Source organism: Anabrus simplex, chromosome 3 (assembly GCF_040414725.1).
Source record: "Anabrus simplex isolate iqAnaSimp1 chromosome 3, ASM4041472v1, whole genome shotgun sequence".
In the NCBI taxonomy this organism is placed as follows: domain Eukaryota; kingdom Metazoa; phylum Arthropoda; class Insecta; order Orthoptera; family Tettigoniidae; genus Anabrus; species Anabrus simplex.
Window position 1 is genome coordinate 371,405,390 of NC_090267.1, and position 245,085 is coordinate 371,650,474.

The 245,085-nt window shown below is 38.2% G+C and overlaps 1 protein-coding gene across 4 annotated transcripts; it reads left to right on the forward strand.

Moving 5' to 3' along the window:
* Positions 1–22,531: 22,531 nt before the first annotated feature.
* Positions 22,532–203,078, forward strand: LOC136866390 (sodium channel and clathrin linker 1). Of its 4 annotated transcripts, XM_067143305.2 has the most exons (13): positions 22,532–22,755; positions 30,629–30,749; positions 44,083–44,155; positions 64,153–64,335; positions 82,977–83,099; positions 90,029–90,218; positions 122,096–122,344; positions 149,057–149,199; positions 161,627–161,862; positions 176,420–176,617; positions 183,718–183,855; positions 192,747–192,894; positions 202,841–202,978. In XM_067143305.2, the coding sequence occupies exons 2-12, from the start codon at positions 30,691–30,693 to the stop codon at positions 192,859–192,861; spliced, it is 1,707 nt and encodes a 568-aa protein (XP_066999406.2). In that variant the 5' UTR covers positions 22,532–22,755; positions 30,629–30,690; the 3' UTR covers positions 192,862–192,894; positions 202,841–202,978. The 4 variants fall into 4 exon arrangements, with proteins under 4 accessions (XP_066999406.2, XP_066999408.2, XP_066999403.2 ...); XM_067143307.2 differs by lacking the exons at positions 192,747–192,894; positions 202,841–202,978 and adding an exon at positions 201,705–201,947 and having other exon boundaries at positions 22,533–22,755; XM_067143302.2 differs by lacking the exon at positions 192,747–192,894 and having other exon boundaries at positions 22,534–22,755; positions 202,841–203,078.
* Positions 203,079–245,085: the final 42,007 nt, after the last annotated feature.

Sequence of the window (245,085 nt, forward strand, 5' to 3'; positions counted from 1 at the left end):
CTTCCCATTTCTAGCCCTTTCCTATTCCATCGTTGCCATAACACCTATCTGTGTCGGTGCGATGTAAAAAATATAAAAATAATCATGAATTAAATTCTTTGCTTAGACCATATGAAAAAGGATAATTGAATGAGCAGACTTAAGGTACGGTTGTGTCGATTTGAAGAGACTCCTTATTTCAGTGTCTTAACAATTCTGACTCCTTTCTTTGTCTCAGTCTCAGTCGCTGCCACATTGATCTTTTCTACTTCGATCTCGTTATATACGGTACCGTATCTCTTTGATATAAATGACTGAGTTTATGCATCATGTTTAACATAGATATTGCCAATTGCGTCCATTTTAGCTCCATTGAATTATCATTTTAGTACAGTCAAATGGTACACTATGTATGTATGTATGTATGTATGTATGTATGTATGTATGTATGTATGTATGTATGTATGTATGTATGTATGTATGTATGTATGTATGTATGTATGTATGTATGTATGTATGTATGTATGTATGTATGTATGTATGTATGTATGTATGTATGTATGTATGTATGTATGTATGTATGTATGTATGTATGTATGTATGTATGTATGTATGTATGTATGTATGTATGTATGTATGTATGTATGTATGTATGTATGTATGTATGTATGTATGTATGTATGTATGTATGTATGTATGTATGTATGTATGTATGTATGTATGTATGTATGTATGTATGTATGTATGTATGTATGTATGTATGTATGTATGTATGTATGTATGTATGTATGTATGTATGTATGTATGTATGTATGTATGTATGTATGTATGTATGTATGTATGTATGTATGTATGTATGTATGTATGTATGTATGTATGTATGTATGTATGTATGTATGTATGTATGTATGTATGTATGTATGTATGTATGTATGTATGTATGTATGTATGTATGTATGTATGTATGTATGTATGTATGTATGTATGTATGTATGTATGTATGTATGTATGTATGTATGTATGTATGTATGTATGTATGTATGTATGTATGTATGTATGTATGTATGTATGTATGTATGTATGTATGTATGTATGTATGTATGTATGTATGTATGTATGTATGTATGTATGTATGTATGTATGTATGTATGTATGTATGTATGTATGTATGTATGTATGTATGTATGTATGTATGTATGTATGTATGTATGTATGTATGTATGTATGTATGTATGTATGTATGTATGTATGTATGTATGTATGTATGTATGTATGTATGTATGTATGTATGTATGTATGTATGTATGTATGTATGTATGTATGTATGTATGTATGTATGTATGTATGTATGTATGTATGTATGTATGTATGTATGTATGTATGTATGTATGTATGTATGTATGTATGTATGTATGTATGTATGTATGTATGTATGTATGTATGACCATTCAAATATGAACAACCATACTGATTCGGAATTCAAACAGTAATGGGCAACGCTCTCCTCAAGACTTTCAGACTGGCGTCACACATCACGAGATTCTCACGAGAAACTCGAGACGGGATTCTCCTGTGCTGGCATTAGTGTGACGTTCCAGTAACTACGAGTGTACTCTCGATACTATATAATCATTTGCATGAAATAACGCTCTCATATTGAAACATGTGTGCCGAAAAATTTTGTCAAAAATCTGGAAGAGCCCAACTATGAACCCCTTAATATCATTAACGAAGGTGAAAGACTGTCATTTTAAACTGTTAACGACTTATTTGAGGTGGGCATCTTAGCTGGATAACCCTGTAAATTTGTGAATAACTGTAGATAGGATATACTCCTCCTGGTTACTAGCGGCGTGCATTATTCGAACGTTAGACGGGGGGGGGGGGGGGAAGATACGCCTAGCTGCATATGCAACCACCAGTACGCATCAGTGGAACGTGTAATCTAAAATGCCTGAGTTTGCTTCAGTTCTTTCGACAGGGTAGTGTTAGTCAATGTTCTCGAGACGGGATTCTCCTGTGCTGGCATTAGTGTGACGTTCCAGTAACTACGAGTGTACTCTCGATACTATATAATCATTTGCATGAAATAACGCTCTCATATTGAAACATGTGTGCCGAAAAATTTTGTCAAAAATCTGGAAGAGCCCAACTATGAACCCCTTAATATCATTAACGAAGGTGAAAGACTGTCATTTTAAACTGTTAACGACTTATTTGAGGTGGGCATCTTAGCTGGATAACCCTGTAAATTTGTGAATAACTGTAGATAGGATATACTCCTCCTGGTTACTAGCGGCGTGCATTATTCGAACGTTAGACGGGGGGGGGGGGGGGGGAAGATACGCCTAGCTGCATATGCAACCACCAGTACGCATCAGTGGAACGTGTAATCTAAAATGCCTGAGTTTGATTCAGTTCTTTCGACAGGGTAGTGTTAGTCAATGTTCTCGAGACTGATTCTCCAGTGCTGTGACGTCACAGCTCCCAGTACGTACAAGCGTAGGCTTCATAGTATACCATCAACGTTCTCGTACAGAAACGAGTGTGGCAATAAATTTTGTCATATGCCTAGAAAAAGTACTGCATGTTCAACTATGAGCCCCTTAATAACATTAACGAAAGTGAAAACACAATGCCATTATCTTCAGCGGTTCACGAGTTATTTGAGGTGGATATCCTATCTGAATAACCTTGCATAAAATATGAATAACTGTAGAAAAGATGCACACCCTACCTGCATACCTCGTAATTGTCGACAGGATAGCTTCTTATGATGCAGGTCCGGTCGGAGATGTTCTTTGTGATAATTCCCCTTCAGTGATATTGTGTGTTTTTAAGTGCCGCATCATCCCAGAAGTATTTCTACTGACGAATTTTACTTCTTTTGAGTAAACAACACAACGGGCCGTGTTGTGTGGCATCTCTTCAACATATCTTACATCCGAGACTTACGTTACTTTTCGGACATCGTATTAAACTTGTCGCGCAAAATTAGACACAATTACACATTGCACAGTCATATATCGAAGTACCTAATTCTGAGGTGAATACCCTATAACTATGTAAGGAATTATATCCTTCGTCACCAACAAATCGGTAAACACAAGCAGTGGCCATATATTGAATGTGGGGTCTGAAAACGATGTGGTGCTGGTAAAACCAGGAGAGCTCTATAAAGAAACCGAAGTAACAGATGGTATCAGTGATCACGAAGCTGTTTTTGTCATAGTAAAAATGTCGTATGGCTTTTAGTGCCGGGATATCCCAGGACGGGTTCGGCTCGCCAGGTGCAGGTCTTTCTATCTGAGGCCTATAGGCGACCTGCGTGTCGTGATGAGGATGAAATGATGATGGAGACACATCCACCCAGACCCCGGGCTATTCGAATTAACCAATTAAGATTAAAATCCCCGACCCGACCGGGAATCGAATCCGGGACCCTCTGAACCGAAGGCCAGTACGCTGACCGTTCAGCCAACGAGTCGGACTTTGTCATAGTTAAAAATGTGGTAGAAAGGAAGGTCTTAAAAGTAGGAGTATTAGGCAGTACCATATGGCTGATAAAAGAGGCATGAAGGAGTTCCGAGGGAGTTTAAAAAAAGCAACTAATATTGGTGGGAAACGGTAAATACAAATGTAAACAGACTCTGGAATGGGTTTAAAGCAATTGATGAGGAATGCGATGAACCGTATCACCCGTTCACGGTCCAGTAATCAATCATTATTTCTATTGACATAATAATTCTGCATCTTATTTATTTATGAGATAATAATTCATAAGATTTGTTGTGGTATGGTCATTATCCAACATTTATTGAGTCTGCACCTTTTTAAATACAGCACCAACTGGAGGCCGAACTCCGTGTTTTAGGAGGTGTTATCCACCCAGAGCCAGTACATGACTGTGGGAGTATTCATGTAAACCCCAGATTCAAACGAACGTTTAGTTCAAATGTATTTGAAGCGAGCCAGCGAGAGAGAGATATTATTATTCAGCGTCCGGCTGTACATATCAACATTAGTCAAAAATAAAATACGTATTTACATTATGTATAGAACGCAAGTTATACCTTTTGCGAGTAATCGATTTCCGGCAGAAGAAACAGTGTTTTGTTCTATGTTGCTTTGTAGTTTCCTTGGTTGTAGTTTTGAAGGTGGTGTTCAGTTGTATTAATAAAATTATGATTGTGTTAAAGTAAATGATTTGTTATTATACAGAACATTTGGCAACCGTGACAGGACTACAGGCAATTTCAGCATCAAGATAAATTAGAAGAACGATGACCGAACGACGAGTATTACGCAGCGTGTTTACTCGCGAAGTGAATAAGCTTGAAGAACTACTGAATCTTGCCGAGTGTGACCACGTGGAAATTCGCAGCAGGTATGCTTCAATTGTAATCTTTTATAATGTTGAGCTAGGAGCTCAAAATTGTAAAACTGTGTTAAAATTCTGAAGTCTTGGATCTTTCTAAGTCTCATTTCTAAATTGCTATGTCATTGTTATTTCACTAAGTTGTTTAAATTTTGTTGCTTCAAGAAAATATAAGCTTTGTTAAAATTTTAAATTAACTTTGACTTTGTAGTTAGACCCATTCATTCCGGCACCTTCTTTCACCTCTGCTGATTCACTGGTAGCCCCGTAACAACAACAACAATAATAATAATAATAATAATAATAATAATAATAATAATAATAATAATAATAATAATAAATAACGCAGGGTAGTGTATAAATTATTCCCAGGTAGGGTTTACACTTTTCTGCGAATCAATTGAATCTATGTACATATACCGTAATGTTTGTTGTGAGTATCCACATGGCTTGTACCTAAATGAGGAATGAATTGTATGTCGATGATATTTTTGCATAAGAAAGCATTCGTTATTCCCAATCACTATACGTTCTTTGTTAAGAGGTATTGTATAGAATATCAGTGATATAGATCAGTTTCTGTGTATGTAGGCAACGCTTTTTATAGGGTGCGTAATTTCATGGACGTAAGTTTGAAATTACAGCCAATACGTCCGTAAAGTCAGAACTAGTGCTGCGAACGGCAGGTGGCCCTCCGGTTAATAACCGAAGCTCCGTAACTGTTTTTCCTCCGTCGGTAGTACTGGAGATCACCGGAGGAGCGCTGTAATCGTATTCAATCCACAGGAGGGCCAACACCTCTTCAGAGCGCTATTTGGTTGGATTCGGCCTTGGTTTCTCTGTGGCTGTGGGGTATTCTGTCGACGCTTTAGTTGGTAGAAATGACTGAGTCAAACCTTCGCGACTGTGTTCGCTGCTGCAAGACGAAGACAACTATAAATTATCAGACCTTAATGCAGAATCCAATATGGCGGAAACATTGGGCCACTGCCTGCCATAGGACGCATCTGGGTTTTAATTCCTAATAATATAACGCAGCTAAGCATTAATTCATAACAGTGTAACAAATGCCGATAATGTTCATAATATTCCTAAATAACAAATAGTATATGAAATATAAATCATGTTTCCATAGATAGAAAACACTGAGTAGTTTAAAATATAATACCAAAATCGAAACATGTATTCGACAAACTTTTATAACCCTAGACCAGTACATTTGAAAACGAAAAATGTAATTAATATTCGTTTTTAAAGCAACAACACATTACACGAAAAACACAAATCATCCATAACAGTGAAATGATGTATCATACTCAGTACACAAATTACTCAGTAAGAAGGACTACCTACTTTAAATATGCATTTGACTCGCTAACATATCCCTACAATCCACGCATTTCAAAATTACAAAATTTAACCCAATTCGTTGGTAAAACACAACAGCCACACAACACATTACAAGATAAACATCTATAGCACTAAAATGGAATACCGTACTCAGTAAATAAGAATATCAGCAATATAAACTACTTTAAGTATGCACATGACTCACTAATGGCCAGGAATATAACCCTACAGCCAGGGACTTGAAAATGACGAAATTTTACCAACATTCTTTGGTAAATCACATCAATGCACAATATATCACAAGAAAAATACAAATGACACAGGTCAATGAAATAACATTCTCAACAAATACACACTCACCAGCATAGTCCTATTGAAATATATAATTAAAGGTGTATTTATCAGAAAATAGTAATTATTGATGAAACATTTCATAACATTTTAATACACTTTTTAATAGTTTTCAACCTCACAGCACACGGACACTCATTATCAAGGTTACATATACTACCCTCAATTAACTGAAATCCTAACACTACCATTGCCTCTGTTTGATTCTGTAACTTATACTCCGCACGGTTCTATTTCTAAATTGACGTTTAGGCCGATTTTGGCTCTGTCTGGTGGTTGTGCACTGAAGCGTAGACATCCAACCAATCCCAAGCTGCCATTTATATTGATTTATATCGGCAGAGCACGATCTCGAAACCTAGTTGCCAAGTCTACTATTTACATTCACCACGTGGTTAACCTATCTCGCTCAGAGTGTATGGTATCCGGTACGGTTCGCGATCATTTCATTTCAATGCAATAGAGAAGGTTTGGGCTCAGATTAAGAGTTATGTTGCAACCAAAAATAAGCGTTTCACTGTACCCGAGGTAGAAAATCTGTTAGCCGAAGTTGTGGTAAATGTCAGTGCCGATGACTGGAGGAAATTTGTGCGCAGTACACAGATATTAGTACGTGAGGCGTGGGAAAATGAAGATGTAATGGTGAACTCCATCGGAAGTTTAATGATATCTTTGGGAGCTGGTGATAGTGACAATGATTCGTTGGTGGAGGGTTACAGTGACTCTGAGATCAGTGGAGTGTTCCCTTTGTAGGCCATAACCTCCTTCCTGTGCCAGCCATTGGAGGTGAGTGAAGTGTTATTCCCTCATACACTTTTATTCTTAATAATACATTCTCTTATTAGTGTCAGGTGTTGTTATTAAGTGTAGTTTTTGTGAATTTGTTTTCAATCCATATTCATTAGTTTTTCTGAGTAGGGTATTGCATTTTATTATATATGGCTGTTTACCGCGGTCGTATTGCATCAGCTGTTCTCGCGGGTGTAGCGCGGTGGCAACAGAGGGAAGGCGATGCTCATTTGTTTTGCGAAACTTCAATTTAGAAATAAGGCCGTGCGGAGTATAAGCTATTCTGATTTGTAACTGTCACTAACTAACACCTGTAAAAGGATGAACAGTTTAAATACAAGGATATGACCATCCACGATGGACACTTTAAACCACCTCTCCTGTCCAGATTAAACTACGTCACCATTTCCCTGTCACTATCCACAAGAAATTCATTTTTAGCCTGCAGCATTTTAATGTGGACATCACACTTCTTACATCATATTTCAATCACTTGCAAACTGGTGTGGCTGGCATTTCAGACCCAAATCCGCAGTGTTTCAAGGAGAACTATGTTGTAAACTACTTCTACTACTACTTCCCTTAATGCGACATCTAACACATCTAAACAATCAATAGTTCCATCATGGTTATTGATTTAGACATTACGAGAAGAAAATTCACCAAGTTTTGCAGACCTCATCTTCAATACACCTAACACATTGAGATTTCTCACAGACTCAAGAATTTGTTCCGCAGAAACATTATAAGTGTAACCACTCAAGTTCTCTTTACTGAGCTGTCTCGCCCGCTCATTACAACACGTTCCAGTACGAAAACCTATAAAAATTCATTAAAACTAGCAATTTCAGCAGACACCAAACAGATGTAAGATCAAAAATAGACCAAGAGCAGTTGAATGACTAACATTCTACAACGTATTTCTTACACTTTGCTTAAACGAAATAAGTAATTCACGAAAGAAACAGTGAAATCTATTAGCGAGTATCACTTCTTCCCGTTTTCCATAATTCTGCCTCAGTGTATCCGATAAACTGATCGAGATTTGTGTCATAAATAACTTTAGGTTTAATCACCATCTTATCAATTATCAGCTATCCTACCCTTTTCTCCACACATCTGATGTTATGACATTCGTATTGAAGCCGTTGTTTGGAGAGCAATGTTATGCCCGTTTCGCCATTAGAAAATCCTATATAGTGTTAAGCATCTTCTGATGTGGTACAGTTAGACAGTGCAAGGATCTCAAATCTGTAGCTGGTAGGTGCATTCCTATGCCAGAGGACGCAAATTTTTACCGTCGTTTCTCCGTATCTCACGTTTTCTTCCCGTAAGATTCAGTTTGTTCTATCAGGAATAAAGCTCCTAAATAATCATTATTATACAATTATTTTGAATTTGGTTTACATTTGGTCAAGTTCAGATACCTTAAATCATTTTTCTGATTTCATTACCGTATTCTACTTCTCAATATAAAGACGTTTTTCGTAATCTGCATTTGAAATCTCATCAAAATATATTTAGATTTAACATAGATACTCGTAGCATTTCCTTGACATAGATACTAGACATGTAGGTACTTCTTTGTTGTTTGTGGCTGACGTAGATCAGTTATATGCTGAAGATATGGTATGTTCATTGTTACCGGTATCTGAATCAGACATTTTACTAAATTTTGATGGCAATACGTCATGTTGTGGAGCTGGAGCCTTCATGCGTTTGACGCTTTTCTGTTGTGAACAGGATTATACACAAAAAAACAGAAGGAAGTTCGTTAGGGAGAATTCGCTTGATTGATATGCTTACACTGAAATCTGATGTATTAAAATGCAAACTACATACTCATGCCTCGAAATAGCTTGCCTGCATTTCTCCCTTAAACCGCACTCCGAAGGAAAATTATGGAATGTCACATTTTCTTGCTTTTTAGCGGTATCCCAATTTCATAGAGGTATACAATATTGCACCATGCTTTTCAACCTCACGGACACTCACCGACAGAAACAATACGCACAATAAATTGCATAAAATAAACGCAACATCACAATTACTCCGTACATCACGATTTTAAAGTCCGCCAAGAGCAGAACAGAAACCTGACATCTAGCGGCCAAACCGTGAACACGGTCGGGTCGTCTTTTCAGCGGCAAAGTAGTAGCTATGTTCCGGCCTTGTATATGTCGTAGGCAACCTACAGTTCAATCAAGACCGAATCCAATCCTCAGACCGTAATATAAAAAATGGCGGCCGAAGTAGCCGGATTGCTGGTATTAGCTAACACGAAAATATCACGTACATATTATGCAAACGGCGGTAAATTAACATGCTAAATGTAACATCATAGGGAAAATCATTTTTACACGTATGAAAACGGTTCGCCAATAAGAATAACATATATTCTACTAGAAAAGAGACCAACAAGCTGATTATTTAGAAATTTCAATTCGTCAAATAACGCTTTTTCTTAGATTTCACTTCACTGGATAGACGAAAATACATGATAAAACTCTTTAAATGATACTTCTAACATCATTTTGAAGGTTTCAAAATAAATTAAGGTACGAAATTCCTCGATTTATTTGCTCTCATGAGAAATCCCCTCTGTATTCTCCAAAATACTGGAAAGAATTATGTACGATAGACTGTTATCATTCTTAGAGAAGCATAATATATTAGCTGGTTGCCAGAATGGCTTTCGTAAAAATAGATCAACTACCATAGCATTCATTAACTTTATTGAACGGATATATGACACACTAGATGGGAAGGGTGCATGTTTAGGTATTTTCTTGGACTTAACAAAAGCTTTTGATATAATTGACCACAGCTTGCTTTTAGAAAAGTTATACATGTGTGGAGTTCGGGGAATGGCCTATGACTGGTTCAAATCATTTTTAGGGGATAGAAGGCAGATTGTTGAAATATCATATACCGGTACTGATTTGAGCAAAAATGTAATTAAGAATGTGTATTCCTTTGCCAGAAACATAGATCATGGTGTTCCACAGGGGTCAGTTTTAGGACCATTATTATTTTTAGTATTTATTAATGATATCGTCCAAATTGTTGATGATATTCAAGGAGTGCAATTAACTTTGTTTGCAGATGATATTACTGTCTTTGTAGCTGATGAAAGTTCTGAAGGGTTAGAATTGAAGGCAGGCAATATAGTGAGTAATATCCTGAGCTGGCTTGAAGATAATAAATTAATTTTAAGTAAACAGAAAACTTCTGTGATTAGATTTCACCATAAGATTATTTTAAATATGGAAGTTAGTCCAATATCATTTGGAGAGACCATAATTGAGTACTCATCATCAACAAAGTTTCTTGGCTTGTGGATGGATGAATCATTAACCTGGGATAAACATACAGAGTTTATAGGGAAAAAGCTTAGTAGAATTTATTTCATGATAATATCTTTGAAAAATAGTTTTAATTTAAAGGCTTGCCAAATTATGTATTTTGCATATGTCCATCCTATACTAACCTATGGAATCATTTACTGGGGGAATTCACGATATAGCAAAGTCATCTTTAAGTTACAAAAGAAAATAATTAGAGGAATGGCCAGTGTCGGCAGGAGGACAAGCTGCAAGAAATACTTTAAACTTTATTTTATTTTACCATTGCCTAGCCTTTATATCGTCCATACACTTGTATATATGAAGGAGAATGTAAACAGCTACACCATAAATTCTGATGTACATAGGTATAATACTAGAAATAAACACAGTCTGCACATAGAACCACACAAAACTAAGCTATATGAATCAAGTTTGAGTTATGCAGGAGTACATTTATTTAATAAATTACCAGACTGCATTAAGCAAATAAAACCATGTTCAAAATTTAAGAAAGAATTATTCAAATTTGTTTCTAACCATTGTTTTTATTCTATTGAAGAATACTTAGCTCTTGAAAATTAACTTATGTATAACTTTTTTTTAAATCTCTGCCTCTTTACCACATTGTATATTTCTCTTTATTTATCATGGCATGTATATTACTGTTTTATCCTTTGTTCCTGTAAATATGATTATTGACGTGTCCCATATCACTGTATGATCAGTTGGACGAAATAAAATACAATACAATACAATACAATACAATTTGTTGCCTTAGTTATGAAGTGGTGGACAATTTCTTAAATTCAGCACCCAGCGATTAGGAAGTACACCCGAAATAATACTGTTATTGGCTTTACGTCCCAATAACTACATTTGATACGGTTTTCGGAGAAGTCGAAGTGCCTAAACTTAGTCCTGCAGTAGTTCTTTTACATGCCAGTAAATCTACCGACATGAGGCTGACATATTTGACCACCTTGAAATACCACCGGACTGAGCCAGGATCAGTGTGCCAACTTAACCTTAACCGTCTGAGTCACTCAGCCCAAGTACACCTGAAATGAATATGTTTACCCAGTGAATGGCCCTGGTAATGTTAACATAATGTTGGCATATGGCATAACAGCACTTCACACAATTATAGTAACCTTAGTAATGAAACGTTCAGGCACTAAAAATATAATAGGTTTTTACCCATTAAAGAACATGAGTGCAAAAACTCTATTGACTAAACATTGATATTTAACCACATGCTCGAGCTTCAGTTCGGCGCAATCTGCTTGATAACAGATAACCACAACATGAAACTGAAGGTGTTGGTAGTTTAATACCCTACATTACAAAACCCAGCTAATCCCTCTAAGTCACTATTTCTTCTGTGTAAAGGCATATAAATTGCTCCAACTGTCACACTTATAAGTTTTGTTACTCTCCAAGATCCATCCAAACATTTCCGCAGGCAAAGCACAGATTATTGTAAAATAAACTTTCATCTAAATCACTCGACACTTTGAAGCACGTAAATACTGACGGAATAACACAATATCAATTATATTCTATCTAAATTTATATTTTTGAGGAACACGAATAGTTTGGAAGTAGAGAAACAGCTTCCCTAACCTCAGAGTTATTCTCAAAATGATGTATACACGCTACAGTTTTGTCATGGACTTCAAAATAATCATGATGTATATTCCTAATCCGTTTCTACCTTAATGTTCTATTGCGTAGGAAAATTAAGAATAGTTGTATGAGAGGCATTGCCATAGTTAGACGAAAACCTGGTCCACCTAGTGCACTCATATCCTTAATGGGTAAAAATACGATCAAAACAAGCATATTCTCACATAACTGCGTATAATTACCAGGGGCGAAGCGTCAGGGGAGATACGGTAGACAGCGTGTAACCTTAACATTTTGTGAACGAAATACTGTCTGGTTAATTCAATTAACGGTCCAATTACGAACTCGAGGGTCCTGAGAAGGACCTATTCGGGTATTCTTTCTCCTTAATCTTTGACCGAGAGGTCGTTTAAGACAGTTCAGTCTCATCGTGATTATTGTTGCTCGCTTAGCACCACCCGGGGACACGTGCAGAGTAATGAAGAGGTAAATTCTGCGGACGTGAGCAACATTAACAGCAGATCTGATGATATTGGTTGAATACTTCAAACATAATTCTCTTTGACAGAATCCTCAAAACTCTGTTGTATCAACTTTCTATCTGCAGAACAAACTTGCAAATTACAATCCTACGGTCACTTTCAGAGATGAGATTCTGCAATACTGCAGTAACCCTAAATACCTAGGGGTGACCCTAGACAGATCACTGACATACAAAATGCATCTCAAGAACGTAACAGCTAAAATTAAAACGCAGAACAACATATTAAAGAAGTTAACAGGGACCACCTCGGGTGCCAATGCAACAGTCCTTAGATGCACAGCACTGGGTCTTGCATACTCAGTTGCAGAATACTGCTCATTCTACAGTGCTCACACTAAAATAATTGACACGCAGCTCAATCAAGGAATGCGCCTCATCACAGGATGCATTCAATCTACTAACACGCACTGTCTATCGGTTCTAAGTAACATTCCACCCCACCCCTAAGAAGATCTCAGTCATTGCTGAACACATGGGCGAAAATTGAAAACAACCCAATACCAATACATTCCGTTCGTCCAGTATCACTACGGCAGCGATTAAAGTACAAACAACCATCGTGGAGAACAGCAATCAACCTGCAAGACAATCACTTCAAAATACTAGATGCCTGGAACAATCAGTGGCAGAGCCAAAACTCCCTGACACAACATTACAATTAAAACTCCTTGGGAGCATCGCGCAGGCTTTCATTCACCTCGACATCAGTTCCCGCTGGTTATCGGTGGTGTGTAGACGTGTGTTCCTAGGCACTCCCGTGTTACTGTGCGTGGTGTGCAAGTCGATATCGGACTTGGTGCTGTGTTTCATTCTTTCTCTCTCTTATTTGGGAGTGGTGAGAGAGTTTTGCAGACGCTCCATGCAGAACGGAAAGGTCACATATATACCAACAGGCACTATTAAGTTAACTTTTCGTAGCCAGACGCTACCTTCCTTCATTTCGATTTATAGGGTTCGAACCCCGGTTGAACCTTTTGTGTTTCAACCTACAATTTGTCGGAAATGTCAGCGCTATAGCCATACAAGGAAAAATTGCAGAGCCCAAAACCCTACCTGTGCCAATTACGCCCTCAGTCAAAAACCCAAGAATGTACGGATTCTCGAAGACAATGTATAAACTGTTCTGGGTGACATTCAGTGGGGTCCCTTCACTGCCCTGAACACAAACGCCAACAAGAATTGAAGAGAAAGCAGGCTATGGAAGTCCCTACTTTAAAATCTGAGTCCTTTTTCACACCCGTCGAAAATCGATTCGGCCCACTCTCGTCCCTCCAACAATTTCCTCCTCTCCCGCGAACTTCTCCAGTTCTTCAACACAGCCGTCCCGGAAAATAAAATTCACGGCGGTTGTTACATCGCCTCTGCCTCGACATGATCGTACACCAGGTTACGATGTACAGGGCCATCGTGCTATCCTACACATGCCTTCCTCTTCCACGAGTGCATTACCTCCCATGTCTTCTGTCTCTGGGAAGAGCATACAGGTTCCTCCCAGGCGGGTGGATTCTACTGATCATCCGTCCCAAGAACGAGTCCGGGACTCGACCCCGATAACTGCCACGATTACAGCTATTTCGGATAAAATATCTGCTTATGCTAGAGGAGCGGAAAACGATTCTAAATGGTCCAAACTACTCCTAACTCTGCAGGAGGAAGTACTGGTTCTGCTCAATTCATTAGCACTCTCTGTCTTCCCTCATGATAATTCTTCAGTGGAACGCACGTAGTGTCGAACATAAGAGACACGAACTATTTTTACTGATTGATTCATATCATCCTCATGTAATTTTGATTAGTGAAACTTGGTTGGCTCCAGCCAAACAATTTCACGTACCAAACTATACTTGTATTCGCCATGACAACTACAGTTACGATGGAGCTTGTATTTTGGTAGCTAACAATCTACAATTCTATTCGACACCTTTGCATTATAGAATCCCGGGCACACAGGTGGTCGCCATTGCGGTTGATAACATACATTTTATTTATATTTATTGTCCACCGAAAATCCAAGGCACATATTCGAATTGGGCGAATTTTTCTCCCAAATCTCGCACCCCTTTATCCTCAGGGGCGACCTTAACGGGCACCATCAGAGTTGGGGATGCGAGTTCTCGTGTCCAAAAAGGAACAAAATAGCTAAAATAGCGGCCTTATATCATTTACGCATTTGAATGACGGCTCACCTACTCGAGTGACGTCTCCTCTTGCAAATAAGAGTGCTGTCGATTTAACCATCTGTACTAGTGATCTGGCACACAAAATCGAATGGGAGGTCGTCAAGGACACTCATTCGAGTGATAATTTCCCCATCTTTATTGTATTGGGTTCGCGAACAGTCAACCAGCCGCTACCCCCCCCCCCCCCGCTTAAAATGAGTTTGCGCATGTTTCCCTTCAATACACTCCAATTTCAACAGTTTTTGTCTCAAAAGTTTTCGGCATTTGACGGTCAACAGATGTCCTGTGATACCTTCACATCAATTCTCACTGAATATTTAGATCTATACCATCCGAAACAGCCACATTTCCGACCCAAAATTATTCATTATGATCGCTGGTGGGATACTGAGTGTGTGACTTTAATAGCAAAACGGAAAGCAGCACGTCGCTCCTTTCGCCGTTTTGGTACGTTCCAAGCGTACTTACACTATAAGTACTGGTTGCTCAAACTAAAAAGGTCTTTCATAAAATTACACAGACTACATACGATAACAACAAAGCAAAACAAACCCAGATTTCCAACAATTCTGGCTACTCGATTCGCCATCTTTGAACGATCGAGAGTAGCAGGTCTGAGGATGGAGTTGGTCTTTTCCCGGCCTTGTATATCTCGTAGGCAACGCCTCGACCAACCCGTCCAACTACAATATCTAGCAAGGCCAACTACAATTACATCAGACCGTAATCCAGAATAAACATGGCGGTCATCGGTGTGGGATATGAAAGGTTGAAGGAGAGGTTATGCATGTTTATTTCGAGTCATCTAAAGAAAATATCACAAGTCGAACGTCATGAAATGCAACTCACTAACTCAAAATATGAATAACTAAATACCAAAAGTAGCGTTATAGCGTATTGTAAGTCTAAATGAAATTTCAGAGGGGAAAATAACAAAAGGATAATTATTGTATCAACGTCAGGTTGAAACAGACACAGAGTATACAATTATTTCACATATGAATCTCCGGTCAGCAAATACGATATATAGATGTCAACAAAGAACACTATTAACCTTACATGAAATACTATGTAACACCATTAACCACAGCTCATTATGTAAAACATGCAAACAAATTTCTCCAAAAAAAATTCAACCCTCCAAAATCCACCTGTATTGTTGAGTAGGTACAAGCGATATTTGTATGATACACTTGACCATCTAAAGCACTCGTCAGCTTAAAACTCACCAGAACTGATGCCATAATTGTATTTTATATAAAAAAACATAATCCTCATGTTCACTCCACGGGAAATGGGGTTAGGTTTAGTTTACGCATTTTCATTGTAAAACGTTGAAAATTAATTACATCATTCTTGCACCACCGTTTACGAATAATTAAGTCTCTAAATAATAAATTTGTCATGATTTCTGGGACTGATTTAACGTTCTTTGTAGTAAGGTACGTAGGCTGGTAAGGCAAATGCTAGGATAGGCTTCATTAGTTTAAACTTTGGAAGTTTGCGCGGCACTCGAATTAGATCACCGCCTTCTATGGGTATATAATATCTTTCCTGACAATACATTTGATTTCAAAAATGATAAAATGATTAATCCACACAACATTATTAGTCCTGTGATTCGGTTCGAAGTTTTCCTTACGAATGCTCTTAACCCAATTTTGTCTTAATACTAGGTCTTTTGGAAACAGGAACACTGCAGCTCTTACTTACATCCAGGCCCACAGCACATTAAACTATAAACATATTGCATAGGTAACTAAAAATGAAGGAAAGAAACTTTGAGAGAAGAACACGAGAATCAACATTAACCTTATTACCACCGATATTGTTGAAATAAATAAGCTCTTTGAGAACAAATAGCTTCTTACGGCACTGAAAGATGATCTGTAACCTTCTTAAGACTATAAATTAATATAATGTACGATTCATAATATTGAAATTTCCGTAAATATTTGGTAACAACACGGCTTACACAAATCAAAACCAAGACCGACTACAATATATACAATACAATACAATACAATCAGCCATTTCAATCATTAAAATGATGTGACCTCTTTAAGTCGTGGGTATAGGTAGGCCTTCAACAGTCTTCTCCAAGTAGAACGGTCTTGGGCAGATCTCATCCAAGTGGTACCAGCGATCTTCTTGATATCTTTGTCCCATCTGTCCGGTGGTCTTCCTCTAGGCCTTCGATGTTCTCTCGGACTCCACTCCAGCACTAGTTTTGTCCATCTATCATCATTTCTTCGTGCAACATGGCCAGCCCACTGCCATTTTAAGGAGCGTACTCTCTCTAAGATGTCTTTAACCTTTGTAACAGACCGGATGTCATCAGCTCTTTTCCTATCTTTCTTTGTATAGCCTAGCATTGACCTTTCCATGGCTCTCTGCGCGGTCCGAAGTTTCCCTTTTGTGAATTCGTTCAGAGTCCAAGTCTCACAGCCATAAGTCAGCACAGGAAGGATGCATTGGTCAAATACTGTTTTCTTCAGATTTGCTGGCATTTTTGATCTTAATACTGAAGAATTCCTTCCAAATGCTTGCCATCCGAGCTTGATGCGCCTATAGATTTCTGGTCTTATATCACCTGTCATATTTATAATCTGGCCAAGGTAGATGTAATCACTGACCTCTTCTAATGGCATGTTCTTAATATTCACATTTCCAGCTTGAACCCATTCGTTGGACATAACTTTTGTTTTGGAAAGGTTTATGCTTAGGCCAATCAACTGACATTCTAATGCAAGATCTGTAATTAAGGTCTGGAGCTCTTCGAAGTCGTTTGCCAGTAAAGCAATATCATCTGCAAATCTCAAGTTATTTAGCCTTTTCCCATTAATTCTAATTCCCTTTTCTTCCCAGCTCAGCTTAGACATAGCCATATAATATCAAAACCAAGATGGTGGACGTCGTGGGCGCAGTAGCTGCCGACTGATGAACGTTAGCGTAGTACGCAATAACTTCATTTCGACGATAAACCAACTCACGGTTTTCGGAGATGCCGGAATTTAGTCCCGCAGGAGGTCTTTTACCTGCTAGTAAATCTACCGACACGAAGCTGACGTATTTGAGCACCTTCAAATACTACCGGACCGAGCAGGGATCAAACCCACTAACTTGGGGTCAGAAGGCCAGGGCTCCTACCGTCTGAGACACTCAGCCCGGCGTCACATTAAATTACTTGTGTTAATACCACTGAAAGAGCTACACAATATCTGGTTCAATCCGCCAGAAATTACGAAAAGATCACGTACATATTTTGCCAACGGTGGTAATTTAACATGATAAATGTAACATCATAGGGAAAATCACTGTTGCACTTATGGAAACGCTTCGCCAACAATTACTCATCACATTTAATCAACTAGAATCACACGTATTCTGCTAGAATAGATTAACAACCCCACAGCAAAGGAGAACAACACGCTGATTATTTAGAAATCTCACTTAGTCAAATAACGTTTTCTCTTAGATTTCACTTCGCTGGATAGATGGAAAAACACTATCAAACTGTTAAAATGATATTTATAACATCATTTTGAATGTTTAAAAATTGAAGGAGCGATATTCGTCAATTTCTTCACTCCCATGAGAACTATGAAACATAACGCGTTGCCTTAATTTCAAAGTGGTGGACAATTTCTAACGTTCAGCACTCAATGAAAGGGAAGTACACCCGAAATGATTATGCCAACCCAATGAACGGCCCCTGTGATGTTAAGCCTTCCTTACTGGAAAATCTTGACATATGGTATAGCACAACTTCCAACTATGATGGTAAACTTCGTAATGGTACGTTCAGACACTAAATATATAATAGTATGTTCCCCATTGAAGAACATGAGTATAAAACTCTATTGACTCTAAACAATGATGCCTTTAACCTACATGGACGAGCATCAATTTGGTGTAGACTACTTGATAACAGATATCCACAACATGAATCGGAAGGTATTGGTACAATAAAACCCCTGCGTTACGAACGAAGCTAATCCCTGCAAGTGACTATTTCTTTTGTGTAAGTGTACAGATTGCTCCATCTGTCACACTGTAAATTTTGTTATCCTCCAAGATCCAGCCAAGTGGTTCTGCAGGCAAGCACAGATTCTTGCAAAATACAATTGCATCTAAATCACGCAACACTTTGAAGCACGTTAGACACTGATGGAACATCACCGTATCAATTATCATCTATCTAAATTAATTATATTCGAAGGTGAACCATTTAGAATTAGAAATAATGTCTTCCATAACCTCATACTTACTATCAGATGACATATGCATACTACTGCTTTGTAAAAATATTCAAGATATATGTTCTTAATCCACTTCTCTCTTAATGTTTTATTCCTTAAAAAAGTAAAGAATAGTTGTATGAGAGGCATTGCCATATTTCGATTTAAATTCGGTTCAACACGATCAAAACCAACACATCCTCACATGACCTCGCATAATTACAGATTCTAAGTGACCACTGACCCATATAAATACACTCACACACTTATATTCTACAATGAAACTAATATGTACTGTCAAATTTTATGAAATTACACCGACTGAATAAGAAAACAAAAACGAATAGGCTCAACATTTTCGGTTGGAAAGAGATTTCCCTAACCACAAATTTTGGTTACACACATACGACAGTTTGGTCTTTGACTATTCACTAAAAATACCATCATATACACTCCGAAGAATACAACGTACTAATAAACCGATATAGATTACTATTTTACCAAATATATACTTTATACTTCAATAACTCGGTCAAAATAACACTCTTTAACAGAATGTAAACACAGATATGTACCAAACACATGTCTCAAATGCTCGCCCACGAAGGCGCCATTTTCCTCCCAATCGATAGTAGCATTAAGGTCTGATATATTGTAGTCGGTCTTGTCAAAACAAACGCATGCTAGCACTCCAGCTGCCGCCATTAAGGCGCGTCCAGACTTGTAACAGAACATCGTAACGTAACCGCGTCGCGCTCCTGTCTGGACGGTACTCCGTACCCTCGTCGCGCAACCTTGGCCCGCAACATGAACGATACGGAACGAGGTTCGCTGCGTTCCACTTCTTGTCGGTTTTCCCGCGTCACATCAAAGAGCTGCGCGCGCGGAAGTTACAGCAAGCTTGGACGTACACAGGACCTCGGCGCGTAACACACATTCGCCTCTGTCTGCTTGATCAGTAAAAATGTTGTCGACCGAGCAAAACACACTGCATTTATTGAAATGTACAGAGCTAAGGAAATGTTGTGGCTAACTAGCCATCCCAGGCATTTCAAGAAAATTTTAAGGAATGACCACTTTCCCCATCCACTCCATTCTCCGGTTCACTCTACATATCCCCAATATCCCCATCATGCTACACAACATAATGTTCATCAGCTGCCGAACCCATCACATTTTCAAGGTTACACCGTTTCAACACCCACTCCATCAGCTTCCTTATCCTCACCGAATACTACTACTACACCCAATTCTCCTCACTCCAACTCCAATCTGTCCACTGAGTCAGATACAGTAGGCAATTCCCACGATGTGGATATGGATTTTCAGGACTTGATTAGACTTACAAAGTAATGTTTCTGTGTTGAATAAGCAATTAAAATAGAAAATGTTTGATGTATGAAACTTAGAATATACCAGCAATAAATTCCTTACTTACGTTTATATTTTCGTCTAATGCTTCAATCAGAGCTTGACACATTCCGGTACGATAACACTAATCGACTGTTTGGATATTTTGAAAAGATACTGCAGACTAATGTTTGAATCACCGGTTGCTAGAAATCGTACTGTCACTCCCAGTCTCTCTTGCACCGATATAGCCTCTCTGAATGTGGTATCCTTCTTAGCAACTATAGGCCCTATCAAATTGATGAGGTGGGATCTCTCGCTGAGTCTGAGGGAAAAGCCAACTCTGGAGGGTAAACGGATTAAGAAAGAAAGACACATATTATTATTATTATTATTATTATTATTATTATTATTATTATTATTATTATTATTATTATTATTATTATTATTATTATTATTATGTGCGTATGGACCCAATGGATCACGCAAAGCTCTAACGATTCTGTTTTCTGAGTTGCCAAACAGCTCTCATCCTTTCTCCGTGGATCCTTTTTCGTTCTTCTGTCCACTTAGCTCCAGTCTTCTTTTTCACTTCGTTCTCTGGTTGCACTTTTCATCCATTAATTTTTTTCCTATAAAGGTTTCTGTCCGCGGTGTCATTTGGGTTTATCTGGGCTTTTTCCAGATCCTTCACTTCTAGTACCCATGGAATATTATTATTATTATTATTATTATTATTATTATTATTATTATTTAATAATAATAATAATAATAATAATAATAATATGGAATTTCTAATATGTTTTCATGTAATGAGATACGTATTTCCGTTTCATTGCTGTCATTTTTTTTTCAATTAATGTGAGTATACCTATGCAGTATAACTTAACCTCTACAAATGATGTTATGGCAGTAAATACATTGCAAAAATTATGTTGAAGATAACATTAATTTTTTGCCCATGTAAATTGTGGTTTATTGCGCGTTTCTCTTCTTTTTAAGACTGTACCCCGCTGCTAGTCCAACAACTACAACAGCTGTTTGCCTTTCCTCTATGTTAAAACGAAATGCTATCAAATCTTGCCAAATCTTTTCAAATCTTATCAAACCTTCAGCAATGTTGAACAGTCTTTGACAAGATTTGACAAATTTCTTGTGAAATGTTGAACTGACAGGAAAATGTAATGGTGTACAACACGCATAAGACAGTGGTATTTCATGCCCCAGAAGTGCAGGCGTTGTTATAGATTAAATTTATGAATTAAATATAAGTCCGCACATTCCTCCACACCCTCCCTGAATTATTTAGATCACGAAATGAATGTAATAGAAAGACATGGAGGGAAAAAAAGAAGTCTGCAGAGAATTACGACTTTCTTTCAAAGATGAAATGTGTATTTCGGCCAGTTCACCGTTGTAAAATCTTATATACTGTATTAATATAATATTGTAAAACTAAAGTACAGAAAACCGTCGTCAGGCCTGAAAATCGCTGAGCAGGGTCGGCTACAGTCAATCACTTGTTTATTTTCACTTGATGAAAAACGTGTTTAATAATTGTTTTACTATGCTTTCACTACCCATATTACCGAGCGAGTTGGTCGTGCGGTTAGGGGCGTGTAACTGTGAGCTTGCATCCGGAAGACAGTGAGTTCGAGCCCCACTCTCGGCAGCCCTGAAGATAGTTTTCCGTGGTTTCCCATTTTCACAGCAGACAAATGCTGGGGCTGTACCTTAATTAAGGCCACGGCCACTTCCTTCCCACTCCTAGGCTTTTCCTATACCATCGTCGCCATAAGACCTATCTGTAAAAAAAACCTGCCCATATTGAAACATTTAAACCTCCGACTTGATTGCCTAAGCAATAATACTCTTGCGCGGAACTCGAAAACAAAAATCAACACAAAGCGTTGGAAACGGAAACGACGCCTTGGTCAGGTTTAGCAAGTAAAATGTTTACAATGCCCACTAACTGTCTGAAACTTCATGTCAGCCAGCAAATTTGAACCACCATGTGTAGTTCCACGTGAATATATCTGAGTTTGCCACCATCGCCTATGTTTCCGTTTAGTTGCATAATGCAAATAAATATAGGCTGCTGCAGCTAAGTCCATCTTTCAAAGCTGCACTGTCTCAACTGGCGGAACGCTGGTAGGTTACGCGTTACGACCTGCGGCGCGGGGTAGAAAAGTTTACCTCGCAACCGCGGTGCGTAACATTGCCCCGTTTAACCTTGGCGCGCGACGTGGTTACGTTACGGAGTTAGGCGCGCATGTCTGTACCCGCCTTTATGGACTGTTTCGATGGGTCGGTTGGCCTTGGATAAATTGTAGTTGGTCTTGATATCTAGCTGCTAGAATGATTATCGAATCGTTATTAATATCGATATATTGTTTTGTGTTTACGTTCACGGTGTTTACATTTGGTCTTTCTTTTAGCGGAATATTACAAATATTAGTGGATAGTGCATGACTGATCTGCTGTGTTAAAAATGTAAATATTACAGACTCCCATAGATTTGTTAAAATTTCTAGTCGATGAAGAAGCAACATGGATATCATAAGTAGACTATTATTTTCTTCAGTTGAAAAAATTGACGATAACGAGAAGTACAAGAAATGTAAGTGTGATTTGTACAGATTAAATGTTCACGTATAACATGCGGTATTTTTTTAAATAGTTGTGTCGTCGAACAAAATATGTGTCTTTCGTAGATGAATTATTTACGGATTGATACATTACAACAATAAAACTAAGATTTTGGATAAATAAAATATTGCCATAAATCACTTCACTAATTAGGCGACAGTGGTTTATCTCCGTACATTGAATCATTGAGGTAGCCTAGAGTACTTATAATGAGGATAGAGCCAGTTCATCAGTGTTGATTGATAGTGGAAATTGTATCACACTGAAATTACCCGCTGCAGAACAATGTTTTAGTGTAGTACGTGTACCTTTTCTCGATCCCTGAGCTCACTAGTGCTGAATGGGAACTTGGGATCAAGAAAAGTTTCGCGTACTATATGTACCTTTTTCAGCATACCGTAATTAAGTTATTTAATTTTATATTGCCGTACGTCATCTTGTGCTTATTACCAGTAATAAATTTGTCGGTGTGAAGATATGAATGGAGAGATTGGTACTCTTTAGAACTTGAAAATCCTAAGAAAGAAATATCATTGAATACAGTTTACTAAGCACGAAGCATAAATGCCTATAAAGACTGCATTTCTTTGCATGTGGAATAATTATAAATTAGCTCCAGTGATGCTAAAGTCTCTGCAGAAGTGAAGTTCTTTCTATAGTACAGAAAGTCCTGCATAACAGGCCTGTTGTATAAGGACAGCATGCCTGCCTCTTACCTAGAGACCCTGGGTTGGATTCCCAGCTTATCCAAGGATTTCTATCCTTGACTGAGGTCTGGAATGGGGTTCACTCAGTCTCATGAGAGGAACTCAGGAGCTGACAGCCAAAATAGACAGTGGACTCGGTAACAAAAGCCAAGTAATATGGCTGAGGATGTCGCCAGGCTGTACACATGCCACTTGAATATCTACAGACCGTCTGGCTGTGGCAGCAATCATGTTGGCTATCTGAGGCCCATAATGGGCCGTATGCTTCACAGATGTTTTAGTTTTTGTTTATTTGCAAAGAAGCTTGGACAGTAATTAGTGATGCTTCACCGAGCTCGATAGCTGCAGTCGCTTAAGTGCGGCTAGTATCCAGTATTCGGGAGATAGTGGGTTCGAACCCCACTGTCGGCAGACCTGAAGTTTGTTTTCCGTGGTTTCCCATTTTCACACCAGGCAAATGTTGGGGCTGTACATTAATTAAGGTCACGGCTGCTTCCTTCCCAGTCCTAGGTGTTTCCTGTCCCATCGTCGCCATAAGACCTATCTGTGTTGGTGCGACGTAAAGCCAATAGCAAAGAGTAGTGATGCTGCAGCCTTCAAATAGAAAACCATTGATCCAGGTGAGTCAGGAGAAAGAAAACAAGCATGTTTTTTATTCAGAATTTAAAAATTGTATGTGCTGTCCTATTTGTTGACTGAATGGTTGGTATAGTGGCCTGTGGTTCTGAAGCCCGTGGATTTGATTTTCAGATGGGCCAAGGATTTTAACTGCATATGGTTACTTCCACTGGCTCGAGAATTAGGTGTTTGTGTCGTTAAGATACATCTTTTCATCTACTTTACAAGTAATACATGGCACTACCAACCACCATAGAAACTTGCTACAGTGAATACATCAGGCATCCCATAGAGTTGGCATGAGGAAGGGCATTCAGCTGAAAAATGGGGTGAAATCCATATTAAGTGCAGAATGCAATAAATCTGGAAAAAGAGGAAGAATAGCTAATAGTGGTATTATTGAATTAAACTGTTTGGAAGTAAGAAAAGAGTTACTGTCTGTGTATAAACTTTAAATATTATGGATTCACTCACTTTATCTGTGCATGACATGAGATAACAATTAAAATTAAGAAAATTACTTATTCGTGTACTACAGTTGTATGGTTTCAATTTGTACATTTTCGTAGACCGCCACGTTGAGCTCTTCGAAAACCCCGGCTTCTTGTCCAAGTCATCGTAGGGATTTTGTACACATATGTTATAGCCTAATCTTTCTGTAATTTCATTTACTTTTTCGTCATTAAATACACGTTTCTTAACACTTCGCTTCTTATCGAGTAAAGTACAAGTTCCTCTTAATTAGTTTAAGAGTTTTTGCACGGTCTCTCTATGTGGAGTGCGTGCGCCTGGAAATTGTGTGTTACAAGTTGCCTAACGACTTCGCTGCAAGACTCTGTTTTCACATAATTATCATACATAAATACCCTCTCCTCTGCTGTATACACATGTGGAGGCATTATGAGAATTATACACCGAAGTAATACTTAACAGCTCAAAAACATTTGGATCACCAGATCAACACTTAATACCCGTTCTAAGCACGGACCTCAACTGCAAAGTGCTTGCGTTCCCGTGCTGTCACTGCGCTGTGTAACGGGAAGTGATGAGTCAACGGTAGGCAGATAAGCTGGGTGCTCGGCCTGCCAACCAATGAGAGAAACTTGCTGTAGAATGTAATAATTGCAATTTTGTTTCAAGAAGTAAATTACTGTGAAAATGGAAATCCACAGCCTGTTTCCAGTCATTCGACCAGGTCAAGAATGGAATGAAAGAAGCCCCCATCTAGCGGCAAGGATAGGAATTGTGCCGGGTGCCGAAGCCTGTCACACTCCTCTGAATGACACGTGAAATGAAATGATATTGGAGAGTGTTGCTGGAATGAAATATGACAAGGAAAACTGGAATACCCGGAGAAAAACCTGTCCTGCCTCCACTTTGTCCAGCACAAATCTCACATGGAGTGACTGGGATTTGAACCACGGAACCCAGCGGTGAGGGGCCGGCGCGCTGCCGCCTAAGCCACGGAGGTATAAGTGAAAATTATTTTTTGTAAAAGGTAATGATTACAAGAAAGAAAAAAAATACTAAGAATGTTAATCATTACAAGTAATCCAATTACTTTTACTCAATTACTTCCCAACTCTGCTTACTATATTTGTGAAAAGTACTCTTACTGAGCTCGATAGCTGCAGTCACTTAAGTGCGGCCAGTATCCAGTATTCGGGGGATAGGGGGTTCGAACCTCACTGTCGGCAGCCCTGAATATGGTTTTCCGTGGTTTCCCATTTTCACACCAGGCAAATGCTGGGGCTGTACCTTATTAAGGCCACGGCCACTTCCTTCCCACTCTTAGCCCTTCCCTGTCCCATCGTCGCCATAAGACCTTTCTGTGTTGATGCGACGTAAAGCATCTACCAAAAAAAAAAAAGTACTCTTTCATCATTTTCATTTCTCCTTGTCCAGCTCCTGCCAGGTCGGGTAGTTGATGGCACTTTTCCACCATTGCCTCTCCTTCCATCACTCCTCTTCAGTAATTGTATTCCAGTCCAGTCTTCTTTTTCCTATACCATTCTTGACAGAGTCCAGTCAACAAAATCATTCATTCATATTTTTTTTTTTTTTTTGTGAATTATTTTCAGTCATGACCTTATATTGAAACAATTCCGTTTACATATTAAGCCTATTAACAATCTAAAAAGTGCAAAAGAATTTTACATATAAAATTGCAAATTTCCACCCTTAATTCACATTGTAAATAGTTTTTTCTGAACACTCTAGTCTGGCAGTTTGGCCTTTTATGTGTTCTATATCCACACCTGTGCAATTTTGAAAATTCGGACTTAGTTTTCGGATATTAATTCCCTGTCTCTCTTTCACACCCCATGATGTCAGGTATGACGTCATCACCCCTCCGTCACCAAGTAAACATGGTCGCCGTGTGCTCTTCCAGTCCTATATAGTGTCCTTTTCAGTGTTCTATATGGCAGGTAATAATACAAAAACCTAGTATTTTCGCACCTCTACTCCTTCCTTGTACCCTAATGAACATATTTAATAGCATATGACGGTGCCTACGAGTGAACTGGAGATAGCCAGCTTGTGTACCTTAACCGGTAAGTCCAATGTGAGGCTCATCAAACCCAATGAGTAAAATGCACCATTTGCTTTTGAAACATATTTTATTTATTGGTAACTCTGAAATACAAATAAACATGGTTTTGCAGGCTAACAGGAAATAATACATTGCACTCTAGTAAAAAACCAAAGAGCCAAAAATAATCCTTTCTCCCATGAACCGTATTAGTCTACCAGTTCAAGTATTATTAGCTGCAATGCTTGCAGCACTTTACAATGGCGAAAAATGAGAGTATCCTCCTATTCAGTACATCATATATTCCGTCATTAGACGGAGCAAACAAATTCAAACATGTTTCGGCTCACTTGAGCCATCTTCAGTGAAAAAATTAGGGGGGTTGGAATAAAATAATTTACATAATATAAGTTGAAAAAATGCTAAAAACATAATGAAAGAGCGAATGAAAAAACAAACAGAAGAGAGCCTAGACGGAAACAAAATTAGTACAAATATACAATATTTACATCACTATGCAGAGCAAAAAACAACTTATTGCGACAAAATTCAGTGAAACAGGTGTTAATTTAAAATAATAATTGAAACTAAAAACTGCATTAACCTAAGAAACAAGGGAATGAGAAAACAAATGATGCAGATGGAAATGAATAATAGTAGCACATGGTGAGGTTGTGGACCTCATAGTTTACAAATTATTGGTTTAGTAAAAATGACAAAACAGTTTGAAATTGCTGTCAAAATCATTCTAGTAGAAACCCATCACATCAAATTGGTCAGGAGGAGAGCGGGAGCAAACATTTTTGAGAAACCAAGCCTGATATAACCTGCAGGCGAAAAGCCTGTGACAACGGGAAAAGACACCAATGAAATTTAAGGCTATAGAAATAGCAGCATTCTCAATATCTTCTCAATCTAGCGGTCCCTTTCTTCATTATTGTTTCATAATGTTGGTTGGTGTCTTGCCTTATTATAAAGGGGTCGGAAGGGCCGCGTATAAAAATTGAGAAGCTGTGTTAGGTAGAAGACAGATGCATAGTAAACTGTAAGTAATCTAGTGGAAACCGTCAATGAAGTTCTAATCTGTAATGGAAAAAAATGAGGTTGTATGAGAAACATGGGTTGATAAGTAAAAAGTGTGGAATGGTTGTGAAGAAAGCTTAAACTTACGGTGTGCAGTAGGTGGTTGTGCTCTCTAATGGCCTGGCCTTCTCAAAGTAACGGTCTCGTTCGCATGATCGAGTCTATTGTTGGTTCGGCTGTGTTTGCTAGGATGGAAGGAGCGGACGGGGAAGGGGAGGTGCAGGGCTGGTTTGAGGAAGGGAGGGGTGGTGAGTTGGAGAGATGGAGGTGGGGTTTGTTTGGCAAATATAAGTTATGAATGTTTCAAGAGGATGTTAGTTTACTCGCTGACTTCTAAAGCTAAGTAAAAAGTGTGGAATGGTTGTGAAGAAAGCTTAAACTTACGGTGTGCTGTAGGTGGTTGTGCTCTCTAATGGCCTGGCCTTCTCAAAGTGATGGTCTCGGTCGCGTGATTGAGTCTATTGTTGGTTTGGCTGTGTTTGCTAGGATGGAAGGAGCGGAGGGGGAAGGGGTGATGCAGGGCTGGTGTGAGGAGGGGGGAGTGGTGGTGAGTCGGGGAGATGGAGGTGGGGTTTGTTTGTGTTATGGAAATTCTGACAAATGTATGGAATGAATGTTTCAAGTATTATGTTCTTTTTTCTCGCTGACTTCATTTAAATTGTGAGTGGGGTTCATAAACTGATCTAAATCGATGTGGATGCTCTCGAGAACGTTGAGCAAGGTGCCTTTTTGCTCATAATGCAAGATCTTCAGGTCTTTATCTATTGAAATGTATTCGTGGCTGGATGCTTTATGATGTTCACTCATAGCTGAAAAACGATTGTATTTGAGAGCGTTGCGATGTTCGGCGTATCTTATGACAAAATTGCGGCCTGTTTGACCTATGTAGCTGGAATTACAGGATTGGCACTTTAATTTGTAAACTCCAGAGTTCAAATATTTGTTGTTGATGTTGCTATTGTTATTGTTGACAGTGTGTGGATTGAAAATGAGTTTGGAGTTGGTGTGGGAGCTTGCAGCATACAATTATTGTTTTCACACTGTGCTTAGTACGAACATGCTTTCTGCAAGTAGTACTGGTTTGGGATTTGGAAGAGATATGTACTTGAGTTACTTGCATTTCACTTCATCCACACATTCATAGCAATGGACTCTTCTTTCATCTGGTTCTTCAAGTACTACACTCTTTTGCTGTAGCTTTATCCCCAGTATAGTTTCTGCTACACGTACAGATTTTATTGTGCACACCAAAAAGATTTTTATGCTTCAAGATGAATTTCTCTCCAGCTGACAGATAACATGAGGTTGAGCAACTTGCCAACTTGGAATCCATATACCGTAAGTGAGGTTCTTACTGTCTGTTATCATTAAAAAGCTCCTTTGTTCCATTCCAGACTCTCAAACTAGGGATAGAGCTGGGGATCTAACCTGGAACCTGAACGGTTGCAGCCACAAATGTTGACCACTATTCAACAAGGTGTACAATGCATATCACGCGCACTCATTATTGTTATACTTCCAGAAAATCTGTCTCATGCATGCCCAAGCCCACAGAAGATTTTGAACATATTCCTCCCAAGTTTCTATAAATTGGTTAGAACATTAGTAGGGTTTTCTTATCAGAAACAGCCTGACAAACAATGAATACAAATATGACAGTGTTGCTTACACAATTACGCCTAATAAATCTAAAATATCACATCAGTGGATTCAACGAGCCCCCCTCGTCAGAGGTCCTCGAGTTAATTCTCTGTCTTTTTCTTACACTGTATGATGTCAGATATGACGTCCTAATTCATCAGTCAACCTTTAAACATAGTTGACATGTACTCTCTGTTATCTTTGATATTTGTGTAAGAATGCAGTATTTTCGTGCCTTAACTCATTTCTTGTAGTAAATAGATTATGTTGAATAGCATAGCATTCTTTTAGCTTCTTTACTCCTATCAAGTGTCTACTGTACGCAAATCTTTTCTTGATACCAGGTTTTTACGGGGTGAGGATTAAGGAGGGAGCTCTCCCGGTTCCAGTTATACAGTCAACTGAATGGAAATGAAATCTGAATCGAATCGATAACATGATTGATCGATGTGCATTTTCTAAACTTTATACCAACAACAAGGAGAATACAGTTTATACCAACAACTGTGTCACACGCAAATTATATAACATTTCTCGATGCAAATTTTGTTCCTAGCATGAATTCTATAGTTTGGCTTTGCTGTGTAAACTACAACAGTACTAGTATGTAAAGTGTACGCCAGATGTCTCACGGCGATGCATAAGTGATTCATAGTTTGTGTTTCAAAGGTTGCCAATATGAATCTCGAAGATAACCGAGGTCTAACGATTCAGCACTAGGGAGCTCAGGTATCAAGAAAAGGTTCACGTACTATATGTAAGTGGTTGTTGATGAACCCATAGTTCTCTATTAATAGTGGCTTGAATGGGTTTAGCCCATCCTAAGTAAAGAATTGCAGAGTAGTTGGTTCATATTTTTAACTTTGACGTTCATCTTTGGTAGTGAAGCATAAGCAGGCAATGTTTTATTATACTTTGATCTATAATATTGGTGTAAAAATTTTGTGTATTACTGTTTTCTTTTACACTGTAGAATTTGTCTTTGAATTGATAAATGTGATGCCTAATAAATGACTCATTGATGTCATATTGATCTGCTTGCTGTTCTTAACGTCCAGTCTCCTTGTTTTGATGTTCAGTGTACTGCTTTGAAATGGATGAAATATTAAAAAAAAATATTTATTTACTGGTATTTATTTATTTGTTTGTTTGTTTGTTGATTGATTGATTGATTGATTGATTGATTGATTGATTGATTGATTGATTTCTTTCTTTCTTTCTTTCTTTCTTTCTTTCTTTCTTTCTTTCTTTCTTTCTTTCAGAGAGCTGGACATCTGGTCCTGCAACATGAACCTTTGAGGGTGGGCTGCATGAAAAAATAAAAATGGCTCAACTACTTAATTTATCTTCAGTGGATATGCCTTCTCAGTTGGCACATGATCCGTAAGTATGGTAAAGGCAATATATATTTTTTCAAGATAATATGGTTGGCAATCTGATGGCGTGTCTATGTGTCTTATTATTATCATCATAATCATCATCATCAACGGCTGATACTTGTATCCAAGTATTAATTTCTCTCTTGCAATTGTTTCGTTATCTACATGCTCTATGCAGATCTCTTTGATGGCTTAGCAGACCAATCTTGTCATGAAACATGCGGCCACATTGATTGCACTTAATAGAAGGTGGACGGCTTGGTTGATTGTGATGTAATTTACATCTCTGACGTTATTTACATCTCTGACTCTTCTCTTCTTCCTGTCCTCAATGTTCACATTCAAATTGTGCAACCGCAACTGAAGTGAATGTGCGCCAGCAAGTATGATTTTCTGCAGTGGCACATCAAGTACAGAGAACTATGTTTGTGCTCCTCAAAATCTTTTTGAGTTGATCCACATAGCGCTTCTGTGGGGCATCACAAGGTCTCCAACCTGCACTAAGTTCACTATACAGGGTTTGTTGGAGGAGTCTGTCGTCCGTCATACACTGGACTTTCCCAGTCCATCTGAGTTGGTGACCAATGATGGTAGCCTGTATACTGTTCACCTTTGCCGTCTCAAGAACTGTTATGTTCGGTATGTGTGTAATCATCCCATTTGATGTACATAATGGATTGAAGTTTTTCATTTCTCTGATGTCTTGATCTGTCCACCATTTTCCCATCATCTGTTTCCAATATCATCAGATATTTCTCACTTGCAACATTTTTATTTACAAAATGCCTGACTACTCTGTAGTCTGGCAATTAGCCGAACATGACCCCCAGAGTAGCACATTTTAAACATGCTGAAAATGATCAGTTCTTCCTCTTAAATTGAATAATGGAAGGTGCAATCACACCTATACTTGCAAAAGGTCACAGTAGTCTGAATTGGAAACTGTTTTCACATAAATGTATACTGTATGTCCCAGCTCTAATTCTGTATTTGTCACCTTTGTGGGAGACTTGTTACTTCCATAATTCTCTTTATCCTTGGATTTGACAGGTTTCCTGTTTACCTCCAATACAACAGTTTCCATAAATATGATATAATTGATAAAACTGAAAAATAAATTGGAAACAAAAATTATTGAAAGTGTAGAGGTGACAGCCAATGAAAGTACAGCCTGGTTTCCCTGTGTATTTTTGTAAAATGCAACAGCAAATGATGTCTTACCTTACAGTTTAAAGATTCTTACACAAAATAGCACACTACTGCTCCCTCTAAACCTATGTCCAAATCAGTGCTGCCTGCCAGCATGTTCTTATTGTACCAGCAAAGCAGTTCGATGGAATGATCCAGCTATTCTGGACACAATTTTTTTTTTTTTTTTTTTTTTTTTGCAATTTCCATAAACATACATGATTTACTTTTTGTTCTGATTTATTCAAAGAATAATAAATGAAGTATTTCTGTCATCATCATCATCATCATCATCATCATCATCATTTCTTTGCTCCAGCAAGCCAGGTGCGATTGTGTACGAGCCTCCTCCAGTTTGTTCTATCAATCCACAGATGCTGCTCATATATGCGACACCAGTTCACATCTCTAATTTCATGGTCCTTCATTATCTGTTTTTCCCAAACATCACGAGGTCTTCATTCTTTTCATGTCACCATACCATTGCAATCTCTTTACTTCTAGAGTCTCCAGCAAGCTTCTTTCCAATCCAAGCTGTTGTTGGATATCCACATTCCTTATTTTATCATTAAAAAAAAATTTTTTTTAGACAAGAACGGAGAAACTTCATTTTTGTTGCCTGAAGACGACTCTTTGTTGGTCCAGTAAGTGTTGCTGCTTCCAGGCCATATGTCAATATAGGTACTAGATATATTTTGTACAAGCTGATCTTGGAAGCTAATGGAAATGTTTCATCCCAAAGTATTTGACGTACAACGTAATGGAATTTGGAAGCTTTCTGTATTCTGTTACTAATCTCTTGATGTATGGTATTGACTGATGACAGAACACTACCTAAATACTGGAAGTTGTCTACAATATCCATCTCCTCATCTCCAATTCTTAGATGAACAGTTGGAGAGTTTCTAATCATCACCAAGCCAACTTTCTTAGTTTTGCTGATTTTGAGACCTAAGGTTGTAAAAGCTTCATGCCAGAGATCTAGTCTAGTTTTTACTTCCGCTTCTGTCTCACCCCAAACCATTACATCATCAGCAAAAACGAGGACAATAGTTGTTGGATCCTTTCACTTAACCGCTTTTAAAACATCCATTATGATTATGAAGAGAAGTGGTGAAAGACAACTTCCTTGCTGGACTCCACTCTTCGTTTCAAACCAACCTGACCTTCCATCCTGGATCTGGACACAACACTTGGTTTCATCATATAATCGTTGTACTCGTGCTATGATATCATTGGGCACTTTCTTATGTCTCAAACATTCCCATATATGCCTGCGTGGTACATGGTCATATGCTTTCTTGATGTCCAGAAAAACAGTTATAAGTGTTTTACCTTTCTCCCAATACTTCTCATAGAGCAGCTTTTCAACTTAGATATTGCTGTCTCTACTTCCAACCATGTCAGATTAGTGGTATTTGTGCTGCCAAAATCATAAGGTTCGTCGTCTAATGCAATCTCTTTACTTCTAGAGTCTCCAGCAAGCTTCTTTCCAATCCAAGCTGTTGTTGGATATCCACATTCCTTATTTTATCATTTTTAAAATTTTTTTTTAGACAAGAACGGAGAAACTTCATTTCTGTTGCCTGAAGACGACTCTTTGTTGGTCCAGTAAGTGTTGCTGCTTCATAACAGTTCAGCAAAGTTTTAACTGGTGGCAAAAATGAGGTCCATAGTTGATCTATGAGGTCTAAATCCATGTTGTTCCTCCTCAAGTGTAGGTTCAACATATTTTCTAATCCTGCTCTCAAGGATGGATTCGTAGATTTTGAGGCCATATGACAGCAGAGTTATACCTCTGTACAGTCTAACCTAGTCAGCGTTCGGTGACGGACGTATTGTGTGGAGGTGCCAGGAGAGCCGGCGTGGAATGTGAACGGTGTGTGGTAAAGTAATTCGAGCGGGAAGAGGAAGATGATTGGCGTGGATCAATATCGTGCAGCTAGTGGGAGATGGCAGAGGAAAGGGGGAAAGGAAATAGCTAGAAATAAAGGAGGTATAATGGAAACAAGAATGATGGACGAGATGATATTGGCGGCAGCGGTGATTATGGTACTACTAGCTATAGGAGGTGTAGAGGTAAACCCCGGCCCGACTTCTAGTGGCAACATGAACTGGGAAGACGTGGAGGTCATAAGAAAAGTGGTGAAAGAAGTGGTGGAAGAAGTATGCCCGTTTGAGCAGATTAAGAATATGATGAAGGAGCAAATGAAGGAATTTGAGCATATAAGACGGTGGATACAGGGAAAAACAGATGAGATAATGAGCAAAGTGGAATCCAACGAGAGAGAGATTATATCACTCAAGACAAGAATAAGGGAGATGGAAGTAGAGGTGGTGAAGCTGCGAGCGGAAATTGAAGACTGTAACCGAGAACGGAGGAAGAAACACCTATTTATATATGGAGTACCGGAAGATAAAGCAGAAGATAAAGTACTGACAACCTACAAAGTAGTGGAGATTATCCAGAAAATGATGAGAATTAACTTTAGCGAAGTTGATATTGATGATGTGGAAAGGATAGGTAATAAAAGGGGTGACAGACCGATAAAATTGAAGCTGTTTTCCACCTTGATGGCGGAAGTAGTGTTAAAAGGTGCAGACAACATACGTAGCACAAAAATTTGGATTAAAGAAGACATTGGTAGAGAAGGGGTAAAGAACATTAACACTCTGAAGAAACATTTGGCCAGGGCTAAATTACAAGGGTTGAGAGCCTATATTAAGGGTCAAAAATTAGTTGTGACTAACGGTATATGGACCAGAGTGTGGACTGCGAAGAAATTACGAGAAATGGAAGATGACAGGAAAGACGAAGTGGTAGTGGGGAAAAGTGTGGAAGTAAGACAGGCCAGAGACAGTAAAGTGGGCGAAGACGGATATGGAGGTAAAGAAAGAACCAAGGACAATAAAGCACCGGATCCAAGCTCGCAGCAAGAAAGAAAGAAAGAAAGAAAGGGATGGATGCGATAGCTAAAGCATTCGAAGGCCAGTGGGAAAGAAGAAAGAAGAAGACAGGGAGCGATTGTGGGAGTAGAAACGCAGGATGTAACAAGAGCACGCAAACGAAGCGAAAATACGACTGGGAGTCAGGAAGAAGAAGCAATAGGTGCCCTAGTGAAAGGGAGAAGTCTGAGCCTAAGAGAGATATGGGGCAAAAAGAACAGAGAAGACGAAGGCATAGTGACAAGAAGCACAAAAGGTAATCTGTAGTTGGAAGTAAATTGCTGCATACTGGAGAATAGTGGAGTGTGTGCGTGTTATACATAGCTATGACAAGAGCGGTTAAATGACAAGTGGGTCTGAAGAGGCATGATACCAGATGGTGAAGTGTGTAGTGAATGAGGAAGAGAGTGTGTGTAAATAGGACAGGTGCCAAGGAGAAAGTTAATATATGGAGATGGTTGGAATATGAGCTGGGGCTCTAGTTAGCCTAGTGATATGTGAGTGAATATGGTTTCATCTTAGTTGGCGAATTGTTTGGGCTCAAAAGGTAACAAATATAGTGAAATACTAGATGCTGAAGTGTGATTACCAGTAGAGAATCTTAAGGTGTAGTAAATGGCACACAGGCATTACAGTGGAGGTAACACGTAGTCAGGTTTGCAACATAAGTAGAATATAAGAAAGGTCAGTGTTCAAGAGAGAATGCGCTGAATGAGATCCCGGCCGGAAGTGATATACTCTGTGACCTAAGTGCTGATTCAGCCCGACACAGCATTGTACTCTGCCCAGTTATATGTTGCCAGTTTTAGTTTCCCATTACTATTATTGCCATATTGTCAAAGATGGAATTACCTTTTTGCAGTAGTTATATTAGTTTTCGTTTTATCCCTTTTCTTAATAGCAATATTGAGATCGTTGTTATCTGAAAAGACATCAGCGACACATTGACATTTGATTATTATTATTTTCAATACTATCAGTTTTCGTTTTATCCCTGTTCTTAACAACAATATTGAGATTTTTTGAGGTTTGGTTTATATCTGAAAAGACAACAGTGACTTATTGACATTTAATTATTATTATTTCCAGTAACTTTGTTTTTCCTTTGTTTGGTGTTACTTATTTTTACTATACGAGCTTTATGATATGTGTACAGCAACTTAAGCAGACTAGGCTAGGCATTATTATTTTTCTTCCATAATGGATCAATAAGGCTTCATTGCTGTAGATCTGGTAGAAAAATAAATAAAGATTACATAGATTATACCTCTGTAGTTGGTACATTTCTTTCTATCACCTTTTTTCAACAATGGGATGATGACTCCTTGCTTCCAGTCATTGGGTATTACATTCTCTTTCCAGATTCAATTTAGTACCCTGTACATCCACTGTTGTCCTACCTCTGGGGCCGATGACTTTCGATGTTAGGCCCCTTAAAACAACAAGCATCATCATCATCATCATCATGTCCTACCTCTCCTAGTGCTTTGACCATCTCAACACTTAATTCATCTGATCCAGTTGTGTTGTTTTTCAGCTTAGATATTCCTGTCTCTACTTCCAACCATGTCAGATTAGTGGTATTTGTGCTGCCAAAGTCATAAGGTTCATCGTCTAATGGGGTGACATTTTCATAACAGTTCAGCAAAGTTTCGAAGTGCCTTTGGAACTCCTGTAATATTTTGGTCTTATCCCTAGTCACCTCACCATTAGGAAGTTCTACAGCTTGGATAGATTCATTTTGAGTTCTTCTATTCTTAACAGTACTGTATAACAGTTTCTTATTTCTATCCTGCGTTATTTTGGTAGCCAGATCTTCCTTGCATTTCTGCTTTTCAGCTACAACCAACTGTTTGACCTGTAATTTTTTCTTTCTGTAAAGTGACAGCTTCTCTTCTATTTCGTGTTGATCTCCCCACGTTCTTGCTTGATATGAGGATCTTCTTGCACGGTTTCTGTCATTGATAGCCTTTTTAATATCATCATTCCACCAGGCAGTTTCTTTAGGTTTCCTTATTTGACTCTGTCGTCCACCTACTTTTTCTGCTGTACAAACCACAACCTTCTTTAGAGTATCCCTTTCTTCATCTACCAATTTCAGTTCTTCTCTTGGCAACAACCTGCGGACACCTTCCCTGAATTCTTCCTTTACACTTGGCTCGGTTAGTCGCCAAGTTTTTATTTTTGGGACTCTTTTGTTACAGACTTTGGGAGGTCTTTCCTCTGCAATAACTGCAACCAACAGTCTATGGTCTCCACCAAGATCTTCACTTGGAATGAACATATTGACATTTTTCCATACATTTTGATCTATCAGAATATAATCTATTACTGTACCTATTTTATCATCCCAGCTATATCTTGTGATTTTGTGGGAGTCCCTTTTCTTGAACCAAGTGTTACTCACTATCAGGTTGTTTCTCATGCATAGATCTAGCATATATTCTCCCTCTTCATTTCTGTTTCCCATTCCATGAGGGCCCGGTATGGATTCATATCCTGTTCGTTGTGAGCCAGCTTGTGAATTAAAATCACCCATTACAATTAGATTGTCATACTCAGTGTGTTCTTCCAAGTTATTAAGGAAGTTGGCCTTTTCCTCTTTTGAGCATCCTACCTGTGGGGCATAGACTTGTATCACATTGTACTTTTTTCCTCCTAAGTTCACAGATAACTTAATTATCCTTTCACTAACAAACTCAACTTCACTACAAGCATCTATGTCTTTATGTATTAAAAATCCTACTCCATTCTTAGACTCTACTTCATTTTCAGACCAGTAGAGACTATAGTCCAATCTGATATTCATTTTCCCAGTTTTCTTCCACTTTGTTTCACTCAGGCCCATGATCAGAAATTTCCTCCTTTGTCTTGAGGTTGACCAGCTCTTCAGTTTTGTCAGGATATTTAATGTTCCCACTCTGATACTTTGTCTTCGTTTGGTTTGGGTAGCTGGTGTAACATCGGGCTGTAAACCGTCATTCGCACCAAACTGATGTCGCCATCGTGAATTCCTACATCCGAGGCTCGTATTATTCTTGAAAGCAACTTCTTCAGTAATCCCTCTGTTGACCTGCTGAGCCTAACACAGATGGAGATTTTCTTTCAGGGTTTTCTCCCTTAGCCTTTGGTGTCCAATCACCTCAACCTACAAGGCAGCAGGTTGTACTCATATTAATCCCTGAATACAGGGCTGCCTCTTCCACCATCTCCACCGTACTGAAGTCCACCTTCTCCGCTGTAGAAGTCGTTGAGGTCTTCACTCGTAACCCTGAGCTGGGACCCTTATCAGATGTTACACACCAGGTCAGTGTGCTCTGGGTCTCACATAGGCAGGTGCGCCACTCCATGGGTAGGGCTGCCTCCGAAAAGGGTCCCTACCTGCTACCTATGAGTATTTCTGTGATAGTTCTGTGATAGTAAATTAAATAGGCTAGTTATATTCTGCAAAGAAAGATGTTAAATAATTTGAATCTGTTTTTGAAGGCAGTGTGTGGACATTCCATGGAGGTAACATTCAGCATAGCTAATCATTATTAAGCATATTTCTGAGAATATCTGTTGTGGTTCTACAGATAACAGTTGCCGTAATGTAACAGAGTCCACAAGGTTTCGTAGTAGCAGTCAGAGGGACGCACCATCATTCAAATATTATGAAAGAAACAAATCAACTCAAGATTTTGGATTGACGTCTTTTTGACTAAATACCTCATAAATACAAACTACTACCAACGGAAAATCTGATCTAAAAACAAGACTAGTTCGATGAAACTAACTAATTGAACATTTTACTGTCCTAAACTATTAAATTACAGTAGCAAGCCTCAAAATTAAAACAAGAAGCTGAATTCCAAACGGATCCAAGATTTTAATCTTAAGACACCATAAGTTTTAACTATAATTACGACTCAAGTTTTAACATAGAAGTCAAATTACAATTGTTTTTAACCCTCTTGGAGCCAAGAGCCGATCTAGTCGGCCGCTCCCCATCAGCTGGAAGAGGCCAGAGCTCCGCCTCCACTCTACTACTGTAAAGTGCCAGGCCGTTTTCAGTGGAAATACATGTATTTTAAAATTCGCGTATATCTTCCGGTGTATAGCAAATACCGGCAGGAAATTTTCTACATATCGACTACGTAGAATAAGAAACTGGTTTGGAGTGATATAAAGAGTCAAAGACGTTTTATTGTTGATTTATAGTTGTCGAAAACGTTTATTTTTAGGAAGAGGAAAAATATTTTCGCACTTTCTCTCTCAATATCTACTTTGAAAAAATAATTTATGATACAAAAGAATATACGTAATTATGTATAATGTATTTCTAAATACAATTCTATAGAATAACTAATTTGAACGAGAAAAATGAAAACGTAAAAAATAATAAATCAAACATATGTCACTAATAAAAACAAGACAATTTTACTCACAGATAAAATTCGCGTGTATGTATCGATGTTTGGCAAATACTGACAACAAATTTTCTACGTGTGGACAACACAGTATTAAAATAATTCTGAATTATTAAATAAGTAAAAAATACTAGTTGATATTATAGTTTTTTTTTTGTTTTCAGAAAAAGTAGTTTCTCGTTTTCGGTTGTAGTATATATTAGAAAAATAATTTTACAATGCAACAGAATTTACGAAATTAAGAAATGTATGGCACTAAAGCCGTGATTTGCTTTGAACTACTAAGCGACCGCTGTTCAGTTCGGTACCTGCACTTTACGAGGTGAATCATGGTCAGTGAGACAGATCCTCTCAGTAATTATTCTTCCCCTACCCTCAGATATCTCCTCAATTGCAATCACCTAGGGTCACTTAGATTGAGTGAACCTCGAACCAACCCTCAGGACCAGGCGAAAATACTTGACCTGGGCGGGAATCGAACCCATGACCTCCGGGTGAGAGGCAGGCACGCTACACTTCGCCCGCGGAGTCCGGCATTTAGGTAATGATAGAGGACTATATGTGACTATAAGGTTTAGCAGAGAGTAAGTGAAAAGTAAATAGAAGTGTGATACGGGCGGAGAATCAGACGGTAGGGCATGTTTAGGTCCAAGAACTTTCTTGAAGGAGACAGGAGGTTGAGGAATGTTGTCGGGTTCATTGGGACAAATTTCCACAAAATGTTCTCCAGAGACATCATCATCATCATCATCATATTCGTTAACACTAGTTTCATCTACCACCATATTCAGAGCAGCTTTAGTGCTGTTAGACATAATTAAACGTCTCTCCTTTAGCTGCGGTGATTCCGCGGACGTGTCCGGTATAATTTCGTCGCTACTCTCTGAACTAAATTCCCTATCGCTATCCGATAAATCATCAGCGTTAACTTCGCACTGTTCTAAATACTGCATTAATTTATTGTCATCAATACCTGCTGAAAAATTATCACGTGAATAACATGCCATTTTCCTGTCACAAAACCACTCACTGCAAGGAGCAATCTCTTACTGACCGGTTAGCGGTATTTGTAAACACAGGAAACGACTCTTGTGAAAGGTATAACACCCTCTTAGAACTGCCAAAGCAAGGCCAGACACACAATGACGTGTAGCCCCTTTACTACAGGTTGTAACAAAAGTATGCACTTCACTATAGGTTGCCTCAAAATTACGTATATCACAGAATTTTAAGCCGGCCGATGTAATCGGCTCTGGCAACTTCCGACTGGATTGTTAACGGCCGACCAGATCGGCTCTGGCAATTCAAAGGGTGGATGCTCGCACTACCGCCTGGCACCAAGAGAGTTAATAAACTAGAACTTTGAGAAAACAATTTTAGCCAAATTTTCAACATTTGAAGACACTGTGTTTTGGATGTCAATATCTTTAGAATTAACGATTATTCCAATTTTAGTATAGTCATTCATATTGTTAAACTATTAATGTGTTCATAAATTCCTATGTTTATATATTTTCTTACTTTATTGTTAGAATTATAATTAAGCACAAATTTGTCAAAACTAATCAAATACGACAGGTCTTAACCTTGAGATGATTATATAGGCTGAGGATGCTTGAAATTCAAGCGAAACATGTCCCTATAAAACAGTGTTGTAGTATTATGATCTAACAACATAAAACCAATTGTATTGAAAAGGTGGGATATAAAAAATCACAATATTGTAAGAATATTATAGTTATAATGGTTGCTAGGAGAAAGCAACAAGGAAGCTTGAAATGGTGCCCAAAGATGTAAAAGGGACGCTATTTTAGCCCCATGCTAGAGACAATGAATGGCAACATTAAAGCATTACTCTCTAATGGTTCTGATAATAGGTAGTCATGATTCACTGAGGTTGTAACCTGTATCGCGGTTGAAATTATCTGGGTGTTTATGTATTTCAACCGCCTCCCTGATTATTTACACGGCATAAGCCCAAAAATATAACTCATGAATAGTTACACGGGCCATGAAAGTCTAAATGATAACATAAGAATAGCATAACTTGCTTGTGTCTGAATCCCATAGAGCAGCTCCTGAGATGAATTGGGAAGAAGGGTCCACCATTATTATCCCAACACCCTACAGGACCTGTGGGATGTTCTTAATTAAACATACATACATACATACATACATACATACATACATACATACATACATACATACATACATACATACATACATACATACATACATGCATACATACATACATACATACATACATACATACATAGCCTACATACATACATACATACATACATAATCATTATAGACTGTTATGCCTTTCAGCGTTCAGTCTGCAAGCCTCTGTGAATTTACTAAATGCTGCCACAATCCTCGATTTGCAACTAGTGTTGTAGCCTCATTTAGTTCTATACCTCTTATCTTTAAATCGTTAGAAACCGAGTCTAACCATCGTCGTCTTGGTCTACCTCTACTTCTCTTACCCTCCATAGCAGAGTCCATTATTTCCTAGGTAACCTATCCTCCTCCATTCGCCTCAAATAACCCCACCACCGAAGCCGGTTTATGTGTACAGCTTCATCCATTGAGTTCATTCCTAAATTAGCCTTTATCTCCTCATTCCGAGTACCATCCTGCCATTGTTCCCACCTGTTTGTACCAGCAATCATTCTTGCTATTTTCATGTCTGTTACTTCTAACTTATGAATAAGATACCCTGAGTCCACCCAGCTTTCGCTCCCTTAAAGCAAAGTTGGTCTGAAAACAGACCGATGTAAAGTTTCGTCTGGGAGCTGACTTCCTTCTTACAGAATACTGTTGATCGCAACTGCAAGCTCACTGTATTAGCTTTACGACACCTTGATTTAATCTCACTTACTATATTACCATCCTGGGAGAACACACAACCTAAATACTTGAAATTATCGACCTGTTCTAGCTTTGTATCACCAATCTGACATTCAATTCTGTTGAATTTCTTACCTACTGACATCAATTTAGTCTTCGAGAGGCTAATTTTCATACCATACTCATTGCACCTATTTTCAAGTTCCAAGATATTACACTGTAGGCTTTCGGCACAATCTGCCATTAAGACCAAGTCGTCAGCATAGGCCAGACTGCTTATTACATTTCCACCTAACTGAATTCCTCCCTGCCATTTTATACCTTTCAGCAGATGATCCATGTAAACTACGAACAGCAAAGGTGAAAGATTACAGCCTTGTCTAACCGGTGTAAGTACCCTGAACCAAGAACTCATTCTACCATCAATTCTCACTGAAACCCAATTGTCAACATAAATACCTTTGATTGATTTTAATAATCTACCTTTAATTCCATAGTCCCCCAGTATGGCGAACATCTTTTCGCTCAGTACTCTGTCATATGCTTTCTCTAGATCTAAGAAACATAAACACAACTGCCTATTCCTCTCGTAGCATTTTTCAGTTACCTGGCGCATACTGAAAATCTGATCCTGACAGCCTCTCTGTGGTCTGAAACCACACTGGTTTTCATCCAACTTCCTCTCAACGACTGAAATTAAATAATAATAATTTAAAAAAACGAAGGGCTGTAGGAATTAAGAAACACCTAAACAATATCAATTTAGAAGAAGGCTACAAAATCAGCATTTCTTTGATGCCTGTTATACACAGATTGGTACCTGTATGCAGGTCAGACCATGAAAATACTTTATTTACCTTCAAGTTGTACAGCATTATCAGCAACTCCCAGCTGACTGCCAAGTGAGAGCTATGTTCCAGATGGGGCTGGCGAAAGCTGGGGAGAGGAGAGACTATTTAAGGTGAAGCACAGTGACCATCTTCATGGTTGATTTTAGCTGCCTGGGGAGACTGAATACGTCAGATTGATTAGGGGTACATTGATTGCCTCGATAAAGAATACTGCGATATATTCAAAATGTCAGCAACCTGTATGTGTTACATAAAACAGCAAGTTGTTTCAACCTGGAGAAAGAACTAAATAGTCATTTAACAGACCATGGAATCTTCACATCTCAGATAAGAATGGGAGTAGATTCCACATGACATGATTGCAACATTAATGGAGAGCATGCCTGGGACGTTGAACGTTGTGATTAAAGCAAGAGGTAGCAATGCATGCTTCTGAAAGTGGGTAAAAGTGTTATTGAAGTGTTGAATGTGAAAGGTAGAAAACGGAAAGGAAGTGTTACAATAGAAAAAAGTGTCAGCTAAGTGTTACATTGGATAGACATTTTGTGATTACCCATAAACAGCTGGAGATCTACACATCAGTTATGTGTTACTTCTGTCTTTCTTGAACAGTTCAGTTAAATTGTTTAGATAAAGTAATTTTTGCTGATTTTTAGGTTCCAGAATTACTAAATCAGGGTGTTAGATTAAAAAATATTATTTTACCCTCCTTCAAGTGATGAGAATTTAAAATAAATAAATTAAATTAGTGTTTCATATTTTTTTGTGCTGGTCAGTGTATAACATGGACATACTCTTATGGAAATTGTGTCTGTGAAGTCTTATTTTTGCATAGATATGTTTACAGGGCTGTAGAGGGAAGGGAGAAGTAAATATGCAGTTCCAATATCTACCATTCATGCCTGACAGTGAAGTGCTGAACAGTTAATTCTCTACTGTTTAAAATGATTTTATTTAATCAAATACTTTTAACTATTAGAATAACTACACTAACAAAGATGTGATGCTATATCTTGAGAGTAACAGTTCACATTCACAACTATGGAGCAAAGTATTTTATGAGTGCAGAAAATGTTTGTTTCTCTTACAGGGTACTGTCTCCACTGTTCAAAGAGTATGAAGCTGTTATTAAAGCACTTGAAAGTCAGATTGAATTCTATAAGGTATGTAATCTATAATCATTCAGAATAACAATAATATTCCAAACTTCTGTTGAGCTCCAAGTATTAAACTGCTATCTTTCTGAAGATAATTTTAGTTTTATGAATGCCTAGTTTTGGTATTTTTTTTTTTTTTTTTTAATCGTTGGAAAAAGGAACAAACGAGAGTTTGACTGTAAACCAATGGTAGGAAGTCAGGACCAAGGAACATCATCATCATCATTATCATCACCACCACCACCACATGTACACAAAAGTACATTATATTTTGTTGTTTGGGTCATCAGTCCATAGATTGGTTTGATGCACTTCTCCATTTTATTCTGTCGTGTGCTAACTTTTCATTTCTACGTAACTACTACATCATACATCTACTCTGATCTCTTCATCATATTCATGCCTTGGTCTGTCTCTACTGTTCTTACTACTTACACTTCCCTGATAACTGAACAAGTCATGGATGTCTCAGGATGTGTCCTACCATTCTCTCTTGTCTTGTGGTCAAATTTAGCCAAATTGTTCTCTTCCTGTCAACTCTATTCAGTATCTCTTTTTTTGAGATCCGATCAACTCATCTCATGTTTGTCATTCTTTTTCTTTTTTTTTTTTTTCTTTACAATTGACTTTACGCCGGTCTGACACAGATAGGTCTTAATGGCGACAATGGGAGAGGGAAGGCCTAGGAGTTGGAAGGAAGCAGCCGTGGCCTTAATTAAGGTACATCCCTTGCATTTGCTTGGTGTGAAAATGGGAAACCACAAAAAACCATCTACAGGGCTGCTGACAGTGGGGTTCGAACCCACTATATCGCAGATGCAAGCTCACAGCTGTGGTCATTCTTCTTTAACATCACATTTCAAAAACTTCTATTTTCTTTCTTTCTGAGATTGTTATTGTTCATCTTTCACTTCCATACAGTGCCGTGCTCGAGACAGAAGTTTTCAAAAACATATTTCTAATTCGAATTTCAACTTCATAGTATGACCTTTCCCTGCTTGTGTTAGTCTACGTTTTATGTCATTCTTGTTTCTGCCATCATTAGTTATTCTACTACCCACCCAAATAACAATATTAATCTACTACATTTTTTTTAAAGAAGGAAGCCATACTTTCCAGTGTCGACTTGTGTAACTTAAAAGCTTTTCAGTCTGTCAATCACACAAATTCAAAATAGAATATATAACATATCTATAAAAATAGACACTGTTAAACAAAGAATGCCATGTTTTGTTCTACAAGAACATCCTCAGATTCTATCAAATCACTTTAAGCCATGGGCATGTACGTACAATATTGTTTATGTTGCGTAAACTAGTTAGTGATTATGAATTGATGATGTTATGAACAAATTTGTTTGTGGGCCGATGACCTTCGATGATAGGCCCCTTAAAACAACAAGCATCAGCAAGCAACAAATTTGTACAAGTACGAATTTATTAGTCCTCTGCTGTCACTTTAGTACATTGTGGAAATTTTCCAGTACTTATATTAGCTGCTGTAGTCTGTTACCTTCAGCTGGACTGCTGCCAATTGTTTATTTCTGGTCTTGGTCTTTGTAGCTAATTAGGAGTTTGAGAAGAAATTTTGTAGGCAGTAACTCTGTTTCATTGATAGGGGAGGGGAAGTAAGTGGGATGATGAGATTGTGTGCGCATTGGTTCTGTGTAATGGAGAGGGGCAGAGTGAGGGGGTATTGTTTTTTCATCTTATAATGCAGGCATCGTCAGTCGAGAGCAAAATGCCTTTGGAGCCAGTTTGCTCCCCGCTCTCAAGAAACAAGAGCAGCTTAGCGAAGAAGTAGGGGAAGTGCATGACGTAGTATGTACTGAAGGCCAGTGGCGCTAGTACAGTACGGCCACGGTATGCAACCCGCCTGACTGCTGCTCTCCTGTCACGTGACAAACACCCTTCCCAAGCGGAGCAAGTAACACCGGCTCCCTAGAGCAACTACATGATGACATCTGTTATAATGTATTTCTGTGATTAGGCAGTAAATGCACGTTAATGATTGTGATGAAATAAAGTATGGAATTGAATTAAATATAGCATGTACTGTAAGACCTTATTTTAGGGATAAATAATAACCTACAAAAAAGTCCTGATTGGTAAATTCAGAGAATTTACTACACAATATCTTAACCCACATTCCAGGCATTTAAGTCAAGAGTAGCCTCCTGTGGGATTCACTGAACGCTAATGCAAACGTGTAAAATAATGTTCTGTAGGCAATAACCTTGTTCCATGCATTGGTGAGGGGAGAAGGGGTTGGAGGGTGAGGTAAATGTTGTGGCCGTTAACTCGGTTCATTTGAGAAGGGAGTGTACATGTTGATTCTTCATCTTATCATGTGTTTTTGTGTATCAGACAGTAAATGTATGTTAATGGTTTTGGTGCAGTAAAGTATAGAATTAATTAATGTAACATGTAAGACCTTATTTTCAGTGATAAATAATAACCTATTAAAAAGTCTTGATTGGCAAATAATTTACTATAGATAAGATTATCCTAACGCACATTCCAGACATTTAAGTCAAACTAGCCTCCTGTGGGTTTCTTTGAGCACTAAAGCAAAATAATGTACTCAAAAATTAATTTAGTAGGTTGAAAAGAGATGAATTTCTTAAATGTGTGTGTGTTCATTGAGGTTGGTTTGATTGGATTTTTTGTGATGTAAATTTCAACAGCCTCCTTAATGTTCAAAGATATACTGTACTTCTATTTTTGATGTAAGATTTTTAGATCTGTGCCAATGTCTGTGAAATTGTGCACTTTTGTCATGTTCTCTGAAGGCTGAATGCCAATTGTATCTAATGGCAGTTTTGTGTTCTTTGTACCTGGTGTGGAAATTACATTTTGTTTGGCTTGTATATGTGACATTTCAGTTTACTTCTTGACATTTGAGTTCATAAACTTTTACATACAGAAATGGTCTGTTTGTTTGTTTGTTTGTTTGTTTGTTTGTTTGTTTGTTTGTTTGTTAGATTGCATTTGCTTATGTGTCTTTGCAGTGTGTTGTTCATTCTAAAGGCTACTTTTAGGCCTTGTATGTGTTCTTGTTTATGTAGTTGAGGACAATGTATTTTTCTCTTTCATATGTGGTTTTCCTGATGTATTTTCCTTTGTTCATGTAATAGTTTATGTACTGTGTCAGGGGGGCAGCTGTTTCCTTTTGTGATTTGTTTTATTATTTGTATTTCTTCATTGAAATATGTTGTGCTCATTGGTATCGAAATTGCTCTGTGTATCATTCATTGTATTCAGTCCTGCTATATTGATTGTGTATTATTATATTCATTGTCAATAGTGTGTGATATGTGAGTGGGTTTTCTTATATTTTTAATAACAGGTTGTCATTATTCCTACTGATTTTGATGTCTGAAGAGCTTATTTTCTTGCTAGCTTCTGGTTCCATTGTGAACTTAATTGACTTGTGTAAAGAATTCAGTCTTTAGTAACTAGTGAGCATTTGTGACATCATTAACATACATGCATAATACACTGAGTGGCCAAAAGAGACGGGAAGGGGTGTCCCATTAGAAAATGTGCCGTGTATGACCCCTGAGCAGCGCAGCTAGCTGCGGCGTAGCTGAGCAGTCTGTCACAGACACCAGTGTCGTGAAGATGGTAACACATCGCGAGTTAACTGACTTTGATGATCATCGGTGCACAGCGCATGGGTCATAGCATTGCGGAAATTACACTCGAATTCGGGTTTCCGAGGTCAGCAGTGTCGAGGGTTGATCTTCAATATCGCAGAGAGAATGTTGCCACCCGCATAAACTGCCGCACGGGATGATCACAGGTGTTCAACGAACGGACATCACATCGCTTCCACAGAACCATACTGGGCGCTCGACGGGTTACTGTGAGTTAGATCACTGCCCAGTTGAATGTTGGGAGTCAGCAACCCATTTCTACCAGGATTGTAAGGAGGCAGCTACACCGCATAGTCTTCACCAGCTGACGATCAACACGCGTCCCTTTGTTGACACCTCGACACAGAGCTCAACGACGTGCATGGGTCCGCGAACCTCGGCAATGGACCATGGAACAGTGGCGGTGTGTGGTATGGTCTGATGAATCCCGGTTCCAGTTATATCGAGCTGATGGGCCCGTGAGAGTGTGACATATGCCCCATGAAGATATGGATCCTGCGTGTCAACAAGGTTGTGTCCAGGCGGGAAGTGGCTCAGTTCTGGTCTGGGTGTTATTCTCATGGTCACAATTAGGCCCCATTGTCCGGCTGCAGTGAGCGCTGATTGGTGCACGTTATGTAGACATTCTTTCAGACCATCTGCATCCCCTTCTGGCTCTAGAGTACCCTGATGGAGATGCCATGTTTCAATAGGACAATGAGCCATATCACTGCTCTGTGGTGGCACGCAGGTTGTTGGAGGCGTACTCCAGTGAAGTTACGACCATGGATTGGTCCTCCAGATCCCCCCGATCTTAACCCAGTCGAGCATTTATGAGATGCTGCCGACCGGTGTAACCTTCATGAACCCCGCACCAACTACACAGGACCAATTGTGGGTAGCAGTGCAAGATGCGTGGGTCCAGATCCCTCCAGAATGATTCCAACACCTTGTAGAGTCGATGCCTCGCTGTATTGCTACCAATTTGAGGGCTCGTGGAGAAGCAACTCATTATTAACATCACATTCAGTGTCTTCCCATGACTTTTGGCCACTCAGTGTACTGCACATTATCTACATATCTGCTCCAGTGTAAGATTCCTTTAGACTGTTGGTTGGTTAAGAAATCGATTTCAAAGTTATTTGGGAAAATGTTTGCTATTGTGCCTCTTTATGGTGAGCCCATGGTTAACACTTTTGATGATAGATTTTGTCATTGAATGTAAAACAAAAATTGTTTAAGTTTGTTTTAAGAAGGTTAATTATTTTGTTTGTTTCTTGTAGTGAATTGGTATGTTTTAGATGGTTTTCTATAATTTAATGGATTCTTCCATTGGTACATTGGTGATGTCAAAGGATATCATTCCTATGCTTTCTGTTACTTTTAGTTTATTTAGTTCCTTGATTACTTCTGTTTGATGAAAAAACAACCTGAAACTAATCAAAGAACTCCTACACAAGAATTTGGGAAAAAAAATTGAAATGATCAACTTAATCTTATCAATTTCACAGGCATATGTTCATTTTGTCCCACCACTGTTTGCCGTATGTAAATGTTTCCACAAAATCTTCCAGACATCCAGAGTATACTCTCCTTGGACATTCTGCTACGATGTGGCGAGTAGTTTCATTCATGCATGCAGTCACAGTTGGGGGGGGGGGGGGGTGTGTGTTTGCATACCCCACTTACAAAGCAGCGTCCATGGTTCGTTCAAATTCTGTTCAGGCTGACCCAAGTTCTTCAAAGGAGATCAAAGCCATCAGGAGGGTGCTGAGTATTTAAATAATATCCTCCTCTCCTTTGGAGCTGTACTGCTCCATGCAAATTCCCATTCTGCCACTCCATTATAGTGTCTGCTGATAAGTATCTGTGCCTCCCGAACTGGTGGCAATCTTGTTTTTAGGTGTCTGAATGTTATAGTGATGTCCTGATCGATAGGGCATTGAATAATAGGAAAGGTAAGTTAGTGTGGAAAGAGAGCAACAGAAAAGGCAGAGATATAGAAAATATATGAGGATAAGGACCTAACTCCACATATCCATTCACTGCTATCCTCACAAGAATAGGCTCTCTCCTCAGCAATCCTAGTGCTTCCACATGCTTTTCTTCTCAGCCTGCAACAGATTTATCTCTGCTTGCCAGCTTTATTAGGGAAGTGAGCATCCATCTGTAGTCATTTAGCAGAAGTCATTCTCAAGACATCTTCAGTCTTGTGGAAGTGAAAGGTAAATATAATGCAGGATTAACATACAGAAAGGACAAAATGATTTAAGGGTTATCGTGATAAGGAACATGTGAGAAGTGAATTTTGTGCTTGTGTATTCATGTTTATTTTTGTCTTTCCTTTCTATTGCTCCCTCTTTGCATTTTAGCTGGCAGTGTGTTAATTCTTTATGTGTGTTCCCATCCTGGCCCGTTGCTTCCTACCCTTGATTTCTGTAAATATGTGGTGGATGAAGTTGTGGAACTCGCTTGTGTTATTTCCAAAAGGGGGAAATATTGGTCTTCTCGGGTGCTCGTATGCTGCCTATTATATGAAAAATTGGCAAGTTTAGTGAGTTCATATACAGGGTGTAATTGAAATAAGGTCCGTCTGTCTAATAGGTGATAGAAAAGACTGCAAAGAAATTGTCATCTATCTTTAGTATATTAAATCTCTTAAATAGTAGAAGGTTAATGTTTTTAGATTTTCTTAACTCTTCAGGCAGCAGTGGCAAACTAAATCTGTTGTAGCTAGAGGGAGTTGGGGCAAGGCAAGGTCGGAGAGGGGAAGTTGTGTAATATAAGCGTGACTTTGCCTGTTGTCAGGGGTGAAGAGAGGAATAGTCAGCTGATAAGAGAATAGCAGTGCTTGTCTTTTAAAATCCATACGTAAAAAAAATTGCTGCTGTTGTCATTGTAAACTCATATAAAGGATTGGGATATTTGGACTGGTAGTGCTGAATAGCATAACTAGTAAGTGTGGAAGTGATTGATTGATTGATTGATTGATTGATTGATTGATTGATTGATTGATTGATTGATTGATTGATTGATTGATGTTTTGAAGGACAAAATAATTTCAATAACACTGTCCTGCGATGGTTTCATTGCCGCCATCCTGTATTGCTTTTTAGGATGACTTCTGCCTCCTGAATCAGGATCCGATGTTAATTTTTCTCCATCACCACATTTTCTCAAAAATCCTATATTACGTTTATTTCATCACATGCACTAATGGATTTCTTACGTTGTTAGGAAGAGTGTTGATTTAATTTAGATTTCCATATTATTTTATTAATATTTTATTAATTCGATGTCCTCCAGCCCTCTCGTAGTCCTGTATTATCACGCCCAGAGTGTACAGCCGGCAACTATGTACAACATAGCCGGCAAAACACAGTTTTGGCTGAGTAGCGTCATTCTCTCGTTGTGTCTCGTCTGCGACAGTCTGAGTTGTGTTTCGCTTGCTAGTGAAAAGAGATTTTTGTCTTCATAAGCGTTTTATATGTGAGTGATGTACTGTGTTAATATTTTTATTGAACTTACAGGGTGTAATTGCCTATAGCCCTGAAGATGGTTTTCCGTGGTTTCCCGTTTTCACACCAGGCAAATGCTGGGGCTGTACCTTAATTAAGGCCACGGCTGCTTCCTTCTTCATATGCCAAAGGCCTACTATGCCTACTTTGGCTTGAAACTTGGAGACCAAGACAAGCCAAGGGCACCACATAAGGCATGTAGAACCTGTATAGAACAGTTACGGCAATGGGTGAATGGTAAGCGAACTGCGTTGCCATTCGGTATTCCAATGGTGTGGCGGGAACCCCCAGACCACAGTACTCACTGCTACTTCTGTTTTGTGAATGGCCATGCGGTTAGGAGTGCGCAGCTGTGAGCTCGCATCTGGGAGATAGTGGGTTTGAACCCCACTGCCTATAGCCCTGAAGATGGTTTTCCGTGGTTTCCCATTTTCACACCAGGCAAATGCTGGGGCTGTACCTTAATTAAGGCCACGGCCGCTTCCTTCTTCATATTCCTAGGCCTTTCCTGTCCCATCATCGCCATAAGACCTATCTGTGTCGGTGCGACGTGAAGCAAATGGCAAAAAAAAAAAGTTCTTTGAATGTGAAACGATTTAACAGCAGCAACAATGGTAACATTGTGTATCCAAGCAATACTCAATCTGCAATTCTACCCATTTCTCATAACCCTGATACACCAGTTACACAGTGTCCAGAAAATTTACAGAATTGTCCCTCTTCTGAATCTGACGCAGAAATGACGGGCACTAACTCTGAGTGTGATTTTCCCCCTGAATGTGTTGAAAAAGAACCAAGACTGTTCGAGCAAAGTGCATTAAATGACTTTGTTCGAGATCTTGGCCTTACAAAGGAATCTGCCGAGTTACTCGTGTCTAGACTTCATGAAAAGAACATGTTGGCACCAGGGATGACGTACTGTTGGTACAGACATTGCGAACAAGAATTTACACCCTTCTTTTCTGAAGAGGGAGTCTTGGTTTACTGCAAAACATTCTGGAGGTTATCTTAAAACTAGGAGTACCACAGTGTGACCCTACTGACTGGAGACTTTTTATCGACGCCTCCAAGCGTAGTTTGAAGTGCGTCCTTCTTCACAATGAAAACAAACTTGCATCCATTCCCGTTGCTCATTCAGTTATTATGCAAGAAACATATGGAAATCTCGAAGTGCTGTTGTGTAAACTGAAGTACCAGGAACACAAGTGGCAACTGTGTGGTGATTTCAAAGTGATAGGTATTCTGTTAGGCTTACAAGGAGGTTACACAAAGCTCCCCTGCTTTCTGTGTGAGTGGGACAGTCGAGCAAGGTTACATCGTTACATCACTGGACTTTGGCCTCGTAGACAATGGATTGTAGGGTCGAAAAACATAAAACAAGAAACTCTTGTTCACAAGAGCAAAATACTGTTACCTCCACTTCATATCAAACTAGGACTTGTGAAGCAATTTGTTAAGTCCCTGTGTCATCGATTCCCAGGCATCAGTAATTCCAAAATCAAGGAGGGTATTTTCACAGGTCCAGATATCAGAAAACTTCTTTCTGACGCTAATTTTGAAGACGTTATGTGCGCTTCAGAGCGATCGGCATGGAGAGCATTCCGGAATGTGGTCAAAAACTTTCTTGAAAACAAAGGATTCAGACTACAAACAAGTGGTGGATAGATTGCTTGTTTCTTTCCAAGATTTAGGCTGCAAAATGAACTTGAAAGTGCACATGTTCACATCTGGACTATTTTCCTGAGAACCTAGGAATGCTGAGCGAAGAGCAAGGAGAAAGATTCCATCAGGATCTACAGGAAATGGAACGCAGATATCAAGGGAAATGGAACAAAACCATGCTGGCAGATTACTGCTGGTTACTAGGTCCAACTACTCCTCACACACAAAAAGTAAGGTGGAGACATTTCTTATACTAAGGTAGGACATTATAAAATTTAAACCTTAGATTTACCATTCTCAGTACGTTATGAGCCTTAATGCGTGGTAAATTTTGGTACATTTGGCTGTGTTTTTCTACAGATCTGTTAACACAATACACTACATATCTTTATATTATGTTCATAAGTATACCAGTGTAAGATAGGAGTGTTCAGATGGGTGAAAATAATAAGAAGCATTCTTTTCATGTGATAATAGTAATCTTGCATGTGTGCGTGCTGCATATTTATCAAATATTCATTTTGAATTTGCACAAAAAACCTGATGTGATAGGGGAAAACTGACTTCAGTTCCGAAATCAGCATGCCTGAAATATAAAAGATCACTATGTAAACTTCGTGCCGTGATTGGAAAGTTTGAATTCGCAGGTCAGTGTATTCAGACCTGGTGTGGAAGTCTCTGAAGAACATTGAAACAAGCCTGATCACTTGGATGTCTTCAGTTAAGAAAACATTCCTGATACATTCGTCTCACCCTTGCTCTATTACATCTTGCCTCGCCATAAATTAAAATCATAACACACATTTCTTGATTTAATAAAGCCATTTGTGGCCTGTACTCAGAGCTTGTCTGCAGGTCACAGTGCACTGACCTCGAGACACATTGACCAACATTGCACGGCTTGGAGTGACATGGAGAAATCACAGCTGTGTTGACATTCTGTTTAGTAAAGGGGAGTATCCAGTACTTATTGTCTGAAGTTTTGTGATTTATTTTCTCCAACACTAATTAAGATAGGAGTAAAAGTTTTGAAGATGTTTGCTTAGAATTCCATCTTCCGCCATTAGTTTAAATGATATATCGTATAATCCTGAATACCACCCCCCACCGGATAAGACCCGCACCCTAAATTTGAGACGCAAAATATGGAAAAAACAAAAACAAAACTTACATACTTATTTAATTTTCTTCAAATATACCACAAATATAAATTCAAACAGCTTATAATTAATAAAATCATCACAAAAATCGTAAATAAAATCGGTCCAATACTCAGATAATTCACAGTTCACCGTTGTCATGTGAAGTTTCACCATAGGAACTTTCGTCGCTGGCATCTTTCCACAAAGAATTGTCCTCACTACCATCCAATGAATTTGAAATTCCTCATTTCTTCAAGCTTTTGGACACTAGATCATTGGGAATGCACGCCATGCGGTCTTGATCCAGCTGCATATTAGTCCCATTTCAGCCCTCTTCACTTGTCCGATAACGCATGATCACCATCAGACATCCATTCGGTGTACAACTGTTTCATTGCAGTTTTGAAAGGCCGGTTCACGGACACATCCAACGGCTGTAGAATAGAAGCAAGTCCTCCGGGAATTTACGCAAGATCGGTTTTTCCTTTCCTCATCATATCTTTTATGGCGTCAGTTGTATGTCCTCGGTAACTGTCCAACATAAGCATGTTTTGTTTTTGTAACAAAGCTCCCGGGCGATGTTGCCAAACGCACTTCACCCAGTCCTCAACTAATGAACTGTCCATCCAGCCGGACTCATGTTCTAACATTAACACCGGATGGCAAGTTTTCTTTCGGAAGTGTTTTCTTTTTCAGAACCACATATGGAGGGAGTTTGGTTCCATCCGCTAATACACACATTACCGTCCATCGTCGCTTTTCATTACCACCCGTTCTGATGGTTACACTTTTGGAACCCTTTGTGTCCACTGTATTTGCCAACGGCATTTCAAAATAGACGTACGTCTCCGAATGCACAATCCCTTTCTCCAATAAAAGTTTCGGATCCATCAAAGTTCTTTTGAGATCTTTAGTGCTTTCAATTGACAGATTTCACTAGAAACACCATATCCTAACTCACGTATTTCTATCACAAATTTGTGGAGTCATTCTTCAGTTTCCGGAAACAGTGCACTCCGTCCACGGAACGCTCTGCGATTGCCGTTACTTTTTAGAAGTTTTTCCTTCTTCCACCAATCATTAATACATGATTCATCAATATTGTTCTTTCTGCCAATGGCACGATTTCCGTATATTTCAGCTTCGCTTACAACTTTAAGTTTCTCACGCACAGTAAATGACCATAGACACAGTTTTGAATCCATCGCTTACTATCGTGACAGCACTTTCATGGGACAAATATGAAACTCGAATGTGAGCAAGGTAGTCTTCCGTAACCAACAGTCTCGACTCTCGCAAAGTATGATATCCCGCAAGATCAGCTATTCGCGCACCCGGCATGCCAGCAACACTTGTAAAACAAATGACGATCAAGCATCCGCAGCAGTGGCTTTCATATTTACCGCAAATGTACCCATATTCTTTGATTTACCATATTTCATTACCTTACATTTCGCATTTACATGCCACTGTAACCGTATTGAGAAAAAATCGATCTTGTTTTCTAGAACGCAACTAAAACACAATAAGATCTGAATGCCCGTTTACATGTGGTATATTGATTACGGTAACCGTATTCAAATCTATTTCAGTACTCCGTGTAAACGTAGTAAATATTTACGAGAATGAACGGCTTGAATACGACCCGCACCCAAGATTTAGAACCAATATTTTCGGGAAGAAAGTGCGGGTGGTATTCGGGATTATGCGGTACCTTATTTCAATTTATTATCATATAAAGAATTGTCGGAAATATCATTTTAAAGCTGAAATTTTTGTGTTCTGTTAAATCTATTATATACATATAACTTATTCATGATTGATCAGATTTGTAACAATATTTTTGAAAAGATTTTTGGGAGTATTTGAGGATAATTTTTTGGAGCTTCAATTTATATTAGTTGGTAGCATTAAGAATAAGTTCCAGAAGCATACATCAACTGGGTGAGAATGCTGCACACCAACACCAGCAACCAAATGAAGTACCCTGCAAGATTGACTGAAAGCTTCATTGTGGCAGTTGGCATTCAACAAAGATCGGCTCTCTCTTCACTGTTCTTTGGTATTGTGATGGACACAATGACTCATGATTTACAGAAGGGCATTCTGTGGACATGGCTGTGTATGCTGATGGTGTAATACTTGCATTGAACACCTGACAGGTCCTTTAAATTTGAGTCCAAGTATGGTATGATCATCTGAAAAGGTTTGGTCTTCATCTGAACTTCTGTAAGACTGAGCATTACTTGTTAAAAATTAAATTGCACTTGGTCACACCAGGAACTACTGCTTGTTTACGTCCTGTGCTCTGCCATCTGACTGTGTTGCCAGGTACAGTGGCTCCTTTTGCTGTAATGTTCATTTTCCTGCCTTGATCAAAAAAAGTCGCTACCTCTAAATGATCAGCACATTCCATTCTGAATCTGCCCTGTTGTTTTTACATTAAAAACACTCATATTGTCTAAAATTCATCTTGTCCTCTTGATAATGTGAAACTTGTGATGGCAGCACTGCTTGCTCTGCTGTCTTCTACCAACTGCAATAAACAAACACTAGTATCACCTCACCCAAGTACGATCATATTTTGAATAAGCAATACCCAGAAATAATTCTTACCCCTGGCTCCTTACAAGTTAACAGAGTCCCTGTTACCAAGGTAGACACATAGCGCTACCTAGGAGTGGTGATTGTGTGTACGAAAAATGTGGGAGAAAGAATCAGAACAACTTAGATGCAATACCAGGGTGTCACAGCTGTTTTTTGTGATAAGAGAATGCCTACCCACCTAAAATCAGAGATACATCGCACTTTGGTGAGACCAGGGGCACTGTATAGTGCTGAGTGCTGGCCTAATCCTAGAAGTGCCAAACATACTACAGAACGTGTTATGGAAATGCTAATGTTGCAAAGAACATTGGAGATTTCTCTGCACAACTGTATCAATAGCACAAACATCAAATAACTAGCAGGCGTGGCTCCAATCAGTGAGGAAATGCAGGAGTGGAGACTTCATTGGTACGGGCACATCTTATGAGCACCACTTGATTTTGTTACAGTATCAGCTCAGCTTGCCATCTTTAATTCTGTCCCCTGGCTCTATACAAGTCAATGGAGTCCCTGTTACCAAGACAGATACATTCCGCTACCTAGGATCTCGACTGCAGAAATGAAATGAAAATGTGAGAAAAATAATCAAAGCAACTTGGATGCAATACAGAGATTAATGTGGCTGGATACCATGAACACCAATTGAAAACCCAAAATTTAAATCCACAGACACAATAGACCATGCAGTGTGGTGTGTATTGATGCAAAAATATAATTTAAATATGATATTGGATGCAAGTTGTCTTATTAATAATAGATGACCATGTCTAACATATAATAGAATGAAACCTTTCTAATACAGCACATAAACATAGATCTTAATTTAATGAATTGTGCCAGGTCAGCTTCTTAGAAATATAAGACGATTCACATCTGAATTAAAGAGCATCTGTCAACTTCAACAGTGAATTTCTGATTTTGTTAGAAAATGTACACTGGGCGAGTTCGCCGTGCAGATAGGGGTGCGCAGCTGTGAGCTTGCATCTGGGAGATAGTGGGTTTGAACCCCACTGTCAGCAGCCCTGTAGATGGTTTTCTGTGATTTCCCATTTTCACACCAGGCAAATGTTGGGGCTGTACCTTAATTAAGGCCACGGCCGTTTCCTTTCCACTCCTGGGCCTTTCCTATCCCATCATCACCATGAGACCTATCTGTGTTGGTGTGACGTAAAGCAAGTTCTAAAAAAAAAAAAAAAAAAAAAAAAAAAACCCACCACCAAAGAAAATGATGTACATTGGCCTCAAAAATCGGCTTTCAGTGTTATCAATTTCAGTTATATGCAGTATACAAGTTTTTACCTGTATCTCTGCCCATGTTGACCAGGTTTTGCAAATCCAAGCCATTGTGTCCCTTGGGTTAGGTATGTAAAAACATCACTACGTGGAACAGGAAAGTGTACCAGTTTTAGCTATTGCAATGAAATGGATCTGAATAAACTATGGTAAACCTTGACTGTCATATAGCGTTGCCAACCTCTGAGATGATCAGGATCATACAATAACCCCAAAAGATCGTATTTCTTCAAGAGAGAATTGTACGACTTAAAATAACCCTTAAATATTCGCTACTTAAGTCTCTTTACAGATGCAAATAGCTCACTTATGCAGCAGCTTGCTTCTCAAGAATCTTGGTTAATAATATGAAATTTCCAAAAAGTCGAGTAGGTCTACTTCTGGTTCGGACCGCACGTAAAACTGCACGTTCTGCGAATTTCCTATAACACAATAGCTAGGTGTCTCATTGCCACAGCTCCACATTTAAACAGGTTAGGATGGAAAATAAATATTTCATGTTGTGCTAATATGTGAGATACAGTATCAAGGATACGAAAATAAATTTTATTTATATTACTCCAGAATTTGGTTATTTGTAAAGAAGCAGTCAACATGAGATATAAAGTAACTGAAGTGACTTATTGTTATGATCATCTTCTTCTATGGAACCTCTAGGCACATTCACAGCAGAAGGTTCTGAGCTTGCTGGTTCACTATACAACTCTGCTTTTGTCATCCTTCTGAGCATGTTCTCTTTACACCTACCACTGACTGCCCAGCAAGCATCCATTCACCATAGAAGTAATTAGCCTATTCCTGTTTTTTATTTTATTGAGATTAATTTTGTTGAATATTCTTATATTCTTTCACAATCAGCTTTCGAGTGAGGGAGTGACAAAACGGAGAGTGCAAATTCTGGATGTGCATGAAACTCACATTCACCAAATGTGTTTTTTTTTACCTCCTATAACTTGGCCCAGAATTAATCTACTTCAGATCAGGCTTTAATATCACAATTGACGTTGACAAAGAGCAATTTCTTCCAGTCATCGTCTATCTATTGAAGGTGTATGCTATGATCCACTGATTACAGTAACTCAGAAAGGAAAGAACCCATTCTTGGTAAATTCCCTTTGGGAATTTCATTATTCAAAAATCCTCTCCCTCTCTTTCCAACATTTTATCGATGATAGAACATAACTTGCACGAATAAAAGAAGGAACAAAAATCTATGCGTTTTACAGAGAAAACAAGACAGAATTTACGATACGTCATAGGATTGTACAATTGGCGTACGATCCACGATGTATGATAGTACAGAACATCAAATTTTGTACGGTTGGCAACACTGCTGTCATAGATAGCCCCAAGAATTTTTTTTTTTTTTGTAGAACTCTCAGCTTAGACTGTGCAAACCATTAAAGATATTCTCAACCTGCATAGGTAAGAATTGCAGATCATAAAGCATTCACATGCCGTCACTTTCTTCCAGCTGGGTTTAGTGGCTGAGACAGTTGCAGCCCTGGCGTTTTGACCCCAACTTGGCAGCTTCGATACTGGCTCAGTCTGGTGGTATTTGAAGGTGTTCAACTACATCAGCCTCACCTTTTTTTTTAGGACATTTATGCAATTCCTTCCCATCTAGTTTGTAGATATCTTTAACGGTTCAGGTAACGTCAACTGAGAAAGTATTCTCGTAGTGTTATATTTTCTGTCAGTTGCTTTGCAGACACCATTTCCCCTCGGTTTTCTTCCCAATTCAATAATACATAAAAACCTTTTCCAGGAGATCCTCTAGGCAACAGTAAAATCCATATAAACCTTTCTCCAGTGGTTCTTGAGTTATAGAATGCTCTTCGCATACTTAGCGCAGGATTTCTATTGTTAACAAACAACAGATATAATTGTGGTCAAAATTTTAAAGCTAGACATGTGGTTCCATTGACTTATTTTGTAGACGTTTTATGCTCTACAATAGTTTACATATATTTTTTGGATACCCTTAATGATTTAGACAGCGTAAGCTGATAAAATTGTCGCCTGAAGTTGATAATAAATGCAAGTACACTGTAGTACATATAGCATAAATCTGACTTTAATTAGAGTACTGGGTATCATTTCAATTGATGGAGTGTTGAGGTAAGGGAGGTTTTGTGTACACCAATGGATCATCCACACTGACCTGTTGAGTCAAAATAATTTTTTCCAAAAGGAATTATTCTGTTTCAAAATAAATTCAGGTTCACGTGCACATGCCAATTTTTCATAGACAAACAAAGTAGCACTCTAAAAACAATTGAATTTACATCAAGAGGATTTTATTGAGAGGAAAAACACTGCAAATCTAAAATGACCAGTTTTAATTAAACTAAATATCATATCGAGTATTTCAGAATAATCACTTTAGAATTAAAGAATTTTTGTTTTGTCAATGAAATCCTCTTATTTAAAAGATCATTCATCTTAAATTTACAAGTATTTTTCAGAGTTTAATGTAGAAATGCCTCACATATCCATTGAGCAAGCAGGATTTGTTGCAGGAAAAGGAACACGAGAACAGATTTTTAATATGAGGCAAATAATTGAAAAATCTCATGAGTTCTCTGTGTTCCTGTGCAAATATGCTTCCTTGACTACAAGAAAGCTTTTGATTGTGTTGTCTGGAATAAACTATGGCAGGCTCTTGGTGAATTTGGCATTCCATAACATCTAATATCATTACTGAAAAGTCTGTATGGAAACAACATTGCAACTATAAAGGTAGATGGCGACATTTCAGAATTTTTCAGTATTTCGCAGGGTGTCCGACAGGGATGCATATTATCACGTTTTCTATATAACATCTATGCTGAATATGTGATGAAGAAAGCCCTCAATGACAGGACTGGAGGCATATCAATTGGTGGACGAAAAATCAGTAACCTGCTCTTTGCTGATGACACCACTCTCCTTGCCAGCAGTGAAGATGAACTTGTAGAATTAGTAGCAAGGGTAAAAGATGCAAGATTAGAATATGGGCTAGAGATTAACCTGAGCAAGTCCAAACTAATGATAATTGACAGAGCGGCACAGATCCAGCTGACAGGTCGATTAAGGGAACTGAATATGGTAAATGACTTTATATACCTTGGGTCGACCATCTGTGATACTGGTAGTTCTGACAAAGAGATTAGGAGACGTATCACCTTAGGGCGCATTGCCATGAGCAAACTCACAAAAATATGGCAGAGCAGAGCAATCACAAACAGTACGAAGATTAGACTAGTTGATTCTCTTGTGTTCTCTGTCTTCCTTTATGGTTCTGAGACCTGGACCCTCAAGGCAGGAGGTAAGTATCGTATTGATGCCTTTCAGATGTGGTGTTAGAGAAGGATGCTCCGTGTACCTTGGATGGAAAGAGGAACTAATGCATCTATTATTCAAGAACTGAATATCTCCGAACGTCTCTCCTCTTGCGTCATAAAGAGAATCGTCCAATTCTTCGGACATATTGTAAGACGGGATAGTATCATGGAAGGCAAAGTTTTCGGCAGAAGACCATGAGGAAGGACGTCGAGTAGGTGGATTGATCAAGTTCTGCATACCACCGGTCTGACTCTTCAGAAGGCTTTAAGAGAAGCTGAACATCGTCAAAGTTGGTGCCGCTTAATCTAGAATATTGTATGAAGTCAATTGGGGTCACTACGCTCAGCAATGAGTTACACGACTTACGATTATCTTCATAATCAGTCCAGATTAATCAGATGTCCAAATTAATGAAATTTTGATAAAAGGGATTCAATTTAATTACATATCTCTACTTAGTATAAAATAAAGTCCTCAATCCTGTCTGGCTTGTCTGTGAGGGCTAATCTCAAGAACCACTGGATTAATTTTGATGTGGTTTTCACCATTCTGTTAAGTATTCCTCGAGAAAGGTTAATATATAGAAACATTCTTCTATGACCAAAGGAAGCCGAGCCAGTAATGATTTCAATGAAGCAAGTCGAAGATAAAACGGCCATCCGTGTGCCTTTTTAGCTTACGCTGGCTAAACCGTTAAAGATACATCTATACTATGAGGATAATTGTTCAGCATAAAAAGTTGTGCAAAAAGTCTGTGACAGCATATATATATCTATCTGTAACACATAGATCAATCAATATAAGTGTTTTTTTCTGTTACAGTAATGATTTAAATTAAGTTGAAGAAAAAATGGTCGTCCTTGCGCTTTTTTCTAACTTTATTGGCTAAACATTTAATGATACAGCTCTATTATGAAGATAAGAATTGTTCAGCATAATAAGTTCCACAAAGAAGTCCGTGACAACACACCTATCTTTAGCACATAACCCACTATAACTGCTTTAATGTTACAGTTTGCCGTAAAAAAATGTCAAATTATTATTTTTGAAATGAATTAGTTAATCCTTATCAAAATGAATTGTTTATTCCCCTCAAGTATTTAATGTAGAATAAAATATAATTTACAGAATGTTATTTTCATCTATACTTTCAGAGATATCGTTTTAATTTTTTTGCGCAATCTCCATTCTGAAGTATGGAAATGTAAATGACCTGTTCAGAGCGACCGAGTAGATTGTGTACCAGTGCACGACCTATCAGCGACTTCGGCCAGCATTCGTTGAACATGCTACGATACAATAATTAATAGTTTTTCAGTGATTTTTTTGTTATCTACATAAAATGTATGATAACCCATCCTGCCAAGACAGAAAGCGAATGTAGGTCGTTGTACATTGCATTAGAAAATATGTGTTTATCATATAACATTGAAGCTGACCAACAAAGACATTCTCAAATGTCACAGCAGAGAGAAAGAATGACTTATCTAAGGTGGAGGGAGTCATGTTTCTCCAAATTTAGTGTCGAGGTTTAAGTATATTATTCAGTTTACACAGCAGTCGATAGTGAAGGTGTTATTCATTACCCTACAGAATTTCAAAATTCTTTACATCCTTCCGGCTTGCCACCACATAAGCTGATTTCGAAAACAGGGAGTATCTGTTATATTGTTACGTAATTTACACCCGCCAAAGTTACTCAATGGGACGCTATTTGTGGTGAACAATTTGAAAAACTGTTTGGTTGAAGCTAATAAGTTAATTGGCTGTGGCACAGGAGAAGTGGTCTTAATATGGAAAATATACAGACAATTCCTTCAGATTTGCCTTTTGATTTCAAATGAGTCAGTCCAGTTCCCAGTAAGAGTCTGTTTTGGCATGACAATAAACAAAGCACAGTGTCGGACACTTAACGTGGCTGGAGTTGATCTCCGTGGAGAAGATTTTTCTCATAGACAGCTTTTGCGCGTCCCTTTTGTGTGTTACGTCGAAACAAAATCTTTTTGTGTTCATTACTGGAGGAAAAACGACTAATGTCATATACAAGGAAATCTTTATAAGTCCTTGGTTAAAAGTAACCTATCGCCTTAAATTCATAAATGCTCCCATGCGAAGCCGGGGCAGGTAGCTGTTGTTAATATAACACAATATATAAATGATATTTGTTACAGATTTCATATTGTTAACAATAAAATAAAATAAAGCTCTCTTACTACTCTTACTACTATAGGTCAGCTCCATCGTATAGGGTTAATGTGTTAGCCTTTTACTTGAAAGACCTGGGTTTGATTTTCAACATGTTTAAGGATTATAATTGTAGACTGAGGGCTAGGATACTGTCCAGTCTTGTGAAATCAACAGAGGAACTGTCTGATATGAAAGGCAATGGACCCACTTAAGAAAGCCTAACAATGCGGTGGAAGATAGTGTCGTGCTGACAGTGTGGCACTGATCGAGATCCGCAGACCATCTGGGTGGACAGCAGTCACTTTGACATCCCAAGTTATTTGTTTAACTATTTTTTTTCCTTCACAACTTTTGAGCCAGTCCATCATATATGATGCACTGTCTTCCCAGTATCAAGAAATTTTCTTTTACCTCTTCCTCCAGGTTATCTCTTTTGGGTTCCAGTACAAATCCATCATACGTACAGAACCCATTGGTATCCACATATAACATCCAATTTCACATCCACTTCCCTTTCTGTATTTATTTACTCTGAAAATTATAGTCCACAGATTCATATTTCTGATAGATTTTATCAAAAGTTGCTCTTGCAAAATTTTCAAAGACATGTCATTATTTTTGTAATTTTAGAATGAACATGAGAATCTTCGGCTCAACCTAACAACAGTCGTTAGTGAAAACAAGTCACTAGCCCAGCAACTCAAGGAGAGTCTCAATGCTAAGTACAACCGGGAGTCAATTGGATCCCCAGGTCATCGAAAGGAATCTGACTTGGTTGCGAACTTACAGCGGCAGCTTAGTCTTACAATGCAGGTGAGTGTTAAAGTATGCAGTGAATTATAAGCAAGAAGGATTTTATTGGTGGTGAAGGGCCTCAACCCATAAGTATAACACAGCATACATTTACAGAATCCTTAGATGATATGAACTTTTAAATTCCACAATAAAATTATGATATATTTGTTGGAATAAGCACAATACTATTGACTTTAATAAAAAGAAAGAATGGATTAATGCTATATAATCTGAAACATAAAATTATGAATTTTTGACTATTTCTGTAATCTGAACAGGATTTTAATTAAACACGAGAACAAAATTATTTAAGAATGAATAGAAATATTGGGACAAAAAGTACTGTCTGCCTTAGATCATCATCATCATCGTTCAATTCCAGTTTCCTGGGTGTGGTGTAGAAGCGCTTGCTAGCCTATCTCTTCCTGTCGGCATACATCTTCTGTTCCAGGACATCTTCCCATCTGACACCTCTCTCCTCCACATCTGATTTCACTGTCTCTATCCAGTGTTTCATTGGCCTTTTGTATTATACTTGTAATAATGATCTCAGTGCCAGCTACCCTCCTTACTTACTTCATTCCTGATTTTGTCCTTTTTAGTAGTTTGATTCATAGTTCTAATGAATCTCATTTCTGTTGCTTAAATTCTGCTGCAGTTATTGTTTAGTAGAGTACATGCCTCTAAACCACATGTTAGAATTACATTAGTATGAAGTAGACAGGGTTGTTTTGCTTTTTGTGGTAGTTTGCAGTCCCAGAGTAAGTTTCTTACTTGGATGTAAAAGTTTGTCACACCAGGCAAATGCTGGGGCTGTACCTTAATTAAGGCCACGGCCGCTTCCTTCCAATTCCTAGGCCTTTCCTATCCCATCGTCGCCATAAGACCTATCTGTGTCGGTGCGACGTAAAGCCCCCTAGCTTCCTTTTTTCCTGTAAAAGTTTTATGCTTTCTGTGTCCTGCTTGGCAGTGTTATCTTTTGAGATAATGCTTCTGAGCTAATTTGGTTCCTTCCAAAAAGAGGTTTGAGTTCGTTCCTTTCATGTTAATAGTCCTTTCTACAGTCTTTGTTTTATTCATCTTCAGCTCAAGGTTATAGAACATATTGTTCCATTTAGTCATTTTTTTTTTCTGTATTTCAGTTTCTGTTTCTTTTCTTGATGGACTTTATGATCTTGTGCATTACTATTATGAACAAGAGTGGTGATAGTGCACTTCCCTGTTGGACACCTCTTTTTGTCTCAAACCATTTTGATCATCCACTACCTATCTGAAAATACCCATAGCAATTCTGGGGTCTATTCCACAAAGTATGGTCTTGTACATTACAAGTAAATTCTCTAGTAACTTGTACAAATACTGGAGTTTCTGTTCCACAAAATAATTTTCTACAGTTGTACTTTACTACTACTTACTATTTACAAATTACCACTGAATTTTTATAGGTATGTTCCACAAAAGTAGTAGTACTTGTAACTTACTAGTGAATTGGGAAGTATTCTTTACCAGTGAAAGGACAATAATAAATAAACCTACTAGTGCTATTTAAATATACTTATTTTAGATACAATTTGATAAATATGTGGTCTAGCAGTAGTGATAGTGATGGTGATGAAAATGAAAACTACCGTCTGTATAGAGAAAGAATAAACTTCCAGTTTAAGACTGTATTTGAATACAATGAGCGTTTTAGTTTAAGCACAGTACAAGTGGAAGAACTTTTGATGGATATTGGGCATAGGTTAGACCATCGTACAAACAGAAATAAATCTCTCTCTGCTAAACAACAGTTACTAACAACACTACATTGGCTAGGAAATGGTGGTCACTTACCGGTCAATACATTCTGTGGTAGCTGCAATAAATGATATAAAATTTCCTCAAATTGTTCATTGGCCTGAAAATATGGAGCAAATAGTGCAAAACTTCTACAGTATAGCTCAAATGCCTCAAGTTGTGGGCTGTGTAGATGGAACTTTGGTGAACATTTCTTCATGTTCATGTTCATGAAGAGCAGTATGTTGATCGGTATGGAAAGCATTCTATTAACTGTATGCTTGTATGTGGGCCAGATATGAAGTTCTATTATGCCAGTGCAAATTGGCCAGGTAGCGTTCATGATGCTCGTGTCCTTCGAAACAGCCAGAGCCTTACCAAAGATTCATAAGAAGGACATTCCAATACGCCCTATCATAAACTGTAGAAACAGCCCCACCTATAAAGTATCAAAATTCATTCACGGCTTTCTAAAAAAACATTACGTATTCAATAATAAACACCCTTTAAAAAATTCATTCACTTTTTGCGAAATTTTAAACAAGTTTAAGCTGCGCCCCAATCACTCAGTGTGCTCCTATGACGTCGTAAATATGTACCCAAACATCCCTACCAAAGAAACTGTAAGAATTATCAGTGATAATATCAATAAACACAGCGGCCTTAGTAAGATGGAAATTGAAGAATTCATGAAGGTGTTAAATTTTGTCTTAAGCAACAACTTTTTCTCTTTCAATGGAAAGTTTTACCAACAAAAAGGCTTAGCGATGGGCGACCCTCTTTCTGGCATCTTAGCAGACATTTATATGGACACAATAGAACACACAAAAATTATAACACAAATAAAAAGCGTATGTTTATGGCTGAGATTTGTAGACGATACCTTCATAATTTTCGACAAAAATGTCACTAATAGTGACGAGATCTTGGAGTCCCTAAACAAAATTGACCCCAATATTAAGTTTACTAAAGAGGATGAGGTTAGGAACTCATTAAACTTTTTGGACTTAACTATTAAACGCGGACATAATACCTACACACTCTCCCTTAACTATTATGAATTCATCCCTACACCCCAAGTCCCAAAAACAAGCCTCTTTCTATAATTTAATTTATAGAGCTTTAAAAATTCCTCTTTCTCCCAACAATTTAAAAATTGAACTGAAGTACATAAGGAATCTTGCTCAACTCAACGGGTTTAAAATAGATATGGTCAACCGTTTGATTAATAAAATCAAAATTAAATTGTCCACTAACCTCATCCCAGAAAAACCTAAAAAAACTAGTTTCGCCACATTTACATATAACAACCCAGCCGTCCATCAGATCGCAAATACTTTAAAGAAGCACAATATCAATATAGCCTTCAGGACAGTTAACACTAATCGAAACATATTTTTTAACCACAACAAGGTCAATCACAATAGCAACCATTATTCAAGGTCCGGCATATATAAACTAACATGTACACAATGTGATTTTTCTTATATCGGACAGACTGGCTGCAGCTTTAACACGAGATATCTGGAACATTATAACGCTCAAAAACACAATAAGTACTCAGCGATGAGCCATCATATGAGAGAAACGGGCCATCACTTTACATCCATAGAGAAAGATCTTACCATCATTAGAAGCATAGGTAAAGGGAAATTAATGAATGAACTGGAAAACCTACACATCTTTTTAGACCAAACCTACAATAAAAATAAAAATCTCAACGACGTCAATGAAATTAAAAATCCTTTGTACGAATTAACACCTAGATTAATTAATATCGTGAATTTAGATCAAAACAAAATCCCTCAATTATTTAAATCTCCACACTCAAATGCTTCATCCATCATGCCAAAAGTTAAACCCGCCCATATTGCTTCTAGTAACTCCCCTCCAGCAACAGCACACACGCCCATAGACCAGCCTACCCCCACTCTCCCTCCATGCCCCGCCCCTCCATTACCGCACCAGTACAACACCAGGAGTAGAAATGGTGATAAGACAGGCGCTGCCGGAACAGACAGGTCCATCTAGTATTAACTGAACAAGTAAGTCATTTTACAGTTAAGAGGTGTTAATTTAATACATTTTATCACAACGCGTGCTCAAAATTTTTAATTCAAAATTATTTTTCTACTTCATTACAGATATTCTTAAGATCCCTCCCAAAGACCAAGCAACACATCAACGGGAACAATTTTCACACAAGACTGTATCAAGTGTCTTAGGATGTTTCTTTCCAATTAAGCAGCAGCCAAAAACTATGAAACAGCTAAATATTGTACTCTTGTTAATTCCTTGACGTTACATGAGACCCAAAGTCAAGACGCTAACAGTTTCATTCACAACGTTTTTGACCAGTCTACCTACAACAATCGGCTTTTAAATCTCCACTTGTGCATGACAACACATTTAAATATTAGTTACGTCAAGAACATGAAAATGAAAATTGTGGGTCAAACAAGCTCCAGTTTTAATACAACCCCTTCTCAAAAAAGAAGATCCGTTTCATTTTATTTTTAGTTTTGAACATTTTAAGTTAACCAGAACAGAACTGCCAAGTAAAAACACATTTAAATTTATATTTTCAATCTTAACCAACCTACAATCAGTTCAAATCTCCACTTATTGTTGACGACACATCCTGTCACCAGACACGATACGTCAAGAACTTAATATGTTACAGGGGTCACATAAACCCCGATATGCAATCCTCTTCACCGAAAAGAAGATCCATTTTAGTTTTGGACATTTTCCATATTAGATAGATTAGGACCAAAAAACTTAACTATATCAACTTATGTTTGTATATATTGTATATAATGTATATGTTGTATATAGTGTATATATAGGTATGTTTATATTGGTTAAAAAGGTCCCAAACCTTGACCTAGAGGTTGTTTACAGGCTGAAGATGCCCAAAATAATGGGTGAAACATGTACCTGACCAAATAAGTCTACATAAAATCATGTAGATAATAACCACATTAAACGTGGAAAGTATTGAATAGGTGGTTTTTTTATTAAATTATCCTTGATATCCATGCCTAACAGCAATCTCTTTCGAATGATGGAGCAAGGTTGGAGACCCTTTCCACAGTCAGTATTGCTTGGCGATTCTGCTTATCCTTTGAAGGATTGGCTTATTACACCTAAATTGGTTGATTTAAATAAACTCAGAGTGCAGAGGTTTAACAGGGCCCATAAGAATACAAGAAGATTAATTGAAAATGCTATTGGTATTCTCAAAGAGAAATTTTCCTGTCTTAACCATTTGCGAGTACATTCCGTTTTTGCAGCTAACATTTTCAAATGTTGCGTAACACTATGTAACATTTCTCATGGAGAGTTACAAATCAATGCAATAGACCTGCAGGAAAACAACATTGTGGATGACTTACCTGAGCCAGAAGATGAAGGTGAAGAACTTGCTGAACCGGCTGTAGCTTACAGAAGAGATCAGCTAATTAACACTTTTCAGTGAAAGTGAGTGATAATTCATCTGTATATCCAATTTATTAAAAACTACTACATACTAAATACTATATTGAAACAATACACTTCATTTATATTACGATATTGTTAAAGAAATGAAAAAACTAATCTAAGACATTATGACCTAACTTTTAACCTATTACTTAGTATTGCTATTTTAACCAATCACTACTTCACAACCTTCTTCTAAAACTATAACACTGTCCACAGATAATTCGGGATAATATTTTTTCACAGTGTCAGATGGCTGAACGCAAAATTGCTTTTCCATTGCTAGCACTTCAAGGGCTAATTTTCTGTTTTTTAGGGTGAAGAAATCTATTTGCAAATCAATCTTCCTCCTTTTCTTTTTTGCCATGCTTCCTTCATGACTCTTACTAACTGTTTTCCTTGGTTGCCTCTGTTCACTGCAGGAAAATGTTGGGGTGGAGATATCTACAACAGCTGTTGAGGGTGATTCATCATAAGATTCTGGGACACTGAGGCTGTCAACGGACGGTGAATTTTTTTCCAAGAATGTCCAAAACTTTATTGTCAATATCAGTCAATTTGGCATGTTTTCCACCACCTGTGCAGTCTGCCTTTGATTATCAATCTTTGCCTACAAAAAAGAACTGTTATGTAGTATATGTTAATATAATTACCCTAATTAAAATTATGATTAAACTAAATTAAAATAAACCTAATTGAAGAATTTAAATAAAAACGTACTTACTAGTGTCACCTTCAAAAAATTTGGCCAGAATATATCTCTTACGTACATCCAACTTTTCCCCTCAAAAGCTCCATGAGCTTTTCCCAAGTCAAATATTTCCATCCAGCCATTTACTTTGTCTTGTTTTTTCAGACTCTCGCTGAATGCGCCGAAAAGAATATCTTTTCTTCTTTCTATTTCCTTCAGAAGGAATAACTTCGTTTCTCTTGACACCATTTTCACAATTCCTGCAGAGTTTGCAATTTCGTAACAATTAAGTTTGGCGCCGAATATCGTTACTAGTGGCATCTGCTGCCTAACATGACAGACTATTGCGGAACACATGCGAGCATGCGAGGATCGCGGAAGAACAGAATGGGTGATAATAACGGAGTAATTTCCTATCATCAAAGAAATAAACTGAAAAATAACATTGTAGCATTATGAAATTCATAGAAATATTAGAGTTCTTTGAATGTTTGCCGCATAACTTACCTTAAAATACGATATTACGATAAATGAGACAAACATAACCTAATTCAATGAACGGAATACGAAGATAAACAGCTGATTCATGTTATGATGTAGTATGTTTATTGATATGTCATCACTAGAGACAGGAATTTGCCTATTTGCCTATTTTATTCCTGTGCTCAGAAACGTAGGCTTTTGAGATATAAATCCATTTCAGGTTCCTTTAAGCTAGATTTAGTTGGTTTTATTGTGCCTATAAAAGCCTATTTCAGGGGTTTGTGCCTATTTGGACTATAATTGCCTATTTGAAGCCTATTTGATGTCTTTTTAATCTATTTTAAAGAAGCCAGTTTTCTTCCAGTGCATTATATTGTAACTGATGCGCTCGACAGTATTATCTTCTCATTTCTCAAGATCTGTTTGCCCCACGAACAAAAATGGGAATTCTTGGAAGTCACCAGAAATAGTTCCTGGGAAATTTCCATCAGAAGAGAAAAGGAACAATTTGACCTCGAAGCCTTCAACCCCTCCAACATTCTAAGACATATGCGAGAACCAATCAACGTCGAACACTTATACCTCCTTCTCGATGTGAACTGTTGTACGCGTACACTTTATCTTCAAAACGTGTTGCGATTTATTGTGAAGAAGAAGGGTGTCTGTGGCACTACCCGAAGAAAAATCATCGGGCGAGTTGGATGTGCGCTTAGGGGCGCGCAGCTGTGAGCTTGCATCCGGGAGATAGTGGGTTCAAGGCCCAATGTCGGCAGCCCTGTGGTTTCCCATTTTCACACCAGGCAAATGCTGGGGCTGTACCTTAATTAAGGCCACAGTCGCTTCCTTCCCACTCCTAGGTCTTTCCCATCCCATCGTCCCCATAAGACCTATCTGTGTCGGCGTGACGTAAAAAGTGTAACTGCAAAGAAAAATCGTTGGAAGTCCTACTGGCTGAAGCGGTGGATCACAGGGGATCCCAATTTCACGACGGATGGAAAAGTAGTCTTCTGCCAAGCTTGGTAAGTTCGTTTGTTCCTTTCTTTTAAAACTGAACTACGATCGCATTTCATTGTAGGATTTATAGGTCTATTAATTTACGTATTGTGGAAAGTTAATTTTGTTGCAATGCTATATTAGTCGTGAGCTACAATAATTTATCACTAAAATGTAGATAATCATTTTATTACTGAACGAGGAGTTAGAACGCGGATGGTCTCTTGTCACAGAGTGGATGAAAATTAAAAATCGGTAATTTGAACTCTGATTCAATTCCCGTGAAAATAGAGATTTACAATTGAAATATTTTATTTCTGTCTTTCTTTCTTTCTTAATCTGTTTACCCTCCAGGGTAGGTTTTTTCCTTGGACTCAGCGAAGGACCCCACCTCTACCGTGTCAAGGGCAGTGTCCTGGATCGTGAGATTTTGGGTCGGGGAATACAACCGGGGAGGAGGACTAGTACTTTCCCCAGACAGCCTCACCTTCTATGCTGAACAGGGGCCTTGTGAAGGCATGGGAAGATTGGAAGGGACAGGCAAATAGGAGGGAAGGAAGTGGCCACGTCTGTCGGGGAATACGACCGGGGAGGAGGACTAGTACCTTTCCCAGACAGCCTCACCTTCTATGCTGAACAGGGGCCTTGTGAAGGCATGGGAAGATTGGAAGGGACAGGCAAATAAGAGGGAAGGAAGTGGCCACGTCTTTGTAAGTTAGGTACCATCTCGGCATTTCCCTTAGGAGAAATGGGAATCCACAGAAAGGCACTTCGAGGATGGCTGAGGTGGGAATTTTTTTTTTTTTTTTTTTTGCTAGTGGCTTTACGTCGCACCGACACAGATAGGTCTTATGGCGACGATGCGATAGGAAAGGTCTAGGAGTTGGAAGGAAGCGGTCGTGGCCTTAATTAAGGTACAGCACCAGCATTTGCCTGGTGTGAAAATGGAAAACTACGGAAAACTATCTTCATGGCTGCCGACAGTGGGATTCGAAACCACTATCTCCCGGATGCAAGCTCACAGCTGCGCGCCCCTAACCGCACGGCCAACTCGCCCGGTGATGTGGGAATCGAACCCACCGCTACTCACTTGACCTCCCAAGGCTTAGTGGACCCCGTTCCAGCCCTCGTGCCACTTTTTCAAATTTCGTGGCAGAGCCGGGAATCAAACCCGAGCCTACGTTGGTGGCGGCTAATCACACTAACTACTACACCACAGAAGCGGACTACAACTGAATTGTATTTTTTTTAAAATCGTGAGTAACTTTCACCAGCGCTATGTGTAGGCTTTAGTAAACTCTATGACGCTTCCGCCATGCCTTCGCGAAACATAGGGTGAAGATCGAATGTGGTGCAGCTAGGACGATATCACAGAGGCTAGACGTACAAGATCGCATGGCTTGGACGATGTCACAACGTGTTTAACAAGGCTACAAGACCAGGCCAGTGGAAAGACCGTTGGTCTGTGTTGTACGGTTGGTGCAGTGGATAGAGTTTTGCCGGGCTAAGTGGCTCAGACGGTTAAGGCGCTGGCCTTCTAACCCCAACTTGGCAGGTTCGATCCTGGCTCAGTCTGGTGGTATTTGAAGGTGTTCAAATACGATGGCCTCGTGTCGGTAGCTTTACTGGCACGTAAGAGAACTCCTGCGGGACTAAATTCCGGCACCTCGGCGTCTCCGAAGACCGTAAAAGTAGTTAGTGGGATGTAAAGCAAATAACATTATTATTAGACCGCCGTTGGTCTGGTTTTTTGAGATCCGATTCGTACCCGTTGTGCTGAGGGGGGGGGAGAGACAAGCAAAGAGAGTCTGGGAGGCATAAGCTCTAGCATCCCATCTAGAGTTTTGCTAAATTGTGACAAAGTAAGTTTATGGGCGCATGCCATGACAATTTCAAATCACGCGGTTTTCTAATTTTCTACGAGGGTGGCAGCCTTGTGGGCACACATGATGCAGTATCTATTGCAGGCAACAGAAAATAGTCTTCATGACAGCTGACCCGGGTGACCAAAGCAGGCGAATAGCAACATATAAACTGTTCACAAATTTGAGATTTATAGTGCCTCTGTTTTAATTTTTCTATATAAGTAAGAATACTGCTGGAGGCAGCTTGGTGAGTTTCTGGCAAGCATGTAGGAAGGATCTCTCCTCTACGCTACTCAGGTATCGTCTCACGTCATTTTCATGTTTTTTTTTCACTCGGTGAACTCAACAGGAAACTGCCATATTATAACTGAACATTTTGAGGACATATCTCCATGTAAATTACGAATTTTTTTGTTCCTACTTTAAAGTTTTGTACTTCTAGAAACATCACTTGTAATAGTCTTTCTCTGTTTTAATGAAACAAATGCATGTTTATACTGTCCGACTCGTTGGCTGAATGGTCAGCGTAGTGGCCTTAGGTTCACAGGGTCCCTGGTTAGATTCCCGGTCTGGTCGGGGATTTTAACCTTAATTGGTTAATTCCAATGGCTCCGGGGCTGGGTGTGTGTGGCTTATTCAACATTAGAAATCATCACAGACATGCACGTCGCCTAATAGCCCGTCTACGAGAAAAAGACCCGCACCAGGCCTCTCCGGAGGCCATACGCCATTATTATGTTTATATTAAGCATTATTGCCAATTAGCAATATAAGAACATTGTTATTTAAGTCAATTTTATTATTTTTCAGATCAAATGTGAAAAAATACCTTATAGATCAACATAGAAATACTGCGATGCATTTGACATGAGTACAGAAAGCGTTGTCATCGCAGCTTTTCTACCAGTCCACTGTGAACAGCGACCAACAACAATTTTCTATAGACCAGTGCACTGCAATGATGGGAGCTAATATCCCCCTTGCATAGCCTAAACTGGAGCATCTTCGGACTTGAACAAGCTGCCGCGAGCAATCACCGAATAGGAGATGAGTGGCTTTCCCCCGGTGGAGTCATTTAGGGTTGTGGAAGAAGTCAAGAGAAATGTTGACCGAACCTCTGAGGAGGTAGCCGCTGTCAGTAAAAAGTTCCATAAGAGTCCTGCAGCAGAATCCATGATGGAAAACGACGGTAAAAGTAGCCAAGGTGCTACGAGGTGAGGTAGGTGAAGCCATTGAACTAAAACCAGATGACGTGGCTTCGTTGAAGTTTTGTCCAATCACTTCCAGTGATGTTAAGAGATTTCTCTCAGTACAAAACATTCTGCCCGACAGGAGAACAAGATTGTTACCCGAAAACATTGAAACGTTGCTAGTTGTAAATTCATTTTATAGTAATTGAGCATGTTATTGAATTATAAGTATTTTTTCATGCCTATTTTGTTGCCTATTTTACATGTTAGTGCCTATTTACATGCATATTTTGGCTAATTTAGGAGCCTATATGCCTGCCTATTTTAAATGTTTTTAGTGCCTATAATTCTCGTCTCTAGTCATCACTTGTAAAACTTGTAACAATTCACTGGTAATATACAAGAGACTTTCAATCTTTTGTGGAACAGAAATCTACAACTCCATACATTACAAGAAACCACACTAGTAACTTGTAATGTACAAGACCATACTTTTGTGGAATAGGCCCCTGGTATAGCATCTTTACTTTATCCGTCAGGTACTTTAGCACCTTGAGGTCTTACAGACATTCCCAGATCTTGTTCTGAGGGACAATGTCATAGGCCTTTTCAGCATCCAAAGATGTAATCACAAGATTCTTTCCATGTTCCGAGTACTTTTTTTTCTTGCAAGCAATCTTATAGCAAAAATGAAATCCATAGTATTTCTATCTTTCTTGAATCTCTGTTGTTCTTCCTCAAGCAAAGGTTCGACCATCTTCCTAAGTCTCATTTCGATGATCTTTTTTCCAACAGCTTCAGCGTGTGTGACAACAGCATTATGCCCTTGTAATTTCCATATTTCTGTCTGTTGCCCTTTTAATCACTGGGATGATAATTCCTTTTCTCCAATCTTCTGGAATTTTGTTTCCTTCCTAGATCACTGAGAGCACTCTATATAGCCAATTTAACATATTGAGTGCCAAGTGACCTCATTCAGGTACGTGAGAGTAATGAAGTTTTTGAGCTTCATGTCCCCATATGGGATCGTACGTTCGTTCTAAATCGGGAACTGTGCGAACCCATTTGGGTGTGCAGTGAGTATGTGCCTCGAAGCTGTATAAAGTCTCTTCCTGCCATCTGTTGGTCATCTATTTAAGTACATGCATAGTCGACCTTCCATTCGTCAATTCTTGTTTTGGCGCGATACCATATGCATACATCAAGAGTGCTCTGTAGGATGACAAAATCATTGTCTATCTCACGCACTGATTGTTTATGTAAGCGTGCAGTGCTGTGGGATTGCTTATCTTTTCTTAAGTCGCTTTGAGTAAATCGAGTAGTAAAAGACTTAGTGCAGATAGTCTGGATGATATATCGAACAACTCGGACAATGATGATATAGACGAAGTATATAGTTACAGTGATTTTGAACCCAGTACAGAGCAAATAGCGATCTCGCACGTTCATCCACATTAATGAATTACAATCTTCAGCATACACTTCCCCACTGTACTCCGGGCCTCCAAGCTAGCTGTTGCAACGATTATAACCATCTTCAACGATATAGTCACTAGTTTCCATGTTGCACAATCATCGCTGCTAGGTTCTCTCGAAAATGAAAATGAAAACCTACAACCTGTTTTCCAGTCTTTGACCGGGTCAGGGATGTAATGAATGAATCATATATAGGCTATTGGTACGATGGGGTCGCCACTCCCAAAGTGATTTATTAATGACTGATAGATGCTATGAAATGATAATGGAGAGTGTTGCTGGAATGAAAGATAACAGGGAAAACCGGAGTACCCGGAGAAAATCCTGTCCCACCTCTGCTTTGTCCAGCACAAATCTCATATGGAGTGACCGGGATTTGAACCACGGTATCCAGTGGTGAGAGGCCGACCTGTTGCCGTCTGAGCCATGGTGGCTCTGCTACGTTCTCTTATCCAAATTAAAAGTTATGGGTATACTTATTCAATATTCCGTAAGTACTAATTCTTCTTATAATGGTTTATTATCCTCTTACATTGTAATTTACCAAATTCACATGATTTTCACCACTTTATACAAATTCACATAATTTTCACTACTTCATACAACATTTTATACAAAAATTTCCTAACTTAGAATCGGAAGATCGTCATTTACAAACATTTCCTGACCTAAAATCGTGGATTGTACTTTTTTACGGCTCCAGTATGAACGAGCTAACACGTCTTTCATAATCAACGGCATATAACGCGTCCCTGGAAAGGAAAAGGTAAGTATGACTGAGCGTTGTCGGGACAGTAACTACTCTATAAGTGCGACCCCATATGGGGGCGCGTGTCGTGTACAATTCATAATGACCAATACGACCCCATATGGGGTCGCAATATTTTATCTAATATAAATAATAAGTTAACCTAGTATATCATATATATATCCTCATTTCAGCGGTCATTTGCTTGGTTAAGCCTGTGAACGTTTTGGCACCAGGGATTAACTTTATCTTATTAGCTCTCAGCACTAGACAGCAATCCTATGAATTTCGGTCTGGCACTTAACGTGTTAAGCCTGGTATTCCAGCTGCCTTTATCATATCTGAGGTGAGATCATCAAAGCCTGAGGACTTTCCATTTTGAATGTTCTTTAGGGCTGTTTCGACTTCAAGCCGTGTTTATGGGGGTTGATTTTTCTGAATTTCATGTATTCTACAGTTGTTGGTAGCATTATTGTCTCCATCTCCATTTAAGAACATGCTGAAGTACTTCTTCATTTTATCTCTGATCCCTTCATCTCTTCTTATCAAACTACTATCATTTGTTTCCAGGACAAAGATGTTTCAGTATCCACTTCTTTTACTTTTTTACTACTTTATACAATAACTTCTTACTTCCTTGACAGTCTTTCTCTATCCTGGTAGTAAAGTCATCCCAGTACAGTGGATCCTTGATTCTCCGTTTTTGGAGGGACCACGGAAAAAAACGTAAAACACGGAGAAACGGAAAATCCAGGAACGAATTTGACTAAACATCACAAAAATGAAATATGTACAGTATACTTATAATCTTACAAACACCCCTAAACCAAACCAAACTACAGCCCCAATGGGCCTTCCGCCTACCAAGCGACCGCTGCTCGGTCCGAAGGCCTGCAGATTACGAGGTTACGCATGGTCAGTGTAACGAATACTCTCGGCCGTTATTCCTGGCTCTCTAGACCGGAGTCGCCATCTCACCATTAAATAGATCCTCAATTAAAGGTAATCGTAGAATGAGTGAACCTGGAACCAGCCCTCATATCCAGGTAAAAATGCCTGGCCTGGCCGGGAATCGAACCTGGGCCCTCCGGGTGAGAGGCAGGCAAGTTAGACCGCGGGGCGGGCTTTAAACTTTACTTACCGGCATGCGACTTTAAAATCTCGAAACTATACATTCAGTTTTACCGGGGAAACTTCGCCGATTTCCTCTGATAACTTCCTTCAGTTCAACAACTTTGATCAGCCAAACTCTTTGAAAAATCTATCCCCGTAACGCCAAGTCAAACAACAATCGACTACAGTACGGTAGTTTTCACTTCTCTAATCTAATAAAATAAAGCACATTAGATACAAAAGCGCCTAACATGATGGCAAAATCCCTTTTTTAAATTTTTCATCGTAATTTGGTCACCGGTATACTGTTTGTAGTCAGTTTATGGAAATCTTGTACCGCGTAAATTAGGCCTACATCGACTTTTAAAGGTTATGTTGAACTCGAGAATACCGGTACAGTATGGTTTCGAATGTAAATTTCGATTCTCAAGTTTTCAAATGCATTATATTCAATTCTGCCCGCTACTAATCACTAATCAAATTGGAAAGAGAAAAGATATCATTAACACTTCCGAAATTATGGTTATTTACGACCTTGACCTCGGATGGAAAGCGCGCTCGCTGTACAAGTCGGTACGAGTGCGAAATGATACAAAGTTTTTAAATGTAACGTGCGCAAATAAAACGACAGCGGTTTTTATAACTTTTTTTTTTTACAAGTTGCTTTACGTCGCACCGACACTGATACTTCTTACGGCGATGTTGGGACAGTAAAGGGCTAGGAGTAGGAAGGAAGCAGCTGTGCCCTTAATCAAGGTACAGCCCCAGCATTTGCCTGGTGTGAAAATGGAAAACCACAGAAAACCATCTTCAGGGCTGCCGACAGTGGGGTTCGAACCCACTATATCCCGAATACTGGATACTGACCGCACTTAAGCGACTGCAGCTATCGAGCTCGGTTTATAACATTTTAACACAAAAAATGTGAAATTTCCAGTCTTATATTCAGACCAAAACAGTACTAGGCAATCCCAAAACCTCTCATGGCTTTATGTATGTAAGGTGTAACACTGTTCTGGTCTCGATAACATAATCACATAATAACATAAAAACATTGACGCCGAGCACTATACCCTTTCCCCCGACTGTTATACTGTAAATAATTTATAAACTTTATAATTTCCTATGAGTGCATCAATTATTCTTCAGAGCACCACTGCTGAACTTGCTATAATTACCCAGTAATTTTAAACATTGGTGCCGACTTCTTATTCTTTTAACTTATATTGTTTAACCATCACCATTGTACAAGAGTTTCTCATACTTAATTTTCCCATTGTAATGTGTATTAATTTATGCATGTTAAATACTAATCAGGTACCTGATTTTTACCTTGAGGAGGTAATTTGACTGATGATGCCCTCAATGAAGGGCGAAACATGTCTCAAGCAGAATTAATAACAAATTCCTAAATGTAAAATTTATATGTATTGAATAGGTGACAAAATAAACCATTTAGCATCCTACAACATAATAGTATATGATAATATTGAAATACTAAATTTGTGTTACTTAAGAAGGAGCAGTTTCGATTCCTGCCTGAAAGCCCAGTGACTATACAGTGCCCTGAGGGAAGTGCCGAAAACCTGTTCGGCGATACACTGGAAAAAGAAAGTAAAAATAAAAAATAAACTTCTCACCCTGGACATAATATAGACGTTTTGCAAGTACGAACATTTGACGAAACTCGTTCCGTCTTCAAGTAGAGCTGTCGAAATGCGCCCTGTCTCCTTCCAATTGTTGTGGACACTCTCTGCTTTATGATTTCCGAGGATTCTCTAAACAATACCACCCGAATGCGATGCTAAGATGGTCCCTTATGCAAGTTCACCGCCTATCGCTTTTCCAGTACAGTACTTCCTCAAATTACCGCAATGACAGGACATTAACACCAAGATCCGTAAGTATGCCGTAGCCATCTTTTCACGAGATACAGTGTCTTGAAAAACACGTGATCAAGGATTTAGTATTGATGGGACTGAAATTTCTGTACGGTTGATCCGGGACATCGGTTCTTCAAGGAACGGATAATGCGGGATTTTTACAACGTGTTTTAATTAAGATGCTCACAGGACCACGTAATTTGAACGAATAATACAGGAAAACGTAGTTTCCGGGAACGTATAATCGAGGTTCTACTGTACTTTTTCTTTTATTCTTGGATTAGTTGCTTTACAGCTAACTTCTTGTTCCAGCATTCCTGTACTTACTCTTCAATTTCTAACTCATTTCTTCTGTCTCCCATTTTTGTTTTACTTGATCTAATGTTTTTTCAGCATATTTCTTTCTTTTACTACTGTCTTCACCTGGTCATTCTATCAAGGTGTTTTGTTCTCCATCAGTTTTGCACTTGTTTTTTGACAGTTTTCCTCAGCTTCCTTTGCAAGAGTTTAAGGTCCATTCTTTTTCTATCCCTCTAATTTCATTGTTAACCATGCTTGGTGATTCTTTTTCTTCTCTGAGTCCTTTAACAACCAGGTCTTGATTTTTGGCATTTTCTTGCACTTAACTTTGGGGATATAGGCATCTAGACACTTCAGTGGGTTTGACTTTAACATCTTTAACATACCGAACAGCTAGGCCATCATTGATGATGTCTATCATGATCTTGAGCTTCCATCCAAACCGTATCTTGTTATTTTATAACTCTACCTCTTCTGGTACCATGTTGTTTTGTATGCTCAACTTGTTTCACACGCAGAAATCAATCAGTTTGTCTTCTTGGGAGTTTCTTTCCCAAAGCCATGAAGTCCGATGATGTTTTCAGAACCTTGTCTCTCTTTACCAACTTGGACATTCAGACCACTCAAAATTGTAGGGTTCTCTTGCATTAATTGTTCTTCAAGTTTGGTAGGAATTCTTTCTTTCTTATCTGTGGTACATCTGCTTGAGGGGCATGTACATGAAATGAATGTGATGCCCATTTCTCAGGGATTTCTTTCCACAGCCTTTCCACTTTGTCTCATTCAACCCCAGTAACTGAAGCTTGCACCTGTCCATAAGATCTACAAGTTTTTCACATTTGTTTGTGAGAGTGAGGATACTGAGGTTTCTAATTCTGAACTATTTCTTTGGTAATGTCAGTCTCTTCATGCACCTCCAATGAGCTTTGGGTTGTTCACCATCATAATATCATGAGCTGCTTGAAGAGTTGTCATGTCTGGTAATTTTTACATTTTTATTCAAACTCTACTGTTGGCAGTCCTCAAGATGGTTTTCTGTGCTTTCCCATTTTCACACCAGGCAAATGGTGGGGCTGTACCTTAATTAAGGCCACGGCCACGTCCTTCCAACTCCTAGCCCTTTCCTGTCCGATCATCACAGTAAGACCTATCTGTGTTGGTGTGACTTAAAGCAAATTGTAAATTTGATCATTTTTATATCCAAAGCAACATTCATTTACCTCGGTGGAGTTGGTATGCTAAGTCTAACATTGCAGACACTGCAGAGGGTTTTCTGTCTGCGTAATCTTCCTTAGTCTTTGGCAGTTGCCTGCCACATCTACAAAGCAGCAGCACCTTGATCAATTTATCTGTCATTTCCTACACAAAGGCCCAATGAAGTCTCGTAAGGAAGAATTTCTCCAACCTTAGCCTTTAGTTGTCCCTTAATTTGTCAGGTTTTGTACTAGCCACCTGATCCTTAGGCAGACAGTCGCAGGTAGTACCATCTACTCTTGTATAGAGTAGACTGATTGCTCCTGACCTGACCTGCCCCACCTTAGATGTTATTGTGAAATCTGTAGTTTTAGTTGAATCAGTGTTAGGGAGAGAACCTAAGAACTGCCCAATTTAATGCTGCGATAGAAGAATTACCAAGCGAATTGGCAACAGGATGTGGGTCTTGAAGGTGTAAACTTACATTCAGCAGATGGTGTGCTTGAACTTGAACTCCATTCTTTGCCTTATGTCCTCCACTCCATTGAAGAGTGTATCCCATCCTCAACTTTTTTCCTTTTCCTCTCCACTTCAAACACACTCAGTTCCATCATAGCTATATTCTCCTTCTCCATAAAATCAGTCGCCTCTTATGATTTTCCAGTCATTGACACGAAGTTGATTATGGCCACCTTCATAACATTTTCTACTGGGCACCCACTTCTCACAGTCCCCTCAGCACAAGAACTGCATGCTACTTCCAGGGAATGCCCTAGCATTTTCTGAGGTGGATTTAAAAGTGCCATTTTCAATTTAGCTGTGTTATGATGATGAGGTCAAATGTGGATAGTATCACCACTGAATGATTCGTAATTGAAATTCATTTCTTACCATCACTATGGGATTCGTGTGCTATTGAATAAACAAACTGGGATTTAAAAAAAAAATGCTTCTTTGACTTTATTTTTATGCTATTTTCCAGTTTGGCAACTTGATTTCTGAACACCCTTATCTTTAGAAATCTACATAACTTGCATAATTGACCCATTAATATTTAGCATCATCTCTTCAGCATCCATCTTGATTCTGTTGTTCATTCGATTGGCATTAAAGTTGGTGTTTGTCTTCCAGATTATGTGACAGCTTTTCTTGTAGCTGCCATGCCACTGCTGTTGATGTTACTGCCTTCTCATCCTGCTGTGATACACTCTGTAAAGAATTTCTATGATTCTGATATGCTTATACTCTACTTTTGTGTTATAAGAGACTGATTACCAAATGCATGATGCATTGTGACTATACACATCTGTGTAAGTTATATCACAGAGTCTAGAGATCCATTCTTGTTCTATTATGAGCTTCATTTCAACCTATTTCTAGTGTCGAATTCATTTAGTTTTTTTAACTTTGCATTCTCTTCAAAATGGTGAAGATTTTGAAACTTATAGTTTTTCTTTTTTTCAGGAAAAGGAATCTGCTGTGGAGATGTGGCAGCTGGCTTTAAGTGAAGTTGATAGTCTGGAGGAAGAGCTGAAGATGTACCAGGACAACAGGCATGTGGAATTAGCCCACAAGCAGTTAGATGAAGTATGTTTGTTAGGAATGTTTAGGCTGTTGAGGTTTATTATTTATCTAGTACGGAACATTTATACTTAACAGTGCGTTAATGAATATTTAATAATTTTTGTTCTTGTTTCAAATTTTATTGTTGTGGTAGGAAAGGCACTCAGAAATCATTCATGATTCCTCCTGCTGCCATCATCATCATCACCATCACCATCCATTTCCGTTATCCAGCTCCTGGCGAGTTGGATGTTTATGCCACCTTTCCGTCATCACCATTGTTCCTCTTTAACTGTGCTCCAGTCCTCCAATCCAGGTTTCTTCTAATTATACCATTCTTGATTGTTTTCAACCACCTTATTCTGGGTCTCCTTATCCTCCCTCCTTCTGGTTCAGCATCCTTCCCTCTTTCATTCCCTCCATCTGTCCAGACCATCTAAGTTTATTCCTCTCCATTCTGTTGTAAAGATTTTCCACTCCGATTTCCATCCTGATCTTCTCATTCATTGTTCTATCCTTTCTTGTCTTTCCTATCATACTTCTTAAAAATTTAATTTCACTGGTCTGGATTTTATTTTCATGCCTGTTTGTCAGTGTCCAGGTCTCTGCTGTAATATGTAGTGTTGGTAATATTATATCTTATACATCACCTCTTTACAATTCAATGGTACTACCTTCCTCCATGCCAGGTTTCTCGGACTTTGGTAGAATGTATTTCCCTGTTGAATCCTTCTACTTATCTCCATATCCATCTCTGCATCCTGCATCAGTTCGCTCCCCAATTTCCACAATCTCATTTTTCTTTTTGTCCCTCTAGTTTTATAATTTATTTTCCTTCCCTTTATCCTATAGTCAACACCCTTGTCTTACTCTTTTCCATGTTAATTTTCATTCCATAATTTTTAATAATCTCACTCAACATGTCTAGTTGTCCTTGTACAGTACTTCCTCTCTGTTTCCTCCCCACACCACAGTAACCTCTGCAAACAGCATTACCTTTAGCTCCCTGTTCCCATATTTTACCTTTGTCTCATTCATGGTTTTGTCCATAACCGTTATGAATAACAGTGATGATAGCCCATTTCCTTGTCATAGTCGAATTTCATTCCAAAACTACTCTGTCCTCCCCACATGTTCCGGACATGGCTGCAACAATTTTTGTACATTGTCATTTTGTTTTCCAAATCCTTTCTATTGTACCGGTATATAAAAATATTTTGAGTTGTCATTTCAGAACTAAAAACTTTTTCGTTGTGATCAAAATTTACTGCATGAGAATAACTTTACAAATCTAGAAAATAAGTTATATTTACAACTGGCTATAAAGATTTAAAACAGGGAGCTGGGAAAGATGGGAACTTGCAAAAAGGATAGAAAAGAAACCACATGACAGGGAGGGAGTATGATAGCGAATGCCATTGCCACTGGTTTATCATACGGGCCGTGAAAGCATCAATGTTAACACCAGTTGTACTTTGTTCTTAATGAAAGGGCAAGGTTGAAAATTATTTTCATCATTCTATCCTCGCTCATTCTGAGAATATTCTCATAGAATTTGTCACCTCTTCCTCAAGATGTGTGATATATTTTCAGCATGACAATATATTTCCTGAGATTTCCTTTTCATCCAGATTTCATCTCTACAAACTGGGCCGAAGATTTTCCGTAGAATTTTCCTTTTTTGCTTTTCTATGTCTTTGATTAATGATCTATCACCCATGATTGAGGTTTCGGATGCACATTCTTCTTCTTCTTCTTCTTCTTCTTCTTATTATTATTATTATTAAATGACCTTATGGTCTAATTCTTTCAAGTAGTAAAAGAGGTCTTTTCAGTTTCCCTTGTACTGATGTTGTGTACTTCTACATTGTTCACCTGCACTGGAGCACAAAAATATATAAAAAATGTTTCTGTTTCACCTCAGACTTAGTATAAGAGTTTCTAGATTTTACAGATCAAATAGTTGCAGAATTTCAGGACATCTTGAAGATGCTCTGCCACTTTTATTAATTTACTCTATTCCCGTCATGGCTTTTCGGAGGAACAGTGGCAAATGCCCAACTCATTTCTTTTTTATGTAAAGATAATAGTTTCCAAAATATTTGTTTCTCAGAAGTTTTCCTAATTATTATTGACTTGTTAAATGTTGTATGTAGAAATACCAATATAAAGAATTTAGGACAAAACAGTGACCTATTAGACTAAGTTGTACAGATATACACTGAAGATTGTATGTTTTTCATCTTATTTGTTTCCTTTCCATTTCACAAACAATTAGAATCATTCAAAAATAAATCTCTCACCTTGGCATCTTGAATAGACAGAGAGGAAGAAGAATCTTATGTTGGGAGTTGCTAGAAAGCTGGCAAGCTTTTGAGGGAGAGGGAGAGCAAGATTTCAGAGGAATGTAACAGTAGGAAGGTGAGTCCTGGATAGAAAGGATAAAGGAGGGTACTGTATGGAGATCTAATGACTGATGGAAAATTAGTAGGCAAGTGCAGAGAAAGAGTTAGAGACAAGTAATGTATTGATGATGATTATAACCACCACCACCACCACCACCTCTTCCCTTTCTCCTCCTCCTCCACTGCCACCGCTGCCACCGCCACCACCATATGCAAATATTTTGATTTGATGCTATTCAAGCTGTCTGCTTATCAATTTGAACATTCCATTTTACTTTAGCAAATGGTAGTGAAACTTTAACTTTTTTGGATAACCTAATGCTGAGTTTTAATTCATTTTGTTGTGTAAACATCAAATGTTTTCTACCAGACAACTTTTACAAGCCAGTATTGTATGATGTGGAGTGCTGAATGGACTTTTGCCCTTAAAAAATCCAACTACCTTTCGAGAGTTTGAACCTGCTATGTGTGGATACTGAGACTGACACTTTTTCACTTGCCCAGAGGGATATAGTCTGTTGATGATGTTTATTGTGCAACACTTGTCAAAGGATTCAGTACAGGAGTGGGTGTGCATGAGATTCGGAAGATTGCTTATACAGTGATTATGGTAGTTTAACGAATTCATGGGTGTATCGAAATTATTTTCATAATAGTGAAATTTCGTTAGACAGAAAATTGATTAAATTTGCCTAGAAATAACATCCCATAATGAGGAATAACAGATACTGTTGCTGGGTTAGGTTATTCTGTATGTCCATATAGGTATCCATATTATATTTCACCTTCAGTAAGATTAGGTAGCATAATGGTAATAATGCATATTCAACAACTGTAATAAGAAAAATATTTATATTATAAAAGTGGATGGTTGTTTATTACAGTGCACTCCCGATAATTTGCGCGTGGATAATTCACTTTGCGGTTAATTCGCGGATCTCGGAGAGTTATTTTTTAAAGTATTATTTCTTACACCCACTAATCATCACGCTGAGTAAAATTATCTCTGCCGCCTAGTTTTAAAGAATTTTAATGCGATGCATGGAGACGAAATCATTGATATTTGAGGAGACTGTACTTCGTTTCTCTACGATGTAGCAGTAGGTCTACATGCACACTGCTGCCAGAATGCTGCAAACTTGGAAACATTCAAGCATGTTGCTGTGCGTGGCACAGCACATTGCCGTAATCTTGGAAGCAGAGACAATGAAAGAGGAATGCATTCGAAATTTACCCTCCCTTTCCCCACAGCCTAAGGCTGCTGAACTGTAAACCAAGTGAAAGGTAGGTGCGCCGGCAGCGAGTGTATTGTAGGCTACTGTACTTGAGAAGTGTGAACAGAGTGCGGAAGTCTTTTCAAAGTTTTGAATAAGTCAGGAGGAAGAGTTTTCGATATGGCTGGTTGAAGAATGAAATATAAAAGGTTAACTGTCAGTGCAAAACTGAAAATTATAGAAAGACTGAAGAAAGGCGAGGCGTCATCAAAATTAGAAAAAAATGAACAATCGTCTAAGAAACAAAAATTGATGACCGATTTTTTTCGTTACATACGAATTTTGGCATAATCCACATGGCATTTTGTAATTTTTCTCTAGTGTGTCTTACAATACAATGTGAATTGTTATATTATTTTCTGCTTGTTCATAAAATACATTTCATTACTTTAAACTATGGTTTTGTTTTTACCAGGCTTGAAAATGACTGCGGATAACTTGCAGTTTTCGATAATTCGCGGAAGTGCGTGCATTAATTACCGCAAATTATTGGGAGTGCACTGTATATTTAAAAAAAAAGTTAAATATAGGCAAAATGACAAAATTTTAATTTGTTGTGCTGGAAGTTAAAAATTCATTAAAACAAAATGTTTTAACACACATTAAGGAGGGAAAAGGGAAGAAGCCTACAAACAATTTTGCAAATCTGACCATTTTGTTATGCTAGCATTCATTACAACATTTTACTGTTCATACTTGCTGACAACGCTGGAGAAATCAAGGAGGTTGACAAAACTTCCTCTGGAGTCAGCAGATAGCATTAGTGGTTGAACTTTATGCTTTAATTAGGAAGTTTTCATTTCTATGAGCTGCACCGAATGTGTGCCACTTTGATGGATGTTTCAAGTTGTGCACTTCGTCCACTCATAATAGGATGGGAAGTGATAGGTTTGAAAAAGGGATCAAAATGTTATTTAAGTTGGAAGAGAATCTCTAGGCCATGGTAGGATACCTCGGTTGATGTTTTTGGTAAAATAGATGTAAGACAGCGGATGGAGTTCTGGACAGAAGATAGTATATTTTGTACATTCTGGGATTGTAATGTGTAATGAATGGTAACAAAGTAGAGGAAATGTGTTGAGTAGGTGTAGTATGAATGGAGAAGACGACTGCCTCTGTAGCATAACAGTTAGCACTATTAGCTGCTGTCCTCGGAGGCCTGAGTTCGATTCCTGGTACTGCCAGAGGTTTAAATTGGTTAAATTGGTGTGTGCAGCTCAACTCCATTGGGGATATGTCCAAAAAGAGCTGCACCTCCTCAGGATGAGGACACAAGTTTACTAGTGGGGAAGGCAGTGAGAAATTTGACAGCGTGTGAGAGTCTATTGTTAGGAGTTCTGGACATTGGAATTGTTGTAATGCATGACTGCTTGACTGGACTGGAGGGCAGGCAGCATATAGTAAAATAAAGGTGAAAGTTGTTGAAGCTATTGGTTGGTGATTGTAAAATTCAGTGCTCAATGCTTGGTCAATCCCTGTGTCTCTCATAACTCTTTCAAGATCCAGCTCTCCTCCTCCTCCTCCTCCTCCTCCTCCTCCTCCTCAAATTGATAAGCATCAATATGAGTTATGAGGATAGTCCAAAATATTGATGGAACGGTTAAAAAAGGAGAGGTCAGTATTCAGGAAGGTGATATACCTGCGCTGTCACCTTGGATTGGACTCTTTCTTCTTTGATGGATGAAGATGTAATTTCCAAATTTTCAATTTCCATTTTAATCTGCTTCTTATGTATTTTTCATGTCGTTACTAAAAGACAACAAATCAAAAAGGTCATTTTTAATTTTTTTAAATATGGTACCGTATTTTAAAATAAAAAAATATACTATGTGCCAAAATATACAGTACTGGATTTCACGCAGCTTTCATGCACATGTCCGTTTGTCAGCATATGGTTGCATCAGCATTAAGTGTTCGTAGTAGTGCAAAGAACGTTTTGTTGTGAGGAAAATGGATCTCTCAATGGAGGAAAAAGTTTTCGTAGTGGAGTGTTATTTTCGCACATTAGGAAATGGCTATCAAGTCGGGCCAAGTTTGAAGTTTGTGGTGGAACAATATCACGACCAATTGTTAAATTTTTTTGTGGTATTGGTAGTTTATAGTGTCAAAAGAATGGAAAATGCGGTAGGCCAGTAACTGTATCCACAAATGAGAATCATGGATGTGCTCTCAGTCATGTGTTGGAGTCACGAAAACGAAGTCTTCGATGAATATCCTTGAAATTGAACATCAGCAATATGTCACTTTGGTGATTGTTTAAAGACATAGGTGAATTTCTGTACCAAATACAGTTTGCACAACGGTTGACGGCACATCATATGCGTTCCAGGATTGTGTATTGTCCAAGTTTTTTGGCCAGGGTCCAGATTTCTTGCTCAGTGTGTGGTTCTCTGATGAACATCACATTCACTCAGACAGTTAAATGAATCACCAAAACACTCACTTACTTGGTTTCGAGAGACCAGATGTTAAAGGAGAAAATGTTCAACTGTACAGATCCACCCAAAACTGTGCCTGACCGAGCTCGATAGCTGCAGTCGCTTAAGTGCGGCCAGTATCCAGTATTCGGGAGATAGTAGGTTCGAACCCCACTGTCGGCAGCCCTGAAAATGGTTTTCCGTGGTTTCCCATTTTCACACCAGGCAAATGCTGGGGCTGTACCTTAATTTAGGCCACGGCCGCTTCCTTCCCACTCCTATCCCTTTCCTGTTCCATCGTCGCCGTAAGACCTATCTGTGTCGGTGCGACGTAAAACAACTAGCAAAAAAAAAAAAAAAAACTGTGCCTGTATTGCGTGGAAAATGTTTTGTTTTTCAGGAATCTGCAGCACTCTCTGTTCCAGGCAATGTTTCAAAATCTGCATGGTCGTTATGAACACTGCCTACAGTGCAATGGTGCAAATTTTTAATATTTACATTATCGTCTCGTTAATTAATAAATAATGGCTCCAATGCTATATATTGCTCCAGTACTGTACATTTAGAGCCGATGACCTTCGATGTTAGGCCCCTTAAAACAACAAGCATCATCATCATATTTAGGTGCATACTGTAAAATAAAGAAAACTTTATTTCTCAATGTCACTCTTCCCTATTGAGCTGGGTTTATCAGCTGAAACAATCAATTATGGTAAAAAAATGCTACAAAATGACACATTTGCTTACCATACAAATCCACTCACATTTTCATTATTGGTAAACTTTATAAGAAACTAATACTCCAATGCCTTATTTATGATGGCCTTATTTTTTAATGAAAATATTGTTTTGTGAAGGTGAAACATGAATACTCAATGGCTATCAACATGCTTGAAGAGAAGCTGGCAGAAGTTAAAGCCCAGGCTGCAAAGGAGAGGATGCACAGGGAGGAGTTGGAACGAGAGTTAGCCCAGGTAGCAAAAGATAAACAAGCCTTAACGGACCGATTAGATGAAAGAAATGAACAGTTTGAACAGACATTGAAAGGTAAGAACATGACAATGTATCATTGTAGCATAATACCATATTATTGTCCTAAATCTCGTATTTTAAAAACAGATGAGCCATTACATTACGACCACCCCAACCCGGGAACATTTATCACACCCGAAGCTCAGAGAGATGCATGACAGGGTGGTAGCATGGTATACTGTATTTACTTGTGTATTAGACCCCTATTCTTTTCCACTTTTACAGTAAAAAAAATTGTGGGGGACAGTCCAATATGTGATAAACTCAAATTTTGTGCAGTGAACACATAACTTTTAGGCTATAAAGAGCTATAAATTGTACATGTAAACATTCCAAACTATTCTTTAACAATTTTATGAATGTACTGTATTCTGAGTTTTACTGGCCATTTTCATTGGAAGGAAGTATTTCTAAATTTAAAAGGACAATAAATAGTGAACCCATGACTTTTAAGCCTACATATAAAGTACAGTAGAACCTCGATAATTCGAAATCGGTTAATTCAAAATCCCACCTAATTCGAAGAAGCTCTCGTTCCCGGAAACATGAGATACAGTTTTGCATGTTATTTAAATTGTTTAATTCGAAATATGGATAATTCGTAATTCAAAGTACAATGTCGGCCCCATTACCGAAATTCAGACTTTTAATTCGAAACTGCCTTTACATTTTAAAACAATAGTATGTTACAGAGTAATTTCAACTCGAAATTTATCCGCTCTGCGTCATAATAGAACGCGCGTTCCGAAACGCGGAGGGGTAGCTTTCCGCACTTACTCACTTCGGTGGGTCTACAGTGCGCTTCATGATTGGTAAGTTGAATGAAATCGGAATTATTTTGTATTCAACCTTTTAAGGAACGCTGTAATATCACGCAACAGGCAGTGTGCGGAAAAATAGAATCCGCGAACACTGGCGATGCCGACAGTTGGCGAAAAACCATGGCTCATATAATAAATTCGTAGCCAACGAAGAATATTGTCATTGCCGGTGAAACTTCATTGCTTTATTTTAATGCGAGCCCAAACGGTCTTATGGTTTTAAAAGAGAAAGTGCCAGCCGGAGAATCGTACAAGGGTAGGGGTGAAGGTCATAGTAGTGGGTTGCAATGCACATGGAAGCGAGAATCTTTATCCCCTCATCATAGGAAAGTTTGATAAGCTACAATGTTTTAAGGGCATCGGGCACTTTCCATGCCAGTACAAAGTATCTAAAAATGCAAACAGTACAGAACTCCAAAAAATAATGCATTTGCACAGGAGAACCGGCATAATTTATCCTCGTATTTGAATTGTGTGATTTTTTTTTCTTTCGTTGCGTGAGGTTATGTTTGTCAGTGATTTATCCAAGTGCATTATTTTAACATTGTAGATGTACCTTGTTTGATACATTTCGGAATGTTTTTTTCATGGCATTTGAAAGGTTTAAACTGTGAATCGAGGTGATTACATGTATTAATGGGTCTTAGAATACTTTATGACGCGGCAAGTGTTTACATTTCTGAAGTACGAGAGAAGTGCCATGGCGGGAAATCGTACAAGGATAGAGTCATAGGAAAGTTCGATTTTAAGGGCATCGGGGATTTTCTGTGTAAATACAAGGCATCAAAAATGCATACAGTATAGTAATCCAATTAATAAAGCACTTGCACATGGGAGCCAGCATAGATTTCTCCTCGTCTTTGAATTGTGCTTTTTTTTTCTTTCTTTCTTTCGTTGCGTGAGGTTATGTTTGCCAGTGAGATATCCGAGTGCATTATTTGAATACTGTAAATGTACATTCTTGGATACATTTTGGAAATAGTTCTTTTTTCATGGAATTTGAAAGGTATAAACTGTGAATGAAGGTTAACTGCATGCAGTAACGGGCCTTAGAAAATTTTGTAACGCAGCAAGGTTTGGTGCTTCTGAATTGCAAATTGGCGGTTAATTTGAAATCACGTAATTCAAAGTCCGATTTTCGAGTCCCAATGACTTCGAATTAACGAGGTTTTACTGTAAATCACCTCATTTGTTTCATCTCATTAACTCCTCTGATGAAGTTGACGTCAGGAAGGGCATCCGATCGTAAAAACTCGCTACAAAAATTCGTCTCACTTCTTACTCGACCCCGTAGAAAAAAGGGATAAGGGTAACGTATTATCGTATTATGCAATAATAATCAAAAGAAGTTATTGGCTAGTCGTTTCTCTCTTGTCAGTTGAGCAGTAGGCCTACCACACAGTTAGCCTGATCACTGCTTTCATTTGAATTTACTGGGCGAGTTGGCCATGTGGTTAGGGCCACACAGCTGTGAGCTGTGAGATGGTGGGTTCGAACCCCACTGTCACCAGCTCTGAAGATGGTTTTCCGTGGTTTCCCATTTTCACACCAGGCAAATGCTGGGGCTGTACCTTAATCAAGGCCACGGCCACCTCCCTTCCACTCCTAGGCCTTTCCTATCCTATCGTTGCCATAAGACCTATCTGTGTCAGTGTGACGTAAAGCCAGTTGTAAAAAAAATTGAATTATCGTCGTCTTGTATCGCCAACTTCCATGCCAGCGGTGTGTCGACATTTCAAATGATTTCATCTTCACTGCCATTGAGAGCATTAGAAATCTCGTCTTTTTGAAACTTTTAAAAATAGTTTCGTTCTCGACTACAGAATCCAAAAAGTGAGAATCTATTCGCAAATGGTTTCTGGAGATGGTCTCTGTTATTCCCAGTTGGTGTATGTGTAGCAGAAGCCACTCCTTCCAAATTAAGTTGTGCTGTAGAAAGCGTGCCTACCCACCAGCCGATAACTAGCGTATGTTACAAGTTGTACTTCCGAATGTAATACATGGTGACTGGATTTCCCTAATGAGCTGTAATTGAAATAAGAGAGACCGCATTGTTGAGGTTAAGTATGTTATTAAGTGCCCAGATACAGCTAGAAGATCCATGACGGAAAAAATAAAAATAAATAACAGGAAAGCTTGCCGCATTTATTGATATCTACAGGTGTGATGGTAATGCGTTTTATCATAATGTTAAATTTCGTATGTTCGTCATCTCCATTTTTTAATTAACGCATAGTATGTTTTGTTTGACGTCTCCGAAAATCGTGAATGTAGTTAGCAGGGACATAAGATCAGTAACATTATTATTATTATTTTGTTAGGTACATTGGCGAGTAAAACAATCGTTAGGATTGGATTGTTTTTATCATGTTTTAAACCTGCTTCTCTCCAAAAATTACGCATATGAGATGTTAAACAATCACTTTGTTAATGATCTCGTCTGCTATATTAATAGCAACAACCGTGAATATTTCTTAACTAAAGTAAACTCATTTCCTCATTCCGGGGTGGTGCAGCTCTTTTTAGGCGCGTCCCCAATAGAGGGGGGCTGCATGTACCCTTTTTATCGCTTATCAACCTTCCTGCCATTATTAAATCTCTGGCAGAACAGTACTGGGAATTGAACTCAGGCCCCTGTGAAAGGCAGCTAATTGTGCTAACCATTACACTGGGGGACATTCTTAACTACAAGAAACAGACATGTAGCACGACTTATGCGTGCTTGCAATGCGTAGGTCGGACACAAAACTTTTCACCTATTTGTGCAACATCATCAGAGCTGCAATCAGCCTATGCTATGGAGGCGGACGTTTCTTAAGTACGAAACACAGAGGTACCGCATGATTTTGATGCGAGTTTGCAGTGTGCGGGTCGTACGGAGGAAACTATTAAAAAATGTGTGTGATGTCATCAGAACTGCAGTAAAGCTTATACCAACTTCGAAGCAGAATCATTGTTCTTCTCTGACAAATGACGTTGGGGGTCCTTGTATGCAAGATTTTTTTTTTCATTTTTCTTTGTCTCAAAAAGAAGGGGGGGGGGTTTAATGCGCGAAGGGGTTTAATACACGGGTAAATACGGTATACTATATTTACTCGCATATTAGCCACCATTGCATATCAGCCGCACCCCTAAATTTTTAACCGAATATTCGATTAATTTTTTGCACTGATTAAGAGCCGCACATCCAATTCGTGGGCTTGTTGCAAGAATCCGCATCTGCATCAAACGGAAACAGCCACTGCCATGCACATTCTGAACTCAACCATGGGGAGCTTGTTAGTGAGTGAGTGAGTGAGTGAGTGAGTGAGTGAGTGGCCTCTGGTTGTGGTACCATACACAGCCATTAACCTGACTTAAGGGAGATAGGGCCACCTTCCCTATTCTCCACTTTAGTAACTCCTGCCTGGCGCATCCACGTTGCGGGGGTGGGCATCCTCTACTCCAGTAAGCCGGTGTAAAAGGATGGCTAAGTTCAGGTGGGGATCCAGTCTCACGTGGTATAACGTGGAACCCATGCCCAGGGTTACGGGTGAAGACCTTAACTGTGGATCCAGCAGAGAAGGAGACCGTCGGAATGGTGGAAAAGGCGGATGAGGCAACCCATCCTCGCTGGGGTTAACTAGTTGAGGGCGTAAGACGGGGTAGATGGGACTCCTTAGCCGTGGTGAAGACAACCTGTCTAGAAGTAAGATGTTCCAAAATCAATGTCCCCAGCCAGTGGATAGGGTTGAGCGTGGGGTTAACAGCCTCACCTTGTAAAACAAAAAAACAAAAAAACAAAAAAAAACAAAAAAAACCAAACAAACAAAAAAAACAAAAAAAAGCATTTTTCGGAAGACTTCTACGAGAAAACCGGACGGAAATCAAAGACGACAAAAGCTTAGGAAAAGGACACGAGTAAGGAAAGCGGATATAAACATGGCGACATGGAATGCAAGAACAATGTTGAAACCGGGAAAAATGCAAGAAATAGCAAATGAAACAAAAAGATGGATACGACTTAGTAGCGATTCAGGAAATAAGATGGAAAGGGCAAGGATGTATTGAAAAGAAAGATTATAGACTCTATTACAGTGGGCCGGAAGAAAGAACAGGACAGTTTTGTACGGGATTTATAGTACATGGGAAATTGAAGAAGAGTGTAATGGGATTTGAACCTATCTCAGATAGAATATGTAAGCTTTGGATTAAGGGGAAGTTTAGGAACATAACTGTTATATCAGCACATGCACCAATTGTTCATGCAGATGAGGAAAGGAAGGAACAATTTTATGATGAGTTAATACAAACAGTTGAAGAGGGACCAAGATATGATATGATTATTATTTTAGGAGATTTTAATGCCAAAGTGGGAAAGGAAGAGTGTATGAGACCAATAGCAGGGAAATATACACTACGTGAAGAATAAAATGAGAATGGTTTTCACTTGGGACAGTTTGCAACTACGAGTGGTCTTATAATTAAAAGCACCTGCTTTGATCATAAGGAAATACATAAAGGAACGTGGAAGATGCCAGGAAGCACAGTGGTAAATCAAATAGATTTTGTACTAGTGACTACGAGGCATGCGGCATCCATTATTGACGTAAGGTCATGTGGAGGGCCAAACTGTGATTCTGATCATTATTTAGTAAAAGCAATAGTGAGACAAAAATTGGCAATAGGACAGAGGAGACAACCTACGGAAAGAAGGAAATGGAATTTGGAAAAACTACAACAATCAGAAGGAAAACAAGAATTCCAGTCAAAAGTGAATAATACTTTACAGACGATTGGACTAGTATCTGGAATAGAGGAAAGGTGGACAAAACTTCAAAGGTGCATACAAAATGCGGCACAAGAAACACTGGGTATAGCTAAAAAGAAAAGAAATATTTGGTTTGATACGGAGTGTGAGGAAGCGATTCGAAGGAAGAATGCAGCAAGAGCAAAAATGTTACAGAGAGATACAAGGTCAAATAGGGAAAATTATGAGAAATGCAGATGTGAGAAGTTAATAGCATCTGTAAAAAAGAAGAAAAGAGAGATGATTAAGAAGAAACTAGAGAGTATAGAGACACAAAGGTTACAGAAGAAGATAAAGGAATTCTGTAATGAAATTAATTATTTCAGGAAGTGGTATAAGCCAAGATTGAATGGCTGTAAGAATAAAGAAGGTAAGCTATTACAGAATGAAGAGGAAATAAGTGAAAGATGGACCGAATACTTCTGAGAGCTCCTTAACAAGGAAAGAGAGGAGGTGGAAGAAAGTGAAAGGCATATGGAGCAGAGTGGGCCAGAACAATGGATGAATGCCCCCACATTGAAAGATGTAGAAAATGCTATTGCAAAATGAAATAACCATAAAGCAGCAGGAGAAGACGGAATAACAAGTGAACTGATTAAAAATTGTAGCAAAGAAATCGTACAAGAGGTACATGAACTGATTATTAAGATTTGGGAGGAAGAACGGATTCCTGAGGAGTGGAATACAGGAATAATTTTCCCAATATATAAGAAGGGAAATAAATACGAATGCACTAATTATAGGGGAATTACATTACTGAATATCATCTATAAAGTATTTTCAAATATCCTATTACAATATCTGACTCCATATGCTGAAGAGAGATGGGATGAAGCACAATTTGGCTTCAGGCAAAATAGGAGCACAGTAGATCAAATATTCGTGGTACGTCAAATGATGGAAAAATGCTATGAGCATAATATAGATCCATATATGTTGATTGTAGATTTTAGACAAGCATTTGACAGTATATACAAGGATAAGCTATATGAATATATGGAGACAATAGGAATACCACAGAAACTGATTAGGATGTTCAGAATCACTTTAGGAGAAGTAAGGGCAAAGGTGATGGTGGATGGAAGAATTGGAAATGAGTTTGCTCTTAATACAGGACTCAGACAAGGTGATGCACTCTCAGCTACTTTGTTTAATCTGGCAATTAACCAAATCCTTGAAAAAATTATGGATACCGGAAATATTGTATATAAATCTAAACAAATTTGTGCGTATGCAGATGATGTAGTGTTGATGGCCAGGAATGATAGATATTTGAAGGAAATGTTTCTTGAAATGGAGGAATCAGGAAAACGGATGGGATTGGAGGTGAATGACAGTAAATCCGAGTATATGCATGTGACTGTAATAGAGGGCAGAAGAAGTCAAGATAATCTGACAATAAATGGGCATAGTTTTGAGAATGTACGAAGTTTTGAGTATTTGGGAACCATGTTGACAAACAATAATAGAATTAGTGAGGAGATACATCGTAGAATAATAGCTGAAAACAGGGCCTATTATGCAAAACTCACATTATTTATATCTCGTCTATTGTCTAAACCTATAAAATTAAAAATATATAAGACCCTTATTAGACCTGTAGTGACATATGGCTCAGAAGCCTGGAACCTTTTAGCTGATGATGCAAATAAATTTAGAATATTTGAAAGAAAGATCATTAGATGAAAATATGGCCCAATTCAAGACCAGAATGGTTGGAGGATAAGGACATATATATAAGACCCTTATTAGACCTGTAGTGACATATGGCTCAGAAGCCTGGAACCTTTTAGCTGATGATGCAAATAAATTTAGAATATTTGAAAGAAAGATCATTAGATGAAAATATGGCCCAATTCAAGACCAGAATGGTTGGAGGATAAGGACAAATGCTGAAATACAGAACATATTAGACCACGAGAATATAGTTTGATTTATTAAGGCACAGCGACTGCGATGGCTTGGCCATGTGGAAAGAATGGAGGAAGATCGAATGCCAAGAAAAGTAGTTAAATCCCGAGTAGATAAAAGACGGCGACAAGAAAGGCCCCGTAATAGATGGAGCGATGAAGTTGAAGTCGACCTGAGGACGTACCGGTAGGAACTTTGCAATCAGATACAATGAACAAATTAATGCCGTAAAACACAACCATTTTTCTGCAATAGGTCAACATATGGACAAATACAAACATAGTTTCACGAACATAGCTGACGATATGATAATACTAAACACAAACCCCAAAGGCCCCTTGCTCAGTATAACAGAAGAACTGTATATATCATTGGATCAATATACCAACCCAAATTACAATATCAATGAAATAACTGAAAAAACCAACACCATATTTAACAAAGTTATCCCCGCCTTAAAAAATTACTATCTTAAAACAGTCAACAAACTATGTCCAACACGCGCCACAGTGCAGACGACCGACACATCCAACTCCGCCCATATACATACGACAGCAACTCCCCCCACCCACCCCTCCATTCCCCTCACAGCAGTGGATACCAGCACCAGGAGAACACGGCACAGTACACGCCAGGCAGCCAGGTCGAACACAACTCATCCACTTCGTAACTACTACGGAAACACACATACAAGCAGGCACTTTCAGAACACAAATTTCTAACTTTACGTTTCGTTTCTTACAGATATTTATCGGCAATTATAGACAAGAAAAGAGCCAGCACCTAGCAACTGACATTTATACACTAACGCAAACTGCATTCAACGTTTTTAAGACGATTTTCAACCTCAGCTGCACATACCTACTTTTGAACATACACGCATTTATTATTGACAACTGAAGATTGTAATCATACAAGTGGATGAACCTAATATAGAGCAGAATATTATGGAAACACCCCATACAAACACAAGCACGGACATTTCCTCTTATGTTGGATAATTAAGTAAACAAACAAACGCAAGATGTCATATTCATTTCAAGAATGTGTTCCTATTCATCACACTGGACTTTAGCATAAAATGTGCATTTTAATGTGTAATTTTAATATGTACTGTGAATATTTTAATGTGTTTATGTATCTATATCTTGTAAAATAAGTTGATCAACATGATTTTTACCCTCTCAGACACACTTAGTATTAGATGTATACACAGCAGGCTTTTATTTTGAAATATGCCTAATTTTAACCCTTGTTACATCCCTCTTTTTACTTAGCAAGGCACAATACCAACTTTGACTAATGTAAAGGTAATGTACAGCTGAAGATGACTTTATAAAAAGAGTCAAAACCGGTACTGTAATATAAGAACTTACAATAAACTTGTATTGACTAGGTGGATCCTTTCTCTTTTATGATATATGATAACAATCAATACGGAAAAATGAAACTAATAAATCAAGAACAATGAACATCCGCTCGTGGAGACCAACCGCTCAAGATCGAAGTAGATGGCGGACTATTGTAGAAGAGGCCAAGGTTCACACAGGGCTGTAGCGCCAAGTAAGTATGTAAGAGTGAGTGAGTGAGTGAGCGAGTGTCGACTTGTTTTCTATGGCGTTGCCCAGGCTGTAGAGCCTGCTATTATGCCCAGTACTCCTTGATTTATTATGTTAAATTCTACAACATACTAAAATTGTGTAACTTATAGACTGACTGGAAAAGCTTATCGTCTACTTGTTACGGTTAATATTTACATGAAGAAAGTGCATTATCTTAGATATGTTCCATAGATTATGATCTTTCATGTAAGTAATGTTTGCTACACCTTCTTTTGAACAGTTGAGTAGTAGGAATTTCACAGGCAGATAGTAGCAGGGATGAATGAATCACTGTAACTGGTAGTCTGATGAGTAGGGAAACTTTGCAGCGAGTTAGTTAATGACCTCGTTTGGTGATTATTTTTGGGTCCTTTGTTCACATTGCTTGCTTCCTACAGCAAGTCAGCACTTGTTCCCTATCCACTCTTTTGTTTACAAGGCCTGCCTGCTTACTACAGCAAGTCAGTGCTTGTTCCCTATCCACTCTTTTGTTTACATGGCCTGCCTGCTTAGTCCAGCAAGTTAGTGCTTGTTCTACATCAGACATTAGAGGTGAATCTCATAAATAATTTTTCTCCTTTTAAATTTCTTTTCTGTATATTTATTCATTCCCAATTCTGGCTAACATTTCCAGATTTACTTCTTTGCCTGAGGTCTTAAGTCAGCTTAACCCTTGAACGCCCAAATTTTTTATTTTTGAAATGTTCAATTTTTCTTAATAAACATTCTTAGGTGTAGAGGCGTGCGGCTGTGAGCTTGCATCCGGGAGATAGTAGGTTCGAATCCCACTATCGGCAGCCCTGAAGATGGTTTTCCGTGGTTTCCCATTTTTACGCCAGGCAAATGCTGGGGCTGTACCTTAATTAAGGCCACGGCCGCTTCCTTCCAACTCCTAGGCCTTTCCTATCCCATCGTCGCCATAAGACCTATATGTGTCGGTGCGACGTAAAGCCCGTAGCAAAAAAAAAAATAAATTCTTAGGATAGGGTATTATTCAAGGAATATCCATTATTTTGAAGCAAACGTGTTTAGTTTCGGAAATATAGGGTGTTGCATATATGCAACACTAGGCGCTTTAGTCTGCAAGATACCAACACATATGTTGTTTTCTTCGAGAAAATAATGAAAATAAGAGGACAGTGAGCATGGAGAAGAAGATATAAGTTATTGCTGAGTTGATTATTTATTGAGATAAAATAGAATAGTTTATATACAGTAAGACATTATTTACAGTACCTATTACAGTAAAACCTCGTTAATTCGAAGTCGTTGGGACTAAAAAATCGGACTTCGAATTACGTGAGTTTGAATTAACCGCCAATTTGCAATTCACAGTACCAACCCTTGCCACATTACAAAATATTCTAAGGCCCGTTACTGCGTGCAGTTAACCTTGATTCACAGTTTATACCTTTCAAATGCCATAGAAAAGAACTATTTCCAAAATGTATCCAAGAAGGTGCATTTACAGTATTCAAGTAATGCACTTGGATATCTCGCTGGCAAACATAACCTCACGCAACGAAAGAAAGAAAAAACCACGATTCAAAGACGAGGAGAAATCTATGCTGGCTCCCATGTGCAAGTGCTTTATTCATTGGATTACTATACTGTATGCATTTTAGATGCCTTGTATTCACACAGAAAATACCCGATACCCTTAAAATCGAACTTTCCTTGACTCTATTCCTTGTACGATTTCCCGCCATGGTACTTCTCTCGTACTTCAAAAATGTAAACACTTGCCGCCTCACAAAGTATTCTAAGACCCATTAATACATGCAATCACCTCGATTCACAGTTTAAAGCTTTCAAATGCCATGGAAAAAAACTATTTCCGAAATGTATCCAAGGTGCATTTACAATGTTAAAATAATGCACTTGGATAAATCACTGACAAACATAACCTCACGCAACAAAAGGAAAAAATCACACAATTCAAAGATGAGGCTAAATTGTGCTGGTTCCCCTGTGCACATGCATTATCTATGGATTTCTGCACTTGTTTGCATTTTTAGATGCTTTGTACTGGCATGGGAAGTGTCCAACGCCCTTAAAACATTGTAGCTTATCGAACTTTCCTATGACGAGGGGATAAAGTTCTCGCTTCCATGTGCATCAACATACTACAATGACCCCCATCCCCCACCCTTCTACGATTCTCCGACTGGCACTTTCACCTTTAAAACCATAAGACCGTTGGGCCAGCGCCTCCTAGAGAACAAGGCCTGGCAATACGATTCGTGACGTCACGCGACTGGGCTCAGCCGTGACCACCATAGCTCAGTGCGAGTGGATAGTAGATGAAGCTAATTCCTTATGAACATTGAAAAATACGCTGGTTAAAGTGCATTCTACGAATATTCTTTCTCGTAGACGTGCATATCGGAAGCGAAATGAGTAATATACCATAATAATTAGAAAGAACAATCAAAAATGCAAAGAAGAATTTCTTAAGAGTCTTAATACTGAACAACTTTAATAATATGTCTATATGACACTTTGTTACGTATATTTAAGAGTCAAAAATGATCAGTTCCTTTTACAAAACTCGCCATAAGACTTCTCTCTGTCTGTGCGACGCAAAAAAAGAAAAAGCAAGCTTTTACAAAACTGAACTTGGTGATGAAAGATAAAAGATAAAAAACAACATGTAAGTACAGAAAAAGCTATTAAATAAAAATAATAACATATACACTACCTTACTTACAGTATATTAGTAGCAATCCAGGAACATGCAAGCTGTAATGCTCAGTGTTGTCGGTCATGAAAACAGGTAAACATTTTTTTACAATAGAAGCTTCACATAAATTAAGGGGGTGAAGAGCTCACACAATTTGACTGTTATGCAAAGAGATTGATTACAGTACATGCCAACAATAGTTTGTTCATCAAGTCATCAAAATTATATTCGCATTCCCTAGTGTAAATAAATGTACTTATATGATTTTGGACCCTGATTCAAATAACCAGAACAGGGAAAAAATTGAAATTCTTAAATTTGAAAAGTAGCATGCCAATTCTTATAACATTTGAACTGACCTTCACCCAAACATTTTCTGAAATTGTTTCACCAGGTTGCTTAAAATTGAAATGGACATGAGGTGAACATGATATAAGAAAATATAAAAGGAAATCTCTATGAACATTAATTGTTAAAATCCTAAGAAACCATATTAAGAACTTGCATCCCTGCCATTACATTAATAAAAAAGTAGCAGAACACACACTGAACTACTCATTTCATGCTTTATGAACCAGCTGCATTATATAGATATGACACACATGAGATCATTTAAGTAATTAATCCCCAATTTTTCACAGATGCATGTTAGATTCATTGCATAACAAAAGCTGGAAGGAGTACTTTCTCCAAGAGGAAATTCATAACCACAGTGTGAAGAGGCTATAATGCTGGGAGAGGAAATTCATAATTGAATTCACAATTACTCAAACAGGAATGTTTACTACTGAAGGAACTTACAGTGATTAGCCCTGAATTCAGAGTTTACACATTCCCTTTGAATGGATTTCATAGAGGTTCATCAACTCAGTGATTAATAATAGTAATGTACTGCACCGTTTGGTTTATTAATGTTCCCGCGGTGACTTCCTCTATTACGCCGCGTTGGAGCATTAATTAAATATACACCTGTTTAAACATTGCTCCGGCTACGAAATTCACAACCTCGGGTCAAGAATCATACCTAGACTCTGTATTATATTATTTATGGATAATTTACATGAAAACTGGGATATCATGTATGAACACGAGCATTAACAATATGGTGCATGTTCGTTTCTCAGGGTAAATTACTTTCATTGTATTCCCATATACTCTAGATAAGTCGTAGATTCCGTTGAAGAGTAGCTATATGCTCAACCAGTCATTCAGTCTCCATACATTTAGGAAATTGCCTGATCAACGCTTAGTATTCTGGATAAACAAATTCAATTGATCCATATATTATCTTACTACTACGTACTATAGGTTACTTTGGGAATAGAAACGCAATATTAATACTATATCTAGTTTATTAGCATGCTAATATATTATAAAGTGGAATATTAATGCATCTATCGGCAATAAAGAAAAGAAAATCATACGAAGTTACAAAGATCATTCTTAAATTCTTGACTTCCGAGATAAACATAGTTGAAAATCTTTAAGTTACCATTATATTTGTTTACATTTACGTTAACCTTCAATAATATATCATATTTTCAGTATTTAAGTTGATTCATGGGGAAAGGTAGGGACCAAAACTTTATTCATCAAGGGGGAGTGGAATATCTTCCTGTTACTACTGTTTGGGATTGTCTTTAGGGCATCATTTAGGTTTTCATCTTTCTTTTCAGTCTATTTGTCTGAATTTATTTGGATACTTGTTTGGATTCTCACTTCTGACTCATCACGTTACGAGATAAGCATTACGTTGTTTAAATCTGGGTTCAAAAACACCAATGCAGTTATTAACATTCCTATCATAGCCAAAATTGAGTAAATTAAAACTGTACACCATCATATGTACATAATAAACCAAATATCCTTACTACAGAGTGCCATAGATATAATAGTAAATCAGTCTAACCTGCGAAAATCGTGCCACGAATTCCTAATCATATGCCAATGTATTTACTTATTCTCAAATATCTCTTCGCTGTGCCAAGATTTTGTCAAAGAAAACCGTTCTTCATATTAGCGTTGACGCGCTGAACTTCAAATATATATATCTGCGAGACTCCATTTTATTCTTGTATATTTATTACGTAACGTATAACAAACAAGTAACCTATCAATACCTTCAGCTTGAAAGTCACTACGAAACATATTATGTTTGGCTCAAGTCATACACTCAACTTAACATGGCCTGAATCCTTCACTTGCAGTGCTAATCCTAATATAAATATTATATGTAACACAGGAATTCGCAATTCAATCAGCTATCCCTTACTCATGCAACGAAATGAAAACATATCTCCTCATTCTAACTATATCTTGCCACATTAATATTCCATTTCCTTTATATATACCTCCATATTTAAAAACATATTCATTTAACTCCATTTAAATAACCTCTGTGTTACGGTAGAAATACTTAATAGCCTGAATATTCTTTCACACACTGCAACTCCGTAGTATTTCAACATTTCCTTACAATACAATTATCGTACTGGCCATGACTTCAACTCATATTGACCTCAAATATTAGGTTACGTCTCGTATCTCGCATGCATTTTCTACAACCACAACTGGTTTAACGTTTCACGGTCTGCTCGTATAGATTAGCACTACACATGCACATGTGCTCAATCTGACCTTGTTTCCATTAACCTAAAATTATCTCATAAGCACCATAGTTATACTGCAGAAATTGGCACATATCATCGATTAATAATTGGCATTTATACTCTAATATCCGTTCATTGGCACTAAATCTCTTACTTCTAGCACTCCTGCACACAAACGAAATATTTTTCATCAACTAATTTCAAATTCAATACGATGCAACTCATAATACTTATCTCGTAACGGGATTTTGCTGCTGGATTTCTCCTGGTCTAGGACATCTTGGAACAGGCAGCCCTTGCAGTCCAAAGATTACGTCATCTGCGGCTCCGGCTGGGAATCTTGGCTTGAGCTATTTCATCTTGAGCGATCAATTCCATCTGTTTAAGCTGATTCCATCTTGTCACCAGTTCTCATGAAATGATAAAACAATAAATACATGGTAGAATGCATATTTCACTGGTGATTAGTAGGTTATTCAATACGTATTAATTGCCTTGTGATTCTCGTATTGATCGTAAATATCTTTCTTAATTTGATAATTTCTTTAACTCGGCCTACTTTTTGTTAATTCTTTAGCCTAAACAGATATTGTTTCCCACTTGGAAACAATAAATTATGCCTTCCTTAGCATAAATTCGCCGCTATAATATGGATTTCGGCAATGTTCGACTCGGCTGTAGTCTCTTTTTGCTTCTGAATTTGGCTGTTGCAGTAATAAATATTCTCCTTCAAATCTTTGTGTTTCCTGCCGATATTTTGCAGAAAAAGTCTTCAACGATGTCTGTGTATTATTACTTTAATATTTAACGTTGCGCTAATCTTTTTCTTCTCCTTCAGTAGGTTGTGCTGATCCTCTTCAACTCGTAACTTTTTTCAAGGTAGTCAAGAATCGGTTCCATTCAAATTTCTTTTATGGTCCATCATTATTTAATCTTGAGACTCTTTTCTTTGCGACCGGTCGATATCGATTTCCTATATCTCTACTCTGTGCATTTGCACATTGCCTGAAGCTATTGTACGCCATATTTGTCCACTGTTCCCATGACATTTACGGCCGCTAATGTAACGTAATGGTACAGTACTGAAAAAAATGAGAAAGCCTCAGCTTACCACAGACAAAAGGAAAGGATGGTTAATGATTTTGTAGGATATGTGCCACCAAGGTCATGAACCGTGTTTGTTAAATGACAAAATACCTGTTTAACATAAAAGGTGCTCTCTCAAATGTAACATCACTCCCTGAAAACATAACACCTGGCAATAAATATGATAAAATAAAAGTGCTCTTGTGTTATTACTGTATTCTCTTCTAAAGAAACTACTATGGAAAATAGAGCTACTAAATTTGTTCCTTTTCAGAGCAGTTCCAGTCTTGTTTTACAGATATTGAACTTAATTTTTCTTTAAATTCCTGGAAGTTCTTGAAAGAAACAGTACTGACATGAGCTTCATAGGTCTCTAAACTTTGAGCAAGAGCCTTGGCCAAACTTTGATTGTCTACTCGACAACGCCTATCGTCTGGAGCTTCTCGGTGGGCAGATGTGGTATCAGACAAGTATTCTGGGCAGTTTGGAAACTCAGAAGGGACAGCTCCTAAAACGTTTAGACCAAGTTAGAATGCATTCGCCTAGATATCAATGCGCTCGTCTATTAATTCATGGCACCACTTACTTCACAGGACCATGTCATGTCTTAGATATATCTGGTTGATTTTAATATAAAATGAATAGCACACAAGGAGACAGAGAAAAATCGTTGAACTTATAATAATTATACAGAACCTAACATAGTTGCAATAAACACAATAAGATTGCTGTCTACGCCGAACTAAAAATATTAATCCACACTAAGTGGTATTTTCCCTCATGCGATATAATAAACAGAACTGCCTCACTTGCAGGTAAGGGTCCAGCACAGAAGGAATACCTACTTGAAAGCCAATACCTTACATGCCTTCATAATTTAGGCCCTATAAGTTTTCCCAGAATATCACTATACCCACAACAGTAGTCCTATGAAGTAATGTGAATACTCAGCACATTCCAAACTAAATGTAATAACTGGTCAATTCAATACAGCAAATGCTTAAATCAGTAAGATATAAATCACCCTAAAATTCTACTATTTCATTCATAAATATCAAAGATATAAGAGACCTATCCACAAACCTTTCACAAGCCTTGGATGAGATAAAGGTGCAGTCGATAATTTCCCATTTCTCTCATCATACATGCTGGTCGTCCTTTCAACTTCATGAGTTTTGAAATGGAGCTCGCACACCTACAACACAGGGCTCCATTTCAAGGACCATTCCACAACTTAAGTGATTGAATGATTGAAATCATATATAATACTCTAATAACTAAGACTTACCTTTGCAGTTTTGGAAGGAACGAAATCATCTCGGCGAATAGCTCGTAACCACTTAGCTCTCTCCGAGTTGACATTTGGAAACGAGAAAACACTCACTTTAGGGCCAGTGCGATAATTGCCCTTACAGTTTGGAACACTGCATTTCTGAAGCATCGTTATTCATAATTTGAAAAACAGTGATCGCAATTCGCAAAAAAACTTTAAAAATAAACTCAGTTCTAACCTCATGTGGTGGCCATGCCGGCACTTTAAACACAATTTATCAATATTAACGATTTATAAGTACTATCATCTTTAACTGAACTTACACTAATAGGAATATTAACACAAAAGACTCGATTAACATTAATATAATCGATGAAAAACACACATAATAGGGAAAGGCGTCCTCATACACCAAGCAGCAACAAGCTAACTGAGTTACTGGCATGGGCCTCCTTCAACATACGTCATCAGCTACTCTCATTCTTATTGCCAGGCCTTGTTCTCTAGGAGGCGCTGGTTGGGCTTGCATTAAAATAAAGCAATGCAGTTCATCCGCAATGACAGTATTGCAAAGTATACATTTATTATTCACCTATTTAATACCTACAATACCACGTTTTGTGGTTACATAATCATAAAAGATTAAAAAGTTGTGGACATGTTTCGCCCTTCTTATTGGGCATCATCAGCACTTTAGTTAATCTTAAAACAAACAAATTTTTTAAGAATGATTACATTATTGATTATGAAAAATTGAGATGAAAAAAATTTTTTTTCTTTGAATCAGTAGTTAAGAAATTTGACATGGGAAGTGCGAGCACATGATAAAATTATTGTAGTATATTTTACAATATTGTCTAAAAAAATTATTTGTAATAAGAAGTTTTTAAAATCGGCATGTGTCTGGAACTGAAATGGATCCTTCTCTTAGTAAAAGTCAGTAATATTTGCCGCGGTCGCTGCTAAGTAGATCAGAGGATGAATTTTGTTTTAAATTATACGTTCCAACTGTTGAATTTAGGTTAAGAAGAAACAAATGGTGTTTCTTCGTTGAGTTGAATTGATTTAAGATACACTCTGGCGTAATCGTTGAAATGGAGTATAAGTTGAAGATTTATCTGTGTTTGAAAGTTGTGTTGATTTTCACATATAAGTGTAGTCTTCCAGATGTTGTAGGAATCTCGAGGGAATAGAATGTTGTTAAATCAAATGCCGTGTGAGTATCTATCTTGTTTTGTTAGCAGCGTTGGTCTGACTGGAGTTCCTACTTCGTGTGTTGTCAATCACACAATTCAAAGATGAGGATAAATTATGCTGGTTCCCCTGTGCACATGCATTATTTTATGGATTTCTGCACTGTTTGTGTGTTGTTCCACAGAGACCTAAATAGGAACAAGGCGCCTGGAATTGATGACTTTCCGTCTGAATTACTGACTGCCATAGAAGAAACCAGCGTGGCAAGGTTTTTCCTTTTAGTGTGTAAGATGTATGAGACAGGAGAAGTGTCATCCGATTTTTGGCAAAATGATGTTATACCTATTCCCAAGAAAGCTGATGCTGACAAGTGTGAAAACTACCACACCATTGGTTCAGTATCTCACGCCTGAAAAATTTAAACACGTATTATGTACAGAAGAATGGAAAGACAAGTTGAAACTGAGTTGGGAGAAGATCAGTTTGGCTTCAGAAGAAATGTAGGAACATGTGAAGTAATCCTGACTTTACGTATGATCTTAGAGGATCAAATTAAGAAGGACAAGCCCACATATATGGCGTTCGTAGATCTTGAAAAAGCATTTGATAATGTTGATTGGACCAAGCTATTTGAGATTCTGAAGGTGATAGGGATCAGATACCGAGAACGAAGAATTATCTACAATCTGTATAAAAATCAGTCTGCAGTGATAAGAATCAAGGGCCTTGAAAGAGAAGCAGCAATCCAGAAAGGAGTGAGGCAAGGTTGCAGTTTGCCAAACCCCCCCCCCCCCCTACTTTTTAATGTTTATATAGAACAGGCAGTAAAGGAAATCAAAGAGGAATTTGGGAAGGGAATCACAGTCCAAGGAGAGGAAATCAAAACCCTGAGATTTTCTGATGATATTTTATCTGAGACCGTAGAAGATCTGGAGAAATTGCTGAATGGTATGGACAGAGTTTTGGGTAAGGAGTACAAGGTGAAGGTAAATAAGTCCAAAACCAAAGTAATATGAGTGCAGTTGAATGAAGTAATGTGATGCAGGAAATATTAAATATCTCGCTAACTTGAGAGGGGTAGTCATGGTGATGGTCACTAAGGACCAAGTATCATAGTTATGCTCAGTCGTGGAGTGGGTGGTTGGGTTCAGCATCCAAGCCATTACCACTGATGATGGTGCCCAAGTTGACCGTTGAGGAGACTGGGCCGGAACAAGGTGGGCCCTTACCCCGCACCGGCACCTCTCGCCAGTTGTTACGACATGGCCTCAGATGAAATCAGGGCACTGCAACAATTAATTTCTGGGCAACAGTAACTGATTTTATGGACAGTGTTTTTATTTCATTTTATTGGTGGTGCAGTTGGCGGCATGTAGGGCAAGTGCATAAAATTTCAGGTTCAAGTTTGGAAGCAGGGGAAAGGCATGGCAGACAGGGAAGAAATATTGAAGAGAAGTTTTTTACAAGAAAAAAAAAAAAAAAAAAAAAAAAAAAAAAGAAAGAAAGAAGAAAAAAAAAAAAACCAGTTTGAACCAAACATAATTACCTACAAATTTTCACCATTAACAGGGGCAGAAGGCCTCCTCATTTAAACTTACTTGCTAAAAATTTACAATTCTAAGCTGCTAAGGAAAGAAATATAATTAAATTGGCAATGCCATCACTTGGTGGCCTATACTGTAAAGTACAGAGTTTATACACGTTTTACGTGGGACAGATGAACCCTAAAAATCCTCTCTGTGTCGTGATTACTCACCAGGAGGGTGACTGGCGTTAAGAAATCCAGAATAACATAAGGACCATGAAATCTGGGGGCAAGCTTGCCTGCAGGAACAAATTTTTTTACCAGGACTTGATCTCCGACCTTTAAATTGGTGGGTCTCTGTCCACGATCATATATCTCTTTCACTTTCTCATGAGAGGCTTTAAGATTATTTTTAGCCCTTCTCCACAGATCCCTGGTATTATCTGGGTCTATTGTCTCTGGTAAAATCTCATTGATTGAGCACAAATTGGACAACGGAGTGTTTGGAGCGAACGTAAACATAAGAGATGTGGGAGAAAACATTTGTGACTCATGAACCACTGAATTGAATGCAAAAGATAGCCAATGCAGTGAAGTGTCCCAACGGGAATGATCTTCATGATGAAAAGCAATCAAGGCAGATCGAAGGTTACGGTTAACCCGTTCAGCTAGAGTTGGTTGTGGGTAATAGGCTGACGTTCTTATATGTGAGATAGATAGTTGAAAACAGAATTTACAAAATAAATTAGAGGTGAATGCCTTGGCATTATCAGAAACTATTTATTGACAAGGAGCAAAAGATGTGAAAATAGTATTAACCCATATCTGTCCAAATTATTTTTCTGTGGAATATTGCGATATATTTTGTAAGTACAGATGTTTGTAACCTAAATGAAAGGCTTATGATGATTTTAGGTTTCATTAACATATTTTCGCGGAGATTTACCGTGTCGACATATGTCGACAATGTGCATGAACGGGTAGGGTAAGAGACATGCTCAAAAAAGCAACTTTTCTTCACATTTTAAGCTTATATGAATGTAATAATTAATCAGTTAGTGAATATTAGTCACATAAGTGTTGAATAAGCAGAAAATATTCAAAAAACATGATTCAAAACATAAATGAGGGACAGTTTTGCCTCAATTTAGAATGCATACTGTTTCAAGACAAAAGGACAATATTCGTATGATTATAGTACTTGTTATACACACAATACCAAATTTTCAGCAAGTATGATCACTCTGAAAATAGCAAAAAAGGAAAACTACGAGTAGAATTTCAAAACAGTTTAGTCTGTATTTTGAGGTTACACTCTGCTTCTCTTCATCCAGTCTGGTTTAGCGTGAGTGAAATGACTCGAAGCTAAGTACGTGGCGGTCAACGTTACATTTTTGCACTGTTTCCTGGCATCTTTATCACAGTGAGCGCACCGCACTTGCTTCCCTCTTGTTTCGAGGTAGTGGGATACCCTATCGGAACGCACTTCTGGCAACACGCGTGAAGATACTTTCGTACTCGGTCTTCATGCGTTAGGATGCGTAGTGGTACGAGATAGGATATATCTCCTAACGATGTAGCGTGTGAAGCCGAGAAGGTCTAAATTGGGATCAAACGGTAAAGTTGCCATGCATTGTCCATGGAGATGTTCAGAAGGAACACAATTACAGGCCAGTACATTTCTTGTTTTTGATGCTGATGCGGTAACAAGATACATTTTGATCCAATGATCGACGCTCCCCATGTGCATATTATGCAGAATTATACATGCTGGCTGAATTATTGTTATGTATTTCATTTCAGCATTACCATTGTACCATTTTCACTTATTTTTGTACACACTAGTTCAGCATCAGCCCGGAGTTGATTACCAGTGAGTCTGTAAATATCTCCACAAGACTCATCATCATCGCTATCCCCGTCACTATGGAAAGCATTTTCAGGTTGTTCTATGTATATATTAGCATCTAGGATGTTTTGTGATTCCTCTAGGATGATTACGATCTGCTCAATGGTCACTCTGAGAAGAATAAATGAAAAATGTATACCAGTACTGAGGCAGTCCCATTCGTGCCCACTGTCGACACATGTCGACGTGGAAATTTTTTGCTCTGCTAGACAAAAGCAGCTATAAATCAGTCATAAATGAATTCAAAACCTGTTAAAGGCATGTTTTGTTATTACATTTACCACAACAGTCCGATCTTACTTTCAACTGTAACAATATTATAAGAAAATATTACTCACCGTGACGGAAGCGTCATCCTCTTGAGTGTATACGGAATGATATTTCATACGCAGCCACGATATAAGGCGCGAAAACGAGTGATTCTTGTTTTCGTGCTGTGCAGTAAGTATCAAACTATGACCTGTAAACAATGCACCTCAAAAATATTATTCAGGTTTACTGAGATAAGATCGACAATATTCAGATATTAACATCGACAAATGTCGACAGTGGGCACATATGGGTTAAGGCAAGAAATAGTGGACTAAGCGGTGGCAAACCTAGTCGGAAACAGCCGCAAAAACCTCGTGAAACCATCTACACACACAAGGATGAATTCTTTCCTGTTCCCCTTAGATTGAGGGAAAGGCCCTATATAATATATATATATGCTCCGTAGGGTGAGATGCTTGGTGAGATGACAATAGCCCTACCTTCATAGACAACATGGGCTTGCTAAATAAACAAGATTTATATGTGCGCCGTTCCCGCGTCCAGAAATCCTAACTAACTCAGTTTATCATCATCTATTAATCAAGTATTGATTTTGGGTCATAGGTTCCGAGAGTAGAGTCATTGGTGAGATAAACGGTTAAATTCGCATAATATCTGCTCATTAGACGTCTCCATCTCGCGAATTAATTCATATCGCTTCATAAATATCTATCATATTTAATCTACAGATACTTACAAGTACTCATTTAACCTAAAACATCATTAAAAAAATGAATAAATTCATTTAACATTTCTTTATTAAATTAAAAGATCTTGAAGTAGAATGGAAATTGAATATTTTGTTGAAAATCTATTTCTCCACCTAACTAATCTAATTAATATCTATATGAAAATATTTAAAGATCTTTGATATCAAAGAAAAATTAATCCTGATTATATATATTACTTCTGTTGAAAAGTAGAAAATAATTCAAAGTTGCTCATCATTATGACAAATTATTAAATTAAAATCACGTTTAGGTTATTCTTTTCTTTGCTTAAACACAACATAATTCCTTAAGTTCTTCTCCTAAAATTTTTGTATAATATATTGCAGATCTCTTCACAAGTTATCAGTCTATTTGCCTGCATGTATCTGTCAATATTTTACAATTATATTCATGTCATGTTCATTAATCGTTAGTATAAAGAAAGTATTTGTTTTCTTATTCATTTTTTGAGTATTTCAGATTGAATGTCTTTTATCTTCATACACACAAGGAAGAAAAGGTGAAGATAAGTCATTTAAACATTGCTTCATTTTCAAATAACAAAAAGAAATACCATTACTAATCATTATTTAGTTCATTTATCAAAAATAAAATATAAATTCCCAAAATCAAGTTAAGTGCCAATTATTTACATCATGTGCGATCTGTCAATGTGTCACCAGTAACTCGTAACACCTTATTCAATGTTATTTCTGGAAATTCTGTGGACTGTCATCTAAGAAGACTATGTGGAATACTGAAGGATTAATATACATTATAGAATTAAATATATTCACTCTTAACCTTAAATAGCGTCAACTAACTTAATATCACCATTAAAATATATCCATCTCTTCTATCTTGACGAAATAGTAATCATCACCATCATTATTCTTATTACACAACTATTCTTCATATATATAACATCAGTTTCATATTCTTCATATATCTCGTCCTTCATTTCAATAACCCCAATAATCTATCTTAACTTGACGCATATGACTTCATAATTATTATTTATCCACTTATATATTCCATTCCCTTCTCAATTTACTTCAGATTCATCTCATATTGCTCACATGTCTTCTTATGATCCCAATATAACTTTTATATCATATCGCATCATCTCCATTCCGTGGTATAACCCCTAATTCAATCATAACATTAACCATAATGTCGGTATAATATTCACAACCGAAGTAAATTAACCTCTTATTTAAATATAGAGAGCATTACAAATGCATAACCTGGTTATCACTGATTAAATACATCCTAACCAAAGGATTGGTATTTTAAGTTAGATGACTACCTATTATCCTCCTATGTCATTATATCAATGCTATTTCACACATGAATTCACTCTTCTTGAATATAACTCTATTACAGCACTGAACACTTATATTACATGCAATTAAAAATGGCACTTTTCAAAACAAGCTATTAAAGTTACTTACGGTAATGTTATCTCAATAAACTTATCTTTTCTTCCCTGTATTCCCTTGCTGGTGTGTCCAAATGCGTTAGGACATCTTGTCAGATATGACTGCTACATCGTGCTGGTCTCTGGGAAACATATGGGTAGGTCATTCCTCCTTCTCCGTCATCTAGGGATAGCTCCGCCGACTTCAGGTCGCCATCTCCAGACAGCCCGCCTCGGTCTTCTTGCGCAGTTAGGACAAAAATACAGATAAATATGGTCAGTTTCATCATCTCAGTATTCAAAGCCTTCTAACATTCATAAACGTATTGGAAAGAACCCTCCTTTCAATTAGATTCAGCTCAGGTCTTGCAGACTACTAATATGGCTATTAAAATCTCAATTATAATTTGCTTTAGTTTCTTGTATCTTATGTTCGATAGCCGCAGTATTTATTATTTCTTGCTAGTAGTTTAGAATGATGTGTGTTACATTCCCATGGTGTCTTGTGACGTAGCTAGTTACGTAATGATTTCCAACAAGTCGTTTTAATTTCTCAGCTTATTAATACGTGATTCTGTGCAATATTTCTGTAGCCTTGCTCTATTCTCTTGATAATATCCCAATTTCTTTCCCGTTCAAGCCTTTTTCAATCCACACCGACTTCTTTACGTATTAATATGTTGTACCGATCAGCTTGATATGGTTTCTTCTGGAATGATTTTTTAATAATGAATTCGTAACAATCCTGTATCCTTCACCGCCTTCTTGATACTATTTCTCGGCTTACCCCTGATATGAATACAATCTTCTTGACATTGACGATTATGCTGGGGCTGTACCTTAATTAAGGCCACGACCGCTTCCTTCCCACTCCTAGCCCTTCCCTGTCCCATCGTCGCCATAAGACCTATCTGAGTCGGTGCGACGTAAAGCAACTAGCAAAAAAAAAGAGACATTGACGATTAGATTTGCGTGTCGTGTTTAATTTTCTCATGACATAGCGTCCATTTTTGTTCCAAGATGTTCATTCCTAACAGTGAAATTGCACACATGCTTCAACCATTTCTGTAATCTCACCATCCATAATCTTCCAGATGAACTTCCCTAATCTCTCTAGTTTTGAAAATGCCGAAATGTCCCCCTAATGTGGTCTCATGGTAATACTTGAAGATCTTAGGCACAAGAACAGCCGGAACTACAACTTTCATCTTTTGATCATGCCTTGAAGGTTAACACAGAACCTCCTCAGAACATAAGGGACAACATGTTCTCCAGAAGAAAGGGTTTCGAAAGGGTTTGGATCTTAGGATTGATATAGCATAGGGGCATCAGTCAAAATGGCACTGACACCAGGAGTTATAGAAGTAGAAAGAGAAGAACTTTCCTTTGGGTTAACGGAATTGGACTCGCCAGAAAACATACGGCTTAATCCATCTATGACCACATTCTTGGATCCCCGAATGTGTCGCATATCAAACTGAAACTCCGCAATTCAGATAGACCAGCGGGTCATTCGTCCTGTATGACAGGGCCTAGTCAAAACCCAGTTCAGAGCCTGATTGTCTGTCTCTAATTCAAAGTTAACATGTTCCAGATAAAGGCAGAATTTTTCCAAGGCAAAGAGGATGGCCAGTCCTTCTAACTCATATATGGAGTACTGGCTTCTTGAGATGATAATGTCCTAGATGCATAGGTAATTGCCCGCCTCCTGAGTTCAGATTCCTGAAGAACAGCAGCGACCGCAGATGATGGGGCATCTGTCTGAACTATGAACTTCTTAGAGAAATCTGGCATTGCTAAGACTGGGGCATTAACAGAGAGCTAGTTTAGATCCTTGAACGCAGCTTGCTGCAATGGCCCTCATTCAAACTTGACACCTTTCGTACGGAGGAGGTTTAGGGGCGCCCCCTTATCAACAATGTTGGGAATGAATTTCCTAAGGAAAGGAATCTAGCAATCCTTTTAACATCTTTGGGAGGCTTACAAGTCACAATTACCGGGCGAGTTGGCCATGCATTTAAGGGTGCGCGGCTTTCAGCTTGTATCCAGGAGATAGTGGGTTTGAATCCCACTTTGAAGAACACGTATTAATATGATGGTTTTCTGTGGTTTCCCATTTTCACACCAGGCAAATGTTGGGGCTGTACCTTAATTAAGACCACGGCTGCTTCCCCAACTCCTAGGCCTTTTCTATCCCATCGTCGCCGTAAGACCTATCTGTGTTGGTGCGACTTAAAGCCACTAGCAAAAGAAAAATCACAAATGGCCTGCGTTCTGGAATGATTGATTGAAACTCCGTCAGGTGACACAATATGCCCTAAGAAGGACATAGATAACTTAGCAAAATATACCTTAGATAACTTGACTGTCAATCCAGCCATACGAAGATGATTTAGGACTCCCTCTGGATGAGCTAAGTGTTCGTCAAAGGTTTCAGAGAAAATAAAAACATCATTTGGATAATGGTACTGATATTCAAACTTGATGTTGGAGAAGACCCTGTCTAACAGTCTAGTGAGAACAGCCGCCCCCGTGGGCAACACTAAAGGCCCGCGGTTGTATTCGTACAAGTTCCAGTCTCTAGTGAAAGCAGTCACATGTTTTGATTCTTCTGTCAGAGGTGTGTGGTTATATGTTTGGTTCAGATATAGCATGATGAAGAACTTAGCCTTATGGAACCAAGAAAAACATGAGTGCAAGTCAAGAAGGGGTACTGATTGTAATACAATTTTGCAGTTTAACGCCCTGTAATCAGTAACTGGCCTGAAGCCACCTTTCAGGTTTTGGCACTAGAAAAATAGGTGATGAATACGCTGACTTTGAAGGCCGAATAATACCATCCTTCAACTTTTAATCAATAATTTCCTTAAGGGCCTTTGTTTTAGGTGGAGATAACCTATATGGAGGAAACCTTATAGGGACCAAATCCATAACCTCAATCTTATATTTGATTAAATTAGTGGTTCCAAGAGTTTCTGAAAACACATCGGGAAATGACTGACATAACTTGTGAATACTATTAGCCTGATCCTCAGGTAGATGTCTGAAGTCTACCATCATCTCACTCTGGGTAGGCGAAATCACAGAAGATGATGCAGAGTTACATTTTAAGAGGGGAATATGGAAATTACTCTCAAATTTGAATGTGCAAGATTTACTGTGAAGATCGAGCACAAGACCAGAAAATGACATGAAATCTGCCCCTGATATTACAGGGCATGACAAATGTTTGGCAACAAACAACTTAAACTTCTAAGTAAATTTAGAAATGCAAATTTTAGCATGAATAAATCCTAAAATATCTAAAGGGAAAGAATTTGCTGAAACACATTGAACAGAAGAAAAACTATAATTTGAAAATTTACAACGAACTTTCAATTTGGAATACCAATCCTCAGAAATAATGGAGCTAATACTTCCTGAGTCTAACAGTGCCGTGACAGGTTCATTATTTATTTCAATTTTAGGAAGAGCACAAATCCTGGAGTCTAAGAGGCGATTTTGTGACATTCCCTAGGATCTTCAAAAGATGTATTAGAGGGTCTTTCCTCCTCAGAGAATTCGATGCCTGAACTGACCTGGGCTGAGCCACGAGAAGCTGAAAGTGGTGACTCAGCCATGCACGTTAGTCACTTTCTATTGCCTGGATTAACGGAGGCAGCACCAGAAGTAGAACGAGGAGGTATGCTGTTAGGTGAAGTACATTTTTTAGCAAGGTGTGAGAATGATCCGCGCTTAAAACATCCTTGGGATGGTCCTGCTCTGTTCCTAGATCCGTTAGATTTTATGAAAGGACACTTATTTCTAAGATGTTCCGCTGATCCACACGCATAACATTTGCGGGGAGAGAAAGTTTGGCGAGGTGGTGGCCGAGAACTATTAGACAATGGTGGAGGCTCCCTAGCTCACAGAGTAACTGTATATCTTACTCCCTTCACGGACAGTGCCATAGCCTCAAGTTCTGAAAATGTTTGCGGCTGGGAAGCAAAACACAAATAAGACCTGTAAGATGGAGATATCCCTTCAATAATTGTTTGTACAATTTGCCCTTCAGAGTAGTGGAGGGCAAACACCCTTGTGTAAAATTTGATGTCCTGGATGAAATCTGCTAGATTCTTGTCTAGCCTTTGGACTCGGAAGTAGTACTTTTGCACTAATGATGACATGGCTCTTGCAGGGTTGAAATTAGCTAAGAGATGAGCATGGAAGATTTTTATAACTTCTGTTCACTATGGCCTTTACAATTTTGTCGGAGAGGACACCTACAGAGTATGGGTAAATAATCTGTAAAATTTGGGAATATATGAGAGCAAGCACTAATGCATGATCCTGAAATTCCACAAGAAATCTTATAAAAGCAATTATGTCATCAGTAGAATTGACTGAGAATTTTGAAATGCCCTTAAGCAACATGGAAAAGGGGTGAGGCAAACTACCGAAACCTGGTGATATTACCGGAGAGGGCGCTGGAGGTTGAGGGTGTTCGAAAGTTGCATTACTGATGAAGAAGGGTAGAAGTTGTGGTGGATGACTAATGACTTGTTCGGATGGGGCAGAAGCTTGTTTTGGGTCAGCTTATTCCCTACTCTAAGAAGACATTGGGGTCCTCTTCAGTGTGTACATTTAATGTACACATTTAATAGTCACTAGCAGCTCCGGACAACAATTGATTAACCTTATTTGACAAATGAGAAATATGTTCATTCAGACTGTTAGTCATACTAGAATGATCCTCATTTTCAGAGACAATAGGTCCATAGCTCTGTTATAGAAATGGAATAACCTAGCTTGAACACGCTTGAGTTGATTTCCGGAGGGTTCACCTCCTTCAGAAAAGCTGAAAACAGAGGCAAGTTCAATAACGTTGGCAGTGATGGTGGATAGAGCATCACCAATTTCCTGCTCCCCATACACCGGAATATTGATGGGGAACTTTAACCCTTTACAGTCCCATTTTCTGTCACATGTTCCAACAGTCTGGTCCAAATTAATTTTGCACATTTTTACGTAGTCAGATTATACTCAGAATTTTTATTAGTAATTATAATTATACTATTATTATGATTACCGTACATTTTATTGCATAGGAATTAGTTTCCAGAATAATTTTCGTCGTCAGTGCAGGAGGAAGGAACAACATAATAAACAGAAGTGGAGTGCTGCAGCTAGGCAGAACCTGCGGTCCTCTAGTTTTCTGACCTGATGAGTAACTTAGTTTAGGTGGCTCACTATCCTTAAATGTTACATTCTGGTAAACACTATTGCCGTTTACATTCCCATTTGTATGCGTGGAAGTATGTTCAGCATCACTTTTACTGAAATTATAAACCCTGACCTGAGAAGCGTCATCATTGCCGTGTGCCGCATCCCCTCCTCCACCCCGGCCCATTACATTTGCATGTCTTCTTGCTTTTGTAGTAGTCACTGGAACTTCCTCATCTGAATCTTTGGAAACAGCATATGATGATCCGGGATCATTCTGCGCTTTTTTTACGCACATGTTCAGTCGCTGAAGTTTCATTTGCAATGCTGGAGCTCACTACACCTTCATCTTCACTTGACAGTTCTCTAAACTCTTTGTCTAATTCAAATAACTAATCATCGTCGCTGCTGTCTAAATAAACATGCATACGTATTTCTTCTTCATTTATATTTGCCGATTTTATATTGCAAATTCAATCGAGACAATTCGCTTTCACAGATAAACATGCCTAGTACAACACGTGTGCATCACCACTCACTATAAACACAGCTGACAGGCCGGGGGTAACCATGACGACACACGGCTACATATATCTTGTATTATATCCATGCAGATAACAGAACGATTTCTTTTGTGCACAAAAATTAGCTCTAGAAACTCCAGGGTTATCGATCGACCACAATCAGGTCAAAGAACTTCAATAAATAACTTCTCATGTAGAACGAAACATAATGTTGAGGTGAGCTCGACGCTGGACCGGTAACAATAAGCCATGATGTCGAGGTCACCTCGGCGTTGGACCGGAAAAGGTTAAAGAATCCTTAAACCTAGCTGTGTCTGTTGCAACCGTGCCACCAGACTGGACCTTTCTAATAAAGAGTTCGTAAATTAGTTCTTCCTTGCGCAGATACAACAGACTTTTCTAGGACCAGACATAATGACAAAAAACAATTTTGATAATATTTGGAAAAATCCAGAAACAGAAAAATGTTTAGAGTTTGATTCCAAATTCTATGAAGAATTGTCAATAGGGGCTTTGTTCAGACCAATTCAGCCACGCTCTGCTACCACTTGTTACCGTTTTTGGTCGGTTGCAGAGGTGTGAGAACGTGCGGACTTGAATGGGTGGACAGAGAAAAGATGAAAGCATGAGTTAAAACTGAAATTAAAAATTATATTTCTTTCCTTTCTTTTTTCTGACTTAAGCTTGATAAATAATCTGAATTAACTATAACAAATAACAGTTAAATTGAATTATGATGAGCTCGTCTGCTCTGATACCAGAAAGGTTTAATTCAGATGTCAGGTACACAGTGATTTACGAATAAGTATGTAGCTCCCAAGTTACACTATTTCAAAGAGCACTTTTGTTCCACTCAATTACACTCTAGGAGACTAAGCTCCAAAATTTACAACATTCCAGCCTCTCAAAAGCACAAGTTTTTAATCCATTACATTAGATCACTTTGAAAACAGTTTTTACTATCTTTCCTGCTTGACAGTCTGATTCACAATTGACTATGAATAGTTAGAAATTAAACAGGGGCGATAAGTACCCACTGCACTCCTTTTGACATACACTTTGAAAAGGCTAAAATCGTATATGGGCTTATGGCCCGAAGTTACAGAGGCTAAGCCTGTACTACAGAGGGTGACCAACCAAATGGCAAAAAAATTAAGTTCCAAAAATAGAATTATAATTTTAAGTTTTAGAAAATCATAGTCACCCCAATACCAGATTGAATGGGAATTAAAAGAGGGTGAACACTCTTTATTCCCTAAGTTACATATTTCCTGCAGGGATTTGAATCGAGTCCTTAGACTTGACTGAAAATTTACATTTAAAAGGTGATGTTAAACTTTGAAAATTTACATTAAGAAAGTCAAGTCAGCTATCTGGAGCTATCACATATTTACAAGATGTCTGCCATTACCTTGATCTGGTGGGCCTTTTGACAATGGGCAAGGCTATCCCCCTGCCTCCACCAACCATAGGCACTCTAGATTGGAGTGATGGAGAAGACAACATGGCCCAAAATCTCCCAGCTTTTATAGCAGAGGGGAAGTTCCAGAACTCTCTAGGCCAATGGCCTGTTACACACCCTCAATTTTGATTAGCTACAGAATACATATACAAAAATTTCTGATTGGCTAATAATTTCAGGAAGAAGCAAGTGATAGAAGTGCTAGTAACCTTAGAACACAAAAAACAATCTACGAACATAGAAAATACAAAATTCCTTTAAACAATAACTGTCCATCCTGAGGGGACACACAAGTCTACAGTAGAGACATCTGAAGATTAAAGTTCCAAACTTTTTCCAATAAACAGTTCAGGGTTTACATCCCAGATGGCCTTCTGAAAGGCACTCAGTTCAAATGCATGGAGAAGGTGTACCTCCGGTTCAACAACAACAACAACAACAACAACAACAACAACAACAACAACAACAACAACAACAACAACAACAACAACAACAACAACAACAACAACAACAACAACAACAACAACAACAACAACAACAACAACAACAACAACAACAACAACAACAACAACAACAACAACAACAACAACAACAACAACAACAACAACAACAACAACAACAACAACATTATTATTATTATTTCTTACATTTGGAAGTTGGTTTATTTATGTAGTATGTTACTTGTGATTCTTGCTGTTTTCAGCTTCTTCATTGCAGTATCCTTTACTCTCTATATTTTGTTTGTAGCATTTTTCATTCACTTTCTGTACTGCAAATACTAGAATGCAGTCATGGAATTGGGAAATTTCTAAGTTAAGAATAATTCTCATATTGTTTTTCATTTTCTTCTTGTATCTGCAGATCATGGTATTGCAATTCAGAAATTACAAGAGTATGAAAAGCATGAGGCTTCATTAACTGAAGAGATTAAGGAATTGAAGGAGTCTATAAATGAATTGGAGTCTGCTTTAGAAAAATGTCATCAGCGAATTGAAGAGCTGGTAAAAAGGGAGAAATCTGCTGTAGATAAAGTTCAAGAGGCATTATCTATTGTTGACAGTGCATTGCTTGAAAAGGACATGGCAATTCTTGCCGAGTCTCGTGCTGCAGGTAAGAAGGACCTGGATGCAATAACAGTGTTAGTAGATTTAAGTTGTTTTGAGAAAGAAGGAAGTCAAAGTTTTGAATTTGAATAACTAAAATATAAATACAAATATAAGGTACAGTAGAAGTCCGATAGTACTGCACGTTCGGGACCGGCCCGGTGCCGGTTTACCGAAAATGCCGGACTATCGGGCGGTACCTCTTACTACGATATAGGTTAAGGCGTACAGCGAAAACAGCTGTAACACGGCGTTTTGCAGTAAAATGTTGGTCAGCAGAATCATTAGTTTAATAACACTCCTCTTTTCAAACGTGTTGTTTCTTATTGCCATTCCATAATAATGCTGGAGTTCATCGATGTTTTTATCTGTAAGTCTTCCTTTAACATTTAGTCTTTCCATCTACAACTTCTCTTTTCTTTCTGCCCGCTTCAATTTTTGAAGGCATGTTCCCATCTGCTTTTGAACGTGGCCCATACATTCAATTTTTGAAATTTTTTTTTTATCATATGGTTGGCTTTCCAGTACTCAGTATAGCACACAGCCTTCTAGGCTGAATATTTCCAGAGATACTGTAGAGATATTTAAGTAAGTCGATGCATAACAAATGGATTGTATCAGATACATTTGCACTATTCACTTTGAAATAATAAAAAATACACTTCGATTGGTTTCGACAAATAATGCATCAAATTGTTCACTAGAGATCATTATTAAGAGATAATAACATTTAAAAATCCTGGAATGGTGCCGGACCATCGGGCGTTCCGGACGATTGGATGCCGGACTAATGGAATTCTACTGTATTGTGATATATAAACATAATTTTTAACAATCAGATAAAGATAAGCAATCAGACATCTTAAAGTTTGTACTCGGTTATCTTGAATGGATACAAGGATAAAATTAGTTAAAGTTTCTTAGTCATCATCATCTTCATTTCCTGTTTCCAGCTTCCTGGGTCGGGTTGTGAATCAAGGACTTCCGTTGCTGCCTGTCTCTTCACCACTCTTCTCCTTTTTAAAGTACATCTTCTGGTTTTCCTACCCTCTTCTCTATGCACTCTTACACTGAACCTGTCCACCTTTTTCGGGGTCTTCCCCGTGGTCTCTTTCCTGTTCTCTGAAAAAGCTTTTTTTTTGGCACTCTCTCTTCTCCCATTCTCATCATATGCATATATCACTTTAGCTTTGTTGTTTGTATCCTGTCTTGCAGTTTCAAGATCCTGTCCTTTTCCTTCTCTCTTCATTTCTAATTCTATCCTTTCTGGTCTTGCTCTTGATACCTCTTAGGAATTTCATCTCCGTTGCCTGTATTCTACTCTCCTCTCGTTTTGTAGTAGCCCATTGGCCAGCTGCATAGGTTAGTATGGGTTCATAATAGATTGAAAATAATATGTTCTTACATTCCTTCAGGACATCCTAGTTTCACAAAATACCCCTTATACTCTGGTAGAAGTTGTTTGCTTGTTGTATTAGTTTCCCAATTTCCTCGATAATCTTTCCATTTTCTGTGATCACACTTCCCAAGTACTTGAAACTTTTAACCACTTCCAGAATTTTACCAATCAGTTTTATCTTTCCTCATCCTTCCTTCCTTCCTTCCTTCCTTCCTTCCTTCCTTCCTTCCTTCTCCTTGTCATCACTATTGTTTTACTTTTTTCTGTGCTTACTTTCAACCCAAATTTTTCTCTTGATTCCATACATCTACTTGATTTTGCACTTCTGTTTCATCATCACCCCATATTACTATATCATCTGCAAACAACATGGCTTTTGTTGCCTGTCTTCCCAATCTCTGTTTAATGTTCTTATGAATTTCATCCATGACTATGATGAATAGTATGGGGGATAATACACTTCCCTGTCAGAGACCAGTTTTAACTTTAAACCATTTTGTTTTTCCTATACTGGTCTTCTCACTACTAACACAATTTTTGTACATAGCTTTTATCATTTGCACTTCCATTCTGTTTTTCCTTAATTTGTCCCATACCAACTGTCTGGGCACACTGTCATAAGCCTTCTCAGTGTCAATAAATGTCATCAATATGTCTTTTCAAAACTCCCACTTTTTCTCCATCATATGTCTTAATGTCAAGATCAGGTCAAACGTTGATCTGTCTTACCTAAAACCATACCATTCTTCTTCCATTTCTCCTTCTAGCTTCCTCCTCAGTCTTCCTTCCAATACTCTCTCAAATGTCTTAGCTACATGGGCAATAAGGGTGATCTCTCTGTAGTTATTGCATTCCTTTTTATCACATTTTCAAATATCGGGATAATTAAACCCTTTCCCCACTCTTCTGGGATCTCTTTCTTCCTCCAGATTATTCTAAATAATTTATACAGCCATTGTAGCCCTATTGGTCCTGCTGCTTTTATCATTTCCGTAGTTAACCTCATCCACTCCTGCCGCTTTACTGCTCTTCATCTTTTGTATGGCTTCCTCTATTTCTAACATCAATATCTCCTTTTCTTGTTCTTCTTTCCCCATTGTTTCTTCTTGCTTCTTCTCATCTGCCCGTTCACTGTATTTAATATTTAGCCATTCTGAGAAGTATTCTTTCCATCTTTTGAGTATGTCATCTCTTTGCGTCAATATCGGCCCTGTTTCAGTTTTTACAAATTTTGTATCTTCCCTGTTTCGTAAACTATTCTTCACCAAACCATACAGAACCTTTCTACTTCCCTTTATATCTTCCTGTAAAATTTCTGTGAAACTTTCCGAGCTCTTCCATTTCTCTTGTAATATTTTCTTACATACCTTTTTGGCTTCTTTATATTTCTACCAATTCTCTGCACTATTGCTGCCTATCCACTTCCTCCAAGCCATTTGTTTCTCTTTAACTGCTTCCTTTATCCTGCTGTTCCACCAAGGAGTCTCCTTTTCCTTTTTTCTCCCTGATAGCCTTCCACATATGTTTACTGCACACTTTACAAATCCATTTCTGAAATGTCCATTCCTCTTCCACACTGTTCAAGTCATCTTTTGGGAATTTCTTTCTTCAGATATTCTTGAAACTTTTCCCTTATTTCTTTCTCTTTTAACTTCCATCCCTTTATTTTTCTTTCCCTTTTTTTCTATTAACTTCGTTATTTTACCAAGTCTTAATTTGGCTACCACCACTTTATGATCTCCTTCGAAATCTGCTCTTAGCACTGCTGACACATCTTCCAGTTGTCTACGTTTCTCCTCCACCAGAATAAGATCAATCATTGTCTTTGTCTTTCTATCGCCCCAACCATATCTAGTTATTTTGTGTGTGTTCTTTTTTCTAAACCACGTATTGCCAACAGTTAATCCATTCCTTCTACAAAAATCTATTACCAAATCTCTTTCTTCATCTTGGTTTCCATAACTATAGGGGCCAATTATCTCTTCTTTTTCCTGTCTGTCTCTTCCAACATGTGTGTTCATGTCTCCCATTTTTATAACTTCTTTGTCTTCTATAGCCAACGGCCGTAGCCGTGTTGAAACACCGGATCCCGTGAAATCTCCGAACTTAAGCAACATTGGGCGTGGTCAGGAGTTGGATGGGTTGCCACACGCTGTTGGTGGGGGGGGGGGGTAAGGGAATGGAGGAGCGGAAAGGAACTGGCCACCCTACCGCACGTAAACTCCGGCTCAGGAACACCTCTGCGGAGGTTCGGACATGCTTTCGGGCAGTATAACCCTTACCTTACCTTTGTCTTGTATACAGCTTTCCAGTTCTTCTAGAAACTCTTCTAAACATTCATCTGCATTCCTTGATTGGGGTGCACAAACCTGTATAAAATCCTTGATTCCACTCTCAAGTCCAAGTATAACTTTAATTATCCTGTCACTGATCTGGTCAATTTTGTCCACATATTGCGCTAGGTCTTCTCTCAGTATAACACCAACACCATTTGTTGCCATCTTTCCTCCATTCCAGTATAATCTATACCCTTTCTTCAGTTTTTTCGACCTTTCCCCTTCCATTTTGTTTCACTTATTCCCATCATTGCTATGGATTTCTTCTCCATATACTCTATCAGTTCTTCTACTTTGTCAAAGTCACAACATTGATGATACTGATTCTTGTGATATCTGGTAACCCGCCTCTCACAGTTCCCCAGAGCAGGGGGAACTACGCGTCACTTCAGGGTGACGCCCTAGCATTTTCTGAGGCCTCGATTCACTCGCACTCATTTTATAGGCTGTTTGTACGATGGGTTCGCCACTCGCAAAGGCATTTTATTACCTTCTGCCAGGTTCAAATTAGGCCACCCCTAACATGGATTCAGACACCTTTTGTAGCCACTGCTTTGGAGTACGGATGCTACGGGTTTGCCCTTCCGCCATCTCCACTGTACCGAAGTCCATCTTCTCCGCCGTAGATGCCGTTGAGGTCTTCACCCATAACTCAGGGCAAGGGCCCTCCATATTTATGACCCCTAGAGACGGGGTTAACATGTACAGTACATAAAACACCAAGTTTACTTTTGTTATACACTATCTGTACTGTTCTGTTTCATAGTTAAAAGTGTTGACAACTTTAAGAAGCTATATTTATGCTTTGGTAATAAATTACACAAATGAAATCTCTTACACGTTACCTCCTTGGAAGAGTTCAAGACGCTCCTTTAGTAAATTGTCCTTTATCCACACCAATAATGAGCGTATAGTCCAAGATTTAGCTTTCTCTGGCAGCGTCACTTGTTTATTTTGTTGTTAAACAGCTTGGCTCCACCGCCGAAATCCACTATTTTTGCCTGCCATATTCAACAATTTTCAAATTTGCCAGCTTATTTTTCTTCTTCTCTTTTGTTTATAGGGCTTCGCATTGCGGTTTATCCAGCCACTATTCGTTGTGATAAAGGATACCCGAAATTTACCAGCTGATTACTAAATGCAAGTAAAAGAAACGGTCAAATGTCTCAGCTTCCGGCAAAACGCACAACATGGCCAAAGTACTACAGTAATATTTTTACAAATGTCCTTTCCCTTGTAAGCTGACTGTATATTCTCCCTTAACCCGTTCAGTGGACGATGTGGCGAGATCTGTGGCTACAAGTCACTTGCTCGGCGGGGAACGTGGATATATCCGCCGATTCAGATTATTCTTTTTTTCTCAGTTGCTTGCCTGCAAAAGTTTATTTCTTTTTTAGCAACGTATTCTGGATGAGTCTGCCGTCTGATGTGAATTTTTTCAACTATGTTCTCCCAGTACCAATGTGTCATCCACGGGTTGCATCAAATAAACGCAGCTTACGTCCAGGCAAGAACGACCTAAGGCCTAATAGCTTCACACTGAAGCTTTAGCTCATCGCCTAATCGTCGCTTGTATGTAATAATATTGCTGTAGAAGGGATTTCTAGATATTATGAAACTGAAAAGACCTCTCTGATGACATTTGAGAACTGCGACCTGATTTATTATCCCCAATCTCGAATTCTTCCATCACGACTGGAGTGTGTTTTTACTGCAAGTTACACAACATTTATTATCGTACGCATCAGTAATACAGGCACATTTAATGATTTCCGTCCAAACTGCATGTAACAGGGTTCTATTCGATCCTTTTTCTTACATTATTTCTGCTAAAATGTCTAAAATGAATTTTACCGGCCTCCGCCGTTGCAATGTAGTGGGGAGAATAGTGATCTTAGTGAAGTAAGTTCTGCCGAAGGGGAATTCGTAAGTGACAGGAACTTACCTGGAATAAGTACTTCAGGCTCTAATGTACAGGGTTCGGGCCCAACTGATATGAATATTCAGCAGTCGCAAAAGACACGACACGTGTTCGATTCCAGTTCAAGTAGCGATTATGACAGTTACAGTGATGACGATAATGCTAATTACAATCCAACCAATGCAAGTTCTTCGTCAGCTTATACTGAAAATGGATAAAGAAAGTTTGCTTTGATCCAGAATTCCATCGTGATGTAAAGGGAGAGTTTTTAGGAAAACAAAATCGAGCGAAATATTTCAATAACTTTTATGGTGAGATGTGCCAGAACATAGCTGAACAGATAAACGATACCCAGCAGGAAATCGCATATAAACTCAGTTAGTAAGATAATAATAATAATAATAATAATAATAATAATAATAATAATAATAATAATAATAATAATAATAATCGTATGGCCTCAGCTACCGTGTGCAGACATTTCAATTTGACGCCATCTGGCTGTCTGCTCGTCAATTTCGACGTTCCGTTTTACTCTAGGCCACCACTAGATGGCAGACCGAGTAAACCGAAACTCTCTTGGGCGTCTATGGCTGAGATTTAATTAATTTTGTCGGGTAAACACCAAATGTGTCACCAGAGATCTTTTACATGCCGACATCGTACGACATGGAGTGTCGAATGGATTTTTTCCGCCCTTCAAAAATCCGACTACCTCTGCCGGGTTTGAACCCGCTATCTTGGGATCCGGAGGCCGACACTCTACCGCTGATCCACAGAGGCAGCTAGTTTAGTAAGATGAAACGAAGGAATCGATATCAAGACCAGGCCCGAACAAATAATGTCGAAATAAGGCTTCTTATGGCCATAATGTTGCCGCAGTGGATTGTACAGAAACCTAAATTAGGACACTATATTTCTCACAATCGCTTGTTCACTATGCCTATTTTCTATGAGCTGATGACACAGAAGAGATTTTTTCTCGCCGGGCTGAATGACTCGGACGGTTGAGGCGCTGGCCGGCCTTCTGACCCCAACTTGGCAGGTTCAGTTCTGGCTCAGACTGGTGGTATTTGAAGTTGCTCAAATACGTCAGCTTCTTGCCAGTAAATTTACTGGCAGCAAAAGAACTCCTGCGGGACTAAATTCCGGCACCTCAGCGTCTCAGAAAACTGTAAAAGTAGTTAGTGGGACGCAAAGCCAATAACATTATTATTATTATTATTATTATTATTATTATTATTATTATTATTATTATTATTATTATTATTATTTTATGGATCACAAGGGGATTCTAATAACTGGAGTTCAAGAAATGAGAAACACCGATCAGGAACCAGTGGAAACACAAGGATATAGAATTTACAAGGGAATACCAGGAAAAAGAGTAATGAAGCAATGTCCACAATTCGGAATGGGATTTGTGGTCAGTCTCAGAATAATTGAGTCCATAATAGAATTCAAAGTACAATCTCCCAGGCTCTCAACACTAACTATAAAAGCTGCAAATAGAATATACACAGTAATAAATGCTCATGCTCCAACTAATGATAAAAACAATAAAGAACACAGAGAAGGGGTGGAATGATTTTGGGAGCTTCTAGACCAAAAATTTTAATTGGAGACGAATGCCCATTTATGAAGGGAAAAGAAATATAGAGATGCAATAGGAAATTGGCCAGCACAAAGAATAACAAATACGAATGGCATAAGACTGGTGAATTATGCAGAAACCATGACATGATCTCAAAGTCAACAAGAGAAGACCAAATTTAAAACTTGGAAACATCCAGACTGGAAAAAGGGAGAATGGCAACTGGATTATATTGGTATGGATAAGAATTTCTACAAGGAAATCTACAATGTAAAGGTTCTGAGAGGGACAGATACCGGATCTGATCATTACTTGAAAAAATGAAATTTAATTCACCCTATTGACAAAGAAAAGATCCCACACAAAAAAATAGGAGAAACTGCAACCTTTATAAACTGAAATAACGAGGAATACAAAGAACGAACTTGGAATATAAAAATAACAGAAAATTTGGAGGAAATAATTTCCTAATTGAAACAAATAACTGAACACTAGCACCAATAAATCCAAGGAAAAAACACCAATGATGGAGCGATGAATGTGATAAAACAGTGGAAACAGCCTGATTAAGGTATCAAGAGTCAAGAAATGGAAGAATCACACTTGGAACTCATAAAAAAAAAAAATCCAAAAATAATGAGGAGGGTTTAACACCAATACAAAAGAGATATACTTCTAATGATAGAAATAAATTGTGAGAAAACAAACTCAAGAGATTTGTACAAAATATTTAGTAGACAACTACGAAGATATGATGTACCAACATTAATGTTAAAAGATAAAAATAATAAGATGGCCCATGTAGCAATAGAAAAAATACAAAAATATTATTTTCAGTTGAAAATGGAAAACCATGCCAATCACTGTAGGGATTTCGTACAGATCAGTACAGTCTACCTAGTGTGAAAAGGGGAAACTGTGAAAAAACATGTTCAGGGATGCTTGTGGAAGGGGTCAAACTCACAATCTCCTGAATGCAACCAGACAGCTTCTTTACCCGTTCCATGCAACCAACTCATTCAGTAAATTAATATTATACTTCAGGGCATTACTATTAGGGGGATTATGGCTCCTCACCCTATATTTACATCAACATCATTCCCTTTGTCCAATATGATTTTGGGTTGGGTTGTGAATCATTGATCTCAATCTCTTCCTGTCTATCTACCATTCATCATCAAAAACATCTTGAAAGTTTTGTCGTGATCCTAAGGATTTGGCAGGCTGGGGACTTGCGTTCGATTTTTTGAGAGCTAAAGTTAAAAATAAAAAGAATCAACTTTACAACACACACAATTCCCTTCACCTGTATTATCTCAAATAGACACACACTGTACAAATACAAAATATACAGTTATGAATCTTGAAAGTCTTTGTACAAGTACAAATATAGCTCTTGGTTAGAAAGTCTCTCTCAGAGTCCTTTGATTATCCTGTTCATTTACACTCTGCAGTACAAGAAGATCAAACCGTACGAAACTTGCTAATTACTTAGCTTGTGATTAAGGACTTCTTCTTCCATCAGCAAATGTCTTCTTTCTTGACTTTCTTCTCCGCACCCGTAATGCCGTAGTTGTCCAGCGTGACGCAAAATTTAGTAGAAGCGGATGTGTGTCTCCAGGGCTCGAACACGACACCCACTAACTCTGTCATCGATCAGAATAGCTTATCTCCCAACAGTTCTGACTACAAGGTTAAGTTTACTGATAGGTTAGGCACACTATATTACACGGCCTTCCAAGTAAACAGTTCGATGTTCGTTCCTAGTTTTTAGGCTCACAGCTATGACAAGTAACTTAGTCATTGTGGTTAAGAGTCTTTCTACAGTAACCTGCTATCTATGCTGTACCCAGTGATATCCTCACTGCCTCGCGTAACCCTTTACAATTTCTGGACTGTTTTGCCTAGTCACATAACTGGTTCTACGGCTCACTGCCACACACATGTTGCTTGCTTGGAAGCCGGACAGTTTCTCCCTTTATGACGCTCAGCCACACACATGTTGTTCGCACAGTAGTCGGACAGATTCTCCCCAATCTGTCAAAGTATTATTCCCTATAACTTCCGAACAAAGCCTCTCGAAGCTTTTCCCCTCTACTTCTCCAGAAGTCTGTAGTTTTAAGTCTGATTGGTTCATGTGTCCCTCCCACTACCTGATGGGGGAGTGTCATGGAGTTTACTCGAACGACTTGCTTCTTACTGTGTCAGAAATCTTCCATGATACTTCCTTCTAATTGCCTCTAGAAGCACTTTCAGAACTTTCTACTACGTTTTCCGTTTACACACGCTGCGTTGTCGGCTATTACACAACATTACACACGCACTATTTTGAGTTGCACCAGCTTGCCTCAAGTAAAACTTGTATAAAATCTTATGCTTTAACAATCATAATTTTTCACTTAATAAAATTATCACTCAAACATTTGAAGCACTATAAATTCTTGCCACAGTTACATGATCATTACTCAATATCCTTGGTCTCAGAGGTCATGGATTCAAGACTCGCTAGAGTCCGTTCGCTCGGCACTGAGACAGGAAAGTGGGCGCGTTGCAACACGCGGTCGTGACAGTTTTCAACTCTCTTCCTTAGGTCTTGTTTGATTTGTTCTTTCCATAATTTCCTTGGTCTTACTGTAGGTTTTTACTTCCAACCTCCGATTAAAGCATCATCTCTGGGATCCTTGTTCCTCCCATTCTTTTCATATGTCCGTAGCACCTCAGTCTCCTCTATCGTTCTAACTCCTCTCCCACTCTGCATACACCTAAAGTTCCTCGTATTTTGTATTTGGTCCTGTCTTGTCTTGGCCAGCATACGTTTTAGGAATTTCATCTCACTTGCCTGGATTTTACTTTCCTCTGCTTTGGTCATTCCACAAGTTTCAGTTCCATGTGTCAAGATTGGTAAAAAGTAGTTCTTGTATGTGTTTTCCGTGCATCATATTGGCACTTCCTTACTCCATACTAGTCATCTCACACTAGTAAAATCCTCCAGGGGCCTGTTCCACAAAAGTATGGTCTTGTACATTACAAGTAAATTCTCAAGTAACTTGTACAAATACCAGAGTTTCTGTTCCACAAAAGAATTCTATACTACTCCATACTTACAAATTACTAGTGAATTTTTATAGGCGTGTTCCACAAAAGTACTAGTACTTGTAACTTACTAGCGAATTGAGAAAAATTCTCTACCAGTGAAAGGACAATAATATATAAATGTACTAGTGCTATTTAAATACGCTTATTTTGGATACATTTTGATAAATATGTGGTCTAGCAGTAGTGATAGTGATGGTGATGAAAATGAAAACTATCGTCTGTACAGGGAAAGAATAAACTTCCAGTTTAACACTGTATTTGAATAAAATGAACGTTTTAGGTTAAGCACAGTACAAGTGGAAGAACTTTTTATAGATATTGGCTATAGCTTAAAATATCCTACGAACAGAAATAAATCTCTCTCTGCTAAACAACATTTACTAACAACATTACATTGGCTTGGGATGGCAAAATCTTCGGTCTGTGGTAGCTGCAATAAATGATATAAAATTTCCTCAAATTGTTTGTTGGCCTGAAAATACTGAAAAAAACATATTCCAAGAAGGACATTCCTGGAATCATTAATGAGCAGAATATCTCTTACATACGTCCAACTTTTCCCCTCAAAAGCTCCATGAGCTTTTCCCAAGTCAAATATTTCCATCCAACCATTTATTTTGTCTTGTTTTTTCAGACTCTCGCTGAATCCACCGAAACAAATATCTTTCCTACCTTCTATTTCCTTCAAAATGAATAACTTTGTTTCTCTTGACATCATTTTAACAATTCATGCAGAGTTTGCAATTTCGTAACAATTAAGTTTGGCGGCCGAATATCGGTATTAGCGGCATCTGATTCCTAATGACAGACCAAGGTAGGTATGTTAGACTCTCGTAGAACATACGCGAGGATCGCGGAAGAACAGAATGGGTGATAATAACGGAGTAATTTCCTATCATCAAAGAAATAAACTGAAAAATAACATCGTAGCATTAAAAAATTCACAGGAATATTAGTTCTTTCAATCTTTGCTGCATAAGTTACAGTAAAATACGATATTACGATAAATGAGGCAAGCATAACCTAATTCAACGAATGGAATACGAAGATAAACAGCTGATTCATGCTATGACGTAGTATGTTTATTGATATGTCGTCACTTGTAAAACTTGTAACAATTCACTGGTAATATACAAGAGACTATCAATCTTTTGTGGAACAGAAATGTACAACTCCATACATTACAAGAACCCACACTAGTAACTTGTAATGTACAAGACCATACTTTTGTGGAATAGGCCCCAGCTAATTGCACTCTTCTCCTTATCTCCTGTGTCATTCTTCCATCTTCTGATATCACACTCCCAAGGTATTGAAATGTTCTTACTACCTCTAGTGGTTCCCCTGAACTGTTACACCTCCTCTTCCATTCCTTGGTCCTTGTGTAAGAACAACAGTTTTGCTCTTTTCCATGTTAATTTTTGTTCCCCATTCTTCAGTCACTTCATTCCATAGGTTTGCATGTTCTTGAACTTTCTCTTCACTTTCACCTAACAGCATATCATCAGAAAATAACCATACTTTTAATGTTCCTACCTTACTCCTCATCTTGTCTAAAATGCCTCATTTTGACACCACCTTCGGTTTTGTTTCCCAATAGCTGCACAACATCTGGTAGTGCTTTTTAAGGATCCAACCTACCCCTGGGCTGATGATCCAACAGATATTGAAATAATATAGAAATTATAACATCAACTTGTTTGGTAGCAACGAGAACAATTTGAGATGTATTAGTGATGAGGACCCTGGTATCGATACAAGGTGTCTTACAACATGGTATGTTAGATGACAGTAGGACAGTTAGAAAGCTCTCCTATCATTTGTTACTGTTTGGAATGAATAAGATAATAGTAATGAATACTATGCTGCCACATTGGTACTGAGTGCAGCAACACTCATAATAAGATAGTATAACACTAGTGAAAGAACAATTAACCCTTTCCGGCCCTTAGCGCCTGACTGTTCACTTAGCCTTCCGGTCCTTAGCACCCAAAAGCGCCCGGCTGCATTATCTGCACACGTCTGCAATCTGTGCGATAGTTTTTAATTTTTTTCGCCAATGTGTTTATAAGGCATTTATGAACAAGCAGTACAATCTACAAGACTTATGAAATAAAAGAGGACCGATTAGATGTCTTGACGTTGCCTAGACAACGGTCTTGAAACACGCAAGCGCAGTTCAGCTGTTTTGTTCGTAAACCTGGCGGGATTGAATACTGCGGATATTGAAACTGAGCTGAACATAGGCAAAGAGAGTGTCACAGAATCGTTCGGTAGGGGTGGAGGTGAATTTTTAGTGAGTGAATAACATATCAACGAAGTAAATTTTAGTGATAATAGTGATATAAGTGAAAACGAATATCGAGAATTCGGACTTGATGGCGATACCGTGGCAATTCAGGTAATAACAAACATTTTGTTTTGTTACTCCGAATGATTATATGGATAATGTTGAACCTGTCCATAATTCGGAAAGAGTATTACAAGAAACAGATTTTTTTTTTTTACGTAAGTTAGGAGAAGAAAAAATATTCAGTGACATAGCCTATTGTGTATATATATCAATGAAGCGTTCAAACAGGCACATTCCGGTAAAATAGGTACAGAATGGGAAGACACTTGCCCAGATGAATTAAAATCCTATATGCATGGGCATCATTCCACTTCCAAAATCACGTGATTATTTGTTTGCAGGGATTCCGACAAAATGTGAATGTGACAAATGCAGCCTACCTCTGTGTCGAGTATCACCTGTAGGGGGGTGCTAGAACCAACAACCTTATGACTCTGTGAACAGAGAAATGGATGTGATGGTATATTTTCTAATATTATTAAAAATTTGAATTCATTGTGATCGATAGTTTTTATTATATTTAACTTTTTTCTGAAACAATGCGCTCTGTTTCAGTTTTTCCTAAATAATAGGTCAAAACCTGGGGATAAGCGGAATGAAAATATGGGCAGGAAAGGGTTAAAGACTGTGTTCTTATTTGTAACTCTCAGAAGTTTGAAGATAATAATTAATACTCCACAAGTAATGTGGAGGTGTCAGGCTTCTAGATGATTCCATGTAGGCCTATGGTACATAAATAAGAAAGGTTAGGAGAATCTACAAAAGTTGAACAAAAGAGAAGAGTAATTTCTTTTTAAACAGCACATTATAACAACTTCGATGACATCACTTTTCGTTAGACTGTAAAAGATCAGATATTCCCTTCCCTTTTTCTTTGACAACAAATCTTTGTCTAAAATTGCAAACAAAAGTACAGTGAATAACAAACCAACCTATACCTAATAAAGATTTTGACAATAGAAGCATTGTTCCTAGACAACCAAAGCCATAAAGTACAAGCTGGAGTTCAGTACAGTAATCAATTTAACGAACACCTTAAGAAGGCATACAAATATGGCAAAGTCCAGTTGAGGACTAGATATTCACAGAAAAATATAATTTTGGGGAAATTGAGAAGGAAGGGAGAAGGAAACAGTGGAAGGACAAAACAAGGAATCGTCCATTAAAACAAGTATAATGCTGAAAAATGAAGAAAACTTCATCATGAACCATATTGATGATGATGATAATAATAATAATAATAATAATAATAATAATAATAATAATAATAATAATCGTATGGCCTCAGCTACCGTGTGCAGACATTTCAATTTGACGCCATCTGGCTGTCTGCTCATCAATTTTGATGCCCCATTTAACTCTAGGCCCACTAGATGGCAGACCAAGTAAACCGAAACTCTCTTGGGCATCTATGGCTGAGATTTAATGAATTTTGTCGGGTAAACACCAAACGTGTCACCAGAGATCTTTTACATGCCGACATCGTACGACATGGAGTGTCAAATGGACTTTTTTTTCCGCCCTTCAAAAATCCGACTACCTCTGCCGGGTTTGAACCTGCTATCTTGGGATCCGGAGGCTGACACTCTACCACTGATCCACAGAGGCAGCTACCATATTGATAAACATTCAAATTAATAAGAAATTAAAATGAAGGTCCATCTGTTCAATACAATTTAATATGTTGTCATATAATTACTCATATATTTATATTTTTCTTCTTTTTTCAGACCTATTTGCTCAGCACGAACCTTGTTGACAAAGATCAGTTATAACTTCGACTTAAGTTCTTTCGGTTTTGCAAGGTCCTTTCCTCGAACAATTTAATTGTACCACCTAAAGTTAAATCATCTTGTTGACACTTGTTCAAACACAGGTGGGGTCACATTTGACACAACTCTCACTGATATATGTTACTCAGCACAATAGACTTTTATCAATTAACCGTCTTACTAATAAAAAGTCCTTATACAGTTGTTTAACACTTGTATAGTTATACAGTGAATAACCCCCGTATAAGCGTTTTATATTTTTCTTACTAATAAACGTGGTATACGCATTGTATTACTATACAGCACGTATACACTCGTTCCAAGATGTAGGAATCTCTTTCTGCAGTTCACTGGCGTTTTTTGCACTTCATCGCCTTTATGATCGCTTATGCTGGTTATCTCCGAGCAAAACTTTCCGGAAAGTCGCGTAGTAGCACGGCATATCGAAAAGGCAGTGGCAACACAAAGTGAGATAGCTGGAAATTGGCTTATACTGATATCAACATTTCTTCAGCTTGCTTGTGTAATGAACGCCAAAAAATAAATGAAAAAGCTTAAGAAAAGATCAATAGCTCCTAACTGGGATAGTACGGAAAACATAAGCAATTGTAATTGAATCGGCGAGTTGAAAAGGGTACACATTCCAAAATCCTTACTTTTCAGGAGAAAGGAAAACCTGTTTGTAGCTAAAAGAAAGGTTTGATCAAAAAAAGTTTCTGTTAGGCATTTATACATCATATTCCTATGTATTCAAGTACAAAGTATGGAAATCATATTACGTATGGTATTACCATTTTTTATGTTGAGGAATATGTCTCTTTTTATAGGTACTCAAATTTGAGAAAGATCTTTGTAGAGGCAGATAATGTATAATACAGTAAACTCGCAATTTCAAAAGTCTATTAAGCAGTAACACATTATTACACAAAAATACGCCCAACCATAATTTCTTTTATCATTATTCATTGTCATTCCGTGAGACAGCTGGAAATGGGCTTATATTAATATCAACATTTCTTCAGCTTGCTTGTGTAATGAATGCCAAAACAGAAATGGAAAAGCTTAAGAAAAGATCAAAAGCTCCTATCTGCGATAGTACGGAAAACGTAAGCAGTTGTAAATGAATCGGCGAGTTGAAAAGGGTACACATTCCAAAATCCTTACTTTTCAGAAGAAAGGAAAAACTGTTTTGTAGCTAAAAGAAAGGTTTGATCAAAAAAGTTTCTATTAGGCTTTTTTTTTTTTTTTTTTTTTTTTTGCTAGTTGTTTTACGTCGCACCGACACGGATAGGTCTTATGGCGACGATGGGATGGGAAAGGGCTAGGAGTGGGAAGGAAGCGGCCGTGGCCTTATATTAGGCATTTATACATCATATTTCTGCGTATTCAACTACAAAGTATGGAAATCATATTACGTACGGTTTTCAAGTTATACCATTTTTTATGTCGAGGAACATGTCCCTTTTTAGGGTACTCAAATTTGATAAAGATCTTTATAGAGGCAGATAATGTATAATAAACTCACAATTTCAAAAGTCTATTAAGCAGTAACACATTATTACACAAAAATACGCCCAACCATAATTTCTTTTCTTTAATTCCGTCTCTTTAAAGTGTTTTACTTTACGAAGATGTCTAACCTCCATAACCTCTGAATGGTGTATGTCTTCTATGTTTAAAATACCAAGAAGATCATCCACGTTATTGTCCGTTCTTTCAATGCGTGTTCTATATTAAATGGATAAGTCGAATATTTCACCACGATGATATTACTGTAGACAATAAATACCACGAAAATAAACTGCTAACTTGTATAGTTATACAGTGAATAACCTCCGTATAAGCGTTTTATATTTTTCTTACTAATAAACGTGGTATACGCATTGTATTACTATACAGCACGTATACACTCGTTCCAGCTACTCACTGCTATACAGCGCTTATACAAGGGTCCTGGTCTGTATAAGCAATTCAATGAATAACTATAACAGATGTATACACAGGAGGCTTATACATGGTTTATTAGTAACGAATTTCACATAAACGGTGTATAAACCTTGTATAAAAGTTATACACCGTTTATTAGTAAGACGGTAAGAACACAAGATGGTTATTTTAACTTTGTACACCAGTGTAACAGCTCAGCTTCACTTTTAATACATTAGTGTACATGTGCATGTGTTACTTATTACAAATTATCAAGACTGATCATTTTATATTAATATAATTGGCATTGTCACACACGACAAGTTTGATTAGTGGACTTTAAGTTTATTGATCATGGTATCATGGACTGAAAGATTTTTTGCCCAGTATGCTGAATAATTTATAATAATGTACAGATATTTTTAAGTGTTAATTTGATTGTATGTAGTTGGACATTTGCACTATATATTGTCAATTTCAGTCTATAAATGGCTCAAGATGACCCATAATGGGGTCAAAACTGGTACCAATGTATAAGTAATTATATGACAGTCAAGACGTTTCTTCACAGAGATTCCGTCAACCGAGAGTGTCCAGCACTTGCAAACGAATTAAGTATTTACTGTAATTTTAACTGTATCAATACGGATCTATATGATGAAGTTCGTAAATTGCACTAATGAATTAAGTACCGGAACCATATATCTGCTAATAAAGATTCAAAGTGAAGTAAGGTTCACACTGATGGAAAACAAAATTCCGTGGAGATATTATAAACTAGTGTCTCTTTTTGCTCGGCATGTACTAGTCTGAGCATGGTTCCCAAATGTTCGGAAAAAAGTGGAGGCAAGAAACACTGGAGGAGGCTCTCGATCCACACCGAAGTTGAACGTGAATTCATTTTGCCGGTGGTAGTTTGGGCTTACCAGTATAACCTAAGGTGCATGGAATTTACTACAACGTAGCTGCATCTTCTCATTGAAGCAGGTGACATCAGCAGTGATGTAGCCAACAGGTAGGCAGCTGGAGAAGCGTTCATTGAGTGCTTGGGCTTGGTGAATGCTGGTTGAACTGGGGATCGATATGATTGTGGCCAGATGTAGCAATGAAAGTTTGTGAGGTAAGGTTTACAATCGTTACAAACTCTCATATACGGACACAAGAGAGCTGGTTGATAGTTTTAAAGCTTGCTTTATCTCTTGACTACCAATAGAACTGGGATTTTGAGACCTGTGTTTTACAAAAATGGAAAAATTAGTTTTAAGGACTATTCAGAAATGTACTGTGCTGACAAGAAGATATAAGGGTTTCGTAGTGGTACTGTTTCTACTAGCCCAGCAACCTAGCCTTCCAATACCATTTGCTTTTTTTTCTTTAAAAAGTGGTATACATAACTCAAAACAGACTGTTTTGCTGGAGATACGTTAACCATTATTGTACTAACAGGTTGTATGTGGGGGAGGGGGCAAGAAAAGGAACATACAATAGGACAAACACAATGTTAGTGTGTGGGAAGAGGGAGACAAAGAAAGAGGAGACAAGGACAAATATGAAAACATATGACAAGGCCCATCTCCACCTCTTCGCAAACTGTCATCAATAAATAGGCTCTCTCCTCATCAATCCAAGTTCTTCATCCATCTCTTCTCAGCCCCCCGGCGAACTCATTTCTGCTTCCCAGCTTCATCAGGAAGACAGGCATCAATACCCATTGAGGGTCCATCTTCACAGATTTTCAGTCTTGATGTGTAGGATGAGAAGAAAGCCAGATAAGTGCAGGAAGTGCCAATAGGTTAGGGAGTCAGCCAAGACTTGCAGTCAGATTATCAGTTTACTCTTTGAAAATGGATGAGCGGTTGATATATCAGCCATGTGGTTCGCCATAAATTCTGGCTTATGGAAAGCATCTACTTATTCAATCAGTCCAATTGTTTACCTAGTCTTTTCTTAAATGATTTCAAAGAACTTTGAAATTTAGTGGACATCTCCCTTCATAAATTATTCCAGTCCCTTACTCCTCGTCCTATAAATGAATATTCGCTCCAATTTGTCCTCTTGAATTCCAACTTTATCTTCATATTATGATCTTTCCTACCTTCAAGGGCTCCACTCAAGCTTAGTCATCTACTAACGTCATTCCACACCATCTCTCCACTGACATCTCGGAATATACCGCTTAGTTGAGTAGTTTGTCTCCTTCCTACCATGTCTTCCCAGCCCAAAGTTTGCAACATTTCCAAACATTACTCTTTTGTTGGAAATCACCCAGAATAAATCATGCTGCTTTCCTTTGGGTCTTTTCCAGATCTCATATCAAGTAATCCTGATGTGAGTCTCATTCACTGAAAACATACTGTAATTGAGGTTTTACCAGAGACTTATTGTCCCTCTTTACATCCTTACTACAACCCCTAAATACCTTCATAACCATCTGAAGAGATCTGTAACCTTTATTTACAACGTTGTTAAAGTGATTATCCCAAAGATCATCTTTATTTATATTAACACCTAAGTATATACAGTGATTTCCGTGATGTACTGTCATCCCATCTACACAGTACGGTAATTAAAACTGAGAGGACTTTTCCTCTTGGTGAAACTTACAACCTGCCTTTTCATCCCGTTCACCGTCGTACCATTGTCTACTGTCCAGCTCACAACATTGTTGAGGTCTTTTTGCAGTCGCCCACAATCCTGTAACATTTACTACTCCATACAGTATAACATCATCTACGGAAAGCCTTATCTGCGATTCCAGTTCTTTACTCCATTTGTATACACAAACTGAGTGAGTTGGCTGTGCAGTTTGGGTCACATAGCTGTGAGCTTGGATTTGGGAGATGGTGGGCTCAAATCCCACCGTCAGCAGCCCTGAAGATGGTTTTTTGTGGTTTCCCATTTTCACACTAGGCAAATGCGTGAGCTGTACCTCAATTAAGGCCACGGCCGGTACCTTCCCAGTCCTATCCCTTTCCCATCCTTGCACTGCTGAAAACCTTTGATATGTTAGTGCAACTTTAAACCACTAGGCAAAAAAAGAAAGAAAGAAAGAAACGTAAAGGATCAACAATACTGTCTTGCGGGACCCCTCTCTTTATCGTTACAGGATCAGGTCATTCTTCGCCTATTTTATTTCTGGAGTTCTATTTTCTAAAAATGTAGTCTGAATTCCATTGTTCCTTTACTGGTGAATGCATCTGGCTGATTCCAGAGAATTGTCAACCCAAGCAGGAAAAAAGTGAAGTTTAAAATAAAACTCGACAATTGGTTTTTGTGATAGATAAAACATTAAATTTTATTAATTTTATGATATGTATTCATTTATTGATGTCTTTCAATTTTTAATTGTGTGGTTAATTGAACCTTTATGTGCAGTCTAAATTCATTTGATATTTCTCAATATGTTAGGAATTACTGTTTATTATGATGAAAAGGTATCAAAATAATTATGGTAAATGTTAATTCTAATGCACTTTCTCTTCGTAGTAAAGTACTTATTTAGGTTATTAACAGTTTATATACGGTATAATATGGCGACGAATTTATTGCTGCAGGCTGTGTAAACACGCGACGAAAAAGGTATAAAAGTTTCTGTAGACGAAAAGTGCGTGGCCCAATTTGAATAAAATTTGGTATGCAAAGCCAATATTGTACACTCTTTCAAACTGCTATATCATTCGCTTAAAATTCAAATGGATTCATACGAAGCTGATTAGTAAAATACGTCGCGTGTTTACGTCGTTCTTGCGAGTGGGCGGCCGAGGAGTTCCCCGTCACATGGAGCCATGTGTACAGGAATGCTGGAAACGAAATTGAGTGATACCAGTGGCAAAGTGATGATCAAAATCTCGAATTCAAGAATTTGGCACTGTTCAAGAGTATTTTGATAAACTAGTAAAATCGTGTCCCTTGTTTATGAAACACACACGTATTAAAAGAATGCAAAGCAAAATGTACGAAGTGCAGAAAAAACGAAAACTGAAAATTCAATGGTTTTGCAAGTGGATTTCGTGGAGAATTTCACTATTCTTCCACAAGATGAAATTCAGAGTTGTTATTGGCATCACCGACAAATTACGATATTTACTGCCGTTGCGTGCTTTGCGGGAAGAAATCATGCTTCATATGCGATTGTGTCTGACCCTTAACAGACATCAAGGAAAAAAAGACCAGAAATCACAAGAGTGTTTATCTTCTTGGACAAGGCGGCAAGCCAGTTCAAGCAAAGTTTCGTGTTCGCAAACATAACGTTTTTAAGGAAACTTTTGGAATGAATGTAGCTTGGAATTTTTATGCGTCTGGTTACGGGAAAGGTGCTGGTAACGGTGTTGGCGGAACACTAAAACGTAATTTGACTGTTGCTCTACGTGCAAAAAGAGACCTTATAAACATGCACAATGTCGCGGAAGTAGCTAAAAGAAATTCAGCAAACACAAAAGTTATATTTGTTCCTTCTGAAGGTGTTGAAAGGAGTAAACCCCTTCTGAAAAGCCGCTTTGCCGATGTCTGTGCAGTACCAGGAACACATGATATTCACTATGTGGAGCCATTAAAAAATACATAGTTCAGGCAAGAAATATGATTATTCAGAAACAACTACCACACACTCTCTACATCCAGACTACAAGATCGAAGCCAATGACAAAAATCCACCCCGTGATACGACTTTTGAAGTGGGAGACTTCGTCCTTGGAAAATACAGCGGAAAAATACATTCCAGGTATTATGTTTGTGCCATAACTGAAAGTATGGTGATGTTTATTTTGTAACCAATTTTCGCAAGTGCAACGATGAAGCAAAACTTTTGTGAACCATCGACGAAGGACGAGTGCTTTTTAAATTAAAGTGAAATCGAAAGAAAATTACCAATGCCTTGTTTTACTCATGGGAAATGGTATTTTGATGAGTCTATACCAGAAGCAGAATGAACATAAATTTTTTTTTTTTTTTTTCCTGATCAAGTTTTCATTCAAACTGTAGGCTACGTACCAGTAAGCTTTGAATGTCCAGATATTTTTAAATATTTTAGTTCATTTTACATTCACTGTTATTAGTGTTAAATGAAATGGCGTATGGCTTTTAGTGCCTGGAGTGTCCGAGGACATGTTCGGCTCGCCAGGTGCAGGTTTTTTGATTTGACACCCGTAGGCAACTTGCGCGCCGTGATGAGGATGAAATGATGATGAAGACGACACATAGCCTACACCCAGGCCCCCTGCCAGCGAAATTAACCAATAATGGTTACAATTCCCGACCCTGCCGGGAATCGAACCTGGGACCCCTATGAGCAAAGGCCAGCACGCTAACCATTTAGCTATCATCATAAGCGACGGAACCTCATAGTTTACATGAAATCCGAACCACCGGACATGACTTTCACGTCGAAAATCACAAATACATTAATCGGGACTCGAACCCAGTCCGTCTTGATGGTTGCAAGCAGTTTGACTGCTGTGCCATCACGCCCCTTATTTATTATTACTTGCTGCGATATTAAATATGCATTTTATCATTCAGTGATCGTATTTGATGCAGAGTTGAAGATTTATTAGCCCCTCATGCCATGTCGCCATAGCGCACATCCGCGTGTGTAATCCCGCGACGCTGTCAAGTAAACACGCGACGATTTAAAAAAATATATTACGCAGACATTATGCAATTTACACATTTGGTTTTTTCACAATATGTACATTTGTCCTTCTTGTAAACAATATATTAACATTACTAATAAAAGTTACTACAATTCGCAGAATTTAGAAAAAACGTAAAGGTATGCAAAGTTAAAAGTCCGTCCCATGTAAACACCGCTTGCTACGTTTAAAAATTTATAAAATCACATACATCAGGTTTATAACAATGAAATTTGTGGGGGTTATTAAGTATCATCTAGACGTTATTATGCATAAATCTCAATTTGTTTAGATGGTAAGTTTCATATATATGTTATAAAAGAAATTGCCAAATGTAAACACGCGCTGCCTGGAATTGGCCATCTATGCATTGTACAGAATAATATGGATACAGTGGAACCTTGGATTGCGAGCATAATTTGTTCCGGCAACATGCTTGTAATCCAAAGCGCTCGTATATCAAAGCAAGTTTTCCCACAAGAATCAATTGAAACGCGGATGATTCATCCACAACACAAAAAATATTTATTAGCATACCATTTATAAAACAATATATAATGTAAAACAAATTAAGGTGCACTTTTCCTTACAACAGAATCATTGTTGGTATGAAGGAGACGAGAGATGACATGAGAAGAGTTACTGTGTAGTACGAATTTCACTAACGGAATCACTGCTGTTGGCTCACTGGAATTGTTTCATTTTCGTGCAACTTTATCGAGGAACCTGTCCAATGACGGTTGTTTTTGCCTCTTTTTGAGGATTTCACGAAAATGTGGCATTGCATTGTCATTGAACTGATTCATCGCTCCCATTGCTACAGCCTTTTTTGGGTGGTGTTACTCTTTACAAAAGTTTGCACCATTTCCCATATTTTGCACTTCTCCCGAATCTCAGTTGAAGTGAGAGATTCCATTGACTTTTCCTCCTCCTCTTCCCCCGGAAGAGATCTCCTCCATAACCTCCTCCTGTTGTTCATGATGCAGGTTCATCAGGTCGTTGGTGTTCAGTTCCTGGCTATGTTGTTCGACCAGCTCTTGAATGTCCACGTCATTCACTTCCAGCCCCATAGTCTTCCCTGAGGACACAATTTCGTCGACAATCGGCGGCTCATTGTCACCAACAATTCCCTCAAAGTCACATCCAAGAATACAGTCACAGCTTTCCACAAGCGGAAGTGAGAGTTCTCTTGGTGACTCCATCCCAGGCTTTATCGAAGATCTTCAGGCAGTTCACGATGGGGAAATTATTTCTCCCATACTCTTGGAGGGTAGGGTTTTTTCCTTCGGTCACTTTGAAGCATCGCTGAAATAATGCTTTGGTGTATAGCTTCTTGAAGTTCAAAATTACTTGCTGATCCGTAGACTGGAGTAGTGGAGTAGTGTTGGGAGGAAGGATTTAACCTTAACGAACTTGAATTCCTCCAGTAAGTCGTCCTCAAGACCATAACCAGCAACACCTTGAGCGGCAGATTATTTTCTGAAAGGTATTTCTTCACTACAGGACCAAAGACCTCGTTCATCCATTCAACAAAGGCACAAGGGAGGGTAAAACGTAGGCACACATGACGCTCGTATTGCGGAACCTCACTCGCTTATCAAGTTACAATTTATTTAAAATGTTTGCTTGTCTTGCAAAACACTCGTAGACCAAGTTACTCGCATTCCGAGGTTTCACTGTACTTCCTTTACTGCTACGGAGAGAAGCAGTCAGTGGATGACAATGGCAGTGATCCAAAACCTTTCATTGTTGAGAGCTACAATACCATATGAGCTTTGTTACAGTTGAACATGAAAGTGGACCAAGAAATGATTTTTCCACCTGCTGAACATTGTTATTTTCAATGCCTTCATCATTCAATCATCCTGTGGGGTCAAACTTTCTCACAAACAATTTTGTGAGCCACTTAAAAAAAAAAAGTAATATATGCTCCTCAAAACATGAACTCAGATCTTCCATCCACTAATCATGGCAGACAAAGTACAAGTACTGTAGCATTGTACATCTCTCTCACCTTGATATGAAGTATTAACTTTGCCTTATGATGGATACATCTTGCAAATGCAAAGTGTGTTTGGATAAGAGGAATACAGCAAGGTTGAATTTCCATTGTGAGAAATGTGTTGTATGCCCGTACGCCATGATCTGTGTGTCATTGCAACAGATGATTTGTTTTCTATCACTGATCTAAGCTGACCTTGGAGTATATAATATGCCAATATTACATACTAAAACTTTCTCCATATCTAACAGGGGACTCAGGGATGCTTTCATATCATTTCACGTGTTTTCTTATATGCAGTATTATGTACTGTAACTAAAATTCTGATGTAAATAAATTGTCATTGCATTTGGGAGATAGTGGGTTCGAACTCCACTGTTGACAGCTCTGAAGATCGTTTTTCATGGTTTCCTATTTTCACACCAGGCAAATTATGGAGCTGTACCTTAAACAAGGCCACAGTTGCTTCTTTCCCACTCCTAGCCCTTTCCTATCCTGTCATCGCCTTGTGACCTATCTGTGTTGGTGCAATGTAAAGCAAATTGTAAAAATAAAAAGTAAAAATAACCATTGTTATGTAAATCGGTTACAATCGTCAGATTCACCATTCCCATACAGAGTAACCCAGTCTTTATTAGAAGGTATTAATTCAAAATCTAATTTATTCGGGAATTTACTGTTACTGCGTTAGGCAGAGGGCTGTAGTAGTGTGTGTAATTAAGTACTGTAAAAGTGTAATACGGAAAGTCATAAAACATTGTGGGACTAATGGGTCTGAAGTCCAGTTACTGCTACCATTCGACACTTACTGTATCCTTTTTTTTTTTTTTAATTTATAAATTTTACTCAAAATTAGTTTAGGCAGACAGAAGAAATGAACAGTTATAAATTAAGTGAGTCGATACTGTACCTTGTTTGAGAAGATTCTGGAGAATAGAATCAGAAAGTGTGTGGAAGAAAAGTTAAGAGAAGAGCAGTGTGGCTTCAGATCAGGAAGGTCTACAGTAGACCTTATGACAAGAGCGTCATTACGAATGGGGTAAGGATCTTGTGATGGCCTTCGTGGACTTTGAGAAAGCTTATGACCATGTGTGTAGAAACAAGGTATGGGAAGCCTTACAGACAAAAGGTGTCAAGGAACAGACCGTAGAAAGAGTGAAGGAGATGTACAATGGGAGTGTCAATTGTGTGATAATAGGAGGAGAGAGAACAGGCTGGTTTGAGCAAGAAAGTGATTAAAACAAGGAAGTGCTCTGTCATCTTTGCTCTTCGTAGTAACAATGGACGAGATAATGACAAAAGTGGCAAGAAAAATTGGAGAAGGAAAAATGTAAGTGATGATGTCTGCAGATGACCTGTTAGTCTGGGGAGAAAAGGAAGAGGATATCCAGGAACAGTTAGATGCTTGGGTATATGAGGTAGAACAATATGGAATGAAATTTAATGCCCAAAAGAGCGAGATAGTGATCACAACTAGAAAGGAGGAGAGACCTACGAGAGGGATATTGTTTGGATGGGAACAGCTTAGGAAGGTAGAGAGTTTCAAGTACTTGGGAAATATGATAGAGGAAAGGGGAAGAAATTGTAAGGAAATAATCGAGCATGGAAGACAAGCAGGAGCATTCCTGAAAAGTGTCAGAAGCCTGGTTTGGAGCAAGGATGTCCATCAGAGAAGCAAAAGGGTGATATATAGGATGTACTATATACCTATTCTGACGTATGCAGCTGAGACTTGGGTAATTAGGCAGTGAGCCGTGAATAGCATACAGGCAAGTGAAATGAAATTTCTGAGAAGCAGGATAGGAGTGACAAGATTGGATAAGATGAGAAATGAGAAGGTTCGAGATATAGTAAAAGAAGAGCCACTACAGAATAGGATAGAGGCATTTAGACTTAGATGGTATGGACACATGAAGAGAATGACGGAGGAAAGGATTACCGAGGAGGATGCACGAAATGGAGATAACAGGTAAACGACCAAGAGATAGGTCGATAAAAGGAGTGGAAGAGTGTGTACAAAGAAGAGGTGGGGACTGGGCAAGAGTGACTAGGGAGAAGTGGTGGGAAGACAAGAGGAGATGGAGGGGCTCATGTTCTATGCAGACCCGGCCAACAGCTGGAAACTGCAGATGATGATGATGATGATGATGATGATGATGATGATGATGATACTGTACCTTTATTTTTCTCTTCGTTCACTTGTCAGTTGTGGCATCTAAACATCAAGTGTTGACAATCTGTGAAAAGTTGTTATCAAGTGTACAGAAAAAGCTGAATGTAGTATTCACGTGCTTGCATATGAATTCTGTGTAGGAAGGACACAAATAAGTACAATTTTGCAACAGATAGGCTATGTTTTAAACCAGTGGTGTGAAAATTGCAATAACAAAAGGTAGAGTAGAATTAAAGTAATCAGTTTCATTTAAAGAAGGAAGGTGTACGTAATGCCTGTTGTAAATTCATAGTCAGGTTGGGCAACCCCCCTCCCAATAAAGGACATCTCCCAGATACAGATAAATTGTTGCATCTTTTTGAATCCATAAATGAGGAGTTTCATTGTTTCTTCTTGTACATAGAATACCTCCTATTGTTTTTTGTATGTGTGTGTTTGTTTAATCTTTTCTTTTTCTTCTTAAAAATGCTTATAAATTGTGCTTGCAACTTACTTTACCTTCTGTTTAATTTGTTAGAGGAGAATAAACGCTTGAATAAAGTAATTGCTGATTTGATTGAGGATGCTGGCTTGAAAGTGAAAGAAGAAGTTGATGTAGTCAAGAAACAGTTCAACGGCCAAATCCAGCTACTGCTTAATGATATGAAAAATTTACAAGTGGTGAGTAGATAGTTTTTATATGTGATAATGCGTATTCACAACATAATTTATAACCTTGACGCTTTTGATATACTGTATTTATTCATGTATACCTCATACTTTTTTTTTTTTTTCTTCAGAAAATTCATGTTTATAAACCAAGGTGTGAGACATGTAGGGAATTAGGAAATCAAACTGGATTTAAACGAACTTACTTTTTGAAAGTAATAAAATGAAAACATTGTTGACCTCTGAGAACTGTTGCACTTTTTTGCCTCCAGAACACTTTATTCATTTGTGGATGTTATCAAGAGCAACTTTCTGTTTTTGCCAGAAGTATTTGTTAAACTCCATCATGTTAAATTTTCGGCACTCGGCGCAATTACCGTGTTTCTCCACAAATTCCATCAATTGAAGTTCAAAACGTGCCGTAAAACTTTGAATGCTTCTCTATAACGCACCATCAAGCCAAGTAATGCTGAAAAGAAAATTATGAGGAAGCAAATACTGTGCACTCAGTCTTACACCTTACACACACCATCTTATACCAATATTGCAGACAGTTCAACAGTGCAACATTCCATGTAGTTCATTACACCAGGAAATACACAGGGACTGTGCAGTACTGCAAATGCCTATCTTCTTCACCTCCAAACAAAGGGAGACTGCTAGACATTTAATTGTATGCAAGGATGCATGCTACAAGATGTATTCTTGTCATATTTATATTGACACTTGCAGACCAGCTTATGCAAGCTATATGCAAGGATTATTTTTCTTCCTTCATTCCATTACAAAAATTGGGTGCGTAATATATGTGACGACAAGAAATGTGGGATAAAATATGTCATTTGAAGGTTGTTAAATTTAATGTTTCGATACAAGGCGATACCGCGGTTGTTGTAACGTATATGTATGTGTTTATGTAGAGTCCGGGGATTGTTAATAAAAGGACTAGTTTGTAATAAACACGGTGTTGTTACTCGACAATTTTGGTGCCGAAACCCGGGAGAATTTTGAGAGTTTACACGAACCACGAACACTATTGGCTTCCAAAACATAATTGGTCGTTTCTGTGAGGAGAAAACAGGGGTGTGATCTTGACGGATTATTGAAAAGGTAAATTACTAGCCTCACATCATCACGTTTAGCCTCAACACGACGGATAAGTACAAGCTTCACCCTCTTTCGTAGTGAAATATAATCCGTACTGGCATTCAAGTAGGGCTTGGCTCCATAGTTTTTTTTCTTCAGTACTGTAATGATTGGTAACGGTATGTATTTAGTTGTATGAATGCTTGAACCCATCATTTAATTCCGAAGGCACCATTTTGTGACAGAGAATACTTGATACCACAAATCCACGCTGGTTATCTTGACTAATGCTGTCATCTGTCACTTCTCTAGGAACTAAACGTAATCCGACTAGGTGGAAGACTCCAATGTGCGAAGTTGACCAACGAGCAGGTGCGGAGTTGACCAACGAGCAGAAACACCCAATTATACTGCATGGTGAACACCACTTCACAAAACTGCTAATTAGACACACCCATATACGACTGCACCACTTAGGAGTTTGCATCGTATTAGGAGATCTACGACAAGAATACTGGATTCTCCAAGCTAGGCGAACAATTAAGAAAGTACTCCACTCATGCCTACCATGCAAGATAGCTCAAAACACTCGCTTTAGCGAGATAGAGGCTCCCCTACCACGTGATCGTGTACAACCTACACAACCATTTTCTGTAACAGGCTTGGACTTCACTGGCCCTCTTTATGTTAAATGGGGCAGAGAAGTTAAGAAATCGTACATAGTTCTGTTCACTTGTGCCTCCACTCGCGCATTCCACCTAGAACTATCCACCGATATGTCAACAGAAAAATTTTTGCTGGCTTTGCAGAGATTCATCAGCCGACGGGGTATACCGCACAACATATACTCAGACAACGCACGCACTTTCTCTGCAGGAAATAAGGAACTCATGGCCCTCGAAGACACCTTGGTAGACCCCAGCATGCATCAGTACTGTGCTCACCATGGAGTCCAATGGAAATTCATCGCGCCACAGGCAGCTTGGTGGGGAGGATTCTGGGAGAGGATGGTCGGTTCTACTAAACGATGCCTGCAGAATGTTCTAGGACGCTTGCAGCAGGACGAGGAAGGCTTGTACTTAACACTTGTCAGCATAGAAGCTGCCCTTAACAGCAGACCGATCACCGAGGACACAAATACTGGCGATGTTCTAACCCCATCTCACTTTCTAGTCGGAAAAAGGTTAACAGCCATCCCGTTTGGAGTAGAACCCACCGTAGGGAAAAATTTGACATCAGAATTTAAAATGAGGCAGCAAGTTCTTAAAGATTTCCCGGAAACGTTGGAAAGCAGAGGATCTTCTCCAGCTGCGAAGCTACCATGAGGTGAAAAGACCACACAATCAACAGGGTTCACCAAGGATCGGAGACACTGCCCTCATCCAGGAGGACTCTAGGCCACGACACGTATGGGAACGAGCAAGAATAGAGGAGCTTCTCCCAGGTAGAGATGGAAAGATCCGAACAATCATCCTACGCCAGCCAGATGGCTCCAGAATCAATTGACTGGTGCATCTGGTCGTTTCTCTGGAAATCAACCAGGGTGGGGAGGAGATATGACGGACACAAGGCGATACCGCACGCTATCTAGCAGTTGTTGTAATGTATATGTATGTGTTTATGTAGAGTCCAGGGATTGTTAATAAAAGGACTAGCTTGTAATAAACATGGTGTTGTTACTGTACAAGAAGTTTATAAACCTTCCCCTCTTTTTCTTTTGAAGATATACTACTAACTTAATTTAACAAAATGTAAAGTGATATTCAATATCTACACACACACACACACACACACACACACACACACACACACACACACACACACACACACACACACACACACACACACACACACACACACACACACACACACACACACACACACACACACACACACACACACACACACACACACACACACACACACACACACACACACACACACACACACACACACACACACACACACACACACACACACACACACACACACACACACACACACACACACACACACACACACACACACACACACACACACACACACACACACACACACACACACACACACACACACACACACACACACACACACACACACACACACACACACACACACACACACACACACACACACACACACACACACACACACACACACACACACACACACACACACACACACACACACACACACACACACACACACACACACACACACACACACACACACACACACACACACACACACACACACACACACACACAATAAAAACACCTTCAGAGTATGTATTACACCATTGTTTTCCTTCACTGAGCTTCCTTTCTGGGGTATGTTATTGAAGACTGTATTTAGATTAATATTGTATATGTATCTAATTCCATTGCTTACAAAAAATTATGTACAAAATACAGGACCTGTGATGAAGCAATATGTTTTATTTCATTTTTATTAACCCAAGAAACATGTTACAATGTTAAAAATTCAAAATGTTTATTTACAGATTTAAAAAATTAAAAATTAAAGTAAATGTTGAGCCAAATACCACAGAATGATTCACTCACTGGCTAATCACATTATCTTTGGCAGCCCATATTGTAGGAAGTTCAAATGTCACACGGTGGTTACCCTTATATATTAGGTGCTTACATAAAAAGGGTTTGAAAATATTCTGCCTGAAAGGGGTTAAAGTAGGGGGTTAACCACACCCCCCCTCCGAAATAAAATATATATTCCTCTGTAAATATCGGCTGTACAAAGTTGAAATCTCACACAATGGTTGCTCTTTTATGTTTTAGATGGTAAATATGACAGGGTTTTAAAACATTCCACCCCTAAGGGGTTTAAATGGGGGTTGGCTCCAAAATAAAATAAATATTCATTCCTCTGAAATCATTTGACATTCTGAGTTAAAATTTCAAATAATGGTCGCCTTTTTTATCCTAGACGTTAAATAAAAAATTGTTTTAAAACATGCCACCCCTAAGGGAGTTGGATAAGGTTTAGTTCCAAAAAAAAAAATCATTCCTCCAAAATCATTTGATATATCAAACTGAAATTTCACATGATGGTTGGTCTTTCTGAAATGTTCTTTCACTGTGGAACCGCTTTTAGTTTATAATGCAACCACGAACCCTATAACAATCAATATGTATTCTGCTAGACTAGGGAAATAAATTACCGAGCTCGATAGCTGCAGTCGCTTAAGTGTGGCCAGTATCCAGAATTCGGGAGATAGTGGGTTCGAGCCCCAATGTCAGCAGCCCTGAAGATGGTTTTCTGTGGTTTCCCATTTTCACACTAGGCAAATGCTGGGGCTGTGCCTTTAATAAGGCCACGGCCGCTTTCTTCCCATTTCTAGCCATTTTCTGTCCTTTTGTCACCGTAAGACCTATCTGTTTTGGTGTGATGTAAAGCAACTTGGGAAAAAAAAGAAGAAATAGATTAATAATAGTAATAATAATAATCATCATAGGCTAAGCATAATAATTATTACTGGTGTTTTTTTCATGTTGTTATTGATTGATTTTTGTGTGTGTTTTGTTGTATTCCCTGAATATAAAATAACATTTTAAAACCAGTTAGGAACTCACAGAATCACTGGAAAACACTTTGACAAACACTATCCTAGATGTAAATGTTAAGAGCTGAAGATAAATACCATATATTTATTTCTCTGAAATTATGTGATGTACAGAATTGAAAATTCTTACAGTTGTTGCTCATCTTTTTTGTGGGACTCAGAAAGAAATAGACCGGGCGAGTTGCCCATGTGGTTAGGAGCGCGCAGTTGTGAACTTGCGTCCGGGAGACAGTGGGTTCGAATCCTACTGTCGACAGCCCTGAAGATGGTTTTCTATGGTTTCTCATTTTCACACCAGGCAAATGCTGGGGCTGTACCTTAATTAAGGCCACGGCCACTTCCTTCCTATTCCTAGGCCATAAGACCTATCTGTGTCGGTGAAACATAAACCAAAAAATGAAATAGATTTAGATATTCAATCTCTAAGGCATGGATGTCAAACCTTGCCTACCATAGGCACAGTGCCATTACTAGAAATACCTGTGCATGCAAGCTCCATCCTCTTCCCCTCAATTGCCTTGTACTTGCCCACGTTGCTAACTCAGGGCTGTGCAATGTGCACGACTACCAATAACAGGCTCCAATTACCTGTTTTGGTATATATGTAAGGTTAACCACTCAACGTGGAGTGCCGTACACTGCACGCAGATTCCCCAACGCTCTCTGTCGCAGAATGACGTGCATTGCACACGCATAGCAGCTTCTGATTTGTGCTTCTATCTAGCGAACATTTCTTGAACTATTACAGATGTAGTAAGATATATCTGCAGACGAAGCATCAATCTTTCATTTGATACATACATCTATCATGTTTTTATTGATTACATATGATATATCACATCTGAAAAACCAACAAGTTCTGTTGTTGACATCATGGCAGCTAAACTTTTTCTTGTGATCGCGAATTTGAAAATTAACGATGTTTTACCGAATGATGATACGGAAAGTTTAGTTTCATTAACCAAAGACTAGGATATAGAATTAGAGAGTGAAAGTAGTGATCGTGACATTGATGTTGCTTTTGATACACGGGAAAATATTGGCTGTAACGTTATTGATGGTGGGTTTGTGTGAGAAGACATGGGTAATTATAGAGGGCAAGCGGAAATATTTACCGCAAATTATGGGTCTCAGAATGCTGCAAAGAACTGCTTCTATCCTCTGTGAAAATTTTCAGTCATTTTCTACTGTCGAGTTCGTAAAGATGATAGTAGAATAGGCAGATATTTATGCTCAACGTCGCATGCGATCACACGGTATGTTATTTCTGTTCCGATCAAGGGTAAATGAATGTGTACCGGTTACTGTGGAGGAAATGTATGTAGTTTTTGCATTGTGTATGTTAATGAGCATAATAGAGGAACCAGTATTGAGATCTTATTTCTCAAAAAGTCCGGATACTAGCTACTCCTATATTTGGTTCAGTCATATCTCGTGTTCGATTTGAAAGCTCAGAAGATTCTTCCACTTCATTGACCTTGGATAATTCCAGTTTGTGTGTTTATGCACTAATAACACACTGAACATTTTGGTAAAATCCATTGAACCGCTTGTCATTTATGCCCGATTAACTAAAAGCCTGCACTCATAGCATGCTTGGTGCTATACTCCTCCCACAGCACAGGGTAGCCAGGTAGTGAAAGTCGTCCCACGCTGAGAGGTTAAAACATGTTGAGTGGAAACATAGGTGATAAACGGAAGGCATCTTCCAAATACAACAAGGAATAGTTATTCCTTTTCTTAAGCCGTGATTGTGACTAAGCACAGGGCCCTGTATGTAAAAAAAAAACCATATCATATGTAAGAAAATGTCCAGAGGGACTATAAAGTGAACCATTCTCATGACTACAAAGGCATCACAGAAGAGAACAGGAAAGCCTTAATAGCTAAAGAATGATCAAATGGTGTTCTGTTACTGAGTATATTCATGGAAATGGTTTTCTTTTTCTTTTTGATGGAAAATTCAGTATTTGGAGTTACTGAAAGTTTAAATATGTGCTATACTGCAAATAGGTTGCATATAGCTGATAGTTGAATTCATTATTTCATTGGGCAAGAATTCCAAGAATGCTAGGGATGACAACATCTTGAGGGTTGGCTATGAACTTACCCATAGAATTGCACTGGGAAATCACACATTCACTGATAGTGAGTTCATTTAAGAATATATAGTGACCGCAGTGCAGATTTTGTCTCCTACTGAAAGTAATAAATACGAATCATCCAGTCCATGGAGAAACACAGTAGTTGCAAGAATCGATGAGCTTTCAGAAGACACCAGCGTGCGACTTGAGAATATCTGTACGAATTTTACAGATTTTTCTATTGCAACCGATGAAATTATAGGTATTGTAGTTGTTACGCAGCTGTTTTTTTGTTTTGTTTGTGGAGTAGACAGTTCACTACAAGTAACCGATGAGTTCTTAGATTTAATTTTTCTGAAGACCACTACACCCAGACTAGACATATTTAGTGCTGTTTTTCAGTCTGCCAAAATAATGAGTCTTTGTTGGAATAAACTCTTATCTGTGGTGACAAACGGTGCTCCTGCTATGACAGGTGTAAAATCAGGATTCATTGGTCAACTAAAGCCAAAATTATTGGCTTACTATACTCGTTCCTTTATGGCCATTCACTGTTAGATTTATCCGGAGGCCCTTTGAACAAAATCGTTTAAAATGAGCTATGTAATGAACACTGTTATAAGTGAGTTATATTACAGAATTGCCAGTTTAAAGATTATATGGACTTGATCGACAGCAAGCATAGGAATGTACCATATTATTATGAAGTACGGTGGTTAAGCAGGGGGGGTGGGGTGAATTCAAAGATTGATTTTTTCAGCTGAAAAGGGGAGGGACATTTTTCGGATATATATCGAAAGTGGATTTCAGACTTAGCGTTTTTGGTAGATATTTTAACACACTTAAATAAATTAAATCTAGAGAAATTTAAATTGAAGCTAACCTTATGCAATAACCAAATTAGAAAGGTAGATTTCTATAATTTGGAGTGTTTAGCATCTCTTGAACTTCAATATTGAGCCAAAGAAATATGTTTGGCTTCTAGATGAGCTCCAAGATGAGTTTCATAACAGATTGAAAGACCTTGATGGTATTTAAGGGAAGTTGAACTGTTCAGTGTACCATTTCAGGTACAGTCAGAAAATGCACCACACAACTTACAGATGGAAATCTTAAATCTTCAGTGCAATGTAAGGTTCAAAGAGCAATACAAGAAACAGGTGCTTCTTGAGTTTTATCAACGATTAAACCCATCTCATTTCCCAAAAGTCCAATTTTCACAGGAGAAATTATAGCAATGTTTGGAAGTACTTATACATGTGAGCAGTTTTCTTTTCACAAATGAACTTGAACAAGACTAGGTTCAGGTCCTGATTATGAGACTCTCACATTCAGTTAGGTATGAGACTTGCCTGCACTAAGGGTGTCCAACTGAACAGTGGGTGAGTGATTACTAAGAGGAAGTTGTACGTTGTTTCAGATCATGTGGCATGTCAAATCATACAGTTACATATGGTGCGATGTAAGGTTTGACACAGTAATTTGTTAGTGTGTTTTTGTATTTGTGTACTTTTATTCATAGGAGAGTTGAGCATGTTAAGCCCCTTTTGTTTTGTTCTTCATTTCTTCTTTATTTTTCTGCTACACAGCGATTACAAAGCATATTATTTTGCACTTTAAAAAAAATGCTGTGTTGAACAAACTGAACTGTGTCCTTATATGAAGGAATATACGTATACATGTTTTGTACAGAGTAGTATACAATAGTTGTGAACATGTGACGTACACCCTTCCAGGCTTGCGCTATCTGATAACGTCCAGGTCTAGTGCTTGTAACAGCTGTTTGTCATGAACGCAAACCTGTCTGTCAGCTTGTGCCCTTGACATGCCTGCTCTAAGGGGATTAAAAAAGGTTACAGCCTGAAAATCAAAACTACTATCTCCTCTTCACATATGGAGTGGACATTTCACATCATAGTTCCCTTTATTCTCCAAGAATTTAATAAGAAATTATTATTATTATTTAAACATAAAGGGGTTAGAAAGGGGTTACGCACTGAAAATCTTGCTACATGCATACATAACTTGGGAGAAAGGGGTATCTTTACAAGCACAATTGCCCCTTAATACATGTTAAAGGATTAGGGCACATAAGTTCACGTGATTGCGTGAATGCATGGACATCTGTGTTTGGTTCATGATACAATCCTGGCACTAGATCTTTGTGTCTGTTACAGGTCTCAATTAATGGTCTTCCAGAGTTCAGTATATTTTCCATTAATTTTCTCACACTTCCTGTATCATAAATTTCATTTTTAGTGTTTGTTCACAGGTATTGCTGTGACAGGCGACTAGTATAGATATACTCTCAAAATAAACCACATATTCTGTATACGCATGGAACATGCCAGCATCGTGATCTACGTCATGTTGGACAAACCAACCTCTTACCCAATTTTCTTCATATTTAGCTCTATTGCCTAATAAAGATTCCTAACTTTTGGTGCCACAGAATGTCACCAATTTGACATGGTGTTCTTACTATGAAATAAATTTTTTATAATGTTGGCAAAAATAATGCCTTAATTACAAAATTGACTCCTTCACCACAGGGTTAAGATTCTGTATAGTTACATGCTTCAATATAAAGAGAACAATGTTGTGTGGCTAGTTGTGTTAAGTCTGATTCTAATTATGATATTGTTTGAATAAACAATTGCTTGCATATGAAGTATGCAAAGGGTGTTTCAATACAAAGACAACATATTGTGTTTCGATCTAATTGCTGTTGTCAGTGACATAGCGAAAAGATATTCTGCTCCTTACTAGTGATGGGATAATTGAATAACTTCCATCTGATTATTTAAATAATCAAATAAATAATCAATTGATTTTTAAATATCATTCATTTGTATCATATAGAATATTCGGATGCACCACGAATCAATTTTTCAGTTTAAGTATGTGTCGGATGGATAATCGATTGGAATAAGTAAATAGATGAACTCTTATGAAAAATAGAAATGCACCTTTTTTTCAAATGTATCTCCAAATGTTGAAACTAAATGAGTGAATTAACTGTCTTAATATCACTTTTCATCCAATTATTTCAAAAGCATTCACTATTCAATTGCCTCATGCAGTTCCAATGAATAATCAAAAAAATAATCAAATGGAAAAATTCACTATTCGATTGCCTCCTTGATTCAAATGGAATTTCAAATGAATAATCAGAAACATAATCGGATGGGAAAAGATGGAAAAAATATTCTCTATTCAATTGCCCCATTCATTGGAATGGAGTTTCGAATTAATAATTGAAAATAAACGGATGGAAAAACTATTCGCTATTTGATTGCTTCATTCATTCAAATGAATAATCGAAATATAAACGATTAAAATTAAATATTACATGTTACAAATCTCATGTTATGGTCCGTATTGAAATGTACCTAAAGTCAAAGAATAATACCAATAATACTAATAATATAATCTAGTATTATTCTTACTAATAATACTAATAATATGTCTGTTAGGTCATCAGCCCAGAGGCTGGTTGGATCCTCAAATAGCACCACCAAAGGTTATGCGGTTATAAGGAAACCCCAAAAACCAATGGCAGCACCAAAATGAGGCGTACTAGGCAAGATGAGGAGTGAGGTAGTTTGCCATTGCTTTCTTCACTGGGTCAGAAAGTACTATTGCAGCACGACTAACCCCATGAGCAGCACCTTTCATAACACTCAGATGCACTAGTCATGCTCTGAACGTCATTACTCAGCACTACCCATACCCCAGCAACTCCCATATTGTCACAGCCATGGATGTTGACTGGCACTTCGGTGGAAGCTATACTTTACTCTGGCCTGTGCCAAGAGATGAATGCAGAAGTACTGTATCCATCAAGAAATGACAGCAGGCAGCACTAAGAATATAATCTAGTATTATTCTTTGACTTTAAAATTGAATAATCAAATAAGCAGTTATTTTGTATTCAATTGTCCCACCACTACTCCATACTGTTTGATCATTTATCTTTGATCTAATTAACTGATTAAAATTCTTAAACAGCCATCCAGTAGGCAAACATCTATTGCTGTTTCAGACTGCACTGGTTTATTCATCTATTTTTAGACTTACTGTGTATGTTTATCGCGCATTCTTGCTTAAATGAGTACTACTTCCTTCCCTTCCTTTCCCAGTGTGACGAGGTTTATTCTACTTTTCTTTGAATAATTATAATGAATATAGTGCAGATATAAGTTTCATGAATCTTGCAACATGCCCAGTCGCTTCTTTGCTGCAGGAGGAGTTCTCGGCAAGTTTACACTAAATTTCCTAATCAATACTATTCTTATCATCATCATTACCAGCTACTTATCCCCAGATATGTCTGTCGCTGCTGAAGTCTTCTAAGATGATGTGGGTATTCTGATGTTGAATATTGCTATGATCACTGAAGATGAAATGTGTACCCTCTGGTTTATAAACTGAGGTGACTGCGCACCTGTTGAAATCAACAGAGAGGACTTCTGTATCATTTTCTTCCGTGTATGCTGTAGAAAGCACCGACAAGCTAGGTTTTACAAACATTGCACTCCCATCAAAATTGACTTTCAACCTATTAGGTCATGTTATGTACATGTAGTATGTCTTGAAGAGATGTTAAGTACAGAACAAAAATGGCCAACCGGACACCAGTGGGTTGCAACTGATGCAAAATCAGGAGGTTGTGGGTTCAGATCCCATCAAAACTGGAAAGAAAAAAAAAAGAAAAGAAAAAAAGCACTACAAAATGGTAAGTTTTTGATGCTCTCTGAGCAAATTTCCACAGAGAGGTAAAGGCTGATAGTTTACCAACTTAAGTGCAGTAATAATAGTTTTTTTAAAAATTTTGATTCAGTACTATCCAATAAAACGTTCACCAAAGGAACTATATTACACAACATGTATTACAATTAAATAGAAGTACGGCTTGATTATACAGTTAAAAATCATTTAGTATTTGACTACACACTAAGACACTAAAGAGACTGTCAGACTGATGAATGTGCGCGTTAAGCAGGTGAAACATACCTCAGTGACCATGACCTTGGCAAAAAAATATACCCGTGCTACCCTTCCTCATAGTACATGCAAAGTCTCCACTACTTGCTGTGGCACTATACAAATTGGTTAGCTGCGACGAACGACATTTTTTGTGTATTTCCGCTAACAATTTTGTTAATAATTAAAGAAAATAAATGAAAGAATTAGCTGATAAGACAACAGGGCTTGTACAAATTGCTTTTTTAAAATAATTCATTTAATTCCTAGTTTCAGCTGACTGAAATGGGATAAAAATGTAATATTTTCTCTACAATGTGGGGGAGGGGGTACCCTCTTTACCACCTCTAATCGCCGGTACTGAGTTTTCTATCTAAAGAATATTGTCCATTGCCATTGTTGTTACTGGAAGAGATCTCTCCTTTGTGTGAATTCTCTTATCATTGTGATGATGTGAAGTGTACTTTTCATTGCCATTTAAAGATTTTAAAAATTGAGATTGGGTTAATTTTGTCATTCATCTTCACTTCTGCTTATATTTTGATGTATATTTCTGGGGCTTTTTTCCACTTACATTGACACTCTACCATTTCTAAAAGTTGTTAACAGAACAGTCTGAATTGAAATAAAATTATTCAGGAAAATTTGCTTTGCAAATCACGTATTTATTTGTAAATATAGCATTGTTATTCATCTCCAGGAATTGGCTACCAAAACTACTCAGTTCGAGAAGATAAAGAAGGACTTTAAAGTGATGGAGGCAGAATTGGAGAGAGTGAACAGAGAAAACAGAAGCAAAAATGTCCCCAATACAACACTGCTGGAGAAGAATTTGGAAAATGTTTATAATGAGCTGTCTAAGGTAGAAAAAAATAACTTTGAGCTGTCCAATGAAAGCGAGAGACTCCTGATTAAGATACAACAGTTGGAAGAGAGGTACTTAAAAATTTAAATGTAAAAGAAAGAAGTGTCTAGAATCAGAAGCAAGGCTTTTACTCCTCATTATTTCTATATATTGTTAAGATCTCTAATCATTCTCCCAGGAACATGGTGAGGACAAATATATTTTAGCATCACCACGTTCTTAACCAGGTGCATTCCTCATTATCTGAGTCTTCCTTGGCCTAGCCTTTTGTTTGTAGTTCTGTAGTTGTTTTTGGTATTATTTCTTTATTCAACTCTTTTAATGCTCTGGTTGTTTCTGTGTTCATTCTTTTCATGGTCTTAATTTCTCATTCAGTCTCCCCATGTACCTATAACATTATTTGGATAAATTTCAGTTTTGTTATCAGTACTTGATTTTCATCCTTCTTTGTCATAGGCCAGGTTTCAGCTGCATATTCTTAAAAGTTATGTAATATGCCTTGTGCATAGTATTTTAGTTTTCATTAGCTTCCCTGCATTCCATAGCAGATTCCATACTCTCAGGTTGTATACTCTTACGGATTTCCAAATTCAGTTTTGAATTCTCCATTAATTCGTTTCATAAGTATTACTCTACAGCATCTACATCTTTCTCCTATTTTTATTGCTTATTTTCCTTCTCTCCTTCTTCTTATCATCATCATTATCTTATTTTCTCCACACTGATATTCACTCCTCATTCTTTTATACTGCATAAAACTATTCTTGCATTCCCTCTCATCCTTTCCCTGAATAACAGTATCATAAAAAAATAACATTATGTTAAATCTTGTATCTCCATTTCATGCATCACACTTGTGAGCTTTCTTTCCAAAACTCATTGTGTTCAGAAACATATTTTCAAAATTTTTATGGTTGTACTCGATTATATGTCTTAAATTTTTGGTTTTAACATAAACATATATGGTATCCATAACTTGCTATAAGAAATGTAGAAAAGTAGTGTATGTTTATTATGTATTATTGATTAAAGCCCACTAGGGAGAGCTTATAACTCCTGCTCTTGTTGGAATAATAATAATAATAATAATAATAATAATAATAATAATAATAATAATAATAATAATAATAATAATAATAATTTTTTTTTACGAGGAATTGTGGAAAATCTTCAAAAGACACTTGTGAAGGGTTCTTACCCACTAAAAACCACACACCCTTTTCCCACGATGTGTGTCATCACCCTGGAACCGCTCTCGCATTACTTCAGGGTGATATCGTGCTTTGTCTTTCAGATGTCTTCTTTCTTCATTTCTCATTTATGAATGTTCGTATGCTTCCAAATTCTTCTTCTTCTGACGAAGGATGTCCTCCACATGCACTGCCACGCGATCCCAGGATTCCTGATTTCGCAACATCACCAAAATAATATTATCTGTTGTCAATTCTCCTAGTTCAGTTTCCACACATCTTCTCTGAATCATCCAATGGCCGCATACAAAAAAGGTGTGAAATACATCGTCAATGTCATCACAGTATATGCATGCTGCGTCACTCTCTCTGCCCAATTTATGCAGGAATTTCCGGAAATATCCATGTCCTGTTAGAAGTTGCGTGAGGTAGTAATTTACTTCACCATGGGCCCTTTCAACCCAGATATCCAAGCATGGTATCAGTCGCTTGGTCCATTTGCCTCGAGGGTCACTTTCCCATCTGAGTTGCCATCGCCTCATCAGTTGACTGAAGGCACGCTTCTTTGCACATTTCTTTCCCAGCTCTCCTTTGGTTCGCCAGATTTCATGCTGCTCCAATGCGAGTAGGTCTATTGGGGCTATTGCTGCCACCGTGAGGATTGCAGGTTCGGAAACCGTGCGGTATGCACATTCAGTACGTAAAGCCACTCTCCGTTGTACGGCAGCTATCCTTCTCCGATACCAAGGAAATCTCAAGGATTCAGCCCAGATTTCAGAGCCATATAGGAGCACTGACTGAACCGTTGACATGAGAAGACGTCTTTTACTGCCTTGTCTGTCGCTCTCTGAATATGATTCCAGAATGTGAGCTTGGAGTCAAGTGTCACTCCTAGATATTTTGTGCTCGCAGATGTTTCTATCACTAACTCTCCAACAGTAATTGGTACAAGAGTTTCGATGCTTTTCCTCGTCAGAAGAACTATCTCCGTTTTGTGTTCAGCTAATGTTAGACTGTGGCTCATCATCCATTCTTTTATGCGCCGCATCACCTGGTTCAGTTTAATTTGAGCCATTTCAACATTATGAGCTACTATCAAGGCGGCCACATCATCAGCGTAGCCCACAAGCTTCGTGTCCTCTGGCATCTCCAAATGTAACAAGCCATCATACATTATGTTCCAAAGATCTGGACCAAGGATCGATCCCTGCGCTGCACCAGCCGTCAGACGCTTTGTCTTTTCTCCATCTTCCGTATCATACAACAGAGTGCGATCTTTGAAGTAATCTCTCATTATGCGCATAAGATATTGTGGTAGCTTGAAAGTTTCTTCAAGAGCTACCAACATGTCGCTCCATCTTGCCGAATTGAAGGCATTCTTCACATCCAGGTTAACAATAAGTGTCAATTTACGGGAATGATGATTGCCCATTTGTGCCCTTTCTGCTGTATTCACCACCTCCCACACTGTATCTAGGGTCGAGTGTCCTCTGCGAAATCCATGTTGGCGAACAGATAGATCCCCTGCTAGTTGAACTGCTGAGAGGATTCTGGACTGCAGAAGTTTCTCCAGGCCTTTTCCAGCTGTGTCCAGCATACATAAAGGTTGATAACCACCAAGTTTTCCTTTGCTGATCAGAACCAAACGAGCCATTTTTCATCGGGGACTAAAAACACCCGTTTGCAGGCAATGATTGTACATATTCAGCAACAGTTCTGAACAAAGTTCTGATATTATCTTCAGCACTTCTATAGGTATACCATCTGGTCCTGAAGTTTTCTTGTTTCTAAGAGAGCTAATAACTCTATTCAACTCTTATACAGTGAAGAGGGGTATATCATCCAGTTCCTTTTCATCTTCACAGTCAATCCTCTCCAGATGGTCTGGGAATAGTGTATCCACAATTTGTTTAATTGTTTGCGGATCTGCACTCGGGGTTGAAAATGTCCCGAGTTTCTTCATGACAATCTTATAACCTTGTCCCCATGGATCATCTTCTACTTCTTTAGCCAGTGCCCACCATTTATATGCTTTACTTTTTCCGATTGCATTACGGAGTTCCTTCTTCGCTGACTTGTACTCCGCTGTGACTGAGGTATTCTCTTGACTGCCTCTCATCTTCTGAGCCCTGCGTCGAAGTCGCAGACAATTCTTTCTCAGTTCAGCAATCTCTTTGGTCCATCAGTACGCTAGGCGCTTGCTGTTTCGCGGTCTCCTTCGGGACATTGAGACGTTGCATGCTTGATGGATTAGCTGCATAGTGAGTTCAACACGTACACCAGCTGCTTCTTTCCCTCTACGAGCAAAACATTTTTCAGTTATGTTGTCCATTCCATTCCGAAATACATCAATGAACTTTTCCTTGTCGATACCGGCTACGTTCCACCGTGCTGGCCTCCGCAATATGTTTCTTTCTTGAGGAGATTCTTGGAGCAGTCGAAAGATGATATATTGATGATCGCTCCCCGTGTAGTTCTCGATCACTTGCCATTCAGAAATCTTAGGCGTAATATCCTCTGATGAGAAGGTTACGTCCGGTATTGTTCCCTGACATCCTGGCCGTCGAAATGTTGGCACATTTCCAATGTTGTTGACCACCAAACCTGTTCTGGCTACCATCTCCATTATACGACGTCCTCTGGAGTCTGTTTGTGGCATGCCCCATTCCAACGCTTGAGCATTTACGTCACCAGTGACCACTAGTTTTCTTTTTCCATTCTGCGTATTACGTCCTCAAGACCGTCAAGTTTCATCTGAAGGTTGAAAACAGATTCATTTGGCGTAAAATAACAGCTTACAATAGTGATTCCCCCAGCCTGTACCCAAACAAAACCGTCATCGCATCCATGCTGTGTTACTGGGAGTTTTCCTAGATCTGGTATCCAAATTGCGGCTGTTCCGAGGTTATCCACAAACCACCCTGGATGGTCCCTCTCTTGATATGGTTCACTAATAATAACGATGTCTACTTCCATCTTGTGAATCAGCTGTGTCATAAGATCGTTAGCTGTTTGACTCCTGTGCATATTTGCTTGAAGTATTCGCATCATTTACTATGATTTTTTGCCTTTTCCAAAGCTTCACGAAATATTGCACATGCTCCCGATCCAGGAATATAATTTCGTTCAGCTTCATTGACACCCTTGTCTGTACAAAGCATGCATCGTAGATTGTTCTTTTTACAGTCTACTGCCTTGCGGCCAGATCCTCCACACTTAAAACAGAGCTTGCTTCTGTCAGGGCCTGTGCAGTTCCTTGTCAGGTGTCCATATGATAGGCAACGGAAGCAGCAAGGTAACATGGTTCTAGCTCGTACTCTGCAGTATAGCCATTCTATCTTGATTCTTCCTGCTTCCAGTAGTTTCTGAGCGTCCTCGTCTTTGGTTTCGAAGATGGCAAGTTTCTGTCCCCAGCTGTTTGGTTTCGAGACTGATATTTTCAGTTCTCCATGGGGATTGCCGGAATCTCATCTTACAGCTTCCTCCACGTCTGCGGCGGTAGTGACACCATCCATGTCTCGAATCTCCAGTGTAGTTCGGGGGATTAAAGCCTTTACCCCACCATCTCGTCCGAGGGCATCTCTCAGAGAATTACTGAACACCTCCCTATTTTCAATCTTAGTTGTTTTGTTAAATTCAAGAAGAACAGCTCCCGCTCTTGTTTTACGGATAGATCGAATGCCTGCTCCACTGTCTTCCGGCTTCATCCTGTCCCTGATATCCTTCAAAACATCAGCGAAAGTCTTACCGTTCATTGGTTTGATGATTACGGCTTCTGAACAACTCCTAGATTGAGAATGAGGTCGTTTCCCACTTCCGCTAAGCACTGTACTTTCAGGATTATTACTGGCCTGTTTCGTTGGGATATCTTCGTGCTTCCTATCCTCACTCTTCTTCTTTCTCTTCTTCTTGGACAGAAACGTTTCCCATTTTCCTTGATCTTCCTCCGAGTCATATGTCACTGGTGATGTGTTGGACAATTCCTTATTCTCTGTGGTAGTTGGTCTCTGCTTTAGTTCTTCTGCAGATTTCTTCCACGACATCCTGCATGTTGCTCCAGCCTCTAAAGCTTCTTCCAGCTTCATGAGGCCATTCTTTATTTCCGTTTTTAGATTTTTGAGAGGAATAGCCATTATCTTCTTCAACAGTGATCTTGCAGTCTCAAGATGCACCTCTTCTTTGTATTAATTCTCTATTATCTGCTGACTGATATCATCAGTCAGATTTAGGTCAATACTCCTACTATTTCGGCCATTGTGGATACTTTCCCTTGATACACCAGGGAGCTCCACCGTATCACGCAGAATGTCTGCTTCTGCCATTATGCCAATGAGGGAGTCTAGTTGGCCGTGTGTTAAGTCTTTTTTTTTTTTTCCTAGTTGCTTTACGTCGCACCGACACAGATAGGTCTTATGGCGACGATGGGACGAAAGGGCTGGAAGTGGGAAGGAAGCGGCCGTGGCCTTAATTAAGGTACAGCCCCAGCATTTGCCTGGTATGAAAATGGGAAACCACGGAAAACCATTTTCAGGGCTGCCGACAGTGGGGTTCGAACCTACTATCTCCCGAATACTGGATACTGGCCGCACTTAAGCGACTGCAGCTATCGAGCTCGGTCGTGTGTTAAGTGAAGGAGATAAAGTTGTGAGTGGGCGCTGGGAGCACTTACACTAGAAAACGATCGTCTATCTACCGCAGTGTACCTTCTACGTGATTTTGATCTTTAACAAGATGGCTGCTCACAACAGGATTATTTCAACGCAAACTTTTCAATATTTCACTTAATATTCTGTTGTTCCAGTTGTAAACAAACACATCTACCATGAAATGGGGCTTAAAATAACCATACAAGCTCATTTAGGTAAGTGCCTTCACAATATAAACCCGCTTTCTTGAGCTATTTTGTAGCTGCGAAGTTCACGCGTCTTTTCATTATTATTATTATTATTATTATGATTATTATTGTTACCGTGTTTGCATGGAACAGAGAGGTGAAAGAAGGTGCTGGCTTGAATGGATCTATCTACGACAGTCAAAAGATTAATTTAAAACTTTATTAAGGTTATATTTCTTTTCAGATATTAAATTTTAACAAAACAATGCGCTAGGCGACAAATCAAGTACAGAGCTAGTGTGTTACAAAATGGAAAAAACAGAAAAATCTAGAAAAGGTTAGTTACAATTTGAGCTCCAGGTTCTCTATTTAAAAAAGTCCCTACATCACTACTGTTGCATTTAGATAGATAGTCTAGGAGAATTTCTTTTACAGGATTTTTAAATTACACAATTTTCAAGAGCACTTTGCTCCAAAGGTTACAAGCTACGGCCTTCCAAAGGCACCATTCAATATTCACACAAGTATCTTTTACTTTACAAGAAAAGAGCCTCTATGCCCTATAACTCTACCCAGGAGACTGCGCTCCCAAACCCTTACAGCCTTATCAAGGCAACCTTTAAGTTTACATTAGAAATTAGAGCGTCCTTGCTCAATAAATTTTACACTTTCAGGTCTCTCGAGGCACAACCTACATTTAATAGTTCAAACAGATATCACTGTCTTCAACACTCAACAGTTTAACCTCTCAACAGAAAAGTTTTTACGGGAGTATAGAAATACTCATTCTACCGGGCCTTGGTGGGATGAAAAAAAAACAGGTTAAAGTTACTGGCCTGAAAATCAAAATGATGCAGAGGCAGACACTTGCAATCCTTGACACGGATACTTAGAAGTTTAAAACCCTAGTAGGGCTCCCTGCCCGAGGTACAGGGGCTAATCCCATACTACTGAGGTGACTAGATGGAGGAAATTTAAGTTACAAGGCTACAGATAGAAAACGGTTACAAAACATAGTCACCTCAAATATAAGTTGATAGGGAACTCGAGAGGGTGTCACACTCTCTATTCCCGAATTTCAGTTAAGTACACTTGATGTACTTGAACTTTTACATGAGAAGAAAGAAAAGTTTACATTTTAGAAAATTTACGGTTACATTATTAAAGATAGGAAACCTTCCCCTCGAGTCGGCTTACGGAGATAACTACTGAGTTAGAAAGATGGTGGCCATTACCTTAGCTGATGTTCTGCCTGCCAATGGATGAGGCCCCCGCCTCTTCTCTTAGCACACACACTCAGTAACACGACGATCAATAAGACAAGTTAACTCAAAAAGCGTCAGCTTTTATAATCAAGAGGAAGGTTTGAGAAGGCTCTGGATTAAAATCAGACACACCCTCTCATTTTTGTTGGACAGTCGCAAAGTTACAAGAAGCCTATGATTGGCAGAAAAATAAATACATGATTTTGCTATTGGTTGAAATTCCAAGTTGGTGGGAAGAGCTAGAAGAGTTGCAACCTTAGAAATATCACAAACAAGGAAAAACCAATTCAGTTTAACACACTTGAGACTGAGCCCGAGTGTGTATCAAGGTGGGGTAACAGCGCAGGCTGACCATGCCCGAGGCTAACTTGGGCCCGCGTATTTATTATATTGTCAGCACAGCCAGGACGAGAATCGGGCGGAAACTATACATACCACCTTGAAGAACTTTTATAATAGCTATACCGTGCGTTCGTGTCCTCTGTCGTTTTCTCAAACTTATACTCGTAGCAGCTTATTTTTGCTCGAGTTTGCTTCTACGCTCCATGCTTCCAGCCGCTCAAGGCAGGCGCTTTCAGAGTTTAGTTTACATCATGCGAAGTGTTAGACTATGTTTTGTTTCTGCTATCATGATTGGATCATTGAATGAAAGTGGAATTATAGAGATTTTAGAAGAGATTTTTGAAGACAGTGGTTCAGAAGAAGAGGTAGATGATTCAGATCTAGACATTGATTTCCAACTTCATATTAGTGATAAAGGTATTTATGATCTATTCTATCATATTCCATCCAGGTATGATTTTGCACTTTGTAGATTATTTAGCTAATGTTCCATAATCTTCATATGACTGAGTTTCATTTAGAATGAAGTGACACAAGTGATGATATTTCAAAGGCAGGGACTGATTAACATTCGCCGGGTACTTTTGGTGATTTGGATGCACTTGCAAAGCCTGTGCAGATAAAGGAAAAGCTGAAAATGGAAAGGAAAAGTAACGAGAAAAGAGACATGCTGGTGGTATCCAATGTGTTCCTTAGCACTTTATGTCCCTGAATGCTTCAAACTATTCCACACTCAAGCTCATTATTTGTAAGACTTTGCTGTCAGACTTTTTTTGTTGTTGCAAAAGGCATACCATTGGAAAATGTGTAATGTGAAAAGTATTCAATAGATCTTAATGCAACTTTTTAATCTGTAGAATAGACACTTATTTTTTGATATATATGTGTTACAATTGAAACCTACCAACTATTTTCTACAATTTTTTAAAAACCTTCAAAATATGGCGGTCTGCCTGCCCATATGCCACCTTAAGACACGGTCTCCAATGTGTTAAACAACTTATAAAAACCAAATTTCTTTAAATTTTTAGTAGTTCCACTTTACACCAGAGTGCATGACATCAGTTCTTTAATCGAGACATCTATGTAGAAAGGTCCAAACTTCTTGAAATAGCTGTAGCTGTAGATAGCGTTCTTCAAAGCACTTCTTTTATATGCACGGTGCTGAGGTGTACCTCCCGGTACAACAACAACAACAACAACAACAACAATAATAATAATAATAATAATAATAATAATTTTTTCTGGTCCAACTGGGAATGATGCAACATAATTGCTGAAAAAAAATACTTGTCATAGGACTAGTAGTGCATCAGAAGGAATATATTTTAGATACCATCGTGCTGTTTTTTAATGACAAGGTCATAAGTATTAAAAAAAAAAAAAGACTAATAGATACACTGAATATAGTATCCAGGTTCTGTTCTAAACTTAAGGTTGCGCATAAATCAGAGTGAGTGTTAGAGGAGAAAATTTGTGTGTTTCTGGGACTTATTGTTGACGGCCATTCTGTCAAAACCCACCCTGAAACCCACAGTATTTGCAAGTAATGAAATATTTTCATTTTAAGTACTGCTTGACCATTTAAGCACAAATATGAAGGATTAGTACTATACAATGTTTCAATAGGATACGGTACTTTCAATCGGAGTCATCTATTTCTGTAACAACAGATGTCCATAACACCTTGATGGCGGTGTATATTTTTGAGTTTATTCATTAGGAATGAAGTAAAAAATTCAGGGATACCTGAACTTTAATGGATATGTTAGATACTATTGTATATCTTAAGTACAACCTTGAGACAATAAGGTGCATTGTCTGCTGAGATCACCTGGTGGGCGTCATCATCCACAAGTAATTCACAGGGTTGGCATGCACTCTGTGACCTGCTGGCAACCTCTGAAATGACAACAAATGAATTTCATTTCTTGTTCCTTACTGCATACCTGCCAACTTTCCTGATTTAGGCGGGAGACTCCCGATTTTCGACAGTTTTTCCCGCCTCCCGATTATTCTATTATTTCTCCCGATTTCAGCTTATTTTTAGGTGAACATCAAACATTTGTTTTCAAATCCCGCCATTTCACCTTTTTTTAAGCCAGTGGCCGGCTTTCGCTCATTGGCTGCTTTCAAACGGAATATCGACGTTTATTAATGCGAGGAATGTGCGATGTTTATTGAAAGCGCGACACGTATATCAATTGTCAGTCTCTTGTTCTCGCATGCTATGTTCATGTTCTTCACATCAGACTAGTTGCTAAATATGGAGTCTTTCTTAGTAATTTAGTGACAGAATTTTAATGATGACGACTAGTGACTTTTCTAGAGATTTTAGGAGCCATTTGTAGACAATTTTGACTAATGTTAATTTAACTCAATATAAATAAAATAAAAGTTTGTACATTGCTCAGAATTTAAAACAGGGCGAGTTGGCCGTGCGGTTAGGAGCGCGCAGCTGTGAGCTCGCATCCGGAAGATAGTGGGTTCAAATCCCACTGTCGGTAGCCCTGAAGATGGTTTTCCGTGGTTTCCCATTTTCACACCAGGCAAATGCTGTACCTTAATTAAGGCCACGGCCGCTTCCTTCCCATGCCTAGGCCTTTCCTGTCCCATCATCGCCATAAGACCTATCGGTGTCGGTGCGACGTAAAGCAACTAGCAGAATTTAAAAAGAATATTTCCGTACCAGTCGCGACCACAGTAACAAGGGGAAATGCACGTTTTAATTTTCCATAATTTCTGTCTGTCTATCTGCATCATCATGAGAAAACGGCTGAAGAGAATTTTATGAAAATCGGTATATAACATCGGGGAAAAAGTCACTACAATCTATGCCATAAATAATTTGTATTCACACTGAGTGAAATGGTAGTTTAGGGGAAACCCAGAAATTTAATTCTCAAATATTTATGTTATTATTGGCCCTATCGATAAATACTACATAACTAAAGTTATATATTATTAAATTTCCAATCATTGATGTCTTATACATTTTTACTGTACCAGCTATGAAACAGAGATATTCATGAATTTGGATTTTTGTTGCTAGGTCCATATCTGCGCCGAGGTACGAGAAAATGAGTGAGCTGAATTTTATGTAAAGTCGGGGAATAAGGAACTACGGACTACGCTATAAAACTTTATTCAACCTGTTCGAAGTGGTAGTTTAGGGGAAGGTGCCTAAAATGTAATTTTTTATTACCTATCTTACTGGTCATATCGAAAAGTACTACATAACAAAAGTTGTAGAGAATACAATTTCCGATTATTTATGTCTTATTCAGTTTTACCGTACCGGCTATAATAGTATTGGTGGTGATGGTGATTAAATTGTGAAGATGATTATAAGAATGAGAAACAGGTTATGAAGGAATGATCGCTTGAATAACAACACAAGAGGGAGTCATGAAAGAAAGGACAACTCACTTTACAGTAGATGCTCTAATAGCACAGAGTCGGAAGAAAACTAAATGTGAAGGCCTGCAATATAGAAAGCTCATAAAATTGATCAACAATAACATGACATTGACCATTGTGTTTTGTGATATGCCTTGTGTATTCTGCTGCCATTTATCTCCGATACATGGGATTACTGCTGTGTATCGAGTATAGCAGCCTGCCTGAATATTGGCAGGAAGTAGCGGGGGAGTTATATCTCTCTCTTCTTTAGCATGCCATTCCTCTGGTTCATAAATTTTCTGACACTACTGGTACGTAACACACTGGATCATCATAGTATTCCAGTTATTCGATCCCTAGTCTGAGACAGTGATTGGAATGAGCAGTGTGCACACTTAAACGGAATAATTACACAGGAGTGTTCGCGGCTGTCTGCGATCTGGTCATTCTAGCTCTGGAACTTTGAACTCAGAGATCGACACCATGGTACTTTTCGTTAAAAGTGAGAAAATGTGCTCTATTTCATTTTATCGAATATTTCATATGACAGCATTGCCTTTAATCGCGACATTCGCACTGACGTCATTGTAATGACCTACGTTGACTTCAGTTGGAAAAGCTATAAGGACAGTCTTCCTGTACATCAGCTAGTTTTTGATACAAATAGCATTGCGCTTCGCATAATCGTGCGGGCTCTTGACGCAATATATTAATCTATGCATTTGCTAAGTAATGGCATCTTAAGTGCATGACTGATTCACACATGTGGAGCATGAGTTCATACTATATTGAACTCAGAGATCGACACCATGGTACATTTCGTTAAAAGTGAGAAAATGTAGGCTTATCAGAGACCAATCATCTCACTCACATACTTCCTATGAGGGAAATTCTTCTTCTTAAGATGTCGTCTCCGAACAGAGGTTGACGATCCGCACGGCCAGCTCTGATCTTGACGTTGCAGCCATGCCATGTGAATTTATTGGAATATCTCTTAAGGATCTTTAATGCAGTGGTTTCTCGTTGCCTTCTGCATCCTAATGCCATTGACCAAACTGGTTCCTCCGCCTTTGGGAACAATTTCTTGTCCCCAGGACAATAGAGTGCCCTTGCCCATACCCGCTCATCCACTGTCAAAGAGACTGTTGGCACTTGGTATAGGGGATCTCCTTATACCAGGAGATAATCGGTCCCTTCATTCGTTAGCCGCTTGTATATAAAATATTATTTTTATATGCAGTCGTTGCCCCCTCTCTACCATGGGGTGGTGAGTGTCAGGGTTTCAGCGTCATTGAAACAAGGACCAAATGGCATTTCCTTGTCTCTCTGGTTCTTTAGAGAGGTATGAGGGAATAGAGATGTGTAATTTTTAGCCTTGTAGCCTCGTATGGCAACAGTCGGGCTTTGAGACAATACATACATACATACATACATACATACATACATACATACATACATACATACATACATACATACATTATCATTATAGACTGTTATGCCTTTCAGCGTTCAGTCTGCAAGCCTCTGAGAATGGTTCATGTTTGTGGGTTACTGTAGTCACGTCCTAGTTCGTGAACCATGGGCAACGGCTGAGTGGCCTAGTAAGTGGTCCTGAGAGTCGGGATACCAGTTGCTATGGAATGGGAGTGGGCATCTCGGACATATTCTGAGTCGTGGCCCTCCTTGTGCTCAGGCGGCTAGGACTATACAATTCGCTGGTGGTCCATAACCCGTTAGAGGAGAGATCCTCACTTGGACTATGTGCAAGTAGGGCAGCATCCTGCTTCATGAATTTACCGAGCTCAGAACACTTGAGACAGTACATGTTATAAATATCTCACAGTTCTGTATTGCGCAAGACATGTAGAATAAGCAATTTTGACCAATTGTATCTCCTGATTTCCCCTGATTTTTCCTGATTTTCATATCAAATTTCCTGATTTTTGGTTTTGTAAAGTTGGCAGGTATGCTTACTGACAATTTTAAGACCAAAAAATGTCTATGAAAGTAACTTTCCTAAAACACATCCACCTATTTAATACTCTTGTCAACTATCCAGTTACAATAAATAGTTTATTTGATATTAGTACATGTTTCAATCCTTACAGGATCATCCTCAGCTAACGTTGAAAATCATTGGAATCAGTTGAAAGAGAGGTACTTAAAAACTTAAGTATTAAAAAAAAAGAAGTGTCTAGAATCAAAAGCAAAGTTTTTACTCATCATTATTTCTATATATTGTAATTTTTTTTCACTAATATCAAATTAAATCAAATTAATTAATATTATGATTTTTAATGTCAGCTGAGGATGATCCTATAAGGATTGAAACATGTACTAATATCAAATAAACTATTCATTGTAACTGGACTAGAGTTTTGGATAGATGGATGTGTTTTAAGAAAGTATCTTTCGTAGAATTTTTTTTTTTTTTGTCTCACTGAAATTGGCGGTCTTTATGCAATATTGTTTGTTTTGATCGAAGGTAGTGTTGCAAAGATACTCAAAGGTCTAATTAGTAATGATATCATTAATTTAATATTAGTGGAAACAAACTGCAATGGAGGAAACACAAAACAAAATAAATGGGCAGATGTAACTGGGCCCAAATTGTGGAAATTTTTTGTGCTCATTATTTATATGGGGCTAGTTAGGGACCCGAAAATATTGGACTACTGTTCAAAGCATTTCTTGTACCGCTTCTATTTTTGTATTTGTATATATTTTTTCATATAAAAATGGAAAATGCTTATTAAATAATTTCTTGATTATCCTACCTGCTATGTACCCCTTACATGTCCCACATTACAAAAAGTTAGTTTGCTTTCTGTACAGGCGAACCAGAAGGTATGAAAGTATAGTCTGTGAATGACGCGCGGTGCGGTTCCGTTATATACAATGCATCATGAAACCCTCTGGTGGGTCTCAGCGGGTCTCAAAATCACTAACGTGTTAAAACAGACTATAAATCTATTGTAAGTGGATCATATCACTGGATAAAATCAGTGTCTATGAGGAATGGTTAAGAGCAAGGGAGACCATTTCCATTAGCTATCCCCTGGTTGCTATGACAATGGCTATTTAAGCAATGATCAATAAGGAAACACTTCAGTGTGCATAAGGGATAGAAGCAATCAGAAAATTCAATTTTTGGGAGTATTTTACTCCTATTATTTTGGTGTCTGAACTTGTATAGGAATTTGGGCAAACCTTATTATGTCCATTTGTGAACAAAATTGAGTTTGATGTGGTTTCATGTAGTTTCGTGCTGCTATATCAAATTTTGCCAAACCGTGTGTTGTCCTAGTGTAAATGAGGCTTGAAAGGTGACTGCTGCTTCAAATTGTAGTTTGTCCACAAAAATGACCAGAGCAAACTGTGTTATGTTCACTTCATTCAGTCAGGTTAATCCAGATCATTCCTTGGTCTCCCCAAGTTTCAAACCCACCATCCGACACTGCTTTTGTGTTGAAATTCCCCAGAAATTTATCATTTTTTTTTCCCCCCCTCACCCACACTACTTCTAACCATGAAAATGTAATTTATAAATGAGGTATCTAATTGTTATATGTTTAATGAATTTTACTTTTTTCAGTCATCGTATGGAATTGAAACAAAAACTCCTTGAGAAACAACTGTTGGAAGAACAGCTAAGTGCTAATCACATTCAACTGAACAAATTATCACAAGCAGAAATAACAGCAACAACACAAGCTGAAGTTCTTGCAAAACGTGTTGAGACTCTGGAGGAGGAATTAAGCAAAGTCAGTAGCCACAGTGTACATGGAAAACGGTAAGTTTTATCAGATGACTCTCTCCAATTCAAAAGCGTGTAAGTTTGTGTTGATACGTCTTGTAGACTGTGGCCACTAAAAAACATTGCCAGTTATTTAGACTGAACCAGTGACAATTTTCCACGCCTTTATATACAATTGCATAGCATAAATGAAATTGTGGAAAATCTACTGACTGAATTTCCAATTTTGATGGCTTTAATGAAAATCATGAGTGAAAACAATGGGGCAGAAAATGAATTTATTTAAAACGCTCAAGTACTGTGTTATAAAAACTGTGTTTAATCAATTTACTTCCAAGTTATTGTTGGGAAAGACAAAAGGAAGATCATTTTGTTCATGAGGGTCCATTTGGTTTTTATAACTGGAGAACCCTTGTATCAAAAATCAATTGTGTGTACCATTCATCAAAATATAATGATAGGTAAATTTAGGAATGAAAAAGATTTGCTCCCGGACAAAACTGTCTTTGCACCAGTCTGTTTTCAGATCAACTTTTCTTCATCGGACAGAAAGCTGGGTGGACTCAGGATATCTTATTCATAAGTTACAAGTAATAGACATGAAAGTAGCAAGAATGATCGCTGGTACAAACAGTTGGGATCAGTGGCAAGAGAATACTTGGAATGAGGAGATGAAGGCTAAGCTAGGAATGAACTCGATGGATGAAGCTCTGCACATAAACTGGCTTCAATGGTGGGGTCATGTGTGGTGAATGGAGGAGGATAGGTTTCATAGGAAAATAATGGATTCAGTCATGGAGGGTAACAGAATTAGAAGGAGACCAAGACGATGATGGTTAGACTCAGTTTCTAATGATTTAAAGTTAAGAGGTATGTTTTATGTATGAAACACCTTGAGGTAGATAACCAGTAATGGTAATAATACCGTATTTACGCGAATAATCCCCACATATTTTTTTAAAAAATTCAAGGCACGAAATTGGGGTGCAGGTTTTATTTGCGTCAAGGTTGCCAACACGCTCCTAGCTCACCTAGTTTTCGATGCTGAGTGTACAGTTATGCTTTGTGCAACCGTAGATGGAACAAAACTGTCCCTATATGTCATATTAAAACAGAAAACAATTCAGACTTTTAATTCTAAAGTGACTTTACATTAAAAAAAAAAATAGTACCGTATTTTACAGAGTAATTTAAATTCAAAATTTCTCCACGTCACGATAAAACGCGTCTTCCGGAACTTGTTGAAAATAGAGTGAAATCGTAATTCTTTTGTATTCAGCGTTTTAAAGAAAGCCACAATATCACGTAGCAGGGAATACGCGTAAAAGCAGAATCCGCAAAAACTGGTGAGGGTTCGCATTTCTGAATTACAAGATGGCTGTTAATTCAAAATCACATAATTGGAAGTCTGATTTCTATATTACAAAGACTTCGAATTAACGAGGTTTTACTGTATCGCAAAACTAACGTCAGATTTTGCCGGTGTGTCTATTTCAAGTGTTTACATTGCACGAAAAGAATTATCCACCATCAGTCGTGTTACTGTCCAGTAAAAAGAGACCACGTGTGAGAAGTGTTTTAGGCCCGTATTCACCAACGTCGGTAACTTTTGCTGGTATCTTAGATTTGTTCAATAACACTTTGAAAAATACCCAGTGCTGACGAGATTCCATATCAAAGACGGTTGTAAGCAAATAACCCTTTATGTGTTCTTATAGTACATAGTTTTTTACTTTCTTCCTCTAACCTCAACTGCATGTAAGCTGATGACAAATCTATTTTAGAAAACTGAATTCCCTTTTGTAAGACAAAGATGTCTTCATTTCTAGGTATTGGGTGTCTATCGACTTCTAGGAAGGGGTTTAAAGTGACCTTAAAATCTCTGCAAATATGGATTTTACCATTCTTTTTTAATACTGGAACAATCGGAGTGCCCCATTCACTTGAAGATCCTGGGGAAATAATTTCCTCATCCACTAAACTTTTCAACTCTAGTTCAACCTTTTCTTTTAAAGAATATGGTATTGACCTAGGTTTATGGTACTTAGGTACTGTATTTGGCTTAATGTTCAGTTTTACTGGGTCTCCTTTAAAGCAACCTAATTTTCTAGTGAATACCTCTGGAATTCATTAAATAAATCTTGCACTAATTTAGACTCTGCATTGATTTTTACATTCGTTAAGTTTACGTTGTTTACACTGCTGGGAATGCTTATAACATCTTGGAGCTCTTTTATCAAATCGCGCCCCATGAGAGGATTAGATCCATTGCTAATAACATACAAAACTAAGCTCTTTTCCAGGAACTGATATTTAACATTTACCCACAAGCTTGATTTTCTGGTTGGTGTAGGAATTTAAAACTAAGTCTGTAGGAATCAATGTTACATGACTTAAGTTAGCCTTATAAAAATTTTCAGAAACAACAGACACACAAGCACCAGAGTCTACTTCAAAATTAATTGGCTTTCCTTCAACAATTAAATTTATTCTAATGGGCTCAATTTTTGTTATTGTACCTAACTTAAGCTGAACGATTTGCTTATCTTCATCACACTGAAAAATGTTAGAAATATCATAAACTTCATCACACAATTTTTCTTGACTAACATTGGGTTCATGTAAGTCTACATAGTGCTGGTTGGGTCTAAGTCTGTTTCCCTGCTGATTCTTAATTACCTTAGAAGAAGGATTGTTTGTAGGCATGATTGGTTTTACATGAAACTGAGACTTGCTCTTGGTTTTTGACTTGCAAACCCTCTCTAAATGACCCTTCCTCCGACAAAAATTGCAAATATCCCAATAGCGACACTTAACGGTAGAATGCCCACCTTTATGATCACAACAAAAACACTGAGGCACTTTCGTAACACGTGATAACACATTAGGTACATTGCTGGGTGAAGAATGCCGTGCTGTAAACTTCTGGAGTCGTGGTGTGGTAGGCCAAGGACACTGCATCCTTGTCAGTTGCTTCCAGCGATATCACCAGTTGTTCTGCATTCTGGAATGTGAGGTTCTCCTCCGACAGCAGTCGTTTCTTGATGGATTCATCGCAGATGCCACTGACTAATCTGTCCCGTAAATAATCAGGAAGTTTGTCCTTGAACTCGCAATATTTGGATACCTGCTTTAGTTGAACAATACAATCTGACATAGTCTCATGTTCCAATTGATCTCGCCTGCTGAATTTATATTATTCAACTATAAATGAAGGGTTTGTCAGAAGGTTTATCAGGGGTGATTAAATATTTCAGTAAATTGTAGGTTTTAACACCGATCACTGTGAGGAATGTACTAACCTTTTTAGCATTCGGAGTGTCATTGTACTGTACGTAAAGTTCAAAGTGTTCCACGTAGGTTGACCAAGTTTCTTCCGAACTGTCAAATGGTCCATTATTACCAATTAAAGACATCGCGTGAAATAATTGAGTGAAAGTTGCAAAGGCGGTGTTTTCTAAGGTCATGGAGCTAAAGGCACACCCGATATTACGTTGCTTCAGAAGGAGGCCCGATACAACGGACTTTACTATATTGCGTCATTCACTGTGAAAACACACGAGAAATGTTTTGTTGCCATGAGGAAGCACTGGCACTCGCTGCAATGTGATGACTTTTACCTCGTCGCCAATTTTTACGTATGAAACACCTTGAGGTAGATAACTGTAATGGTAATAATAATACATGTTATTTTCAAGGTACCACATCAGCTAAGGAGTCGGAATGAATCGGGTGCAGGCTACAGGACGACTGACTCGAGGTCAGGGGAAAGCTTAGGCTGTGGATAGGCGAGATAGGAATAGCCAGTGAGAGAGCTTTATTTGAACGGCCACATGACTCAATGACATACACATCGTCCACTCCTGACGTAGTGACAATCTAATACAACTGAATATAATCACATGTTTTACAGTCGTAAGTTCTAGAAATAGATCTGAAAAATGTAACAGAATATATTACAGTATGGAAATAAACAAAGCCGGCCCTGTGCTGTAGGGGTAGCGTGCCTGCCTCTTACCCGGAGGCCCCGGGTTCGATTCCCGGCCAGGTCAGGGATTTTTACCTGGACCTGAGGGCTGGTTCGAGGTCCACTCAGCCTACGTGATTAGGATTGAGGAGCTATCTGACGGTGAGATAGCGGACCCGGTCTAGAAAGCTAAGAATAACGGCCGAGAGGATTCGTCGTGCTGACTACACGACACCTCGTAATCTGCAGGCCTTTGGGCTGAGCAGCGGTCGCTTGGTAGGCCAACGCCCTTCAAGGGCTGTATTGCCATGGGGTTTGGTTTGGTTTTTTATGGAAATAAACAAGGTCACAGAACTCGTTACAAGTAGAAAATTAATTGTGGACACATCTAGTAAATTCACAGAGGCAGACTGAACACTGAAAGACATAACGGTCTATAATGAAGATGTATGTGTAAACATGGTGGTCATCTTTTTGTTCTTCTTGTTCTGGCTTCTCAGGTTCATAGAGATGAATACATATTCTTTCTCTCTCGAGTCACATCTAATGTTCATCATATGATAGGCTGAGCAGTGAGTGAAGATCGATGAGATCTGTTTAAGAAATGAAGAAAAGCTAAATGACACCAACAGTGAGAATAGACAGTGACATCCCAGATTCAGTGGCTTGAGTGTTCTCAAGTACAGTTACCTGAGTATTTTTTTGTCAGAGACTCCTGCGTTGCTACAAGGAGGATGGAGAGGATTTCTTACATCAACTGTGACGTGTGATGAAACTTGGGTGCATCATTACACCCCAGAGTCAAAGCAAGCATGGAGTGGCGGCGAAGAAAGGAAGCCAGTCCGGTCAAGGCCAAAGCACGCCTATCTGCTGGAAAGGTGCTTGCAACCTTTTTGTGGGACTCTGCAGGTGTTATGCTGGTGGATTTTCTTCACAAACAAAGGACAGTTAATGCAGCCTATTACTGTCGCCTTTTGGATGAAGCAAAAGCTGCGTATCTCAACAAGCGACGCCGGCAACTGATCTGCAACGTCATAATTCTCCATGACAATGCAAGGCCGAATATTGCCGCTTTAATGCGGGAAAAACTGGAGGAAATTCACTGAACTCCTCTCGAACACCCTTTGTACAGTCCAGATTTATTGCCCTGCGACTACCATCTGTTTGGACCACTCAGACAAGGCCTAGGAGGACAGCGGTTCGACGATAATGGAAGTGTAGAAGAGTTTGTGCAAAACTGGCTCTGCTCACGTCCCTCTTCTTTCTATTAAGATGGCGTCAACAGCTTACCAATCCGATGGAGAAAATGTGTATTGAAGGTGGGACACTATGTAGAAAGATGATCTCTATATCTGCATTTTTTTTTGTTGATGCAATCAATTTTTAAAAATAATTACTGTTTATATTTGATCCGCCCTCGTAATTAAGTAGCAATGAAATTCGATAACTTTTTTTTGTGTGATCACAAGGCAGCTTTTGACTTTGTAGTACAATATTATTTTGCCTCATTCATCTGTGTACCCAGTCACGGCTTGCTCTGAATTCTACTCTGGGTATATTTCTCTGTGCTGCAATTTCATGTGCACGAAATTGAAGCATTTCATGCGATACTTCAATTCCATTATTTCTTAATTCTTCGAAGTACATTAAGAGCTCATTATCTCAGGATATTTTCCATACTTTGGACCTCTGAAGGATGGCATACTTTTCTTAGCATTACATAGAGCCTGCTTCTGCTTTCTCTGGTAATGATTATGTGCCTCCAAGATGGAAAATTTCCGCTCTGCAGCATGGTTGCCATTCTCCTCGGCATATTTTATTACCTTTAGTTCATATGCGGCCGGCCCCGTGGTGTAGGGATAGCGTGCCTGCCTCTTACCCGAAGGGCATAATTCGATTCCCGGCCAGGTCAGGGATTTTTATTTGGAGCTGAAGGCTGGTTCGAGGTCCACTGAGCCTTTGTGATTAGAATTGAAGAGCTATTGATGGTGAGATAGCGGCCCCGGTCTAGAAAGCGTGTTGAACACACGACACCTCGTAATCTGCAGGCCTTCGGGCTGAGCAGCGGTCGCTTGGTAGGCCAAGGCCCTTCAGGGCTGTATTTCATTTGGGGGGGTGGGTAGTTTATATTCGTCTGTATAGTTGTTAATACTTCACCATGCTAACCGATGAACAGTAACACCGGCACTTAGCACACTAAAAGACACTTTACCGTGTGCTATCTGCTTAGGAAAATTTGCGATGCTGTTTCTTAACACACCACTACATGGAACGAATTACAGCATGTATCTGCGGTAGCTACCCCACAAGCCTTTCATAAGCTTACTGTACTCTTAAAACAGGACTACTTCTCACAAAACGCAGGCCAGGGTACAACTGCAGGCATGGGGATTGGAATGCAGTTTTGCTCAAGGTCAGACTAGACTATAGCTGGCAGTGATATCAGAGGGTAACTTCAATGCTTTCAGCGCTCAAGCTAAAATTTGGAGTAGCCTATGGTTGGAGACAGCAAAAATTATGCGGGCAAAATTAAAATCCCAATAATTACTCATCAAAATTGGTGCTGCGAAACTTCTGCGAGCACGAAAATTACACGGGTAAATACAGTATTTATGAGCCATTTGTGTTTATTAAGTTACACGTTATTCAAACATTTTTCAACACGACCTACATAGTTTCAGGTGTGTGTATTGTTTGGAAATTGAGCCAATATAAAATCACCTTTCTGAATATTGTCTGTAATTCCATCTCATCAGGTTCAGGTAACCCTGTACATTTTCTTCATGGAAAAACAGGCTAAAGAATTTTTCCAGTATTCAATTTTTAACAGAAAGTTACATAAGAATTTGGACATTGTAATTCTGTACTAAGTTTCAAATGAAAGATTATTCATCTTTTGAATTTGAATATTTTATCTAAATGTTTTACTAACAACTCCTGAAGATAAATTAAATACGTGATATAATAATGACTTAGCAACACAAAATAATATTGTATTAACAGCTCCTTAAAAAATAAATTAAATGTATGGTATAATAAAGGGCTTAGCAATGTAAATGAACTTTTTTTCACTTATGTGGCTAATTTCACTCCAGATTACGATAGATTGGATTAGCCACTTTTAAGTTTTATTGTTAGAGATCAGTTAATTATGATGGCATTCTTTCAGTGATTGGTGGAACTATCAGCAGCGTATGCAAGAGCACCAACAGCTTATAGACCAGCTTAATGAAGTTCAGTTGAGAGGTGCACAAATGGCTCAAGAACTACAGGAGCAATTGAAATCACAAGTAGATATAAAAAACAAGTAAGTTATTTTATTTCATGCTTCTTTTAGAAACATTATTACATCATTTGGTATTGGGAAACAACAGGTCTTTACCTGTATTAACTGTAGGTATGATGTTGAATATACTCCCTTATTGACATCCCCTGTTGTCTAACAGCTTAACTCTCTTGGTGCCAGGCGGTATTGCGAGCATCCGCCCTTTAAATTGCCAGAGCCAATCTGGTCGGCCGTTAACAATCCAGTCGGAAGTTGCCAGAGCCGATTACATCGGCCGGCTTAAAATTCTGTGATATACGTAATTTTGAGGCAACCTATAGTGACGTGCATACTTTTGTTACAACCTGTAGTAAAGGGGCTACACGTTATTGTGTGCCTGGCCTTGCTTTGGCAGTTCTAAGAGGATGTTGTACCTTTCACAAGAGCCGTTTCCTGTGTTTACAAATACCGCTAACCGGTCAGTAAGAGATTGCTCCTTGCAGTGAGTGAATTTGTGACAGGAAAATGGCATGTTGTTCACGTGATAATTTTTCAGCAGGTATTGATGACAATAAATTAATGCAGTATTTAGAACAGCGCGAAGTTAACGCTGATGATTTATCGGATAGCGATAGGGAATTTAGTTCAGAGTAGCGACGGAATTATACCGGACACGTCTGCAGAATCACCGCAGCTAAAGAAGAGACGTTTAATTGTGTCTAACAGCACTAAAGCTACTCTGAATATGGTGGTAGATGAAAGTAGTGGTAACGAATATGATGATGATGATGTCTCTGGAGAACATTTTGTGGAAATTTGTCCCAATGAACCCGACAACATTCCTCAACCTCCTGTTTCCTTCAAGGAGGTTCTTGGACCTAAACATGCCCTACCGTCTGATTCTCCGCCCATATTACACTTCAATTTACTTTTCACTTACTCTCTGCTAAACCTTATAGTCACATATAGTCCTCTATCATTACCTAAATGCCGGTCTCCGCGGGCCAAGTGTAGCGTGCCTGCCTCTCACCCGGAGGTCATAGGTTCGATTCCCGCCCAGGTCAAGAATTTTCGCCTGGTCCTGAGGGTTGGTTCGAGGTTCACTCATTCTAAGTGACCCTAAGTGATTGCAATTGAGGAGATATCTGAGGGTGAGAGGGCGACCCCAGTCTGGAAAACCAAGAATAATTACTGAGAGGATCCGTCTCACTGACCATGATTCACCTCGTAAACTGCAGGTACCTAACGGAGCAGCGGTCGCTTAGTAGGTCAAAGCAAATCACGGCTTTAGTGCCATACATTTCTTAATTTCGTAAATTCTGTTGTATTGTGAAATTATTTTTCTAATATATACTACAACCGAAAACGAGAAACTATTTTTTCTGAAAACAAAAACTATAATATCAACTACTATTTTTTACTTATTTAATAATTCAGAATTATTTTAATACTATGTTGTCCGCACGTAGAAAATTTGTTGTCAGTATTTGCCAAACATCGATACATACACGCGAATTTTATCGGTGAGTAAAATTGTCTTGTGTTTATTAGTGACATATGTTTGAATTTTTATTTTTTACGTTTTTATTTTTCTCGTTCAAATTAGTTATTCTATAGAATTGTATTTAGAAATACATTATACATAATTACGTATATTCTTCTGTATCGTAAATTATTTTTTCAAAGTAGATATTGAGAGAGAAAGTGCGAAAATATTTTTCTCTTCCTAAAAATAAACGTTATCGACAACTATAAATCAACAATAAAACGTCTTTGACTCTTTATATCACTCCGAACCAGATTCTTATTCTATGTAGTCGATATGTAGAAAATTTCATGCCGGTATTTGCTATACACCGGTAGATACACGCGAATTTTAAAATACATGCATTTCCACTGAAAACGGCCTGGCACTTTACAGTAGTAGAGTGGAGGCGGAGCTCTGGCCTCTTCCAGCTGATGGGGAGCGGCCGACCAGATCGGCTCTTGGCTCCAAGAGGGTTAAGAGATGTGTGCGATGTTCACAGGACTACAGTTGAGTCTGACATATCTTCTTCTTGTGCTCGACTTCTTTATTCTCTCTCTGACAAGGAATTTTTTCCCCTCCGAATAGAGATCTGAGAGCCACCTTCTAATGACTCAATAAAGATCAATGAATTCTGACTTCTCCAAGAGTGATAGTATTGAGTAAAGAAAGAGAAATCATGAAAGGGAGGAGTGAGAATTCACTGATTTTTATTGAGTCATTTAGCAGGTGGCTTCAATGTTAATGCTTCTTAAGCCGATTCCAAAACATACGTTAAAAGGCAGTGGATAAACAAGGTGGAGAAGATTTTATCGTCCTGATATTTAATTATATGTTTGGTTACTTCACATATATATGGATGTTTTAATGTTAAGCTTTTGTTTTTTAAGTTTCTTTTTGTTGCTGATTGTCATTTTACAGTCATGTCTTTGGTCATCTATTGCAAACATTTTCACTAACTGCTTGTGAGGTTTGTTTACACTGTTGCAATGGTCTGAGTTAATTATTAATTATTCATTTTATAGAAGTCCTCAGAATAGTGATTTTGAACAGTATTTAGTCTTAATCCATTATTTTAAAGAATTTTTGAAGTATGTAGGTTCTATTGGTGATTCATAGACCTGTAGTGCAGAGCTGTCGCTGGCTGAGGTCTTGCTGTTGATAAACTTAACCATAATAGATATTTGATTTGAACCTGTACTGACTTGTCTAAAGCTATTAATAAAACAATAGTGTGTGTTTGGTCCACCTTGTCAATACACTTTTTATAATTGAGAATTATTTATTCATACATGTTTCAGGAACATAGTACATTCCCTTCCTCAGTGAAGTCTAATCAAAGAATAAAACCATTATATCACTATCTTTTGTTTAGCCCAAAATTTAAAGGAGTCTAACGGAAGTGTTATAAGGTATTTGGACAATTAACAAGTTACCATATTGGATCAAAACTGATTATCATGAATTATTTTGGCCTGTTGAGCTCATCGGAATTTTACTGGAATTATGTTATCCTGCAAGCTCGTAATTGTACGGATCCATCACGGTAGCGCTAACGTCCAATGAGGCATGCTGTCCAGATTGTACTGCCATGTAGCAGCAACCATGGAACTGAATTCAGCTTCGTTTTCTCTGTGCATGGACGACAATTGGCGACGAGGTGTTGTTTTTTTGGTTTTGGATTGGAGTGTGATACAGGACAGAGCTACTTCTGCTATTGTTGGTGGATTTTAACTTATATTTAGAGTGAAGAAGAAAGCATGATTATTGTATTTGATCCTGGGTGATCACGTCGTCGTGTGGCGATGACCTTATCACCTTCCATTCATTTTCCTGCGTATTTTTAAAAGTCTGTAAGTAAGCATCCAGTACTTTTTTCTACAACATCCAGTACAACAATGTGACGAGCAAATTCGATAATTGAACATTACCAAGTAGATTACATAAATTCGTCTGGCTTAATTGAACTGCTTAAATCTATAATATCCTACTACCCAAAATTTTTTAGGTGCGCAAGAAATTTGTTTTATGAAGAGAATGAATTCAGGTCATTTTAATTGTGAATTAACTACCATATTTGTTGGGGCTTTAATGTAACAATTTGTAATTGAACATGTTAAATCTTTATTATCTAAATTACCCCGTAAGGGAAATGATTGTGTGAGTCGAAAATTGTTTCTTATGGCTAATTCTGCTGTGTATATATCCTTTCTGGGTGGGTAGCCATTTTGCTTTGGTTCTTCACGTGATCTCGTTGCCATGGTTGCACTCTTTACATGTTAGTGGGCGTGGTCTCTATTGTGTTTTGACATTCGACGTTCTATTCCTCTATTATGACTAGACAACTGACGTTCGGCAATGAGATTGTTGGGATTGTTCTTGGTGATGGAAGTGATTCAGAAAGGCATCCACATTTCTCCGTTTTTGGCTGGCTTTTGAAAACTATTATCATTTAATTCTGTATTATATTTGACCTGGTGACTCTTTGTGTCTGTTGGTCAAATTAATATTTGATTTAATTATCCCTTTCTAATGTTTGTTCTTGTGGAACTTGCGTTCTGTGAATTTCCTTGCTACTGAACCTGACCTACAGTCGAAGTGGTCCTTAAGAAACATTTTTCACTCCCGAAACGGAACTGTGTGAAATCCAATTTCTTGGAGTTACATGTTCAATTACGAACTCCGTACTTTCATTCATTTCTTTAAAATTATATTTTTCTATTTTATCCCGATTGAGGATTTCTCCTGGGGACTGGTTTGTGAACTCAGATTGTATTTCTTTTTTCCTTTTCTTTTCTTGATTTTAATTTTTGATGGAACTTTAAAGTTCTATGATCTTTAATTTAATTCTATTTTTTTCATTAGTCTAACTTGGGAATTTTAACTTGATTTTTATCTTAGTTTATTTTCCTTCACTTAAAGTTTGTGCTTAACTTAAACTTGAAGTATTATTTTAGTCAGTAAGAATTAATTCATTATGTAATCTACTAGACCTCTATGAGCCTAGTGGCTTCCACATCTTGCAATGACCTTCTGTTGGGAACAACTTGGTAAGTCCTTTGCTTAATTTAATATTCCCTGGTCGTGCAACTACTGTCGTGTAATACTTCACTTGTGAGTACGCGATAGGAGTATTATATCAATTCCCCATATCAATGAATAAACAAACATTAATGAAATATTAAAAACATTATCATTACATAAAATGTTAAAATTTTGATGATGTTCAATCAGAATACCTAAATAAATTTAAGATCGTCAAGTTTGATGTTTTCCTTCTCTTTTCTTCTCTTCCTTAAAATATTAAATGCTAGTTTATACAATGGGTTCTCATCTATACTTCTTTCATTTAAATTTTATTCAAAGTGAATTTTTTGAGCAGGATAAATTTCCGAACTTAAACATTCATGAATTTTCCCTTTTTGACCAAATGTATTATTTCTATGTCATTAGAAATGTCTGTAAATTTATGATTCTTTTCAACCATATGTTGTCCCATTGCCGAATGTCTTTTATTTGACTGCATTAACATTTTCTTTGTACCTTATAGCCAAACTTCTTCCAGGCTGCTTGACTTATTAAATATACAAGGGTAGCCCAGAAACTAGTGCACCACATTTTTTTCTTCAACAATTATTTATTGAACACAATGAACCTACACACAAGAAAGAATTATGTTTCTTCTACACTCCCTATTTTTTCACGTAATCTCTTTCCCATTATATGGCCTTCCTCCAGCAAGACACAAGGATGTGTATGCCCTGTCGGTACCGCTCCTTGTTCTGTTCTGTCCTTGTTCACTTCTTCGTCATCATGACCTTACCACCAGACTCAGTTGCTTTGAAGTTTTTCTTCTGTGGAGAGTCAGGATGGTGCCATTCCATCGATTGCAATTTTGTTTCAGGCTTAAAATGGTTAATCCAGGTTTCATCACTCTCAAAACCCGGGACAGGAAGACTTCCCCCTCAGCTTCAAGATGTTGCAGCAACTCAGAAGAATTTTTTTTTTTTTTTTTTTTTTTTCCTGAGAGTTTTGTGTTCATCCATAAGATGGTGCAGAACCCATCGTGAACACTTTTTTGTGTAATCAAGAGCACTGATGATTGCACCTACACTTCCTTTGCTGATTGACAGCTCCTGCACCAAATGCCGAGTTTGTTCTGTGTTGGTCGTCGCGAATGAGTACATCAGTACGGTGCATCTTGCCAGGTGTGACATCTGTGGATGGCCGCCCTGACCGCTGCAAATCTTGGAGCTCTGCCAAACCACTTTCAGATGGTCTCAACCTCTGTGCCCAGCGACTAACTGTACTTCTTTTGACTGCTGATGCTCCATAAACTGCACTTAAACATTTGTGAATGTTTCCAGCCGTTTCTTGCTCTGCAGTGAGAAATTCAATGATGATATGCTGCTTGTAACATACATCACTTACAGACGCATGTTGAACCATTGGTGCAATTATGCTATCTGTCGGAAGAAGCGGAAACTTTGCACACGCACTTCGAAAACTTCAAAGAATTCATATCTAAAGTTTTGCATTTGTACCATTGTTGGGGATTGAGAAAAAATTGTGGTGCATTATTTTCTGGGCCACCCTTGTACATTTATTCTCAATTTTATCTGCATTGAAAATTATCTTATTAGTATTATCACTTTTAGATGTGATATTGATGTTCCTTTTAATGAAAATTTTAGCCAGTTGATAATGATTATTTCAAACAATGAGAACTGGAAATTTGTTTTTCTCCTTTCGATCTTTAACTAAAGTTGTTTTTGGTTCATTTTTCACTTTATTTATCTTTCTATTAATACATTTTCTGGAGTATCCATTGTTACGAGCAATTTGGTGGATTCATTTGTCGAAAATAAAAATATTTGTAGGACTGGTGTAGAGTAAAATTCTTTTCAGACATAGGTATTTTCATAGCTCTATTAACCCTTTCGCACTCAGCACACCGAACTATTGGCGCAAGAGGTTATGGCGAGAAAACTCACGGCGCCGATACATCACCTCTGTATTATTTAGGGATTTTGGTCATTTGCGTGGCTGTTAGTTGGTAACAGTTGATTGTGACAGTAACTTAAAGCATTGAATTTCGGTTTTACTCTACAGATATATCCACCAGTCCTACAAAATATTTTTATTTTCGACAAATGAAATCTGTTGACCATGAATATGTTGTGGTTATTCGAAGTTGTTATTGTGTGGATCTGTTTTGGTTGGCTTTTGAATACAATTTGATCTTGCTATCAGTTTAGTTTAGAGTTTATTTCGTTTCTTTGGTATATTGTGTGTTCGCTGTACTTCGCGAACTATAATTTTACTCCTCATTATTCCATTGTTGCACGTGCTTGTGTCATATTTTTATCGTAATGACTAGGCCATATTTAAGGCTGAATGAGGCCGATATCCTTGAATTTTCAGATGATTTAGACAGTAATAATGACCTTCTTTTGCTGAAAGTGATTCCCGTTATGTGGGAAGTGACACAGTCACAGCTGCTCACTGTGCATCGGACCGCGAGGACCTGACATCGATGACAGTTACGTGTACAGTGAATAACTTTGTGCCATGCTTCATGAGTGAACTGCAGTGAACACATCATATTAATATCAAATTATTCAGAATTAAATGTTCTTTCTTTCAGGTCTAAGAGTAAAGAAGAAAGATGCAATAATGTCTGATCTTTCTATCATTGAAAACCATAATTTATTTTCAAAATTTATTTTCAAGGTTTAATTTTTTTTTTTTTTTTGCTTTACCAATAATAATACGTCCAAGATATATTCATTTCTGAAATACTCATAGTTTCCTGTATTAGTGTGATTTATTTTATTTTAATATGTGTTAAACTGTTTACGTGTTGAATTTTTGTAATTTAGTTGGAAAATCACAGAAATTGGTTTGAGCTTCTTCGAGCAAACCCCTGCAAATAGACTGAGTGTGAAAGGGTTAATTAACTGTAAAATGTTGCCTTTTTATGTTGACCTGGATGATTGGACTCGTTTCTGATAATAGTATCTGTTTGAATAGCCTTACTGAAAATTTGAAAATCGAAATGACCAAAATTTCTAGTAATTGTTAAATCCACATAACTTAAAGTTCCATCATTCTCAGATTCCATCTTAAAATGCACACTTGTTTATCCAAAGTATTTAAATACTCAAGTATTTAGATACTCTAATAATTCATCAGGTTTTACCTTTTGTTCATTGATAATAACAAATATATCATTGATGTACCGCCCTTGCTGGCGAGTTGTAGTGTTTACAGTGCACTATGTCTCCTGGTATGGGCTATATCAAATTTGTTACTTTCATTGACCTGTCTCAGTCTCATCCTTGGCTTTGACAATATGAAAGTGACTGAGGTATGAGTGATGCTAGTAATACCATTCCTTATGCAGCCAGTCCCTGTTATGAATGGTGTGAAAATATCGCTCGTAGGGTTGGTTGGTGCATGCATTTCAGTGGGCTTGGCAGACTGATATGTAATAGCAACGGCTGGCTCGGTGAGGAAAGCAACGGGAAACTACCTTACCCCTCATTTCCCTAGTACGCCTCTTCAGTGACGCCTAGGCTATTTCTGATAGCTGTTGGTGAAGCTGCAGAGGATCAAACCAGCCTTCGGGCTGAATACCCAACACATCATTGATGTATCTTAACCATGAACCGTAATCAATCTACCTATTTTATCCACTGTTTTATTATATTCCATGTAATCCATGAATATGTTTGCTAAAATACCTGAAGCCAGCAAACCCATTGCTAGGCCTTTAGATTGTTTGTAAATTTTGTTGTCAAAAATGAAATAGTTATTTTTCAAAGTAAATTCTAGTAATGTTAAAAATTCTTCAGTTTCCACCTGACTTAACTCTTCCCAAGTGTATAAGTTTTTGCTTGTGAGCGTAATTTTTTTTTTATTTATATTTTTTATTCTTAACGCACATGAAAATGCAAATATGTTAGTACTTAAAGGTTTATTAAGTCATTCATACGTGATGTCAGGTCAGCTTGAAGGTATCCATATAATATTGAAAAAATAAATCCTTAACACAATACTGTTCGCTCACGTATCAATACGTGTTTCCAAGCACGGTGCTCTGCAGCCGAACACGTACGAATACGTGTTGGCGTAGCTCTGCCTTCTGATGCCATCTATCGGTTATTGAGGAACTACTTGGAGATTATCGTTGATGTACCTAAATTGTAGATAATCTACGCATCTTTTAGTACTGCTTTTGCCTGTTTTAGTGCATAAATGGCATTTGTTTTTTCCTTCGAATATCTTCCATGTATCCATCAATGCTAGTAAACAAAAATGGCAGCGCCGGTAAACATTGGATGGATGGATGGACTCCTAGTGATATACGTGAATTATTTGCTGATAATTTGTCATATGTTTCCAGTGATTGTGAGGAGAGTGAAGATGAATTGTCTAATGATAATTCTAGTGCTAGTGTCATGCATTTATGTCGAAGTGATGCGGTGAATGACACGTTTATTGTACCATACGAGCAATGACCTGTTGCTTCAGATAGTAAGGATGGTATAGATGTAAGTACTGTTGTTAATATTCTCCCTATTTCTGGCAGTGAGTGGTCTAAACAGGGTATTATTCTGTTTCTGGAGTCTTTCTCGGGCACGCCTGGCGTTAAAATTTCGCCGAGTGAACTTCAAAATATAGGTTATGATGTCCAGTTGTTCATTTGTTATGATTTGTTGGAGTATGTTGTAACAGTAAATATGGTACTTTGACGAGCACGAGTTAGACGCAGGGCGTGTACCGTTCTGATTGGAGTGCTCACAGAGGGAGAGGGGTTTCTTGAAATGATTCTTAAGTTCTTTTTTAAAATTCTGAATTTATTAACAAAGTTCAAATCATATCACAGTTCTTTTTTAAAATTCTGAATTTATTAACAAAGTTCAAATCATATCACCTTCATACAGCAGATATGCAGGAAATGGTTCTTTCCTCGTCCAGGCTGGGGATGTACTCGAAATCCAGCTGCCCTCCTCGTACTGCCATCAGTCTCCTCTCGGCACCATGGAACCACAATTTCTCCCACGATGGAAATTCTAGAAGTTCTGGAATATCCATACGACGTCCAGAAGATCGGGATAATGTAGTAATGTGAGCATTGGTATTTGGTTGCACCGGGAATGACTTATGACTGTACACATTAGCACCTGGGACACGGAAAGAGTTTCTCGAATAACAGATTTGAATGTTGAACAAAGAATCACTCGTAGTGTGACGTAATCAAACGTCAATAAAATTGACTAAAGAAAATGTGATACTTGAAACAGCTTGAAATTATCACACGCGAAATATTTGCTTAGCGTTACGTGCAATTTTAACTCAGTCACTTGAAAAAGAAAATGTTTCACTTGTAAACCAATTTGGTTCATTAATTTGAAATTAAATGAAATAGGTTTCACTCTTCCACAGTCCGTGGTTTGATCACACAAAAAGAAATACTGTCTATTGAAAACTCCCAGTTTAAATGCACAGTTCATTACTAGTCATAAATAAACAGTTTAATTTGTGGTAAATACACCTTAAACACAGTCTAATGTCTACCATGAATTCAAAGTTCGAATATGTAATTCACAGTCTGTCATTAACTCACAGTTCAATATCTGCACATATTGGTATTTGAAACTAATCATAGTCCAGTGTCTACTCTGAATACATGAGATATTGGAAAACCTCACGATTTCTATAAGTCCGAAGACACAGTCATAGATTGAAATTAATTCATTAATTAATCACTTGTCATAGTCTGAAGAGTTCTGACACACAAAATTTGCAAAATATTTCAATTAGTTGGCAATGCGAATGTCGTTCACAATTTATCACTGTTTGGATTGTTTCATCAATCATGGGTTATGAACACTTTTAAGAAATATAAGTTTGAAACATCTGTCCGAATAAATCACCATTAAAGTTTAAATCAATCTTAACTCGTGAATTGCGGGAACTCTGCGAAATAAAATTATCACTTGCAACTCACTGAAATATTTATAAGTTCAAATATGGAGTTTAAGTCTTTAACTCTGCGAAATGAGACTATCACTCGCATAGCATCGCGGTCCCCACGAGCCGACCACCCGCTGCTCGCCGCACGAACTCCACACTCACTGTGAAACACGCTGTTCTACTGAGGAAAGCAGCTCTCAATTTTTTATACGATCCAAGCCAAAAATATGTCTTTACATTTCGGTCAACAACTTTGTTGTCTCATGCCGGATTTTTACCAAACCTTGTATGAAGAGAGATAAAATATGGGGCTACATGATGATGTAGTTGATTTCACTCAATTATTATCGTGGGAGAACTTATTAGCCGAAGAACCTTTTGAAAAATCCATGCTGACGTAGGGTCTCTCTGTGTCACGGGGAGGCAGGCTGTGACGTCAACCCGCTCTACGTCACACACAGGTTGTTCGCTGTTTCTGGCTGACTTCTGCTGCTGGGCCGGCGCGTAGCGCGAAGTTTTAAATTTTAACTGCAGAGACTTAGTTCCGTACCGCTGTTCCCGGTACAGTATGGTGGAGGAATCAAACAGATATCATTACCAGAATGAACCGAAAAATAAAATCTCACCAAAAACTTTAAAGTGGACAGATATATCTGTGAATGAACCCAAAATTATTAAATTTGATACCCTGCAATAACTCCATGTCTCTGCCAAAACCTTCCGGCCGCAGGGGCCAGTTATACGTCAGATGGGCCGGACAGCTTTGTGTTAACTGCTGGTTTTATTGCAAAAATGTCACAAGGCACAACGCAAAGTAGTCTCGATTAAGTTCACTAAACAAGTGAGCTGTAATTCACTTTCTACCCTACTTCATAATTCACTCTGACTACTGCTATAAATATTGAACTGGCAAATTCATTAATAAACATGTACAATAACAATCTAACTAGTATTTATGATACAATTTTATGCACATGAGCACCCTAAAGTAGGTATAACTGAGCTTATGTTAATTAGACAGTTAGTATCCTTGGAGTTTAATGAAAAATTTATGTTATTGAGAATTCGTGTAACTTATTCTGCATAGATGATGTGGGATCTTTTTTTACCAATTCAAAATTCTTGCTTGTTAGAAATTTCTTAGTCTTTTCAATATAATATTGTCTTTCTAGCAACACGATAGTATTACCTTTATGAACTTTTGTCACAGCAATATTATTAGGTGCCGATGACCTAGATGTTAGGCCCCTTTAAACAACAAGCATCATCATCATCATCATCATCATCATCATCATCATCATCATCATCATCATCATCATCAACAATATTATTATCTTCTTCTTTAATAATTTAATGTTCTTATTCAACTCGTTATGGTTATCTACATTATGTTCTATCATATTGGATCATGTTCTACTAACTTCTTATCTAAATGTAATTTGTTCATCAATTGGTAGGTTAGCTATGGCCACTTCATTTTCAGCTATTAACATGACCAAATCTTTTCCATTACTATAATTCACCTTTTCCCAATTGAATTTTGGCCCTGTACTTCAAATGTTCATTTCATTAATATCAAATTTAACTTGAGTTAGACTTCTAACAGGTTCAAAGAACTTGTTTTCATTATCATTCAGATTTTATCTTCTTATTATTACCCTTAAATTGTTTTACTATATTAACATGTCAATTTTGGGACTTCTTATCCAATATCATTTGTTTCTTGCACAAAATATTATGCATTTATGTTTGTATGTTCTTCTGCAACCAGTCCCACTCTATTTTTGATGCTGTTTTGGCTATCATTAGATGCAACTCATATAACTATTAAGTCTGGGTTTTTTAAGAAAAAGAAACTTAATTTCATTAATGTACTACATTCCTGAAACATGTATGAATAAATAATTTTCAATTATGAAAAGTGTATTCATTAGGTGGACCAAACACATACTAATTTAAATAGTTTTTAATAGCTTTAGCCAAGGTCTTTTCGAGATTAGAACTATACATTTGCAATCTGAGGTGCCCTACCTTTATAATATTTCTGACCGAGAGTTTCATAATTTATATATGCTGTAGCCTACTGTGAAAAATTGGAATTTCTTGCTTTTCTGTGGCCGTTTGGCATCATAGTGTCAGAAGTACTTCAGGACGTACACTATTTGTGCTATGCATGGTTATGTGTGAACCTAAGTATTTCTTGTGTCGTCATGATTACAATGATGGTTTAACGTCATAGTGACCTACTAGGTTTTATTTTTAGATTAACTGTTATTCTATCGCAATGCCAAGTCCCTTTGATGCTCAGCCGTAATCAGAAACTAACATAAGCATTCACTTCCGAAAATGAAGGACTCTATAAGACCAGCAGGCAGTGTATTTGAATGTATATCTTCACGCCATAGTGGAGCATTACAAGACGAAGTACCAACATTTAATGATTTGGGTCAAATAACAAAAATGAAAAAGGACATTCTTAAAGATGATTTAGTACGAGATCATATCTTTAACCTCATACGGAACTTATACTCTGACCAAGAAGCTAAGGTGAGAACCATATATGGAACAACTAAATGGGTCAAGATTCAGAAAGGAGTATGGCAAGGCTGTATATTGTCACCTTACTTTTTCAATCTGTATGCGGAACACATTATGAGGAATGTAGGGTTATGAAGAAGAAAGAGGAATCAAAATAGCTGGGTTAAATATAAACAACCTAAAATATGCAGATGATACTATCCTGATGGCAGAAAATGAAGAAGACTTAAAAACACTCTTACTGAAAGTGAAAGAAGGAAGTTCAAAGGCTCAACTAATGTTGAATGTCAAGAAAACAAAAATGATGACAACTACACCTGTCAATTAGATCCGAGTCACATCCGACTGTTTAACTTTTCTGTTCATTGTGAACTTGTGTTTATCATCTGCCTTGCATTGTGTTTATCATTGTTTCAGTGCTGCTTTAAATGGTTGGATTATATGCACAGCTAGTGGTTGGAGGACGCATGTTTGGCCTCCAAGAATAATCACCAAACCTGTTTTCCCTTGTCGTAACTTCTGTTGCATTTCTTTAGTTTTGTGCCCTCAGAAGCTTTCCAGTTATATAAATTTAGCAGCCCACCTGGTCAGTGTTGCTAACATGTGTCACCCAGTCAACCACAATCCTTTTGGATTCACTCTCATCAGTACGCCTTTCACTGATAAGAATGTAACACTACATTTCTTATTTACTTGAATTGAATAGGTTGAACCACTTTATTTCTTGTTTCAATTTAATTGTGATACATTTCAATACGGAACATTATGAAATTTTTATCTTTAAATTTCACTGATACTGTCAGATTAAAATTTAAAAAATATCATGTAAGGTGGTAGCTTTTGTCCATCACCAGTTACACACATGACTGTACACCTTTGTTTTTCATTACCGCCAGTTCTTATATTACGCTGGATGCTCCCTTCCTGTTGACAATGTTGCCAAGCGGCATTTCAAAATAGACCAAGGTTTAATCTGTGTTATCAAATTATAATACTATATATGAATGTTCTCGATGCAAATGTATTACTTAGCAATGAAATTTCACAATGCTTTCTTCATAATCACCTGGAAGTTATTGAGCAATGCTAGTTCTTCTCTGGAGGCCTAATCCAGTGTGATTAAAATATCTTGTCAGCCAGCCCTGACTAGTTTTGCAGTTTGCAATGCCTAGTTCAGTGGCTATAGCTAAAGATTTCAGTTGACATGTTTCACTAATAAATGCTTATCTGTATTGTCTCTTATCATCTACATAATCACACAGCCTTTTTTCGAGTTTCAAGTGCTTCACTTTTTGGCCACAAAATACCCAGTGATTACTGTTTGTTTCTTGAAGTTGCATTTTGACTTTTTATCAATTGGAAATACAACTTTCTATGACTTATTTTATTCCTGGGCCAATGACCTTCGATGTTAAGCCCCTTAAAACAAGCATTTTATTCCTGCTGTGCGATTTGCAATGTTCTCTGCATCTTAAAGAATGCTAAGCTTTTCTTTAGCTGTGAACGAGCCATATCGAGAACTTAGAGCTGGTACTAACATTATTTCAAATAATGCATGCACCCCAATTTTTCTAAGCTAAATTCCGTAAAAAATATGCACAGAGTATTTGTGTATATACATTATGTGAGGATTTACAGACATCAGCAGTACGTGGAGATAGTTGGATATAAGCATAATGGTCAGGTAGAGAAGGTGATTAATACCAGCGTAGTACTGAAATTTAGCTGTGATGGTAAATAAATTTTTGAAAGTTACAGAAGTTGAAAACAAAAAAACAACAAAAAAAAAAACCAGTTGGAATTGCTAAGATTTTTTGGGATATAGTACCATATCTGAAGTACTTATTTGATTACTGTTTGCATGAAGAATTCTGTAGTAGACCCAGTGTAAAACGGAAAGGATGATGAACATAAAGAGGTTAATTACAGACCAGTCAGCATGACGTGTTCCATGTAAGCTCTGGGAAAGCATCCTTTCTGATTAAATTAGACATATTTAGATTGATGCTTTCATGACCCATAATAGTAGATATGGTAATAAGGTTTTGGAATATTGTAGTGTCAAGAAAAAATTCTTTACATTTTGCAGAAAACTTTTTTTTGCATGTTCAGAAAAAAATTTAATGCACAGTGAGCCATCTGGTGGCGAATGAGAATACCACTTACAATAGACCAATGGTAAAGCATTCTTAAATTCAAACTTTCATTATTAGAGCGCTCTTCCTCATAAACAGACGAGATTTTCTTCTGAAGACGCAGAGCAAAGTTCTCTGCGAAACATGAAGTATTTCACCTTGTTTTCTCGACACGGTAAAAGCCTGAAAGTTTCTTGTGTCTAAATTAGACATGTTTGCAAAATACTGCCTTAACCCCCTGCCACAATGTTGACTGTGGAATCAGATTTAATTTGCCCGCACGTAGTTTGAGCGCACCTGTCACGCAAAAACATGCTTGAAATAAAAGCTAATGCAGATAATTCACTCAAATTTTGCATTCATGCCATTGAAAGTTATGACTTACCCATTCTTTATTCCTTGAGTGATTGTTGGCTGTGATACAAATGTTTCATTTGAAATAATTTCAAAAAGAGTGAATCCGTGTACTCGAAAAACTTCACAATTTCGGACGGTGGGCGGACTATACATTTTTCGTAAGTGTTTCTGAAACACCGCAGTATCCACAAAATGGATATATATCAGGATTATCATCTTTTTTCTCCAATTTCCAATCACTATAGTTCTTTTGTGTCACCAGCCATGCACGTTTGGAAGAACCTGGCGCAGCACTTTCACTCTTTTTCTTCAATATTCTGCTCATTCAGTAACTTTCACTGTTGCTATCACTATCCTCAAACTCAGATTTGTTTTCCAAAACGTCATCATTGCCATAATCGCCATCTAAAACAATGTCTACAAACACTTCCAATCTCTCGTCTACATTACCGCAAAACCGGTTCTACTCTATAATGAATACTGATTACCAATGAAAAGAAACTGAATCAACAATTCCAGTGTGTCACAAATACAGACAGCATTGTTTACCAACAGTACATGCCTCTAGTTCCCTACAGTGTGTACTACTAGAAATCATATTGCAAACGGAATCTAATATATGAAGATAAGCGAGGTACTGCATCATTGCGAGCTGAACTAATTTGATTAATGCACTAAAACACTGCGTGCGACTACAACTCGTCATATGATGTGAATTGGTTAATGGAAGGCAGTTTGGGTTTAGGGAAAATTACTCCAGTGTGGGATTCCAGCAAGAGATAGCAGATATTTTAGCTAAGGAGGTAAAATGGACTGCATTGCTATTGACCTATCCAAGACTTTTGATAGGGTGGATCATGAGATATTACTGACAAAAATGAGGTCTATTGGACTAGACAAAAGGGTGACTGCCAGGCTGAGTGGCTCAGACTGTCGAGGCGCTGGCCTTCTGACCCCAACTTGGCAGGCTCGATCCTGGCTCAGTCCGGTGGTATTTGAAGGTGCTCAAATACGTCAGCCTTGTGTTGGCAGATTTACTGGCGCACAAAAGAACTCCTTCAGGACAAAATTCTGGCACTTCAGCATCTCTGAAAACATTCAAGAGTAGTTAGTGGAATGTAAAAAAACAATAACATTATTTTATTGAAAGGGTGACTGAATAGAAATAGACAGTATTATTGGACTTTATGCTTTTTTTATGTATAAAAATATGAGTAAAGAACTAGAATCACAGATAAGGTGATTTGCAGATGATTTTATACTCTATAAAGCAATAAATGAGTTACAGGACTGCCAACAACTACAAAAAGTCCCTGACAGTTTTGTGAGACAGGCATGGGGTAAATGGTAAATGGGGTGAAAAGTCAGGTTTAAATTTCATCAAGAGGAAATGTCCTGTTAGGTTTTTTTTTTTTACGTCGCATCGACACAGATAGGTCTTTTGGCGACGATGAGGGAGGAAGGGGCTAGGAGTGGGAAGGAAGCGGCCATGGCCTTAATTAAGGTACAGCCCCAGCATTTGCCTGGTGTGAAAATGGGAAACCACGGAAAACCATCTTCAGGGCTGCCGACAGTGGGATTTGAACCCACGATCTCCCGAATACTGGATACTGGCCACACTTAAGCGACTGCAGCTATCGAGCTCGGTCCTGTTAGTTTTAATTGCTGTGTTGATGCGTTGGAAGTATCTTGGGGGGATCACTGTAAGTACCTAGATATTAATATAAGGAAAGATCTTCATTTTGGTAATCACATGAACAGGATTATAAATAAAGGTTACAGATCTCTTCATATGGTTATGAGGGTATATAGAGCTTGTAGTAAGGATGTAAAGGAGAGAGCATGTAAGTCGCTGTAAGATACCCGTTAGAGTATGATTCCAGTGTATGGGATCCACACCAGGGTCGATCGATTGATCACTCAATCAGTCAGCATTGATCTGTACTTAGGGCAGTTGCCTGGTTGGCAGATTTCCTATCTGATGTTTTCCTAGCATTTTCTTAAATGATTGCAAAGAATTTGGAAATTTATTGAACATCTCCCTTGGTAAATAATTCCAATGCATAACTCCCCTACCTATAAATGAATATTAAATAAACAAATATCAATCAAAATTGATGTAAGGATTTCTTGATTCAAGAACTGGCAAAGATCCAGAGGAAAGTAGAACAATTTGTTCTGGGTGATTTCTGACAAAAGAGTAGTGTTATGAAAATGTAGCAAACTTTAGGTTGGAAATTTATCTTGCCTGTCAACCCAAGCCTGTGACAGCAGTCATTGTCTCCTAATGAGATGTCCAGTTGTAGCTTCTCTTTGATGAAGTCTGTAACTTTTTTTGTATACATCTTCACCAGGTTCCTCAGCAGTGCCATGCTGTAGGAGACCGATATGACAGCTGTATTGAGCCAAGTTGTCAGTCATATCTTCATGAGCGGTTAGGCTTTCGTCCATCATGGATATCTCCATTCTGTGTTCAGCAATCTCAGTGGAAACTAGGATCTTGTAGGTTTCAAAGTTGGCCCCCCAACTTCAATATTTCTTAAGGTGGGTTGACAGTACTGGTTCCAGCAGTGGTGGACGCTGCTGCTGGGTGAGCTGGGAAGTAACTCGACTTTCAGAGCAGGTATTTCTTTGTTTTACCTCTTTTTAAGTGTCATCTTTTAGTGACAGTTTTCAACAAGAATACTACACAGATAGTTTTTGAAACAAAGTTTGTACGTGGATGCGGTTGTTCTTGCTGTTTTCTCAGAATATGACAGCACTTTACACTCACTCTATGCTGACCACCATGACGGACTGTTCTTTTATAGGAAGAGGAATTAGGGATTAGAATAATTTACCATGGAAGATCTTTTGATAAATTCTTTGAAATCATTTAAGAAAAGACTAGGTAATCAGCTGATAGGGAATCTGTCCCCTGGACGATAGCCCTAAATGCAGATCAGTGGTGATTGATTGATTGATTGATTGATTGATTGATTGATTGATTGATTGATTGATTGATTGATTTATTGATTGATTGATTGATTGATTGGAACAGGTGTTATCATTTTACGAGAAGGCAGTTAACTAATCAAGAAGTTAGTAAAATAACCACCTAATTGATACTTTATTATTGCCTCAGGCAAAATTGATATAAATTAGCACGTACAGGACATGATTCGACCACTTAGTGGTCCTCTTCCACTGTATAAAGAAAGAATTGAGAAGAAAAAAACATTAGGACAATAAGCACAAATAACAAAAGTTCTTTGGAGACTCCTTTGATTATATTCATCGATACGGTCATGAAATGGACAACTTGTAAGGCAGTTAACTGACAAATTATCAGTATCTCCACCCTACCCTGCCCTATATTTGAAAGTTACTAGTGTTAATAAAACATAAAACTGGTTTATCAGACTTTTGTGTGTGTTAAATTTAATAAGCATCCTAGACTTTGATATTTACTAGTTATTTATGGAATATCTTTTTATTGGATTTCTTTCAGATGGCAGAATGAAGTTAAAAGCTTGACAATCAAATTTGAAGAACGTGTTGAGACCTTAAGAGCTCAATTAAGTAAACTGAAGAAATCAAATCGTGAGCTGGAAAAAGAATTGAGTATTGCCCGTTTGGAACTTGAGCGCCACCGTAAAGACTGCAAATTAATGTTTCATCATGTATGAAAATAGGTCATATTAATTGATGCTATTTAGTCTGTTCTCAAAATTGTTTTCAAATGAAAATAAATATATTTCTATATTTTTAAAAGATGGTGTTGGGAGGATATTTATTGTTCTTAGAAAGCACGATAACTGTCCATGATTCATTTTATTAAATATACTGACAAACAAAAACAAAAAAAACACCACTTCAAGATAATTAAGAAACTGAGATATAATGTTTAAAAAAAATTATGCTCTCTCATGAAATTATATACTAAATCTTAGGAAATATTCTCAAAGATTGCAAAATGGAATGAACTCAATAATAGCCAACAATAGACCATCCCAAATGTATAGAGTTATTCAGCTGAAAATGACTATCACAAAAATGCAAGTCTTTGTTTCCATAACCGAATTCAAAATTGTTATCTCCATGTGCAAGGAAGGGAATTCTCTGAACTTCTACTTAATGTTAAACAGCACTTATGGGAATGAAGATGCCATTGAACTCGAAGGATGCAGTCAGAGCAGTAGCATTGGTAGAGGATGGACACAGCTTGCATTATGTGGCTGAGTTTACACTTTGTTCCACCAACAACTTTATGTACCATGCAGAGATATCAGGAATTTGGTTTGTATTTTCTTGCAGGCCAGGCTCTGTTAGGAGTTAAGCTTCTGTAAGGGCTGAACAGCCTTCAAATTCCGCGTGACTTGCACAGTACTATGGTTCACACCAGAAGTCAGCTTGAACAGGTATGGGGTTTGAATGTCAGTACCAGTAAATGGACAGAGAGGATTAGGGCTGGGTTGGAACAGTGGGAAAAGTTATCTTCACGGATGAATTGTGGTTTAGCCTCAGATCTCGACATGGACTACAAAGTATGTGGAGGAGATGTAGTGAAAGGCATTCTCCATGCTACTTTTCTTCACGGGTAGTGTTCAGTGGCGGCTCTGTAATAGTTTGGGCAAGCGTCTCCTTGGCTGTCTGAACAGAGCCTGCCTTCGTGGATGGTAGGTCACTTATGGACTACAGTAGAACCTCGATTATACGTTCCCGGAAACTACGTTTTCCCATATTCTCCGTTCAAATTACGTGGTCCCGCGAGCATCCCAATTAAATCACATTGTAAAAATCCTGTACTATCCGTTCCTCGAAGAAACGATTTCCCGGATCAGCCGTCCAGAAATTTCAGTCCCATCAATGCTAAATCCTCGATCACGCGTTTTTCAAGAAACTGTATCTCATGAAAGGACGGCTACGGCATACTTACGGATCTTCGTGTTAACGTCCCATCATTGCGATAATTAGAGGAAGTACTTACTATACTGGAAAAGCGATCGGCAGTGCACTTGTATAAGGGACCATCTTAGCATCGCATTCAGGTGGTATTGTTTACAGAATCCTTGGAAATCATAAAGGAGAGAGTGGCCACAACAATTGGAAGGAGACAGGGTGCATTTCGACAGCTCTATTTGAAGATGGAACGAGTTTGGTCAAATGTTCGTACTTGAAAAACGTCATTATGTCCAGGGTTAAATGTAATTTTTTTTTACTTGTATCGCCGAACACGTTTCCGGCACTTGCCTCAGGGCCTCTCACCTAGAGGGCACGGGTTCGATTCTCGGCCAGGTCACGCATTTTTACCTGCATATGAGGGCTGATTCCAGGTTCACTCATTCTACAATTACCTTTAATTGAGGAACTATCGAATGGTGAGATGGGGGCATCAGTCTAGAGAGCCAGGAATATCAGCCGAGAGGACTCGTCACACTGACCATGTATAACCTCGTAATCTGCAGGCTTTTGGGATGACCAGCGGTCGCTTGGTAGGCGGAAGGTCCATTGGGACTGTAGTTTGGTTTGGTTTAGGAGTGTTTATAAGATTATAATAATACATATTTCATTTTTGTGAAATTTAGCCAAATTGTTGTTGGTTCATTCGTTCCCGGATTTTCCGTTTTCCCGTGTTGTACGATTTTTTTTCGCGCTCCCTCCAGAAACGAAGAATCGAGGTTCCACTGTATTGCTACATTGAAGAAATCCTGGAAGAAAATGTTCTTCCTTTTCCACCATTCATTGGTGAACATTTTCTGCTAATGCAAGGACAGCGTGCACCCTCATGTATCTTTCAGTACCTCGACGAGGTACGGATCCAACTGATGCATTGGCCTGCACGCAATCTGGATCTCAACCCACTTGAGCATCTATGGGACATTTTGGGAAGAAAAGTACATAGTCATAGTCCAGAGACTATGCAGGAGCTGCGCAAAGTCCTTCAAAAAGAATGGGAGCTCATTCCTCGAGGGGATATTGTGTCACTCATCAGGAGTATGCCTCAAAAGCTGCGATTCATTGCAGAGGTGGCAACACATGTTTCTGAAAATGTGTGTGATTGTGCAGAAATACAGTGCAATAATAACTGTAACATTGGCAAAAGTGATATAGGAAAGGGCTAGGAGCGGAAGGGAAGCGACTACTGTGTTCTTAATTAAGGTGCAACCCAAATATTTGCCTAATGCAAAAATAGGAAACCATGAAAAACCATACTCAGGACTATGGACAGTGGGGTTCGAACCCACTATTTCCCGAATGCAAGTCGACAGCTACGTGACCCAAACAACACAGCCCTTGCTCTTGTTCTGTAGCCCTGTGAATAATTTGCTGTAAACTCATTTCTCCCACTGAAAATTGCTCTGGATATCTCATTAGTAGGCTCAGCCGGCAGCACGTTGGCCTCTTACCGCTGGATACCGTGGTTCAATCCCGGTCACTCCATCACTCCATGTGAGATTTGTGCTGGACAAAGCAGAGGCTGGACAAGTTTTTCTCCGGGTACTCCGGTTTTCCCTGTCATCTTTCATTCCAGCACCATTCTCCATTCTTATTTCATAGCATCTATCAGTCATTAATAAATCACTTTGGGAGTGGCAACCCCATCGTACTAATAGCCTATATATGATTCATTCATTACATCCCTGACCCGGTCAGTGACTGGAAAACAGGTTGCAGGTTTTCATTTTTAATCTCATTATTAGTGAGTGAAATGGCAAACATAAATACAACATCAATTTGATTTTTTTCCTTGTCAGTGTATTTTTTGGGACATGTTGACAGTGGCTTATATGGTAAGTTCCCCTATTGTGGAACCATGATCATTTTTGCTCCCATCCATGGCATAGTTTTTCCTCAACTGAACTTCTCCAAGATACAATCCTGTTTGCCTGGCTGAGTGGCTCAGACGGTTGAGTCTCGTGTTGGAAGATTTAGCATGTAAAATAACTCCTGCAGGACAAAATGCCTCACCGTGGCATCTCCGAAAACCGTAAAAGTAATTAATGGTAGTAAAGCAAACAACAATAATTATTACAGTGCTGTTTAGGTCTCGCAGGTGAATATACTTGGAAATCATTGTTTTTTATTTATTTTGGGGCTACTACAGTCATTGTAATTTGCCTGGGGTTATTTTTTATGAATATGTAATGCGTCATTATGCTATGTGCTTTACTTAACTGATTTGTCAGAAGTAAGAGGAGACAGGTAACTAACGCTTGTAATAGTTACTGATGTATTCTTTGCAACTACAAAAACCACTATGTGATGATATTGTTGGAGAAATACTGACCCGTGGCTTTGGCCTTATAGCATATGATGCAGGCCTATTACTCTATACGGAAAATTAAATGGCCGATATGGTCTTCTGTTATGGGCAAGCAAATGGAAGCAACCTACGGCCATGTAATCTGTTTGCTTACAAATATCCAACTCGCAGCACACCATCTGTAAAATGCTTTTGTACCCTGTTCCAGTGCCTTTCGGAAACAGGATCCTTTGCACCACCAACAAGTGTTCATGCCAGACCTTGAACAATTCACAACCTGATAATGAGCAACAAGTATTAGAACAAATGGAAGACAATCTGGAACGAGTGTCCGAAGGATAGCCGCAGCTGAAGGTATTGCTAAAAGTGTAGTCTGGACACTTTTTCATGAATAGTTCCTCTATCTGTACCACGTGCAGCGTGTCCAAGCACTGCTGCCACCCAATCGGCCTGCCAGATTGCACATCTGCCAGTGGTTTCTACAAACCTGTGCCCATGATCTGCATTTCACAGCAAAGATTTTGTTTACAGATGAGGAAGGTTGCACGAGAAACAGTATCATACATTTTCATAATACCCACATACCCAATGCAAATCAGCATGTATTGGAAGAGAGACAGCACTAGCACAAATTTAGTATCAACATATGTGCAGGCATTCATGTGAACCAATTGATGGGTCCCTATGTTTGGGAAATTTTTACTTAGTCTTGTGAATATTTGTGTTAGTACATATAATCAAACAGTTGAATGGTAATAAATATGGTGTTTGAAGATACCATTCCCAACATTGGTCCTCTGGGCCGGATATGGATTTCAACGGCAAACTCCACGAGCCCGGCAATATATTATTACTTACCACATGAATTTTGTGAAACATGTTGATTTTTGTGTTTTCAATGCATTGCCTTAGATACTTCGATGTCATCTACAGTAGGATTTACAAACTAACCTGTACCAAAGAGAATAAGTGACCTGTACAAAACAACGGATCGCACATCGTCATAAGAACAAGTAGCACCATCTAGCGTGACATTTGAGAACTAATATGCATGGCACGGAAATTCCAACGCGGCTACTTTTGTGCCACGTAGGGCATGGAAATTCCAACACGGCTTCTTTTGTGCCATGTAATTTAGAAGACGCCAAATTAGACAGACTTGAAAGATAAAGACGACACCATACCTTCGTAAATATTAATCTCTATAAATGCATCATGGATCCCTATAAAAAGAGAGGTCTAATCAAGAAAAGATCCATTCTTAAAGCTGGTTTAACACACATTCAAAGCTTTGTGAGCTCTGAACTTGATACAGCAGATAAAACTTAAATCGAAGTAAAACTGAATAGGCTACTTTCCATTAAAGAAGATTTCAAACACATTCATACTGAACTCAAGCTAAGTGATGATGAACCGGGCTCGATAGCTGCAGTAGCTTAAGTGCGGCCAGTATCCAGTAATCGGGATATAGTGGGTTCGAACCCCACTGTCGGCAGCCCTGAAGATGGTTTTCCATGGTTTCCCATTTTCATACCAGACAAATGCTGCGGCTGTACCTTAATTAAGGCCACGTCCGCTTCCTTCCACTTCCTAGGCCTCTCCTATCCCATCGTCGCCATAAGACATATCTATGTCGGTGCGACGTAAAGCCAAAAAAAAAAATGGTGATGAAAATATCGATTTAGATATCGATTAACATCAGGAATTTGAAAATATTAGCAATCTTCCGGAAGCTAAGCTTAGAAAAGGTATAATTTCCCAGACTTCACATTAGCTGGCAAAGTAGGTTCTCTTTCATCCAACGATGTAGAAACGTGAATAAAATTGCCAGAAATTAAGCTCCCTACATTTGACAGTACATTAAGAATGTAGCTTCACTTTACGGACACCTTTCAGAACCTGATAGTTGATAACAATGATCCGTCAAATGTTGAGAAGTTTTATTATATGTTATCCTCGGATAAAGGAGAAGCCAAGGATGCTATTAGGAATATCAGGCATTTCAGACTCCAATTTTACTGTAGCTTATGATCTTCTCATAAGTTGGTATCACTCACCCAAATTAATAGCTGCTGAATATATCAAACAGATCCTAGAAACATCGGATAAAATATGTTCAACTGAAACAGAGATACGCCAACTCGTAAATAAATTCCAAGGTAGTATTGATGCCCTTAATGCACTAGATACTAAGATAAGCATTCTAAATGAACTCTTACTATCGCGAGTAGACAAGAAAGTAAACGTTCTCATCTCAAAGCTGTAGAGCTTAAAGAACTTGTTAAGTTCTTGGAGAGACGTTGTCTAACATTACAACTTTGTGCCTCCAATCCCTCTCCCAGTTACACACAAAGCCATCAGACAAGTTCAAGGTCAAAAATCTCAGCTCAACAGTCATACATGGTTACGTCAAGACAATGTTGCATTTGCTCAGATGAACATCACCTTTATAGGTGCCCAGATTGTGATGAAAGGTTCAAACTAGTAAAGGATAAATATCTATGCAGCAATTGCCTTAGCTCATCCTACACTTGGAAGGCATGTACATCAAAAACATCATGCAGATTATGTAACAAATATCACCACACATTGTTGCATCATGAGACTGACCATATATCATCTCCTGCACATCAAAACAACAATCACCAAGCTTGATAGCTGCAGTCGCTTAAGTGCGGCCAGTATTCGAGAGACAGTAGGTTCGAACCCCACTGTCAGCAGCCCTGAAGATGGTTTTCAGTGGTTTCCCATTTTCACACCAGGCAAATGCTGGGGCTGTACCTTAATTAAGGCCACAGCCACTTCCTTCCCACTCCTAGCCCTTCCCTGTCCCATCGTCGCTATAAGACCTATCTGTGTCGGTGCGACGTAAAGCAAATAGCAAAAAAAAAAAAAAAAAAAAATCCACAACAATAATCTTATCGTTCTCTAAACAGCACATCTAAGAATCAGATACTTCTGAGTACGGCGTTTTTTTGTTTTGTTTTTTGCTATTTGCTTTACGTCGCACTGACACAGGTAGGTCTCACGGTGACGATGGGATAGGAAAGGCCTATGAATGCAAAGGAAGCGGCCTTCATTAAGGTACAGCCCCAACATTTGCCTGGTGTGAAAATGGGAAACCATGGAAAACCATCTTCAGGACTGCCAACAGTGGGGTTTGAATCTCCCAGATGCAAGCTCACAGCTGCGCGCCCCTAACCGCATGGCCAACTCGCCCGGTAAGAGTACGACTTTATTAAGGATCAAGGACGGTCAAAGAAGATTCCACTTAGTCGTGCTATACTAGACAATGGTTCCCAGAGTAACTTTATATCCGAACACATGGTGCAACAATTGAAACTGAAGAAGAAGAAGACCTACGCCATAACACTGCAAGCCTTTGGTGAACTCGCATGCTAAGCAGACACAGCAGTGAATATTGAGGTTCACTCAACAGGCAAAGATTATCACTTCAGCATTGAATGTATTGTTCTTCCCAGAATAATTGGCAATATAGCTGTCTCATATATCAGTTACAAGGATTGGAACATTCCACAAGATATCACGCTCGCTGATTCTGACTTTCACATCCCTCAGGCTACCAACTTACTGATTGGCGCACAGTTTTCCTGGAAGAAAAAGCCGACAAGATCACCCGTACCTCAGAACACGCAGCTAGGATGGATTCTCAGTGGAGAATATTCACAACTCAATCGAGAAAGGGATGACGAGACACCAACCAAATAGTTCTTCATCAGGTCTGATCCCAACTTAGAAATACAGATTCAGAAGTGCTGGAGCCTCGAGGAAGTGAATCATGTCACACACTCGCCTGAAGAGAAGGAATGTGAAGCCCATTTCAAGGACACCACAAGAAGAGATGAAACTGGAAGATTCATCGTAGAGCTACCCATTAAGGGAGAGTTGAATCTTGGAAACTCAAAGCAGATTTCCAGTCGATGTTTTCATGTCTTAGAAAGGAAACTACAAACTCGAGACGACCTTCATCGAAATTACATCACCTTCATGAGAGAGTACCAGATCCTTGGACATATGATGGTACTTCAGTCAGAACCCGTAGAAGGAGGAAGATATGCCATGTCATGCTGTTATCATTCCAGCATTCCAGCAGTACTACTAAAACGAGGGTTGTATTTGACGGATCAACAAGGACTGACAAAGGTACTGCCTTTAACAACATCTTGATAGTAAGACCTACAATCCAAGAAGATCTGTACTCAATAATCATGAGATTCCATACTCACAACATTGCCTTCACTGTTGATATTGAAAAGATGTATTGCCAGATAATAGTTCATCCTAAACATTGACACACTTACAGTGCATCCTCTGGAGAGAAAATCCTCAAGATAATCTAAAAACATATGCTCTTAACACTGTTACATACGCCACATCATACGGCATCATCATTTCTGTCCACAAAATGTCTCCAGCAATTAGCACTCAAAGAAACGTCCAAATTCCCGAGAGCAGCCACGATCATCAAGCGTGACTTCTATGTTGATGACCATCTTTCTGGAGCAGATACCTTAGAAGAAGCTCTGGAGCTTTGAATCACGTTACAACAGTGGAGAATATTCACAATTCAATCGAGAAAGGGATGACGAGATACCAACCAAATCGTTCTTCATCAGGTCTGATCTCAACTTAGAAATACAGATTCAGAAGTGCTGGAGCACTTTCCAGTTGATGTTTTCATCTCTTAGAAAGGAAACTACAAACTCAAGATGACCTTCATCGAAATTACATCACCTTCATGAGAGAGTACCAGACCCTTGGACATGTGATGGAACTTCAGTCAGAACCCGTAGAAGGAGGAAGATATGCCATGTAACGCTGTTATCAAGCATTCCAGCAGCACTACTACCATGCTAGTACAATCATTGAGTCAGTCTACAGCTGTATCTTAGTGAATGGCAGATGTAGAGAGGCAAGTGTCTTCTTCAGGAAATGGGAGAACAGGAAGGCATCACACAATTTTAGTCAGGGAATTGAGACTTGCTTTAAAGGTGCGACTCTCGATTTTGCTCATAACAGTTTGATAAGAATGTCATGTTTTCATCTCTTAGAAAGGAAACTACAAACTCAGGACGACTTTCATCGAAATTACATCACCTTTATGAGAGAGTACCAGACCCTTGGACATATGATGGAAGTTCAGTCAGAACCCGTAGAAGGAGGAAGATATGCCATGTCACGCTGTTATCAAGCATTCCAGCAGCACTACTAAAACATCTGCCATTCACTAAGATACAGCTGTAGACTGACTCAACGATTGTACTAGCATAGTAAAATGCGTGCGCCACTAAATGGAAGACATTTGTAGCAAATAGGGTTGCAGACTTTCAAGAATCTAAGCACTGGTTAACTGACAACGTTAGTGGCATGGTAAAGATCGTAGGATTGACTTGGCATCGCTTCACAGACAAGTTTTAAATAAACTATAATGCAAATTTACAAGAGTATAACAGTGATACAATGTTCACAAAGAGAATGGTGCTCTCAACGATATCCTTGATTTTGACCCACTTGGATTTATAAGTCCTATAGTAATCAACTTCAAGATTTTCATGCAACTTCTTTAGCAGGAAAGGTCAGGATGGGATGACCCTTTACCAGTAAACTTACTTTATATATGGTTGAAGTTATATAATCAGATCCCTACGCTCAACAGCATCAAGGTTCCAAGGTATATTCTCGCTGAGGGGAGAATCAAGCCTACAGACTTACATGGTTTCTGCGGTGCTTCACATTACGCTTATGGCGCCTGTATTTACGTGAGATCTGTAAACAACAAAGGTGACGTTCTTATCAAATTGTTATACGCAAAATCGAGACTTGCACCTTTAAAGCAAGTCTCTGTTCCCCGACTAAAATTTTGTGATGCCTTCCTGTTCTCCCATTTCCTGAAAAAGACACTTGCCTCTCTACATCTGCTATTCACTAAGATACAGCTGTAGACTTACTCAACGATTGTACTAGCATGGTAAAATGCATGCCCCACTAAATGGAAGACATTTGTAGCAAATAGGGTTGCAGACATTCAAGAGATTGCTCCCTCCAATCACTGGTCTCATGTTAATACACAGGATAACCCAGCAGATCTCATCTCGCGAGGCACTGAACCAACAAACATCAAGAACAACAGTGCTGGCATGGACCAACCTGGCTATGGTTAGATCCGTCAGCTTGGCCGAAAAAAGAAGCTAACTCCAAACCTAACAAGATCCCAGATCCAAAGAATATTAATTTTGCTTGTTATGAAACATGACTCATTTCTGAACCCGTTCTCTTCGTTGAACCGACTACAAGGACGATTATATACTGCCTCACATTTGCTTCAAACTGCAAGAGAAAACCCAATGAATGCGATAAATCTCCATTAAGGCCTTAAGAAATAAGTAATGCCCTCAATGTGTGAGTCAAGATTGATCAAGCAATATCCTATCATGAAGAAATTCGATGCCTCGAGCAAGGAAAGAACATTCAAAGAGCTAGCAAAATTAGGAATTAATGTTAGACTCTGGACCAATATGACTATCTTCAGGTTGGAGGAAGATTGTTCAATACATCATCTGTCTCTTACGAAGCTAAACTTCCTTATATTACCTCCCCTGCATCACATCAAGAAAATCATTATTTTAAGTGAAATGAAATGGCGTATGGCTTTTAGTGCCGGGAGTGTCCGAGGACATGTTCGGCTCGCCAGGTGCAGGTCTTTTGATTTGACTCCCGTAAGCAACCTGCGCGGCATGATGAGGATGAAACGATGATGAAGACGACACATACACCCAGCCCCCGTGCCAGGGAAATTTACCAATGGTGGTTAAAATTTCCGACCCTGCCGGGAATGAAACCCGGGCCCCTTGTGACCAAAGGCCAGCACGCTAACCATTTAGCCATGGAGCCGGACATTATTTTAAGTGAACATCAATGATTGCTCATTGCTGGACTCCAACTCATGATATCATCATTACGAGGAAGATATTGGATTCCGAAAATTTGGCAAGTCATTAAAGGGTGCATTAATTCATGCTTGCCATGCTACAAATTATAATCAATAACAAATCAAAAGAAGATAGGAAATCCTCCCAAGAAAAGAATCACTCCTGCAAGACCATTCCTCAATGTGGGGGTAGACTATGCTTGTCCATTTTTATAAGAATTGGAACATTGCAAAGCAGATGAATGGGCAAGGCCTACGTCGCCATCTTCACTTGCCTTGCCACAAGAGCTGTACATTTGGAAGTTGTCTCCGACCTTACAGCGGATGCATTCCTGGCAGGACTCTAAATTGGCCCTTCAGGCATGCTGTTTATAATCTCTAGTTTTTGGAGGCCTTGATTTGTACCTTAACAGTTTTTCCATTATTGGAGCTTCATATTTACCATCTGCAGCTTATTTAAATTTTCACGACATGTGTTTTGAAAAGTTGTAATGTGGACTGAGAGTGACCATCATGGACATTGCTCATTGCATTACCGAGCTCGATAGCTGCAGTCGCTTAAGTGCGGTCAGTATCCAGTAATCGGGAGATCGTGGGTTCGAGCCCCACTGTCGGCAGCCCTGAGGATGGTTTTCCGTGGTTTCCCATTTTCACACCAGGCAAATGCCGGGGCTGTACCTTAATTAAGGCCACGGCCGCTTCCTTCCACTTCCTAGGCCTTTCCCATCCCATCGTCGCCATAAGACATATCTGTGTCGGTGCGACGTAAAACAAATAGCAAAAAAAAAAAAAAAAGCTCATTGCATTTAATAATGACAGTAATGGCTGGATGAACTTTCTTTAAGTTATGCAGTCGGATTGGAACTTTCCTCTCCTCTTTTAAAGATAAAAATTTCATTGTTCCGTATTGAAAAGTATCACAGTTAAATTGAAATAATAAATATGGTAGTTCAACCTATTCAATACAAGTAAATAAGAGATGTAGAGATTATATTCTTATTTAATTAAAAGTGGAAATGGTATCGGTTTCGACCCCAGTCTGGGTCATCATCAGCCGATTATAACTCAAAAAACAATGCATAAGTAAGAAAGAAGTTAACGGTCAAGTCCACACAATATCAGTTGAAGAGGCGATATAAAAATGACGGGGGTAGGCACTGTAAAATTCAGACGAAGTGGAATGTAAGTCACTTAAAAGAAGTAATGCGTAATCTTCCGAGCATCAGCACGGCACACGCAATGTTTGGCACTGTCTCACAATGTTCACGAAAAGCAGAGAACAGTTAAATGAGCCAGACTGCATACACCGTCGGGCACAAAGTCACAACACAATCCAAATATGAAGATCTAAAGTCATGAAGAAGCCGAAGACGAGCAGCTCAACCGAAGTAACTTGCAAGCTCCAGAAGATCGGCGCGATGTTTACAACGTCAAGTGCTGTAGTTTTGTACGCTGACGGAGATTGAAGGATAGAAGGATAGATTAATGATCACGTATTTGCTTAGTTCACGAAAATGTACCTACATATGTTGTTGTTGTTTGAGTCATCAGTCCATAGACTGGTTTGATGCAGCACTCCATGCCACCCTATCCTGTGCTAACCTTTTCATTTCTACGTAACTATTGCATCCTACATCTGCTCTAATCTGCTTGTCATATTCATACCTTGGTCTACCCCTACCGTTCTTACCGCCTACACTTCCTTCGAAAACCAACTGAACAAGTCCTGGGTGTCTCAAGATGTGTCCTGTCATTCTATCTCTTCTTCTCGTCAAATTTAGCCAAATCGATCTCTTCTCACCAATTCAATTCAGTATCTCTTCATTCGTGATTCGATATATCCATCTCACCTTCAGCATTCTTCTGTAACACCACATTTCAAAAGCTTCTATTCTCTTTCTTTCTGAGCTAGTTATCGTCCATGTTTCACTTCCATACAATGCCACGCTCCACACGAAAGTCTTCAAAAACATCTTTCTAATTCCGATATCGATGTTTGAAGTGAGCAAATTTCTTTTCTTAAGAAAGCTCTTCCTTGCTTGTGCTAGTCTGCATTTTATGTCCTCCTTCTGCCATCGCTAGTTATTTTACTACCCAAGTAACAATATTCATCTACTTCCTTTAAGACTTCATTTCCTAATCTAATATTTCCTACATCACCTGCCTTCGTTCGACTGCACTCCATTACTTTTGTTTTGGACTTATTTATTTTCATCTTGTACTTCTTACCCAAGACTTCATCCATACCATTCAGCAACTTCTCGAGATCTTCTGCAGTCTCAGATAAAATAACAATATCATCGGCAAATCTCAAGGTTTTGATTTCCTCTCCTTGGACAGTGATTCCCTTTCCAAATTTCTCTTTGATTTCCGTTACTGCCTGTTCTATGTAAACATTGAAAAGGAGAGGGGACAAACTGCAGCCTTGCCTCACTCCTTTCTGGATTGCTGCTTCTTTTTCAAAGCCCTCGATCTTATCACTGCAGACTGATTTTTATACAGATTGTAGATGATTCTTCGTTCTCGGTATCTGATCCCTATCATCTTCAGAATCTTAAATAGCTTGGTCCAACCAACATTATCGAATGCCTTTTCTAGATCTACGAATTCCATGTACGTGGGCTTGTCCTTCTTGATACGATCCTCTTAAGATCAGACGTAAAGTCAGGATTGCTTCACGTGTTCCTACATTTCTTCTGAAGCCAAATTGATCTTCTCCCAACTCAGCTTCAACTTGTTTTTCCATTCTTCTGTAAATAATACGTGTTAAAATTTTGCAGGCATGAGATACTAAACTAATGGTGCGGTAGTTTTCACACCTGTCAGCACCGGCTTTCTTGGGAATCGGTATAACAACATTCTGCCGAAAATCGGATGGGACTTCTCCGGTCTCATATATCTTGCACACTAAATGAAATAACCTTGCCATGCTGGTTTCTCCTAAGGCAGTCAGTAATTCAGAGGGAATGTCATAAATTCCAGGTGCCTTGTTCCTATTTAGGTCACTCACAGCTTTGTCAAACTCTGGCCTCAAAATTGGGTCTCCCATTTCATCAGCGCCAACAGCCTCTTCATGTTCCAGAACCAAATTATCTATATCTTTACCTTGATACAACAGTTGGATATGTTCCTGCCATCTTTCTGCTTTGTCTTCCTTCCCTAAAAGTGGCTTTCCATCTGAGCTCTTAATATTCATACACCTAGATTTCCTTTCGCCAAAGGTTTCCTTGATTTTCCTGTATGCACCATCTACCTTTCCCAGGACCATACAGCCTTTGACATCCTTGCACTTCTCCTTCAGCCATTCTTCCTTAGCTACCTTGCACTTTCTATCCACTTGATTCTTTAATCGCCTGTATTCTTTTCTGCCCTCTTCATTTCTAGCATTCTTGTATTTTTGTCGTTCATCAATCAGGTCTAGTATTTCCTGAGTTATCCACTGATTCTTAGTTGATCTTTTCTTCCTTCCTAACATTTCTTCAGCAGCCCTACTGACTTCATTTTTCATTAGTCTCCACTCTTCCTCTATAGTGTTTCCTTCAGCCTTTTCATTTAGTCCTTGTGCAACATGTTCCTTGAAACAATCCCTCACACTCTTTTCTTTCAACTTGTCTAGATCCCATCTTTTTGCATTCTTTCCTTTCTTCAATTTCTTCAACTTCAGATGGCATTTCATGACCAACAAGTTGTGGTCAGAGTCCACGTCTGCTCCTGGGAAAGTTTTGCAATCCAACACCTGGTTTCTGAATCTCTGCCTAATCATAATGAAGTCTATTTGATACCTTCCAGTGTCTCCAGGTCTCGTCCACGTATACAGCCGTCGTTTGTGGTGTTTGAACCAAGTATTGGCAAGGACTATATTATGATCAGTGCAGAATTCAACCAGTCGACTTCCTCTTTCGTTCCTTTGTCCCAATCCAAGTTCTCCTACTGTACTACCTTCTCTTCCTTGGCCTACCACTACATTCCAGTCTCCCATCACAATTAGATCCTTGTCACCTTTTACATATTGTATTAAATCTTCTATCTCCTCATATATTCTTTCGATTTCATCATCCGCTGAACTAGTAGGCATATAGACCTGCACTATTGTGGTGGGCATTGGCTTGGTGTCTATTTTGACGACAATAATTCTTTCACTATGCTGGTCGTAGTAGCTTACCCACTGCCCTATTTTCTTATTCATTATTATAAACCAACTCCTGCATTTCCCCTGTTTGATTTTGTGTTGATAATTTGGTAGTCGCCTGACCAAAAATCATGTTCTTCCTGCCAACGTACTTCACTTATACCAATTACATCTAACTTTAGTCTATCCATCTCCCTTTTCAGATTCTCTAACCTACCACAACGTTTCAAACTTCTAACATTCCACGCTCTGACTTGCAGAATGTCAGTACCCATCTTCGTGATGATCGCCCCCTCTCATGTAGTTCCCACCCGGAGATCCGAATGGGGGTCTAGTTTACCTCCGGAATATTTTACCCGGGAGGAAGCCATCATCAGTACATCATTCATACAGAGAGAGCTGCATGTCCTCAGGAAGGAGTTACGGCTGTAGTTTCCCATTGCTTTCAGCCGTGTAGCAGTATCAACACATCTAAGCCATGTTGAGTATTATTACAAGGGCGTATCAGTCAATCATCTAGACTGCTGCCCTTGCAACTACCGAAAGGCTGCTACCCCCCTTTCGATGAACCATTCGTTAGTCTGGTCTCTCAACAGATACCCATCCGATATGGTTGCACCTGCGGTTCGGCTATCTGCATCATTGGGACACGCAAGCCTCCCCACCGCGGCAAAGTCACATGGTTCGCAGAGGAGGACCTATATATATAGGTACATTTTCGTGAACTAAGCAAATACTTGATCATTAATCTATCCTTCTATCCTTCAATCTCCGTCAGCGTACAAAACTACAGCACTTGACGTTGTAAACACCGCGCCAATCTTCTGGAGCTTGCAAGTTACTTCGGTTGAGCTGCTCGTCTTCGGCTTCTTCATGACTTTAGATCTTCATATTTGGATTGTGTTGTGACTTTGTGCCTGACGGTGTATGCAGTCTGGCTCATTTAACTGTTCTCTGCTTTTCGTGAACATTGTGAGACAGTGCCAAACATTGCATGTGCCGTGCTGATGCTCGGAAGATTACGCATTACTTCTTTTAAGTGACTTACATTCCACTTCGTCTGAATTTTACAGTGCCTACCCCCGTCATTTTTATATCGCCTCTTCAACTGATATTGTGTGGACTTGACCGTTAACTTCTTTCTTACTTATGCATTGTTTTTTGAGTTATAATCGGCTGATGATGACCCAGTCTGGGGTCGAAACCGGTACCATTTTCACTTTTAATTAAATAAGAATGTAATCTCTACATCTCGTATTTACTTGTATTGAATAGGTTGAACTACCATATTTATTATTTCAATTTAACTGTTTCCTCTCCTCTCTTATCCCTAGCTATTACTTATACTTATCCCGCCCTTCTTTCACTTTGATGTTTTTAGCTCTATTGTTAGGCTTTTATAAAACACGCTGGAGGTGATGTATTTCATACGTGGCCAAATATTATTCTGTTATTGTAAATGTCATTCTTGAAAACTTTCCATGTGTTTCCTGAAAAGAATACTATAGACGCGATAGTGTATGCACAATTTTGAAAACTGTAAAATCTTGGCTAGTTGTTCTTTTATGTCCTTCTTGTTGTACTTCCACCTTCAAGGTGAATATTGTAACTTTTGTTCTCTTAGAGAAGAAAAAACAAAAAGTAGGAAAAGAAATAATGGACTTTGTCCATGTTTATCTGTGATATTTTCAGATCTTATTATATATGTGTGTGTGTGTGTACTGCGCAAAGTTAATTATATTTATCTAATACAGTTGTTTATCCGCATTATCAAATGGTGGTCACCTTTTTTTTTTATTGTGTACCTACCACGGACCTCTCCCTCTCTCTCCCAGTATAGCTTCCTGTCACTGCTCGTTTAAAATTTTGCTTAAATGAGATGTTGGTGTGTTTACCTTTGTCAGAGGAATCGGTGTGGTATCATTACTATATCTTTTGAAACATCCCTTTTCCCACCAACGGTGATTATTGCATAGCTTGTATGAAACATGAAGTAACTAATCGCCACAAATGGTAGCAGACTTTTTTCTCTTCATTCTAATTACACTTCTTGTCTAAACTAATACTATTTGAGGTGATTATCTTTCCTTATATATTCTCAAATTTTGTCACTTTGTTGTTTCAACATTATGGCCTGCTTTTCAGATAATTTTCCATTAGGCGAGGATAATAATTTATCCCCACCCCCATTACACCATAATCTTTCTTTACCTGATATTCCAACTGCTGATTTAATTTATTTTTCTAATACCCCAACATTATCTTCTTATGTTGGTTTCCTGATTTATTAACTGATTCTGATATTAAACCTTCTCCATTTTTTCAACAATATTCTATGTCTCCAGATCCACACCTTTATTCCCTTCCTTCAGTAACACAGTACAATTCTGTTGATACCTCCTTGAATGTACAGATTATAAAACAATCTCTTGTTCAAGTACCTCAATTACAATCTACTGACCCTCATAGTTTGACCTTGTGGCTCTTCTCGGCTCGTAAATTTCTAAACATCAAATTAGCTTTCTTTCCTCAATTAATGGGATTGTTGTCCTCCAAAACTACTGGTTTTTTCACCAAATTTTGGGTTGATAATATCTTAAGTTTCTCAAATTGGTATCAACTTCGCAATGAAATACATACAGTAACTATTTTTTATCGTACGAAATACGTTGTAAGCTCAGCCTTGAATTCGTCGCCACCAACTCCCCACGGAACCTGCTCACGATTATCTTGATTCGATTGCAATCTACAGTGATGTTTTAAACATCGCTCACTCCGTAAATGAATTTCCACTGTGTAATTTTACGCTACTCCTTTGTTTCGGCAGCTTTTTAACGGTCTTAGTCCTCCTACGTCCATGCTTCAGCTCTTTAACCTAGCTCAATTTCATGCCATTAATTCTTTGGAGACATTTCTTATTACTCATCTATCCCAACCCCTGTGGATCCTCGTACTCCACCTTCTACTTCTTTAGCTTTACCCTCTATGTACATTTCTTCTGATAATACTCATTCTCCTATTATTTGCTTCTGTTGCAAAGGAAAGGGTCATATTTCTAGGAATTGCGCTACTCCCTACTTGGGAAACGCGTCTTACCCGCGTTGTTAGACAGTAGACGTATTGATGGGAAAAATCTGTCTTCTATTGTTCAGTTCCCTACTAACTCTGTTCCTAATGGTCGTTCATTGCCACTTAAATTTTTTTCCCCAACCGTTACGGTGAGTGTTCTTCATTCGCACCTCGTACGTCTCCTATTGTTTTGACCATTAATAATGTACCTTCAGTTGCTCTTCTTTATTTTTTAGAATTTTTTTAAAAGATTTTTTCCCATCTTCATTTTTTACCTACTGCCCTTTGTGTTTCGGCCTCCAATCAACCTATTAATGTTCTTGGTCATATTTCTCTTACTGTTAAAATTCAACATTTTTCCTGGCCGTTTACCTTCGTTGTTGTTTCTGACTTATCTTTCCCTATTATCTTAGGGTATGATTTTTTTCCCAAACTGGCCTCATTTTTGATTCACTGAGCTCTATGGATTCTTTTCATTTTTCTTCAACAGTTATTCCATTAATCAATAATGCTGATTATCCTTCTTTGACCTTACCAATGCCTCCTAGTATCAATTCAATTCATTCTGATCAAATTGCCTCTTTGTTAACGTAATTTTCTGACGTTATCACTTCTCTTCTTGGTACATTAAAAAATTTCAAGGCTGATATTGACTTAATTGATACCACTGCGATTCACTCATCCCTTTATTTTTTTAAGCCCTCCTAGAATGAAACAACCTATTAATGTTCTTGGTCATATTTCTCTTACTGTTAAAATTCAACATTTTTCCTGGCCGTTTACCTTCGTTGTTGTTTCTGACTTATCTTTCCCTATTATCTTAGGGTATGATTTTTTTCCCAAACTGGCCTCATTTTTGATTCACTGAGCTCTATGGATTCTTTTCATTTTTCTTCAACAGTTATTCCATTAATCAATAATGCTGATTATCCTTCTTTGACCTTACCGATGCCTCCTAGTATCAATTCAATTCATTCTGATCAAATTGCCTCTTTGTTAACGTAATTTTCTGACGTTATCACTTCTCTTCTTGGTACATTAAAAAATTTCAAGGCTGATATTGACTTAATTGATACCACTGCGATTCACTCATCCCTTTATTTTTTTAAGCCCTCCTAGAATGAAAATTTAAAATCAATTAAGGTAACTTAGGGAGATCCCGACATGAGGGAGAACTCGACACTTTTAAGCTTAGCGCCCCTGGTAACCACAATACTCTACAGGTCGAACTAGTAACTACATGTATTGGAGCCGTAGGGTGTTGTGCTCATGGTGATCCTGGTAGCAGACGATTATCACTATAAATACAAGACATCTGAATAGTTGAAGGTGAGTATGTAAGTGATATATGATGTAAAAGTAACGTACTATAAGATAATGAGTAGGTTGTAGAACGAAATACGTAGATATGCGATATTTTTAAGGCAATGTTTGAGGTTAGGCGCACAAAGCACGTTTTGGAGAAGCGGCCATATCATTTCCAAATCGCCAATCATTCAGCGTGGTAAGTGCTGCCACCTCTTGCCTACCAATGTAACTCGGGGAGATGTCGACATGACAAGCGTGGGAGATCTCGACACTGTCATTTATCCGTACAATCCCGATATCCTCCAAGAAGAAATTTTTGAATACGACCTTGTGCAAGACGAAAATGGTTCAAATCACGTACATGTTGGAGAAGATATTGCTGTCGAAACTAAGGCCAGTAGTCCTACATTATCACAGGAACATGAAGCCTCACCTGCATTTACACCTCCGAGTTGCTCAGTCCAGGAGTTATCTCCTGTTCCGATATTAAGACTCCTATCTGGAAAAGGAAGAGGAAGAAGAGTGCAAGAATCCGCCATGGTGACTTCTCAGGATTACCGACAAAAGTTAAGGAAGAGGAAACGCGGAAATGAACAGAATCCCTCAAATCTAAACAAAACAACGAGAACTCGGCGTGTTGGTAGTGGGGAAGCTAGTTCCTCAAGCAGTCTTAATTGCTCTGAGAATTACTCCGCAGTATGTGATGGCTATTTCTATGACGACAACCGAAATGAGGCATGGGTCCAGTGTAGTGGGGAATGCAGGAAATGGTTCCACGAGATGTGTGTAGAAAATGGAAACGACGAACAGTTTATATGTGCCCACTGTGTACAATAGCTGTGTAACTCTTCCGAGGTCCTACCTAGTGTCAGGTTCTCCCTAAGTGCGGGAGAAGTGGACATTTTTGCATCGTTTATTTATTTTCTTATTTACAATGATATGACATTTTATTTTTGGCCATAAATAATAGAAAACATACACTAACTGTCTACAAATTCACCAGGTAAAAATTGAACTATTTTGCAAATAAAGCATTATCAAAATTACAGGTTTTTGCTTCGCGTGTCGAGATATCCCTAAATTACTATAGTTGATAAAATGCTTTAAGACAAAACTATAATTCCTTCTTCTTCTAATTATGCCTCCCCAACCTTTATTGTCGATAAACCTGATGGATCTTCAAGATTTATTGTGGATTATAGAAAGCTAAATGCTCGGGTACTCTACGATGCTTATCCTATGCCCAAATTGCAATCTGCTTTTGAACATTTTTCCAATGCCAAATATTACTCCATTTTTTTATCTTAATTCTGCGTACAACCAAATTCCCCTAGATGAAATTAGCTGTCATTACACTGCCTTTATTACTCCTATGGTCTTTTTCAGTTTCAAAAAGTTTCTTTTGGCCTAAATTTAGGTTTGCACATCATGCAACGCTTTGTTGATTCACTGTTTTCTGATATAAAATATCTATATCTGTTTCAATTTATCGATGATATTCTTATTTATTCCCCTGATCTTCAACCTCACCTACAGCATGTTCGTGAAGTCCTAACATGTCTTTGCTCGGTGGGTTTAACGGTAAATCCTTCCAAAATCTTAATTGCTCAAACTTCGATTAAGTTTTTAGGACACATTTTCATTTCTAATGGTGTTGCTGTTGATCCAGATAGGGTTTCTGCTATTTACAAGGTACCTCCTCCTAAGAACTTAAAGCAATCACGTTTTTTTCGTGGCATGGTCGGATTTTATGGCAAATATATACCAAATTTCTCCCATATTTCTGAACCTCATAACTTATTGAAATGCAAAGGCATTCACTGGCATGACCCCAGCAAAAACGCTTTTTCCTGTTTAAGAGCCAAATTATCACAAGCTCCTCCTCTACAAATTCCTGATTTCAGTACCAAGTTTGAACTCTCTACTGATGCTTCTGATGTCGCCATTGGTGCTGTTTTGAAACAAACTGTGCAGGGTGAAACCCGCCCTATTACCTGTTTTAGTCGCTTATTGTCACCTGTAGAACGTAAATATTCCGTATACGAACAGGAAGCACTTGCTTTAATCCTCTCAATTGTATATTTTGCGGAGTATCTCGATCATAGAGAGTTTATCGTGAGCACTGATAACCAAGCTCTTTCTTGGTTACTTAATAATGCCCCCAAAATAGGACGCACTGGCCGTTGGCTGTTCCGTTCATCACGTTTTAAATTCTCTCTGAAATTTATCTCTGGTTTTCAAAATTCGGTAGCTGATGCCTTGTCGCACCTCTTTGAAGATCATCATCATAATGATTCTGAGATAAACCAACTTCCTGTTGCTATTATAAATTTTGTTTCTTCTCCCATTAATTTTCCTTTGTCTTTTCAGTCATGTCAAGACGATCAGAACCTTGATCAATACTGTCAACAGTTAAAAAAACAATATTTTTTCTAGCAATTATTCTGGTCCCTTTCGTATTGTAAATCAGCTCATCGTATTCAAACCTACCCCTGGGGCCACTCTTCGTTTGGTTCTTCCTTCTACCTTACGTCCCATGATATTTCAATATTTTCATGGGTCCTTTACTGGTGGACATTTTGGAATGGCAAAATCTTATTCTCGTTGCATCTCAGTTCTGTTGGCCCCAAATGCGGAAGGATGTTTTCTCTTGGGTCCGATCTTGCGACCTATGTCAAAAGCACAAGCCCCCAAATCACCAACCCTTCAGGACATATGCTGCCTCACCCTCTACTTCACCGGCGGAGAAATTCTACATTGATATTGTCAGACCTTTGGTTAAATCTTCCAAACCAAACTCTTACATATTTACCTTATTAGATGGCTTTTCAAAATTTCTCGTACGTCCATTATGTAATATTTCTGTCCAGATGATTATTAATTTATTAACAAATCAAGTTTTTCCTCTTATAGGCGTTCCAGAAATTATGGTCTCTGATAATGCTGCTATTTTCACTTCAAAAGTTTTTTTTTAATAACTTTTGTTTTTCCCATGGAATCAAAAAAGATTGTACTTCACCTTATCATCCTCAGGCCAATATTGTTGAGCATTACCACCGGAATCTCAAATTTTTTCTTTCCACTTTTCATTCCCAAGATGGGCCGATGACCTTCGATGTTAGGCCCCTTAAAACAACAAGCAACAAGCATTCCCAAGATAAAAAATCGTTTTATTTAGCTTTAAATGCTACTGTTAATGACTCTGCCTCCTTTTCTCCTGCCAAGCTATTCTTGGGAAGAGATCTTCATACTCCTGTATCTTTAAACTGGAATTTGCCCTCTTTATTGCATACCCCTCCTCATCTGCTTACTGACTCTCTATTCCAGGAAGCTCTTCGTAATTTATATCATGCGAGAGATCTTCACAGTAAAACATGTAATTCCCGCCTTCGCCTTCCCAACTTTAAGATCTTTGATAGGGTTTTGTTAAAAAACCACCCCATTAGTTCTACCCAAGATCATATTTCGGTTAAGCTTTCCCCTCATTGGATCGGCCCATACTGAATCCTTTCTTTCCCCTCTTCGGTTACTGCTCAATTACAATCAATTTCTAACCCTCAGGATATTCGGAAGGCTCATTTGTCCGAACTTAAGAAATTTTCTTGAATTCCTTTTATTTATTTTTTTATCCTTTTCTAATTTGTGGGCACGGAGGGAGAGTTCATTCAATATTTGTTTTGTGGTATGTTTATGTTATATCTATGCTGATTACTCTGGTCCACATTTGGAGTTTTTATCTATTTGCTCTATGTTTTGGCTCACCCAGTCCCTTTCCCTCCCCCCACACATACTTGATGTCAGACTCTCCCTTGCCCTTTTTTTTTTATGACTCCTCTTACTTGGAGTCTCCTTTTGGTTTTCCAAGGTTTCATAGCAAATTCCATAAATATGTATATTGGGCATTATAGTTTTTTTTTAAATTTAATTCGGTCCGGACCACTTACTTTGTTGTCCCTCCCTTTTTTTTTTTCTTTCTCCTTTCCTTCTCCCTTTTCTGTTTGTCTTTTCCTTTTCCCTATTCTACCTGCTTTGCTAGTTTCTTTGATTTCCAGATCTCCGCTGTTCCTTTGTTTTTGTTTCCGATACGGCATTTCTTCTGGTTGCCGATCGTCGTTTCCTGAGAAGGCGCCGCTCATGGACATCACTGCTGCTTTGCTGACTTGCTTCCGCCTATCCTTCGGATTCCGCCCGGTGGTAGGAATATGTAACGTTCTCCCGCCATAATCTTCGTATCTACGTTTCTATTCAAATTTCTGTAAAAAATATTTTCACCGCCTTGTCAATACTTTATACATTTTATTTTATTTAATTACCGCACATGTACATGTTTCAAGAGCCACCGCTCTCTTCTTCAGCGGTGCCAAACATTAATTGATCCTTGGACTATGGTACAATGGTATAATATAACAAGTATATATGAATTTTGAAAATTGTTACAACAATTTCTCTTAGTTTCACCTTTCCTATTTACTATGTCATTTGTTGCATATTTTACTGGAATTTTCCTAAATAATGAAATCTATTAAATTAATCTCTATATGTTAATTTATGTCCTTATTTACATCTGAAAGAATAAATATTTCTTCTTGTCTAAATTTAACATTTACTTGTCATTTAGTGGAAATCCTTAAATAAATCAATTTGTAAAACAATAGATAACATCTATAAAATAGTTCTTATCCTAAAATCGTAAAATCATAAATAATAAATATCAGTTCGTAAAATAATAAATAACATCTATAAAATTAGTTATCCTTTAAAATGTTTCTGCTCTCTTCTTTCTTCTTAAAGTCTGCTATAATGTTCTAGACCTCTCATAAATCAGAATATCTTCTCTTAATCTCGTCCAATTCCTTAAATAAATAAACCAAACAAACTAACTTTAGAGACCTTTTGTGAAAAAAGACGGCTACTCAGATGTCTGGAGAAATTATTTAGGCCTACTTACTTCATTCCATCTAATTTATACAAAAATTAAAATGATGTGATATTGGTCTGAATCCAAACAATATGTCCTCCTTCCTTCCTTGTTGTCAATCTGCTACTCTGCTACTGATTACGCGATGACCATGCTGGTCGCTTTCTAACCGTCAAACTCCTTTAAATAATAAACCAACAAACTAATCTTTAGCGACATGTTTATAAAAGGACGATATCTCAGATAATTAGAGAAAATTGTATTTACTTACTTCAGTTCGACTGTTTGCCAAAATTTAACCTTGACCGAAGTATTCTTGTACTAGTTTGAATAAACAAACATGTTCTGCTCTCTGCTGTCAATGACCTTGTTAGGCTCGCTGCTACCTGTCGCTGTGCTGCCGGTTATGTAATGTGGGGGATGGAGGGGGCGCGTACTTGTGACTGGAACTATTTCTTTCGCTCCCTTCTTATATGATTGTATGCCAATCGGTACATCGCATTTTCTTCATTCAGTGGTTCGTTTAAGTTATTTTCATTATCGTTTCTCTGATCAATATATATATTTATTTTCTCTAGAGCGTCCATTAATTTTCCTTTCGTTGTCGTGTGCAGTATTTCCATATCTTTGTCTATTTCCGTAAAATTATGTTTGTGTTCTTCCATGTGTTCTCCCATTGCTGAGAATCTCCTGTGTCTCATCGCATTCACGTCCTCCTTGTATCTCGTCTCCAAACTCCTCCCTGATTGTCCAATGTATTTTTTCCCACAATTTTGGCATTTGATGCAATATACTCCTGATTTATTAAACCTGTCGGATCTATTAACCTTCTGCGAATTAAATAAAATTCTCTTATTACTGTTGTTTGTCTTAAACGCCACGTCAATGCCCTTTTTATTAAATATCTTTTTTATTCCATATGAGTGTCTATTATGAAATGTTATTACCACTACATTCTTCCTTTCTTTCTTTTCTTTTTCCAAGATTGATTTCTGTTTATTTATTAATTTGTCCTTTATTTTATCTACATATTTCTTCGTATATCCATTTCTCTTCGCGATCTCATATATGGTGGTCATCTCTTTTTCGAACGCTTGTCTTTTTAAGCGAAATTTAAGTGCCCTGCTGATCATACTATAAAATGTTGCCTTCTTCTGTTGGCCTGGGTGATTGGAGTTCTTCCTAATAATAGTGCTAGTGGTCGTTTCTTTCCTATAAACCTGATACTCTAATTCTCTACCATTTCTCGTTATTTTGACGTCCAAGTAGTTCAGCGATCCTCCTTCCTCTGATTCTATTGTGAATTTGATATCTTTGTCTATTTCATTCACCCTTCTTAATACTTCTATCGGGCTTAATTCTTTCTCATCTATGATAATGAACACATCGTCCGCAAATCTCAACCATTAATCCTTTAATTTTCTCAATTATTTTATTTGATTCCACATAGTCCATGTAAATATTCGCTAGAATACCCGACGCCGGGGAACCCATAGCCAATCCCTTTTCCTGTTTGTGTATTTTGTTGTTGAATCTGAAATAATTGTTCTCTAATATGTATTCTAACAATTTTATAAATTATTCGATCTCTATTTTACTTAAACCGCTATGCTCTGTTAAGTTCCTTCTGACAATATTTATTGTTTTAGATATGGGAATGTTGGAATACATGTCTTTAACATCGAGACTATGTATTGTGTAATTTTCTTTCATTTCAATATACCTTATTCTATTACAAAAATCACTTGTATTACTGATTATTGCCTCCGATATGAATTTAAAATGTTTTCTTAAGAATACTTGTATAAATTTGACTAATCCGTACGTGGACTATTTCTGTGGTTTACTATCGGTCTTATGGGAATGTCTTGTTTATGGATCTTGGGCAATGCTCTCATGGTGGGCATTCCTGGGTTCATATTTATTAGACTATTCGCTTCCTTTGAGTCTATAACAAATGCTACTTATTTCACATATTTTTTAAATTCTTTTGAACTACGTTCGTCGGATCTTTCTTAATTAAAATGAACTTGCCATTCTTTAGAAATTCCTCTGTTTTTTCAATATATTCTTGTTTATTCATTAGAACGATCGTGTTGCCTTTGTCCGCTTTGGTTACTGTAATGTTATTGTTTCCGATTTTTCCTTTCAATCCTTTAATTTTCTTATTCATTATGATCGCTTCTTTATCTTCATACTCTATTATCTTGGACAGTATTTTTCCTACTTCATGTCTTGTTTCTTCTTGCTCCTCAGCTTCCACTTTGGATATGACCTGTTCTACCTCTGCTACTATTTCCACGATTTCCCTTTTATTATTATTATCATTACAAATTTTCATCCAATTATGCTTTGGCACCGTTTCTAATATTGCCATTTCTTTTTCGCTAAACTCTGTGTCTGTTAAATTCTTAACTGGAGGATAGAAACTAATTTCATTATTATTTGATCTCTTGTTGTCGTCTTTATTGTTTCTTTTCTCCTCTTTCCGCCCCTTCATTAATTCGAGTTTTCTATCTAATGTATCCTGCTTCTTTTTGAGAATGAAATATAATGAATTTTCTACTTTATCTTCTATGTCATCCCATACTAAACCTGAAACCTCTTTCGTAATCTGCAGATGAAGGTCATATAAGTCCTGGTTCAGACGACTTTTTTAAATATATAAGAACTTAATTTCACTTTTTAACCATACTTGATTCACTTTCAGCTGAGTCATCCTCTCATGTCTTCGCAAAATGCCTCTTTTCTCTACTGATTTCAAATGTTTTGGAATTAACTTATTTTCTAGACAAATCTTAAGAAATTTCAAGTCCTTGGATATTTTGGCTATTTTTATTTTTGTGTTTTTAAATTTATTCATTAATTTTCTAGCCTGGCTGGCATGTTCAGAATTGATTATTTTCACCATGTTGGTCCTTATTAACTTATATTCAAATTTCTGTAAAAAATATTTTCACCGCCTTGTCAATACTTTATACATTTTATTTTATTTAATTACCGTACATGTACATGTTTTGAGAGCCACCGCTCTCTTCTTCAGCGGTGCCAAACATTAATTGATCCTTGGACTATGGCACAATGGTATAATTTTCAAAATTCATATATATTTGTTATATTATACCATTGTACCATAGTCCAAGGATCAATTAATGTTTGGCACCGCTGAAGAAGAGAGCGGTGGCTCTCGGAACATGTACATGTACGGTAATTAAATAAAATAAAATGTATAAAGTATTGACAAGGCGGTGAAAATATTTTTTACAGAAATTTGAATATAAGTCAATACGGACCAACATGGTGAAAATAATCAATTCTACGTTTCTTCACGATCATTTAATTTCTTCATTATTATGCTAACTGCTTCTACCATCTACGCCTGTACATATTAATTATTCGATGTTATTGACTAAACATTTTGTGCTCACCTATCTTCTGTCTCTCCGCTCCTGTAACTTATTGCATACTGACTCTCTCTCTGCGTCTACCTTCTACTACCTAAGTCATCTGGTACGTCATCAAAACTTCTGTAACCTACTAGTCTCCGCTTCCTCTCGGATATATAACGGACAGCCTCGCTTGTCTGGTCAGCCTGGCATCGACCTTTGTACAGTGTGTGTGAGTGGAGGGGCTATTGACCTCGTGCGGCTAGTCCGTGCGATACGTGATCTTTTCCGTCCAACTGGAACTCTAATATCATCTACTTGGGACCTGGGTGAGCTAAAAATATGCATACAATTCTTTGGAACTCTAAATTGGCCCTTCAGGCATGCTGTTTATAATCTCTAGTTTTTGGAGGCCTTGATCTGTACCTTATTAGTTTTTCCATTATTGGAGCTTCATATTTACCTTCTGCAGATTATTTAAATTTTCACGACATCTGTTTTGAAAAATTGTAATGTGGACTGAGAGTGACCATCGTGGACATAATTGCTCAATGCATCTAATAATTACAGTAACGGCTGGATGAACTTTCTTTTTAAGTTACACAGTCGGATTCGAACATTACTCTCCTTTCTTATCCCTAACTATTACTTATACTTATTCTTCCCCCCTCCTTCTTTCACTTTGATGTTTTTAGCTCTATTGTTAGGCTTTTATAAAACACGCTGGAGGTAATGTTTTTCATATGTGGCCAAATATTATACTGTTATTGTAAATGTCATTCTTGAAACCTTTCCGTGTGTTTCCTAAAAAGAATACTATAGATGCGATAATGTATGCACAATTTTGAAAATTGTAAAATCTTGGCTAGTTGTTCTTTTACTGCCCTTCTTGTTGTACTTCCACCTTCAAGGTGAATATTGTAACTTTTGTTCTCTTAGAGAAGAAAAATAAAAGTAGGAAAAGAAATAATGGACTTCGTCCATGTTTATCTGTGATATTTTCAGATCTTATATATGTGTGTGTGAACTGCGCAAAGTTAATTATATTTATTTAATGCAGTTGTTTATCCGCGTTATCAAATGGTGGTCACCTTTTTTTATTGTGCACCTACCACGAACCTCTCCCTTCTCTCCCAGTGTAGCTTCCTGTAACTCTGCTCGTTTCAAATTTTGCTTTAATGAGATGTTGGTGTGCTTATCTTTGTCAGAGGAATCGGTGTGGTATCATTACTATATCTTTTGAAACATCCCTTTTTCCACCAACTGTGATCATTGCATAGCTTGTATGAAACATAAAGTAACTAATCGCCACAGCGGGTAGAGGCGCGCGGCTGTGAGCTTGCATCCGGGAGATAGTGGGTTCGAATCCTACTGTCGGCAACGCTGAAGATGGTTTTCCGTAGTTTCCCATTTTTGCAGTAGGCCATTGCTGGGACTGTACCTTAACCCCTTAAGCAGGGAGCTTGATACAGACCAGCTCACTCCCAGGTGGGGAGCGATTTCCCTGGTTGAAGAAAATATTTAATTACTTAATTAAAAACAATGAACTATTGAAAGGCCCTAAGAGAAATATTTACTTGAATATAATGTATTCAATTGTTGGAAAATTCTATTATTTTAATTTTTCAATACTTTGTGCAAGAACGTGCTAAGTGCTTTCACACTGTGATATCGAGGTTACTTCTTCCTAATAGCAAAGGTCTGGTTTTTCGTTTATACAGTAACTTTTACCTGAATATTCTAGGCAGTTTACTAACAATCTCTGCCTGGAAATAAATGTTTCTGTATATGTAAATTGTAGATTTACAATAGAATAAATTATAATACTCACGAAAGTTTCTGGTATGTTGTTTAGCGTTTTCGAGGGATCAAGTTTATATAGCCTACCTACAGTTCATAACTGACACACACGGACTATATTACACTACAATACAGGCAATATTTACAGTTACAAGTAACTAATCTCGTTTTGTTCCATATTGAAGATACAATAAGTAAAATTCTTTCAAGAATAAAATGACTGTGTCCACCTATTCAATACAATTATATTTGTAGTGATTAAATCCTACATGAATTATAAACACTAGTTAGGAATATGTTTTGCCCTAGTTTTGGGCATCTTCAGCCTAATACTATTCTTAGGTTAAAAAAAAATTAGCATAAGACCATTGTATTTAGTATTAAGTTCCAATATTTAATAGATTTTAGACTTGATCTTAAGATTAGTATGAGCTAAAGCTTCAGCGCAAAGCTATTAGTCCTCAGGTCGTTCTTGCCCGGACGTAAGCTGCGTTCTTTATGATGAAACTCGTGGATGACACACTGGTATTGGGAGAACATAGTTGAAAAAATTCATATCAGAGGGCAGACTCATCCAGAATACGCTGCTGAAAAGGAAATAAACCTCTGCAGGCAGGCAATGGAGAAAAATAATGTAATATGAATCGGCGGATATATCCGCGTTCCCCGCCGAGCAAGTGACTTGTAGCTGCGGATCTCGCCGCATCGCCCACCGAACGGGTTAATTAAGGCCACGGCCGCGTCCTTCCAACGCCTGGCCCTTTCGTATGCCATCAACGCCATAAGACCTATTTGTGTCGGTGCGATGTAAAGCCCCTAGCAGAAAAAAAAATAAAGAAGTCTGTCTGATCCCTCATCCTCTAACAACAGGCAGCAATATTCCTACAGACTTTTCTTGTTCAACCCTATCCCACTTCCTAATTGGTGAGCAAATTACACCACTTCCTGCTCATGATTGAATGGTCAGATGTATCATACCTTCCTTCGGGTCCAATTACCGGTGTTGCTGGAGAATGTGCCACTACAGGAACGACTGCAGATGTGGTACATGCATGATGGAGCACCAGCCCATTTTCATCATAGGGTTAGGCAACACCTAATATGGGTCTTCCATGAGCGATATGTAGGTCAGGAAGAGCCAATAAGTTGGCCTGCCCATTCGCCTGACCTTAACCCTTGAGATTTTTGACTTTGTGGACATGTAAAGACCACAGTGTATGCAGTCCCCATAAATGATGTGGATATACTACAAGAATGCGTTTTTTTATGCCTGTGATGCAATTCAGGAACAGCCAGGGGTTTTTCAGCGAATGCATGATTCTATGATACGTAGAACAGAAGGCTGAATTGCTGTGGATGGCGGTCATATCAAATACATGTTGTTAAGAGTAGATCAAAGACATGGTGATCATTGATGGTAGTGGACCATAACTCCAAAGACCAATGCTTATAGGAAATTTTTTCCTTCGTTTGTTGTGTGCTGCCTCCTCCATAAATGTTGGAACTTTTTTCAAGAACACTCTGTATAAATGATATGAGTAAAGAAGTGGAATCACAGATAAGGCTATTTGCAGATAATGTTATTTGCTTTACATCCCACTAAATATTTTTACGGTTTTCGGAGATGCCGAGGTGCTGGAATTTAGCCCCGCAAGAGTTCTTTAACGTGCCAGTAAATCTACCGACATGAGGCTGATGTATTTGAGCACCTTCAAATACCACTGGACTGAGCCAGGATCGAACCTGCCACTTAGGGGTCAGAAGGCAGCTCCTCAACTGTCTGAGCTACTCAACCCAGCAATGATAAACTTTTATCGTCATCATCTACATTTCCCGTTTCCAGCTGCCTGGGTCGAGTTGTGAATCAAGGACCTCCATCGCTGCCTGTCTCTCCATCACCCTTCTCCCTTTTTTTAAGTATATCTTCTGGTTTTTCCTCCCCTCTTCTCTAAGCACTCCCACACTAAATCTGTCCATCTCTTTTGGGGTCAACTTTGTGGTCTTTTTTCTGTTAACTTCTCTGAAAAAACTTTTTTTTGTCACTCTGTCCTCTCCCATTCTCAACATATACCCATACCACTTTAGCTTTCTTGTTTCTATCCTGTCTTGAAATTTCAAGATTCCTGTCCTTTTCCTTATCTCTTCATTTCTAATTCTATGTCCGGCTCCATGGCTAAATGGTTAGCATGCTGGCCTTTGGCCACAGGGGTCCTGGGTTCGATTCGTGGCAGGGTCGGGAATTATAACCATAATTGGCTAATTTCGCAGACACGGGGACTGGGTGTATGTGTCGCATTCATCATTTCACCTCATCAAAATGCGCAGGTCGCCTACGGGTGTCAAATCAGAAGACCTGCATCTGGCGAGCCGAACTTGTCCTCGGACACTCCCGGCACTAAAAGCCACACGCCATTTTTTCTAATTCCATCCTTTCTGGTCTTGCCCTCGATACCTCTTAGGAATTTCATCTCCGCTGCCTGTATTCTACTCTCCTCTCATTTTGTTGTAGTCCATGATCCAGCTGCATAAGTTAGTATGGGTTCATAATTGGTTGAATATAATACTTTCTTACGTTTCTTCGGGACATCTTGGTTCTACAAAATAACCCTTACACTCTGGTAGAATCTGTTTGCTTGTTGTATTCTTTTCCCAATTTCCTTGGTTATCTTTCCATCTTCTGTGATCATATTTCCCAAGTACTCGAAACTTTTAACCACTTCCAGAATTTTACCATTCAGTTTTATCTTTCCTCTTCCATCCTTCCTTCCCCTTGTCATCACTATTGTTTTACTTTTCTCTGTGCTTACTTTCAACCCAAATTTTTCTATCTCTTGATTCCATACATCTACTTGTTTTTGCACTTCCGTTTCAACCTCGCCCCACATCACTAATCATCTACAAACAACATGGCTTTTGTTGCCTGTCTTCCCGATCTCTATTTAATGTTCTTGTGAATTTCATCCATGACTATGATGAATAGTATGGGGGATATTACACTTCCCTGTCAGAGACCATTTTCAACTTTAAACCATTTTGTTTTTCCTATACTAGTCTTCACACTACTAACATAATTTGTGTACATAGCTTTTATCATTTGCACTTCCACTCTGTTAACTTGTTTTTTTCCTTAATGTGCCCCATACCAACTGTCTGGGCAGACTGTCATAAGCTTTCTCAGTATCAATAAATGTCATCACTATGTCTTTTCCAAACTCCCATCTTTTCTCCATCATATGTCTTAATGCAAAGATCAGGTCAAACGTTGATCTGTCTTTCCTAAAACCATACTGTTCTCCTTCTAGCTTCCTCCTCAGTCATCATCATCATCATCATAATTTCCCTTTATCCAGTTGTAGCCAGGTAGGGGCAAATATAATTCCTCTCCACTTTCTTTGGTAGAGGACGCCCTAACATTTTCCGTGGCACCATATCTGCTTTATCCACACCCAAAGACATTTTATACCTACTGCCAGGTTCAAAATTAGGCTGCCCCTAACGTGGAGACAGACGCCTTTCGTAGCCGCTCCTCTGGAGTACAGGCGCTACAGGTTTGCCCCTCAGTTTTCCTTCCAATACTCTCTCAAAGATCTTAGCTAGATGGGCAATAAGGGTTATCCCTCTGTAGTTAACTACATTTCTTTTTATCACCTTTTTTAAATATTGGGATAATTTAACCCTTTCCCCACTCTTCTGGGATCTCTTTCTTCCTCCAGATTATTCTAAATAATCTATACAGTCACTGTAGCCCTATTGGTTCTGCTGCTTTTATCATTTCCGTAGTTACCTCATCTGCTCCTGCTGCTTTACCACTCTTCATCTTTTGAATGGCTTCCTCTATTTCTAACATCGATATCTCCTTTCCCTGTTCTTCTTCTTTCCCCATTGTTTCTTCTTGCTCCTTCTCATCTACCAGTTCACTGTATTTAATATTTAGCAATTATGAGAAGTGGTGGGGTGAAATTATCTTATGGGTTTGACTTTAGGTGCTATATTTAAGTGTTAATATAAGGAAAGATTTTCACTGGGTTAATCACATTAACGAGGTCGTAAATAACGGTTACTGAGCTCTTCATATGATTGTGAGAGTATTTAACGATTATAGCAAGGATGTACTGTATAAGACCCCAATTAGAGTATGGTTTCAGTGCACAAGACCCATATCAGGATTACACAATACGAGAACTGGAAAAGATCCAAAGGAAAGCAGCATGATATATTCTGGGTGATTTCTGACAAAAGAATAGTGATACGAAAATGTTGCAAACTTATGGTAGTAAGGAGACAAGTGGTCGACAAATTTTCTGAACAGTTGGTGGAGAGATGGCGTGGACTGACATTAGTAGACAAATAAGCTTGAATGGATTTTGAAAAAGTAGGAAAGATCATCATAAAAAGATAAGGTTTGAATTCAAGGGGACAAATTGGGGTAAATATTAATTTATTGTAAGAGGCATTAGGGAATGGAATAATTTATTAAAGGAAGTGTTTGATAAATTTCCAAGTTCTTTGAAGTAATTTAAGAAAAGACCTCATAAACAACTGATAGGCAATCTATCACCTGGGCAACAGTTCAAACACAATGTATGAACTTACCATTTTCAGCTGCAACATCCCTTAGAATATGTCATCCTCATGAGGAACGTGCAGAGTTATTGACATTGATAGTAAAAACACAAGCAATTCATCTGAAGATAATGAGGCAACTGATAAATGCCCAGTCAAACACACATATCCAGGAAAGATCAACCATAAGAAAGGAGATCCAACCTGCAGTAACCAACATGATAAATACAAAGGAGGAGATGGCTCTACTAAATAAAGGCCTAAAACACAATATTCTATTTACACCAAATCAGAATGAACTAGAGTACGAGAAACTTTACTAAAATAGTTACAACTGCATAGTATTTCATCCAATTGATCATACACTGATATGAGACATGTCAATAATTATATTTACAGTGACAAATGATAAAACTGAGGTTTTAGGACTGATAAAACCAGGTGCCAAAACAGAAGACGTCCTTTCAAGTTGTGATCCTGTGTTAGAGAAGGACAATTATGTGGTGATTGTGAGTGGTACAAATGACATTACTGCAAATGAAGGTGAGGAATTAATTATGACCCTCAGAGGTAAGATTTCCAAACTACCTGACTCAAAAGTAATTGTAGTTAATGTGCCACCCAGGTATGACCTTTTAGAGGACTCGTGTGTGAACAAAGCTGTACATGATGTAAATATAAAAATCAAGAGATTATGTAAGAGTTTTAGAAATGTCTATGTAGTAGATACTTTAGGTCTTGGCAGGCAAATGTTCATTAGGCATGGGTTACATCTGAATGGTAATGGAAAAGCAACTCTCTGTAGACAAATTGCTGCAATTATCAACAGAGATTTGCAAACTAATCTGTACTTAAGAAAACCCATACCACTAAACTGGCACTTACAGGGAAACTTGCCAGAAAACCCAGATCCTTAAATCAAGATCTATGTACAAGGATCTGGGTTCCAGGGAAGTTCTCAACTCATGAGTCAAACGTTACCCAATTGCAACTGTCTTTTAGGGAGGAAGGGAGTCCGAGATTGTTCTTGGTAAACTGTCAGAGTGTAGTAAATAAACAATTAAAATTTGGTACGTTGATGGAATCTTATGAGACTGATGTGGTGATAGGAGTGGAATCGTGGTTGAGAGAAGGGGTGGGTAATACAGAAGTATTTCCAGAAGGGTATACAGTCTATCGTAGAGACCGAGGACATAAAATGGGAGGGCGGGGGGTGTTTATTCTGGTGAAGGAAACTTATTGTTCACATGAATGATTTACTGATGAAAGGGATGAAATATTAGGGATAAAAATAGTTTGTGATATTATGAAGGAGGTGGGAATTATAGGAACATATAGGCCTGGAAGAGAGGAAAGAGACATGGAAATATTTGAGAAAATAATAGATTATACTCATAAAAACAATAATGATGATATGGTAATAATTGGGGGAGATCTAAACTTGCCTGAAGTTGAATGGAATGGAGCTGCAAGTGAAGCCCATGAACAGAAACTGGCAAATAAGTTAATTTGGGAGGGAGGATTTACACAAGCAGTACAAGAACCGACTCGTCTCAATAACTTGCTAGATGTATTCTTGGTTAAACCATGGGAAATTGTTGATAAAACTGAGGTAATTGAAGGAATAGGTGACCATAAGGCTGTAATAATGGATGTAGGACTCATACCAAAAATGCTTAATAAGAGGGTCACAAAAGACAAGAAATTATACAGAAAAACTAAAGTTGATGAATTTGGGACTTACCTCAAATCACAATTCAGTTGTTGGATAAGTGAAGGGAATAATGTGGATACACTTTGGGCTAAATTTAAAGGAATCATTTGGGAAGGAGAGAAGAGATTTGTACCTGTTAAGAGGTGTAAAATGACCTCAGACCCTGTTTATTATACAAGGGAAATAAGAAAATTAAAAAGAAAATGTAGAATAGTAAACAGGGAAATCAAAGAGGGTAAGGAGAATAGAGAAACTAGAAAACAGCTAATGAGGGAACTGAATAGAGTGAAAAAAGAAGCAAAAGAGAATTATATGAATGGCATACTTCAAGAGGGTAATGACCACAAAGGGAAATGGAAAAAGCTGTATTCATATATTAGGAATCAAAAAGGAAAAGGAATCCAAATTCCCACAATGGTGGGAGAAGGGGGTGAACACTATTTAACAGATACTGAGAAAGCAAATCTATTTAGTAGGGAATTCAGAGATTCAGTAGAAGATTGTCAGGAGTTGGAAACCGTAACAGAAGATAAAGAGGGAGAGACACATAGGGAAACAAGAAGCTTCTCATTCACAAATGACGACATTTTCAGAGAAATCCAACTGCTTCAGCAAGGAAAAGTGGCAGGAAGTGATCAAATTACTGGGGAGGTATTAAAGACAATGGGGTGGTACATAGTGTCTTATTTAAAATTTCTCTTTGACTATGTCATAAATAATAGTGTAATACCAAAGGAATGAAAGGAATCTATAATAATACCAATTTATAAAGGAAAGGGTGATAAAAGGAAACCAGAGAACTACCGACCAATCAGCCTGACCAGTATAGTCTGTAAAATACTGGAGAGTTTAATAGCAAAGTACATCAGAGGGATATGTGATGATAAAAATTGGTTCATGAGGAGCCAATATGGATTTAGAAAGAAATTTTCTTGTGAGGCACAACTGGTAGGATTTCAGCAGGACATATCAGAGCAGTTGCATTCAGGAGGCCAATTAGACTGCATAGCCATAGATCTTTCCAAAGCCTTTGATAGAGTGGAACATGGAATATTATTAAAGAAATTGGAAGGAATAGGATTGGACCTAAGGGTTATACGTTGGATAAGAACATTTCTAAATTCAAGGGTTCAGAAAGTCAAAGTAGGAAATAATATATCACAGTAAGAGAAAGTTTGGAAGGGAATTGCACAGGGAGGCAAATCAACTGTTACAACATTTACAAGCAGGAGCTTAAAAACTGAATTTACTCATACTTTGGAAGGGGTTAATTGTCCCAAAAGATGGCAGGTGCAAATACTTATGTGTGAGATTTGAAAGTAATTTGCACTGGAAGGGTCATGTTGATGACATTCTTGGGAAAGCATACAGATCGTTACATGTCATAATGAGGCTACTTAAAGGATGCAACAAAGAATTAAAAGAAAAAAGTTACTTAAATATGGTTTGTCCATTATTGGAATATGCAAACAGTGTTTGGGATCCTCACCAAGAATACCTAATAAAAGAACTAGATGGTGTGCAGAGGAAAGCAGCAAGATTTGTAACAGGGGATTTCAGGAGAAAGAGTAGTGTATCAGAAATGTTAAAGGAACTTGGGTGGGAAACTTTAAGTAAGAGAAGGGAGAAAACTAGACTTATAGGATTATATAGAGCCTATACGGGAGAAGAAGCATGGAGAGAAATCCGTGAAAGGCTTCAGTTGGAAAATAATTATATTGGCAGAACTGATCACAAGTAAAAAATTAGAAGGAATTTTAGCAGAAGCAATTGGGGTAAATTTTCATTCATCGGGAAGGGCGTGAAGGAGTGGAACAGTTTACCAGGGGTAGTGTTTGATCCTTTTCCAAAATCTGTACAGATATTCAAGAAGAGAATAAACAGCAACAGAGAAAATAAATGAAATGTTAGAGGGCATTCTACCAGTGCAGGTTAATGTAAATAAAAAATGTGTGTGATTAAATTAATTCCATCTCCTGGTCCATGGAGTTTGGACAGCCCAAGTAGGGGACTGCCTGTAGGGGTGAAGTACAGTGGCGACTTCGAGGGCCCTGGGACCACTACGGTAGCTGTGAAGGCCCTTCAGGAACTCTGAAAAGTGGTGGCAAAAGGGGCTTTGGTTAAGACGCAGCAGGTCGTCATGCTACTTAGGTTCCAAAATGGGTAAAATATAAATATGTGAATAAATACAATGTTAATTTTAATCTTATACCAGTTGTATAGTATTATTTGAAGTAATTTCACGTACTGTATATGAGGACTATGTTTGTAAGATTAAAACAATATAAATTTATTAAGGATGATGTGTGTGTTTAATAGAAAAAATTATTAGCGTAAATTGTATAATATTGTATTCTAGGAAAATTTTCTTCGTCTCTTGTTAATTTAAAATTTAGTGCTTGACAATAATGTACTTTAGTGTACCATTTGCCACTGAGGTAGACACCTCATTTGCAAATAAAGAGATTTTGATTTGATTTGAAAACAGAAATATACCATCTAGTAATTAAACTCATTTTTAAAATGTGTAACAGCTTCTCGGCCTCCCTGGAATTTACAATTGGTCAATCAATCAATACTGATCTGCATTTAGGGCAGTCGCCCAGGTGGCAGATTCCCCATCTGTTGTTTTCCTAGCCTTTTCCTAAATGATTTCAAAGAAATTCGAAATTTATTGAACATCTCCCTTGGTAAGTTATTCCAATCCGTAACTCCCATTCCTATAAATGAATATCATCCACAACAAATCATGCTGCATTGGGGACACTAATATTTTAGCTTATTCTGTTATTTTCCACTATATAGGACATTTGAATCATTAACCTGGTAAAATCATAGAATTTATTTCATGATAATCTCTTTGAAAAAAGTTTTAATCTTGAGACTTGTTGAATCATGTATTTTGCATACGTTCATCTTTTGCTGGCCTATATTTTAAACTCTTTTCTATTTTACCATTGCCTATATGTGATAAAGAATGTAATCAATTTCACCATATATGTATATATTTATTCAGAGACATGGAGTGAGGGCTTACGACGCTGTTGACGGTGATTTGTCTGTCGGATGGGGACGTCAAGCCTTGAGCAGACCCCTTGGATGTTTTTCAACAGGAGTAGGCTATGTGCCGACACCAGGTTTCATCCTCTCCCTTCCTACTATCATGTATCACATTGTTCATTTCATTAACTCCTCTGATGAGGTTGAGGTCAGGAAGAGCATCTGGTGATCTAGGATTCCCAGCCATAGCCATGACCCTCCATGACAGATTCATCTCACCTCATACCCGAACCCGTAGAGAAACGGGACAAAGGTTAGACAAGGACCCAGGAAAATGAAATGAAAGATGTGGAAGTGAGGCTACAGGATCACTGGAATAACAAGGAGGGACTAAATAATGAATGCATGCATGAGAGGGACAGTGAAGGTAACATTAAAAAAGCAGGAAGATCCATGACATGTAGAATGACAGAATGATGATTACATTGGAAAGAATATTGGAATATTTAGAAATAGAGGCAAAAAGGAATAGAGGAAGACTGAAAATGAAATAAGGTGGAAGAGGATATCAGGGAGAAAGGGTGGGAAAGGGAAGACACTCAGGATAGGAAGGAGTCGCCGAGAAAAATCAAAGAAGCCGACCTCGTGCAGAAATGGTAAAAGCTAGAGAGAAAAAAATGTGAATACTGAATGGCTTTTGGCATTTGATATAAGAATTTTATGGCAAAAGAAGGAATGTGATGATGTTTTTAGTTAATGTTGCACCTTATTTTAGTAATACAGAGCAATTAATTTAAGATTTCTCCCTCATAATCAACTGTCTTGGGATTCCCAGCCATAGCCATCTGGCTCGTGTCACAACTTCACCTGATCAGAAGTTGTAACATAAAGATTATAGCCGTGGCAAGCTATGATATTCCCAGCTATTAGTGAGCAGACATTCAGTTGGAATTTAAAGGTGTATTGTATGGTTTATAATCGTGATGGTTGAGTGCATTCTTGTGCAGAGAGTATTTATGGTGGAGTTTTATTTCCAAAAGAAGGAAAATCCAGTTAAAAAGTGACTTCAAAATGTTACATGGTTCAACTCATTCACAAGTCGTGTAGTAGCATACTGGTTCTGTGCTTAATAAGACAAGACGGTGAAGTAGGACAGTTCTAACATGAGAGAAGTTGGATGAAATACAGGCAAGACTGCAACTGAGTCCCCATAAATCACTTTGGTGATTAGGTTAGGAAAGTGGTGTTTCCTGTCTGTCATCGTACAATGCAACAAAAAGGTTACATTTTCAGTCTTGTTGGTCTCCTTCAGTGCATCACACAGCCAGCAGATTTTAATGCAAGAATAAGATTGGTGATGAATAATGTTCACGATGGTGTCATGGACCCAAAGTTTCTCTTAATGAGGGATAAACCATGGTTTCATTAAGTGGATATGCCAAATCACTGAACACTTCATGATGTGAGATAAGGAGAAGCTACACATTTTACACCAGACACCTCTACATGATGTGAAAGTGGGTGTATGATATGCTATTAGTTCCCAGTAAACTTTTGGTTCCATATTTTTTCAAGATACAATTACTTCGTACCAATATGTTCAAAATATTCTCGAAATGTTTTTTGGTGAACTAAACAAAGAAGAAAGAAAGTACTACTATTTACAGTAGTAGTGTGATGGCCTATACTGTGCATAATTCTATGTGATGGTTACAGGAATAGTTTGGTGATAATCAAATTATCAGTTGAGATTTATGTCCAATAACAGACCATTTATATTGGTATTATCAGGATAAATATTTCAGGTTTCGTATGGGAATCAATATCTATATCATCTGTTGGCCTAGCAGGCATCAATTTTTGTAAAAAAAAAAATAAAAAATGAAACAGTCTCTCTCAGTGCATTGGCACTGCCTTTGGCTTGAAGTAGCCTACACAGTGGCCTCCACTATATGCACTAGCCATGGGTCTTGGTAGGTGTGCTAGTTACCAACTGGTGAGCCCAAATTGGCACACTGGGGCAAAATGCTGGCAATCAAGAATGACTTAGCGGGAAAATTTATAATGTTCAATAACGGACCATTTATATTGGTACTACCCCTAGGGGTATGATGGACTTTTAGTGGGGTACGCGAGCAGCTTTCAGAGAAAAAAAAAAAATGAAGAAAAACTGAAATATGGAAATACATAAGCAGAATGTTAAATAAGTATATATGGAACCACAGTTCGCTTGAAAGTTTCACCTGGACTACGACACATCAGAAAACCGTGTCACGACATGCAGGCACACCAATCCCATTGAAATTTTTATGGTTCGCAATATCTGAATTCCACAATTAAGATTGAAAATGTTTCATCCGTATTTATTAATTTGGTATTGAGGTTAAAATCTAGCGTTTTGTGAAACTTTCATACAAACAGGGTATCTTGTGTTACTTTATAATCATTGATGAACAAGAATCTCTTAAATTTCTAGTGATGTGTTATAAAAATGTATTTAATTTCACAGTCTCATCTTATTTAAAAGAATGTTTTATAACCAATTAAAAAAACTTAAAATTAGCCAAGTAGGTACTCATTTTTTTTTTAAACTATCATTTAGGGATTTTTTTGTGGGGATACATTTAGCCATGAGTAAGGGGTACAATCTCATAATAGTTTGAGAACCTCTGTGGTAGAGCGCAACTTGCACTACGATGTTTATCTCCGTATTTAACAAGAATAAAGTAACATTATAAGACAAGGTCTTGTCAATAAGAATAAGAACAACAATAACAGTGGGCCCTAAAACTGAGCCTACCCTATGGGCCCAAATTTTATCAAACCCCCACCTGAATTTCATAAATATTAGTAAAATAAATTCAATAAATTGTAAATTTTTAATCATCTCAAGCTCTTTACTGAATGGTACAAATATTTTTCACTGCCCACTAATAGATGTTTCTTATTAACACTGGAACAAAATTCTAGTCTTAAGAAATGCAATGGTTTGTGATTATACATACAACAATTTTGACAGCATGATGCTTTATTTTTTTTAAACATCCAAGAGAATATATTTTTCTTGATCAGGATAATTACTTTGTTTTTTATTTTTAACAATTTGCTTTACGTCACACTGACACAGATAGGACTTATGGCGACGATGGAATAGGAAAGGGCTAGTGATGGGATGGAAGCGGCCGTGGCCTTAATTTTAGGTACAGACCCAGCATTTGTGTGGTGTAAGAATTGGAAACCATCTTCAGGGCTGCCAACAGTGATGTTCGAACCCACTATCTCACAAATGAAAGATCACAGCTGCATGACCATAACCGCACAACCAACTCGCTGGGTATACTTATTATGCTTCCAAATAAGAATGGAATGCACTGCTCGGCAAAGGTGTACAATTCCCCCTCAGCCAAGTCCAGTAGAGGTGCCACACAGCGATGTTCTCTTCTTCCTGGTCTTCAGTCATAACAATTACCAACAAAACACTCCAAAGTGTGTACAGTAATTATTGGTTTGTGCATGCCCTGGATAGTGAAAAAACTCATTGGTCTAAGACAATAGGGGTGCATAACATAGAGCCCCTCGAAGAAGGTGCATTCCTGCATAGCGGAGACTGTTTCACGTCAGACCATTAGCCTTTGATGTTAAAAATTAAATAA

Bases quoted from the DNA above. Each gene is read 5' to 3' on its own strand.
- LOC136866390 (XM_067143302.2), top strand. From the start codon at position 30,691: ATGGCTCAACTACTTAATTTATCTTCAGTGGATATGCCTTCTCAGTTG. The intron at 161,863-176,419 runs GTACTTAAAAAT...TACTTTTTTCAG, and splicing joins ATACAACAGTTGGAAGAGAG to TCATCGTATGGAATTGAAAC. The intron at 176,618-183,717 runs GTAAGTTTTATC...GCATTCTTTCAG, and splicing joins CACAGTGTACATGGAAAACG to TGATTGGTGGAACTATCAGC.